We start from the raw sequence: 287,345 nt of genomic DNA on the forward strand, positions 1-287,345 counted from the left end.
TCTCAGACATTACTATGCCATGTGAAATTAAATGATGGTTGATGGTAGCCCTGTAATCCATCCTCCTTGGGTTTCATTATTGTAATATCCAATAACTTTTGCCAGTCACAGCAACCATAGACTCATCTACTGTGGATGTACAGTATCAGATTTTTGCACCAATCAGTTTAATTTCTTAGTTGGGCACACATTTGAAAGTTAGGTTGGTATAGACTGGGCATGCCGACCTCTGTATAACCTGTTCAGTATCCTTTTCCAGAGAGTGTTCTAGCAGGCTTTTGCTCAATAGCACAATCCTGCTCTAGCATTTTTCCAGGATAATTAGCCAGACGCAGGCAGTTATTACTCCCTCTCCATGGTGACCGGGTACACTGGCCACAGCATTGCACTAGCAGGAAGGAAGAGCAGTGGAGTGTGACGCCGCTCTCAGTGCATGTCACTCCTACTGTGCATCTACAAGAGGGAAAAAGACTACAATAGGAGCTCAGACACTTGTAATGCTTTTATACCCCAAAGGGTTCACGGTGCAGAGCGACTTTTTCCTCCGTGTTCTACATTGGACAAGATCTAACAATGGCAGTCATTAGGGCCAAACATGGTTAGCTATATTTCATTAACCTTTAAAACATTGTCTTTTTTTATTACTTTTTTTTTACAGGATTGTGCAAGACAATTGACTTGTCAAACTAAGAATATACACATTTCCAATTCTCTCTTTAATGGACTTCTCACACTGTTTTTCAGATCAAGAACAGCATGAGTCATAAACAAGGCGACAGCCAGAGTCACTGGAGGGGACAAGACTGAGGTTAACTCTGAAGTCTAATGTGCTGAGAGAACAAGCCCCTCTTGAGAGCTAAACGATGAGATTTTACCTGTATTACCTGGTGCTTTTGAGCTTCAGTTCTGTCATCTCCACCTATGGGCCTCATCAGAGAGCACAGAAGACTGGGGATATTCTGCTGGGCGGGCTGTTTCCAATGCACTTTGGTGTTACCTCCAAAGACCAAGACCTGGCAGCGCGGCCAGAATCCACAGAGTGTGTACGGTAAGGTTTGAATCTGCAATTGAGGCTATGTTTATTTTTATGCGAAACTGTATAAAACTATGCTTTGTGCTAACTGACGATGAAATGTTCTTTAAATATATATATTAATGTATTGCAGTCAGTATTATTGGATTGTACTTCATGAAAAACAAAAGGTATCTAAATGTATGTTATGGTGTGCCGCCCCTTGCAGGTACAATTTCCGGGGATTCCGTTGGCTTCAGGCCATGATTTTTGCGATAGAGGAGATCAACAATAGCAGTACTCTCCTGCCCAACATCACACTGGGCTACAGGATCTTTGACACCTGCAACACCGTGTCCAAGGCCCTGGAGGCTACCCTCAGTTTCGTAGCACAGAATAAGATTGACTCTCTGAACTTGGATGAATTCTGTAACTGCACAGATCACATCCCTTCGACTATAGCAGTGGTGGGGGCTTCTGGGTCAGCAGTCTCCACTGCTGTTGCCAATCTGTTGGGCCTCTTCTACATCCCACAGGTGAGTTACAATCTCAATTCCAATTTCCTGATTTCTTTAAATCGATCAACAACAAATCACAGTAACTTTATTCCCCCTGTACTGCTGCAGATCAGCTATGCCTCTTCCAGTCGCCTGCTGAGCAACAAGAACCAGTTCAAATCCTTCATGAGGACCATTCCCACAGATGAGCACCAGGCCACTGCCATGGCAGATATCATCGACTACTTCCAATGGAATTGGGTCATTGCAGTGGCGTCTGATGATGAGTATGGACGTCCAGGGATTGAAAAATTTGAGAAAGAGATGGAAGAACGAGACATTTGTATCCATCTGAGTGAGCTGATCTCTCAGTACTTTGAGGAGTGGCAGATCCAAGGATTGGTTGACCGTATTGAGAACTCCTCAGCTAAAGTTATAGTCGTTTTCGCCAGTGGGCCTGACATTGAGCCTCTAATCAAAGAGATGGTCAGACGGAACATCACAGACCGCATCTGGTTGGCCAGCGAGGCTTGGGCAACCACCTCCCTCATCGCCAAACCAGAGTACCTTGATGTTGTAGTTGGGACCATTGGCTTTGCACTCAGAGCAGGCGAAATACCTGGCTTCAAGGACTTCTTACAAGAGGTCACACCAAAGAAATCCAGCCACAATGAGTTTGTCAGGGAGTTTTGGGAGGAGACTTTTAACTGCTATCTGGAAGACAGCCAGAGACTGAGAGACAGTGAGAATGGGAGCACCAGTTTCAGACCATTGTGTACTGGAGAGGAGGACATTATGGGTGCAGAGACCCCATATCTGGATTACACTCATCTTCGTATTTCCTATAATGTGTATGTTGCAGTTCACTCCATTGCACAGGCCCTGCAGGACATTCTCACTTGCATTCCTGGACGGGGTCTTTTTTCCAACAACTCATGTGCAGATATAAAGAAAATAGAAGCATGGCAGGTAAATGGATACTTTAAAAAGAGTAGGAAATCTAATGACTAACATTGACACATCCAGTTGTATACTCTTTTTGTTTGCTCCCAGCTTTGTTGAACCCTTTGTATACTTTCCTATATCCCTTCCTGATCAAATATCTGGCTCTGTGTTACAGGTTCTCAAGCAGCTCAGACATTTAAACTTCTCAAACAGTATGGGAGAAAAGGTACATTTTGATGAGAATGCTGATCCGTCAGGAAACTACACCATTATCAATTGGCACCGGTCTCCTGAGGATGGTTCTGTTGTGTTTGAAGAGGTCGGTTTCTACAACATGCGAGCTAAGAGAGGAGTTCAACTTTTCATTGATAACACAAAGATTCTGTGGAATGGATATAATACTGAGGTATGTTGCTCCAAACAGGGACAATCAACATAGGACTTTCTGATTTGCAGGTTTTGCATGGGTGGAGTTTTGGCTTGCCTGGTGACATCACCAGGCGGTGTGAATTTATTTGTATTTATTTAACCTTCATTTAACTAGGCAAGCCAGCTAAGAACAAATTCTTATTTACAATGACGGCCTACCAAAATTAATATAGAACAATAATAAATTAATTAATTAGTAAATGAATATAGACCAATAAAAAAGCTCAATCTCTGCCAATAACAGCTAGTTTACAGATTACACATCCATCCCCCTCAGACCACTCCCAGACAGTCCTATTCTTGCTTGAGAAAGTGTTTTGCTATAAAGCCATTTTTGTTGCTTTTTGACCATTTTAATGGACAACTATTACCGTAAGGCACTTAATTGTTACCCAGAAATGATTTTTTTTTAAATGTATTCTTCCTAAAATACAGTATGTGCTGCATTTTGTTTCTATTGTGTCTGTATCCAAAATCATATGATGCATGATCTTTGTCTGGGTTTCTGTCATTTCATTAGGTGCCATTCTCTAACTGTAGTGAAGATTGTGAACCAGGCACCAGAAAGGGGATCATAGAAAGCATGCCAACGTGTTGCTTTGAATGTACAGAATGCTCAGAAGGAGAGTATAGTGATCACAAAGGTAAGAAAGACAGTGAAAAATCTGAACTACCCCATTATATAAATCTGTAACTATTTCATGTTTCTATCAAAAATACAAACACTACTTCTCTATTCCTGCAGATGCCAGTGTTTGTACCAAGTGTCCCAATGACTCATGGTCTAATGAGAACCACACATCCTGTTTCCTGAAGGAGATAGAGTTTCTGTCTTGGACAGAGCCCTTTGGGATCGCCTTGGCATTATGCTCTGTGCTGGGGGTATTCTTGACAGCATTCGTGATGGGAGTGTTTATCAGATTTCGCAACACCCCAATTGTTAAGGCCACAAACAGAGAGCTATCCTACCTCCTCCTGTTCTCACTTATCTGCTGTTTCTCCAGCTCCCTCATCTTCATTGGTGAACCCCAGGACTGGACATGCCGTCTACGCCAGCCTGCATTCGGGATAAGTTTTGTTCTCTGCATCTCCTGCATCCTGGTCAAAACTAACCGAGTACTTCTAGTGTTCGAAGCAAAGATCCCCACCAGTCTCCATCGTAAGTGGTGGGGGCTAAACTTGCAGTTCCTGTTGGTGTTCCTGTTCACATTTGTGCAAGTGATGATATGTGTGGTCTGGCTTTACAATGCTCCTCCGGCGAGCTACAGGAACCATGACATTGATGAGATCATTTTCATTACATGCAATGAGGGCTCTATGATGGCGCTTGGCTTCCTAATTGGGTACACATGCCTGCTGGCAGCCATATGCTTCTTCTTTGCATTTAAATCACGAAAACTGCCAGAGAATTTTACTGAGGCTAAGTTCATCACCTTCAGCATGCTCATCTTCTTCATCGTCTGGATCTCTTTCATCCCTGCCTACTTCAGCACTTATGGAAAGTTTGTGTCGGCTGTGGAGGTCATCGCCATACTAGCCTCCAGCTTTGGACTGCTGGCCTGTATTTTCTTCAATAAAGTCTACATCATCCTCTTCAAACCGTCCAGGAACACTATAGAGGAGGTTCGCTGTAGCACTGCGGCCCATTCTTTCAAAGTGGCAGCCAAGGCTACTCTGAGACACAGCTCAGCCTCCAGGAAGAGGTCCAGCAGTGTGGGGGGATCCTGCGCCTCAACTCCCTCCTCATCCATCAGCCTCAAGACCAATGACAATGACTCCCCATCAGGTCAGCAGAGAATCCATAAGCCAAGAGTAAGCTTTGGAAGTGGAACAGTTACTCTGTCCTTGAGCTTTGAGGAGTCCAGAAAGAATTCTATGAAGTAGGGAAGTGTCTTTTGGTGAGCAGAGGGCCTTGTCAAAACCTGAGTTGGTGTTGCATTCTTTGTTGGTTGGGTAGTTTGTAGCAGAAATTATGATATTAAAAGCTTTGATGTATTCAGAATGGTGACACAGCATAGGTGGCCAAGATTCCATTATATTACAATAATCTGTGTTGTTCATTATGAGGACATTTCAAAATGCAGAAAATCGTCAAATACATAATTTACTGCGTTTTCTTGAATAGAATAGCCCATTCAAGTCATTGTTGAGCAGATATTAATTAGTAATACTTTCCATACCAATTGTCAATAACAATAGATTCACATTGTCAAAGTTCAACTATGACCTGTAAAATACATGAGGTATAACAGGAGACATGTATGTAATTCACTCTGATCGCAGGACATAGGCCTACTAATGTAGGCTATATCAGTCTCTTTCCTGTCTCTCATTAGGCCAGTGTTTAACAACCCTTGTCACTCAGTACCCACGACAGAACACAATTTTGTTGTAGCCCTGGCCATCACACCTCATTCAACTCATTGAGGACCTGATGATTAGTTGACAAGTTGAATCAGGTGTGCTTGTCCAGGGTTACAATAAAAATGTGTACTGTTGGGGGTACTTGAGGACCAGGGTTGGGAAACATTACAATAGGACTACTGTAGGTTCTTCAATATGGTGTCATACTACTGTCTGGTTGTTTTCTGCAAGTGTTTATTTCACCAAGTTACTGCACATGTTAGACCTATACACTGGAATAAAAGGTTTGTTTTCACAATGCATCCAATGACAATAAAATCACCATATGCCAAAGAAGAGAAGCATCAGAGTCTGCAATATGTAGGCTATTAGTGGAAGCTCATCAGATGTAGGCTATTAGTGGAAGCTCATCAGATGTAGGCTATTAGTGGAAGCTCATCAGATGTAGGCTATTAGTGGAATTTTATTTTATTTTTATTTTTTTATTTTACCTTTATTTAACCAGGCAAGTCAGTTAAGAACAAATTCTTATTTTCAATGACGGCCTGGGAACAGTGGGTTAACTGCCTGTTCAGGGGCAGAACGACAGATTTGTACCTTGTCAGCTCGGGGGTTTGAACTCACAACCTTCCGGTTACTAGTCCAACGCTCTAACCACTAGGCTACCCTGCCTAGTGGTTAGCTCATCAGATGTAGGCTATTAGTGGAAGCTCATCAGATGTAGGCTATTAGTGGAAGCTCATCAGATGTAGGCTATTAGTGGAAGCTCATCAGATGTACGCTATTAGTGGAAGCTCATCAGATGTAGGCTATTAGTGGAAGCTCATCAGATGTAGGCTATTAGTGGAAGCTCATCAGATGTAGGCTATTAGTGGAAGCTCATCATATGTAGGCTATTAGTGGAAGCTCATCAGATGTAGGCTATTAGTGGAAGCTCATCAGATGTAGGCGAGTAGTGGAAGCTCATCAGATGTAGGCGAGTAGTGGAAGCCTATCATTGCATCAGTCTGTCTGGGGACACATGGAGAAGAGGCTTTTATTTCAGCCCTGCACTAACACACCTTTGGTATCCTGGCGTTCACACATTTTGTTTGTGCATGCTGCCACCTAATGTGCAGTAGTGTGTGTTTAATTACATAACATTTTGTGGTACAAAAAGGAAGAGGGTAAAAGGAAAACATTGCACCACCAACTAACACCTAAATACCACTATTATATACCACCAACTAACACCTAAATACCACTATTATATACCACCAACTAACACCTATATACCACTGTTATATACCACCAACTAAAACCTATATATCATTATTATATACCACCAACTAACAGCTATATACCACTGTTATATACCACCAACTAAAACCTATATATCATTATTATATACCACCAACTAACACCTAAATACCACTATTATATACCACCAACTAACACCTAAATACCACTATTATATACCACCAACTAACACCTATATACCACTGTTATATACCACCAACTAAAACCTATATATCATTATTATATACCACCAACTAACAGCTATATACCACTGTTATATACCACCAACTAAAACCTATATATCATTATTATATACCACCAACTAACACCTAAATACCACTATTATATACCACCAACTAACGCCTAAATACCACTATTATATACCACCAACTAACACCTAAATACCACTGTTATATACCACCAACTAACACCTATATACCACTGTTATATACCACCAACTAACACCAATAAACCACTATTATCTACCACCAACTAACACCTAAATACCACTGTTATATACCACCAACTAACACCTAAATACCACTATTATATACCACCAACTAACACCTAAATACCACTGTTATATACCACCAACTAACACCTAAATACCACTATTATATACCACCAACTAACACCTATATACCACGGTTATATACCACCAACTAACACCTAAATACCACTATTATATACCACCAACTAACACCTAAATACCACTATTATATACCACCAACTAACACCAATAAACCACTATTATATACCACCAACTAACAACAATAAACCACTATTATATACCACCAACTAACACCTATATATCACTATTATATACCACCAACTAACACCAATAAACCACTATTATATACCACCAACTAAAACCTATATATCACTATTATATACCACCAACTAAAACCTATATATCACTATTATATACCACCAACTAACACCTATATACCACTGTTATATACCACCAACTAAAACCTATATATCACTATTATATACCACCAACTAACACCTAAATACCGCTATTATATACCACCAACTAACACCAATAAACCACTATTATATACCACCAACTAACACCTACATACCGCTATTATATATCACTATTATATACCACCAACTAACACCTAAATACCGCTATTATATACCACCAACTAACACCAATAAACCACTATTATATACCACCAACTAACACCTACATACCGCTATTATATACCATTGTTATATACCACCAACTAACACCTACATACCACTATTACATAACAACTAACACCTATATACCACTATTATATACCACCAACTAACACCTATATACCATTATTATATACCATTTACTAACAAATATATACCAATATTATATACAACTATAATACACCACCAACTAACACCTATATACCACTATAATACACCACCAACACCCACATACCACTATTATATACCACCAACTAACACCCACATACCACTATTATATACCACCAACTAACACCTACATACCACTATGATATACCACCAACTAACACCTACATACCACTATGATATACCACCAACTAACACCTACATACCACTATGATATACCACCAACTAACACCTAAATACCACTATTATATACCACCAACTAAAACCTACAAACCACTATTATATAACACCAACTATTGTATACCACCATGTTCCTAAGACCTTTTTCACTTGGAAATAAGTATTAATAACTAAATAGAACAATAACTGTGTAAAGTCAGAGCAGACCTGTATGCCCTTTAAAACAGTATCTTAGTTACTGTATACATAAAAAATAAATACAACTTTCAGTCTTCTTCGTAAGTTTGTAAATAATTTAGGCCTTCTGGTCATACAAGAACAAACTAATAAATTGAGGAACCTGAGTATTCTGAAAAATAGTCACCTGATGCATGTTAGGTAACATTAATCAATACAAGGAAAATGAGAATACCATGGCCGAAACCATCAATATGTTCCTTCTGGTGAGATTCTAGGGAGGAATATGGATTTCTGGACCGTTGATGAAGCCTCGTCCTCCAACGAAGTAAGCAGCCTTTCCCTCATTTCGTGCTTTCTTGGTCGTGGGCCACAACTTGTTCCTTCTTTCTATGTCCTCTAGGCTGAGATGCTCTGCGAAACACATACCATGGCTCTGAAGAAAGGGGTTCTTCCTAGCAGCTTTCCAGACAGCATCCCGGTAGAATCTGGCAGTGAAGAGGATGGTGACACCCCTTGGTCTTGAATCGTTTTGCTGTTGCTTCTTGCCGAGGCGATGCACAACATCGATGGTATCACCAACCTCGTTCTTCTCTGCAGGCATAACTTCTTGGCAGATGCGGATAGCCTCTCCTCGCACATCCTCATTCTCCACCTCTGGCACACCTTATAGGCTGACCACACCGCTCGCGTCGCGTGCGCGAGAGTTGCAAAATACATTTAGAAATCTATGTTATTCAATTATTGCACCCACGCTGCTGGCGCGCATCGACATTGCCACTGGCTAAAATAAAACTCCTTTCTATTTCTGACACAGATCGCGCTGCAAGTCCTGCTTCTCCCATCTCCTCATTGGTTTATAGAAGCAGGTACTCACGTACCCTCTCCTCATTGTGTCACGTTCTGACCTTAGTTCCTTTTTTTGTCTTGATTTTAGTTGGTCAGGGCGTGAGTTGGGGTGGGCATTCTATGTTGTTTTTCTATGTTTTGTTCTGTTGTTATATTTCTATGTGTTTGGCCTAGTATGGTTCTTAATCAGAGGCAGGTGTCAGTCGTTGTCTCTGATTGGGAGCCATATTTAGGTAGCCTGTTTTCTATTGTGTTTTGTGGGTGTTTGTATCCTGTGTTAGTGTTTTCACCATACTGTTTCGGTTGTTTGTTTGTACTTTTGTTCAGTTGATTTATTAAATATATCATTATGGACACTTACCACACAGCACATTGGTCTGATCCTTGCTACTCCTCCTCTGAAGAAGAGGAATTCCGTTACAGAACCACCCACCACTCAAGGACCAAGCAGCGTGGTAACGAGCAGCATCAGAAATCTCGGGACTCCTGGACATGGGAGGAGATTCTGGACGGCAAGGGACCCTGGGCACAGGCTGGGGAATATCGCTGCCCCAAGGCAGAGCTGGAGGCAGCAAAATCTGAGAGGGGGGGGGACACACGGGGAGTGTGGCTAAGTCAGGTAGGAGACCTGCGCCAACTCCCCGTGCTTACCGTGGAGAGAGGTGGACCGGGCAGGCACTGTGTTATGCCGTGAGGTGCACGGTGTCTCCTTGGGCCGGGGTACATGGCACCAGCCCTACGCATGGTGTCCCCGGTTCACCAGCACAGCCCAGTGCGGTCTTTTCCACCTCGCCACTCTGGCCTGGCTACGGGGAGTATCCAACCAGGTAGGGTTGTGCAGGCTCGGTGCTCGAGACCTCCAGTGCGCCTCCACGGTCCGGTCTATCCGGTGCCTCCTCCACGCACCAGCCCTCCGGTGGCAGCCCCCCGCACCAGGCTGTCTCTGTCTCCTCCCTACAGGTGCTCCCTCCTGTCCAGCGCTGCCGGAGTGTCCCTCCTGTCCAGCGCTGCCGGAGTGTCCCTCCTGTCCAGCGCTGCCGGAGTGTCCCTCCTGTCCAGCGCTGCCGGAGTGTCCCTCCTGTCCTGCGCTGCCGGAGTGTCCCTCCTGTCCTGCGCTGCCGGAGTGTCCCTCCTGTCCTGCGCTGCCGGAGTGTCCCTCCTGTCCTGCGCTGCCGGAGTGTCCCTCCTGTCCTGCACTGCCGGAGTGTCCCTCCTGTCCTGCGCTGCCGGAGTGTCCCTCCTGTCCTGCGCTGCCGGAGTGTCCCTCCTGTCCTGCGCTGCCGGAGTGTCCCGTCTGTCCTGAGCTGCCGGAGTCTCCCGTCTGTCCTGAGCTGCCGGAGTCTCCCGTCCATTCGGGACCAGTTGCTAGGGTCCCCAATCCGGGGTCGGTGGCGAGGGTCGCCACTCCTAAGGTGCCACATAAGTGGGCCGAGACTATGGTGGAGTGGGGTCCACGTCCCGCTCCAGACCTGCCACCGCGGTAAATGCCCACCCAGACCCTCCCCTATAGGTTCAGGTTTTTCACACCTTGGGGTGGGGGGGTACTGTCATGTTCTGACCTTAGTTCCTTTTTTATCTTTATTTTAGTTGGTCAGGGCGTGAGTTGATGGGCATTCCATGTTGTTTTTCTATGTTTTGTTCTGTTATATTTCTATGTGTTTGGCCTAGTATGGTTCTCAATCAGAGGCAGGTGTCAGTCGTTGTCTCTGATTGGGAGCCATATTTAGGTAGCCTGTTTTCTATTGTGTTTTGTGGGTGGTTGTATCCTGTGTTAGTGTTTTCACCATACGAGACTGTTTCGGTTCTGTTGATTTATTAAATATATCATTAATGGACACTTACCACGCTGCACATTGGTCTGATCCTTGCTACTCCTCCTCTGAAGAAGAGGAATTCCGTTACACATTGGTTATACCCACGTGGGTGATTGAAAGACGAACTGTGTTGCCGGTAGGTGTAGTAATACTATGAAAGTTTAGATGCCAATCACCATATAAGTTCAAAAATGAAAAAGCCTGGAAGGAGGAGAGCTGACTAGAAACAATTTGGTTGACCGTTTTATGTGTGGCTTGTATAGAGTGTTATGTTTGTTCCTTATATAATAAGGGGTGTAGGTTTAACTACTTTTAATGAACATATACTTCATCTAGAAAACTCCATGTTTAGCCATGCAAGGCGTTCTTTAACCATCCGCCTCCCGCATAGACCTTGTGCATTTCAGGTAAAATAACAACTCAATGTTTATATCCCAGGACAAATTAGCTAGCAACTTCAAGCTAGCTAAATAGGACAAATTAGCTATCAAGTGCAAGCTAACTACCTAAATTGACAAATGTTTAATGCTTTTCGACCTGGTTCCCAAATTAATGTAATTGGTTCAGTTAGTTTTGATATTTTAACCTGCATGTCGTGATCCCGTTTGGCGTATGGGGACAATATAAATGTATGCACGATGGCGCATTTGCGCAGCCGGTTTGGGTTCCGTGTTAGTCTCAGGTTCCATCTTCTTCTGTATTGTTCCAGATCAGTGAGATGTCTATGGTAGACAATGTTATTCTTTTCCACACTTTTTTCCAACTTTTGCCACTCGTTTTCACATCCTTGATTTCACCACATACAAACTCCAGTCTTTTTCAATGCTTTGATAACCATGGTGTTCGCGCCTACCATTTTCTCAATGGCTTCAGACCTGGAATTGATTAGTAAGGAGAGGGTATTCACGATGTCAGAGTTCACATTGTTTTTTTTGGAGGGTGGAGGTTTGCACGGAGTAACCGGTAAAGAGGGAAATTCGTCATCTTCAACAGCATTCGAAAGCATGAGATTATCCATAGGGCAAGCGTAGTTATGGCAGTTGTCTACAAGCACGTTTCTCTCTTGTTGATTAGCAATAGAACGGCTAGCTTCTTTCTTTTTTTTGTCACGACTTCGCATGCCGAAATAAATGATCCAAATCTTATTCCAGTCACTGGAAAGTTCTTATCTTGACCAAATAAAAATAGTAATGACTGTAAACTAGTTTTTTTCACAATCTTTCTGAAGTTTGGTGCGGAACTCAGTAAAAAAAAGAATCTGGTCAAGCCCCGATCTTGGAGTCCAGGCAGCTAACCAGCTAAAGTTAGCCAAGCTCGCTAGTTGACTTGCTGATCCCACCTCTGTCACCAATTTGTAACGAACTTGTAAGGCCACTGAAACTCGCACGCCTATTGTTTTTCACATTTTTACTAACTACTATGGTAATTTAAACATCTGACAACATGCAGCCTTTCTCCACTATGCCAACTTTTTCAGTCACCAATTAATCAATCAACAGACAGTGGAATTAAGCAATGGGAATGTCTCAGAATTCAGAGCATGCGCAGATTCAAAATTTGCAAGTGTATTTTTGATTCACAGCAGAATATTCAAACTCGTAAATGGCTTTGTAATAATTCTTAAAATTGTCCTTACAAATCTTATTGAAAGCATTCAAATGTAAAGTTACAAGTTTGATCGGTGTTTCATTTTTCACGCATTATGATACAAGCGTGCAAAATTAAATGACACATTTGCCAATTTTACTTGCAACCACGAAATTCAAAATACAACCTCAGGTAGTTCTGTCATTATAATCGCATATCCCCTTTATGTTCACCTGTGGTGCCGCGTTCAAAACAACTGGGTACTCGGAATTATCTGCCTTCCGACTGGGAAAATCGATTTGAACGGTCATCCAACTCGGAATTACAAATCTCTAGAACCCCGACTTTCCGAAGATAAAATATTTGACCACGTATTTTTCCGAGTTCCCAGTTATTTTGAACCCGGCATGAGTCTTGAACCTGGTCCAAACGCTCACATCCTTCCACGTAACGGTGTTTGAGAAAGTAGTAGCCAGCCAGGATGCAGCCCAAAACAACATCAGAACTCGAGGCACCTCACAGGCAAGACTTCTTCCTTCTCCAAGAAAAAAATATTTGTCGTTAAAAACGGCAAATGCTGTGTAAAACGTAACTTGTATTTTGGGATTTAATTTCTACCTTGATAGCTATCTGACACAATGGTCGCAGTAGCGGTTAGCTGGCTAGCTAACTAACGTTACAATGCTATTTGCATTGGATAACGATACACTTCACGAGCTACTTACTGCTAGCTAGTTAGCTATCTGCTAGCTAGTTAGCTATCTGCTAGCCTCTTGGTTGCATAACACTGAAACCATTTGTCATCTTCTAAAGTATGTGTCACTGTTCAGAGTTTGCAAATCAGGTGAACGTAGTATTTAATTTTGCGTGGTGCTTAATCAACTCTTTCCAACTTTGACCACCCAAAAATATGTCGGCACCAATCTAGTCAACGTTAGCTAGCTACTGCCAGTTTGAGTAACATTGAATGTGTAGCAGGCAGCATTCAAAAAACAAATACATTCACTCTGTCACAACAGTTGGGTGTGGCTACTAGCTATGTCATGTTTCAATTCCACAACACCTAATAGGTAGCTAGCTAACAAGTTAGCTGCCAATTTGTAAAGTTACACTTTTAGTTTTTTTTTGTCATGGGCCTGTTCTTTAGTCATTTTAGCTTGCCTAAACACCGTTTAGATTAGGATTATAGGTATCCCATTTTGGTTATGTGAAGAGAAGGAGAAATAAGAACAATTTGGCAATGTGATGTGTTTTAAGCTAAGCACACACAAAAGCAGTCTACAATTACAGCCTAGGATTACTATCCAGGACGTCCATGAATTGTGTGCATTGAAAGACAATGGCTTGAAGCCGTGTCAACACCATGAAACCAAAGAACAAACAGATGTGAGTGAAGAGGAAAAGAGAATTGTTCCACTTCAGTTACTTTTCCTTTTGGGTGGCGGGAGTATGTAGATTAAACACCACAGTGAGTGTACAGCCAAGGTAAAGTAGCCTACTGTGAGTTCTGTTGTCACATAAGCTTCTGTCACAGGCATTCACTGAAGCCTGGGTGCCCAAGGCTAGTTGTGGCATAATGCCCTGGTGGAATGCTATAAATGCAAGTAGGTAGTGTCGATGAAAATGTAAATATTTCTTCATTCATGTCCAGGTACAACAGGCAGAAGAATTGATTGACCCACCTTCGTTCACATGGACTGGATTTTCTCTGAATTTAAACTTTGCACCAGTGGAAAATCAACAAAATAATTAAAAGTAGGCCTAATGCTTTTTATTTTTACATTAGTGACAATGATTATGAAACTTCCACAGAATGTTGTGTCATCATGGGATGAGTGATCAGGGGTACTGGTGCTCTCTACCCAGTTATTCCTTCTGTGGCTGCTGCAGAGGAGAACCAGATGTCGTAAACCAAGACTGAAGCCTACCACATTTTGGGGGATTTGACGCTGAACATCTACAACTGAGAAACCATGGGAGTCTGTCCTGCTGTGTCCATGTTTTTCCGCAAGTGCAAGTATATGATACTGTTGCTGCTCTCCGTTTCCGTCTTGGCTTGGTACGCCACTTTTTCCGGTGAAACAGTGAAAGCAATTCAGGGAACCCTTTTGCCAGTGCAAACACTTGCTGATAATACTGAGGTCCTGAGTGGAGGAGAAGGAAACTTGTGGAGATCAGTGACACAGGTCTTCTCCAATCCTCTCCCTGACACCTCACCACCAAAACAAAGCTGTCCTGAGAAATCGCCACTGCTCCGTAAGTACAGACTCTGAGTATCCACAGATGTAATAGTAAGCTTGATACAGGCCTTTCTATAAACTACATACTGATGATGCCATGTTACTGTATAATTCCTTGTAAAGAACATTATGTACGGTGTGGCTTAATGTGGAGAGAATAACATTGGTAATCAAGTAAATACTTTAATGTTTTATGTAGGGATTGTGTAACAAGCATTTGTTACTCCTTAACACTGCTAGGCTATTGCTCGTTTTGATTATTTTCACATACTGTAGCAATCTGTGATCATCTCATTCCCAGTCTGATGGACCAACACGTCAAATTTGGCCTTCGTTATTCAGTACTGAGAGCCATGAGAATCTCCCGGCACGTAGGCATTGGCTTAATCATCTCCTACAACACTACCCCTAACAGGCTGACTATACCTCTCGCATCATGTGTGCAAGCATTGCAAAATAAATGTAGAAATCTATATTATTCAATTATTGCACCCACACTGCTCGCGCGCGCCAACGAGCGTCTGTGTTGCCAAGGGCTAAAATAGAAAGGAGTTCTATCTCTGACACAGATCGTGCTGCAAGTCCTGCCTCTCCCATCTCCTCATTGGTTTATAGAAACAGGTACCCACGTGCCATCTCCTCACTCGTTGTACCCACGTGGGTGACAAAGACGAACGAGGTCGGTGGCGGTAATGCACCTAATTTATGATAGTTGCCAATCGCAATATAAAGTCAAGAGAAGAAAAGGCCTAGAAGGAGAGAACTAGAAACTATTCGGTTGACCATTTTATGTGTGGATTAATTGTCGGAGTAGAGGACTTTGTGCATTTCAGGTAAAACAACAACTCAATGTTTATATCCCTGGACAAATTTGCTAGTAACAGCAAGCTAGCTAAATAGGAAAAATTAGCTAGCAAGTGCAAGCTAGCTAAATTGCCATAAATGTTTAATGCTTTTCAACTTGTCCCCAAATTAATGTAATTAGTTCAGAGTTTTTGATATTTTAACCTGCGTGTCGTGATCGCGTTTGGTGTGGGGGGGACAAAATTAATTCATGCGCGCAGCCAGTTTGGGTTCCGTGTAACCATCCCTGTACTCTAGCACACCACAAGCACAGAGCCACGCCTCAGTCGTGTGATTCGCTAAAATTAAATGATGACAAGTACTGTACTAAGTTGTTCACTCCCATATAATTATATGGTCACTCCCATTAAGGCTAAATTTGAGTGGTTGATATCCAAGGCTATATGCACTGTACGCAATAGCTTGGGGACTCCAAGACTCCGTAATGTTTCGTAGATTGGTGGTATATGAAGCTTTACTGCTTGCTCTGTAATATGAGTAGGATTCTGAATTCAATAACAATTTTCTTACATTAATTTATGAATATTAAAATGTATAAACATGAATTTTGAAAAAATACATGATTATCCCCAATTTGTTGAACAAAAGATACTCTACGGCCATATCAAAGTTCCAGAGTGAGATCTCTGGACTATTTTATACAGAGAAATTGGTGACCATTTTGAATCCATTTTCACATTCACTCTGTTGGTGATGCTTACAAAATGGATAATAACTCTAAAAGTAAGGTGGGTAAGGCCCACATGTCATAAATATGCCAACTTGGATTTTTAAAGATATATTATTATTCTGCTTTTAGATATAAATGTCAACAATCCTTCCTCCAAAGGACCATTCTATAGATAAAATCTTGTGACAATCCCCCAAATCATTGTCTTTTTTTGTCCTGGCTTCATATGGAATCAATCTATAGGCCTACACCTATGGGATGCAGATTGCACAGCATTACAGTGGGTTTCCATAAACACATTCAAGTTTGAAGACAGTTTGTCAATGGCCCAAACAAAACAAAAAAGAAAGTAAAAGTGCAATATGTGCCATGTAAAAAAGCTAACTTTTAAGTTCCTTGCTCAGAACATGAGAACATATGAAAGCTGGTGGTTCCTTTTAACATGAGTCTTCAATATTTCCAGTTAAGAAGTTTTAGGTTGTAGTTATTATAGGAATTATAGGACTATTTCTCTCTAAACCATTTGTATTTTATATACCTTTGACTATTGGATGTTCTTATAGACACTTTATTGCCTGCCTAATCTCGGGAGTTGATAGGCTTGAAGTCATAAACAATGCTGTGCATCAAGCATTGCTAGGAGCTGCTGGAAAATGCAGTAAACTGCTGTTTGAATGAGTGCTTACAACCTGCTGCTGCCAACCACCGCTCAGTCGTACTGCTCTATCAAATCATATACTTAATTATAATAAAATCACACAGAAATACGAGCCTTTGTTCATTAATATGGTCAAATCCAGAAACAATAATTTCGAAAACAAAACGTTTATTCTTTCAGTGAAATACGGAACCATTCCAAATTTTATCGAATGGGTGGCAACCCTAAGTCTAAATATTGCTTTTACGTTGCACAACCTTCAATGTTATGTCATAATTATGTAAAATTCTGGCAAATTAATTACGCTCTTTGTTGGGAAGAAATTGTCTTCACACAGTTTGCAACAAGCCAGACAGCCCAAACTGCTGCATATACCCTGACTCTGCTTGCACTGAATGCAAGAGAAGTGACACAATTTCCCCAGTTAATTTTGCCTGCTAACATACATTTATTTTAATTACATATGCAGGTTTAAAAATATATACTTGTGTATTGATTTTAAGAAAGGCATTGATGTTTATGGTTAGGTACATTTGTGCAAAGATTGTGCTTTTTTCGCAAATGCGCTTTTGTTAAATCATCACCCGTTTGGCGAAGTTGGAGGCTGTGATTCGATGATAAATTAACAGGCACCGCATTGATTATATGCAACGCAGAACAAGCTAGTTAACCTAGTAATATCATCAACCATGTGTAGTTAACTAGTAATTATGTGAAGATTGTTTTTTTTTAATAAAATAAGTTTAATGCTAGCTAGCAACTTATCTTGGCTCCTTGCAGCCACAAGGTCCTTTTGATGCTGCACTCGCGTAACAGGTGGTCAGCCTGCCATGCCGTCTCCTCGTGGATTGCAATGTAATCAGCCATAATCGGCGTCCAAAATGACTGATTACCTAATGTTATGAAATCGGCCCTAATTAATCGTCCGGCCTCTATTCATTATGCCTACTATTGTCTATCTACAGAGGGAGCCCTAAACCTCACATTTGAGGACTCTCTAACGCTTAAGGAGGTGGAGCGTGAGAACAGTGGAGTGGCTGAGGGCCAATACCAGCCTCCAGACTGCCTCGCCCAGCAGAGTGTGGCTATCCTCATTCCCCATCGTAACCGGGAGAAACACCTCCTCTACCTCCTGCATCACCTGCACCCCTTCCTTCAGAGGCAGCAGCTGCACTACAGCATCTACGTCATTCACCAGGTATTACTCTCATGATGTGTAGTAACAGTAAATGATGTCAGTTTCACTCTAATAATTTGTGAGTGAATTCAAATTTGTATAACCGTTTCATGACGAGTATTTAAATGTTCAACATGTTTCACTTGACTGGAGAATATTGATGGGGGAAAGTGCTGCACTGATTTTGAGCCTGATATGAAATTGATGTTTGTAGTTGATTTGTTGACAGGCTGGAGAGGTGACGTTTAACCGTGCCAAGCTACTTAATGTTGGGTACTTGGAGGCACTCAAGGACTACGATTGGGATTGCTTCGTTTTTCATGATGTGGATCTGGTTCCAGAGAACGACTACAACCTATACAAGTGTGACCAACAGCCCAAACACTTAGTGGTCGGCAGGAACGCCACAGGGTACAAGTAAGTATCTCAGCTCTCAACTCCTATCCACCTATATCTAAAAGCAGGTAAATGTCTATAGCCTATCAAAACAGCATCCATGCTTTTATATGACAAGTGATGTTGCCGCTATCAATATAAGTATTCATTACCAAGTCCAAACATAAACATTTCAGTTATTAATTGCGTTCTGGGGACAGGTCTGTAATGTCTTGTTTTTTGTCTTTTTGCTGTCGTAGATTGCGATACAAAGGGTACTTTGGAGGGGTGACGGCCATGACGAAGGACCAGTTTCACAAAGTGAACGGCTTTTCAAACACTTACTGGGGATGGGGTGGGGAGGATGATGACCTTCGCATCAGGTGAGACCACTGCTAAATGTTGGACCTCTCTGCATATCTCTCATTACATCTTAGTCAATATGGAATGTTATTGATTGATGATTGATTTAATTTGTCTCTGTTAGGGTGGAGCTCCAGAAAATGGAAATTATACGACCCCCCCCTCTCATAGCACGCTATACCATGGTATTTCATAAAAGAGATAGCGGCAATGAAATCAATAAAGACAGGTGAGTCACGGTGGACACATCAATAATAAATAGCTTGCTGTATTCTAAATATTATTAGTCGTTGAATTAATTTCATTCTGAAATAATGTCTCCTTCACAGGATGCGTTTGCTAGCACGGACACCTAAAGTCTGGAGAAAGGATGGCCTTAACACCTGCTCCTACAGTACTCTATCAGTTGAGAGGCCACCTCTGTACATTAATGTCACCGTTGACATTGGCGAACCAATGCACTGAGGCTTCAGAGCACCTCTCTTCGTTTACTGCAATGTGTACAGGATAATTGATCTGGCATGTCCATGCCTACATGTTACTTACCAGAGGGTCGCAAACAGAAGGTTAGTGGCAGTACCTGTTGACCATAATTCATGTGATCTACTCAGTTTTCACTGTAAACCATTCCAAGCAGGGCATGTAAAATTGCTAGGTCCTCATAATGTAAGTCTGGTAGCCCTATACAGTCAAACCTGGTGACCAGGTTCTAGGGGTGAGAGTAAGACCAAAATATATATTTTTCTCTACAACAGAGCATTATTTGATTTATCCTAGACTTAAAGGGGCAATCTGCAATTGCTAAATCAATTTTTGGACTTAGAACCCAACATATATAAGCATATTTTACACCAATGTTTGTAAACATTGTACATGTAAATAAACACTGTATATGATATTTATCCATTGATTCTTGAAGAATGTAACTTTTATAAATGCCTAATGAGCTTAGTTCAACTGTTGTACCCCATTAGAACCCAACATATATATAAGCATATTTTACACCAATGTTTGTAAACATTGTACATGTAAATAAACACTGTATAGCCTCAAAACATGCTTAAAAATATAATTTTGATATCTTGTATGGTCAGTACTTTGCTCTGTCGATTTAATGTGAATGTTTTGCATTTCTCCAGGCCCGTCACTCAGCTTTTTGCCAAAATTAGTCAGGTGGCGCTTTATTGTTTCAACTAAGGATCTTCCTGCTAAGATGTGTTGTTACTTGATTGTTTCAACAAGTTATATGCATTCGAATAGAGTATGTTGTCATGTTTTTGATTCTAAAGAATCCTGGGTGTTAGACCTGGATTTGGTCATTTCTTAAAATCTCTTGTTGTCAAATGAAAATGGGAACAAAGAATTGCTCTCAATTCATTCCTATTTGATGAATGTAGTAGCTAATATGGGACACAAGGGACTCATTTACATATATTGATCATTCTCACATGGTTCCATGTTTATGAAAGTATGTTACATTAAGATGAAATGTAATTTTTATGAGATCTTGTTTCAATATTTCAGTGTAGATGGCTTCATTTTATACACTTATCACAAGTTTGATATTTTGGATCAACATTTTGGATATGCTGATTCAAGATTTGTGAAGTAACTCATACTTCCGACAAATGTGTAATATTGTATGACACTTTCTGTTGCCTTAAAGCTGCAATATGTAACTTTTTGGGGCGACTTGACCACATTCACGTAGAAATGTGTTATCGATCTGTCATTCGCATTTGAAAGCAAGTCTTAAGAAGCTGCAGATCTGCTCTGTGTGCAATTTCTACTCTTCCCGTTCTTAGAAGTTGAAGTCTTTTACTTTTGGTTTTGTACACCAGCTGAAATTACAATATTTTTGGTTAAGGAAAATATATTTCACAGTGGTTTAGATGGTACAATGATTCTCTACACTATACTTTGATTGCATAATTTCAGTTTAAGACTAAACAAATTATTAGAATTTTTGCAAACTGGAAATAGTGGAGTGATTTCTTCATAGTTCATCTTTAAATAATGCATTTTTAATAGACCTAGAGGCCTACTTTGTTTGTTATTGCTGATTCATAGTTCCTTGTGGGTTGTCACATTTAGACTGTTATGAACCACACACTCCCTTTATATGTGACACCTTTTTGATAGGCATAAACCAAGAATACATTCTATTTTAAAAATGTTATCCAATGAAATAGGACTATTGTGTGTGTTATTAATACATATGGATTTGTTATGGCCTGCTCTTTCACATATAAAGTACCAGTCAAGAGTTTGAACACACCTACTCATTCAAGGGTTGTTTAAAATTTAAAAAAAAAACTATTTTCTATGTTGTAGAATAATAGTGAAGACATCAAAACTATGAAATAACACGTATGGAATCATGTACTAACCAAAAAAGTGTTCAACAAATCAAAATGTATTTTATATTTGAAATTCTTCAAAGTAGCCACCCTTTGGAATGCCCACTTGGCATTCTCTCAATCAGCTTCACCTGAAATGCTTTTCCAACAGTCTTGAAGGATTTTCCACATATGCTGAGCACTTGTTTTCTGCTTTTCCTTCACTCTCCGGTCCAACTCATTCCAAACCATCTCAATTGGGTTGAGGTCGGATGATTGTGGAGGTCAGGTCATCTGATGCAGCACTTCATCACTCTCCTTGGTCAAATAGCCCTTACACAGCCTGGATGTGTGTTAGGTCATTGTCCTGTTGAAAAACAAATGATAGTCCCACTAAGCTCAAACCAGATGGGATGGTGAATCGCTGCAGAATGCTGTGGTAGCCATGCTGGTTAAGTGTGCCTTGAATTCTAAATAAATCACTGACAGCAAAGCACCATCACATCTCCTCTTCCATGCTTCACAGTGGGAACAACATACAGAGACCATCCGTTCACCTACTTTGCGTCTCTCAAAGACACGGCAGTTAGAACAGAATCGCAATTTTTGGACTCATCAGACCAAAGGACTGATTTCGACTGGTCTAATGTCCATTGCTCATGTTTCTTGGCCCAAGCAAGTCTTTTTATCTTATTGTTGTCCTTTAGTAGTGGTTTCTTTGCAGCAATTCGACCATGAAGGCCTGATTCACGTAATCTCCTCTGAACAGTTGATGTTGAGATGTGTCTGTTTCTTGATCTCTGAAGGATTTATTTGGGCTGCAATTTCTGAGGCTGGTAACTCTAAAGAACTTATCCTCTGCAACAGAAGTAACGCTGGGTCTTCCTTTCCTGTGGCGGTCATCATGAGAGCCAGTTTCATCATAGCGTTTGATGGTTTTTGCGACTGCACTTGAAGAAACTTTCCTTGACATTTTCTGGATTAACTGACCATGTCTTAAAGTAATGATGGACTGTCATTTCTCTTTGCTTATTTGAGCTGTTCTTGCCATAACATGGCAAAATATGACCAAATAGGGCCATATTCTGTATACCACCCCTACCTTGTCACAACACTACTTGATTGGCTCAAACGCATTAAGAAGGAAAGAAATTCCACAAATGAACTTTTAACAAGGCACACATGTTAATTAAAATGCATTCCATGTGACTACCTCATGAAGCTGGTTGAGAGAATGCCAAGCGTGTGCAAAGCTGTCATCAATGCAATGGGTGGCTAAATATAAAATATATTTTGATTTGTTGCTTTAAAAAAATAAATATGAGGTTACATGATTCCATATGTGTTATTTCATAGTTTTGATGTCTTCACTATTATTCTACAACGTAGAAAATAGTAAAAATAAAGAAAAACCCTGGAATGAGTAGGTGTGTCAACTTTGGACTGGTACTGTATGCTTGGGCTCCCGAGTGGCGCAGCAGTCTAAGGCACTGTATCACAGTGCAAGAGGTGTCACTAGAGTCCCTGGTTTGAATTCAGACTGTATCACATCTGCCCGTGATTGGGAGTCCCATAGGGCAGTGGACAATTTGTCCAGCATTGTCCGGGTTTGGGCCGTCATTGTAAATAAGAATTTATTCTTAACTGACTTGCCTAGTTAAGTAAAGGTTAAATAAAACATGTAAAACAAATCTAAGTTATGCCTCATTGATATTTGAATATTTTGAGGTTAAAGCTATATAAGTTCTTCATTGTTTTGGTTTGTTTCTATGGTCCTACTCTACCTGAACGATACTGAATGATTCATGTTAGAAAATATTTAGGGATGCCATAGTGACTGATTCATTAAGAGTGCCATGTTGGGTGAGGCCTTTCTGTTTAGAATCGTTTTGTACATTTCCTTTAAAAACCACATTTTTAGTCTTGTAGGTTTTCATTGGGTGTATGTGTAACCGGTGTGAAATGGCTAGCTAGTTAGCGGGGTGTGCACTAATAGTGTTTCAATCGGTCACTCGCTCTGAGACCTTGAAGTAGTTGTTCCCCTTGCTCTGCACGGGCTGTGCCTTTTGTGGAGCAATAATAGGTAACGATGCTTCGAGGGTGTCAGTTGTTGATGTGTGCAGAGTGTCCCTGGTTCGAGCCCAGGCAGGGGCGAGGAGAGGGACGGAAGCAATACTGTCACATATGGTGGTTTAACCCATATGAATAAGATGGAAGTTGTGAATTCAAGATCATTTATCTATTTCTATCAGCGAAAGGTAATTCTCAACTGTGTTTCAGTTAGGGATAGTCTATGATTTGCAATATAGCATTTTTGCAACATGGCTTCAAGTAGCATATAGTAAAGTTGTTTTATGTTTTAATGGATTGACTAATTCATAAAGTAGGGTACTTAGCAGAATTTAAACCTAAGTACCTGTTCTTTACCCACTTTGCATATTTATTTTACCTTTATTTAACTAACAGTTAAGAACAAATTCTTATTTTCAATGACGGCCTAGGAACAGTGGGTTAACTGTCTGTTCAGGGGCAGAACGACAGATTTGTACCTTGTCAGCTCGGGAGTTTGAACTTGCAACCTTCCGGTTCCTAGTCCAACGCTCTAACCACTAGGCTACACTGCCGCCCCATGTGATGGACATTATGCAATGTAAAACATTTGTATCTAGTATTCTGACTACAAGTTTGAAGGATGTGCTCTGAAAGGAACACTAGTTTCACCAGTACAGTCTTGTGGAGGGACTCAAAGAGGGGAAGGAGTGTGATGTCTGAGCCTTTGTATGGACAAAATGATGTCATCCCTTTTTCCTGTTGTGCAGAAAGAAAGCAGTTCAATGGAGGCCAGGATGGCCAGAGCACCATTGGAAACTTTAAGCTTTGAGCCCAGCAAACAAGATATCACATGATACCATAGGATGTAGGATTTGAAATGTAAGCCAACTTCACACTACAGCCGACATAAAGGGCTTAGAATAAGGATAACGCCACGGCAATACCTCCCACTTACATGTACTATTAGTCAGCTGTCCTTGGAAAAAATACCAATGAAGGCAATGGGATATGTCGAAACTGTTGACTCCCTGTGTGGGTTGTTAGATATGGCTCAGCAGGCCTGGTCACTTGACTGGAAACTTTCTTTTAAGCAAAAACAAATGTTCCATTAAATAACCCTTATGGCTAAAGACCTGGTGCTAAAGTAAGGGTCCTGACATGATCTCACCTGGAAAAGCTATGGGCCCGAGTTATAACTTACAACTACTATAACTGAAAACACCCTTATTTGACCCTACATGACAGTCATACAGAGCCTTCAGAAAGTATACAGACCCCTTGACTTTTTCCACATTTTGTTACGTTAAAGCCTTATTCTAAAATGGATTAAATCGTTTTTTTTTTACCCCTTATCAATCTACGCACAATACCCCATAATGACAAAGCAAAAAGAGGTTAAGAAATGTTTGCTAATTTACTGCAAATAAACTGATGTCAGAGTTGCTTAAGTATTCAGACCCTTTATTCAGTACTTTGTTGACGCAACTTTGGCAGCAATTACAGCATCGACTCTTCTTGGTTATGATGCTACATGCTTGGCACACCTGTATTTGGGGAGTTCCTCCCATTCTTCTCTGCAGATCATCTCAAGCTCTGTCAGGTTGGATGGGGAGAGTTGCTGCACAGCTATTTTCAGGTCTCCAGAGATGTTCAATCGGCTTCAAGTCCGGGCTCTAGCTGGTCTACTCAAGGACATTCAGAGACTTGTCCTGAAGCAACTCCTGCATTGTCTTGACTGTGTGCTTAGGGTGGTTGTCCTGTGGAACAAAGATGTCATCAAGGCAAAGGGTGACTACTTGAAGAATCTAAAATATATTTTAATTTGTTTAACCATTTTTGGGGAGTTACTACATGATTCCATGTGTTATTTCATAGTTTTGATGTCTTCACTATTATTTTACAATAGGAAATAGTACAAATAAAGAAAAACCCTTGAATGAGTAGGTGTCCAAACTTTTGACTGTTAATGTAAAAAACTGAAATATTCCATTTACATAAGTATTCCGACCCTTTGCTCAGCACTTTGTTGAAACACCTTTGGCAGCGATTACAGCATCAAGTCTTCTTGGGTAGGACGCTACAAGCTTGACACACCTGTATTTGTGGAGTTTCTTCCAGTCTCTGCAGATCCTCTCAAGCTCTGTGAGGTTGGATGGGGAGCTTTGCTGCACACCTACTTTCAGGTCTCTCCAGAGTTGTTCGATCGGTTCAAATCTGAGCTCTGGCTGGGCCAATCAAGGACATTCAGAGACATCTCCCGAAGCCACTCCTGCATTGTCTTGGCTGTGTGCTTAGGGTTGTTGTCTTGTTAGAAGGTGAACCTTCCCCCCACTCTGAGGTCCTAAACTGCTCCAGAGTGCTCTTCATCAAGGATCTCTCTGTACTTTTCTCTGTTCATCTTTGCCTCAATCCTGACTAGTCTCCCAGTCCCTGCTGCTGAAAAACATCCCCACAGCATGATGCTGCCATCACCATGCTTCACAGTAGGGATGGTGCCAGGTTTCCTCCAGATGTGACGCTTGGCATTCAATCTTGGTTTCTTTACACCACAGATTCTTGTTTTTCATGGTCTGAGAGTCTTTAGGTTCCTTTTGGCAAACTCCAAGCGGGCTGTCATGTGCCCTTTACTGAGGAGTGGCTTCCGTCTGGCCACTCTACCATAAAGACTTGATTGGTGGAGTGCTGCAGAGATGGTGTTCTTCTGGAAGCTTCTCCCATCTCCACAGAAGAACTCTAGAGCTTTGTCAGAGTGACCATCAGGCTCTTGGTCACTTCTCCCCCGATTGCTCCCCCAGCCAGCTCTGGGAATAATCTTGGAGGTTCCAAACCTCTTCCATTTAAGAATGATGGAGGCCACTGTGTTTATGGAGACCTTCAATGCTGCAGAAATGTTTTGGTACCCTTCCCCAGATCTGTGCCTCAACACAATCCTGTCTCGGAGCTCTACGGACAATTCCTTCGACCTCATTGCTAGAAATTTCTATTAAATTTTTTTTTTTTTTACATTTCACTTCATCATAGGGTTTTGTGTATAGATTTCAGAGGATTTTGTTTTTATTTAATCCGTTTTAGAATAAGGCTGTAACGTAACAAAATGTAGAAAAAATCAAGGGGTCTGTATACTTTCCAAATGCACTGTGTGTGTGTGTATACAGTTGAAGTCGGAAGTTTACATACACCTTAGCCAAATACATTTAAACTCAGTTTTTCACAATTCCTGACATTTCATCCTAGTAAAAAAATCCCTGTCTTAGGTCAGTCATTGTCCATTTGGAAGACCCATTTGCGACCAAGCTTTAACTTCCTGACTGATGTCTTGAGATGTTGCTTCAATATATCCACATACTTTTCCTCCTCATGATGCCATCTATTTTGTGAAGTGCACCAGTCCCTCCTGCAGCAAAGCACCCCCACAACATGATTCTGCCACCCCCGTGCTTCACGGTTGGGATGGTGTTCTTTGGCTTGCAAGCATCCCCCTTTTTCCTCCAAACATAACGATGGTCATTATGGCCAAACAGTTCTATTTTTGTTTAATCAGACCAGAGGACATTTCTCCAAAAAGTACAATCTTTGTCCCCATGTGCAGTTACAAACCGTAGTCTGGCTTTTTTTTCGATGTAGGACTCGTTTTACTGTGGATATAGATACTTTTATACTTGTTTCCTCCATCTCAACAAGGTCCTTTGCTGCTGTTCTGGGATTGATTTGTACTTTTCGCAACAAAGTACGTTCATCTCTAGGCGACAGAACGCTTCTCCTTCCTGAGCGGTATGATGGCTGCGTGATCCCATGGTGTTTATACTTGCATACTATTGTTTGTACAGGTGAACGTGGTACCTTCAGGCATTTGGAAATTGCTCCCAAGGATGAACCAGACTTGTGGAGGTCTAGAATTTGTTTTCTGAGGTCTTGGCTGATTTATTTTGATTTCTCCATGATGTCGTGCAAAGAGGTACTGATTTTGAAGGTCGGCCTTGAAATACATCCACAGGTACACCTCCAATAGACTAATAGACTCCATAGACATAATTTGAGTCAGAGGCTTCTAAAGCCATGACATCATTTTCTGGAATTTTCCAAGCTGTTTAAAGGCACAGTCAACTTAGTGTATGTAAACTTCTAACCCACTGGAATTGTAATACAGTGAAATAATCTGTCTGTAAACAATTGTTGGAAAAATTACTTGTCATGCACAAAGTAGATGTCCTAACCGACTTGCCAAAACTATAGATTGTTAACAAGAAATGTGTGGAGTGGTTGAAAAACTAGTTTGAATGACTCCAACCTAAGTGTTTGTAAACTTCCGACTTCAACTGTATATATATTTTTTGACTCATTACGGTTTCTGTCTGAACATTCCTATGAGTGCCACTTTCTACATCATAGCCGTTGCTCAGTGATAATTGACACTTCCGCATTGTGCTGTTTATTTCTGATAGTTTTCAAAACCTATGAAGATGTCCAGTGAATGCAAATATGCCATTTGTTAACACAACACGGTACAGACTTGGATAGGCATTATGCTGAATTTTATTCAATAAAAAACATCTGTTAAATTCACTGCTCTGTTTTGCTTGTTTACAGTGGGTCAAGTCATAGGGTATTGAGAGAGGAATTCTCGTTTTGTTACAACACCAACATTTTTTTTGAATAAAGGTGCTAATATGGCCTTACTCTATATACAGTGTGGCTCTGACACTACCTAAGAAACATCAATGGTATGTCAATAGGGTGGCAGGTAGCCTAGCCGCTAAGAGTGTTGGTCCAATAACCGAAAGGTTGCTGGTTTGAATCCCAGAGCTGACTTGGTGAAAAATCTGTCTGTGCACTTAACCCTAATTGCTCCTGTAAGTTGCTCTGGATAAGAGTGTCTGCTAAATGACACATGTAATGTAAAATGAATTAATTTGGTAGTGCACTCATTTCTTGTTTGAACAAGGAGGGCAACAAGACTTTGAGCAGATCTACAGATTTCCAAGAAACAATTTAAATCAAACAAATGTATAACTGTAGCAGTTCATTAAAGTTATTGTTCATTCATGTCTGTTTTCAGACCTCAAATGGTCTAATGTTGAGTAGTTCACATCCTACACCATTAGTGTTATAGATCCAGCTGTATGCTTCAATGTTAAATGAAAACCCTGAATGTCAATCAACATACCCAGTAGCCTTGTACACTGCTCAAAAAAATAAAGGGAACACTTAAACAACACAATGTAACTGGACTGGCCCGCCCGTCCCCAGACCTCAATCACACTTCTGTGAAATCAAACTGTCCACTTAGAAAGCAACACTGATTGACAATAAATTTCACATGCTGTTGTGCAAATGGAATAGACAACAGGTGGAAATTATAGGCAATTAGCAAGACACCCCCAATAAAGGAGTGGTTCTGCAGGTGTTGACCACAGACCACTTCTCAGTTCCTATGCTTCCTGGCTGATGTTTTGGTCACTTTTGAATGCTGGCGGTGCTTTCACTCTAGTGGTAGCATGAGACGGAGTCTACAACCCACACAAGTGGCTCAGGTAGTGCAGCTCCTCCAGGATGGGACATCAATGCGAGCTGTGGCAAGAAGGTTTGCTGTGTCTGTCAGCGTAGTGTCCAGAGCATGGAGGCGCTACCAGGAGACAGGCCAGTACATCAGGAGACTAGGAGGGCAACAACCCAGCAGCAGGACCGCTACCGCCGCCTTTGTGCAAGGAAGAGCAGGAGGAGCACTGCCAGAGCCCTGCAAAATGACCTCCAGCAGGCCACAAATGTGCATGTGTCTGCTCAAACGGTCAGAAACAGACTCCGTGAGGGTGGTATGAGGGCCCGACGTCCACAGGTGGGAGTTGTGCTTACAGCCCAACACCGTGCAGGACGTTTGGCATTTGCCAGAGAACACCAAGATTGGCAAATTCGCCATCTTCACAGATGAAAGCAGGTTCACACTGAGCACATGTGACAGAGTCTGGAGACGCCGTGGAGAACGTTCTGCTGCCTGCAACATCCTCCAGCATGACCGGTTTGGTGGTGGGTCAGTCATCCAAGTGCTCGCCAGAGGTAGCCTGACTGCCATTAGGTACCGAGATGAGATCCTCAGACCCCTTGTGAGACCATATGCTGGTGCTGTTGGCCCTGGGTTCCTCCTAATGCAAGACAATGCTAGACCTCATGTGGCTGGAGTGTGTCAGCAGTTCCTGCAAGAGGAAGGCATTGATGCTATGGACTGGCCCGCCCGTTCCCCAGACCTGAATCCAATTGAGCACATCTGGGACATCATGTCTCGCTCCATCCACCAACGCCACGTTGCACCACAGACTGTCCAGGAGTTGGCGGATGCTTTAGTCCAGGTCTGGGAGGAGATCCCTCAGGAGACCATCCGCCACCTCATCAGGAGCATGCCCAGGTGTTTTAGGGAGGTCAAACAGGCACGTGGAGGCCACACACACTACTGAGCCTCATTTTGACTTCTTTTAAGGACATTACATCAAAGTTGGATCAGCCTGTAGTGTGGTTTTTCACTTTAATTTTGAGTGTGACTCCAAATCCAGACCTCCATGGGTTGATAAATTTCATTTCCATTGATAATTTTTGCGTGATTTTGTTGTCAGCACATTCAACTATGTGAAGAAAAAAGTATTTAATAAGAATATTTCATTCATTCAGATCTAGGATGTGTTATTTTAGTGTTCCCTTTATTTTTTTTAGCAGTATATTTAGGCCTACTTAACTGTATTGATGTTGTTTTTTAAAGCATTGGTTCATTCTTATCAGTTGAACATTTATTTCGATAGGAGGAAGCGTGCTTTAAACACGTGGTTGGAAAGCTTCAGTCTGCTGTAGAGGGAAAATGATGAAACAGCTAAGCAGTCAGTAACAAGAACCATGTGTCCACCCCCCCATCCCCATCTGCGCCCTTCAAGCCCTCATCCCCCCCCCCCCCCCCCCCCCCCACTTCCCTCTTCCTTCAGAACTGTTTTTGTTTTCCAAACAAGGCTCTCTGTACAGGAAATTGTGTACTTTGGGAGCATTCAGGAAGGCAGAGAGCACATTTCCTGTTAGGACCATGGCAACAAAAAAAAGTGTGGATAAAAGGGGTCAGTAATCTCTAAACCAGAGAAACAGCAGTCAGCTATTCCCCTCCCCTGACTTCACTTCCCTCCCCTTCTCACAGTCTTGAAATTTCAAACCTCCGTGCCACTCCAGTGCCACAACTACCATGACCTTCGAAACATGGATAAATTGAAAACTGGAAGCAAGAAGGATAAAGAAACAAACACAGAAACAATATTCCTGCGCCTCACTGGGTACATCTCCACAGATACAGGGGAGCCAAAGAAAAGGGAGAGTGTCTGGGCGGAAGGAAAAGAGGAGCGAGAAAAGACAGAGGCAGACTGAGTAAAAAAAACTACAACAGGAAACCAACTAATTCTGATGCTGTTTCTGCAAATCCTTCTGGGATAAATCTCTTCAGAAGACTGCCATTCCCAATCCACATTTCCAGATATTTCACAATTATAACTGACTATGGTTTTTCCCTTCTATTTTTGCTAGATTGATTTGGAAATGTATAAAGCACTAAAAAGCTAAAAGGAAAAGTGACGTCAACTTTATTCTTCTCACAAGGACTTTTCAGTCTCCCAAACTGTTAGTGTCGTTGGTCAAGATGTGAGTGGATGAATCCTTTTTGGGCGGTTTGTATGGTTTTTACTTTTGGGCTACAATTTTTGCCTTTCCCCGGGTCTGTTGGATCAATGGTTGTATATTTGAGGATTTGTTCTGAACTCCTGGACTAATAACTGGATCCAGATGAAGAATAAAGGAGCCAAGCAGAGGTCCAAAAAGAAAGGATGTGACAATGCATTTGACTGTGACTTGACAGAACATCTACAGAATTCAGGAAAAGACGGTAAACTAGTTTCTTTCAATGTTTGTTATGTTGCTTCCCTTTCCTGCTGCTTCTCTTTTCTAGCAGATTTCAGCAGATTTCATCATGTCCCATAATAATGACCTCATGAATTCAGAATGCAAACAAACTGTTACAGCAACAGAGCCCAATTATTGGTCCATATATAGTCATTATTTAATGTGTGCTGGATTTATTGAGGGCATTGTCATTTTTCATGTTTTCAGATTTATTAGACATAGTAATAACCTGAATAAACAACAAATAATAATAGTTATGATAATGACACAATAATAATACAGGATGATTTAGAAAACACTTTTTCAAATCCACCTATATTGAGAAAAGGTGTTCACACTTAACAATTTAACAATTTGGGCTAGATTAGGTAGACATTTTAATTTTTTATTGAGCTATTACAATGTTGGTACTTTGGTCTGAGAACAGCTTTTCCTAAATTCACAGCGAATTCTCGATGACTGTTCGATACAGGATATGTAATCGTGCAGTTGAATTATCAATACATGTTCTGTATGGAACACCTCTAAGGTTTTAGGAGAATTCTGAATTAGATTGAGCCTTATTCAACACATATGTTTTCGGGAAAAGAATATGTTAAACCTCTGCTTTGGATGATTTGATAAACTTAGTGTGAAATTGGTTAGGAAAGATCCCTGCTGTTTACATAGTTAACAGTTAGACAGTACATTATTTCATTTACTCAGGTAGGTGATGCAGATGTATGTTGCAATTTGGACATCAATGGACATATGTTTTACATTTCATGAAGTCCTTTACGCAATAACAGAGGGGATTTGTGACTTAGGGTGTGGCTCCTGGTGTTTTTGTCAACTTCTCACCAAGAGGCCTGCGTCTTGCTCTCTCTCCTCTCTCTCTGTCTCTCTCCCTCGCCGTCTCTGTGTGAGGATTCTGGGTGGGCAACACTGTTCACGGGGCAGTAGCAGCCGACAGATCATAATTCAGACAACAATTTGAGGATGGGTGTGTTTACCCAGATAGTATTTGAATGGAGGTTTAAAAAAAGAAGAGTTATATGAAGTGAGGTCATGCGATGTGACTTGGAAACCTTTTCCTTTGAACAGATTGAACCGATTTAACAGCTAAACAGATTTGATAAAGTAGATCCTTTTTACACAAGACACATGTTTCTGTTACAGGGGGAGAAGGGACTATAATTTACTGTATACGATCATATTTAGTTTTTATTTGTTAATTACAAGTGGCTTGTGATGATATCTGCTTTTGTTGACATGACACTGCGATATCAGCTGTTGTTGACTGTCACTAACTCTGTCTGACCCTAGACAGGGAAGAGAAAGAATGTTTATCATGACTTCATTTACACAGACAATTTACCTACGAGGATGTTATCCAATTTAACAATCAACAGCATCTTATTCAATAAGCCGTATTCTTAGGTTCCTTTTGAATCCACGAGAAGATTTCCAGGCAAGCAGGAGTTTTGTTCTGAGCAAATACTCAAAAGTAATGGTGAATCAAATCCCATTCGGACCAGGCAGCTACCATTTTGACCACAGGCATGTCAGTGCGAGTGTCTGTTCAGATGTGGGAGAACAGACTTTCATTCATACAGGCCATGGGAAACTCTGGGCAGATTGTTTCAAAGCTCCGAAGATGGAATGAATTGTTTTCGTTTTGCTTGGCTAATGTTCAGCTGCATATCAGCGACATCCTCATGTCTATGTGCTTACTGATTTCTTTTGTTCGGGTTGAGTTGTGTTGTTCATGAGATATGTTAAGAGTATGAAAGTAAGGGAAACAATGTTTAAGCTGACATTGCCACTATGCCACTGTTCCACTATAAGGTATTGTATAGCTTATATACAATAGCTCTGCATTCTCTGGGGACAAGACATCCACGCTTGTCATTGTGTGGCTAAAATGAATCCACTGCCACTGGGCCACGCCAATGGCCAGACGGTTCCTCATCTCATTGTAAAGAGTTCTGGGAAGGGCCTCATCATGGGGCGGCAGGTAGCCTAGTGGTTAGAGTGTTGGACTAGTAACCGAAAGGTTGCAAGAACGAATCCCTGAGCTGACAAGGTAAAACATCTGTCATTCTGCCCCTGAACAAGACAGTTAACCCACTGTTCCTAGACCGTCATTGAAAATAAGAATTTGTTCTTAACTGACTTGCCTAGTTAAATAAAGTGTATATATATATATATTTTTTTTTTTTAAGGGCCTCATCTAGTGTATCTGTGAAGTGGGAATGCCTGGTAGCAAAGTGGGAAGATGAGCTGTGTGTCTCATGCTTTCCTTGTGGAAAAGAGGAGCTTACAGGAACATTGAGCACTGTACAGCTACATTTCTCTTCTAAGGTTATTCAATATAATGGTTTGCCGATTTCAGTCCAGAGTGGAATCATTTTGGCAAAACGAAGTTAGCTATATCCGTTTGTTTTTCTTTCAGCATAGCAAGGAGGTAGACTAACATATTAACTGCTGTAGTCTATGCTATTCCGTGCAAAAGAGGAGCTATACATTTTTTTTTCTTCAGTTTAAATGTATTATAAAGGTGTTCCTTGATTTCCAATGATATATTAGTGTAGAAAGCGACCCTACGTTCCTCTTGAATACAGAATTGTAGATAACATATTTTAAGAAGAGAGATACCCCACTAGGGAATAAAGTTTCGAAAGCAATAGAGAATTGGGTGGTAACATTTTGAAAGGCCGTTTTCTATTAGAGGAAGTGTCACAAGTAATACCAGCTGCAAGGATTGGGTGTGTCCACCTTCCTCTGAAACAAACAAACCATATTTTACTTCCTGAGAAATTCCACCTTCTTCACAATCAACAACCTTATGGAATAAAAAGCAGAGCTACTGTCTAAAGTATGTTTAGAAGAAATAAGTACTGATACAGTTTATACTAATGGCATTCGGTTTCTCCCAAACTGCCCTTCTCTATCCTTCTCTGCCATGGAAAAAAAGGGTTGACTCAAAGAATGAGCCAAAGATCCAGATTCTGTTTATAGCACACACAATATTAAAGGCCCAGTGCTGTCAAAAAATATGATTTTGTGTGGTTTATTTGTATTTCCACAATACGAGGCTGGAATAATACTGTGAAATTCTGAAAATGATTGATTGTGCCCTTTTAGTGTAAGAGCATTTTGAAAATACAGCCTGAAATTTTTGCCTGTTTTGGTGGGATGGCGTTTTGGTCTCACCAGTCGGTAAATGAGTTAATAGACCAATAAGAGAGATCCAAACCTCTCTGCCAAAAACAGCAAGTTTTCTGTTTTCCCCTCCCCACTCAAATCACCCCCAGACAGTCCTAGCCAAAAAGCTATTTTTGTTTCTTGTTGACCATTTTAATTGAAAACAATCACAATAAGGTACTTAATCGTTACCCAGAAATGATCTGATATCGAGATAAAATGGCTGCATTGGACCTTTAAACTGACCCTGTCTTGTTCACAGAGGCACTCCTCTTTCTGCTTCATGTCAGCAGTTGAAATGGAATGCCAGAATTTTCCTAACTGCTAAACCCCAAGTTGCCACGTTTTCCATTCACCTCCCTTGACTGAAAAAGTAGCCTATTACAGAAAACCTATATTACGATTTCTCTCATAAATCATAGCTTATTCACATAACTTAGTAAACAAAATCATAGTGACGACAGTGTTATATGTTGACCTTCACCGCTCAAAATCTGTATGTTGCCAGACTGGACCCTCCATTTATGTGTATGTGTGTCTCTTGATGTTGAATGTATGGTTAAAACAATCTTTTTTTCAATCTTTTTTTTCAGTTCCTCAAGTTTTAAGGACATGTGCAGAGTTCATTGAGAAACATGGTGTTGTGGATGGAATATACAGGCTCTCGGGAGTCACCTCAAATATCCAGCGACTAAGGTAACTATTTTAGCCACATAAAGTTCCTTCCAAAATAATTAGGACAAGGAAGTCACATTTGGTGTTTGGTGCTCTATACTTAGCATGTTTGAACAGTACGTTTATAGATTTAGGACATGTTGGACTACTTATGTCTATGCAATATAAACACGTTTCTACATTTCAATCTTACAAAACATACATATACATTACTAGAGGAGTGTGGAAGCGTCATACGTCTCCAGATGTATTGATACCCATGTGTTTGTGTTATTACTTACAGACAGGAATTTTGCTCTGAGTTGTGCCCTGACCTCACAAAGGAGGTGTACCTCCAGGATATCCACTGTGTGGGCTCCTTGTGCAAGCTGTACTTCAGGGAGCTACCCAATCCCCTGCTCACTTATGAGCTTTACAAGAAATTTACTGTGAGTACTGTTCAAAGAGGTAGGGTCTCTCCACCTGTCTGTAATCTCTTTGATTTATATTAGGAATGAGTCCTTTAATAGTGAGTCACATTCAAAGAAAGAATGACAAGCGACATTGATAATACTTGACTTTTACTGTGTAGGACGCCGTCTCAGTCCAGGAGGATCATGAAAGGCTACAACATATCCAGGACGTCATTAAAGAGCTACCACTCCCCCACTTTAGGTAAAACTCACTTCAGCCCTTTTGCTGCCTCTGTGATGTACCTTTCCATTGTTTATATGTGGTTAAAAAGCTAAACAAATTGTGTTTGTCCTCTCTCTTCAGGACTCTGGAATATCTTACCAAGCATTTGGCCCACCTGGCCACCTTAAGTCCCCAGACTAACATGCACACCCGCAACCTGGCCTTGGTATGGGCTCCAAACCTATTGCGGTGAGCTCTACACTAATTGTATACAAACCAATATCATCTTATCCAAGAACACACTAAAACACTTGTATGATAACTATATTTTCTTCTTCCATTTTGTTTCAGTTATACTCCAGCTGATATTTAATGTAAATTACCTCCTTGGTTGTGACTGAAAGCATTTCTGCTATGTGTTTTGTAGCTCGAAAGATATTGAAATTGCATCCTGCAATGGGGACATGGCTTTCCAGGAGGTGCGGGTTCAGCAGACTGTGGTTGAGTTCATTTTAAATCACACTGAGCAGATCTTCAACCACGCAGCTGCACCAATAAAAACGAAAGAAGGTACGCTGTTTGAAAGTGTTGATTGTGTGCATTTAGAGATTTCCTGAATGTTGCCCTCTGGCTTGTTGCCCTCTTATCCTAATTTTATGTTGCCATTGGAAAACACATTGTATTTACTGTCCTCCTGTCCTCTTTTCTACCTGATGCCAAAAGGAATTTTTTTAAAGACATTGTTTTGCTACAGGACCCAGTTTGATGTGTGGGGAGAAGTATGCCACTCTTCCTATCAGTGGCCAAGGTGGGCCAATGAAGCTGATGAGCCTAGAGGAGGCCCAGGCCCGCTCCCTGAGCCCTAACCACCCAGCACGGAAAGAACGACAACGGGACAACAGTCTACCTGACACCAGCGCTGCCACACTATACCATACCGTCATAGACATATCGGATACCAAGTGAGATGAATGAGAATTCAACTGACTGATTTATTTAGTATACTTAACAAACATGCTTAATACACATCCTCTGGGCTGCCAGGCACCTGGATATATTTAGCAGTGAAAACATGAATCAAAAACACCTGGTCAAACACAGTATACAATCTAACAATAACCCCAAAACAGAGTACACAGTAAAATGCCCTGCAAATAAGTCTAGGTTGATTGTACTGTTTTAGCAATATGTATGTTAATTTGTATTGTTTTGTTGTACAGAGCTTCTGCTCTTCAATGCACACATTGAACTTCAACAAATAGCATCTGAACAAGCCATGTTGTTAACGTATTTCATCATCTCCCTGTCTGTCAGAGGAAAGGTTTCTGGGAAATCGAAGAAGTGGAAGTTCATCTTCAACCTGGGCAAGTCTGTGACGGACTCTAAGGGAAGACTGAGCCGGAATGGGAGTGTGTTCATGAAAGCACAGAACATCACAGGTAAAGCATGATGAATATGCTTATCAACCAATATAGTGAACCCCTTTTCACTGCTAAGGCTAAATGATATATCAAGGTTGCAATAGAATGTGTACTATCTTACTATGTTTCCCATGATAAATTGAATGATCAAATGAAAATTAATATCACACAAATAAACATGCTACTTGAAATAATTGAGATTATGATACAGAATAAAATAACATGACTATATTGTTCGTTCACAGAAAAGGCAGCTATCCGACCAGCGAGAAGCATGGACTCTTTGTGCTCTCTGCAGGCAGGTGGGGCTGAATGCACTACATTGTATACAAAACACTTGTGTCATCGTTAAATCTACTCACAGCAGTTCTCTCTCCTATATACAAATCTTAGTTTGCTTTGTAAATAAGGCTGAGATGATGTGTATCTAACAATTTGCTTCTCATTTGATTTTCAACACAGATGATGACAAGGCAGGAAATTTCAGCTCAGCAGGTGGGGCCAACGGTTTCTTTGCGCCCGGCATAAAATCCAAAACACTTGAATCTGGCACGCTCCATGATGTCAGTGAACAGGACCAGAGGCGGGAGTTTGAGATTAAGAGATTGAGCGAGGCCACAGGTGGCAGCAGCCCTAATATGAAGAGAAGGGGCTCTCCAAGTGTCTCACCACCACAGCAGAAGGCTCTACCCGAACAACTGAAGGTTTTCAAAGGCGATGATGACCTCAGCAGCTGCCAGCCCAGTTCCCCTAAGAACAGGAGGATGCTGTGTTCTGGCTCCACCCACAGCAGTGCATCCAGGCCCTCCTTCCCTGGAAGTCTCTTTCCAGAGTCCTCCCCCAGGCATCAGCGTAAGGCTCTCAACATATCAGAGCCCTTTGCTGTATCTGTGCCCCTGAGGGTGTCTGCAGTCATCAGCTCCAACAGCACTCCCTGCAGGGCACAAGGGAAGGAGAGGCCTGCTGCAGCTGCTCTGAAACCAAGCAGAGAGACCTCCCAGTCAGAGCAGAGTGACAGTAGTGGCAGCTCAAGTTACAGAGAGCACCCCCTTGGAGAGAGCAGTGTTGTGAGTGAGAGCAGTATCTACAGTAACAGCAACTCAACCCCAGTGGAAAAGGAGGAGAGACCAGCAGAGAGGGGCAGAGAGGAGGCAGATTTCAAAGGGGTGACAGAAGGTAGGTCATGTTCACCTGTTTACATAGAAAAAAGCCTGTGTGTGTGCGCTCAGATTAAAAACCTTTCTCATCATCCATGGTAATATTGTCTATTAATAAAATAATTACATATCTATTTATTTTATTAGTTTCAAGAAGTGAAGGAGAGGTGAACGATGTTCAAGGGAAGGTGGGAGTATCTGACCTGAGACAGTCTTCCACTCCCACCACAAGAGAGGAAGATCAAGAGAAACTGCAATTTCCTGGGAAACAACTGGACAATCCGCCAGCACCACAGTATGAGCCAAAAGAACTGACACAACTGGTATGTTTAATCTCCAGTTTAACACTGTGCTTCATCACAGATAATATACAAAGAACAACACAATGACAATGACTGCCGCTTTAATAAGCATTTGTAATTCATGTTTTGCAGGATATGGGATCTTTACCTATCAAGGAAGAGCTGTGGTCTGACCTCCATCTTGAGCTGAAAATTACTGAGCCTGAGATTGACATTATGGACGAGGAGTTTATGCCTGTTTTCTGTTCCACTAAGAAAACTTGTGAGGATGTCAAGGAAATGCCAGATGCTCCAGCAAAAAGAAGAAGCAGCCTTCCAACTCACTCATTATTACATAAGGGACAGCCTTTGATGCCCACCAGGCCTGCACTGACCTATCACGGTGCTGACACTGTAGCACATTCAGCAAGAAAGCACTCCTCAGACACACAATTTCCAAATGACAAAATGTTACATTTCACGGTTGGCACAGATATGAAAAATACACTTCTACACACTGCTGATTCAACAGATAAAACAAAAAACAAACTACACACTTCCTCAAAATCTAAGCTCCCAGAAACCGATAAACCCACTTTCGTCAAGCCACGGCCTGTGGTTACTCACCTCGCAGAGCCAAGTTTACATTCTACTCAACAAAGCCAGGTCACAAAAAGTTTGCAGCCAGGGGATGTCGTAACAGACGTAGGCACGTCTGTAGCAGAGAAAGGAAAAGAGCCATCGGGGAAAAGTAAAAGTCAAGATGGGGTCAAAGGGGTTTTCCATGACAATGGAAAGAATGCTTTGTCAGTTGTCATGGGAGGCATTGAGAGGCTTTCAATATGTTTGGAAGAAAGACCCCACCACACCTTGGGGCTACCACACCAAGACGATGAGGATGGATGTGGAGGACACTCCGAGTTGGAGGACTTGGAGGAGGAACCTTGGGAGGAGGTCTTCCGCTTCACCAAACAGTGGGTGACCAGTCCTCTCCATTCACCCACACTTAAGGATTTGTTTGGAAAACTAGATGTGTCATTGTCTTGTTCTGCAGGAGAAGGTTTGAGCTCCAAAGAATTAAACGTTCCTCCTCTATCTAGAGATGACAATTCAACAAATGGATCATGTCCTTTTAGGAGCATAGAAGTGTTCCCAGGAAAGAGGTCCCAGGCATGCAGCAGCAAAACAGAGACCAAAATCACACATCTACTTCCCTTACCCTCCAAAACCACCCTGGTTGGTGATGATGCAACGAGAACACAAAGAGGAAACAGCTGCACAGCCAAACAGAAAAACACCTCCTCCTCCCAGAGGTTTCACAGACAGACGTCTTCTGAAGCATCTCATTCAGGAAAAATAGAGCAGAACAGCTTTTCCAAACACAGGCCCTACTCACTCAATTTGGATTTAGGACATCGACGCATCAGAGACATTTCCAATCAGCAAAACCTTGAATCAGCTGAGTGGTCCTCCATTCAGAGAGGGGCAGTGACACTGTCTGAGACCAAATCCAACGGCCTGTCCCAGGAACTGGAGCTGTTCCTGAGCCATCGACAGGCCCCTGTGCGCCGGAACTCGGCCCCCGTCAGCGTGTCGTCTGTCAGGACGGCCTTCATGGTAAAAACGTGTCAGGCCAAAGCCGTGCCTGTCATCCCCCCCAAGGTGCAGTACAGCCACATACCTCATCCCAGGCAAGACAAGGGCTCTGGTGCAGGAAAGGGACCAGAGAAAGAATTCACAAAAACCAGGGGAGATAAACTAGATCCTGTACCTCTTCTTCCCTCTATGAGGGATCTAAAGGAGGAGTTGGAGAATAAGGAGCCAGTGCCCAAATCCCAGATAAGGCAGCCTATTGCAGAGAAATCTACAGAGACTAATAAAACTACACCTACTTCAGACCCACCGGTGCTAAGAAGGAAACGCTCTTCCAATGCAGAGGCCTTTTCTGATTGTCCAAGACCTGAAAGGTCTACGGTTCTACAAAGGCCATCCTTTAGGAACCGCCAGAGACCACAGAGCCTCATCTTGTTCAGTCCACCCTTTCCCATCATGGATCACCCACCACTGGGGGATGACGCCAAGCTCATCCTCTCGCCCATCAGACGTCCAACTGAAACAACACTTGATGTCTTTTCCAAAGAGATGGCAGAGAACCTCAGGACCCCAGAGGGGGTGGCACTGCAGAACAAAATGACAATACCCAAGAGTGGACAGAGACTGGAGACCTCGACCAGCTGCTTTTATCAGCCACAGAGGAGGTCCATGATATTTGACAGCAGAAACCACAGGCAGATTGAATGAGACACCGGACAGTTTAACCTCAGACTATGTTTCTCAACACTACTCTGGTTATCCTCCTTTTCATCCACCCTGTTCTTGGACTTATGTACATGATTTGAACAATACTAGGTCTATAAATCTACCTTTTGATATGAAACTATTTGGGGAAATTAACAGTTTCCTTGTTTCCAATGCTCCACCAATCACCTCTCTATCCTGCACTAAAAGAAGTCATCTGGACTCGTGGTATGTGAATATGTGTGTATTTCCTTCAGCCCAAATCACATGCAGTAATTATCAATATTTAAATGATATTTTTTTTAATCAAATGTTAGACATATTTTGTAATGTGCATATGAAGGATAGACAGCCAAAAAGAGGAAAATGTTACATCAACCCATATTGCCATTGGTATTTCAGAAAAGCCATGTACCGGTAGTTTATTTGTTTACATCTCGTCATTAGCAATCACAAGATTGCCTTTTGGCAAAGAGAGTTGTGCCTTCAGTACTAGCTAGCTACTTTGTAATTAGTTATACCTTTATGTCTTAAATATGTTGCGAACTGAATAATGACTTCATATAGTATGAACCCGCTGACCTCCAGCTATTGTCACTGTGATCAGCTTTTATCCTAACAGTATCAGGGTAGTGTTTTTCAACATTCTATGTAATGAGAACTGCAGAAAACTGCTCTTTTAGTTTTAATTGTATTATGGACACTAATAGTATTTATTTATCCAATTATTACTCTATAGATGGTCATTAACACACTTGACCAATTTTTAGTTGTTTTGTTGTTGTTACTTTTAAGATGGACAGTGTGTTCTCTTTATAGGTTTGTAAAAGTAACGTTTTGGTAAAGTCCAATGTTCTTTTAGAATGAGGAGGACAGATGACAGAAATACCTAAAGGAAAGTGTCTGATCGATAACTTTATCTTAAAAACAAAGCTTTGCTGAGAAACGTTTTGAGTTATAATCCAAAGGAATTGAGGGAAATGGATGTGCTGGCACTTATAATGGTGTAGATTGTGAAAAAGAGGACCAAACACTATGCATTAAATGTTGTGAAGATTTAAAAAGATATCAGAACAGGGATTCTGGTTGTTTGCAGCTGTGTTGACATAATACTACACTTGTAACCTGTACAATTTTGTATTGAGCAAAATTGAATGTATTATGTATAGCAACAAAAAATGAACAGTACAGATTATTGTATGGGACAATTTCCTAACTTTTTTGAGAAAGGTCATTTGAAAAATAAAATTGTATTTAGTACATTTATTGGTTCTTTTCATTTTGATTAGAGACATTAAAATGTAATGAATTGTAAGGTTATTAGTTGATCATAACAAAAAAAGTGTTATATTTGCATTACTTCTTTACTGGTAGGTCTGAACTGCAGTTTATTTGATGCTTTCTTTGTCGGTCATCCTCAGATATCCAACTGAGTGTAGTGGAAAATGACTCCCAGTATCACAAAGAACTGCAGGGGAAAACAAAGAAAACCCTTGATCCAATTCTCCATGTCGCTTTTTTCTTCCTTTTCCCCCCACCACATTTAAAGGGGCAATCAGCAGTTGCTACATCAATTTTTGAGATGATAAATTCGCTATATGTACCCACTGATTCTCATGACTCATGAGCTTAGTTTAACTGTTGTACTCCATCTGAACCCAAAATATAAGCGTGTTTAACTCAAATCAGATTTTATTTATCACATGTGCCAAATACAACAGGTATTTACCGTGAAACGCTTACTTACAAGCCCTTAACCAACAATGCAGTTCAAGAAAGAGTTAAGAAAATATTTACCAAATAAACTAAAGAGAAGATTATAAAAAAGTGACAATAAAATAACAATAATGAGGCTATATACAGGGGGCACCGGTACCGAGTCAATGTGAGGGGGTACAGGTTAGTTAAGCTAATTTGTACTTGTAGGTAGGAGTAAAGTGACTAGTGTTTGTAAACAAAGTAAATGTAAACAAACACTGTATAGCCTCAAAACATGGTTAGAACTCCCATTGTTATGTCATGGATGGTCAGGTCTTGCATCCATTGCTCTGTTTCTGAAATTGAGAGTGATTCTATTTCTCCAGCCCTATCCTTCACTTTTTAAAAATCTAAACAGTGATGGGGACATTTTTGGATATTGTTTCTACTGCTGATTGGCCCTTTTAAGGGGAATTTTAGGTAATGCCATTTTACAATATTTAGGTCTACATGATGAAACAAAACGTATTTTGATGAATGCATACATTGTCTCAATTCTAGAGCAACTACATTTGTTTCTGCAGTGCAGATTTGTTTGAATACTATAATATTGCATACAAATGGATAAGGAAGTCTGTACTCACTGTCCAACACAATATGGCGAATCCAAACCATGAGACTCCAAAGCCGTGTGTAATCAAAGGACCAGCAATGTAATCATAACAACCCTAAAAGAAAGATAGATGACATTTTATATTAGAGCATTGTGCTGTTTAATGCAGCATAACCCCTCTAGGCACCTCCATCATTTTACCACACTTTATTCAGATCGATGCAAAAAAAAAATATTCTTCATTGTCCGTTCATGGAATAACTATTCACAATAAAAACTCGGTAAGTCACTTATATTACTTATGATTTTTTTCAATGAACAATTATATGTATTTTCATGGTAGTTTGAACATGAAATGATCTATCACGCTGGCAATCCTAGCTAACGTTAGATAACGTTATTTACTGCTAGCCAGCTTGTTAGCTAGACCTTTGCTAAACCATTTTTGCTGCACTCCCTCAGTCTTTTGGGGTTTGTGGGGCACTCAATAATGAGGGGATGATGAACATTTCAGTGTGGTCACTGACAAAGTCAGCTTTGAGAATTACCTGTGCATGCAGGAAAGGGCTAACCCCAATTTTGCAGGCTTCTAAATGGCTGATGGCTCCCATAGCATCCTGCTGACAGCATTGTCTGGGCCAAGGATTATCAGCATCTGTGTTCTGCTGCCTGAAGTGGGACTCGTACTTCACCCAATCCTCTGGCCCGTACACTCCACAGCACTTAGACTGCAAGAGGAGCACTCTGGTTACTAAAATGCGTTAGTTAATAGGGACAGTTCAAGACCATAAACGATTTTACATTACCAAACTGTGATAGCATAGAACAGTAAGTAAATAATAAATCATAATAAAGTAGTCAGTACCACTAAGCAAAAACTGGTTGAATCAACGTTGTTTCCACATCATTTCAACCCACAAATTTGATGTTGAATCAACATGGAAAACTGATTGGATTTGCAAAAAGTCATCAATGTAAGGACATTTAATCTTTTTCTCACCCATCTTTGAACCTAAATCCAATGACATGGTGACATTTGTTGTTGATTTCACATTGAATTTATGTTAGTTGTCAACTCAACCAAATGCAAATCAAAACTAAATGGAGAACTGATGTCTGTGACCAGTGAGGCAGGCCTCGCTACCTCAGTCATGAACCGGTTCCATGCTTCTGTTATCCCGTTGATTACATAGATCTGGTCCTGGGTGCTGGGCAGATTATCTGGTAGAGGTTTGTTGTAGTTCTGTAGCATTTGCTTCAGGAAGAGTTCAGGGACAAACTGAGGAGATGCATCAAAATGTTGAGAAGATAGCCAAACGCTGGTTTTATTTACATTTTTTATTTAAACTTTATTTAACTAGGCAAGTCAGTTAAGCCCTATGGGATTCCCGATCACGGCCGGTTGTGATACAGCCCGGGATCGAACCAGGGTCTGTAGTGACGCCTCTAGCACTGCAATGCAGTGCCTTAGACTGCTGCGCCACTCGGGAGCCCTAATTCCATTTTTTTATCATAATATTGAGTGTAGCAAAATCTGAAATATAATATGCCAAGACCATTTGAACAATATATTAATCTTAATGATTTACCCAGTCTTTATGTGTTGCAGCAGTAATAGCTGATGCCACCTCAAATGCATATATGATCACCATCAGGAGGATGTACTGCAGGTAAGACCATTAAAACAAAAACATGTCTGAGTCATGGGTTTTCTGGCCAAATGTTCCAGCAGGCCAAACCAATTATGTTTTTCAGTCAAAATGATAATATTACAATGTCTTTAATAACATAAGTATAGAGGCATAGAATGTGTTTAAAATATTATTGTTGGAGATGTGACAGGGGTATAGCAGAACAACTCACAGCAAGTAGGATATTTCTTTTGGACACAACTATGGCGTGCATTCCAAAGATGGATGTGCAGAAAAGGGCAAACCCAGTGAAAAGGCCTATCCAGGCTCCCCTCCAGATGCTGTCATTTCCTGTAGCATAGACCAAAACATACAATCCGGCTCGATCCGATATGAAGAAGATACACATGGCCATCAAGGCAATCCCGCAGCACTGAAAACAGAGGGGGAAGGGGGATACCTAGTCAGTTGTTGAGACAAACGATATCAGAGGTAAAGTCTTTTTTTTTTATTATTTTTTTAAACCTTTATTTAACAAAGCAAGTCAGTTAAGAACAAATTATTATTTACAATGATGGCCTACCAGGGAACAGTGGGTTAACTGCCTTGTTTAGGGGCAGAACGACAGATTTTTATCTTGTCAGCTCGGGGATTCAATCCAGCAACCTTTAGGTTACTGGCCCAACCACTAGGCTACCTGCTGCCCCTCACTAGTTCATATTTGTCAAACTTACTGCAATGACCAAATTGCCTTGGATAAGCAAGGCCCTAAAGCAGCGGTCCTTGGTGTCCAAATCAGGTGTCATGTTTCTTCTCTGTATCAAAAGTAAAGCATAAATGAGTAGAAGTGCTTAACATTTGTGCGTAGACGGTTATAAACTAAACCAGTCACTATAGTCAAGGTAGTGGCATAAACATTTGTACATCTATAAATGTATTAATGAACAACAAGTAAATTCTAAAAGTGCAAGACCAGACTGAACTCAATGTGTTATGATGATTCAGGTGACTCTGTGGCCTGTAAATACAGGTGTGGATCAAATGTACATGGTGTCAGATTGAGAGGTGTTGTTGTTCTCAAGGAGACAGGAATCTGTGTGACAGCAGAATCTCATGAAGAAAATAGAACTATAAAGCCGACCAGTATGATTAATACCGGTCTACAACCTTCTTTCAGAAAGACTGAATACTAGATCTATCAGAGAGTCAGACAAAATCACTCATTTTCATACAAAACCCTATAATCCTGTAAATAACAGTGTTAGTAGGGAACTGATCCGTGCCCTGTCATTGCAAACCACAATACAAGTGGAGACCCTACTAAATTAAACTCAAGAATTGTCATGCAAGTTGCAAAAACGAGTATGTTTACAGTAAGATGTATTTGGCAACAACAGTAGCCCAGGCAAAACTGAGGTACAATCTAGATCAACTCACAGACCTCTTGACCTTCATGAGTATCCCATTATTATGGTACACTTAGAAACAAGGTTCCAAATGGGTTATGTAGCTGTCCACATAAGAGAACCTCTATGGAAAAGGTTCTACATGGAACCCAAAAGGGTTCTACCTATGGGGACAGCCGAATAACCCTTTTTGGTTCTAGATAGCACCTTTTGTTTTCCAAGAGTGTATTTTAAATATCACTGAAGTGTCATATGTGTAGTAAATGTGAAAACAAACACAGATAAAGGCTTACCTCGGTAAACGGAGTGACCTGTGAGACACATCCACAACCAAATAAAGAATGAACGCTCCCCACGACTGGTCTTTCATTGAAGTAACGTGAGATTGTGAAACCTGTTTGGTTAGTTTTGAGTGTTTATTGTAAAAGCAAGACAATCCTGAGTGACAAACAAAACAAAAGTGACCCAAGATACCACCTTGGAACAGACAGTTGGTTCTCAACTTTAATGACTGTATTTCCGCAAAACCAAAACTTAGTGGACCACCAAATTGGGAAACTGGTCCAAAAAGTGTTGTCATTGTTGCTAAATTTCATGTAGGCTGCTCACTTATAACAGTTCTGCCAAGTGCCAACTGAGTATGCCTAGGCCTATTCTGAAATGTGAAAGTATGACCATGTTCTTGGTTTAAAGTTGATCCACTGCATACGGTATGTCATAACTGGATGATCACTCGTTATAACCATAGCATTATGTTTTTCTGTTTTCTCAATCTGCCATGGCTTGCGGTCTTTACAATGATTGGAGAATCATCTTGAAACATTAAAAACAGATCAGATAGCGTGCTTCGCTTGATCTATTACTATGTGAACTACACATGGTATAGGTCTGTCTCCATGGTGACATAACATGGCACTTTCTTCAGTCCTCTTGCTATGATGGCTAACAGACCTAGTTACCATGGCCCTATCTATTATCAGTGATGGGCTTAAAGAAGATAGAATTCAAATTCTGAAGAATTATTTTGAATTTAAATTCTGAAGAATGATTGTTTCCCCAGAGTCTCATTATTTACAACGCTGTGGTGCCACAGGGGCTTTACTCAAATGAAATGAAACGCATCAGGAGTTTCAAGGTCAATGTGTTGCTGTGGCAGACAGATAGCACAAGGGCCTGTAGTGGCCATTCCTTCACAGACAGAGAGCACAAGGGCCTGTAGTGGCCATTCCTTCACAGACAGAGTACAGTACGTTTTTCTCAAATGAAAAAGTGGAGGAAGAAAGTGGGAAAAATTATAATATTAAGCATATAGGTTATTTTCTGAGATTAAATAGGCTAGAAAGGGAGGGAGGGAAAGGCTAGGTGCCCAGATGATAGCAATACATTATAGAGATAGAGAAGAAGAAAAAAAATCTCAAAAGATTAAAAGAGAATCTGCCTGGGATACTAAATCAAAAATAATATTTGTTTTGTATACTTCTGTTGCAATGAAGTTATTCTGCATTTGAGATATGAAAATTGTATCACAAGGTTGTTTGTATGTCTGGTCTTGCTAAATTGTCATTTGGACTATAAGATAGCTAGCCTACTTCACAATCATTGCCATTTTACTAAGACTTGGTCTATAGATTGCTGAGGCAGTTTATAGTGTAACATAGCCAATGTGTATTCCTGTGAATGGCCTATGCTCGCTGGTGATTTGGAGTCCCCCCGGAGATATACAGACGACACTGTGAGCAATGAATTACGTTTTACTCATGATTGAATGACGCAGGTGTCTTCTGCAGTGCATGGTAGAACAGGCTGCTAGCCTACTCTATTTTCTCTGGTTTGCAGTTGGATTCTTCTCTGTTTCGAATCTTCAATTGTACCTGAGCAGGAAAAAGGGTGACTTTCCATTACTGAGCAGTTATATCCTTAAGCAATAAGGCACAGGGGGGGGGGGGGGGGGGGGGGTGATACATGGACAATATACCATGGCTAAGGGCTGTTCTTAGGATAAGGAGTGCCTGGACACGGCTAAGGGCTGTGTATATTGGTCATATACCACAAACCCCCGAGGTGCCTTATTGCTATTATAAATTGGTTACGTAATTACAACAGTAACGTAACAGTAATCAGTAACGTAATTACAGCAGTAAAAATAAATGTTTTGTCATTCCCGTGGCATATGGTCTAATATACCACGGCTGTCAGCCAATCAGCATTCAGGGCTTGAGGGGGATTCATGGTGACATTACAGGAACCCAACAACAACCCACCACCTCTGTTAAACAACCCACCTCTCACCCTCTGTTTATATGTGGCAATACACACAGGGTAAAAAAAAAAGAGCAATGAAAGGATTTAAAAGAGTTCAGGTTGCCTGGGCAGTATTACTGCCTTGATGCCAAGATCCCAGGCAAACATGTAATAGGCCTTGTTATTATATCTGTATTGTCTCTAGGCCTTTATCTAAAAACATAAAGGAGTCATCTAACCTGTTCTAACATGAACTGAAGAGGATCGTCTGGCCTGTCAAAAACCAGGTTCTCAGCAATCTCCTGAAGAAAGATCACACAAAAATATGATTAGATTGGAAACACTGTATGCCCATGTTTCATGATCACCAACTTTTGTTTCACTTCAGAAGTAAGGTGTTTTTCTCACCTGAAAGATCTGAAGAATTTGATGACTTTCCATGTATTTTACAGAGCGCTCATAGGGGTCAAAGTAGGATGGCACAGAACGTGAAGACAGTTCAGCCGTCTCTGTTATAAGCACTTTGTCTGTTGCTGGGTCTGCCATCTAAGCAGAGAAATTATTACATTGTCATTTTTCCATACTGCATGATATGACACTCCAAAAACCTGTATGCAGGACTAGGAGGAGTTTCAATGATGAAATTGGCATGAACAATGACCTCTGAAGAATGAAAAAGTGAAATGGTCTGGCAAATTATCCATAACCTGCTTTTAAAAGTGACAGGTTATTAACATCACTGTCAAGCATCACTAATTTGGACGGTTCTGACTTAGAATATGTGGACAACTACAAATATCTAGGTGTCTGGCTAGACTATAAACTCTCCTTCCAGACTCATATTAAACATCTCCAATCCAAAATTAAATCTAGAACCGGCTTTCTATTTCGCAACAAAGCCTCCTTCACTCACGCCATCAAACATACCCTCGTAAAACTGACTATCCTACTGATCCTCGACTTCGGCGATGTAATTTACAAAATAGCCTCCAACACTCTACTCAACAAACTGGATGTAGTCTATCACAGTGCCATCCGTTTTGTCACCAAAGCCCCATATACCACCCATCACTGTGACCTGTATGCTCTCGTCGGCTGGCCCTCGCTACATATTCGTCACCAGACCCACTGGCTCCAGGTCATCTATAAGTCTTTGCTAGGTAAAGCCCCACCTTATCTCAGCTCACTGGTCAATAACAACACCTACCCGAAGCACGCGCTCCAGCAGGTATATCTCACTGGTCATCCCCAAAGCCAACACCTCTTTTGGCCGCCTTTCCTTCCAATTCTCTGCTGCCATTGACTGGAACTAATTGCAAAAATCGCTGAAGTTGGAGACTTATATCTCCCTCACTAACTTTAAATATCAGCTATCTGAGCAGCAAACTGATCGCTGCAGCTGTACACAGCCCATCTGTAAATAGCCCAGCAAATCTACCTACCTCATACCCATATTGTTTTTATTTACTTTTTGCTCATTTGCACACCAGTATTTCTACTTGCACGTCATCATCTGCACATCTATCACTCCAGTTTTAATTTGCTAAATTGTAATTACTTCGCCACTATGGCCTATTTATTGCCTTACCTCCTCACGCCATTTGCACACACTGTATATAGACTTTTTTTCTATTGTGTAATTAACTGTAAATGTGTTTATTCCATGTGTAACTAACTATGTATTGTTGTTTGTGTCGCACTGCTTTGCTTCATCTTGGCCAGGTCGCAGTTGTAAATGAAAACTTGTTCTCAACTAGCCCACCTGGTTAAATAAAGGTGAAATAACAATAAAATAAATAAAAAAGTGACAGGTTGTGAGAAATGAAGAAAATAGAACGTAGGTAAATTGCGTTCTCTCGCATTACTCTATATCAGCACATAACTTTATGAACAGTAAAACGAAATGACTGAAATTCATTGACAAACACCCACCTTTTCGTATGACAAATGATTGTTTTTCCTCAGTTACTACAAAATGTCAATGCCACTGATCTTTAGGCGCAGTGGTGGCTGAATGTGAACCTCCCCGGGGCGGGTATTTGACGTTTCCCCAGCAACTGTAAACAAGAGCTTTTGTGAAGTCATTTATACAGCTTTCAACGGTGTAGAAAGGCGCCCAGTTGTGAATTTGAGCTATTGCAGAGGACACCCGTCTGCCTAGTAGTAAAGAAGTGCTGGATACGGGATGCCTTAGCAATATTCTTCCGATACCTTATTTTCAGTTGAACAATAAGCCTATATAAAATGTTCTTCTATATCAATCATTCATGGACCAGCTCCAAATGCCACTTATTGCTGAAATAATTTAGTTCATTGCTTCAATAAATGGTGCTGTGTTTAACATAATAAATAACTGTAGAAACGATTTAGACCAGATGAATCCATAAAAACGATTTAGACCAGATGAATCCATAAATATGCCTGCAATGCCTAATTGATTTTAAAGTGTTAGGAAATGTTCAAAAGAATGGTCGTTGTATTCAGTTGGTGTCATGTCTACAACCGAATACTGTTTTTATATGTAGGTTAATAGTCTAGCAGTTAACAGCCTCTGTGACACTGAGTGTCCTCCCCTGAACCTGAACCCGTAATAAAATCACATACAAATATCCGCCAGATGGCGCTCGTAATCAACTAAAGGTACACGTCTCACAATATCCGGAAATCTACAAATCGGGATGAACATTTAGGCTACTGCCATGAGAAATGGCGTTTGTTTGACGCAACACCCAGCTAGCTATACTGTACATTGTTTGTAGTTATGAGATTTGTCTTGCTGTACTAAGCGAAAAGGGAAATACGCTTATTTCATTTTAATGGGCTACATTTGCTCAATGGTTCTCTTCCTGTTGTCTTTCATAATCTAATATAGTAGGCCGAAGCACGCGCATTATTATTATGCTATAACACACGTAGCCCAATTATCCTACAACATAGCTTTATTCATGAAACATAACCTCCTGATAAGCATCATTCCGTATGAGAACGTAGATGATACTTGGGATTTTGCAGATACGTTCAACATCGTGGTGTTTGTTGCCTGCAACTAATACCCCACGTTTAGAATATACAATAAACATTAACTTCAGCTCAGTTTAAGGTTGATTATTCCAGTCTAGACATCAGACAAGCGCGCGCGCACACACCACACACACCTGTCACTGTCTAGACGAGGAGGGGGCACACGGAGGGGGTACGAGGAAAGGGGGGTCACTATTTCTTTATTTCTTGCCAGTCAGAACATACTGTAGGTCTGTCTATATGTGAACGCATTGGAGAACAACATTTTTTAATATTGCTTTACTCAATCTGATTGGCCAGCTAAACCGTCAGCATTTTTTCCCCCACTTGGCTTGAGGTCAGCTAGGGACGTTGAAAAATAAATAAATGAGAAAATAGAAATGCGTAGAAAGTAAAAGACACGGCAGGCAATCTAGCTTGTTGGTACTAAAAATGATAGGCAGGTACGTCATCCAATATAAAGCTGCAAACCAATCGGTAGCGGTTACTGACAACGACATTGTCCAATGCAAAGTACAGACACATGATCGACATAATTCTCAATTGACTGCCCTTTTGATCGAGGATGGAATATTGAGACTTGAGAGTGCTTCTGTTTAAATTATAGTCATAATTCCAATATAGGCCTGCTTCATTATATTTTAGGATAAAAGCTTGTAAAACGAAATTAACACTTGATGACCACTATAACAATGATTTCCTTAGAGAACATTCTGCGAACAAGACATACATTCTACATGGATGAGCATTTTAAGACCCAGAGAGCAGAATTTAATTAAGAAACTACAGCCTTCGGTTGTCCATATTGGATCAAACAATTTCCCCGTCTGCGTAGGTGGAACATTTACTATTTCAGAGCCCCAATGGAGCCAGTTTCACCGTCCCACCGCGCTCCGTAGAGAGGGTATACGACTCAATGATTGGGGCAAAACCACGCTGACCGATATATCTTCCAACCTACACCGCTCAAGAGATGGCTCTCTGTTCCAATCGTAAATGAAAAGGCGTGCCTGTCCAAAATATTCAACGTATAGTTAAAAAATGGGTGGGTACATTTTAAACTCGTTTAGGTCCTCTATGAAGGTAGGCTGCAGCGTGTGTTTATTGATGAGATGAAAGAAGATGGAAGTGAGAAATGAAACAAAGTAAGGGAAAATATTAAAAAACTCGAAGCCTTGCCGGGGAAAAACCGGGGAAGCTGCGAAACGCTGTCGCCACTGGAGAACAAGCTTAGGACAGCAGGTAAGAAATAGGAAAAGTGAGGGAAGGGGCGGGTGTTAATAGTATCTATGTTAGGCTATTTATAAGAAGAGAAACGACAGTTATTCCCAAAATATGAGATATACAAAACTTAATTGTAAGTGAAGCTTAGAACATAGCCTAAGGAACATTTTCCGCTGAGTTCCATTGCCTCCATTTCTTGATTTCCCACCAAAATATACATCAGAATCAAAAAACTTTATTTCATTCTAGAGGCTCATTGAAGTAGAATTTAAATGCAGAATGACATATGCTATTGTGGGGTTTATTGATTGCAGACAGTCTAGTTTTACAATAGCCTGGTCCGTTTACATTGCACCCGACAAAAAAGACGCGCTGCACACTGTCATGACGTCCCAGGTTGTCATCTGTCATTATTCTCAACATCAATGCTTATTTCCTTAGTTTTACTCCTTCCGATTTTTGACAGAGATATGAATTGTGTGGACAGTTCTACTTCTGTCTGTTTGAAAACGTCATTATGAATGAGACACCATGGTTAAAAATGGATGAGACAAGTGAGACAAAATAAGGATCATTTGCTCGAAACATCTGGAGTCCAGTGCAGAAAAGCGGAATAAACACATTTATAATGGTCTTTAATTTGTGAATGAGAAGGAGCGGGCATGCAATTTAAAACCACCATATAACTCAGTCTGTTAGCTATTTTCCCGGACTATGCCCAAATTTGCCCAACCTTTATCAAGTCAACACTTGTTGGCACGAAATAGAAGTAAAATTGCAATAAAACCCTCAAACCAATGTTTTGGCACATGCTGTACCAGAAGTTAAAATTGGGATGCATGGTGTCTGACATTTGTCAAATTAAATTATACATTAACATCTGCCTGACTCAGAAAGGTAGCCTACATTTTGAGCCAATATCCTCCGCTAAAAGTATAAAAGACAGTGCTGATTTAGTTCACCGATAAAAGAAAGATTGTCCATCTGCTCTGGATTTTGGTGCCATGTTTTACAAAATGAATGCCCTCTTTTATTGTCACGATCTGTGTTGCGCAATTCCAGCTAGGCTATATTAACGCACATGACCGTATAGGAAATTAGAAGAGGGACCATTTTAAAAAGATTTTAATCTAGAAATAATATATGAGTAGTTTATAATCTACTTCTCACTATTTCACCCATAAATGTGGCCTATGAGAGACCGTCCGATTTGTATTATAAATTACAGCACACGGGTGCTTGAGATAGTGCATTTGTTCATCAAGAGGTTGTTTTATCCACTGAGATGTGGGCCTACCCCCGAAAACACAAACAGTTTTATTAGTTTTAACAATTTTAGTTACGGTTGATTAGACAGTTGATCACTTGGGCAAAACATCCTGTCCATCTCTCAAAGTTGTTGAGACTGTTGCCTCTGCGCCGCATGTGGATTTCAGCACCGGACTTGGGCATCAAGGTTAGGAGTATAGCCTATTAGAATGAAACGGCAGAGAAACATCAATCTTCGAATCTTTTGAGGTGATTGAAAAAGATAGGACTCACACAGCACCGGTTAGGGAGTTGACAGCACATTTGAAACACTCAAAGAGATGACCTTGGAGGCACGATTGACTCAGTATGAGCCCCCTCGGTAGGCCTATGTGTTGACTTGCTCAATATTAGACCAAACTCGGACTACACTATATGATCATATCTAACATCTACATTGTTTTCGCTGAAATATCAGATTTTGCATAATGGTACAAATGTTGCACGTTGAAGGGGTTTTTGGGTGAATAATAGGCTACTGTAGGGCTATATCACGTCGTCCATTATGTCAAACTTTATTGAATCAGTTAGAGATTGTCCACAATGTCCTTTTCGGATAATTACATTTTTAAGTAGAACTTGTTTCGGTTCGGCTTGTATCCCATTCACCCCCTTACAACTCCCTACTAATGGTTATAGACTACTGTTGAGTATTTTCTGTCCTATAGACTATATGTAATAGGCCTACTTTATGTAGCTTGATATACCGGTAACTCCACAACAGAAACTTTGCTTGGCACTGTGAGTTGTGACGAATGACAGGCCACACGTTTTGACCGCGCATGTACACTGGCTGCTACTGACATATGTGTGTTGCGTGTCGCATCTCCTCCCAAATACATGTAATTTGGTCGTACTTGTGACGTCATAGACCACACCCAATGAACGTTAAATTGCGATCAGATATTTTGTGGATATATAAAAACAATTGGGCTCAGAAGTAGCGTATCACTATGGATGTTCAATTATTATTATTATTAATATTATTGAGGGTGCCATAAATTGCTGGTATGCAGTCTGTGCTTTCAGAGAGGTGTGAATTACTAAGCACCTATAACTCTGTGATTTTTATGAGGTTATATAGTTGACAGGTGTAACCTAAATCTTACACAGGTCTTTATGAAATGAAAACATATTCAAAATTAATTCACAGCCTTTCTTTGGACTGATGCCAATATGTCTCATTGTTGGGCCTATACTGCATTGGAGGCCTAAGTCCTGCAAACTTTGGATAACAATCCCTTCACAGAATCCTGAAATTGGTATAGCCCTACATATGGCTAATAGGTTTTCACTAAATGGTCCGTGAATCATAGGCTGTTTTCTATATACATCATGAAGAATAGTGTCATGTGTGCTGAACTGTAGTATAGCAAATATACATTGAGGTATCCGTTGTTTGAAATGCCTGTTGACAAGGAGCCTCAAGATACACATCTCAAGATAAAACTCATAACTCAAATGTACATTATAAAGAATAATTGTACCCTCTAATTTTTCTGTATCATGATCCATTTTCCCTTCGATGATGAGATGGAGAGAGGCTATTTTATGTTAACTATTTTGGTTTGATATGGCAAGTTTGGACTGAAAACATCCACTATTGTAGTGATTTGAGGATGTGTGCAGAGTATGCTATGATGGATGAAATTGTAATTGTTGTAATAAGTGCCAGTATCGTGAAGTATTGCAATTTAAGCCTGTTTGCTGGCACATTTAGGCCTATTCTTTAGAGGGAGTTTGGCATCCAACATCCATCTATGCTGTTCCGTTTCTGTTCAATCTGATTTTCATACAGAGTTCATTAAATTGAACCACAACAGATAGTAAACAGGCCCAGTTGTCCCATTGTAATTGTAATAACAATAACAGTGTAACTACATGCACATCATTACATAGTACCTACAACTATCACAACATATTTTCAGTTTGTGAAGGAAAAACCTTTTTATTCTGGCTACAATTTAGAGAGGCTAGCAGAGTTGAAGGAGTTTGTTTGCAAACCAATGTCTTACAAGAACTCTTCATATGAGCAATCACAAAAAAAACTGTTAAATTCAAGATGTCGAGCTTTGATTCATATATTAATTGATTCAGTATTTTGTCCATAGCGATAGTTCTGGATTGGCTCACGAAGGCACTGCCAGGACATCAAATGTGATCTGGGATGTCATTGCCAGGTGGGGAGGTTTCGGAGGCGTCCAGTTTAAATTGAAAGGTAAGCCATGTAGCCTATTTGTGCTAACAGAACAAAAGTATGATGAAAATGTAATGGTATACCCTTCAGCTCTCAAAGGTACCACGTGCTTGTTTGTGTGGTTAATTCCATAATCAAGCAATGGGTTCCAAATCTTGTTTAGAACTGTATTTGTTAATGGATTACAAAGCCAGAGGAAAAAATGTATTTGCAGTTTAGTATGACTTCCTCTCCACTTTTGCTCAAGCACATAGAAAGGATTCAGCCTCTCAGTTTCCATAGTTCCAACTTAGAACTGCTGTTCAATCAAAGCTGCCTCCTTGCAGAGAGTGTTCTGCAGGGTTAGCAAGCCCAGCTGTCAGCTCTCTGGCAACTGGTCACTCAAATATTGACATATTGAGATATTTGTAAATGGAGGACCCACTCTTATAGTGCCTCCCCTCCGCAGAACGTTGGGGCCTCCCCTTCTCTTCAGCACAGCAAGCCTTTAAACTGAAGACATAGAAAACCCTCAATTAGCTAAACAACAGCCGTGTTGTTCTCATTGGCTGAGTAAATCAGTAAATGTGAAACTGAGGCTCCCCGGCACATTATGTAATGATATTTGAGCATTAGGCTATAATCAACTAAGAAACGTATAATCGTGTGTAATCTGGGGCACGGATGACAATATTGGTCATTTTTTTGAAAGCCCATTATAGGCCTTTCATGAGCACGCTGTGAGATGTCATGCTGGAAATAGCTCATTTTAGTCCTGAAATATATCCTGACAATTTGAAGATGTGTAAAATTCAGTAACAAGTTTACATTAACATATTATGTCCTCTTAAAGATACTTCAAAAATATAATTGTATTTGTCACATGCGCCCGAATACAACTGGTGAGGACTTTACAGTGAAATGCTTAATTACGAGCCCTTCCCAACAATGCAGAGTTTTAAAAAGAAAATAGTAACACAAGAAGAATAAAATAAAATACACGGGAATGGAGCGAAATTCAGGGAGTACCAGATCAATATGGAGCTATATACAGGGAGTACCAGATCAATATGGAGCTATATACAGGGAGTACCAGATCAATATGGAGCTATATACAGGGAGTACCAGTACCAGATCAATATGGAGCTATATACAGGGAGTACCAGATCAATATGGAGCTATATACAGGGAGTACCAGATCAATATGGAGCTATATACAGGGAGTACCAGATCAATGTAGAGCTATATACAGGGAGTACCAGATCAATATGGAGCTATATACAGGGAGTACCAGATCAATATGGAGCTATATACAGGGAGTACCAGATCAATATGGAGCTATATACCGGGAGTACCAGATCAATATGGAGCTATATACAGGGAGTACCAGATCAATATGGAGCTATATACAGGGAGTACCAGATCAATGTAGAGCTATATACAGGGAGTACCAGATCAATATGGAGCTATATACAGGGAGTACCAGATCAATATGGCGCTATATACAGGGAGTACCAGATCAATATGGAGCTATATACAGGGAGTACCAGATCAATATGGAGCTATATACAGGGAGTACCAGATCAATATGGAGCTATATACAGGGAGTACCAGATCAATGTGGAGCTATATACAGGGAGTACCAGATCAATGTGGAGCTACATACAGGGAGTACCAGATCAATGTGGAGCTATATACAGGGAGTACCAGATCAATGTGGAGCTATATACAGGGAGTACCAGATCAATGTGGAGCTATATACAGGGAGTACCAGATCAATATGGAGCTATATACAGGGAGTACCAGATCAATGTGCAGCTACATACAGGGAGTACCAGATCAATGTAGAGCTATATACAGGGAGTACCAGATCAATGTGGAGCTACATACAGGGAGTACCAGATCAATGTGGAGCTATATACAGGGAGTACCAGATCAATGTGGAGCTATATACAGGGAGTACCAGATCAATGTAGAGCTATATACAGGGAGTACCAGATCAATGTGGAGCGACATACAGGGAGTACCAGATCAATGTAGAGCTACATACAGGGAGTACCAGATCAATGTGGAGCTATATACAGGGAGTACCAGATCAATGTGGAGCTATATACAGGGAGTACCAGATCAATGTAGAGCTATATACAGGGAGTACCAGATCAATGTGGAGCTATATACAGGGAGTACCAGATCAATGTGGAGCTACATACAGGGAGTACCAGATCAATGTAGAGCTATATACAGGGAGTACCAGATCAATGTGGAGCTACATACAGGGAGTACCAGATCAATGTGGAGCTATATACAGGGAGTACCAGATCAATGTGGAGTACCATATCAATGTAGAGCTATATACAAGGAGTACCAGGTCAGTGTGCAGAGTGTCGTGGAAAATCGGTTCAAATATGACACTTGCAAGAACTTGTGAAATCAAATAGGCTTTTAATACAGAGTATAGCAAGCCGGAGTGGTCCGCGGAACACACACAGCTTCCCAGAGCCCCGGCTCCTGTATTTATACACATATAGCATATGGGTCCAACCCATATGCAGATAAGCATACTACCCCTAATTCTTCTGCCTACCATTATCTTTTTAGTTCAGGCTTCCTGCTTGTTCACGCCCAATAACGCCCATATCTGCTTTTCGTCAGATTATAATGGTGGCAAGACCCTTGCTTTGTCCTAAAAATAATATACATTCCTCTATTCTATAGGCTTGCTTTGTCCCTGCACTTAGCTTAATGCGTTATTTTGTATGTGTGTTCTTATCTAGGATCAGCAGACTATGTGTCTCCTCTGTTTTTAGCGTGTCCAGCTGTACTAAAAATACTATACATTCCTCTATTCTATATGCCTATGCTTTGGCTCTGCACTTAGCTTAATGCGTTCTTTTGTATGTGTGTCCTTATCTAGGATCAGCAGACTATGTGTCTCCTCTATCTTTAGTGTGTCCAGTTGTCCTAGGCGCCTATGTGTCGCCTTCTCTTTGTGTGGTCTGTTTTCAATGTTCAACTGTCCTATACTCTCATGGCCTTACTCTGGCCTCCTGTCCTATACAATAGACAATGCATTTTACCAGAATAGCAAATGCACTCTAAGTGTATCTTTCTCTTGTGTTACTGTATTATGTTCCTCCCTATATGTACATCTTTCTCCCACAAAAGGTATGAGGTATTTGAGTTAGATACAGTGCCTTGCGAAAGTATTCGGCCCCCTTGAACTTTGCGACCTTTTGCCACATTTCAGGCTTCAAACATAAAGATATAAAACTGTATTTTTTTGTGAAGAATCAACAACAAGTGGGACACAAACATGAAGTGGAACGACATTTATTGGATATTTCAAACTTTTTTAACAAATCAAAAACTGAAAAATTGGGTGTGCAAAATTATTCAGCCCCCTTAAGTTAATACTTTGTAGCGCCACTTTTTGCTGCGATTACAGCTGTAAGTCGCTTGGGGTATGTCTCTATCAGTTTTGCACATCGAGAGACTGAAATTTTTTCCCATTCCTCCTTGCAAAACAGCTTGAGCTCAGTGAGGTTGGATGGAGAGCATTTGTGAACAGCAGTTTTCAGTTCTTTCCACAGATTCTCGATTGGATTCAGGTCTGGACTTTGACTTGGCCATTCTAACACCTGGATATGTTTATTTTTGAACCATTCCATTGTAGATTTTGCTTTATGTTTTGGATCACTGTCTTGTTGGAAGACAAATCTCCGTCCCAGTCTCAGGTCTTTTGCAGACTCCATCAGGTTTTCTTCTAGAATGGTCCTGTATTTGGCTCCATCCATCTTCCCATCAATTTTAACCATCTTCCCTGTCCCTGCTGAAGAAAAGCAGGCCCAAACCATGATGCTGCCACCACCATGTTTGACAGTGGGGATGGTGTGTTCAGGGTGATGAGCTGTGTTGCTTTTACGCCAAACATAACGTTTTGCATTGTTGCCAAAAGGTTCAATTTTGGTTTCATCTGACCAGAGCACCTTCTTCCACATGTTTGGTGTGTCTCCCAGGTGGCTTGTGGCAAACTTTAAACAACACTTTTTATGGATATCTTTAAGAAATGTCTTTCTTCTTGCCACTCTTCCATAAAGGCCAGATTTGTGCAATATACGACTGATTGTTGTCCTATGGACAGAGTCTCCCACCTCAGCTGTAGATCTCTGCAGTTCATCCAGAGTGATCATGGGCCTCTTGGCTGCATCTCTGATCAGTCTTCTCCTTGTATGAGCTGAAAGTTTAGAGGGACGGCCAGGTCTTGGTAGATTTGCAGTGGTCTGATACTCCTTCCATTTCAATATTATCGCTTGCACAGTGCTCCTTGGGATGTTTAAAGCTTGGGAAATCCTTTTGTATCCAAATCCGGCTTTAAACTTCTTCACAACAGTATCTAGGACCTGCCTGGTGTGTTCCTTGTTCTTCATGATGCTCTCTGCGCTTTTGACGGACCTCTGAGACTATCACAGTGCAGGTGCATTTATACGGAGACTTGATTACACACAGGTGGATTGTATTTATCATCATTAGTCATTTAGATCAACATTGGATCATTCAGAGATCCTCACTGAACTTCTGGAGAGAGTTTGCTGCACTGAAAGTAAAGGGGCTGAATAATTTTGCACGCCCAATTTTTCAGTTTTTGATTTGTTAAAAAAGTTTGAAAGATCCAATAAATGTCGTTCCACTTCATGATTGTGTCCCACTTGTTGTTGATTCTTCACAAAAAATACAGTTTTATATCTTTATGTTTGAAGCCTGAAATGTGGCAAAAGGTCGCAAAGTTCAAGGGGGCCGAATACTTTCGCAAGGCACTGTATGTACATGCGTTCAGGGTAAAGTGACTAAGCATCAGGATAGATAATAATAAGAGTCAAATAAAGAACAGAGTAGCAGCCATTTGGAATATGAACATGTAAAGAGTAGCCTTTACCTAAAGTTCAAGCAGAGGAGGAAAAGTGAGCTTAAAATATTTTATTCAGTTGTAATTGTCTGAGCATATACTCTATGAAATGATTTCATCTTAATAGTGCTATTTTCCCTACATTGTGTGACACAGATTTCTCTCACAAGCATACATGCAGAAATGTTGTGTGACACAGATTTCTCTCACAGGCCTAGCCTACATGCAGAAATGTTGTGTGACAGATTTCTCTCACAGGCCTAGCCTACATGCAGAAATGTTGTGTGACACAGATTTCTCTCACAGGCCTAGCCTACATGCAGAAATGTTGTGTGACACAGATTTCTCTCACAGGCCTAGCCTACATGCAGAAATGTTGCCTCACTCTGCTACATAGAAGTTGGTGGACTTGTATTTTGGCTGTTGATATGATTTGTAATTATTTTAACATTCCTAGTTTTGTATTTGTGGTTTAAAACTTTTGTACTTAGCATATTGTAGTGTCATTGCCATTAGCAACCATTATTTGACTACTGCCAAGGACATATGCCTAGTAGGCCAAGGAGGTAATAAGCGTGTGTCTACGTCATGTGAAAGTGTTGGAAAGAAAGTTGAGGGGTATGTGCCTTCCAGTGCTAAGTGTACTACAACCACTGCTATGGGAGTTACTCTATTTTCACAGGAAGAAGAGTTGTTACACATGTTACTGATGGGAAATGTGGAGGAGGGTAAAACCACAACACTATTTGATCACTAGGCTTGATAATTTATTTGACAAAACTATTAAACGTCACAATAGTGACAAGCTTGTAAACTACCAAACTCTGGTAATTGACTGGTTAGTTGGCGTTCAAGCTATCTGAGAAGATTGCCGTCTGCTGTTAACATTCGTACCCTGTGACAGTCACTTAGGAGTCTAATCCTGACTTGAGAAATGGTCATATAACTCAAATAATACTTGAGATAGCAAAATCCAACTGGTTTATCAAGTATAGGTGAGACTTTGTTGAAAGTATTTCAGTTAGGCAATATTCTAGTTTATTTATTTGCCAGTACTCTGTCAATCGGTTTTCTGTGCCAGATCTAAGGTGACTGCTTCTTAAAATGTACAGTGAATCGGCTTGATCGTCAGATAGATAGGGTGAATTCAACCAAACACACACTGCAGCCAAGCCGCACCATGGAAAATAACATTTCCTTTTTTATGTAATGTGATTTGTTAGACAATATTTGAGATAAAAACATTTAAAAAACGTTATTATTCAAACCATGCATTTTCTCAGCACCCCCCCCCCCCCCCCCCCCAAAATATCACAGTGGGGGTGTTATAGGATTGGCAAACATAGCACTAACACTTGTTAAAATATTTAGTGAACTTTAAGGTAGATTGTCATTTCTCTCATGTGAAGCTCTAAGGACTTTGTAACGTACAGCCATTTACTGTTTCAGAATCTATTCTAGCCTGTACGGTAGTGTCTCTGTACTTTCTTTGTGTGCTTGAATTCCTTAAACATGTATTTTATTTGGGCTAAAGACAGGGGCATGTAAATACTTCTCTGTCTTACTCTTTAAACATACACGAGGGCTCAGGCATTTCACTGATGCCAAAAATGTATCTTGGTTTCTAATAGGGAAATTGTATGTTTGCCAAAGTGCATGTGTGTCCTTAGCTAACCCTTCTACCCATATGGTTTTCTACAATTCATGGTTAGATCACTGTGTATTCAAAAGGGAAAGTATCTGGAGATGGTTTAAGAAAATAAATCAAATAAAGAATCTTCTGTATCTTTTTGTGGATAATGCCAGAGTAAGTTTATATTCTATTTGTTTACACCTAGGCCTCCTGAAAAGCCTTTTAGGCCCCATGCTAGTGAAAAACACTCTTAGCATAGTGGCCAAAATTGTATGACGGACAAGCCTACAGCTCACTAAAAAAGGCACAGTGACACTGGTGTGCAGTGGAAAAACCTGAGACGTATTATCTACACAATGGCATTTGTGTTATAAAGCCAGAGTTGACCCACAAAAGTCAAGGCTATTAGGACTTTCCACACCTCATTGTTACTTTATTATTAATAGGGTAGCAATTCGTTTTTTGGGAAATAGCCGACAGTCATATCTTTAGATGTTTTGTTTTACCCATGAAAACAGTTAAACCTGCTATTATTAGGAAATCCTTTTTGTTTATGCACAAACAAATCTCTCTTTTCCTAATGAGTATCCACTGAAGAAACAGACGGTCTCTGATTTTTCCATTATTGTTCTTTACGAACACTTCCTGCATGAAATGGATCACGATTATCAAATTATACGGATCATAGACACTTTATAGAAGCTTGCTTCCCGGTATTATTTTCAGGAAGGTGTGCTGACTGATTCAGACAATTTAACATCTAGGTAGCTAACATTTTAGGGAGCTTTTGACAAGTGTGCTTTCTTGTAAGGGTAAGGGAGAACAGGTAACAATGGGGATATGGCCTAACGATCCAGACACACTGTTATTTTTCTTTCAATTGAAACATGTTTGTTTCTAATAATTTCAGGTCTCTACTTGCCTTTACATGTTGTATCAACTTGCATGTCAAGCACAGTAAAAATAGCTTGTCTTACGTGTTTAATCTCTTATCGATTGTTATGCTGTGTGGGATAATACATGGCAGTATGTTCATGCAAGCTATGGTGGCCTGCAGTAGGACATTTTACACTGAAAGGGACAATTACATTTAGCCCAAGGAAATATTTGGCATAATGACATATACAGTTCCTTCAGAGAGTACTCACACCACTTGACTTTTTCCACATCTTGTTGTGTTACAGCCTGAATTTAAAATGTACTACATTTAGATGTTTTGTCTCTAGTCTACACACAATAGTACATCATGTCAAAGTGGAATTATGTTTTTTGATTATTTTTATATTTTTTTTTACAAATTAATAACAAATGAAAAGCTGAAATGTATTGAGTCATTAAGTATTCAACCCCTTTGTTATGGCAAGCCTTAATAAGTTCAGGAGTAAACATTTTGATTATTGTGATTTTGCTATCCATTGTAAATGTTTGTGGTCTTATGTAGCCAAATTGTATCTATGATCATATGTTATCCATTCATGCTTTTTACATGTTCTATTTATATCTGTAAATTAACCAATGAAATCAAGCCACACCCAGCCATGATTAAAGACATCTGTGTGTCCTTTGAAACGATATAAACTAGTGACCCACAGTGTTTGTCATTATACCCTGATGAAAACAGCTCGTCTGTTGAAACATTAGTTATTAGGTTATTACATTTTTTAATCTAAACTCCTAGAGTGTGCGCCTCTCCTTTTCTTTTTCAAGTGTTCTACTCCGCTAGCCAGCAGCACGCCTAAACAGGTGTTCTACTCCGCTAGCCAGCAGCACGCCTAAACAGGTGTTCTACTCCGCTAGCCAGCAGCTCGCCTAAACAGGTGTTCTACTCCACTAGCCAGCACCTCTCCTAAACAGGTGTTCTACTCCACTAGCCAGCACCTCGCCTAAACAGGTGTTCTACTCCGCTAGCCAGCAGCTCGCCTAAACAGGTGTTCTACTCCACTAGCCAGCACCTCTCCTAAACAGGTGTTCTACTCCGCTAGCCAGCACCTCTCCTAAACAGGTGTTCTACTCCGCTAGCCAGCACCTCTCCTAAACAGGTGTTCTACTCCGCTAGCCAGCACCTCTCCTAAACAGGTGTTCTACTCCGCTAGCCAGCACCTCTCCTAAACAGGTGTTCTACTCCGCTAGCCAGCACCTCTCCTAAACAGGTGTTCTACTCCACTAGCCAGCAGCTCTCCTAAACAGGTGTTCTACTCCACTAGCCAGCACCTCTCCTAAACAGGTGTTCTACTCCACTAGCCAGCACCTCTCCTAAACAGGTGTTCTACTCCGCCAGCCAGCACCTCGCCTAAACAGGTGTTCTACTCCGCTAGCCAGCAGCTCGCCTAAACAGGTGTTCTACTCCGCTAGCCAGCACCTCTCCTAAACAGGTGTTCTACTCCGCTAGCCAGCACCTCTCCTAAACAGGTGTTCTACTCCGCTAGCCAGCACCTCTCCTAAACAGGTGTTCTACTCCACTAGCCAGCACCTCTCCTAAACAGGTGTTCTACTCCGCTAGCCAGCACCTCTCCTAAACAGGTGTTCTACTCCGCTAGCCAGCACCTCTCCTAAACAGGTGTTCTACTCCGCTAGCCAGCACCTCGCCTAAACAGGTGTTCTACTCCGCTAGCCAGCAGCTCTCCTAAACAGGTGTTCTACTCCACTAGCCAGCACCTCGCCTAAACAGGTGTTCTACTCCACTAGCCAGCACCTCTCCTAAACAGGTGTTCTACTCCACTAGCGGCACCTCGCCTAAACAGGTGTTCTACTCCACTAGCCAGCACCTCTCCTAAACAGGTGTTCTACTCCACTAGCCAGCACCTCTCCTAAACAGGTGTTCTACTCCACTAGCCAGCACCTCTCCTAAACAGGTGTTCTACTCCGCTAGCCAGCACCTCTCCTAAACAGGTGTTCTACTCCACTAGCCAGCACCTCCCCTAAACAGGTGTTCTACTCCGCTAGCCAGCACCTCTCCTAAACAGGTGTTCTACTCCACTAGCCAGCAGCTCTCCTAAACAGGTGTTCTACTCCACTAGCCAGCACCTCCCCTAAACAGGTGTTCTACTCCGCTAGCCAGCACCTCGCCTAAACAGGTGTTCTACTCCACTAGCCAGCAGCTCTCCTAAACAGGTGTTCTACTCCACTAGCCAGCACCTCGCCTAAACAGGTGTTCTACTCCACTAGCCAGCAGCTCTCCTAAACAGGTGTTCTACTCCGCTAGCCAGCACCTCTCCTAAACAGGTGTTCTACTCCGCTAGCCAGCAGCTCTCCTAAACAGGTGTTCTACTCCGCTAGCCAGCACCTCACCTAAACAGGTGTTCTACTCCGCTAGCCAGCACCTCGCCTAAACAGGTGTTCTACTCCGCTAGCCAGCAGCTCTCCTAAACAGGTGTTCTACTCCGCTAGCCAGCACCTCGCCTAAACAGGTGTTCTACTCCTCTAGCCAGCACCTCGCCTAAACAGGTGTTCTACTCCGCTAGCCAGCACCTCGCCTAAACAGGTGTTCTACTCCGCTAGCCAGCAGCACGCCTAAACAGGTGTTCTACTCCGCTAGCCAGCAGCACGCCTAAACAGGTGTTCTACTCCGCTAGCCAGCAGCACGCCTAAACAGGTGTTCTACTCCGCTAGCCAGCAGCACGCCTAAACAGGTGTTCTACTCCGCTAGCCAGCACCTCGCCTAAACAGGTGTTCTACTCCGCTAGCCAGCACCTCGCCTAAACAGGTGTTCTACTCCGCTAGCCAGCAGCTCGCCTAAACAGGTGTTCTACTCCGCTAGCCAGCAGCACGCCTAAACAGGTGTTCTACTCCGCTAGCCAGCAGCTCGCCTAAACAGGTGTTCTACTCCGCTAGCCAGCACCTCGCCTAAACAGGTGTTCTACTCCGCTAGCCAGCACCTCGCCTAAACAGGTGTTCTACTCCGCTAGCCAGCACCTCTCCTAAACAGGTGTTCTACTCCACTAGCCAGCACCTCGCCTAAACAGGTGTTCTACTCCACTAGCCAGCACCTCGCCTAAACAGGTGTTCTACTCCGCCAGCCAGCACCTCGCCTAAACAGGTGTTCTACTCCACTAGCCAGCACCTCACCTAAACAGGTGTTCTACTCCGCTAGCCAGCACCTCGCCTAAACAGGTGTTCTACTCCGCTAGCCAGCAGCTCTCCTAAACAGGTGTTCTACTCCGCTAGCCAGCACCTCTCCTAAACAGGTGTTCTACTCCGCTAGCCAGCAGCTCACCTAAACAGGTGTTCTACTCCGCTAGCCAGCACCTCGCCTAAACAGGTGTTCTACTCCGCTAGCCTGCAGCTCTCCTAAACAGGTGTTCTACTCCGCTAGCCAGCACCTCGCCTAAACAGGTGTTCTACTCCACTAGCCAGCACCTCGCCTAAACAGGTGTTCTACTCCGCTAGCCAGCACCTCGCCTAAACAGGTGTTCTACTCCGCTAGCCAGCAGCACGCCTAAACAGGTGTTCTACTCCGCTAGCCAGCACCTCGCCTAAACAGGTGTTCTACTCCGCTAGCCAGCAGCACGCCTAAACAGGTGTTCTACTCCGCTAGCCAGCAGCACGCCTAAACAGGTGTTCTACTCCGCTAGCCAGCCGCTCGCCTAAACAGGTGTTCTACTCCGCTAGCCAGCACCTCACCTAAACAGGTGTTCTACTCCGCTAGCCAGCAGCTCGCCTAAACAGGTGTTCTACTCCGCTAGCCAGCAGCACGCCTAAACAGGTGTTCTACTCCGCTAGCCAGCAGCTCGCCTAAACAGGTGTTCTACTCCGCTAGCCAGCACCTCACCAAAACAGGTGTTCTACTCCGCTAGCCAGCACCTCTCCTAAACAGGTGTTCTACTCCACTAGCCAGCACCTCACCTAAACAGGTGTTTTACTCCACTAGCCAGCACCTCGCCTAAACAGGTGTTCTACTCCACTAGCCAGCACCTCACCTAAACAGGTGTTCTACTCCGCTAGCCAGCACCTCTCCTAAACAGGTGTTCTACTCCACTAGCCAGCACCTCGCCTAAACAGGTGTTTTACTCCACTAGCCATTACCTCGCCTAAACAGGTGTTCTACTCCACTAGCCAGCACCTCTCCTAAACAGGTGTTCTACTCCACTAGCCAGCACCTCGCCTAAACAGGTGTTCTACTCCACTAGCCAGCATCTCACCTAAACAGGTGTTCTACTCCGCTAGCCAGCACCTCGCCTAAACAGGTGTTCTACTCCGCTAGCCAGCACCTCGCCTAAACAGGTGTGCGTTTCTTTTGCCTCCATTAAAAATGTGCTTAACATGTCATGTAATAAGTTCGATGGACTCACTCTGTGTGCAATAATAGTTTTGAACATGATTTTTGAATGACTACCTCATCTCTGTATCCCACACATACAATTGTCTGTAAGGTCCCTCAGTCAAGCAGTGAGGCATTTTCCAATGCCTCACAAAGAAGGGGGCCTATTGGTAGATGGGTAAAAATAAACAAAAGCTGACATTGAATATCACTTTGAGTATGGTGCTTTTTTTTTTATTATACTTTGGATGGTGTATCAATACACCCAGTCACTACAAAGATACAGGCGTCCTTCCTAACTCATTTGCCGGTGAGGAAGGAAACCGCTCAGGGATTTCACTATGAGGCCCATGGTGACTTTAAAACGGTTACATAGTTTTAATGGCTGTGATAGGAGAACTGGGGATGGATCAACAACATTGTACTTACTCCACAATACTAACCTAAATGACAGAGTGAATAGATGTAAGGCTGTAACACAACAAAATGTGGAATAAGGTGAGGGGTATGAATACTTTCTAAAGGTGCAGGACATGTCAAGGTCAAGGTTTTATTTGTTCACTGACTATTTGTGTCTGCAACAGCCTTACACATTATCCAGTGGTTGTGCAAATGATAGTTTTTTGCTACCTAGCCTAAATCACACTCAAATGTATTGTCATTAAATGTATTGATTTAAGAAATACAGTACATTTTACATGTCGTCTTGTGAAGATGATAGCAGCTAGGCTTGAACTATTTTAGAATTTGGTAGTTTTCTTGACAGTTTCTGTTGATCAACGACAAAATATTTGTGTTCACAATTAGCCTATATAATATAATTTCAACTTTATTTTACCAGGTTTGTCAAATTTGTCTTATTTAGGGACCTTTTAAGAGTCCCTCTGTCATTATAAATTGGTTTATGGTTAAATGGATTAGTAAACTTTTAGTACAACACTGTAGTCATCACAGATTATACAGTATGTTTGTCTCTTGATAGTTCACCCTCGCTATTAGCCTAAATCACGTTGCTATTTTCTGAAACAAGCAATGAGCTTCTGGCTCGTGGCTTCATTGTTGTGAAATAGCTGGCTTTCTTAACAAGTTACCCTTACAACACAGTTATTAATCTATGGGTCAAGTTTATAAAGACCGTATATTTTCAGATTGTCCGTATGCATCTACCCATTCTGGACTAACAGAATACCTTTGTTTCCTGAATGACACATACTTTATAAGTGTATGTTTGTGTATGTGTGTGTTTTTACATTTTCTCTATCTCTGATGCAATGTGTAATTGGGACTAAACTTTTGTAGATCGTTACAGAAGCTGCATGAGAAACTGGCCAGCAGGCCATTGGCACCAAAGTAAGGCGAGATTTCATCTGCAAGCATAACAATTATAGAGAGGTCAAAGGTTATGAGAGCTAACAAGATACAGTGACACTGTAGGGTAGATACAACATACCCGTCTTCAGAAGTCTATGTTGTGTATGGCTTTGGAGTGTGGTATGGTGTAAAGCAATGACATCGCACTTTGAATGTAAAATCTATGATTGTTTTTTCAGATTCCTCATTACATCCTATAGTACAAGTGATTACTGTTTCTCTTGAATATATATTTTTCCTTTTTTCCCCCTCCAAATGTAGCAGTTGCTATGGACACCTGCCATGCCTAAATAATAAGACTCTATTTGTGCAACTATCTGCTTCTGACTTAAAGTATTTTAAAGACTGTCCATGAATGGCCAAATGCTTCCTCTTCTGAATGACTTTGTGAAACACCAAACCCAATAAAGTTAGCATATTGAAAGGCAACCAATCATGGGATTCAAACAACATCCTGATATTGATTGTTTTTTTACTAGTACTGTATGTAGTAAGCCTACTGCAAGATTAACTTGGTCAATGGTTTGAGAATAATTCATGGTTGAGCCTCAACTTTGTTTTGAGTTCCGATCTTAATTATTGTTAAGAACATCTGAGTATCATGTAGTAGCCTAAACCTATCGGTGTTACATTGAACAGGGGGAATGGGATAATAGAAATATGCTGTAATAGAAATAAGGCCAATCTCATGAACAAAAGAAATTGTCCTTCCTTATTTTGAAAGGCACCGACTGCCACTGAGCTACCTCTAAATAGCCAAAATGGTTTTCAAATACTTATTTCCAAATACTTATTTCAAATACCCCTAGGAGCAAACCGACCAGGGTTCAAATGCATGTAGTATTTAAATATTTATATTTGAAAATACACTTGTCTGTGTATTTGAGTATTTTCAAATATGCCAATACTTTCCAAGTGTATCTACAAATACAATCCAATATTCAACTACTTGTTTTTTCAAAGAAGAAACAACAAAATACTTATACCAAAATGTCTATGAAATACCCTAAATAGTATTTGAACCCAGATCTGAATGTGCTTACTAAAATCCGATTTGGATATGTTTTTCTGTTTTTGCAGCATGAAATTTAGATGTTGTCCATTTTGGGTGGTGTTTTTTGTTGTTGTTGCTAAATGCTAACTACTGTTTGGATAAGCTTGAAATCGATTGGTGGAATTTGCACCCTTATTTACGTATAATGCGGGTATTGGGGACGACATCCATACAAGCATTATTATCAGATTTTTACCCCAACATAGTGTGAAATACACAAATAAACAGTAGCCTTAATTAATGTAGGTACATTTTGATAGGTGGCAATGAGGAGATTCTGGGGAAGCCAGAGAAGAGAGGAAGAGGCGAAGCAAGAGGGCTGACTTCACCCCCAAAATTTTCCTCCATGAAAATAAACCGTTATCAAGTAGAAGTGGGGATTTTTTGGTATGCAGGTCAATGGGAGAGTGTCGAATTTTGTCATCAAAAAATGTAATTGCTAATTTGATACATGAAGCTTATTTGATCAAATAGAAGTTTTGTCATTTTTAGGTTGCAACTTTGTGCCTGTTGTTCACATGCGAATCTGCCCTCTCGTTGGCTAAAATATTCTGCTTTCTGCCTTTGCGGAAATTTATTCCAGTCACTTGTCAGTATATAGATGCTCATTTTGGTCGAACTCCAATCTAATCTATGTGCTTTTAAAGTAATAGTTGACTACAATAGCCTATATGTGTCACGTAATCATTTGAGTATTTTCAATATTTTCGATGAGTTCTGTACCTTTATCTTGTTTTTCTTGCAAACAGCCAACATTTGCATTGGTCATTGTTGGAAAAAAACAACTATGTACCAAATTTTAGCAAATTAACCATACAGTAATGGTGGATTGGAGACTGTAATTACGGAAAATAATTCAGCAATACAGACTTATCTGCTTCAGGGTGTAATTTAAAGTTATTAAATTATTCTTAAGACTTCATTGTGTTGAAGTACTTTGGAAGTCTGAATGATTTTGGATCAATGTGATTGACAATAACAGTGAGTTAGCCAGCTAGCTGAGTTTGGTTAATGAATTAGCTATCTTATCATGAAACGTCACGACTTGTAAACTAGGGGCACAAAGATGATACCAGATTCTTCCACTTGTATTTCCGACTTGGAAGCTCACGTGAACAGTTTTTCAACGTCAGACTGGTAATCCGATAATTCCGATAGCACATGAATGCAGCAATATATCCATTGCAAGTAAGAGCATTCAAATGAAATGTACAGCAGGCCTGTTCACATACCTCATGTAGCAGCTTGGTCTCGTAATCTTTGTGCTGGGAATTAGTCCAGAGGTGGAAAATGTAACCAATTGTCATACTTGAGTAAAAGTAAATCTACCTTAATAGAAAATGACTCAAGTAAAAGTGAAAGTCACCCAGTAAAATAGTACTTGAGTAAAACTATGAACGTATTTGGTTTTAAATATACTTAAGTATCAAAAGTAAATGTAATTGCCAAAATATACTTATGGGTCAAAAGTAAAAGTATAAATAATTTCAAATTCCTTGTATTAAGCAAACCAGGCGGCATCCTTTTATTTTTAATTGACAGATAGCCAGGGGCGCGCTCCAACAATCAGACATAATTTACAAACAAAGCTTGTGTTTAGTGAGTTCCACCAGATCAGAGGCAGTAGGGATGACCAGGGATGTTCTCTTGATACGTGTGTGAATTAGACAATTTTCTTGTCCTTCTAACTACTCAAAATGTAACGAATTCTTGTGAGTGTCCGGTTAAAATGACATAATAGAGTAAAAAGTACATCATTTTCTTTAGGAATGTGGTGAAGTAAAAGTTGTCAAAAATAGAAATAGTAAAGTACAGATACCCCCAAAAACTACTTAAGTATAACTTTCAAGTATTTTTACTGAAGTACTTTACACCACTGAATTAGTCCTATTCAATAGTGGGGTTGGCATGTGAAGGAACAAGTTGATCAAGAAGAACACTTACGTCCACTTTGTGCTTGAGTAGAAAGTCAAGGCACTGCATCTCAGTGCTAGAGGCGTCACTACAGACCCTGGTTCAGTTCCAGGCTGTATCACAATTGGCCCAGCATCGTCCGGGTTAGGATTTGGCGGGGGAGGCTATCATTGTAAATAAGGATTTGTTCTTAACTGACTTGCCTAGTTAAATAAAAAACGTTGGCTACACTGCCCCCTGGTGGAACATTAAGTGTTGACATCACTACTGAAGTCTTTTAATATGGCCATTCAAATAAACTACTCTTTACCTTTGTTATCTCATGTGTTATCTCACTGTGTCCATGTGGTGATCAGGAGATAAGTTTCTCATTATCTGAAAAATATATTTTGTTTCAACGGCCTTTAAAGACTTACGTACGTTAACATTTTGGGATGCACATTTATTAACACAAACATGCAACCAAGTGGGGTGGGCTCTTGTGTGGCTATGTCGAAGACACTCATTACTAAGACGCTGGATTGTTAGCATTTCCCATAGGAAAACATGTCACACTTAGCCGCTATGCTAATACTAGCTGGGCATGTACAATTGTACCGGATAGCTACGAAAGTGCCATAGACAAAGAAGAACAGCCTTAGCTAAGATCTGCATTATATGCATGGGGGTTTTCCCCACTCTGAACATTGGTATCCATGCACCTGTCAGTATCTCGGTTGAATACTTATTCAATACTTATTGACTCACGACTTTTCAGCTTTTAATTTGTAATTAATTTGTAGAAATTTCGAGGAACATAATTCCACTTTGACATTATGGGGGTTTGTGTGTAGGCCAGTGACAACAAACACATCTAAACGTAATCCATTCTAAATTCAGGCTGTAACACAATAAAATGTGGAAAAGAACAAGGGTTGTGAATACTTTCAGAAAGTACTGTATGTCACAACCAAATGGGACCTTTAATTTAAGGCAACATCTCTTCTAATGTATGTTATAGATTGGTGTATAATGTAACTTCTCAGTAGTGCTTTTATTTCTGATATTTCTACAATGTTTGGTGAGTTCCTAATCAAACATCTTGTTGTAATTTTAGTCAGTTATATCAACAGCCCCACCCTGCCTTCATTTGGTAATCTGAGGGATGGACCAGGGACATGTAACCGCTGTGACATTCATAGATATGGATGCATGGATTGACAGTGCTAATGATGATTTTTAAACAATCTTTGAAGCTATACATTGTTTTCAAAGACTCAAATGACCAAAGAACATTAACAATTGAGTAAGATGACCTTAGATTAGAACATTACCTAACCCTCAGGGGTCGTGCGGGGGCAATCATTACCTAACCCTCTTTTTGTTGGGGGCGGGGGCGGCAATCATCTCATTTATCATTTATGAAATCATCCTCATGTTTTGAGTGGTGGTATTGCTTTGACTTAAATGGCCTGTAGTATTGGCACGTACTGTACCAATCACTATACCTTTATAAACATGCCAATTGTGTATGTTTCAACTTCGTTTTGGCCAACACATTATTAAAATTAGAAACATTTGTAAGGAATGTTAGGCTACACAGCACATCACGACAATGTGGCCTCATGGTATTTTTATATATTTGAAGCTGTGTGTAGGTGTTTTGTTAATGTTGTTTGATGGATTTTCTGACATCAGAGTTCATATGCAGACCAAAGGTTAATCAATTAAAACCTGAGACTGAGTTGTTGTTTTCCAGTATGGGTGCATTGAGTGTATTATCAGGTCATTTTCATGTTTATAGTTAATAACACAAGGGCTTGATTTTAAACCACTCAACTGTAATAAGAGATGTAGTACTGTATATTGCTCATTAATTTAATTACCCAACAGAATGTTGTTGGGAGAGAACTGAACATTCAATTGCCAATAATTTATTCAGATCAGAGTGGCATTTGCAGTATTGTTCAGATGTGGTATACAAATTGGTGCAATGATGTGCAATGTAGCTCCCTGCGGTGAATTAATAGATGTAGACCTATGTGTATTTTGTTATTCAAGTTATTCAAATCATTTTGGAATGTATGTGAAATTATAGAAAGCCTGTGATGAAACAGTGAGCCTGCTGCTACTGGGTTTGACCTCTGTCAAACTGTACCTCAGCAACAATACTGTAACAGAAGAAAAATAATAAGTCTAAGTCACATTTGCTACTCTTATGATATTTGTGACTATAATTGTTTCATCTGGTGTGAAAAAGTTTTTGGGGCAATTTCGTCAGTGTTCAAATACTTACCCTACTATTCATAAGTGTTGAAAGCTGACCCATTTTTTTATGCTTAATTTTTGGCAGTAGAAATAACAATCGTGACGAAATGATGGTTGAGGCAGATTGTTTTGACAGATTTGATAGATTTCCTTTTACTTTACAGTTATTGATAGTATTCATGTGCCACAACAAAAAGTAGCAAAACACTGCATGCTGCGCTAATATCTGTTTGCTGTTAACACTAAATAGAATCGGAATAGGCCAGAATATCCTTCTGAATGGTACAGTATGCACAAAACAATACACATCACAGATTATTCATCGCCCAAGGAAACAAATGGGTTGGTTCATTTCCATTAAAATCCCTCTGTAGGCTCACGTGTATCAAGGAGAAAATATATGCTTGTGGTGTGTATTGTAAGTCACATTTGCATATTCAAGATGTATATTATTCACATGGCTGACATCGTCTCCTTTCACAAACCCGCCTCTCATCTCTGTCCTCAACCCCATCCCGCACCCCCACCTTCTTTTCATTTTCCCCCTAGATTAAACTGATTTCCAAATTTGGCGCAGTATTCTTCATGAGGTTGCCAACTAATTAAGGCAGGCTAGGCAGCTCTGATTAACCTGAAGTCAGACTGGTGATGCTGCTCTCTTCCCTTCTCTCCTCCTTTTTTTTCTCCTGTGGTCTTTGTTGTGGCAGCAGGGCATGGCACTGGCAGTCTGGAGCATTGTGTCTGATTTCTAGCAGACGAACTGACCTCTGGGGACTTATTGACAGCTAACTCTACAGAGAGGGACACAGTGCAGTGCAGGGAGAGAGAGCGAGAGAAAGAGAAAGGGAGAGCTGTGGAAAGGCTTGGGGAAGATCAATATCAGACACATAAATGCATTATAATAGTATAGTTTGATTCCCTCTGAACAGGGATGAAAATACAAAATTATACAGATTTGGCAGAGGCATAAGTAGTGGAAGAAAATGGCTGCCTCCAAAAAGGATCTAATTAATTTTGAAGGATCATCATCAGCCCCTTTCGTCCAAGGCAGGGGAGGGAGGAGGGAGACCCCTGGACTGATTAGCATTCACTGCAGGTAGGAGCTGGCTGCTGCTCACCCACTGTGTCACAGCTAAAATGGAATCACTGTTGTGAGTGGCAGTCTGGGCAGCAGAAGTCTGCTTCCCTTAGTCTGCTCCTTTGTGCCCCTATTCACCTCACTTCAACGCTCAGGCAGGTGGATTTACATGTCTAGATTGCAGCTGAGACCAGGGAGGAAGTAAATATGCTTGTGTTGTCTAAAACTGGCCCTGTAGAGGCCTTTGTCATCAGGTCACCATAGAATGACACTAACCTGACGTTAACACACTATTAAACCTGCATTCACTGGCTTTTGTGAACTAGTGAAATTTCCCTCTTCATTTCAGCACTTTGTGACATTTAAAAAAAAAAAGAACTAGAAAAAGGCCCCTTAATGTTCTTTCTATTATTTTCCTCAAGTTAAAAGTGAGTGAGGGAGTGCATACTGTGTGTGTGTATGTGTGTGTGTGTGATGAATGGTACATCTCTATGATGTTCTTTATTATAGAATGTACAATTGTACTTGAATTCAAATTCTATAGGAATAGGTCTGACATTTAGTTGCTCAGTGTTGGGCAATGGGCATACTGTGTAGGCAGTGTACGCACATAGAGGTTAACCAGTGACTACGGTCCTGGCAAGTGTGCTTACACATTCAACTTTATCAGGGGTCCGCAAGGGTAGCTGCTGGGATCTTATTGTGATTGTATGGATTATTAGGGGTCAGAAGACAATTTAGGGTGTTGCGTTGGTTTGTTCCAGCTGTTGCCACGCAACACTCAAAATCTTTTCAGTTGCATAGCAATTAGGGGTGTGAACGTTTAAACGTTTAAATGGAGTTGGGATCCTTAACGTTAAAAAAAATCCCTAACCGAAAAACTATTTTTTTCGCCCATAATTCAAATCACAGTGCAGTTGTCACAAAACATGATTTTCCGTGCTATAGCCTAACTAGACTATATGGCTGTAAAGGCCTGGGGAAAGTTGTGTCATTTAAATTAAACCAGAGAGGAAAAGGCTAACTTTAAGCTACTTTGGTGAATTTGCCAGGCATGCAATACAATTAAGATATTGCGAGATGCAGATTACCAAGACATATGCACACGGTTCTGTCTGCCCCTCCTCTCTCTCCCTCATGCTGGCCAGCCTGCTCTTTCTTTTCGTGAATGACACTAGTGTGTGTTCAGTCTTCGGTCTGTTGCGTGTAGAAAATCCTAGCTTAGGCTATTCATGAACTGATACAGTATATTCGGACCAGTCTAGCGAGCACTGTGTAGGCTACTCTTCGTTGCAGAGTGGGTGGGGGTGTTTTTGTCTCATAATATGAAATTACAGTAGGCTACCGGTATACTGTAGCCTGTATCAATTACCCTTTTCAGATATAATGGTATGTGGCCCCTTGAAAGCGCTCCGGCTACAGCATGTTTGCTTGCCTGTTAGGGCAGGAAATACTACGGCTTCATAAACGCCGACACAAAACCTTCTCTGGAGACATGAACAGCCTTTTACTTGTCTGTAAAGTAACGCCGCTTCTGAAGCGGGACTAACTTTCATCACTAAGCAACCAGACCTGTCAATCCTAGCCTGCCTGCTGCCTGAGCACAGACCACTCTTTCCTAAGAAAGTATTTTAAAGTTAACATAATTTACCATTAAAAAAAAACATAAACAACACAGCTGAACATCAATCAGCAATGTGTATTGTTGTCAGGGAAACAATAGAACATTATATGCCAGGGCAGAATTCTACTGTCTGAAAAGATACAGATGCTTCTGATGCTGCATTTTTTGAAATTGTCTTAAAAGTGATCAATTATTGACATGCTACTGTAGCAGTGTTCTATGTCTGTAAAGGGTTGTGGTAGATATAACTTCATTGCCCGGCCCTAGTGGTCTTACATACGTAATAGGACCATTATTCTGCATTGTGAATTGACCTGGAATTGTATGTTTTTTTCTTCTGGTTTAAAAAAAAAAAAACAATGCAAAAATTTGAGTTTAAACGTTAAGAAAAATGGTCCACTTGTCACACCCCTAATAGCAATGGCTTCAGACTTATTTCTTAGCATCATTGGAAGGTGTTTTGCAAAGTCCCTATATATTCAAATAATATGGTTGGTGGTGTAGTTGGTGAGGCTAACCAAGGCTTGTTTCTGTTGAGCTGTTTGACCTAAAACCACAGCAGTGGCTCGTTATGGAAACATGGTGCCATTTTGTCCAATATGGAAAACAAACAGCAACACATGCTTATAGCTATATTTACTGTGCCTCAAACTATAATTTGATAAAACAATAGAGAAACAAACATTATTCATGGCAGGGAGCACAACTATTGGCATAGAGGGGACGCTGTATGTCAATCTTCTGTGGTGTAACCACAGGCATTTGGTTGTTAGGAAACAGGTTGAAGAGGTCCACATTTCTTTATTTTACCTTTATTTTAACAGGGAGTCCCATTGAAACTAAGAATCTCTTTCGCAATGGAGCACTGCATATATCCAGGTAGAACCCTTTTGGTTGCAGGTAGAACCCACATGGGTTCCATGTACTGTATAATCCTTTCCACAGAGGGTTCTACGTGGAGCCTAAAATGTTTATCATATGTGGACAGCAGAAGAAACGTTTTGGAACCCTGGTTGTACGTTACATTGTGTTTTCTTACTTTATGATATTTAGTTTTTCCAAAGGTTGTATCTGACTGCCTCTGTGCATCTACAGATGTAGAATCTTCATTTGATCACCCTGTTGCAGGATAACTTTCCTATCAACCCCTACAAAAATGTCCAATCATTATAATCCACATAATATTTCATATTTCCTGTTGCAGCTGTATTATTTTCCTGCTGTAGCAAACTGGCTCAAATGAAGATCCTACATCTATACAAAGCAGTGTTTAATTATATTAATCTGGCTGGTCTGCCAGAGGCATAGGCCTACTAATACAATGGAAAGTATGCAAGGATAAATAAAGCCCTTTTTAGAAAAATAAATATCTATGCTCAGAGCAGACTGGGAAAGATAACCAAAAGCAGAGAATAAATCTGATGAATAGATAAATGACATAAAGCATTTATGGAGACAGTTCAGTATTCATTACCATCACATTCTATGTCTTGTTTGTCTGTTGCAGTCATTACCTTTTGATTAGTCGCTCTTAAAGTTAATACAAGTTGTTTTACTTGATGCCAGTACAATTTCCCAGAGTCAAATATTTGAAAAGTTCCTTGGAATGATTAAAATGGTTGTTGGTTACCCCCTCTACTAATGTTTACAGTTTAATCAAGCTTAGTGCTTTAACCAAGGAATAGTCGCTTCAGTAACAGCTAATGGGGATCCGAATAAAATACTAAATACATGATATTCCTACAGTATAGTGTATGATCATATTCATGAAGATCATTCAGTAAATAGATTGCAATATATGAAAGACACATGGCAAGAAAAGGAAAGACCAAAAAAAAATAGGCACGGTTCAAGGCAAATATGGGTATTTATCCTTTAGGAAACTTCATGATAAAATCTGGTTTATTTGAATTTGATATATGGAAATTTCCTCCATTTTGTGAACAGTTGTGAGGACCTACAGTACAAACCTGAGGATGCTCACATTGTCTACAGTTGGCCTTTTACAGTTTATGGCCATGCACACATATGTATGGCTTAGAGTTTCTGTAAACCTGAGAATCACACCCTGGGTGTTAAATGCCTTTTTGTGTTTCTTCAAGAATGCCTTGTGTTGCAGTATTTCTCAGTTGACTGTTACTGATCGTAATGTCTTACTATGGTGCTCCATAGTAACCCCATGTTGTCTATTTTAGTGTCGATATACAGTACCAGTCAAAAGTTTGGACACACCTACTCATTCCAGGGTTTTTCTTTATTTGTACTATTTTCTATATTGTAGAATAATAGTGAAGACACCAAAACTATGAAATAACACATATGGAATCATGTAGTAACCAAAAATGTGTTAAACAAATCGAAATATATTTTATAATACATTTGACTACAGACCCGGGTTCGATCCCAGGCTGTGTCGCAGCCGGCCGCGACCGGAAGACCCATGAGGTGGCACACAATTGGCCCAGTTGACCCAGAGGGTTTGGCCGGCATGTCCTTGTCCCATCATGCTCTAGCGACTCCTTGTGGCAGGCCAGGCGCATGCATGCTGACTTCTGACGCCAGTTGTACGGTGTTTCCTCCGACACATTGATGCGACTTGCTTCCGGGTTTAGCGAGCAGTGTGTCAAGAAGCAGTGCGGCTTGGCAGCGTCGTGTTTCGGAGGACACATGGCTCTCGACCTTCGCCTCTCCTGAGTCCGTACGGGAGTTGCAGCGATGGGACCAAACTGTAACTACCAATTGGATATTGCGAAATTGGGGAGAAAAAGGAGTAAAAATAAATAAATAAACATACATTTGAAATCACATTCAGTACTGCCTTGGCACACACATATACACACACACACACACACACACTGTTGCAGTCCTTTGTATTGGAGAACAATCCTTTCACCCTTGTTGCAACCTTTTATTCAAATAAATCAAGCTCCTGAGTCTCTCTAGGTCCTCTCAAGGCATGTTGTAGAATTTTCTGGTCTCTCTCAATGCTTTTCTGATAAATCTATGAGATCTTGAACAAATGTATATAGCCTTTGACCTTTGTACTTTTATTCAGAACGGGAAAATATGATACAGTATGAGGAGTATAATATCTTTGTGGGTAAATCAGACTGGAATGTGGAAGGATCTCCTTTGTAGGGTGTGGTTCACTGACCAGTAGTTTAGATAACGACTGAAAAGAGATTTGGCCCTGTGACCATATGATTTCTAACCTTGACATATAATTGGCGGTCAAGTGTCCACTAGAGTAAACTGCCTTAAATTGGTCTAGAAGGTTCACTCACTCTTTACCTTGGAAATTATAACACATCCAGATTGCATTGCTCACTTCATTATCTATGTATGAAGGTTAGACACCTACACATTTCTTTCTCAGTATGAACATGTTGATTTATGAATTCTCTCTTTTTCCCTCAGGGTGGTATTGAAGAGACCACTGTGGCCCTGTGGCAGAGCGACCTATGATAGCGGCAGCAGAGAGGACTGAAGGGACAGCCTAGGACTGGTCTTTCCATAGCCACCTTCACCAGCAACCTGTAGCAGTGTGCCCTGTGCCTCATCACCAGCCTCACACACATCTTCCCAACAAAGAGTCATCTGACTGTGAGTATATTTCTGTGGTTGGTCAGTTGGTCGGTCAGTTGGTCAGTCTGTCGGTAGTTAGGCTACTCTGGCCACTGTATCTCTAGCTACATGGGTGTGTTTGTAATTTATTTATAAATATATACCCAAGCTGTCCTGCTGTCACGGCATGTTGCAGTCATCCCATTTTTCTCTTTCTGATTGTATTAAGCCTAATGGCTGTGATTAGAGGATGTTTGTTTTAATTCTTTTTTTCCCGGTTTTATATATTATAATGCTTTCGATCAATTGTTTTCCCAAGAGTAAATAAAACTAAATGGTGTTCATTAGTTCTTCCCTTGGTTTTGATAGCAAGTCTTATATAAAACATTAAACTAAATAGACATACTGTAGATTCAAGGCTTGTATTTTCTCTGGCAGATGGTCAAAGGTAATCACTTGACCTAAAAGCAAGGCATGGCCATGAATATACATTATACATTATCTAGGAAGATCTTGATCATTGTGTTTAACATTAAAGGGAAGATTGCAGAATTAGGTTGCTGTTAAACATTCGGATTGATTTCATCCTTCCAACTAAAAGTCCCAATAAGACATATCACTTTACATTTGTATTTTGAGAGAAACGTATATTTTATCCGAATTTGACCGAGGTCATGTCAGAAAAGCGTTCGGATAAGTGACTTTAAGAGAAGGACACAAGTGAATACACAGCAGGAGTGAGGCCACTGTCCACATAAGACGGTAAGGACCCCCATCATACCAAGTCCAGCATTTCTCATACAGTTACACAAAATCAAGATAAACCTTATACCATCATAGTAGACATTGAAAGTCTATAACCAAACTGGCTAAAACTATTGGCCAATGGTAGCTATAGCTAGCTGCTAACCTGAGTGCTAACGTTACTAACGTTATTAGCAGCAGTAACAGTAAATCCAGGTATAATGGCTAACACAAACATTGGCTACCATGATATCCTGCAAGTTTTATCGGTCATGAAAGATCAGGCAGTACAGCTAAAATAAAGGCCTACCTTGAAATAAATAATGACATTAATCCGATTGGTATTTGACCATTAATTTCTAAAAAAAAAACGTAGTGTTGATGGGGTTGTTGTAGCTTGCTTGCTAGCTAGTTAGCTTATTCCATCCCCAAACACCATGTTAGATCTGAGTGGGCCAGTTAGTTTTGCATGGCCCGGTGCACTTAGATAGATGGCTATCTTCATTTTTTATAATCTACTAACAAGATAACATGACAAAACTCTTTGGGAACTTTAGTACCTACTTACCCGATTAGCCTCCATCACCAAAGCCACCAGCCGGCTGTTCCTTTCTTGACGTCAAAGCTGCACTGTATTGTTGGTATAGGAGTTTTTGATGAATGTAATTCAAATTGCGAAAATATTTTATACACTTTTGCATAAAGACCGTTTAGATGGAATATAATCAATATTCGTTGTTAGATTTTTGGAATATATTGTATATCATGCCACTTTTCATTTACGATTGCATAGGAGAGAAGTCTGATTTAATTGTAGTTTTACTGCTATTGCATATGATAATTACAAGGGTGATAGTAGTGAAAGGGGGTCAGGTGCGTGAGTGTGAGTGTGGGTGTGGGTGTGAGTGTGTGTGTGTGTTTGTGTGTGTGTACAGTATGTACCCAGAGGGTAAAGGGGGAGGTACTGTATAATAGCCGTGGTTTCAAGAACCCCTGTGCTCTGGGTGTGGGTTATGTGGATGAATGAAATTATGTAAAACATATGAGATTGTATGAACAGGTGTTCAGTCTTACAGAAAAGCCATTCATGTTTTTTTAAGGACAGTATAATGTAGAGGCTGTTTGCTTGAGGGCTAATGCTAAATAATATTTAGTGATTTGATACTTATTCTGCTATCAAAGTGGTTAATAAAATATGTTATTATGGTGAAATGGTAGAAAACCAATTTAATTCATCTAGATTCCATGTGTGGAATAACAAAGCTTTTGGATGCCATTGTCTTTCATTGTCATATCCAGTCTTTTCAACTGATCTTCAAATGTCAGATAGAAAAGTCAAGCATTATTCAACAAGTCAGTTATATATTGTCTTTGTAGCATTTTGTTAATACTACATTTACATGTCTAAGAGGAGCTTTAACATTGCATGAATTGAGAGCAATACTGTTGCGCTTGGAATATAATGGCTATCTTTGAAGATTTGTTTAGTTGCTGGGCCAATTTGTAGATATACGAGTTTCAGGTACAGTTTGTGTTCAGGGCAGCCACAAATCCATTCATGAGGGTGGCCTAAACATTGTCAGACCAAATTTTAGCAAAGGTCTCTGGCACAAATACCAGCTTCATTTGTGTAATGTCCCAAAACTGGGAGAGCAGAGGTAAGATAGTTAGGGAGCACCATCACTGAGCACGCAGGTGGACGGCTGATGAACTAAGCCTATTAGTTTAAACCCAGAGCACCACCTACTGGGGGTTTAGAGTCTCAGAGAAAATCTACCACCAGACTTGTAAGATGGGAACAAAACTAATGAGATGGGGATCCATCTTGATTGTCTCTTTCACTCTATCGCGCTACAGATCCTTTGTTGTGCAGTTTTGTGCAGACATTCATCCAACTACTAACCAGCTAGCTAGTTTACCTTGACTAATTTGATTGTTTCAATATCAAATGCCAACATGTTATGAAAATAAGATGACCACTGAAATATGAGGAAAGCACATGGGGTGGATGGAGAAGGTCATTTGTTGAAATTGATTAAACTTGGCATTTCTGTGCTAAATATCCTGATGATGTCCCTGCAGTGCAGCTATGTTCCATCTTAAAATCTATTTGATAATCATTATCATTTTTTTTGTATTAGATAGTACTCATCATGTGGCCCACATTTTTACTTTCTAAAGGTTTATTAATTAATTAAAAATGTAAGCCTTTTTTTCTTCTGTGTCCAGGTGACATCTGTTGCAAGGGGATGACCGAGCGCATTCATAACATCAATCTCCACAACTTCAGCAATTCTGTACTTGAGACCCTCAATGAGCAGCGCAACCGCGGGCACTTCTGTGACGTGACTGTTCGGATCCATGGAAGCATGCTGCGAGCCCACCGCTGCGTGCTGGCCGCTGGGAGCCCCTTCTTCCAGGACAAGCTGCTCCTGGGCTACAGTGACATTGAGATCCCCTCGGTGGTCTCGGTGCAGTCCATCCAGAAGCTGATAGACTTCATGTACAGCGGGGTCCTGCGGGTGTCCCAATCAGAGGCTCTCCAGATCCTCACTGCTGCCAGCATCCTGCAGATCAAGACGGTCATCGATGAGTGCACCCGCATCGTGTCCCAGAATGTGGGCCTGGCCGGTCCAGGGGGGTTCCCTGTCAACCCAGGGGACTCTGGGCAGGAGACGCCCCGGGGCACACCTGAGTCAGGCACCTCTGGGCCCAGCAGCGATGCAGAGTCAGGGTACATGCAGGCCACGTCCCAGCAGAGCCTTGAGCGTGCGTACACATCGCTGTACTCCTACTCGGGCCTCTCACTGCAGAATGGAACCCGTGAACGCTCCCACTACGTAACCAGTATGACAACAAGCTACGACCCAGCCCTTAGCATGCAGAAGGACCAGCACGACCAGGACCCGCCGTGGATCACCCGCATCCATGAAAGGTCACAGCAGATGGAACGCTTCCTATCCACCCCTGAGACCACCCACTGCCGCAAGCAGCCCCGACCGGTACGCATACAGACAGGAGGCATTCACATAAAGCAGGAGGCAGAGGATGAGTACAGCTGCTATGGTATGGATGAGTGCACAGAGGACACTGACCACGTTGAGGGTGTGGAGACTGAACCGAAGGGTGAAAGCTTTGACTCAGGGGTAAGCTCCTCCATTGGTACTGAGCCAGACTCCGTGGACCAGCACCAGTACCCCGTGGGCTTTGGGAGGGAAGGAGGTGGAGAGGGGACCCCAGTGCAGATTGAAGTCGATGACTCCTCCCCAGAGCAGATTCATGAGACGGAGGAAGGGGGCACATCCCACAGCACTAGCGACAGTAACATGTTGCAGCCCCTGCCCAACCCAATCATGGCCCAGTCTCTGCCAAGTGCCCTACTCTATATGCGTCAGGTCGAATCTCACACCAGCAATCTGAGGATGCCGCTCACCATGACCAGCAACACCCAGGTAATGGGCATGGCTGGCAACTCCTACCTGCCCACTCTGTTTCCCACACAGTCGGCCAGCAACAACAAGCCCTTCCTCTTCAGCCTGCAGCAGCCCATGGGAGGCCAGCAGCCCCAGTTTGTGTCCGGGCCTACCCCTAGTATGCCCCCATTCCCTCAGCAATTGACGGTACAGCAACAGGCAGCGCGGGAACAGCAACAGGCGGCCTCGATGGGACAGGGGGAGAAGAAGCCCTATGAGTGCACTCTCTGCACCAAAACCTTTACTGCTAAACAGAACTACGTCAAACACATGTTTGTGCACACTGGTGAGTACACTGGCTCAGTTTCAAATAATTTCCCTATACATTTGCAAACATAAAAGACAAACACAATGAATCATTATTTTAGTTTAGATGTAGCAATGGATTTAGACGAGGTCTCTTTCACAGATGAGCCCTCTATACACATCAATACACATTAAACACATCACTATACACATCAATAACACATCAATATACACTATACACATCAATATATACATCACTATAAACTATACACATCAATATAAACTATACACATCAATATAAACTATACACATCAATATATACATCACTATAAACTATACACATCAATATACACTATACACATCAATATACACTATACACATCAATATACACTATACACATCAATATACACTATACACATCGATATAGACATCAATATACACAATACACATCAATATACACTATACAAATCAATGTACACATCAATATACATTATACACATCAATATACACTATACAAATCAATATACATATCACAATAGAATATACACATCAATATATACATTAATATACACTATACAGATCAGTATATAAACCAATATACACAACACTATACACATCAATACACATACAATATACACTATACACATCAATATTCACATCAATGTACACTATAGACATCAATACACACTATACGCATCACTATGCACATCAATATACACTATACACATAAATATACACATCACTATACACATCAATATACACATTAATATACACGTCAATGTACAAACCAATATACACTATACACATCACTATACACAGATATGTATACACTATACACATCACTCTGCACAGCAATATACACTAAACACATCAAAATATAAGCATCAATATACACTATATACATCACTATACACTATACACATCAATATACATATTAATATACACTATACACTATATATATATATACTATATACACTATATAGGGTTAGGGAGGCCTTGTCTCATCGCGCACCAGCGACTCCTGTGGCGTGCCGGACGTGCCGGACGCAGTGCACGCTAACCGGTACGCCTCCGACACAATCTCAAATATAAATGATTTGTTTAACCTCTCAGGGATATGGGGGACGCTTGCGGTCCCACTTGGCCAACAGCCAGGGAAAATGTAGAGCGCCAAATTCAAATAAAATACTATAAAAATCTAACTTTCATTAAATCACACGTAAGATACCAAATTAAAGCTATACTCGTTGTGAATCCAGCCAACATGTCAGATTTCAAAAATGTTTTTTGGCGAAAGCATAAGATGCTATTATCTGATGATAGCACAACAGTAAACAAAGAGAGAAAGCATATTTCAACCCTGCAGGCGCAACACAAAACGCAGAAATAAAATATAAATCATGCCTTACCTTTGACGAGCTTATTTTGTTGGCAGTCCAATATGTCCTATAAACATCACAAATGGTCCTTTTGTTCGAGTAATTCCGTCGATATATATCCAAAATGTCCATTTATTTGGTGCGTTTGATCCAGAAAAACACCGGGTCCAACTTGCGCAACGTCACTACAAAATATCTCAAAAGTTTGCCAAAACATTTTAAACTACTTTTGTAATACAACTTTAGGTATTTTAAAACGTTAATAATCGATCAAATTGAATACTGGACAATCTGTGTTCAATACAGGAAGACAACAAACTCACGTTACTTTTCAAGTCATGCTCCTCTCTCAAAAAGTTGACTTCAAATGACACTCATTCAAGATGGCCGTACTTCTTCATTTCACAAAGGAATAACCTCAACCAATTTCTAAAGACTGGTGACATCCAGTGGAAGCGGTAGGAACTGCAAACAAGTCCCTTAGACATCTAGTTTCCCAATGAAAACACATTGAATAGACAGTGACCTCAAACAAAAAAAATCTGAATGATTTGTCCTCTGGGTTTTGCCTGCTACATAAGTTCTGTTATACTCACAGACATGATTTATATGCATATCTTATATTCTGGGTAGAGAAGCAGGAAGTTGAAATTGGGCACGCTATTTATCCAAAAGTGAAAATGCTGCCCCCTATCCCGAAGAAGTGAACACTTTTTTGGTTACTACATGATTCCATATGTGTTATTTCATAGTTTTGATGTCTAAACTATTATTCTACAATGTAGAAAATAGTAAAAATAAAGAAAAACCCTTGAATGAGTAGGTGTGACCAAATGCTTGACTGGTACTGTACATAAGGGATAATCAACGAGGGGCTATGCGTTCTATGGGAAATAATGAAGGAGGTGGAATGTGTGTTCCAAGACGCGGAGTGGAACTGACCATCCATGGAGTTGCATTATTTTCCATAGAACACATAGCTCCTCGTTGATTATCCCTTATGTACAGTACGAGTCAAAAGTTTGGTCACACCTATTCATTCAAAACTATGAAATAACACATATGGAATCATGTAGTAACCAAAAGTCCTGAGTTGATTATCCCTTTCATACCATGGCTATAATTTCATACATTTTCCACTAGAAATGAGGTTAATTTGCCAGTAGACATGTGTTCAACATCCACTGAAGTAGCTAGAAAGTTTACTAGATAACTACAGTAGTTGCTGTGGTAACCAAACAAACAGACTTGCTATCTTGATATTATGAAAACCAGTGGTGTAAAGTAATTAAGTACTACTTAAGTTGTTTTTTGGGGTATCTGTACTTTACTATTTATATTTTTGACAATTTTTACTTCACTACATTCCTAAAGAAAATTATGTACTTTTTACTCCACACATTTTCCCTGACACCCAAAAGTATTCGTTACATTTTGAATGCTTAGCAGGACAGGAAAATTGTCTAATTCACACACTTATCAAGAGAACATCCCTGGTCATTCCTACTGCCTCTGAGCTGGTGGACTCACTAAACACACATGCTTCATTTGTAAATAATGTCTGAGTGTTGGAGCGCGCCCCTGGTCGTAAAAAAATGACAATGTCTGGTTTGCTTAATATAATGAATTTTAAATTATTTATACTTTTGATACTTAGGTATATTTGATCAATTCCATTTACTTTTGATACTTAAGTATATTTAAAACCAAATACTTTTAGACTTTTACTCAAGTATAATTTTACTGGGTGACTTTCACTTTTACTTGAGTCATTTTCTGTTAATTAAGGTATCTTTACTTTTACTCAAGTATGACAATTGGTTACTTTTTCCACCACTAATGAAAATCGAATTCAACAATACCAATACTGTTTTCAATTTGACTTTTGCTTTCAAAAGCAGCTCAAACAAAACATGTAAAAATGAACTAAGGCACCTCTGGGGTTTCTGATATATGGCCAAAAGGCTGTACTTTCACTGCTTTCACTGCAAAAGGCTGTACTTTGGCACAACGCATCTCGGTGTATATTGGCCATATACCACACCCCCCTCAAGCCTTATTGCTTAAATATACACTATACACATCAATATACACTATACACATCACTGTACACATCAATATACACTATACACATCACTATACACAGCAATATGCACATCAATATACATCAATATACACTATACACATCAATATACACTATACATGTCAATATACACATCAATATACACTATACACATCAATATACCCATCAATATACACAACAATATACACTATACACATCAATATACACTATACACATCAATATACACAGAAATATGCACATCAATATACATCAATATACACTATACATGTCAATATACACATCAATATACCCATCAATATACACAACAATATACACTATACACATCAATATACCCATCAATATACACAACAATATTCACAAAAAGCATCAACACAATCATAGAGAACAAACATCTTCAGTACAAAGGTCCTCAATCACCCTTTTTAAATTCCCTCCTAATAAATGTGTATTTTGTTCAGTTGCTTGATGTATATGGGTTATTTCTTGATGGGTGGATGGCTGACTCTGATTCAGAGGGGTTGGGTTAAATGCGGAAGAAACGTTGAATGCATTCAGTTGTACGACTGACTAGGTATCCCCCTTTCCCTTTATACAGTATATTTGTTTTCTGTGCATGAAATAAGTAGTGATTTTCAGGGATTGGTATTAAAGGTTGTGCTACTGGCCAGGCAAGTGAACTTTCTGGTTTCTTCCCTTATGGAAGGAATGGCAGTTGGGCAAGTTGAGCCTTCTCTGTGGTTTCCCCATTGGTCAGGTGAAAACAACCAAACTTTCCAGTAGCCTAAAATGTGTATTTTTGGTTCCTTCCAATTGTTTATTAAGTGAAAGAGAGACAATTTATGGCACTTTATGGCTCTAGCTGTTTGCACACAGAAGTGTCATAAATTGTCATTCCATGGAGGGCCAAGTGCCTGCAGGATTTTGCTCCTCCCTTGTACTTAGTCACTAATTAGTAAAGAACTCCCCTCACCTGGCTGTCTAGGTCTTAATTGAAAGGAAAAAGCAAAAACCCGCAGACACCCCTGACTTCAAAAATGGGGAGGAACCATAAATATCTGTTTTAGGTTACCTTAATGTCAATCCCTGATTTAGATTCAACTGATCTATACAAATTAGTTATAAGGCTCTGTCACATTGAAAAGTGAACTGTGGCTACCTGCATCATGTAGCTGATATTATGTTTTTGATTACATTATAGTGGGTGATATATAATGCCCTGTATGGTTGCCCATTAAGCGTGTTCTGTAAGATATCACACATTGATTAGGTACTATTTGTCATTTTAAAGTATCAGTGGGTGGTTTGTGCATAAATATTAAAAGTAAAAAATAGGGAAGACAACACCGAGCAGGATGTTGGAAGGGGTTCAAATTTGACCTGAATTCATAATTGGGCCATTTAAGAGCAGAATGAAAGAGCAGTGAATATTAAAAATGATATTGTTTTTGATTAGTTTAGAAAATATATTCCAACTGAGATACTCGTTCATACACTGATAACATGTTAATGAGTAAGAGGGAAATATCGGTGCCTATTCAAATGTAACGAATCAGACACTGGAGGATGAGCGTGCCCATAAACAATGGCTGCTTGACAGTGAGTTCATGGACTGAGGTGTTGGGTTTACTGTTGTTTTGTGATGAGCACCGTCCTCGTTAATTAGCAAAAATCATGCAACATTCTCAAGGCTACATTCGAAGAATGGAGCTTCAATGTCAGTCAGTGTTCTTTGTTGTTTAGCAGGGTTTTGTGTTTTGCTGTCTCCTTTTTCCTCCTAATGACTGTGACTTCTTTGTACATCCAGGTGAGAAACCACATCAGTGCAGCATCTGCTGGCGCTCGTTCTCCCTGAAGGATTACCTAATCAAACACATGGTCACTCACACAGGGGTGCGTGCCTACCAGTGCAGCATCTGCAACAAACGATTCACCCAAAAGAGCTCCCTCAACGTCCACATGCGGCTGCACCGTGGAGAGAAGTCCTACGAGTGCTACATCTGCAAGAAGAAGTTCTCTCACAAGACCCTGCTGGAGAGACACATGGCTCTGCACAGCACAGGGGGCGCCGTCACAGGGCTGTCGGGGGCAGCAGGTGCCAGTGGCCCTGTTTCCATTCCCATGGCCGTGCCCGAACCTGGCGCCGGCGTGGTGGCCCTCGCCATGCCCGTCGGCGGTGGCGCAGGAGTAGGGGGTGGGGTCGGACCAGGAGTGGGTGTGGCTGCGGAGGCAAGCTGCCAAGAAGGGACCACCTACGTGTGCTCCGTCTGCCCTGCCAAGTTCGACCAAATTGAGCACTTCAATGACCACATGCGAATGCATGTCTCCGATGGATAAGTACAAATAGATACACTTCTTTAAAAAATATTAAATGAAAAGAAAAATGGCACTAGATTTTTTTTTATTTTGAGGCATGAAGAATAATCAGTATAGACACTGGCACATTAAGTTTCCCAGAAATGAGTTTTTTTTGTTATTCTAAAAGAAAAACAAGATGGTGGCCTTAAGGCTTTGTAGTTTGATATTGATCCACTGGATGGATCCTTACTACAGGCCTCTAAATGTATGCTTTCCTAAAATACTGATTTATGTGTTGAACACTACCGAAAGGCCTATGAAAGAAACACACACACATACACAAATTCAAACACACACCTATATACAGTATAAATATATCTTTGTATGAGTGTATGTGTTAATCTGTGTATGTGTGTACTCGTGCGTGTGTATTTGTATGTGTGCGTGTGTGTGCGTGTGCAAACATTGCCATGGAATTTGGAACATGGTAAATGTAATCCCATATTGACCGTTTTGGACACTATTAGGAGTCCAAGCTTACTGTGGTATAATTTTCACAAAAAAATATAAAAAATCTGGCTTGGGCTAAAGATTCCCTCTGAAAAATATTGTTGGTCACAAGTTTGCCTTCTTATGTAGGGTAAGAAAAGGAGAGTAATTAATTTGACACTGGGTTTTTATTTATTATTATTAAGGTATTGAGGGATTACAATACAGCTGTTGTGAAGGTACAAATTGATATTAATAATTGTACTGAAATGTAACTTCCTGTGAGTGGGTATAGAAATGGGTATTTAGTATATGTGTTATTGTCCATGCATTTTGATGGTTCAGGTTAAGTTTACAAAATTAGGGTTGTTGATAAGACAGTATTTGAGCAAAAATGTAATATTATTAGGAGTTTATTTCATTTGCATACACTGCCACTAATATCTTAGAAGACTGTTAAGGCTATTAGACCTCTTCCATTTACAACATGTGACATAACAAAAGACTAAAGGTTCTTCTTGACATAATGAGGTTATAAATGATTGTTTAGTTCTATGAAGAGGATTTGACATGTGCAGTTGTAGCAGGCTTGATTGAGTATGCTACCAGACTCATCGTGACTGCTGCTTCGCAATCTGCACCAGACTGTTATCAGCTGTAGATTACAACATGATTGGTCAATATTACTATTAACGTTTAAAGTAAGAAACTAAAATATATTATTTGATAATGGAATGGTTTACCAGGATAGTTTAAGACAGCTGTCAGATAGATTACCGGTAAATTGAGTGATTCTGTGAACTTGCATTGGACAAAAATATAATTGTATGACCTAAATCTCTGTATATCCTGTTCCTATGGACATGACACAGCTATTTGAGCAGGTGGAGAAACTAAAATGCACTACTCCTGAAATGTTAGCTCCACCTGGTGGCCCAAATGGCATGTCACGTTCGGACATTTAATACAGACACCGAGACAGACGAGGCAAAAGAAACCACAATAACATATAATCCCGGATCAATAATTACTTCATAATATAACACAACTTCCAAGACAATAAGATACATTCCTGATTTCACAGATACCTAGACACAGTGTGTACAGAATAGATTTGGGAGTAAAGCAAGTGTCACGTCACTCAAAGGCTCTGCTCTGATATTTGGCTTACTGTTCATGCATTTTATCCAAAATAAGACACACACGTCTGCCTGCAACTGCAATCTGAAGATTTTGCTCATTTCTTTGAGTAGACACCTTTTTAGTTACCATGACGAGATAGTAACTTACCAGAATTACAGTACAGTCTGAAAACAATATGTTGTAGATAAAAACAAAGTGCTGCTTTGCACATTTTCTTCAAATGCCTGTGCTTAATATTTTATTGTTTTACTTAATAAATGAAATTCTATTATTTTCATTTGTTCATTTTTTAAAGGAAAACATCTTTCTTAAAAGCTTGATAAGAGGACTGCATTATTTTCTTGCATAGCCTATATGTTGCACTGCTTGAGCCGATAAGTGCACTACTGTTACCAGAGATATTATAGTTTTAGAGAAAAATAATCATTTTTTATCTAATAATTTGTTGTAGAATTAACGTGTTAGAATAGCTTTGTTCCATTTTACGATAAGGTCATTTTATGTTTCTTAGCTTTTGTTATCTCTTGTTATTCTATGTATTTACTTGTGCTGTGTTTGTGCAAGCGTTTAGTTCTATTTAAATGTGATCCATCGTGTGAGCTTGTCTCTGTTTTCAACCTTTTAATGTATTCTTTTCAAGAGGTAATCCCCTTCAACAGCAGTTGTCCCATTGCATACATTAGAACAGATGCTGAATTTTCATACAAAAGCATTCATGCCAAACTAAATCCCCCCCCCCCCCCCCCCCCCCAAAAGAAAAAAATATTTTATAGTGTCCTTGGACATAAATTATGTGTTTTTTTAGAACAAGTTTCTTTAGGAATTACAGGGTGGGTGGGAGATTGTACGCAGCTATTATTTGCTATTTGTAAATTGTACACAAGTCTGCATCTCTTGTGTTTGTCTGTGTGAGTGTTTGTGTGTGTTGTATAATCAAACTGTTGGTGTCCCAAGTGGAGGTGTAAAACCTGAACTGTAGGGCTTCCTTTGCAATATGCAGTGCAGGTACTGTGAGACGCAGCTTTAGCTAACCCTCTTGGGCTAATAAACACATTTGTTGTGCACATTTACAAAGACATCTATTGATCAAATATTGATAGTGGTAAATACATTGCCCGAGTGGAAGAAGTGCATGGCATCTTGTGCCTAGTGCTTTAATTAGCTTCAGCTGGTTGATATTTGGATAAGGCCTACCTAATACTCTTCTATCATCTTCACCGTATTCTATCTTTGTCTCTTTCAAATTGAAAACAAGGAAGTGATGAGGGCTATTAGTTAGTAATCAATCCCAGAGTTTCCTCATATCATCAGAGCGAGGGCCTTGTATTATGTTTCATAGAGTTTCATCTGGTCACTGAAATAGCATGTGGTTGTCAAGTAAAGGAAACAATATATGTGACTTGTGATTGGGCCGCAGTTTGTTATCCTCTGCTGCAGAGGTCTCTATCGAGAACACAAGCCTATAAATGCTTCTACTCTGTTGCTCCCATTGCTACTCTGTAAGACCAGGAACTGCATGTCTGCATACAAGGTTAATTGTGTCTGTAGTCTTAGAGGACTCTGTAGTCTCATGTTTGATGAGACAAAGTCCTTAACAGATGGTTACAGTATGTAAGGAACTGCTGAGATCTATTTTGATCACATGTTATTGCTCTGGCATACAGTTGTTGTTGGTGGTGGTAGTGGTGGTAGGGGTGGTGGTGGTGGTAGAGGGAGTAGTGGTGGAGGTGGTGGTGTTGTCTGCTCTATGGAACAATATAGAAATGGTCAACCAGCTAGGCAGAGCAGTACATTCACCAAGTTAGTCCCAGTAAACACAGTAAGAACCATGCACTGTGAACTAAGTCCAACCTTCAGTTTCAGAAACAGAATAATGAATGCTACACAATTTAACCATCACTTATTTCTTATGAAACCAAGACCAGACTATAGTTGCTTCCAAATGTATTATCAGTGAGATAATCTAGCATTATTTTGACCACTTTGCAGTCTCTTACAGTCAGCCTAAATGATATTTATGTATTAAATGAATCAAATGCACTATTGACTGTAGATGTTTTTCTAAAGTACATCATTTTCTCGTTGTCATAGGTTGTGAAAAAAGATAATAGCAAAGGAATAGTTTAATGTTGGTTTTGCGATATTTCGAGAGTGGATTTGGGCTATATAAATCACCCATATTATCACACAGCTCACGAGAAAGGTTCATTGGAAACATAACATAATCTTTGACAATACTGAGGCATAGACCTGTTGGCTCTCCCCTGCCCATAGATGGTTGACCTCACTTATACCTATGTGTGACTTACAAGCAGACGTTTAGCATTAGTATCATCTTATGATACTATAAATTGACATGACATAAGAACTTTCCAGGATTTCTTTTCCAGCAACGCCATGTTTTGTCGGCAGTCCCTCCCTGGCCTTTCTTGTCATTCTCTCGTTTGTTTGATTAACTTATTGTACCAGTGGCTCATGTCATTGTGTTCAATTGATAGTTAGTTAAAAAGTTGGGAAAACATGCAATGCAACCCTGAAATACGCCCCTGTCGCTGTTGTCCTTGGTTTATATACTATACAGTCAAGAAAGAGTTTAGAATTTATGTTTGTAAGATTACTATAACATAATGTATTTTTCAGCTATACAATATATTCACAAGTATAGAATTAGTTAGAATTAAGCCTACAGCTTTTCGTTTGGTGTTTTAACTGTCATGTTCTTATATTTCACGTTTTTACTTAATTGTAGAGACACAGGATCAGTTTTGCAGTGTGTTTGAATCATCTATGTGCTTGTGTGTTCCAGGGCTTTAATTTGCCTGTTTTTCTTGCAACCATTATGTACCGGTGCATTTGTAAATAGTTTTTAGTTAGTGGGCAAAGGATAGACAGCCATTGAGTAAGACATCGTAGCTTGTCAGAAGCGCCTATCTTCTCGTTGGACATGAACCCTCTTTTCAAATGGGAGATACTGTACTTTCAGTTGAAGAAAAAAACTAGGACAATATAACAAACGTAGTGCGAAGACTAATGTGATGTGATCAGTTACTAGTATAGCTCTTGTGACTAAGCAGGCTTTTAGAGAAAAACCCATGCTGTTTATCTTACAGTTCCTGATTTACTTTCCTTCAGTGTCCTCACATTCATTGTATTCACTCACCTAGAGTAGTCATACGTAGTAACTCAGAAACAAACAATAACCATGACAGTAAACGTGCTGGCATACATTATACAGATACAGTCCAACTACATAATATCAGTTGAATCTAAAGTATATATACACAGTTTTTTTTATCAATATGTTCTTCATCAACAACTTTAACACATATAATGGAAAGCGTTTGAGATACAGACAGAAATGTAACTATAGGAATATGCTTTGAGGGATATAAGGAGTATGCCTAGCTATCAAGTGCCTATTTATACATTACTATACTAAATCTTCATAAAGTAGTTTTGCTCTCCTACCGTACATTTTCCAAATATATACAGTAGCTATATACACATGATAATCTATACACAAATTATAACAATATTTATACTACTATAACAGCAATGTTGGTCACAGTCATAACACAGTGCATCCTAAGAAAGCCCTTTAAAATATCTTTATCCGCCTCAAATCTTCTATTTATATAAGATAGATTTGTTATTATTTCCTGCTGACATACTTAGTTTTATAACTAGTACATAGGAGAAAACAGCTAAGATAAACAACTGGAGTTCATGAACTGTAGGAAAGGTTCGCTTTAAGGGGCCTAGCCATGAGGCATTCAACAAACTCTTCTTCATTAAAACAATGAGTAAGCATGTGTAGTATTATTATATAGTAGCTAGTCCCTATCTTAATGTTTGCCATTACAAAAACACAACATTGTTTTGTTCGTCTAAAGCTACAGGTATGTGTTCCGAAAGATTTTGAACAGTTTTGCATAGTTTGCCCAGGTTTGTAAGCACACCTAAATTGTCATGACTTCTGGCTTATCAGCACCAGCCATCATTCTTCTGCCACACTGAATGTCTATAATTACATTTGGGGGGGTTTTGCTGTTAAAAATAATATAAATAGTAGTCACTAAACCACTTATTTTCTTACCTTTCGATTTTGTTTTGATGCAAAATACCTACCACAATCAAATGTTGTCCTTAGACATAGCCTAGCTGTTCTCTCAGAATACAGTGATTATGATCTCACATAAGACATGCCAGTCAGTTGAACAAATTCCTTGTGTTTGTTCTCTGGTTGTAGCTCATAATGATGGATAAAGTGTATACTATTGTCTTTGTGCTGTTCGGAATGTTTCAGACCTAGCAATCAATGATACTACTCGGTCCCTGCAGCTAGCTACACGTGCGCGCCTACGTTACAGTACTTGATCAGTGACATCAGTGCAGTGCTATATTTGCTTCAGCTACTACAGCCTACAACAACATAGCAATATCAGTTAGAAGTGCAATCAAGTTTTACATGAAGAGTACCAAGCATTTGTCTGAGTGCTAGCTGTAATTAAAAGTGTCCTTGTGAGCAAGAATCAGACCGCTAGCAGTCTTGTCATAATCTATCGTTTTATGAGAGTGTTACTCTACAATATGATTTGGAATCAATATTCACCAATTGTGTGTCTCTCTACCTTGAATTGATAAGGAAAGTTAGTGTCATAAATGATTAGGACCCAATACCCGCAGCATATCTGAAATATGCACATTCCTGTAATGTCCAGAACATTCCTGTCCCTAGTCTGGCCTCACTCTACGAGATTATGTTGTCGATTATTTCAGACTCTGTAACAAATGATGTGACCCCAACAGCCTTACTAGGACAATAGATCAATGACTTTCTTTTCATTACTTGCTGGTCTGCTCTGCTGGTTATTTTGTCATGTGACATTTTCCCCTCTACGTTGGTTTACGTTTAGTTGAATCTCCACAATAATCATCCTCACATTTATGTTTATTATAGTGTCACTGGCTTGCTAAACTGTATATGATTGCAGATCAGTCTCAGAAAAGCACTGCTTAGCATCTCTGGCATTGATGGTCCCATCATTGGATTTTCTTTAGCTTCTAACCATAGTGCAGAATATGCCCCTGCATAAAGGAAAATGGCCTGCTTGCTACCATGGTGTGTTCTTCTGGAACATGGTGTGTCCTTCTACCTATCGGATTGTGTTCCATATGCAATATATCTCAAACTCTCCCTTAAATGTTGTCTCTTAGTTACGGAGAATACTGAGTCATCTAGAAGATGTGGAGTTTGAAAGGTGCTGAATAAAAGAGCCTCAACAGTAGCTTGCTTAGCACCTTGAATAATTGTCTTGGGGCTTTCAGCAGGTCTCTTGCACTTCTCACATGTCCAAAATATAATTTATGTCTATGGTGAGATCAAGCAACATGCACTGCACTGTATTACCCATATGTTTTTCTACGTTTGTCTCTCTTTTACCTAATAGGTTTGGTGAACATATTTCTGCCCACTTTCTGCCGTGTATCAGACATACTTGTTGTCTCAATCAGCATGCAATCATATATAATTAGTTTGGACATGCAGAGCTTCCATTACAATACGTTGCTTGGTGTTGTTAAAGGTGCCGGTGGTAGTAATGATTTGTTGTGATATGAAACCAAACCATCCGGGGGCTATTGAACATGTTGGATGACATATGCTTGTTTCCGTAAACACCAAAGAATGATAAGAATATCACAGTGTCTGAATTTCAAGCAGAAAGAACATTATCTGTTGTGTAAGCGATAACAAAGACTACCAAGATGTACGTTCCTATAAATTTGTGTGTTCAAATCTGGCAAGATGGCTAAAATTATATTTTCTTTGATACTCAAGACAGGGTGCTTGTGAAAATGCTTTTCTGCGTTTTGTCCTCTGATCGCTATTGGTAGACTGTAGTTGAATTGTTGTGTTAATGTGCCTACTGTAGACCAAAATAGATTTTCTAAAGAAATTCAGCAAAATATAAAAAGAAACCTGACACGTAGTAGTTGTTGTAGAACTATAGCATGTTATAACATGAATAAGATTGTAAATGTTGCATTGTTCCTCTGCTTAAAATTAATACTCAATATCCATTAGTTATTTTTTCTACACACACTTAGCAAATTGATTTAGGCCTTTCCAATACACATTTGATTTTGTTTGATTGATCCGTTTATCTTTGTTTAATCCGTTTGTCTGTTATTCCAGTTTTCAGTAATTGATTTCTTCCTGCCGTATTGTTGATTTCAAAGCTTTTCTTCTCTGATAAACTAAATGCACTCGATTAGTGGAGAACTGATACTAAATTGACATGCCATGCACAATTTATCTGTTTGTCTGACTAATATTCTAAAGACATCTGTCTCAAAATGTTATTCAAACATATAGTGGAAGATCCATACCGAATTTAGACAGTTTTTTCAAACTTTGAGGTGGACCAAAATATGAGTTGCTTTTGCACATACTTGTTTTGCAATGTGTTGATGCCATTGAGTAAAAGAGTAGGAAGATTAAACTTGCCGCTGCCCATAACAACCGAACCAAGCAACACAAAGAGGCCTAAATCTGATTTAAGGGCAAATGATTTATCCCACAATACGATATTATAACATTTTGATGGCTTACCTAGAGCCTGCTACAGATACATTTCCCCCAGAGAGCTTTAAACTCAAAAGCCAGCTGACATTTGATGAATAATTAAGGCAAAAACAACAAAACGGTGTAAAGATATTACTATTAATTGAGTTGTATTAACATCTTGATGAGTTGGACCAAATTTCTTATCAGTTGGTAGCATACAGTACATGATGTTGATTACTACATTATATATTTGTTGTAATATGAATTGTTCATATCAAAGAAAAATGTAAACCGTTGGAAAATATGTATTAGTAAAATGTCACTTATTGTGGAGGTATGACATCATTTGTATTAGTAAAATGTCACTTATTGTGGAGGTATGACATCATTTGTATTAGTAAAATGTCACTTATTGTGGAGGTATGACATAATTTGAAAGTTTTTTTCAAGCTGGATGTTTGAAATATGATTAGTTATTTGGGTCATGCTTCTTTAGTGTGGTAGTTGCATGAAGTCAGTGTCTACATTGGACATTGTAAGATCCACTCAGTGATGAATCAGGAAGTCAGTATGCTCCCACCGTACATGTGTTGATTTATGTTACAGAAAGCTTCGGTTTTTAATCAGATATTCAAGCTTTTTTTCTGCCATCTTAAAGCTGTTTATTTAACAAATGTACCTGCAGTGAAAAATAAGTTGCACTTACACATATATATATATATATATATATATATTATATATATGTGTGTGTGTGTGTGTGTATGAACATGTATTTAATTAAGAATCTTTTGTTAGGTTTTGTTGCCTGCTTTGGCTTCTGATTTCTTTATCTTCCTGATCAAATACTCCTTATATATTAGAATAATAAACTTGGCAGAAGTGGAGCTGTTGTAGTAAAGGTATTTAACATCATAAATAAGCAACCCTGACTTATATGCTGCAGTAATGTTGTTTTTTCACTTTGTTTTCTTTTATGTGTGCTCTAAATTGGTTGGTATTTTTATTACTGTTATGAAACAACCTTGTTTGAATTGTAAGACTGCTGTTTTGAAATAGGTGATGAGTTTTTTTGTATGTATGTATGTAGGTAGGTAGGTAGGTAGGTAGGTAGGTAGGTAGGTAGGTAGGTAGGCTACAAGGAAGTTTCATACTTTGACTTGTCAAACACTGGACTGGAGTGTGTTTTCCAACATTTCCAAGTTGAGAGCTACTATATGAGACATGAACCGACTGCACAGAATACAGCCTTATCGCACCCATTACCTGACAGACAGAGAGGGTCCAACCTGCTACAGAAGGAATAGTGACTTCTCTGATTGGAAATTATATTTCCACCATTTAATAGATAAGGTGCTGAAATATATTTGCCAAAATGTTGCATTTGTCAGGCTTATAAAATCTGGCCATCATAATTATACAATAATGATTTCAAAATTCCCTGTTCTAACAAAATAAGTCAATGCTAAAATATCAAAAGGGATACCACTTAATAGCAATTCATTAATCAAAAGAAACCACTTGGTATATGTTGTCTTACTATGTCAATCAAACATATAGATTGAACCCTGTAGTGATCTTAATGTCAGAGTCTTTTTTAGAGCCAACTACCACTTATCAAACCAGAAAAGAGATTTGCACTAAACATATTTTGGTCTTCGTTGATGGAAAGCAATATGACACAGAACAATTGACACATTCTTCAAGCCACAGTATCTCAAATAAGAGAGCTGTCTGTGCACAGGGGTAATGCTGTGTGATATTTGAAAGGTTTGTTGGGGAAAAAAATTGTGTAAAGGTACAGAATGGAAACTTGTTGTCTTTGAGACGCACATTATAAACTTGGACACGCACACATTGTTGTTCAGAGTTGACATATTTGACCAATCAGAAGTGTCCGAGTCTGAGGTGCATAGTTTCCTCTTGTGATTGTTCTGGAGAAAATGAAACGGCTCTTACTAGCCCTAAATGAGGGACGGGAAGGAGAGGAGAGTTACAACATATCCCATAAACATGTAATCATTGTAAAATGTCCTCATCAAAAAGATAACTGAACAAAAGGTCAAAAAAGGTTTATGTTACGTAGACACATTTTTTTTCTCCAAATGATTCCAACATAAGACATTAAACTTCCTCCATGTTAAAACATACAGTTTTCTTCACTGATTTACTCATTTTTTGTTTTAAAACACTCATATGATCTGTAAAGATTCAAGGTAATTTTTTCTGGGAAATGATTGATTAAAAATATTCATGAAAAAAAGACTACAACATTTGTGTAGTAAAACACTGATGGATGGGAAATGCAGCTTTCCTTGTCAATTGTAACATCAGTTTCGCCATCCAAAGAATCAAAGCCCACACACATATATTGTCATTCATAATTATCCATAAGAGAATAGACAGAGTAGTGAGGTGAAATATTGTTGTTGCCTAAATGTTCTTTATTGAGGATTTTAAATCATCAATCATTTATGATAGCAATCATGACAACTATGATTTTTGGTATCTGGAAATATTAGCTTTCCTGTTAGGCCTACCGTTTTGTGGTGCTGCAGTTTGTCTAAATATGTTGCGTGTTAGAGGAAGCATAAGTATGTGCCTTCTTGTAATCTCCTTGGTGAGCTTGTTATTATTGAGAAGCTTAAGCCAGCCAATTGTGTTTGCACTAAAACCAAATTGCTTTTGTGATGTAGGCTATTTAAAGCAAGCTTGTTGCGTCACTTTAACCGTACAGTATGCATGAGGGTGAAATTGGTAAGTGATAGGGCTAGAGCTCCCATCTGTTGAACTAGTGCAGCTTAGGGAATCCCCTGAACATATCAGCTTTGTACTGCGTTCAGTTTTTGATTCCATCTCATTCATTACTCTTCTAAATTATCACAGACACATGTTCCACAGTAAATAGTCTCTGTGGAATATCCACACTCTAAAAGATAAGTAAATAACATAAGAAATCAAATACAGCTCTCCTTTTATATTTGTTTCATATGCCACAGCTGAACAGCTGCATTACTGTAGTAAGAGATATTCAACCATTCTCTCAGCCCATGGAGGTGCATGATTACAAGAGGTCGCCTCGAGACTTGGTCAACGTTATTTTTATGTTTTGTGAAAGTTTCTGTTTCTAAGTTATTTGTGTTTGTTTAAATCTAAGAGAAAGACCTACAGTACATGCTTTGAGTCTTACAAATGCACCTTATTCATGTCAGTCTGAGTGGAAAAGACTGGCTATGTAATATCTCTGGTTTAACACCTTACTACACAGCATGTTTTCACTTTATGACAGTTTTGCTATTCTTCCGTGCATATGATTTCCAAAATAAACCTTATATATTTTGTGAAAATGTTTAAAGGGATGTGCCAAAGTTTGGAGGCGATCTCCCAAGTTTTTATGCTAATTATTTGTTCTTTCTTCCTCCTTCAGTTATCACAATGGTATGTCAAACCTTTCCTATCAATGTGTGAAAGCAAGTTATTTCAGCAAACAGTATCATTACCTGCCATTTTACAGCAAGCCCTGTATTTCACGTATATTTACCAGTGATGTGTATTTGTTATTATAAAGAAAAATAGCCGTAAAGCTTCATTATGTTACATAATATTGTGACTTTTTTCGAAAAACTGTGAAGACTTATCTTGCATATACTTTATACAGAAGTATTAAGCCTTAATACAAAAGACTAAAAAAAGTGAGGAAGAATAAACTGATTGTTGCTAAGTAAGGATGATTTTTTGTAAATGTTACCAGCACTTTTTTTGTAATTTTCACTCTGAGGTATTGTACAAGTTCACGCTGTTTGTGAAGTTTGATTATGAAGGAATAAAAACTAGTACTTTCCTGTACTTCACAGAAAGTAATGTTGTGTTTTTATTTCATTAAAGGATTTGCTTATGTTGCTACTTGATGCTTCAATAATTCAAAGGTCCATACTACATTAAAGCCACTGATTTCCAAACAATTTCAACTACTGAAATGTACTCTTTGATGGTCAGCCTATGCAGAGTGTGGTTTTGATCATGTTAAAAAAAATCATCCCCAGACCATAAAGTTCAAATCTTTAGTTCAAGAAAAAATAAACATTTTATGATTCAAGACATTAGTTATTGTTGAATGCACCTTCTAGTTGGCTATATATAGCTGTTCAGGAAACTACATACCTCTCCAGAATTAAATGATGGAATTCATTCAAAGCCATCATATGGCTGTATACATTGTTTTACCACACAAACTATGTACAAAAAGACATGAAAACAACCCAACTATTATAGTCATCCTCACTATATGAGCCACATTACAACTGGGTATGTTTATTTATTTATTTTCTCCACAATGTTGTGGTATCCAATTGATAGTTACAGTCTTGTCTCATCGCTGCAACTCCCATACGGACTCGGGGAAGCGAAGACACGACCCAACCAAGCCACAATGCTTCTTGACACAATGCCCGCATAAACCGGAAGGAAGCCAGCCACACCAATGTGTCGGAGGAAACACAGTCCAACTGGCGACCGTGTCAGTGTGCATGCGCCCGGCCCGCCTCAGGAGTCACTAGAGAGTGATGGGACAAGGACATCCCTGCCGGCCAAACCCTCACCTAACCTGGATGACTTTGGGTCAATTGTGTGCCGCCCCATGGGTCTCCCAGTCGCGGCTGGCTGCGACACAGCCCTGGATCAAACCCAGATCTGTAGTGACGCCTCTAGCACTGCGACGCAGTGCTTTAGATCAATGCGCCACTTGGGAGGAAATTACATTATATGTACCTTAGCTTTGATTGGACTGATCATGTCAACATCATATTTTCAAAATCTTAGCTAGCAAGCTAGACAAGCAGTCATCATCATAAATCACGTTGACAATCTACTGGCAAATCGCTTTCAATCGTTGTCATATAAAGAGGAAATTATAGATAAAACGTATCTGTGCGCATCGGCCATTGGACACAAACGTTACACAACAAGTTGGAAATCGCTAATTCAACAATGAGTGGTTTGGAAGGAAACAGTGGCTAACTCCGAGTGTTGCAAAGCAATCACTAGCCTACTATTCAGTGTTGTGGGTGTGTGGTTCAAGTCTGGGTTTATTGGTCTCTTTTCCAAGCTTAAAAGGATAAACTTTCAACACCGTGGGCAAGAAAAGTTTGAATACATTGGCCATGCTGTCAATCCAGCATGACTTTAGTGAGTTCAAGACAACTGGGAACTCTGAAAAAAAAATCATCAAATATTGTAAGAGCGGTTCTGACTTGGTGTACAGGGAGAACGGGGCCCATGTTCTGAATTCTGTCACTGTACATTTCTAAAGTTCTGAACAAATGGTTATGACTACGTCCGTCCCAGCTTGCTCATTAATGTCTTAATCGAAATTACGGATTGCCTCTTATGCGCTCGTCGTCCCCTTATGCCATAGTTTATACATCTCAATTGTCAGTAGAAACCACATTTGTTTAGGCAAGTCAGCCATATCAGCTATGTTTTTTAAAAAGGCAGTAAATGAGGCTATATGAACTGTTTTGCTGCCAGACAAGGCTCCGCTGATAGCCAGGTGTAGCAGTTGTAAGGATTCACTCCATTGTGCTGAAAAGAAAGCTCTGCTGTTGGGATAGCTTTATGTAGGCCCTAACAGTTTGTGGGGGGAATTCGTGTTCCAGAAGAAGATCAGTCATTAATTATGAACAACAACTACCGAGTGGCGCAGCGGTCAAAGGCACTGTATCTCAGTGCTAGAGGTGTCACTAAAGACCCTGGTTCAATCCCGAGCTGTATCACAACTGGCCGTGATCGGTAGTCCCATAGGGCACACAATTGGCCCAGTGTCGTCTGGGTTAAGGGAGGGTTTGGCCAGGGTAAGCCGTCATTGTAAAATAAGAATTTGTTCTTTACTGACTTGCCTCGTTAAATCATTTTATTTTAATTTTATTTTTTTATACACTGGATGGTCATGGTTTGGGCCTAGCATAATTTTTTGGGTAATGGGTAACTGCATAAATGGAGTGTGTCTGTAAGTGGCCTTGTCAACAGAAGTGGGAGGATCAAGAGAAGTGGGTGTATGGAAAGCGAATCAGCTAATTGGGCAGATTTGTTGTCACTCAAGACCGTTTTGCGTGGCTGATTGCTACTGCTAACCTACAAAGCATTACATGGGCTTGCTCCTACCTATCTCTCTGATTTGGTCCTGCCGTACATACCTACACGTACGCTACGGTCACAAGACGCAGGCCTCCTAATTGTCCCTAGAATTTCTAAGCAAACAGCTGGAGGCAGGGCTTTCTCCTATAGAGCTCCATTTTTATGGAATGGTCTGCCTACCCATGTGAGACGCAAACTCGGTCTCAACCTTTAAGTCTTTACTAAGACTCATCTCTTCAGTGGGTTATATGATTGAGTGTAGTCTGGCCCAGCGAACCGCCCTTGCTGTCTGCCTGGCCGGTTCCCCTCTTTCCACTGGGATTCTCTACCTCTAACCCTATTACAGGGGCTGAGTCACTGGCTTACTGGTGCTCTTTCATGCCGTCCCTAGGAGGGGTGCGTCACTTGAGTGGGTTGAGTCACTGATGTGATCTTCCTGTCTGGGTTGGCGTCCCCCCTTGGGTTGTGCCGTGGCGGAGATCTTTGTGGGCTATACTCGGCCTTGTCTCAGGATGGTAAGTTGGTGGTTCTTCAACCCCTCTAGTGGTGTGGGGGCTGTGCTTTGGCAAAGTGAGTGGGGTTATATCCTTTCTGTTTGGCCCTCATTGGATGGGGCCACAGTGTCTCCTGTCTCAGCCTCCAGTATTTATGCTGCAGTAGTTTGTGTGTCGGGGGGGCTAGGGTCAGTTTGTTATATCTGGAGTATTTCTCCTGTCTTATCCGGTGTCCTGTGTGAATTTAAGTATGCACTCTAATTTTCTCTTTCAATCTCGGGAGACCTGAACCCTAGGACCATGCCTCAGGACTACCTGGCATGATGAATCCTTGCTGTCCCCAGTCCACCTGGCCGTGCTGCTGCTCCAGTTTCAACTGTTCTGCCTGCGGCTATGGAATCCTGACCTGTTCACCGGACATGCTACCTGTCCAAGCCCTATTGTTTGACCATGCTGGTCATTTATGAACATTTGAACATATTGGTCATGTTCTGTTATAATCTCCACCTGGCGCAGCCAGAAGAGGACTGGCCACCCCTCATAGCCTGGTTCCTCTCTACGTTTCTTCCTAGGTTTTGGCCTTTCTAGGGAGTTTTTCCTAGCCAACGTGCTTCAACACCTGCATTGCTTGCTGTTTGGGGTTTTAGGCTGGGTTTCTGTACAGCACTTTGAGATATCAGCTGATGTACGAAAGGCTATATAAATAAATGTGATTGGTCCGCATGACTAGTCGATTGTTGAAAACTGTCGCATTTTTAGCTAAGCCTAACATTCTGCTAACCTACCACCTTAATGATCCTAACCTGCTACGTTAGATTTCTTAGCCTGATATGTAAACATTAAGCTACTCATCACGGTTGATCCAGCCACTGATGTTTTTTGTTGTTGCTGTTGTGTTACACCCATCGCTGTTGATCCACCAACTTCTTTTGCAACGCCAACTTTCAGACACTTCAAGCAAATAATGTTTTCTAACTAACCTCATTGTTCTACCTGTGCTGCAAATATCCAGTTACCCACACTTGTCAATTTCAGCAGATCTGGGCCACGAGTACCAACTGCGTAGTACGCAGCATTGATGTCCCCGAACATGCCAGCTGTGGAACACGCGCTTTTACGACAGCGTACGGCAGACTTGACTCCCATACGGCATTTACATTGCACGTGTGTTTCTAGCGAGTTTCTAGTCAAAATGGCCAAGTCAAAAGCTGCACGAAAGAGTGGAGAAAATATGAAGATTACAAGGTTTGTGCACCGAACTCACATTTTCAATAACTCGGGCCTCTACTGATATTCTTTACAGTGCGACTAATTACTTGAAAGGAAAGGAAAGGTCGAGAGCCACTGATGGTGCCAAATACATCAAATTACGTTTAGTAGCTAACATTTGTGTTTTAGCTAGCTACCTGGCTCACCAAAGGAAAACGCTTAATGCATAGTACCAACTGTAAAGTTTGGTGGATGAAGAATAATGGTCTGGGCTGTTTTCGTGGTTGGGGCTATAGTTAGGATAGGCTTAGTTCCAGTGAAGGAAAACCTTAACGCTACAGCATACCATGACAGCATACCCAAGATATTAGCCAAATCGCTAACTAACGTGATTTGGTGTATTTGGCACCATCAGTGTCTCTCAACCTTTCATTTCAAGTAATTAGTCGCACTTATTTCTTACACTACATGACCAAAAGTATGTGGACACCTACTCTTCGAACACTCATTCCAAAATCATGGGCATTACTATGGAGTTAAAATCCAATTTGGTCACATACACGTGATTAGCAGATGGTATAGCGGGTGTAGCGAAATGTTTGTGCTTCTTGCTCCAACAGTGCAGTAGTATCTAACAAATTGCACAACATACCCAAAAATCTAAGTAGGAATGAATTAAGACTATGTCTATGGACGAGCGATGTCAGAGCAGAACGGACTAAGATACAGTAGAATAGTATAGAATACAGTATATACATATGTGATGAGTAATGCAAGATATGTAAACAAAGGGTCCCCACTTTGCTGCTATAACAGCCTCCACTCTTTTCCTGGCGTCCACCAAACCCAGATTAGTCTGTTGGACTGCCAGATGGTGAAGTGTGATTATCACTCCAGAGAACGTATTTCCACTGCTCCAGAGTCCAATGGCGGCGAGCTTTACACCACTCCAGCCGACGCTTGGGATTGCACATGGTGATCGCTTGGCCATAGAAACTCATTTCACGCAGCCCCGGATGAACAGTTATTGTGCAGATGTTGCTTCCAGAGGCAGTTTGGAAGTCCATAGTGAGTGTTGCAACCGAGGACTAACAATATTTACTCACGACACACTTCTGCACTCGGCGGTCCCGTTCTGTGAGCTTGTGACAATTCTGCACTCTGTGGTTCCGTTCTGTGAGCTTGTGTGGCCTACCACTTCGCGCCTGAGCTGCTGTTGCTCCTAGACATTTCCACTTCACAATAACAGCACTTACAGTTGACCGGGGCAGCTCTAGCTGAGCAGAAATTTGACGAACTGAGTTGCTCCATCATATGACGGTGCCACGTTGAAAGTCACTGAGCTCTTCCGTAAGGCCATTCTACTGCCAATGTTTGTCTATGGAGATTTCCTGTGCTTGATTATTCTACACCTGTCAGCAACAGGTGTGGCTGAAATAGCCAGATCCACTAATTTGAAGGGGTGTTCACATGCGTGTGTGTGCTAGCTAACTACACGTTGCACAGAACTCCGGGGCTAATGAGGAGGGTCTTTGGTAGATTAGTCAAATATTGATGGAATAAAAAGATAACTAAGTGCAAAGTAACAGGTAGCTCTTTTGTCCCCCACTCCAGTTCCTGTGAGACGGTGGTCCAGGGGATGGATGACGAAGATGACGAGGAGCTTCAACGTGCACTGGCAGATGACATCATTAGTGCTAGTGAGGATGAGGTAGGATACACACACGCCTGCAGTAATTATCTTGAGCAATAATAAGACGGTAGCTTATCTGTCTATTTGGAATTTGAAACATGCAGGAGGAACATGCAAGAGGAGGTCACTATATTGAGAATCAGTATGAGCTGACTTTTCAAAGCACATGAATTCTGGATTGGTCGGTTCATTTAGGGTACAGTGTAGTGCTCTACGCTGACCTTTTTTACAAGGCACATGTTTGCTCCTAAGTTGAAAATGTATGCATACAGAAATACATTTAGGAGCATGGAAAAAAATGTCTCCGGGTAATAAAGCTAGAATCCTTCATTTTCTCAGTCACTGGTATTTACGTGGATATGCGAGTAAAATGGACGAATGTAGAGCCCTGCTGTGTGTTTTGTCTCATACAGGGAGGCAGCGATGATGAGAGGAAACACTGCAAGCTGCTGGAGGCCATCAGCTCGCTTGGGGGGAAGAAGAGGTGAGAGATGTCAGAACATTGTGCTCCTATAGTACCTTCCTAGATGAGTTGGGCTTCTGGAGTTATACGGGAGAAATGAGGACTGGTGAACTTGGCCCACCAATTCATTATATTATTCACCAGTATGTAATGTTACATTTTTACTTGCATTGCTTTTGTAGCCATGTTTGATGTGTTTTTTTTGTCTGGTGTGCATTGTTCTCGCGATCAGGAAGAAGCTTACTGAACGGTCTGAAGCAAGCATTCAGGTGTCAGAATTCACAGTCAATGCTGAAGGTAAAATATGCTAAATGTACCTGATTTACTTATTTGAAAATACCTTGTGCTTTTATCAAGGTGTTTTGTTAGTTTGTGAAAGTTAAATGTCTGTAATGTCAGGATCCAGCAACCGTGATGGAAATCCAAAATGTGTTTGAACAATAAGCTGAGTCTGAACTGTATGTCTGTCTGCGTGTCATGACTGACAGGTGAAGGAGACAAAATACATTTGTCTGACCTCATTGGAACCTTGGATAAGACCCCCAGTGCCTTAATCAAGACGAAGAAGCAGCTGAAGAACCTTCAACACAACCAGAGCACCCTGGAGACGCCCCTGACCAGGAAGGAGACAGAGAAAGTAAGACCACCGACAGAGGCAGGATGTCTAGTCTTGAATGCAGGCCACTGTGCACAACTCAGACGATTGAACAAATATTCTTGTACAGATCCAAAGAGAAGTGGCTTTTGAGAAAACGTCGAAAGAGGTGTCTCGCTGGCAGAGTGTGGTCCTACAGAACCAGAAGGCAGAGCAGCTGGTCTTCCCACTGAACCAGGAGCCCTCTGGCCCCAAACGCATAGAGCAGGTGGTGGCTGGATGGAAGGTGGGTGTAAAAAGATCCTTTTGATTTTTCTGTTTATGTAACATGATTATAAACTAATTTCAGATTCATATTTTATGTTCAAGGCCCAAACCCCCCTAGAACAGGAGATATTCAGCCTCCTACGCATGAACAAGCAGCCTCTCCATGACCCTGTCTTGACACCCACTGAGGAGGCTTCTCTCAGGGCCATGAGTCTGGAGGAGGTGAGTCCCCGCCTCAAGCATGACATCCAGTATGTGGTCAGATGCGTAAAATAAGCTGAATATGGTGTGTTAGTGCTGGGCAGGAACAGAGGCCTGCACGCACTACTGATATTGACTTCATTCTGTATGTGGACAAAACGGACAATGTACTGAAAAACAACAATGTACAAATGAGGTAGTTTTTCTAAATGGTTCTTGGTTGTCACATATCTACAACCAATATATAATACATTGTTACATTTTTTTGCAGGCCAAGATCCGTCGTGCAGAACTCCAAAAAACCAGAGTACTACAGTCTTATTATGAAGCGAAAGCCAAAAGGGGAAAAAGAATAAAAAGCAAAAAGTGAGGGTTTGATATATATATATATATATATATATATATATATATATATATATATATATATATATATATATATATATATATATATATATATATATATATATAGCTATCCATACCATGTAGTTCCCTATATTAATGAGGGTTTGATATAACCGTACCATGTAGTTCCCTATATTAATGAGGGTTTGATATATATCCATACCATGTAGTTCCCTATATTAATGAGGGTTTGATATAACCGTACCATGTAGTTCCCTATATTAATGAGGGTTTGATATAACCGTACCATGTAGTTCCCTATATTAATGAGGGTTTGATATATCCGTACCATGTAGTTCCCTATATTAATGAGGGTTTGATATATCCGTACCATGTAGTTCCCTATATTAATGAGGGTTTGATATATCCGTACCATGTAGTTCCCTATATTAATGAGGGTTTGATATATCTGATGTATTACGTACCCTATATTAATGAGGGTTTGATATATCTGATGTATTACGTACCCTGTATTAATGAGGGTTTGATATATACGAACCATGTATTACGTACCCTGTATTAATGAGGGTTTGATATATACGAACCATGTATTACGTACCCTGTATTAATGAGGGTTTGATATATACGAACCATGTATTACGTACCCTGTATTAATGAGGGTTTGATATATACGAACCATGTATTACGTACCCTGTATTAATGAGGGTTTGATATATCCAAACCATGTATTACGTACCCTGTATTAATGAGGGTTTGATATATACGAACCATGTATTACGTACCCTGTATTAATGAGGGTTTGATATATACGAACCATGTATTACGTACCCTGTATTAATGAGGGTTTGATATATCCAAACCATGTATTACGTACCCTGTATTAATGAGGGTTTGATATATACGAACCATGTATTACGTACCCTGTATTAATGAGGGTTTGATATATACGAACCATGTATTACGTACCCTGTATTAATGAGGGTTTGATATATCCAAACCATGTATTACGTACCCTGTATTAATGAGGGTTTGATATATACGAACCATGTATTACGTACGCTGTATTAATGAGGGTTTGATATATACGAACCATGTATTACGTACCCTGTATTAATGAGGGCTTGACGCTTTATTTATTTTGCACTACAAAAGTGAACTGTTGTATTGATTTTCCTAAATTGTGCGGTGAGAAGAAATTCCTAGCTTCTGTAGCTGTAAATTCTGCTGGAGGATGAGCAATGCGAAGTAAAAGGAAATTAGCTGATCCAGGAGGAGGTTTATTTACTGAGATGGTGGAAGGAAGGTGGCTTGTGAATGGTGTAAGGGAACATCGGAGGCACAACATGATGAATAACATTCCCATTTCTTCCCCAGATACCACAGGATACAGAAGAAAGTGATGCGCAAGGAGTATCTAAAACAGTTTGATGAAATGGTTAAGACAGACCCTGCTGCTGCCTTGGAGGAACTAAAGAAGATGGAACTGTCAAGAATGAAGGTAGTAGGCTTTGTGAGACCTTTACATGAAAGGAGAGAGTGATGGAAACAACTTGAAAGAAACTAAGAATAAACTGTGATTATTAGCATTAAACCTGCTTATTTTCTCTGTTTCATCTCTATTCCCACAGGAACGAATGTCTCTGAAGCACCAGAACAGTGGCAAATGGGCCAAGTCCAAGGCCATCATGGCAAAATATGATGATGGGGTAATGTGCTTTTAAGCCGTTTTTAGATGTTTGTTTAAAAGATATTACGCTACCAGTCGCAATATTTTATTAGCAAAGAATATTTTAAATGTATTGGCGGGCAGTTTGAAAGAACCAGTGTTTTCAGAAAAGAGCTGTATCATGTGGAGATAGACATTTATCAAAATGTTTAAAATATAGGTAGTGAGTCACAAAGATACCAATATTTTTTTCAAGACTAAAATCAATATAGTCTGCAAATGACAATGAGAAAATGCAAAGATGGTGTGCATGTACACATGCTGACTGGTCAAACGGTAATATTGTTTATACAACTCTTTATCAATCTTACACAATGTAATCAGTCACCAAAGTTGATGGTAATTTCATTTCTAGTTTAAATTCTGTAGTTTTTTTTTTATTATTAAAAGGTGTGTGTGAGGGCTGACCTCTGACCTGTCAAATATGGAGCCCACTCCAGCTCTGTGGGCACTGCTTTTGCCAGAAGGATCCCACCTGAGGAAGCCCTAATATGGATGCTGTGCTTTAATCTGCACAAACAGAGCCGTAAAATACAACTCAGAAATATGGAATGGCAGTCAAAATGTAATGCCAGTTTCAAATATGTAAAATGCAGGTCACAAAAGTAATCTGTGGAGTCACAAATGTCACATTCACAAAAACATATTCGACCAGTAAAGTAAGAAATATGTTTGTAAAATGTGCTGTATTAACCAGAAAAAAGCTATCTTGCATTTATTTGCTAATCTGTTTTCGTTAATGATGACTCCTTGGCTTTTGGATGACATACTGTGAAACGACAATGAACAAAAATATTAACACAACATGTAAAGTGTTGGTCCCATGTATCACAGAAATGTTCCAAAAAGCTTAATTCTTTCAAATGTTGTGCACAAATTACTTTACATCCCTGTTAGTGTGCATTTCTCCTTTGTCAAGATATGTCACACCTGTCAGGTGGATGGACTATCAAGAAGCTGATTAAACAGCATGATCATTACACAGGTGCACCTTGTGCTGGGGACAATAAAAGGCCACTCTAGCATGCAATTGGCATGTTGATAGGAATGTCCACCAGAGCTGTTGCCAGAGAATTTAATGTTAATTTCTTTACCGTAAGATGTTGGAGGCGACGTTTTATAGAATTTAGCAGTATGTCTAACCGGCCTCAACCGCAGAGCATGTGTATGGCGTTGTTGGCGAGCGGTTTGCTGATTTCAACATTGTGAACAGAGTGCCCTATGGCGGAGGTGCGGTATGGGCAGGCATAAGCTACGAACAACGAACACAATTTCATTTTATTTATTTTATTTTTACCTCTTTTTCTCCCTAATTTTGTGGTATCCAATTGGTAGTTTCATCGCTGCAACTCCCGTATAGACTTAGCAGAGGCGAAGGTCGAGAGCCGTGCATCCTCCGAAACACAACCCAACCAAGCCGCACTGCTTTTTTACACAATGCCCACTTAACCTGGAAGCCAGCTGCGCCAATGTGTCGAAGGAAACACCGTACACCTGGCGACCATGTCAGCATGCACTGCGCCTGGCCCGCCACAGGACTCGCTAGTGCACGAGGACATCTCTGCCGGCCTAACCCGGAACAACGCTGTGCCAATTGTGCGCTGCCCCATGGGTCTTCCGGTCGCGGCTGGCTGCGACACAGCCTGGACTCGAACCCAGAATCTCTGGTGGCACAGATTCACTGTGATGCAGAATCTCTAGTGGCACAGCTTCACTGTGATACAGTGCCTTAGACTACGGCGCCAATCAGGAGGCAACAATTGCATTTTATCGATGGCAATTTGAATGTACAGCAATCCTGATCCTGAGGCCCATTGTTGTGCCTTTCATCCACCGCATGATAAAGCACAGCCCCATATCGCAGGGATCTGTACACAATTCCTGGGAACTGAAAATGTCCCAGTTCCTCCATGGCCTACATACTCACCAGACATGTCACCAATCTGGAACGACGTGTACGACAACGCGGTCCAGTTCCCGCCAATATCCAGCAACTTCGCACTGCCATTGGAAGAGTGAGACAACATTCCACAGGCCACAATCAACAGCCTGATCAACTCTATGCAAAAGACATGTCGTACTGCATGAAGCAAATGGTGGTCACACCAGATACTGACTGGTTTTCTGATTCACGCCCCTACTTCTTTTAAAGGTATCTGTGACCAACAGATGCATGTCTGTATTGGGGCCTAATGAATTTATATCAATTGACTGATATTCCTTTTTATGAACTCTTTGAAATTGTTGCATGGTGCGTTTTATATTTTTGTTCAGTGTGTGTATAAATACGGGCTAATTTACAGACAGGTTTTTATTTAAAAGTTGCATTCTATATTTGCACAACACTTTTGTTTGACTCACTACTTTCATTTCTATCAAAATGTTTAAAATATATCGCCATAGGTATGTGTCATGAGACTGAAATAAATTGGAGACTCATTTGGTTTCTCTTGGTCCCCAGGCTCGCAAAGCCATGCAGAAACAGCTGGAAGTGAACAAAGATCTGACGCAGAAGTTGGTAATACCTGCTGACGAAGATGAGGAGGATGAAGAGGAGTCAGCAGAGACCTTGCCAGACTTTGTGAATGACGTAGAGCCCATACTGGACCAGGTGAATCCATGGATGAGAGGCAAGCTTTCTACAGAGCCTATGATGGAGGAAAGCAACCGTTTACATCCTCCTGTTTGGCCCAGAGAAGTGGGAAAACCAGGGGAAGGACGGGACGACCAAGAGGAGGATGAGGAGCAGATGGAGGAAACTGAAGAAGAATCACTTTTAAGAGGGTTTGAAGAGAGGCGGAAATTGCGTCAAACTGAAGATGTTAAGGTTGCACCTATGACTATGGAGGAGAATGACGGTAAGGTGATTGATATAGTGTGTCACAATGTAGCATCAGGTCTTTGCAGATTAGTTTCACTCTATCATGATCAGGAGTGAAATGTCAGTGGGACAAGTTCCCAGTTTTGTGTTTGTGTTGTCTCTCACAAAGTACAACTCCTTTTCCATTCAAACTCCAGATGGGAAGAAAGCTGAGATTTTAGAGATCTCTGATGATGATGAAGAGGCTGTAGAGATTTCAGATGATGAAGAGGCTTTAGAGGTCTCTGATGATGAGGAGGCTGGGCTCTCAAATTTCACCAGCCTGTTCCATGGGCTAGTGAACCACATGGAGCCTCCAGCTGACCAGCCCAAGGCAGGCCCAGGTCTAGGCCAGGGGGAGAGCCCTGCCCTGCTGGAGGAGGGCCTGGTACGGGTTAGGACCCTGGAGGATGTGGAGCTGCTCAGTCAGGACATCTCTGCCAGTGACACAGCACTTCTGACCACCCGGGATCTGGGCACAGAGGAAACAGACACTCAGTCTGCAACTCAACAGGCAGACAAAAAGAGAAAGAAAATGATTGATCCCAATGAGGTTCTGACCAAGGAAGCAAAGGTCATCGAAATGCCGTTGGCTCCAACAGCTGTTGAGGATGTTGAGGTAAGGGACACAGTTCAAAGACCAATACATGTATTTTTTAAGGCGCATCTGAAACGAGCGCCCTTCGGTTTGCAGAAGGCTTCAATGCACCAATCAGCTCACCTTCCTGCAAAAAGATCTTTACGTATCCTATGCTGTTACCTGGGAAATTAAACTCTGCCTTTTCTGTCATGTATTGCCATCTCAGGACAAGGAGGAACAGAGGGTCATCATTAAAGAGGCCTTTGCAGGGGATGATGTCATCTCCGACTTCCTGAAGGACAAAAGGAAACAGGAGGAGGCAGGAAGGCCGAAGGTTATTGACCTGACGTTGCCTGGATGGGGAGAGTGGGGGGGCCTCGGTCTCCAACCTTCTCGTAGCAAACGCAAGAGGTAAGTAGATGGCAAAGGCATTGAATTGTGGTCTTTTGACAAACTGCTCCAAGTAGTATCATGTAGGCTTAGTGAAGGTATTTTTGAGTTTGTCCCCCTAACATGGTTTGCTTTTTCGTCCACTTAAGATTCCGGGTAAAAGTTGCTCCACCTCCACCAAGACAAGACCAAAAGCTCCCTAACATCATAATCGCAGAGAAGCGGGATTCCTCCATTGCTGCACACCAGGTGACCTAGCTCGCGTACTATTTACTACAAAGATATGACATTGTCAGAAGAGGATGCCCTCTCCCCCAAAAAAAGTATGACAATGAGTTCTGGTTTAACTTCTTCTTTCTTCATCTCTTGTAGGTGTGTCAGTTACCGTTCCCTTTTGAGAACCCCATACAGTTCGAGCGCACCATCCGTTCTCCTGTTGGCCGCACCTGGAACACCCAAAACACAGTGCAGAAGATCACAGCGCCAAAGGTCGTCACCCAGTTAGGTGCCATCATTGAGCCAATTGCTCGGGAGGACTTAATAAAGGACATCAGACAGGCAGTCACAGGGCCCAGTATTAACCTGGAGTCAGACCAAGGACCTCAGAAGAAAAGACGCTCGCAGCAAAAGAAGAAGCACAAACGCAAAAAAAACTGATGGTCCTACTGGTTGTCATCACTGAAATGTCTGAGACTGTTGATAAGAACTCATTCTGTTCATTAGTTTAGGGGCTTGATTCAATCCGTATCGCTGAAGTTCAGCGCTATAGTGCGATTTGAAATGTCAAGGTGTCAATTGAGCTGACATACAGCATTTATCGTATATGCCGTCTCTGCGAACGCAGACACGTTGCCTTTTAAATGTCAATCACGCTACAGATTGAATCGAGCCGTCCGGTTGAATTTGACTGCAGAGGGTTCTGTGTCTACTGGTTATGTCTATTTTAGTGGTTGACTCCGATGAGGGGAAACCAAGCTGTGCGCTTTCTGGGCAGTTCTGACTAATTACCATACCTGGCTCTGTAAGGAAAGCCAGTTGACCTGATGGTTCTTGGGGAGTTGTTCTCTCCACAGATATTTTTTTGTATAAATAAAACCTTGAAATGAGACCATGATGTCATGAAATATTGTAAACCTGACTCTGGGATATATCAACAAAAAACAGGTGTTCAAATGGAGGATATAAAAGTACACTTTCATAGGAAAACATCTGTTTATATGAAATAGTTTTGTTGGTTTAAAGTGCTTAATAAAACAAGTGAAACCTAATAAAGCTCACTGTCTGGCCCTTTCAGGACTATTCTGTATGAGGTGCTGTTTTATTTTACCATTATGTTTAAAACATTTTGCTACATGGAGTGCGTTTGCTGGAAAAAGTTGATTCTTGAGAGATATTCCATTAGCAAAATAATTTTTCAACTCATCCAGAGCAATGGTCAGTAATCCATAGATTAGAGCTACTCATGGTGTAAAAGCTTGCTGTTGATGACATGACTTGGTGATTAAACACAGTTTACTTGGTCACATTGCACAATAACTTTCCATTGCAGTTCAGAGAATTTGACATCAAGCCACGAGTCCAGTGAGCATAATTGTTATTTTTCATGGCTGTATGTGGAGAAGAAATAGTTGCTTTGTTTTGCCATGCATAGAAAAACATGTTTTTGGGGGAAATAGAATGGGGAACTGTTGCTCTTGCGCGTGGTCAAGGGTTCACCTGACACCCCTGTTGGTGCACGGGCATGTGCACGAGTGGTGAGTAAAATTGTAATTTTTCACAGCAGTGTGTGAAGAAGAAAGAGTTGCTTTGTCTTGCCATGAAAAGAGGATAAAGCTTTTTTGGGGTGGGGGGATAGAATATGTGGACTGTTGCTCTTGCGCATGTCAAGGGTTCAGCCCTGTTAGTGCACAGGCATGTGCATGAGTGACTCAGCAGTAATTTGCTTCAAAAGAGCATCTCTTGATTCAAGGCTCCCATTTCACTCTTCCCCCACCTGCCCTCTGTACGTAGTGCTGCTGTGCTGGATTACTTTGACTTGACCTGATGGAGCTGTTGATGTTTAGTCTGGTCCTTCTACAAGGGATCTCTCCCTGCTTTAGCTTTCCCAACGGTGCACCCACCTCCGCCTGTGATGACATGGTTCCTCGTCACACTGGGGTGCAGCCACAGCCCACCCCAGCACCCTACACCATCCTCACCAGCTCCAAGACCCTTCAGACTGGCCAGCCCATTACAGGTAAGATGTTGGACATCCTACCTACACCTTACAGCTTTGGACATGCCCAAGGAACTAGATGTGATTTCTAATTTGATCGGACCAGTAACACTTGTCTACTGATGATGGGTTATGAAATAACCCTAACAAATAGTAAACAAATTAGAAAAATGTGTTGTCTTAAAAATTACAATTCTTAATTCATAGTGGAAGGGATAAGGCAGGCCAATGATAGTGGTCACATCTAGGCACTTTTCGATGGGTAAGACAGTGTGTCTGAGGCTTCTTACATTTTCTGTTATCATGCCTGAACATTGATTCAAGATACCACATTTCTGCAGATGAAGGGGAACGCAATGGCACATTTGTATCACTCTGTACTGTTTGTTGGTGTATTTCCCCATAAGTGACTATAACTGGAACAAACTACAGAGGCGTGCTTCTGGAGGCCAGATCGGCAGCCAGCACTAGCACTAATGCTTTAGGAAGTTGGCAACTTCCTCCTCCAGATACCAAATTCCTGCAGGTAAGTTAATAGCTTCCCATGTGTAACCTAATTGGGGTGAAAATTCCACGAGTAAACTAAACATTCTAGAAAGAGGTTGACAAATCTGATTGTGTCTCCAAGTGCTCAGGAAATAAAGAAGGTGCCATCACCCATGCCAATACTAATTTGAAAGACGACACTACCGTGTTTACCTGGTTACCACCCAACAACACCAACACTATCTACTTCATGTAAGAGCATAACACCAAGGGCTCTATTCAATCTGTATAGCTGAAGTTCAGCGTTACGTTATTAAGTTTAGAGCCCCATCACCCTTACTACACTTTTCTAAAAAAAAATACCATTGGCTACACACATTACTCAAATGTAAACTTGCGTATTTGCTAAATCGGGAATAATCTTTACATTTCCAGTGCGCAATCCTTAGGCTTCAGCGATCCAGATTGAATAGAGCCCTGAATCTAATCTTGAACCCTTTGTGAGTCTATAAAACTAGATGATCCGTTTTTCTCCGCACGTATTACACAAATTACATGACAATGTTAATGAATTCTTATAATACATGACATTAGAATAAGGGTACATTTACCATTAAATTATATGCCAATTTAAATCAAAAGTCAGATAAAAAAAATATGTTTCTCTCACACACAGCACTTTGACAGGCAAGCTTTCATTAATCTGCATTGCACTTTTTTTCAGGGCCACTGTAGCCCAACAGCGCACTGTCTACTGGTTGAATATCAGGTCAGGAACTTTGATCAAAGGTGGGTGTGAATGTACTACAGTAAATTAGATTATGATCCATCTCACTTTCTCTTCCAGGGGTCTGTGCTGACCTCTTTCTACTGTATCTTGTGTCTCAGGATCAGAGGGCATTGGTCTGGCTACAGGTGGAAATCCAGGGATGGCCAGTAAAGGATTTCTGCTGCTCCTTGCCCCATGTATGCTGGTGTCACAGATGCTCCCAATATAGTTTCATTCCATTTTGATTCTACCGAAGCAGCTTCCATCTGCTTTTATTGGAAAAAATATTGATTGCATAATATATATTGTATTAGAAAAAAGTACTTTCCATACAAAACTTTTACTGATTAAAGGTAGTATCATGCAGCCGTTTGTTACATTTGCTTTGTCTTCATTCAATTGGGGACTAAAATCCATCCTAATTATTTTACTTCACTATAACCTCATTTATACTTGTTAACATGTCTTGATATTGTCAGAAATATGTCTACACACGGTATTAAAATGTAATTTCTGTCCACTGTGTCGGCATTGTGACCAGATGTCATGGTTCCACCTTGTATGCTTTTTATTTTAAGACAAGTCAATGGTGGCACTTGTCAATTTGTTTGAAGGCTGATTATTTAAATACCTCACTGTCCAGAGCCATCAACACATGAGTGCCTGACTAGCTCTGGAGTTCATCAGGAAGATGTCCCCAATGTCTTTAATTCTACACCCATGTAAAAATGTGAGCATAGAACCAGGTTTAAATGGGGGAAGCTGGACAATGAGTTTTGTTTACTCTAGAGGGCACTTTGCCTACCATATGTAAGGCAACGATGTCAGATTTCCCCACCAGACTCCTTCAATTCTAATGTAAAGCATACCATAAAATGTGGAGAGGAGTTGAACTACATTCCAACTGTAGAAATGAGAACTGTGTGGTCACAAGCCAAAAGGGAGTGTTCTGGGATCATGTAACACGCCTATGGCAAGACTAGCCAACAAGGCACCGGACACCATTGGCACAAACGAAATATTATTTTAAGTCTGTTCAAACTTGTCAGCTACTATATTTCACTTCTCGGATCATTACGCCATAACTCAACCAAATCCAAGTATGTATGACTATGCATAGGGCAACAGACCAGTTAAACCAGGTAGTGCAAATTCATGCAAAGTCTCCAGATGTTTCAAAATCTTCATATTCCATCTGCTGAAAACATCCTGGAAGTTTATTACATGCTGAAATGCTGGTAAAGTTATTTCATTTGAAATTGTAATAGACTATAACCATAGCTTTAAGTCAGAGGCTAAGTAGTTGATAAGCACAAAACTATAGCTGTAAGTGGTGTAATCGACTTCATGCATTTGATTAGCCAATCAGTGCACATTTCCCATAATCTCTGAAACCCAGACATTCAAAAAAACTGCATACCAATAGCCCCCCCCCCCCATAAAAAAAACACCACTGACATCATCCAGTGTAGGTTTGTCCATTATAATGAATTTATTCAAGTGGTGGTTAGAAACATACCCACTGGAGGACAGGGGTAGTATTTGAGGTTTCTTATACAGGAATGACATTGGTAAATGAGAATGGAACGTTTGAAAAGATAAAATGCACAACTTACAGCCGCCACCCTCAACTAGTAGCAGACCACTAGCTGGTTCACATAAATAAGGCAGAATGCAGGATCCATAGGAGTGGAAAGTTGTTACATTTAGCCATTTAATGTAAATTCAACAGTGATGTTAAAAAAACAATAATTTAAAGGACTTTCTTTAGCTCATCGTACAAGACCAGCACAAAGGCACCACCCATGCCTCTGAGAACATTGGACCAGGCTCCCTTGAAGAAGGCCTTGCCACCCTCATCACGAGCGATCTTCTTCCAGCAGTCAATGGTACCAGAGTACATGATATCAGCTGGAGAAAAAAGTTGACCCAAGTTAGGACATAATGTCAATTTAGTTGTATTTGGAATTGCATGTTTCTACTAGTCTTCCGATGTATAATTTCTCCCTAAACACTGGACAGTGTAGGTGACGAGGAAAACTCACCTCCTTTACGGCCAGACTGCATCATCATACGACGACGGACAGTGTCGAAGGGGTAGGAGGTCAGGCCGGCCACAGCAGTTACAGACTGAGCGATTGCCCAGCTCACTAAGATGGAAGTGTTCTTGGAGTCTGGCAGCATACCTGTTACATACCACACATAATATTACATATGCATATAGCACAAACGGACAGCTTTCTGTGAAAAGCTGTTATCAGTGTTAAAGTCTATACCTTTAGCTGTGTCATAAATTCCGAAGTATGAAGCTCTGTAGATGATGATGCCCTGGACAGACACTGCGAAGCCCTGGTACAGACCCCTCATACCGTCAGACCTGAACGTCTTCGCCAAGCAGTCTGCCAGACCGTTGTACTCCCTCGCACCAGCTTTTCCGACATCAGCTCCCAGACGGGTTCTGGCGAAATCAAGAGGATAGACAAAGCAAAGGGAGGTGGCTCCTGCAGCACCACCAGAGGCCAGGTTGCCAGCGAAGTACCTCCAGAACTGCTTTCGCTTGTCTACACCGTCAAGGAAGACACTCTTGTACTTGTCTTTGAAAGCAAAGTTGAGGGCCTGGGTGGGGAAGTATCTGATGACATTAGCCAGGTTACCTCTCCAGAAGGCAAGGAAGCCCTGCTCCTTTGGAATGCGGGTAACACAATCTATGATACCCTTGTACTGCATTTCTTTGCTGATCTGCTTGCTGGCATGTTGGACCTGTTAAGAATATGAGAACACATATGATAAAAATATATAAACCCATAGATACATGCTGGTAAAGCTGACGTTTCCTGCCCTGCAGTCATCTGAGCGCTGCTCGTCTCGACCTTGCCACCCGCTTAAATCCGGTCTTTCTGGTTGCTAACGATTTGCAACAACTATTTAATTGAACAAGACAGACCAACACTTGGTGGTTACTGTTTGCCGGTCAAACTACCCTGCAGACTTTCAATGCCAGCCAGGTATTTAGTTTAACCTCAGTTCTACCACTGTGGCTGCAGTACCTACACAACTACTCGATTGTTCAATTCGTGATAATGTATATTTTACTGGTATGATTTACTACGAAACCAAACTAGTTAGTCGAGTGACGTAATTAAATTGTTACATGTAAATTAGTTGTGTAGTTAGCGATATCAGGTGCCATCCAGAAAGAGGAATTGCCCAATGTCATAGACTGGCCCTGGCTTTGTTAGCTAGCTAACGTTAGCATTGTGTGGCTGGGCTAGCCAACCTGTACTAATGACGGACTGCGTTAGCCAGCCGGCTAGCGTGTAGGTCATTTGAAACATCTCATGACCTCGAATTATGGCAACCAGCGGAAGATGGTAGATAACCATCCTGCTTGTATTATACATATCAAATCAATATAACAGCCTTAAGACATTGAAAACACATAGCTAGCTAAATGTAAATTGCCGCAAGGGTGATAAGCAGCGTGCATTTCTCTAGCCAGTGATAACAGCTAAGTTAGCTAGCTGATGCTTGCCATGCAGCAGAGGCGGCATAACTTTAGCTAGTCATGGACCAATAGCTACCTGAAGGAGAAGCTTGACTCTCTCGATGGGCGCGACCGCCGTTTTGGAGATGGCAGCGGAGATGCCACCAGCCAAGAAATCCTTGGCAAATGAAACTGCGGTCTCATTCATTGTGCGATGTTATAAATTGACTTGCAGACAGAAGAACACTTGCCCTGCAACAGCGGATGGCCTACCACGAAATGGCCGATTTTATAGACGCGTAGGAATTTTATGAATTCAGCAGATCGCGAGACACAGCGGGAACTCATATCACATTGTCATCTGACGATAGTCGCAGGGGAGAAGTTATCCGCAATCACAGATTTAGTCTCGTCACTAGTTACCACAAGAACAAAATCATAATTATGTCTACAATTTATCTTCTTAAAATCTGATTTAAACCTAACCACACAGCTAACCTTATGCCTAACCCTGACCTTAACTGAAGAGAAAAAATGAACATTTTGTTTTCATTCATCTTTACGATTTTGTGGCTGTGGTAATTTGTGACAACCCAGATCTAGGATTATATCGTCATACCCATCCTTAATCTCAACAATCAATGGGACCAAAAATATATCTGACCCTGTATCAGTGGAAGGTGCAACTTCTACCTCCCACGAATGCCTTTGTAATAAGGGGTTTATTCAGAAGGGGCGCAATCATTTTAAACATTGCAGATAAAATGCAACATGATTTCCTATTATAATCTAAACTCCATGAAATCAATTTGAATATGCCTAATCAACATTGTCATAGCATCCTTCAAAATGTAACAAATGTCAAATGAGAAGTCTACAGTACCATGACCTGATGGTTCATCACCACTACTTTACATGCAATTGTTGGACATAGACAAAATTTGAATTTGCTGTATTTTTATTGGGTGAATTCTCAAACCCTGCTGTGATTACAAACTACGCTACGCATAGTTGAAGTGGTCGATGGTCACAGATGACAAAAAAATAGTAAAGCCCAGGTCAGGATTTAGTTTAATGTAAAGAGAGGCGACAGTATACAGTATTATATTATACCTTGCTACTCTGTGCCAGAATGTCAGAAGATAGGACACATTTTTATAGTTTGAATCTAAATCTACATGATGACATATCTGTATCAACTAATATTTTTTTTAGAAAAAGTGGTATCAACACAGTGTTTGAAATGGCTTCTGGCAAATAAATGACATTCTATATATTTACAATATGACAAAGCAAGATGGGGCCTGTCCTAACAGTGACAATTGTGAATCTGGACAATGTAATGATGCAGTTGAGAATGTCCATGATCAACATTCTCCTATGATTACATTTGTATTTTAGGCTACACACCATTGCAATAACTTAAGAAGCCATTAGATTGGAATCTCTTTCTTGATTCCAATCACTTCACTTGAAATGGACATTTCATATTCAATTTTTCCTTACATGAAATCAAAATTGTCTAGCCATGGTCATTTTCTTTTTTACAAAAGATTAAAGAACTAGCCATGGAGCCGCAATGTTCTGCCTTTTTCAGTCCTTGTGCTCTTCCCCACGCCCCAACATATCCTCTGGGACATCCTTGTCCTCTTTGCTGCGTTTGCTTTTCTTGTGCTTGTGTCTGCGATGCCCCTCCCCCTCATCATCATGCTGCTTGCTGTAAGGAAATGAATAATATAATATAATTCTGTTAACATTTTTGTAAGCGTTTATCTTAAGTCTTAAAGTGAGTAACCACACATCGCTAGTAAAAAGAACCACAAGCTTATCAATGTAGCTTAGGTTCATCAATCTCATAAATGTAGGCCAGTAAAGTAAAACCTAACCAGTGTGTATAATATATTTGCAATAAACCACAAATTCTGTCCTACTGCATTTTCCTTTTTCCCAATCTGACAATACTAACTTTCCCTCACCGTTTGGAAGACTTGTGTTTACCACTCTCCTCCTTGTCACGATGGCGTCTGTCTCGCTGATGCTCCTCCCTCTCCCTGCCACGCCCACCGCTGCTGTCATGAACATGAAGGTAACTGTGCTCAAATTCTCGCTCACTCTCTCGATCATGGCTGTAGTAGTGGTAACGGTCATCCTCACTAGGTATCAGATATCAGATATCAGGACAGATGAGAGAAAGTTAAGGCATGCGAAGGTTCAATTTCACCACAAAACATAAGCAAATGTATCTACACTGTTTAACTTTCTTTTTCTTTGTTTACGCACTTATATTCGCTGGTGGTTGGAGTATGACCTCTCTCTTGATCTCTGTCTCTTTCTCTATGACTTCCTTGGTACTCCCAATGCCCTCGTCCTCTGTCTTCCCCCCCCTTCTCCAGCACAGAGCCCCAAGGCATGTGTGATGATGAGACTGGAGGGTAGCTAATGAAGCTTGACTCTGAAAGAAAATACACTGCATTAACTGCAATACAAGGGGAAGTTATTTGATGTGTGGAGTATAAGGCATGACAATTGTATTTTGAACCTGCCAGGTAAACACGATACATACCTCCACTGTTGTATCCAAAAGGAAGAGGGGCTCTACTGCTGTAATTCAGGGAAGGACAAATTGTCAGGATTAAGACCATCACTTAAACATTCACACAAACGCAGCAGAGTAAAGAGAGGCTCTGACTGGTACTGCTTATGAAACAGAAGTTGTCTGAGTCTGATGCCTCACTGCAGTCCATAGTAGAGCAGCAGGAAGATGTTTTGGGGTGGGGGTGCTACGAATTGTTTCAGAAATAATTTTTAGCATGGCCTACAGACTGCTGCTATATTGGTCTGCTAATACAGGACTATTAAATGCCTAGTGCACTACTTTTGTGAGAGAAGAACAATTTCAGGGGGTACTGCAGCACCCCTACTTCCCGTGGCTATGGTTGATAGCACAGCAGAGGTACCTGTCCTATCATCAAAAGGGTGGCCCGGCAAACCGGTTTGCAGACATTTTGGAGTTGGGCGTAGCTTTAGAGCAGCGTCTGAACGTATTGCCTTATTAATGCATTAGTACATTTTAACTAGTCTATTGACTCTCACATACCTATCCACAGGTGGCATCATCAAGGTAGGGGGAGGAGCAAGGGGAGGTAGGAACAGGCCTAGGGGAAAAGCAGTATGTAATCATCACCAAACAACAAATATTTCATCTTGAGTATAACTATGTAGCATAGACATTCAGATTACATTTCTAGATGAATGTTTATGCATGTTTACAGCCATTTCAAAGCATGTTGTATAATATTATCATACTACAATAAAAATGCAGTTCTCTTGCATCCTCTGAGAAACTAAGGACTACACAGAGTTTTGTGGTCTAGCTATAAAAACTTACCTGTAATGGAAGGTGGGGGCATACCTGAGAATGAGACCAACATGTAAAGGTATTATAACATTATGTTATAATTTCTCATGGCTCTCCTTATCATATCACAAGACTATGTATTTGGTATGCTTTCATTCATGTTCTGGATAAAGAATGATACCTTACCTGGGGGGTGAAGAGGTGGGGGCATACCAGATACTGGTGGAGGAGGATGCAGGAAGTGTGGTGGGGGCATACCCATTGGAAGAGGAAGAGGAGGTCCTGCTGGTGGAACCAAGGGCTGTACCTTGTTACCATGGTCTCCGAGCACCTGCAGAGTTGTTGAGAACATTGAATGATGCAGAACAATAGGTGTAGGTGTGTGTCTTACTCTCCTTAGCCTGCAGTTATCTTTGACTTCATCACATAAAATCACTGAATGTGTGAACAGATTAACCTGGATAGGATTCTGTTCCTGCATTTCCCTCCTTCGGCCTTCAACCCGGCGAATGGCTCCTGTCTGTCCACCAATCACATCAATAGTTCCACCCAATTTCCTACAGAAAGAGATGACAGACATCTGTACTCTCTCTCACTGCAGTCAGGAGCCATTTATGCTTCACATGATTTCTCTACCAAGTGTAAAATAAGTATTTAACAAGCGTAGCTCTTTACAATCCAGTTCTTTTGAGGAAAATGTTGTACCAGATCTGAGTTAGCCTCGTAGATCCCAGACCTATGGCAGCAACAGCACTTGGTCTGGGATTAATGATTGAGACAAAACATTTTTTAAAGCCAATAAATCACGAGGCAGTTATGCCAGAATGTCACGATTCGAAACCAAAGTTTGCAGGCAAAACCTTTGCAGTGGTTTTAGTGAAGGTGGTTGATGCAAACTAGCCAATTGCGAAATGCACTCATGAAAAATAACCCCTGTGATCTCCATCTTGCTAGCTACTATTTTGTGTCCAGGAATGTTCACGTTAGGACAACAAGCTAATAACGCAAAAAGAGGATAAGGCAGTGATGTAAGAAAGCCAAATGTATACATACTGTTAACCTGGAACATTGGAATATTGTGGGAGACAAGACTGAGTTGGTATGATGCTTGAACAGGTAGAGGTTATTACTTCCATATTTAAGCATAACTTTATTAACAGGTTTTCTTCAAATAATTTAAATTTTATTGGTCACATACACATGGTTAGCAGATGTTATTGGTCACATACACATGGTTAGCAGATGTTATTGGTCACATACACATGGTTAGCAGATGTTATTGGTCACATACACATGGTTAGCAGATGTTATTGGTCACATACACATGGTTAGCAGATGTTATTGGTCACATACACATGGTTAGTAGATGTTATTGGTCACATACACATGGTTAGCAGATGTTATTGGTCACATACACATGGTTAGCAGATGTTATTGGTCACATACACATGGTTAGCAGATGTTATTGGTCACATACACATGGTTAGCAGATGTTATTGGTCACATACACATGGTTAGCAGATGTTATTGGTCACATACACATGGTTAGCAGATGTTATTGGTCACATACACATGGTTAGCAGATGTTATTGCGATGGTAGCAGAATGCTTGTGTTTCTAGTTCCGACAGTGCAGCAATATCTAACATGTATGTTAACAATTCCACAACAACTACATAATACACACACAAATTTAAGTAAAGGAATGGAATATATAAACCTAGCAACAAAAAAAAGTCCTCTCACTGTCAACTGCGTTTATTTTCAGCAAACTTAACATGTGTAAATATTTGTATGAACATAACAAGATTCAATAACAGACATAAACTGAACAAATTCCACAGACATGTAACTAACTGAAATGGAATAATGTGTCCCTGAACAAAGGGTGGGTTAAAAGTAACAGTCAGTATCTGGTGTGGCCACCAGCTGCATTAAGTACTGCAGTGCATCTCCCCCTCATGGACTGCACCAGATTTGGCCGTTCTTGCTGTGAGATGTTACCCCACTCTTCCATCAAGGCACCTGCAAGTTCCAGGACATTTCTGGGTGGAATGGCCCTAACCCTCACCCTCCGATCCAACAGGTCCCAGACGTGCTCAATGGGATTGAGATCCGGGCTCTTCGCTGCCCATGGCAGAACACTGACATTCCTGTCTTGCAGGAAATCACGCCCAGAACAAGCAGTATGGCTGGTGGCATTGTCATGCTGGAGGGTAATGTCAGGATGAGCCTGCAGGAAGGGTACCACATGAAGGAGGAGGATGTCTTCCCTGTAATGCAAAGCGTTGAGATTGCCTGCAATGACAACAAGCTCAGTCCGATGATGCTGTGACACACCGCCCCAGACCATGACGGACCCTCCACCTCCAAATAGATCCTGCTCCAGAGTAAAGGCCTCGGTGTAACACTCATTCCTTCGACGATAAACGCAAATCCGACCATCACCCTTGGTGAGACAAAAACGCGACTCGTCAGTGAAGAGCACTTTTTGCTAGTCTTGTCTGGTCCAGCACGGTGGGTTTGTGCCCATAGGCAACGTTGTTGCCAGTGATGTCTGGTGAGGACCTGCCTTATAACAGGCCTACAAGCCCTCAGTACAGCCTCTCTCAGCCTATTGTGGATAGTCTGAGCACTGATGGAGGGATTGTGCGTTCCTGGTGTAACTCGGGCAGTTGTTGTTGCCATCCTGTACCTGTCCCGCAGGTACAGGTACGGATGTACCGATCCTGTGCAGGTGTTGTTACACGTGGTCTGCCACTGTGAGGACGATCAGCTGTCCGTTCTGTCTCCATGTAGCGCTGTCTTAGGCGTCTCACACTACGGACATTGCAATTTATTGCCTTGGCCACATCTGCAGTCCTCATGCCTCATTGCAGCATGCTTAAGGCACGTTCATGCAGATGAGCAGGGACTCTGGGTATCTTTCTTTTGGTGTTTTTCAGAGTCAGTAGAAAGGCCTCTTTAGTGTCCTAAGTTTTCATAACTGTGACCTTAATTTCCTACCGTCTGTAAGCTGTGTCTTAATGACTGTTCCACAGGTGCATGTTCATTAATTGTTTATGGTTCATTGAACAAGCATGGGAAACAGTGTTTAAACCCTTTACAATAAAAAAAAAAGTTAAGTTATTTGGATTTTTACGAATTATCTTTGAAAGACAGGGTCCTGAAAAAGGGATGTTTCTTTTTTTGCTGAGTTTACATAGAAATATATGGATGAGCAATGACAGAGCGGCATAGGCAAGATGCAATAGATGGTATAAAATACAGTATATACACATATGAGATGAGTAATTCAAGATATGTAAACATTATTAAAGTGACTAGTGATCCATTTATTAAAGTGGCAAGTTATTTCAAGTCTGTATGTAGGCAGCAGCCTCTCTCTGTTAGTGATGGCTGTTTAACAGTCTGAATCCCTCTGACGTGTTTACCTGTTAGGTGGGGGTCCTGCCTTCAGTCTGTTGGCAGCGAGGGCCAGGACTGAAGCAGGGGGAAAGTCTGGCTTGTAATCAGTCTTGATGGAAGACGGTTCTGTATCCTTTTCTAAAGTGGTTGCCCTTCCCTGCTGAACCTCGAAAATAAAACAATTATCCAATTATTTCCCACCCGCAAAATATCACTGTTAATATAATCAAATCTATGTTAGTACTATATCACATTTAGAAATAAGATAGACTATTATTTTATATTAACATTAGTAATATTATTATCAATGGAATTATTAATGTATTATTTGACTTGGGGCCAAATCCAGTGGGGTCTGGTCTTGATTTAAGTGTGGGATGAGAAATCTGACACAGGAAACAGCAGCTTTTCCTTGGCTTGGCCAGTCTATTTTATTTCAGTTCACATAACTACATTTCCTGTCTTTCTTGATGATTAAAGATTAATTGCTACATACATTTTTTGACTTATAAATGAATGATACAGTGCCTTTAGAAAGTATTCATACCCCTTGACTTATTCCACATTTGTTGTGTTTGTTACAGCTTGAATTCAAAATTTATGAGAAAAAAAAATTCTCACACATCTACACACAATATCTCATAATGAAAAGGTTAAAGCATGCTTTTAGAAATGTTTGCACATTTATTGAAAATGAAATAGAAATATCTTATTTACCAAAGTATTCACACCCCTGAGTCAATACATGTTAGAATCACCTTTTGCAGCGATTACACACTGTGAGTCTTTCTGAATAAGTCTCTAAGAGCTTTGCACACCTGGATTGTATAATATTTGCCAATTATTATTTTCAAACAATTCAAAATTCTTCAAGGTTGTTGATCATTGCTAGAAAACCATTTCAAGTCTTGACCATAGATTTTCAAGCAGATTTAAGATTTAAGACTGTAACTCGGCCACACAGACACATTCATCGTGTTCTTGGTAAGCAACTCCAGTGTAGATTTGTCCTTGTGTTTTAGGTTATTGTCCTGCTGAAAGGTGAATTCATCACCCAGTGTCTGGTGGAAAACAGACTGAACCAGGTTTTCCTTTAGGATTTGCCTGTGCTTAACTCCATTCCGTTTATTTTTTATCCTGAAAAACTCCCCAGTCCTTAATGACTACAAGCATACCCATAACATGATGCAGCCACCACTATGCGTCAAAATATGAAGAGTGGTACTCAGTAATGTGTTGTATTGGATTTGCCACAAACATAACACTTTGAATTCAGGACAAAAAGTGAATTACTTTGCCACATTTTTTTGTAGAATTACTTTAACGCCTGCATGTTTTGGAAGATTTTTAGTCTGTACAGGCTTTCTTTTTTTTCACACTATCAATTAGGTTAGTATTGTGGAGTAACGACAATGTTGCTCCATCTCAGTTTTCTCCTATCACAACCACTAAACTCTGGAACTGTTTTAAAGTCACCATTGACATGGTGAAATCCCTGAGCGGTTTCCTTCCTCTTCGGAAGGACGCCCGTATCTTTGTAGTGACTGGATGAATTGATACACCATCCAAAGTGTACTGAATAACTTCACTATGCTCAAAGGGATATTCACTGTCTGCTTTTTAATTTTTTTTACCCATCTACCAATTGGTGCCCTTCTTTGCAAGGCATTGGAAAATCTCCCTGGTCTTTGTGGTTGAATCTGTGTTTGAAATGCACTGCTCGACTAAGGAGCCTTACAGTATGTGTGGGGTACAGAGATGAGGTGGTCATTGAAAAATCATGTTAAACACTATTGTTGCACACAGAGTGAGTCCCTGCAACTTATTATGTGACTTATTAAGCACAATTTTACTCTTGAACTTATTTAGGCTTGCCAAAACAAAGGGGTTGAATACTTATCGACTCAAGACATTTCAGCTTTAAATTTTTTATTAATTTGTAAAAATATCTAAAAACACAATTCCATATTGACATTATGGGGTATTGTGTGTAGACAAATGACAAAAACAATCTCAATTGAATTCATTTTAAATTCAGGCTGTAACACAACAAAATGTGGAAAAAGTCATGAAAAGGTTAAGGGCTATGAATGCTTTCTGAATGCACTGTATATACCCATTAATTATTGAAGACTATAACTTATAAATGCCTCATGAGCTTAGTTCAACTGTCATACCCTATCAGAACCCAAAACATAAGCTTGTTTCGCTCCAGTGTTTGTAAAGAATGTAAATGTAAACAAATACTACATAGCCTGAAAACATTGTTAAAAATATAATTTGTAATAATAACTTTGTAGCTTTGTCTTGAATTTGAGAGTGGTTACATTTCTTCAGGCCCATCTCTCAGCTTTTTACCAAAACTGAGGCAGGGTGGCGCTTTGTTATTGTATCATTTCAGGATTCTATCTTAAAGGTTAATTACTCTTAACAAATCAAATCAAATTTATTTATATAGCCCTTCTTACATCAGCTGATATATCAAAGTGCTGTACAGAAACCCAGCCTAAAACCCCAAACAGAAAGCAATGCAGGTGTTAACCATCACTGTTTGGAGACAAACACAACGTTTTACAGTAGGGTGATGAAGTAGGGATAATTAATCAATGTTTTGAGGACTCACTGTTATCTTGTTTTCAAAACTGAGAGGAGCACTGGGCTCCAGGCCAAGCTGTAGTCTGCGCTGTCTCTCACAGTATCCCTTCCACGTTTCCTCATTAAAACCATAGTTGAAGTAGTCTGAGAGGTCGGCACCTAGAGACAGAACAACATACAAAATAACAAATTGATGTTGTAACAATCTGCAGCAATTTTATTTCAAAGATTCAAATGGTCAGTTCAGTATACGTAAACAACCCCCTTACCTGGCTTTCTCCATGGTTTGTCCTCAAAGATGTCCATTTCCACCTCCACAACTGGTGCACCATTGAAGGCCCCTAGTGTCTCTATATCTATCCCTTTGGGCTGCAGCTTAACTTGTAGCAAAACAGTAACATTATGAATTAGTCAACAAATACAATAAAACCATTATTGTCCACCTTAAATAATCCCCCAAAACAGGACGAGTTCACTCACTGGCTGCTGCTGAGGCATAGCAACGAGCTGGTTTCAAGCTCAGGTTCATGCCCGTTCCCCTGCAGAGATTCAGATTTTTTTTTTTTAAATGTATCCAGTGGCCTTCATTAGCTCCCCAGATTTTAAATCAAGTGTGATACTGTCTTTATTCTTCATTACAGCAGTATACACAGCCCCTCAGAAAGTATTCACACCCCTTGACATTCCAAATGTTGTTGTGTTACAGCCTGTTGTGTTGTGTTACAGCCTGATTTCAAAATGTATTTCAAAATGTAATATATTTTGAATGTACTTTTTTTTACCCTCACCTGTCTACACACAATACCCCATAAATGACAAAGTGAAAACATGTTTTTGACATTTTTGCAAATGTATTTGAAATGAAATACTGAAATATCTAATGTACGTAAGTATTCAATCCCCTGAGTCAATACATGTTAGAATCACCTTTAGCAGCGATTACAGCTGCGGGTTTTTCTGGGTAAGTCTGTAAGAGCTTTGCACACCTGGATTATACAATATTTGCACATTATTATTTTTAAAATTCTTCAAGCTCTGTCAAGTTGGTTGTTGATCATTGCTAGACAGCCATTTTTATGTCTTGCCAGAGATTTTAAAGTTGATTTAAGTCAAAACTGTAACCAGGCCACTTAGGAGTATTACATGTAATCTTGGTAAGCAACTCAACTATATTTGGCCTTGTGTTTCAGGTTATTGTCCTGGTGAAAGGTGAATTTGTCTCCTAGAGTCTGTTGGAAAAAAGACTGAACCAGGGTTTCCTCTAGGATTATGCTTGTGCTTAGCCCTATTCCATTTTCTTTTTATAAAAAAAACCTCCCTAGTTCTTTCCAATGACAAACATACCCCATAACATGATGCAGCCACCACCATGCTTGAAAATATGAAGAGTGGTGCTCAGTGATGTGTGGTGTTGAATTTGCCGCAAACATCATGTTTTGTATTCAGGACATAACGTTCATTTCTTTGCCACATTATTTGCAGTATTACTTTAGTGCCTTGTTGCAAACAAGATGGATGTTTTGGAATATTTTTATTCTGTTCAGTCTTCCTTCTTTTCACTTTGTCATTTAGGTTAGTATTGTGGAGTAACTGCAATGTTGTTGATCCATCCTCAGTTTTCTCCTGTCACAGCCATTAAACTCTGAAACTGTTTTCAAGTTACCACTGGCCTTATGGTGAAATCCCTGAGTGGTTTCCTTCCTCTCCGGCAGCTGAATTAGGAAGGACACCTGTATCTTTGTAGTGACTGGGTGTATTGATACATCATCCAAAGTGTAATTAATAACTTCATCATCTTCAAAGGGATATTCTATGTCTGCTTTTTTTTTACCCATCTACCAATATATGTCCTTCTTTGCGAGGCATTTGAAAACCATGAATCTGTGTTTGAAATCCACGAGGGACCTTACAGATGTTCTCCTGAACTTATTTAGGCTTGCCATAACAAAGGGGTTGAATACTTATGACTCAAGACATTTCAGCTTTAAATGTTGTATTAATTTGTAAAAATGTCTAAAAACATAATTCCACTTTGACATTATGGGGTATTGAGTGTAGGACAGTAACACAACATCTAAATGTAATCAATTTTAAATTCTGGCTGTAACACAACAAAATTAGGAAAAAGTCAAGGGGTGTGAATACTTTCTGAAGGCTCTGTATTTAACCCTCTGACTTAACACAGTTTTTTTGAAAAGCAACTGTCTCTCGGGATGCGCAAGTACACTTACATGTAGGAAGGTGCACCAGTTTTGATGTTACCAATGGTGACCTTGACGTCATCATCGTCATCACTGTCACTGTCCTCCTCCTCTTCACCTTCAGTACCTTTGGCTTCCTGTTGAAAAAAGGGAGGAGCATAGTAACATTAACCCCGTTGAGTCGCCCATTTTGTACTTCTAGCCCCTTTTAAACATTGTGTCTTTGAGCTACAGTAGGTTGTACCATTGGATTAGTCTATTTCTTCTGCATCCGTAGATACCATCCATTAGTCTATGTGATTAACGGGGCCTGAGCTAAAGCTGTGTTTCTGAGAAAAGGGCAGATCCCGAATGGTCTGAATGGTTTACGCTACAAACTATTAAAAGCTGTCTATGAAAAGATGAGACTCTCACAAACACAAGCATGTTTTGCTCTGTGACGCTAACAAGCTACACAACCCTTAAAAAACAAAGATTGCAGTTTTGAAACTGCTGTAAAAGTGCAGTAACTGCAGTCGACTGTGGTATTCTGGACACAGTAATTGCAAAATAACTGCCGTGTACTGCAGTTGAACTGCAGTTATACTGCACTCTAACTGCAGTTACACTGCAAAATTACTGCAGTAAAAAAACAGTGTTATTTTGGACGCAGTATTTGCGGCATACTGCAGTTATACTTCACTCTAACTACAATTGTTTTCGTAAGGGAAGAGTCGTTAGAAGGTAAGGGGTTCTTCTACATAGATCATAGGAAATCCCAGGACAAAGGGTCTATAATACTGTAATAAGCTCACATATAGCTGCTGTCATGAACTCCAAACTTCACACAGTTGTCACTGACAAGTTGGATATTAATTTCCCAGTAAGCAAACCATTTCTGTAATTACAGCATTCATACAAATACATTTTTATCACGTTTTTGCTTTGACGGACCTAGTTTTTTTTTATTGACATTTGTCAAAAAAACACATGAATACAACTGTTTATGTTAAATAGTTTTGTGTTCTACTTAAAGCCCTTGTTGTCCTGAAAAGAAAATGGTAAAACACTTAATTGTGAGGCTAAATATAAAGTCTGGACATGCAGATAAATGAAAGTCAGATAAGCAGATTTTTGATGGAGTCTCGGGACTGATAGGGTTAACACTACAAAATGAACGCTCACACCTGCACCATTACGTAAACCAACACACACCTCATTGGTTGCCTGTGAGAGGTTCCTCTATTTCTATTGGTTGGATCTCATCGCTGTGTTACAGTATGAATGAACCATCAGAGGTTTTGGAAAATCCATTTTCTCCGAGAGAAAAGCTATGCAACTAATAACACCGGTGTACTATTATGTAACAACTTACAACAGCTGTTAAGATACAATGGTAACTCTTTAGCCTATATTGTGAAAATGTTTTAGAACTAACTATTTATCTATGTGATAAGAAATGTAGATGATATTGCCCCCATGCCATGCCTGTGATGCAGCATCCTTCTCTTCGGTATTGCCCATTGAAGTCAGCTGAAGGGAGTCACCAGGCCTAATAAGCAGAGGGGGGAATTTTTGTAGTTACATTGTAATAGCATGTCAAATAATATTTGGAACATCATGTGCCTTGAGTGAATTTGGGTGAGAGGATCAAGTGAGCAGGAAAGTTACATTCTTACCCAGGCAAACCCTCGGGGGCATTTTGTTTCTTGGTGTTTTCCCCTAAGAAAAGATGACATGATGATTGAAGGTCGATGCATTTATTGCCAGTCGCCTAGCATTTAAGACAAGAGCGTTTTGGAGCCAATTTGTTTTGGGCTGAGCTGCCAAACCATACTGCAGATTTTGCAGGGGAAAATGTACATGATAAAATCATCTTAGGTGTGCATCATAAGATAAATCAAAACACTCCACAAAAAAAAACACCACTAGATGTGCAAAAATGTGCGATGCGTAGGGTTCCTATATGTTTTGGACCAAGCATCATCCGTGAAGCCGGTGGTTGGTGTTGTGCGTTTGTTAACTGTCTCAATTAATCTTGATCAACATCTGAGGGAACTGTTTAGCGCATGCCTTGTGTATCCATGTGGATACATTGTATATTCACCCCCATACAGCCAATGCTCTTCGTCTTCAACCTGATGGGGCTCACTCAACGGGACTGCTGATTCTGAAATGGTCAACTCAGTAGCCATGGTGTAAATTAGATGCGTGGTCTATTTTTCCGGTTTTCGACCTTGTCCGGCAGCGAGTGTTCGCCGAATAGCAAAATCCTATAACAAATCATGTGCCTGATAACACCTCTGCCATTATCAAGTCATCAAAATGCGCTAATTATCACGAACTGATGATAGTAACCTCTATGACAGACAGCCTACCTCTTTCCCAACAACACCCGCCTCCTTGTACAGTGGCATTCAAAAGGCAAAACAAAAGGTCCTGGGTCCTAGTGCCTTCACAAGACTTTGTATTTTAACTATTCAATTTAAGGGGCTTTATTGGTATGGGAAACATATGTTTACATTGCCAAATCACGTGAAATAGATCATAAACAAAAGTGAAATAAACTATAACAAATTTACAGTAAACATTAAAGTAATAAATACATTTCAAATGTCATATTATGTCTATATACAGCGTAGTAGTGATGCGCAAATAGTTAAACATAAATATGGGTTGTATTTACAATGGTGTTTGTTCTTCACTGGTTGCCCTTTTCTTTTGGCAACAGGTCACAAATCTTTCTGCTGTCATTACACACTGTGGTATTTCACCCAATAGATATGGGAGTTTATCAAAATGGTTTGTTTTCAAATTATTTGTAAATCTGTGTAATCTGAGGGAAATATGTGTCTCTAATATGGTCATACATTTGACAGGAGGTTAGGAAGTGCAGCTCAGTTTCCACCTCATTTTTTGGGCAGCGTGCACATAGCCTGTCTTCTCTTGAGAGCCAGGTCTGCCAGATCCTAATTCTTGCCTTGTCTCTCAGATCGTTCACAGCTTTATGGAAGTTACCTGTGGCGCTGATGTTTAGGCCGAGGTATGTATAGTTTTTGTGTGCTCTAGGGCAGGTATTCCTAAACTGGGGTACTCGCAATGCCAAATAAAAATGTGATTCACATTTTTAGAAATGTGAATCTATATTTTAGAAATATAGATAACATTTTCTTCACATTTTCAAACAGTACATTTTCCAACGGGGCTATACATTTGGGTGAGGTTTTTTCTCGCCTGAGTAGCCTCGTTTCACTGCCAAAAATAAAATTAAACCATCTAGTGTTCAGCGAAATAACAACACAATGTCAAATACAGGTAGCCTAGTCAAATAATTAACATCCAATCACATTAACCGTTACTCTCTCGCAGGAAATCTTCACTCTTGTGCAGACATTTAGAAACGAAACATGACAATTTGAAAAATAAGCCACAGGAGTTTTTTTTTGCGAGAATAAAGACGACTTTTGAGGAGTAAGACCTGTACATAAGTAAAAGATATGTCACGCCCTGATCATAGTTTGCTTTGTATGTTTATATGTTTTGTTTGGTCAGGGTGTGATCTGAGTGGGCATTCTATGTTGTATGTCTAGTTTGTCTGTTTCTGTGTTTGGTCTGATATGGTTCTCAATCAGATGCAGGTGTTAGTCATTGTCTCTGATTGGGAACCATATTTAGGTAGCCTGTTTTGTCATTGTGGGTGATTGTCTATGTTATGTTGCTTGTTAGCACAGTGGTTCAGTAGCGTCACGTTGTGGTTTTGTTTTTGAAAGTGTTCAGTTTTTCCATTAAAATGACGAACACTTACCATGCCGCATCTTGGTCTGACCCTTACTCCTCTTCAGACGAAGAGGAGGAAATCTGCCGTAACAAGATAACAATAATAAGAAGGGACAAGGAGCATCCTATATGGTGAGCTACCAAGTGGCTAGGACAGGCAAGCCCCATACTATTGAACTTAATTCTTCCTGCTGCCGCAGATATGGCTGGGACAATTTCTAGGGGAAAAGGCCCTAAAAGCTATACAGACAATGCCTTCATCAAACACTGTTTCACAATGCTTCAGTGACATTGCAGGAGATGTTTTGAAATTACTGCTTCACATACAAGCCAGTGAATTATATGCGTTACAGCTGGATGAGTCAACAGACGTGGCGGTCTTGGCACAGCTCCTGGTATATGTCCTCTACGTTTATGGGGGGTTAATTAAGGAAGACATCCTCTCTTGGAAACCAGGACAACATGAGAGGATATTTTTGAAGTACTGGACAGCTTTGAGACATCAAATGGACTTTGGTGGTCAATCTGTGTATCTGTACTGATGCCACAAAAGCCATGACAGGGATACAAAGTGGAGTGGTAACGAGTGTGCAAGCAGTTGCTCCCGATGCCATTTGGGTACACTGCAGCATCCACCGGGGAATGCCTGACCGCTTGAAAGATGTTTTGGACACTACAGTGAAAATGGTTAACTTTGTTAAAGCAAGGCCCCTGAACTCCTGTGTATTTTCTGCATTATGCAATGATATGGGCAGCGACCATGTAACGCTTTTACAACATACAGAAGTGTGCTGGTTATCAAGGGGCAAAGTATTGACACAATTTTTTTTGAATTGAGTGATAAGCTTAAAGTTTTCTTTACTGACCATAATTTTCACTTGTCTACCTGTCCCTCAACGTAACCAAGACTAAGGAGATTATTGTAGACTACAGGAAAAGGAGGACCGAGCACGTCCCCATTCTCATCGACGGGGCTGCAGTGGAGCAGGTTGAGAACTTCAAGTTCCTTGGTGTCCACAACAACAAACTAGAATGGTCCAAACAAACCAAGAAGAGGGCACGACAAAGCCTATTCCCCCTCAGGAAACTAAAAAGATTTGGCATGGGTCCTGAGATCCCCAAAAGGTTCTACAGCTGCATCACTGCCTGGTACGGTAATTGCTCGGCCTCTGACCGCAAGGCACTAGAGAGAGTAGTGCGTACAGCCCAGTACATCACTGGGGCTAAGCTCCCTGCCATCCAGGACCTCTACACCAGGCGGTGTCAGAGGAAGACCCTAAAATTGTTGAAGACCCCAGTCACAACCTGTTCTTTCTACTACCGGACGGCAAGTGGTACCAGAGTACCAAGTCTAGGACAAAAAGGCTTCTCAACAGTTTTTACCCCCAAGCCATAAGACTCCGGAACAGGTAATCAAATGGCTATCTGGACTATTTGCATTGTGTGCCCCCCCCCCCCCCCCCCCCCCCCCACCAACCCCTCTTTTTACACTGCTGCTACTGTCTGTTTATCATATATGCATGGTCACTTTAACTATACATTCATGTACATACTACCTCAATTGGACCAACCAACCAGTGCTCCCACACATTGGCTAACCGGGCTATCTGCATTGTGTCCCACCCACCAACCCCTCTTTTACGCTACTGCTACTCTCTTCATATATGCATAGACACTTTAACCATATCTACATACTACCTCAATCAGCCTAACTAACCGGTGTCTGTATGTAGCCTCGCTACTTTTATATCCTCGCTACTGTATATAGCCTGTCTTTTTTACTGATTTATTTCTTTACCTACCTATTCACCTAATACCTTGTTTTGCACTATTGGTTAGAGCCTGTTTGTAAGCATCTCACTGTAAGGTCTACCTACACCTGTTGTATTCAGCGCACGTGACAAAAACTTTGATTTGATTCAACAAGGTTTTCTGGGTCTATGTTTTTGGTTGGACAGGTTTCTCAATTTCTTTGTTAGGTTTTAGCATCCTTCATCAAACCATTTGTCATTGTTAATTTTCTTAGGTTGTCTGCTTGACATTTTTAGATTTGATAGTATATTTGACCTCTCAGCTTCCCTGTTTAGGTTTTCTAAGTTTTCACCTTCACTATTGCAGTGAAACATTTTGTCTGGGAAATTTGTCTAGAAGGGATTGAATTTGTTGTTGCATGTCTTAATATTTTTCAGTTCCTTTGGCTTTGATGCCTCATGATTGTGCAAAGTGCTGTTCAAGTAGAGTGTGATCTGATAGGGGTGTCAGTGGACTGACAGTGAATGCTATAAGAGACTCTGGATTGAGGTCAGTGATAAAGTAGCCTACAGTACTACTGCCAAGTGATGAGCTATGTTTACCTACCATAGGAGTCCCCTCGAAGCCTAATATTGACTACAGTGCCTTACAAAAGTATTCATCCCCCTTGACGTTTTTCCTATTTTGTTGCATAACAACCTGTAATTTAAATTGAATTTTTATTTGGATTTCATGTAATGGACATACACAAAATTGGAGAAGTGAAATGAAGAAAATAACTTGTTTCAAAAAAATGACAAATGGAAAAGTGTGTGCATATGTATTCATCCCCTTTGGTATGATGCTCCTAAATAAGATCTGGTGCAACCAATTACCTTCAGAAGTCAATTAAAGTCCACCTGTGTGCAATCTAATTGTCACATTGTGTGTGTGTGTGTATATATATATATATATACATATTACACACACCAGTTCTGAAAGGCCTCAGTCTGCAACACCACTAAGCAAGGGGCACCATGAAGACCAAGGAGCTCTCCAAACAGGTCAGGGACAAAGTTGCGGAGAAGTACAGCTCAGAGTTGGGTTATAAAAAATATCAAACTTTAAACATCCCACCGAGCACCATTAAATTCATGATAAAAAAATGGAAAGAATATGGCACCACAACAAAACTGCCAAGAGGGCCGCCCACCAAAACTCACAGACCAAGCAAGGAGGGCATTAATCAGAGAGGCAAAGAGACCAAAGATAACCCTGAAGGAGCTGAAAAGCTCCACAGTGGAGATTGGAGTATCTGTCAATAGGACCTTTTTAAGCAGTACACTCCACAGAGCTGGGCTTTACAGAAGAGTGGCCAGAAAAAGCCATTGCTTAAAGAAAATAAGCAAACACGTTTGGTGTTCGCCATAAGGCTCCCCAAACATATGGAAGAAGGAACTCTAGTCAGATGAGACTACAATGTTGCTTTTTGGCCATCAAGGAAGACTGTATGTCTGGCGCAAACCCAACACCTCTCATCACCCAAGAACACCATCCCCACAGTGAAGCATGGTGGTGGCAGCATCATGCTGTGGGGATGTTTTTCATCGGCAGGGACTGGGAAACTGGTCAGAATTGAAGGAATGATGGATGGCGCTAAATACAGGGAAATTCTTGAGGAAAACCTGTTTCAGTCTTCCAGAGATTTGAGACTGGGATGAAGGTTCACCTTCCAGCAGGACAATGACCCTAAGCATACTGCTAAAGCAACACTCGAGTGGTTTAAGGAGAAACATTTAAATGTCTTGGAATGGCCTAGTCAAAGCCCAGACCTCAATCCAATTGAGAAGCTGTGGTATGACTTTTTACAGATTGCTGTGTACAGATTGCTGTACGCTAGCGGAAGCATTCCAACTTGAAGGAGCTGGAGCAGTTTTGCTTTGAAGAATGGGCAAAGGTTCCAGTGGCTAGTTGTGCCAAGCTTATAGAGACATACCCCAAGGGACTTGCAGCTGTAATTGCTGCAAAAGGTGGCTCTACAAAGTATTGACTTTGGGGGTGATGAATAGTTATGCACACGCAAGTTCTGTTTTTTTTTGTCTTATTTCTTGTTTGCTTCACAATAAAACATATTTTGCATCTTCAAAGCGGTAGGCATGTGTAAATCAAATGATACAAACGGTTGTAAGGCAACAAAGGGGGGTAAATACTTTCGCAAGCCACTGTATGTACATACCCAGCATCCAACAGAGATGCACGAGTTGTGACCCGTTTTTGTTGGTTATGTTGTTGTAGTTGTGTCTATGGGGGCATATGGGAGAGGGAATGCTGTCCCCACCCCCCAGGTACCCCCTGTGTGCTGAGGGTATCAGGTTCTTGTCCAGTTCTGGCATTTTGGTCACCACAGACTAGTACGTGTCCCTGGGCCAGGAAATTGTTGCTCTCCTCCTCTAGGATGGAGAAGCTGTCATCCTTAAAGTATTGGGGGTATGTGGGTAGCCTATCAGGTGTAGGCTATATCATACTTCCAAATGAAGTTAGCCAAAACAGAATACAAACGTAAAACATAATAATAAAATAATAATAATATCCACATTGTTTTCTAATGGCAGCTATTTTTCAGAGATGTGATCAACATTAATCAATCAATTAATCAATAAATCAATTATAATTCTCGTTAATGCAATATACACTCTCCCACCACCATTTGCTACAGAAGTGTTTCTTAATCCTGTTCCTGTGGAGAGCTGTGTACTGCTAGGACAAAAACACAAATGTGCACCCACTATACAGTCATTAACAGAGGTTGTTCGGTGAATAACGCTCTGGTGATTAACCTCGTCCGTCTGAGACCTGAAGACTTGTGTTAGCTCCCTGAGATGATGCCTTGCCTTTAGCTCAGCAGACTTGTGGCGCACAGGAGATCCTGGTTAGAACCGCAGTCAGTCACATGGCGCCGTGACCCAAATGGGTGTCTGCAAGAAATAAAGGGAAAGGGGATACCTAACCCCTCTGAATCAGAGAGGTGCGGGGGGCTACCATAATCAACCATGTCATCGGCGCCCGGGGAACAGTGGGTTATCTGCCTTGCTCGGGGTCAGAACAACATATTTTTACCTTGTCAGCTCGGGGTTTCGATCCAGCAACCTTTCGAGATCAATGGTTGATGTCACTATGTGTTGGGGCCAAAGATCAAATTGAGCTTTTTAGGGCCACTAAAAACCTTGATCTATGGACCCATGATCTGTTAAGCAGTAGGCTTCATAGGAGCAAAGGGATGTGATATGAACCTCAGCAACGAAATGTAATTCACCATTTATAAAATTGTGTAGGATTTGGCGGAGGGAGACCTCGTGTGGCAGTCGTTGGAGCTTTTTACAGTCTGTGTTGGAGTCATTCGAAAAAATGTCAATGTTTTATTTCAGTGTAACTAGCTAGATACATTTATTTATCTGAATGTTTTTTTATTTCACCTTTATTTAACCAGGTAGGCAAGTTGAGAACAAGTTCTCATTTACATTTGTGACCTGGCCATGATAAAGCAAAGCAGTTCAACACATACAACAACAGAGTTACACATGGAGTAAAACATACAGTCATACAGTAGAAAAATAAGTGTATATACAATGTGAGCAAATGAGGTGAGATAAGGGAGGTAATGGCAAAAAAAGGCCATGGTGGCGAAGTAAATACAATATAGCAAGTAAAACACTGGAATGGTAGATTTGCAGTGGAAGAATGTGCAAAGTAGAGATAGAAATAATGGGGTGCAAAGGAGCTAAATAAATACAGTAAGGGGAGAGGTAGTTGTTTGGGCTAAATTATAGATGGGCTATGTACAGGTGCAGTAATCTGTGAGCTGCTCTGACAACTGGTGCTTAATTAAAGCTAGTGAGGGAGATAAGTGTTTCCAGTTTCAGAGATTTTTATGATGTATTTTTTTTGAAAAAATAAATAAATCATTCTGTTTGCGTTTGTTGCTGCCCTAATGGGCATTGTCTGCTTTTGGTCCAACCGAGGGTATGCCTGGTTAATTTTGCAACGTTTTGGTAAATTTCGCAACGTTAATAACGTTGCAAAATTTGCATGTTTGAATGCATCTTTGGCTTGGTTGACGTCTACAGAATGCATAATGGCGGCTTCCTTGGTGAGACCACGAGTATCTTTACCATACGACAATTATGGTGTTAGCCCGCTTTAAACACGTTTTTGTCAATGGCTAAACGTGATTGTGACTTATCAATGGTGTTGTTTTTGCCTACATTATTCAGGAAGTCGGGACTATTTCGATAATGACTGGTTCTGATGATTTGAAAACAGAAGATACCGGGGTAGCTAAGTTAGCTAACCATTCATACATGCTTCAGCTCTAGTCCGAATGTGTACATCACCACATTTCAACTATTTTATTAAGTCAATCTGACAGTCTTTTTCTATCCCATTCTATAGGACGAGTCGGTAGAGGACACAAAAGATGATTTGAAAAAAGATCAAGGTTCTGAGGTAATTAACAATCATGCATGCAACTAGGTTATAAGGCTTCTCCGCGCCTAATGTGCTTCGGTATCATCACATTTAATGACAGCCTATTATAGTAGTATTTTCTTTATCATATTCTCCTAGGAAGACGAACCGGCAGAGGAACCAAGAGAGCCAAGGATTCGTGAAACGCCAGAGGACATCAAACTCGACGCAATTGTCAACACATTGGCCTTCCATCCAAAACAAGATATTTTTGCTGCCGGGGATATTGACGGCGATATTTACGTGTAAGAAATATAACCACTTGTGATGCTTATGAACATTTACATAAATGTAAGTGCCATTGTGGAAGTGAACGTCATTGTTTTGCATCCCCAGATACTCCTACTCATGCACAGAGGGGGAGAGCAAGGAGCTATGGTCGTCTGGACATCACCTCAAGTCCTGCAGGGAAGTTGCTTTCTCTCATGATGGACAGAGTAAGTGTGATCACTGGTAGGGTTTGGTTGCCTTGAATTTATTTTGCTTGTGATACATTTTTATCATCGTGTTGGTCAACACAACTTGCTGGGCCCTTCTGTCTGTTATGCCGTAAATGGTTAAACATCAACCAGTAGTTCCTTTTCTGTGTATGTAGAACTGTTCAGCGTTTCAAAAGACAAGTCAGTCCATCTCATGGATGTGGAAGGGGGAAAACTTGTCACACGCATCGCCAAAGCACACAGGTAAAGTCTCTTTACTCCATTGATGTCACTAGTTTAGGGCTTTTTGTTTATTTTTCTACACCCTCACTTGTTCAATGTTCTGTTGTCCAATTGCTTAACTCTGAGACTGTCCAAAGCAGAGAGAGCCTAATGATTGTATTGCACTATTGTGGTTGCAATGTCTGGTTTCCTCACCTTCACCCATATTTGACCAGTGTCCCAATCAATGCGCTGCTGCTGGTGGATGAGAATGTGCTCGCCACCGGGGATGATGGGGGGACACTGAAGGTTTGGGACATGAGGAAGGGCACATCGTTCATGGACCTGAAGCATCATGATGACTATATCAGCGGCATTGCTATTGACCAGGCCAAGAGAATGCTTCTCACCTCCAGGTAAGAGTTCAGTTCAGACACGGGATGGGGATGGATAATTAAAGTGTTTTCAGTGGCTCTATTCATTGAGACTAGCATGTACAGATGTGACTTGTCAACTGACATGAATGATGTTTTATGTCACAGTGGTGATGGGACGATGGGGGTCTTCAACATCAAGAGGCGGCGATTTGAGCTCCTGTCAGAGTTCCAGAGTGGGGACCTTACCTCGGTGGCCATTATGAAGGTGAGTGTCTCATCCTCTTTATCTGAAGGTTCAGGACTGGCTAGTCTACTGGCTGAGACACATGAAATCCTTGCATTATCTAAAAAGACGTTCAGAGTCAATAACTTAAGTTGTTCCCTGCCTCGTCACACAGCGAGGGAAGAAGGTGGTGTGTGGCTCCAGTGAAGGGACTATGTACATCTTCAACTGGAACGGCTTTGGAGCCACCAGTGACCGCTTCGCTGTGAAGGCAGAATCCGTGGACTGCATTGTTCCCATTACAGACAGTATACTGTGTGCTGCCTCCATGGATGGAGTTATACGGTGTGTTATACAAGTGTTCAGTTGGATATATAGGATCTAAAGAGTTTAATGGTTTTGGAGACTTTAATTATTTAGAAGTAATATGTTAAGTTGTCATCTGCATTAGATGATAACATGCAAAGCACAGATTTGAGGGAGATTCTTTTGCAAGGCTTTGTACTTCAAATCTCCTATAGAGGGCCAGAGTATGCCAAACATACTTATGACATGGCTTGATTTTTCATTGGGACCATTTTTAGTTTTCAGTGATACAGTACTGAAGTTTTTACTTAGACTAATTAGAATCTCTCTCTCCCTCTTGACAGTGCCATAAACCTCCTGCCCAATCGGGTACTGGGCTGCATAGGGCAGCATGTTGGGGAGCCTATTGAGCAAATTGCCCGCTCTCGCGACTCACGTTTCCTGGCGAGCTGTGCCCACGACCAGATGATCAAGTTCTGGGACATTTCAAGTCTCCGCGACATGACAGTCAGTGACTACCGGAAGAGGAAGAAGAAAGATGGAAACCTCAAGTCCCTCAGCAAGAAAGCCTATGGGGGTGGGGATGACTTCTTTTCTGGACTGATGGAAGAGACTGAGGCAAAACAGGAAGAGAAAGAAGAGGATGAAGGAGACAGTGACAGCGACAGTGATTAAAAGATACTTGTGGAAGTCATGCCCATCATATGTTGCCAGAGGTGTTGTGTGCTATTGGTCAAACAACTCCTGGCCATTGCACCAATAAACTATTCTCAGCCGGCACTGTTGAAAGGGGTATCTTGGCAGAGTGGAAGCTTTAGATGGTATATGCTTGGGGCATAGCCTTGGAGATGAGAACAGCCTGTTTCATCCACTGCTTTTAGTGTGGTTTTCTCCTGAAACATGACTCTTCAAAAGTCTGGTGCAATCCCAGGTTAAAATAAAAAATGTTTGTTAAATGTAGAGCCCTTAGAAATTAGTCCCATAGATCTGGTTGGATTCTGCCATTGGAGAGCTGAGCTATGGGAACTCAGGATCAAGGAAGAGTCTGGGGCTGCTTATGGGGTCAGAGGTCAAGGGTCACTGTTCAGATTCGTCTTGCAAGAGGAAACCCCTCGGCCTGGTTTGCTGTAGTATCTTTTCCTTATTACCGGTATTGTAGCATGACATCATGCACATGTATGTAATGTACAGCATGACATGGAAATAAAATGTTTTTTTTGTTTTTTTTTACATTTGATTCGATTGATGTATTGTTTTCAATTTAAAGTTTTATTAAGTTCTTGTTTTTCAATCAACCAACAGAACACATTCCACATTCACAGATGTGACAGGCTTTAAAAAAAAATAATAATAATAATACTTTTGAAAAAATAAAAATACAATTAAAATTAATGATAAAGTCAAATAAAAGCATTTATTTTTCTTAATCTATATATTTTCCTTGGTACATATATATATATATATACATACACACATACCGTACATACATACATACGCACATATACACACACCTACGCACACGTACTCAAAAACTAAATTAAAATAAAAACACACAAAAAAAAAAAAAAAAAACAACACTTGCAGCAGCACTATCAAGGTTCTTATCAGCTATTTCAAGCATTCGCTGAGACGACGGGCCAATAATTCGTTTTTAGGTTTTACAGTACCTTACACAACATGTATCTGCGCATTTCCCTAGTCACCCCGTTCACTCTGTCCAGTTTGAAATATAGTTGAATAGTGGAGACCAAAGTCTATCAAACTTGGGCTGTCTCTTGTGGAGGTCATAAGTGAGCTTTTCAAGAGGAAGAAAGTCAACAATCTGGTCAATCCACATTTTAAATGTAGGAGGGGTATTAGAGGCCCACAATAGAATAATACATTTCTTAGCAAAGTATGTAATAGTCATAAGCAAATTTTCTCTGTCAGGATCAAGAACAAAGTCCTGCTGGGCATTAAGAAGATAGATACACGGGGTCATATCAAACTGTACATCTAGTATTTTCTGTGCAGCAGTATGTACAGATTGCCAGAATCTGGCAATCTCCCTACAGCTCCAAAATACATGCATATAGGTTCCACTTTCAGAGGTACATCTTTTACAGTTAGGAGACATATCTGTTTTCATTCTATGGAGTCTCAAAGGAGTATAATAAAATTTGTACAAAAATTTGTAATTAGATTCTTTCATTTTTACACTGGTAGAGGAGCAGTATACCCTGTCGCAAACCTCCGCCCATAACTCATCACTGATAGTCAGACCAAGGTCCTTTTCCCAGATTACTCTCAAAGGAGTAAAGGAGGAGCTTCCTTTCTCAGAAAGGAGTCTATAGATGTAAGATATTTTGCCTTTAATGGATTGTGCTGTGACAAGAAGGGTTTCAACTTCATTCAACTGAGTTCTAAACCTCCTCTTGGAGGTAAATGAGGAAATTACATGTCTAATTTGAAGATATTTGAAAAAATGGGATCTTGGCACATCGAATTCACTGCAGAGCTCTTGAAAGAATTTCAGTGTAGTGGTTTTCTGATGAAATAGGTCTGAAAAGGTCCTGATTCCTAGAGTATGCCAAAGATTAAAGTTGGCATCCCTCAGGGCTTTTGGCAAGTCTGGGTTGCCTACTATAGGCGAGTGAGAACATATTTGGGAGGAAATGCCTGATGTATTGTTTTAAAGTATCACTCATTGGCATCTTGTACAAAATATTATTTACAATTTAGGGACCAGGTAAAGTGATGGCAGAAGTGTGGTGTTCTGTTGGCTGTTGGAGACTGTAATAGTACTAAAGAGAGCAGTGCCAGAATAGAAGACACATTCCAAGAGCTTTGTCTGTGCAAATAGACAAACTGACAACCAGTCCTTAGAGGACACAAACTCTGGGATCTACAGGACAACAGCATTTTCACGGTCCCATAAGGCTCCCTCAATAGAGCGTCTCAACATCTTGGTTTGTATCACATGGCCCAGAATTTGTTATGGTGGCATCGTAAATCAATTTTTCAGTTTAGTCTAATCTACACTGTTCTTTTTTGACGGAAGTTTGACCAATGTTAACTAGAACAGATGTTTTTCAAGAATGGGGTGCCAAGTGGATACTCTACCAGTGGTGTAAAGTACTTAAGTAAAAATAAGTGGCGCAGCGGACTAAGGTACTCCATCTCAGTGCTTGATGCATCATTACAGACACCCTGGTTCAAATCCAGGCTGTAGCACAACTGGCCGTGATTGGGAGTCCCATAGGGCGGCGCACAATTGGCCCAGCATCGTCCGGGTATTGCCGGTGTAGACTAACATTGTAAATAAGAATTTGTTCTTACCTAGTTATATATATTTGTTTATACTTGAACGTACTACTTAAGTAGTTTTGGGGGGTATCTGTACTTTGATATTTTTGGCTACTTTTACTACACTACATTCCTAAAGAAAATAATGTACTCCATACATTTTCCCTGACACCCAAAAGTACTCGTTACATTTTGAATGCTTAGCAGGACAGAAATTGGTCCAATTCGCACACCTATCAAGAGAACATCCCTGGTCATTCCTACTGCCTCTGAGCTGGTGGACTCACTAAACACACATGCTTCATTTGTAAATTATGTCTGTTGGAGTGTGCCTCTGGCTAGATGTAAATTATGCCATGTGGTTTGCTTAATATAAGGAATTTGTAATGATTTATACATTTAAGTACGGTATATTTTAGCATTTCTAAATACTTTTGATACTTAAATATATTTAAAACCAAAAACTTTGACTTTTACACCAGTAGTATTTTACTGGATGACTTTCACTTGAGTCATTTTCTATTAAGGTATCTTTACTTTTACTCAAGTATGACAATTGGGTACTAGTTCCAGCATTGCTCTCTACTTAGGACAAAGGGGCACCTAAAAGTAGGCTAAGGTAATTACATTTGCCCTGAGGGTGGATAGAGAGAGGGAAGTGAATGAGTAGAGTGCTTTGGTGTGTAATGACCCCTAACTTTTCCTGGGTTAGTAACGATTTGGGGGAGCTGGGTATGACTTAATCTGACGAGTGGGTGGACCCTGGCCGTGTTTCCTTAGGAACACAGCACAAAGACAGCAGTCATGATGCTGGGGGGGGCGGACTAGTGAAATTACCCAGCACCGTAACACGTCAGCAATGAGTGTTTTAGAATATCCTTATTGAACAGCACCACGGTTTCTTAGCATAATACTACCGTAATGTGTATGGAATGAGGGACAATGATTGGGCTGTGAGACAATTCCCATGGCTTTTATTTGCAAATTCCAAATGCGTACTTACGAACCCCTCCCAACAATGCAGAAAGAAAAATTTAGAATAAAAATAACAGGATATGAGACGTACTGTTTTTCTCTCCACCCAGCTGAGTTACTCGCTCTATAATAACAACGGGGAAGGACACTCCGCTGTGGTCTGTGCGTGTCTGGTCTGAAATTGAGCTGGGTTGTGCCTCGCGGTTTACGATTAAATCATTACGATGAGTGGATTGCTTTTGTGACACTGTTACAAATTCCACTATGTTTTTCTATGCTGTTCTCCATTCATCCGTCAGTGTGATGGAATTGTATTATCATTGGACTAATAGAATATAGTACACTCCCACCACCTCTCCCATATCAATCTCATCAACTTCCTTCTGCTATAGTTGTCTTTTGCTCAGCTTCATGTTTTGTCTCCAAGGTTTATAAATAATACTAAATATGTGAAATAATGTGTTTTCATTACATTTGCAAATGTTTCTGTCACACCCATGTACTAACTAGTGATAGGCAATCAATACTTAGCCTACATGAACTGGATCTCAAATAACTAAATCCTAAACCACTTCGAACAAGATTTTTCAGCCACACACTGGCATAACAATGTAGTTACCCTGTAATAAATTGTATAATATGAACTTCTGTAACTTTGTGCCAGACTGAATGGTTGCGTCTTCTTAAATTAACACATTTCTGGTAAGCATCAGTGGGGATGTGATGCTAAAGGAATGTGAAACCCCGCCGCCCTGTTTGAGATTTAGATAGAAGTCTCACCGTGGCACTCAGCATACCAAACTCTTTTCACTGGAGCATGCGTCCACACCACTTCTGATCATCATCACCACAGACCAGCAATCATACCCCTGGAAGAAAATAAAACGGAATCACTTTAATGTGGTTGATAGTCTGTGAAATTGTATTCGGTTGAACAGCGCACCCATCATTAAACACTGGTAAGTGTTTTGTGTTTAGTGGGCTAGCTAGTTAGCCCCCCCAAAATAAGCTATCCAAATTGGCTTTGTAACGTTAGCTAGCTAAACACATTGATGATCGACTAGATGGGGATACATTCATGTAAATAACAGGTATGGATAAATTATAGGTGGCTGGTGTACAGGCGCAAATTACCGAGATACCGTTAGGTAGCTAGCTAGCAAATAACATCGAAGTGTTGGCCCCCACCTGAAACGTGTGGCCAAGTTTTAAACTCTCTAAATGACCGTGTGGGAAGTTTTAAACCCACACGTTTATACGTTACAGACTCTAGTTGGTTCCGGAATTGGATCCCTTGATAAAGATGTTGAAATAAGACTGTATAAAATAAATACAAATACTGAGCTACAGTAGCTATATTGTATGCTCAATTTTATTTTATACTTAAACAAAATCTTTCTCGGAGCAATTGTATAACAAGTTAAGAGTCTCTCCTGTAATCAATACTTCAGCACCCTCCACTTACGAGGACAACCACACGGAGCTTTTTTCAGAAAGGTTTTATGAGATTGGAGAACACATTGGGAGAAATCTTAGACCATTCAGAATCTTTCCAGATCCTTGATATCCTTCGCCTGCGCATATGGACTGCCCTTTTCAATTCATACTACAGGTTTTCAGTGGGGTTCAAGTCCGGATACTAATAACCATAGCGAAATATAGATTTTTGTGACCAATTAACCATTCTTTGTAGATTTAGTTGTGTGCTTGGTTCCTCACCGGCCACAAAAGGGGTTCTGATTGTGAAATGCAGTTTTGTTCACTGAATCATTTTCGATGGTTTCTTTTGGTCGTTCAATATCCAGATCTGTTCCTAATCATCCCTCGAAAGATTCTTAACTTTGGTCTGGTTACTGTGATGATTGGTCTCCCGAGTGGTGCAGCAGTCTAATGCACTGCATCTCAGTGCTGGAGGCGTCACTACAGACCCTGGTTCAATTCCAGGTTGTATCACAACCGTCTGTGATTGGGAGTCCCGTAGGCCAGCGCACAATTGGCCCAGTGTCTTTAGGGGTAGACCTACATTGTAAATGTAGACATTTGTTCTTAACTGACTTTTTGGAAAAAAATTGAGATCCTGTACACGGTAACAGTTGGAAATAATGTATAATTTGTATCTAGTGCGGTGGAGGGCTAGGGGCCAATTATGTGTGCGCACGGTCGTGTGTTGACTGACAGTAGTCCCAGCAAGTTCCATCTGACTGCACATAGAGCCCTCTGTGATTTAGAGACAGCGTGGCAGCATAGGTAGAGTGAGGGGAAAACTGGTCAAATAGAGGTGGCTTAATTTGCTACACAGAATTTTCCTTTTAATTCCATTGATACCCACTGGGGTATTCAAATCAATCTTGAAGGTATTGCCATGAAACATTCAGATTATGCTTTGAAAATCATTTTAGTTTTGATAGTCAGTATTGACTTTCAAATAGCACAGCACATAAAGCCAACCAGGGTTCTCACCAAAAAATGAGAGGCACTGTGCCATCTTTTGGACTGGCTGTGCCACTATGTAAAACATATATTTATATGGCAGGTGTTCAAAAACACAAATCTCTCGGGCCTCCACCCCAGCCATATTCGGCAGCACCACCTTGTTAAAAAATCCCGGTGAGAACCCTGCCAACGTTTTGACCTCGAGGCTGGAGCCCTTCTCAATGACGTGCTGGATACCAGACATCCTTGGGAAAGGACAAACTCAAAGGCTTGACTGAAACCATGGGTTGATGTGCTGGTCTAAAAAATATATTTTTTCGAGGCTTTAGTTTATTACTTTGTTTATATAATTATTAAGGCATGGACTGTACACTGCAATTCAGCTCTTATATTCCAATGTTGTACACCATGACAAACTAAACTTTACTATTACGGCAAGTTATTAGAAAATGCATATACAGAGCATTCGGAAAGTCTTCAGACCCCTTGACTTTTTCCACATTTGGTTGTTACAGCCTTATTCTAAAATGTAGTAAATAAATGTTTTTCCTAATAAATCTACACACAATACCCCATAATGAAAAAGCAATGTCAGAGCAAAAACCAAGCCATGAGGTCGAAGGAATTGTCCGTAGAGCTCAGAGACAGGATTGTGTCGAGGCACAGATATGGAGTACACCAAAAATGGCCTCATCATTCTTAAATGGAAGTAGTTTGGAACCACCAAGACTCTTCCTAGAGCTGGCCGCCTGGCCAAACGGAGTAATCGGGGGAGAAGGGCCTTGGTCAGGTAGGTGACCAAGAACCCGATGGTCACTCTGACAGAGCTCCAGAGTTCCTCTGTGGAGATGGGAGAACCTTCCAGCAGGACAACCATCTCTACAGCACTCCACCAATCAGGCCTCTATGGTAGAGTGGCCAGACGGAAGCCACTCCTCAGTAAAAGGCACATGACAGCCCATTTGGAGTTTGCCAAAAGGCACCTAAAGGACTCTCAGACCATGAGAAACAATATTCTCTGGTCTGATGAAACCAAGATTGAACTCTTTGGCAGATGACAACCTGCTCAGGACCTCAGACTGGGGGCGAAGGATCACCTTCCAACAGGACAACGGCCCTAAGCACACATCCAAGACAACGTAGGGGTGGCTTCGTGACAAGTCTCTGAATGTCCTTGAGTGGCCCAGCCAGTGCCCAGACTTGAACGTTACAAGCTTGTAGCACCATACCCAAGAAGATTCAAGGCTGTAATCACTGCCAAAAGCATTTCAACAAAGTACTGAGTAAAGGGTCTGAATACTTATGTAAATGTGTTATTTCAGTTTTTTTAAACTTAAGTGGTTTTGCTTTGTCATTAAGGGTTATTGTGTGTAGATTGAGGAGGGGAAATTATTGTATCAATTTTAGAGTAAGGCTGTAATTTAACAAAATGTGGAAAAAGTCAATGGATCTGAATACTGTCCGAATGCACTGTATGTAATTGACACCCTGCTTGGTAAAGGATGTCAGTAGTGCCAGGGGTTAAAATAAATGACAGGCCCATCTGTATTTGCTTAGTTTCTGTTAAATGGAAATGTTGGGAAAAAATATAGCTATTTTATCACTCAATCCATTGAAAAAATGTGTATGTAGACCCCCGTCTTACATGATTGTATTTTCTTTCTCGAGAGGGAGAATGATGGAGGTGAGGAGGATCTGTTGTATTGGGGCTGGCTACGTGGGCGGTCCCACCTGCAGCGTCATCGCCCAGATGTGCCCTGAAGTGACGGTTACCGTTGTTGACGTGAACGAGGACCGCATCCGTGCCTGGAATTCTGATAGCCTTCCCATCTTTGAGGTGAGTGGGAGACAAGATTATTACAAGAAACTATCGGAATAGATCTCAACTTAGTAGAATTTGTCTCAACTGCAGGAAATTAAGTAAAACTGTATTACTCATTCATATCCATGTTTCTCAAAGATCTGTCCTAACTTGTATTGGTCTTTCCAATATTTCCAGCTTTTAGTGTTGCCACGTAAAGTCATTCATTTTGGCCACTTGACTTTTGATCTCTCATGATACTTTTGACACTTGTGCTCTAACAACCTCTCTCTCTTTCTAGCTTGGACTCCAGGAAGTGGTGGACTCATGCCGCGGGGTCAACCTTTTCTTCTCCACAGACATTGATGAGGCCATAAAAAATGCAGACCTGGTCTTCATATCTGTAAATACTCCTTTTCAACACTTTCCTTTCTTATGTCAATTGCTTTCATTGGAAGTATTGTTGAGACATGTCTCAGTTTTGCTTTCTTTGAAGGTAATAGTAATCATTTGGTGGTTGTTTATATTTGTCCTACTTCACACATGTACAAGTGTGTAAGACAACCTCTGGGGGTCACAACCAGGGTCAGCAATTAGGGTTAAGTGCCTTGCTCAAGGACACAGACAGATATTCCACCTTGTCTGCTCGGGGATTCGACCTAGTGACCTTTAGTTAACTGGCCAAATGCTCAAACCACTAGGCTACCTGCCGCCCCAAAATGCAGTGATGATGAAAGATCCATGATTGAATCCACCTGAAACATTTTCCCTTTCCTTTGCCAGGTTAATACGCCTACCAAGACATTTGGCATTGGTAAGGGTCGAGCAGCAGACCTGAAGTACATAGAAGCATGTGCCCGGCGCATTGCCGATGTCTCCAGTGGCTGTAAGATTGTTGTGGAGAAAAGCACAGTTCCTGTACGTGCTGCCGAGAGCATCCGCCGCATCTTCAATGCCAACACCAAGAGTAGCCTCAGCTTCCAGGTGATTTCAGGGGACAGGCTTGTATGGGTGGATGGACTGCACATCAAACGTCTACTTTCATCTACCTGCCATGTCTTCAGGTCTTTAAAAGTATGATCTTGTTCTCCTGCAGGTTCTCTCAAACCCAGAGTTTCTTGCTGAGGGAACAGCCATCACTGATCTGAAGAATCCAGACAGGGTATTGATTGGGGGGGATGAGACCCCTGAGGGCCAACATGCTATTCAGGCCTTGCGGAGCATCTATGAACACTGGGTCCCCAAGAACAAGATCATCACCACCAATACCTGGTCCTCTGAGCTTTCCAAGCTGGTATTTATATGTCCTTCTAAGTCCTTCTGTACATTACTGTATAACAATCTCAGGTCAGCAGCGGTTCGATCTGAGACTAGTGGTCGACCGATTATGATTTTTCAATACCGATACCGATTATTGGAGGACCAAAAAAAGCCGATACCGATTAAATCGACCAATTTAAAAAAAATTTTATTTTATTTGTAATAATGACAATTACAACAATACTGAATGAACACTTATTTTAACTTAATATAATACATCAATAAAAAACAATTTAGCCTCAAATAAATAATTAAATATGTTCAATTTGGTTTAAATAATGCAAAAACGGGTTGGAGAAGAAAGTAAAAGTGCAATATGTGCCATGTAAAAAAGTTAACGATTAAGTTCCTTGCTCAGAACATGAGAACATATGAAAGCTGGTTGTTCCTTTTAACATGAGATTTCAATATTCCAAGATAAGAGGTTTTAGGTTGTAGTTAATATAGTATTTAAAGGACTATTTCTCTATACAATTTGTATTTCATATACCTTTGACTATTGGATGTTCTTATAGGCACTTTAGTTATTGCCAGTGTAACAGTATAGCTTCCGTAACTCTCCTCGCCCCTACGAGGGGACACGCTAGATAAACTAGTAATATCATCAACCATGTGTAGTTAACTAGTGATTATGATTGATTGATTGTTTTTTATATGATAAGTTTAATGCTAGCTAGCAACCTACCTTGGCTTCTTACTGCATTCGCGTAACATGCAGGCTCCTCATGGATGAGGCATGTGGTTAGAGCGTTGGACTAGTTAACTGTTAGGTTGCAAGATTGAATCCCGGAACTGACAAGGTAAAAAAAATTAAAATAATCGGTCGACCTCTATCTGAGACACCTCGTGTAATGTTTCCTGCCTCTATTCATTGGCTCACTTCTTTATCCTTGGTTTTCCCCCCCAAAAATGATAGGCAGCCAATGCCTTTCTTGCCCAACGTATCAGTAGCATCAACTCTATCAGTGCCCTCTGTGAGGTAACCGGTGCTGATGTGGAGGAGGTGGCACATGCCATTGGGACAGACCAGAGAATAGGCAGCCGCTTCCTGAAGGCCAGCGTAGGTGAGTGGGAGAGAAGCAAGGCGGGAGTGGTTGAGTTGTGGGGTAGTAACAGTTAAGTTGTGGTTGGATGAGATCATTGGATGACTGAGCGGTTGGATGAGATCATTGGATGACTGAGTGATTGGGTTTCAGTTATGGAAAAGTGGGATGTGAGTGGATGAGTTCAGTCATGATACATTCTGTGTTTTTGTTTCACAGGATTTGGTGGCAGCTGTTTCCAGAAAGACGTTCTCAATCTTGTGTACCTATGCGAGGCACTGAACTTACCCGAGGTTGCAAGATACTGGCAACAGGTGTGCTTTTATCATCAACTCAAAGTAGTGCAATACAGAACTCGCTTCTCATTTGATAAGACATTCCTGTAACACTTTTTTGTTTTACGGTCAGTAAAATACAGTATCACAATGACAAATGTTGAACATCTCATTGTTGTGTCTCCCAGGTTATAGAGATAAACGACTACCAGCGAAAACGATTCTCCTCACGGATAATCAACTGCCTCTTCAACACAGTGACAGACAAGAAGATAGCCTTGCTCGGATTCGCTTTCAAGAAAAACACTGGCGATACAAGGTATGGAGGGGCATTTAAAATATTTATCTGCTTACATCCAAAGCTCTGAGCGTATTGTCCTGTTGCCCCCTCCAAGCTCATATACTCATATCCTTGTGTGCATTTTGTTTTTAGGGAATCCTCTAGTATCTACATCAGTCGCTACCTGCTGGAGGAGGGAGCCTGTCTACACATCTATGACCCAAAGGTTAAAGCTGAGCAGATCATGCAGGACCTGACTAAGCCCACACCCTCAGAAAGACATGACACTGACACAGGTAGCCACAGTGTTCTTTCTGTAAATTAATATAACAGTAAATCCTAAAGAAGATTAACAAGAATACCTTTATTGAATACATAATGATATTTCAAGGGGTGTTCTGTTCTCTATGTGTTAGGTGTTAGTTGCCATAACGTGGGATACTTTTTTTTTCGCTCATTCTAATGAGATGGGATTAATGTTTGTTGTACAATTGTGTGAAAAAGTTTTTATATGTATTTATATGCATGAAGTACCCCTTGTTTATTCTCGCTCATCCTAGTTTCTCGTCTAGTCACCATCGTCACAGACCCATACAAGGCTTGTGAGAATGCCCATGCAATTGTGATCTGCACAGAGTGGGATATGTTCAAGGTGTGTATTTACATTTTTAAGCTACTCACTCATCAAATGGCAAGGAGATGAGTCTGGCCACACAGATATTTTGGTGCCCCTTATATAATAACATAACGTTGCACTGTTAATTGATGAAAGGGAGCTCTCAATGTAAACCATGAAGTCTATATTTGTATTGCAGGAACTGGACTATGAGAGGATCCATAAAGCCATGCTGAAACCTGCCTTCATCTTTGACGGCAGAAGGATCTTGGACAGCTTGCACGACCAACTCCAGCATATTGGCTTCCAGGCGAGTAACCACGGCCACAGTAAAAAGTATATGTTTTGTAACATACACCGGATAGGTGCAGTGAAATGTGTTGTTTTACAGGGTCAGCCATAGTAGTATGGCAAATTAGGGATAAGTGCCTTAGTCAAGGGCACATCGGCAGATTTTTCACCTTTTCGAACTGGTCCAACACTCTAACCGCGAGGCTAATAGTCATCCTACAGTAAGACGTGAACAATGTCTAGGACTCTGATGAGATTATGAAAACACCCTAAGACCAAAAAAAGGTTGTCTTTTCTTTTGGAAGGCTGTGCTGACAAAAAAGCCAAAGATCCATTCACAGCAGCATGTTTAGTGAGTCTCATTAGTGTTTGAAAAAAGTTGAGTAATAGACAGTCCAGCAGTTTCCAAAGTAACTGTTTTGTCCTTTCCAGGTGGAGACTATTGGGAAAAGAGTTAACCAAAGAATCCCTTTCACTACCAGTGGCGACAGGTCAGAAATGGACCAACCGCAACCATTGAAGAAGAACAAACTGTGAAGTGTTCTTTACAGGACAGCAGCGTCAGAGCCGGCTCAATGCAGTAGTAAATTAAACCAAGTTATAATTTTTCTGTAATATTAAAATCAGTCATTTCAGCACCTGCATCAACTAGATGGGATGACTTCAAACAAATAATTATGTTAGCTACAATGAAAGAGAGGCCTGGAGAATGTTTTGGTTAGGGTTCAAGACCTGGTTTGTCAGCTACATGCGGCAACAATATCCCTCCAAACTTATGCTTAATTTCTTTGTTTTGTGCATGTTGGACAACTACCAGGGTTTGGATGTTTTACTTACACAAGGGGTAAAACAACTTAAACTGATTTCATAACTTTCTGTATTTGCCCTTTTTTAAAGTTTTCCGCCTAAAAGTATTCCTGTATGAAAGCAATTTTTAAAGGACAGATTCCATTTTTCTTACTGAAGATAATGTATTTAGTTTTTATTCATTTCAAAGCAATTTTTATACAAGATGGTGCTAGTTGAATGTGAACTTAAGCAGTGTGAACATGAACCCGAAAATGCTATATTCTAATTATATGTATTATCTTTATGCATGAACTCTGTAAAGTAAAACATTTATCTATAGTTTTTACATGCAGAATAAAAAGCATTTTTAGTATCTGGAATTTAAAAAAAAATGATTTACAGGCCCAGAATCAATAGTACTGTACTACAATTATGTTACTTTCTCTCAAGTGTTGTGTACTATGTAGTGGTGTCCCCCTCTTTATTAGTTAGAGGTCTCATGGATGGTCAGGCATTCGCACGGTCATTCTGTCAGCTAATTCTAGGAAACTGCATACGTAACTGCGTACCTCGGTCGACAGTCTTGATGCACTGCTGGGTTCTCCATGGAGCAGCGGCTTTATTTGACACATGAACCTAATCCTCAACATCTGTTCTGCTCTGACAAATGCACTTTAGCAACAAGGCCCAAATTATGACGCACATGTAGTGCCTTCAGAAAATATTCATACCCCTTGACTTATACCACATTTAGTTGGTGTTACAGCCTGAATTCAAAATGGATTCAATATTTTTTCCCTCACCTATCTACACACAATACCCCGTTATGACAAAGTGAAAACATGTTTTTAGATAAAAATTTTAAAAAATACAGAAATATGTAAGTATTCACACCCCTTTGCTATGGCACTCCAAATTGAGCTTAGGTGCATCCAATTTCCTTTGATCATCCTTGGGATGTCGCTACAACTTGATTGGAATCCAATTCATTTGTTTGGACATGATTTTTAGAAAGAAACACACCTGTCGTGCGGCAGGTAGCCAGCCGCAAGGTTAGAACGTGGGCCGGTAACCAAAGTTTGTTGGTTCAAATACTGGAACTGACGAGGTCAAAATATATAATCTGTCACTGTGCCCTTGAGCAAGGCACTTAACCCTAATTGCTCCAGGGGCACTGTACAATGGCTACCCATACTGTGACCCCAAAAAACATTTAGATTACACACTTGCCTGCAACAGGACAGATGTAAGCACCCCCCAAATTGTTATTATATAGAAGGTCCCATAGTTGTCAGAGTAGAATCTATACCTTGAAGTCCAAGGAACTGTACGCACAGTACCAGTCAAAAGTTGACACACCTACTCATTCAAGAGTTTCTTTATTTTGACTATTTTCTACATTGTAAAATAATAGTGAAGACATTAAAACTATGACATAACACATATGGAATCATGTAGTAACCAAAAAAAAGTGTTAAATAAATCATTTATATTTGAGATTCTTCAATATAGCCACCCGTTGCCTTGAGCTTTGCACACGCTTGTCATTCTCTCAACCAGCTTCACCTGGAATGCTTTTCCAACAGTCTTGAAGGAGTTCCCACATATGCTGAGCACTGTTGGCTGCTTTTCCTTCACTTTGCACCCCAAATAAAACCAAATCATCTCAATTGGGTTGAGGTCAGGTGATTGTGGAGACCAGGTCATCTGATGCAGCACTCCATCCCTCTCCTTCTTTGTCAAATAGCCCTTACACAGCCTGGAGGTGTGTTGGGTCATTGTCCTGTTGAAAAACAAATGATAGTTCCACTAAGCTCAAACCAGATGGGATGGTCACGGTTTTCTGTATGGGAAAGAGAGTCAGACCAAAATGCAGCGTGTATGTTTAATGAACGAACGTAAACCACGAATCAATAACAAACACTACAAAACAAAGAACTTAACAAAAACCGAAACAGCCTATACTTGTGTAAACAGAGACAGGAACAACGACACATAGGACAATCACCCACGACAAACTCAAAGAATATGGCTGCCTAAATATGGTCCCCAATCAGAGACAACGATAAACACCTGCCTCTGATTGACAACCACTCCAGACAGCCATAGACTTTGCTAGATCACCCCACTAGCTACAATCCCAATGCATACACACCAAAACCCCAAGACAAAACACACCACAATACAAAAACCCCATGCCACACCCTGGCCTGACCCAATACATGAAGATAAACACAAAATACTTCGACCAGGGCGTGACAATGCTGGTTAAGTGTGCCTTGAATAAATCACAGACAGTGTCACCAGCAAAGCACCAATTCTCTTCTTCTTATTTGTGTCCTTTAGTTGTGGTTTCTTTGCAGAAATTCGACCATGAAGGCCTGATTCATGCAGTCTCCTCTGAACAGTTGATGTTGAGATGTGTCTGTTACTTGAACTCTGTGAAGCATTTATTTGGGCTGCAATTTCTGAGCCTAGTAACTCTAATGCACTTATCCTCTGCAGCAGAGGTAACTCTGGGTCTTCCTTTCCTGTGGTGGTCGTCATAAGAGGCAGTTTCATCATAGCGCTTGATGGTTTTTGAAACTGCACTTGAAGGAACTTCCAAAGTTCTTGAAATGTTCCAGATTGACTGACCCTCATGTCTTAAAGTAATGATGGACTGTAGTTTCTCTTTGATTATTTGAGCTGTTCTTGCCATAATATGGACTTGGTCTTTTACCAAATAAGGCTATCTTCTGTATACCACCCCTACCTACCTTGTCACAACACAACTGATTGGCTCAAATGCATTAAGGAAAGAAATTCCACAAATTAACTTTCAACAAGGCACACCTGTTAATTGAAATGCATTCCAGGTGACTACCCCATGAAGCTGGTTGAGAGAATGCCAATAGTGTGAAAAGCTGTCATCAATAAAATGAAGAATTTTACTACTTTAAAGAATTTCAAAAACAAAATATATTTTGATTTGTTTAACACTTTTTTGGTTACTACATGATGTGTTATTTCCTTGTTTTGATGTCTTCACTATTATTCTACAAAGTAGAACATAGTAAAAAATAAATAAAAACCCTTGAATGAGTAGTGTGTCCAAAGTTGACTGGTACTGTACATCTCCGAGATTGTGATGAGGCATATATTTGTGGAAGTGTTTAAAAATATTTCAAGTGTTGAAAATTCCAAGAGCACAGTGGTCTCCATCATTGGGAAGTTGAAAAAAATATGGAACTACCCAGACTCTGCCTAGTGCTAGCTGTCCGACCAAACTGAGCAACCAGGCAAGAACGACCTTGGTCAGGGAGGTGACCAAGAACCCAATGACCACTGACAGAACTACAGAGCTCCTTGGCTGAGATGGGAGAACCTGCCAGAAAGACAATAGTCTCTACAGCACTTCACCAATCTGGGCTTTATGGGAGAGTGGCCAGACGGAAGCCACTCTTGAGAAAAAGCCACATGACAACAAACCTGGAGTTTGCAAAAAGGATGTGAAAGACTCAAGAGCATAAGGCAAGATATTCTGTGGTCTGAAGAGACAAACATTTAAATATTTGGCCTGAATGCAAAGCGCTATGTCTGGAGAAAACCAGGCACAACATCACCCGTCTAACACCATCCCTACTGTGAAGCATGGTGGTGGCAGCATCATGCTATGGGGATGCTTTTCAGCGGTAGGGACTGGGAGACTGGTAATGATAGAGAAAACAATGAATGGAGACAAATAAAGGCAAATCCTTGATGTGAACCTGCTTCAGAGTACAAACAACCTTAGACTGAGGGCAAAGATTTACGTTCCAACAGGACAATGACCCCAAGCATACAGCCAAAGAAATGCTGGAATGGCTTCAGAACAAGAATGAGAAAGTCATTGAGTGGCCCGGCCAAAGCCCAGACTTGAATCCTATAAAAAAAAAATTGTGGAAAGACTTGAAGATTGCTGTTCACTGCCACTCCCCATCTAATTTAGCAGAACTTGAGATAATCTGCAAGGAAGAATGGGAGAAAATCCCCAAATCCAGATGTGCAAAGCTGATACAGATATACCCAAGATGACTCAAAGCTGTAATCTCAGCCAAAACAAACTGAAAATATATATATTTTTATTGCCATTATTACATTTGTGATTGTTTTAATAGTTGACACAATTATTACAGTTAATATATTGTTTTTGTTGAATTCACAATTAATTCATTTGGGGGCTTTTATTTTGAAGATGTCATTCCGGATATTCCGTCAGCAGAGAAAACAAATGAACGTTTTTTCCATCCACGAATTTTGCCTTGAACGATGGCGTGCCCTTTTTTACGAGATCCAATTGACATCGGGGCACAAGTTGTGAGAAAAACAATACGAACTAAGCGTTTGTTCAAAGACAGACAAAATCCTCTAAGTTTTTCCGAAGAATACATTAACGAGAGGTATCACTTCTCGTCTCATTGTATAGTATACCTGGCGGATCTGTTGACACCTTCATTGAGCAACGATACACTCCGCAGCTGTGCGCTTACAGTAATGCAAACACTCTGCATCGGTTTACATTTTTTCGCATGTGGAGAATATATGCATGCAGTCGGTGACGCTGAAAATTTGAGCAAATCCACAGTTTGTCGAGCCATAAGGAGAGTATGCATCGCACTGACGAGAATTCTCCCTGATTTCGTGAAGTTCCCTGGTCATTGTTCTCAACAAGAAGTTAAAGACGGCTTTTATAGAATAGCAGGTTATGTATTTCATAGTAGGCCAATGCTTTTGTTAGTACTAGTAAGTTAAACTGCAAGCTATCTAAATAATTTAACGCCTGTGATCGTTGCAGGACTACCTAATGTAATTGGTGTGGTGGACTCCACTCACATATCCATCAAAGCGCCTTCAGGACAAGAGGTATCTGATTATACTAATCAGAGATCATTTCACAGCATAAATGTGCAGGTAATACTGGGGAAGGTGTAAATGCTTGATAAAAGATAATAAAGAAATAATATATTTAAAAAATTTATTCCTAGAGAATGTAATTTGAAAACTCACTGCATTGTAAATCTTTTCCAGATGGTTTGTGATTCGCAATGTCTCATCACAAACATTGAGGCAAAGTGGCCTGGATCTGTGAATGACTTCCACATACTCCAAAAGAGTGTGCTGTACCATCAGTTTCAGCAAGGTGACAACATTACACAATCACAATGACAAAAGTTACAACTTCCAAGTTCTATGATTTCAGCATGTCTCTCTTACCTCCCTTACTTCTCAGGTTGTTTTGATGGGCAGCTTGTGGCTGACAATGAGTATCCCTGTCTTCCATTCTTGATGACGCCATACCTGAATCCTAAACCAGGCGCAGAGAGCTGCTTCAACGAGGCACTGTACGAGACAAGGGCATGCATTAAGACAACATTCACCACGTTACGGTCCCGATTTGGTTGTTTGAAGGGTCTCAGAGTATCGCCACAGAGAGCTTGTGACATAATAGTGGCATGCATGGTCCTTCATAACGTTGCAATCATTCGTAAGGAGGCTCCACCCTGTTTCAGTTGGATGCCCCGGAAAAACCCAGAGCCTGTTCACTGTGATTACCAAGATGGTACAGCAATCAGGGATAGCATTGCTGCTCAGCTCTTTGTGTCATGCAGCCAAGTGTTATGACAATTTCACACAATTAAATTTTCTCCCCTAAGTGATAGAACCACAGTGGTCTTTTCTCAATTGGATTTGCTCAACTCCTGGATCCCATGTCCTCTGTTCTCTCTGGCCCCCATTTTTTTTTAAGTTAAAAGCTAATGAGATTTGAAAATGTGCTTGTATGAAATGATTCCTCCAATCATGCATCATCAGGCAAATTACATTTACAGGGTGGAATCACAAAATAAATGTAGCTAGTTGTACAAGCTATTTTATAGATAAAAGGATAGCATATTGTTTTTAAATGTTTGCATGCTTTTCTGATTTTAGAAAACAATCGGTGATTCATAGGGGGTGTGGCAGATGTCAAAACTTTTCTGAAAAAGACTCTGGTAAGCTACACTTGTGCTTCCTTGCAAAAAGGAGGCTATTGAGGAGGGGAGGACAGTCTTCCGTTTGCCTACTAACAAATGAACATGCTTCTCGACCACTTTCTGGGTCACGGGAGGAGGGTAGACTTCTGCCCAAATGAGAAAAGGCCACTGACTACATATAGACGCTGCACCACTCCAGAGATATGCCCTCCAGAGATCAGTAAATGGAAGAAGGAATCTGACACACCTTTTTTTGGGGGGGAGGGGGAGAACATTTATTCAATAAGTAAAACTGAAAGATTGCAATAACTGTACATAAGCATGATTCATTTCCGTTCATGACTGCAAAGAAAAGAGAAACATGTACATGAGCTAAGGTTGATAGAAATTTCATGAATAAATCCAAAATTGTTTAAATTAGAAATATGACAACTGGTTGTTGAAGTGACGTGGATGGTTTTAGGTTAATTTACATTCTGAACAGCCTTCCTGTTAGTTTCTAAGTTGATTGTTTATTTAACTGTCCTACAATTCTACTAACATGATGCTGCTTGTGTGACATGACATCTTGTAAACATTAAGGTGTGGAACTTACATTTAATTGTTTCTCAAGTAATTTCATCTCCAAGGACATCTTTTGCATCTTTAATCTCCTGTAGTCAATCTCCTGTTGCAAGTATTTCATATACAAGTCCTTCACTTTGACATTTGAGGGCTTTCTTTTTTTGTCCTCCTTAAAAACATTGAGATTTAATCAAATGCATAATTTGTATTAATGGCTGCCATTACACCCATAATTTTCTCAGTATATTGTATTCATAATGTAGAAATATTAGACCTTACATGGCAAACACTTTTTTTTGGCATAATCTTACCTCTCTGTCCCATGTTTTGGAAGTGGATGGTGTGGCCTCAGGTGAGGTCTCGTTTATGCCTGGACCCTACGGAGGTGTAATGTTTAGGCCATTATCTTTATCTATGAGGTCTGATAACTGATTAGGCCACTTCCAGAATACTTTATATAATAACTATATACGCATCAAATACATTAATTTAACACATTCCACTTGAACATTTTCCAACCACACATCTCTTCTGAATAAACCATATTAGGCCTACCTCATGTATAGACGAATCTGACGTGATTTCCTCAGCATTGTCAATGTATACAACTGGTACCTGAAACATACAAAGTAGTCAAATTAACAAAAGTACAGTAGGCTGAGAAACAACTGCTTGAATGTTTTCTGTAGCTTTCGACAACTCACATTATTCAATGACACTTCGGACCCAGATTCTGCTGTGATCTCCTCTGATGTCATGTGGTTTGCTAGCACTGCAAATGTATAATGCTTGTGTTAAAAAAATGGTGAGGTCAATGCCAGATCTAAAAAGATGCAGTGGTGATCTCAATGGATTAGACTTGCCTCTCACAAAGTTTGAGCAGGAGAGTGTTGACTCGAGTTCTGTGGAAGAGGTTTCCTCTGTGATAGTGTCTATAGTGGAACAGAATTTATGGGTTTCAGCCATCAGGTCCTCTGCAGCAGAAAAGACAGGTTGCAGTGGGCCTTCCTTGGTCTTCCGCCTATCTGCTTTTTTGGCTGGAATCATAGATTACATTGTAAATTATTATCTTGACAAAACGTCACAGTGGAGTCTATGGGGCATTGCACGAACTGTGCATCTCACCTGTTTGTACCATGTTCTTGTATTTCACCTTGACCTGCAGCCAACTTCGTTTTACTCCAGATGGATTAACCCTGTCAGGTAGGGGAAATAGTTTAATCTGAATGAATGAGTAGTTACAACATCTTCTCTACACACAACAAATAGCCTGTCCAAAAACTGGATTGTTTACTTTGTGTAACTTTCATCTCCACTGACTGTTTGACTTGAAATTGCAATATTGTCGCAAGCCATAGGTTGACATCTTGCAATTTCAATGGATAACCACAGATGAGATGGATGAGGGAAAGCATGTAACCTTAACAGTAACCGTTATCTTTAGAATAACGTTAGCTAGCTAGCTATACTAGCTGTTCGAAGATGCTGGTCAGACAGCTAACTTAGTTAGCTAAATTTGCTATCAGACAGGAATTACAAAGCCATTCATGGTTCCTTGTCAGACTGTACTGTAGCTAGCGAACTACTGAACGTAGCTAGAGTAACAAGCTAGTTAGTCAGCCCACTTCTTTACCCAGAGAGCTATCAACCAATTCATCACGCTACACTCACTGGGTACTGTATTTAAAATCTATGGCAGCTCACGTTACTTACGCGTTGACTGAATCGGCAATTTTCTGCCATGCTGCCTGTCTCGCTTTACCAGCAGCAGTTGTATTATTTTTGTGATTGAAAATATGTTTTAGGTCCTCAAACCGCTGAAGTATAACTTGCTGCTCTGCAGCACTGAAAAAGGCTGCCCTATCTCCCTTTTCCATTTTTTAAAATCACGTGGTGTGGTCGTTGTCATGGAGACTTACACATCAGGCTATTTATTTATCTTTATTTGTTTATATTATTTGAATGTGATGCCCTACCTAAACAGATTCTGAAAATGAGAGAAAAGTAGATGCATATGATATTGAGAAATTAGATAAGAACATTATGCCCTCAGAAATGTCAAACCTGTAACATTATTTTGTTTGTTATTTTTATAATTTTGTATAATTGTTTGTCTTATTTTTAATGTATTTATTTAATTATTTTTTTTTACCCTTTTTTCTCCCCAATTTCATGGTAAGGTATTGGTAGTCTTGGACAGTCTTGTCTCATCGCTGCAATTCCTGTACGGACTCGGGAGAGGCGAAGGTCAAGAGCCGTGCGTCCTCCGAAACACGACCCAACCACTGATTCTTGACACAATGCCCGCTTAAACCGGAAGCCAGCCAATGTGTTGGAGGAAACACCTGCTATACCTGGCAACCGTGTCAACGTGCATGTGCCCGGCCCGCCACAGGAGTCGCTAGAGCAAATAGAAAAAATACAAAACACCTATCCAGTGTATGTGACAATGAAAATAAAAAATGAATAAACAGATTTAGTACACAACTTGTTTCAAGCAGACCACCATAGTCCTGTGCCCAAGAACACACTCACATCTGTAGCCATGAAAGGCTGGTCATGGCTCACATCAACACCCTCACCCTGGACCCGTTCACTCCAATTCGCATACCGCCCTAACAGATCCACAGATGATGTAATCTCTATTGCAACCAACACTGCCCTCACCCATCTGGACAAAATACCTATGTAATAATGCTGTTCATTGACTACATACAGCTCAGGAATTCAACGCCATAGTCCCCCCCAAGCGCAGGACCCTGGGACTGAACACCTTCTGCAACTAGATCCTAGACTTCCTGGCAGGACGCCCTCAGGCGGTTAGGGTGGGCAACAACACATCAGGGGTGTGTGCTTAGTCCCCTACTGCACTCTCTGTTCACCCACGACTGCAAGGCCACATAAATCAAACAGGGCATGCGCCAGAATGAATCAGTTGGAATGGCCTTTGACTTCCATAGGTGGCACATTTTTTTCACGGGACCTCCTATGTGTGCACAGGCTTACTTGCGGGTTCACCATTTTTTTAAATGGATGTAATAGTAAAGACCATAGGCAGTTTGTCACGATCGTCGTAAGAAGCGGACCAAAGCGCAGCTTGGTGTGAATGCATCATTTAATAGATGACGAAAAACACGAAGTAAACTGTACAATAAACAAATAACGACCGTGACGCTATCATAAGAACTGTGCTGACACAAGCAACTAACATAGACAATCACCCACAAACAAACAGTGAAACCCAGGCTACCTAAGTATGATTCTCAATCAGAGACAACTAATGACACCTGCCTCTGATTGAGAACCATACTAGGCTGAAACATAGAAATCCCCAAATCATAGAAAAACAAACATAGACTGCCCACCCCAACTCACGCCCTGACCATACTAAATAATGACAAAACAAAGGAAATAAAGGTCAGAACGTGACACAGTTCCTGAGTTTCAAGTTTGTGTAAGCTTACAATTGAATTGACCATTTCAACCGATCTGTGTGCCAGTTTTTGTGGAATAGTTTCATTTCAATAATAATGTTTCAAAATCGTTGTCACGTGGTTAATCATATAAATCTGAAGTCAAATGATAAAAATCAAAAAGTTAAAATTCAACTAAGCCGAGAGAACCAGCCTAATATGGACACATTGATACACTGTGACCATTGTTGGCTAAAGAAATAAAAGAATATAACTCAGAGATAGCCTATGGCCAATGCAGCAGTAGGGCTATAACATATATGGTCAACTAAGTAAAATACAAAGGCCTAAAGCCAACAAATAAAAACAGTAGAAAATATTCTGGTTCTTTCATTCATCTCTCGACTCTGCCTGTCTACTTCCCTTTCCATCTGTCTTAACTTGAGCTATTGCTAGTGAAGTGCAACATTGTAATAAATATTCACTGGGTTTGCCGGAAGCTGTCGCTAGCAAATTTGACATTTTTATCAACAAGCCTATTCCGGGTGCTCAGAGTCTCCTGTGTCAGTGAGCTCAGGACAGACATGTGTTTTTTATGACGTTTCCACTGGATATATCCCATACAAAAAGCTAGTTTTGAAACTGCAGTAAAAAAAAGTGTTATTGTGGACGCAGTATTTGCAGCAATACTGCAGTTATAATGCACTCATGATATTTTGGTCTTTCCCACTGAGGTTTGGTGATTATTGAGGTCGGGAGTGTTGGCTAAGTCATCCTCCCATGTCAAGTATTTTGAATGATTTTATTTAGACAGGAGTAATTATATAATTTTGGCGAAACATCCATTTAGTTTAGGTCAATCCAGCATCCTGACAGTGCACTGATCACCCGCTAACTATCTTTTCCAATTCTGACTCTTTTGGTCCAGACAGCATCAGATACGTTGTCTACACATACTGAGACAGAAGGGCGCCGTTTCCCTTGCTGGAATGCTTTAACAATGTCTGGTTTCTCTGTTCTGATAATGTTGAGGGAGTGTGTGCGCCTGAGCACGCACAGAAGTAGGCCTGCTGCATACAAAAGTAGGGAAATTGCCATTTTTATTATGTGATTCTTATTTAACTATTATTCAAAACAAATTATTATTTACAATGAAGGCCTACCAAAAGGCAAAGGCCACCTGCCGGGACCGGGGCTGGGATAAAAAAAAAGAAGAAAAAAGGACAAAACACACATCATGACAAGAGAGACACCACAACACTACATAAAGAGAGACTAAGACAACAACACAGCACGGCAGCAACACATGACAACAACACAGTAGCAACACAACATGGCAGGTGCACAACATGGTAGCAGCACAAAACATGGTACACACACTATTGGGCACAGATAACAGCACAAAGGGCAAGAAGGTAGAGACAACAATACATCACACAAAGCAGCCACAAGTGTTAGTAAGAGTGTGCATGATTGAGTCTTTGAATGAAGAGATAAAACTGTCCAGTTTGAGTGTTTTTTGCAGCTCGTTCCAGTTGCTAGCTGCAGCAAACTGAAAAGAGGGGTGACCCAGGGTTGTGTGTGTTTTGGGGACCTTTAACAGAATGCGACTGACAGAACGGGTGTTGTATGTAGTGGATGAAGGCTGCAGTAGGTATCTCAGATAATTGTATAAATAAGCATCAAACAGTGGGTCTTGCGATGGGTATACAGAGATGACCAGTATAGAGTGGAGTGATGTGTCCTATAAGGAGCATTGGTGGCAAATCTGATAGCCGAATGGTAAAGAACATCTTGCCGCTCGAGAGCACCCTTACCTGCCGATCTATAAATTACGTCTCCGTAATCTAGCATGGTAGTCATTTCAATCAGGGTTAGTTTGACCCCTTCCTCTACGATAGAGGAAACCAAGTCTAGATTTAACCTTAGTGCTGATGTAACAGTATAACTTTAGACCGTCCACTCGCACATACCCAGGCGCGAACCAGGGACCCTCTGCACACATCAACAACAGTCACCCACGAAGCATCGTCACCCATCGCTCCACAAAAGCCAGGGGAACCACTAGTTCAAGGTCTCGGAGCAAGTGACGTCACCGATTGAAACGCTATTTAGCGCACAACACCACTAACTAGCTAGCCGTTTCACATCCGTTACACTGAGAGAAGGACATTGTACCATCTAGCCATACTCCCATGTACTAGTATGAGGCAATGTTTGATTTCTGGTTGTCATAACTCCCCATGTCCACCACTAATAAGATGAGCTTCTCAATAATGTTTTCTTCACCTCACACAGTAAATCAACAAAGTATGTTTGTTTTTTACATCCATTGGCAATGTTAGTTCCTCAGTATTTGAAAAATCTTTCCAACACCAAGCCTCGGTGTGAAAGAGCAAAATATATTGATCTGATGATTCCATATATCCAGCGAAAACTTCCTAAAAAGAACAGCTGTCCTGAGCTCACTGGTGTGAGAAACTCAGAGTGCCCGGAATAGGCTAGTTGATACAATGTTGCAAGTTCGCTATAGTGACAAATTCAGGCTGGACCCAGTTGATGATTTAAAACAATGTTGCACTTCACTAGCAATAGCTCAAGTCAAGAAAGATATAAAGGAAGTCAGACAGGTGGAGTAGAGAGATGAATGTGATTGAAAGAGACTTTTCATCAGGGTATTTTATACTGTTTTTATTTTGTCGGCTTTAGGCTTTAGTTGAAGATTGATCACAGTGTATCAATGTGTCCATATAGCAGAGGTTGGTGCTCTTGCCTTAGATTCATTTTAACTTAGAGATTTTAATATTTTACTTCAGATTTGTATTATTAACCACGTGACAACAATTTTGAAAAAGGTAAATTGTATTATTGAAATGAAGTTGTTCCATGAAAATGCATATATAAAAATAATCATAACTGGCACTCAGATTGTTAGAAATGGTAGGATAAATTGTAAACTTCTCCAAACTTGAAATTCACGAGCTGCCTGGTCTTTACTACAACACCCATCAACAAAAAAAGTGAAAAGCGTGCCCGCCTATGGAAATCAACGGCTCATTCAACTGACTTGTTCTGGACAGATATGGTCTACACATACTGAGACAGAGGGGCGCTGTTTCGCTCGGTCGGATACTTAAACTAAGATTGATGCGTCTTTCTGTTGGCGCGGTCAAATAAATTATCAATATTTCAATATTTTATTTGGATGGGCAAGAAGATACAGTAGGGCAGACAAGGCCCCCTAAGACCCACCAATAATGCATCATCAAGTTTGCTGACCACACAACAGTGGTAGGACTGCTCACAGATGATGATGATGATGAGACAGCCTATAGGGAGGAGGCCAGGACAACAACCTCTCCCTCAAAGTCAGCAAGATAAAGGAGTTGATTGTGGACTACACAAAACGGAGGGGCGAGCACACTCCCATCCACATCAATGGGGCTGTAGTGGAGCAAGTAGAGAGCTTCAAGTTCCTCGGTGTCCACATAAATAAGGAATTAACATGGTCCGCACACACCCACACAGTTGTGAAGAGGGCACGACAGCGTCTCTTCCAACCTCAGGAGGCTGAAAAGATTTGGCATGGGCCCTCAAATCCTTAAAAAGTTCTACAACTGCACTATTGAGATCATCTTGACTAGCTGCATCACCGCTTGGTATGGCTACTGCCTGTATATAGTCATGTTATTACATCATACCCCTGAACATCAACTTTGTACTGGTACTCCCTGTATATAGCCATGTTATTACATCATACCCCTGAACATCAACTTTGTACTGGTACTCCCTGTATATAGTCATGTTATTACCTCGTACCCCTGCACATCAACTCTGTACTGGTACTCCCTGTATATAGTCATGTTATGTTTTACTCGTCAGTGTTATTCGTTATTCACTGTGTATTTATTCCTTGTCATTATTTCTATTTTTTAAATGTTTGTATCTTTAACTCTGCATTGTTGAAAAAGGACCCATAAGTTAGCATTTCACTGTTAGTCTACACTTGTTGTTTACGAAGTATTTGACAAATTCAATTTAATTGGATTTGAGGACCAGACTCTAGCCCTACCTGAACCTTTCCTTCCTGCTAGAGTTTAGAGTAGGGATGTGCGGCTGGTGGTCCGTGCTCCCCTTTTGATGGCAAATGTGGAAAAATGTGTGGAATTGCAGCACACTACACTGTAGCTTATAAATAGCAACATTTTCTCTACATCCCATGGCAAAATATGTAGGATTTTCGTGGCCCCCACCCCCATCAAAGTTGCTCATCCTTGATGTAGAGATTTCTACCAACAGAATTACACTGAACAAAAATATAAATGCAACAGTTTCATGTGACAGTTTCAAATATTTTACAGAGTTACAGTTCATATAAGGAAATCAATCAACTGAAATACATGAATTAGCCTCTAATCTATGGATTTCACATGACTGAGATTACAGATATGCATCTGTTGGTCACAGATGCCTTAAAAAATGGTAGGTGCGTGGATTAGAAAACCAGTTATCTGGTGTGACCACCATTTGACTCATGCAGCGCGACACATCTCCTTCACATAGAGTTGATCAGGCTGTTGATTGTGGCCTGTGGAATGGTGTCCCACTCCTTTTGGCTGTGGGAAGTTGCTGGATATTGGCGGGAACTGGAACACACTGTCGTACACGTAGATTCAGAGCATACCAAACATGCTCAATGGGTGACATGTCTGGTGAGTATGCAGGCCATGGAAGAACTGGGACATGTTCAGCTTCCAGGAATTGTGTACAGATCCTTGTGACATGGGGCCAGGCATTATCATGCTGAAACATGAGCTGATGGCGGCAGATGAATGTCACGACAATGGGCCTCAGGATCTTGTCACGATATCTCTGTGCATTCATATTGCCATCAATAAAATGCAACCAGGATTCATCCATGAAGAGCACACTTCTCCAGCATGCCAGAAGCCATCGAAGGTGAGCATTTGCCCACTGAAGTCGGTTACAACGCCGAACTGCAGTCAGGTCAAGACTCTGGTGAAGAAGATGATAACGCAGATGATCTTCCCTGAGACGGTTTCTGACAGTTTGTGTAGAAATTCTTCAGTTGTGCAAAACCACAATTTCATCAGCTGCCCGGGTGGCTGGTCTCAGACGATTAGGTGAAGAAGTCGGATGTGGAGGTACTGGGCTGGCGTGATTACACGTGGTCTGCGGTTGTGAGGCCGGTTAGACGTACTGCCGAAATCTCTAAAATTACATTGGAGGCTGCTTATGGTAGTTAATGAACATTCAAATCTCTGGTAACAGCTCCAGTGTACATTCCTGCTGTCTGCATGCCAATTGCATGCTCCCTCAAAACTTGATATATCTGGGGCATTGTGTTGTGGGACAAAACTGCACATTTTAAAGTGGCTTTTTATTGTTCCCAGCACAAGGTGCACCTGAGTAATGATTAATGCTGGTTAATCAGCTTCTTGATATGCCACACCTGTCAGGCGGATGGATTATCTTGGAAAAGGAGAAATGCTCACTAACAGGGATGTAAACAAATTCGCTTGCAGAATTTGAGAAAAATAAGCTTTTTGTTGTTGTTCATATGGAACATTTCTGGGATATTTTATTTCAGCTCATGAAACATGGGACCAACACTACATGTTGCATTTATATTTTGGTTCAGTATAGAATGAGAGTCTATTGCTTCTTTTGTGACAGTCTCTAACAAACACAAGACTGCACCTTTTGGAGATTGGACAGCACTGCCTGAAATGGCCTATGCATATTTTTACCATTAGCTTATAACATTACATTGTAAAACTTTTTGCTTGACACATTTTTGATTTGATGATGATGAGTGATTTTCACTGACAAATCGATGAGTCGGCAACACGGAAGTGACGTTTGATGCCATGCCATTGGTTGTTTCTTTGGTGACACATTTAAAATCCATTTGTCTACTCTCTTTAGCTACGGATATTGTTGAATCGTAAGTTATTTAGCTAAATATATTATATTATGTATCATTTTTGGTTATATAACATAACTAACGTTTTATGTAATAATTGTGTCATGATGAGTAAGCTATAGTAGCGCGCTAATAATCTCTAGCTAGTTAGCAACATAAATCTACAGTAGCTAGCTAGCTAACGGTAGCTAACTACATCACTCAGTATCTATCTACGTTTAACTGATGTAGGTCTGCTCCTGCTCTAATGAAAATATTTAGCTAACAACATAATGTGTTTCCCCCCTCTCACGAAGCCTACCAATGGATGGTTACAGTTTATCTATGCCTGGCCCTCACTCACCGGACTACCATGCCTCCCCAATGTCAGAACTCGCCAACTGCTTTACGGGACTCCGCGCCTTTCACACAGGGTAAAAGCTATTATCCTCGAACTACATTAGTTGGCTAACTGATTTCAAGTGTGGGTGGCTATCTGACACTCGAGGGAAAAGCTACCGGACACTCGTACTCTCCAATGATCATGTGCCATGTTTACATGGATTGTGAATAAGATTAGGCAAGGATTGAGAGTCCAAAATGCCTTGCAGAAATAAACCACACCCATGGCCTTTATACTACTATATTTACCCATGTGTATCTTATGCATTACTCAGTGACACTCCTCGGAGATGTCTGGACCTGTCCAACCTCAGCACTGGGAGTGTAGACGATGCTGCTGCACAGGGATCACCACACAAAGGTGAGCAATGCTTTTTACATACTGTAGGTATATTCAGTCACAACAACAACAACAAAACAACCCAGGGGGACACCCCAAAGAAAAATCAGAGGTGACAATGGCAAGGCAAAACTCCCAAGGTAGAAACCTTGGGAGGAACCAGGCTCCTCTTGACTGGGTAGAAGTTCAGTGTGACTATTTTATCTATGCTGGTGTGCAATGCATATTCTCTCCACCAATTTAGCTAGGTACTGTCGCAGAGGCTTTTCAGTTTCAGCTACTTTTTGCACCATTTTTAATTTCAGCTGACACTGCTTTTAAACTTTTGTTTGTCTTTGATTGTCATTGCATTTTTGAGCTCATCGCAACATATTGTTTTCACTCCGTCCTCACCATTTTTATTTGCACATTATTTCCTGCTGGTTTGCAGACAAGCCTACTTCTCCAGTGGCCTTGGACTCTCCTGCACCAAGGTACCAGGCTTATTCCTCTCACCTTCAAGAACACTAACTTGAAGCCTGTGTTTAAAATAAAAATGCCATTTAGCAGACACTTTTATCCAAAGTGACTTAGTCATGCATGCACATATTTTACGTATGGGTGGCCCCGGGAGTTGAACCCACAAACCTGGCATTGCAAACATTCTGCTCCAAACATTCTGGAAACACAAATATAATTGTTATCATTTGTGGAGGGATGAGTACCTGCTCCCCATGGGCCCTGTGGATGACAGTGGTACTGTGTTGCTACCTGCATCATCCAAAGTAATGTTCTCCTTTGTTCCCTGGAACAGTCGCATGAAGACGTTGCAGTCCTTCCTGGTAAAGAACAGACTAGATTTACTTTCCATATCAATGGGTTTTGTATGATTATCTCAGTGTGAGTTTAATTAACACACTCTTTCTTCTGTCTCTTAGCCCAGATTGCTGTGTAGCAGTCCAAAGCTTCACCCCAGTGAACGTCCATTCAGTAACAAGGAGAATGTGAGCGGATGTATTTTCACATTCAGGGTTATTTATGATTAGCTTATATTCACATGCAAATGCTGTCCAGTTTCTTCTACTACAATACCCTATTTCAATTGTGCCATCAGTGATTGCACCTCTCAAGGGCATATACTGTACAAGATTTTTGAACTAGGCAGTTAACCCACTCTTCCCCGGTAGGCTGTCATTGTAAATAAGAATTTGTTCTTAACGGACTTGCATAGTTAAATAAAAAGTGTCTAGTGACAGCTCTTTGTGGCTTATTCAATTATGGCCACTAGATGACAGTATGTGATTGCTCAATTTTCTTCACTTCTTGCTCTTGTATAGCCATGTGACTTCCAGACCTAGAGCAACAGCACTATGTGGGAACATTCATTGGTAACATTGTGGGAGGCAACCTGTCTTTCTAGAGACTACCTCTTGTTGCATGTAACAGAGAATTGGATGTGTTTTTTGAGGACTTACTCAACGCATACTCTCTCTCTCACCTGAATTACAATTACTGCATTGCTGTGTTTTTTTATTTTTATGTTTAGGTGGCCCCGGGGCAGAGAGCGCAGGGCAAGCCAGAGTGTTTGCTGCCTGCTCCAGACTCCCAGCTCCAAGGTGACGGTGAGCCCTGTGCCCTGGGGAGCCCCATCTTCCCTGCACCTCCCTCCCGAACCCAGCACTCCCCAGGGGATGCAGATGGATTCATGGAAATCCTGGAGCAGGAAGCTGATGAGGTGATTTGGGTCTCATAGACGGACGTCTTTACCTCTTGTCCCATTCTGTTAATCCATGTCACTGAACGGTTCATGCAGCGAGGTCTGCACCAGTGTGACTCCTGCTCCTGTATTCAATGCACGGTTCAATCTCGGTTGCTACATCTTTAATGCTTCCTACTACTACTTATGTTTTTTTTCTGTCTTACAACATGACTCCTTTCTTTATTTTGAATATCTCCACTGCCCTGCCCTTTCCTCATGTCCATTCTCTCCCCCAGGGTTCTATTGCTGTTGCCATGTCATGTAGCATGGCACAGTTGCTGTCTGAACCCCTCATGAACCAGGAAGTTGATCTCTCCTCTGTAAGTCTCCTCTTCTCACATCCACAAACTTGCAGTTGGTTTGAACTTAACTTGGGTGCGAGGAGTAACAGGACATGTACCTTCACTAGGTTTCAGTGTGTCGCCAGGGGGGACGCCGTCTCTTCCGATCCCCTTCCATGCCAGAGCGGTTGGCACGTCCACTGAAACGCACCTCCACCTCCCCCTCCCCAGCCAACCCCCGGCCACTCAAACGACACTGCACCTTCTCCTCCGTCTCAGAGGAGGTGGGAGAGGGAGACCAAGGGGCTGGAATCAACAATGATAGGAAGGTAAGGGTGGGTCAGGAGTGCTACGCTGTATATTGGTAGGGGAGGAGGGTTGTGAAAGCAGTGGGAGGGAGGGAGGGAAGAGGGTTGGTGAGGGGGGGGGGTTGTGAAGGTAGGGGTGAGGGAAGGAGGGTTTTGAAGGGGTGGGGGTTGTGAAGGTAGAAGGGGTGGGGGTTGTGAAGGTAGAGGGGGGTTGGGAAGGGGGGGTTGTGAAGGTAGAGGGGGGTTGGGAAGGGAGGGTTGTGAAGGTAGGAGGGTTGTGAAGGTAGAGGGGGGTTGTGAAGGTAGGAGGGTTGTGAAGGTAGAAGGGGTGGGGGAAGGAGGGTTGTGAAGGGGTGGGGGAAGGAGGGTTGTGAAGGTAGTTTATTTTCTGACTCGTATTCTGCTCACTAGCACCACCTGCATAAGAGGACCCACTCTTTGTGTGATGTGGAGCAGCATCTGGGTGGGGATGGGATCAATGCAGAACTCATTGGAGACTTCAGCAAGGTAGTATATTGAGACTACAACTAGTTATCCACACTAAAAACAGTTTCACAATCACATGGTCCTGTGAATTAAAATTACTGTTGCATTTTAGGTGCATGCCCTACCCACTGTGACAGGGAGACATCAAGGCTTGAAGTACATCACGGTTGACACAGTAAGCCCAATGATATGTAGTGTGCCAAACAGTGCATGTTACAGGAAGAGCAATTATATTAACAACAAAAAACGCAATTCTCTCATTGTCCCAGATGAGTGCTCTTCTGGAAAGGAAGTTCAGCTGTTTGGTTGAGTCTTTTGTTGTGGTGGACTGCCGCTACCCATATGAGTATCAGGGAGGACACATTAAGGTGAGAGATGAACAGAATAAGTCCCTGGACAGTTCTGACTTTTTATCTCAATGTGGGAGATGGTACTGAGTGTGTTCTTCTGAGGTAGTGTTATCCCTGACTTCACCTGCAGGGGGCGCTGAGCCTTCCCAACACAGACAAGGCAGTGGATCAATTGCTATCCCAGAGGCTAAAAGCCCACTCTCCTGATAAGAGGCTTGTGCTAGTGCTGCACTGTGAATTCTCCTCTGAAAGAGCACCCAGAACGTGAGACATGCAGATCTTTCAGTTGTGTGTGTGTGTGTGTGTGGTGTGAGTGAAATCAGCAGAAATTAGGCTTTTCTGCATGTATTCCATTTGAGATTAAGTCCTTCCTCATGAGTGTCCGTCTCACTCTGTAGGTGTCACCTCCTGCGGAGTGTGGACCGCAGTATGAATGAGTACCCAGCCCTGCACTACCCTGAGCTCTATGTCCTCAAGGGTGGCTACAAAGACTTCTACCACTCTCACCAGGTATGGACCTGACAATACAGAAATGGACTGTGGTCTGTTGGGCTAGGCTGTAGCCAGTTTATTTCTCACTCCCCTGGTCTCCTCTGTCTGTGTGTCTGTTAGGAGCACTGTGAGCCCCAGGCATACTGCCCCATGCACCACGAGGACCACAGAGAGGAGCTTCTGCGGTGCCGCACACACAGCAGAGCCTTGGCCGAGGAGCGCCGCAGACGCCACCACATTCATACTCTCGTCAAACTCTGAGGCAGTCATGTTTGGGGGGGGGGGGGGGGGGTGCCAGGAGAAGAACAGCAACTCAGAGGGACAGCTGAGTCAAAACGGTGGCCTAGAGATTGTCAATTAAATTATCTTTGTCAAAAGAACATATGTGATAACAAATTGGCTTTTTGTTGTTTGATAGCTTTCCAAATATAACCTTTTTCATATGCTGCCATGGAAACTGTGCATATGATCACTGCTGCCTAGTTTTGTCTATTTTCTTTGGATGGCCATGAATAATAACAACACTGTCCATGCATATTCATTACTGCCTGCCAGTTGAACAGGATATGTAATCCACTAATCTCACTGTAGTATCTTTTAATTACAGTAGAGTCCACCGGTTAAGGGCTTTCATTTTTCAGCTTTTGATATGGTTTTAATTTCATTTCCACCTTGTAGAGCAGAAAGGGTGGCATTATTTCCAGTGTCAATCATGGATATATATTTGTATTATTATTGGGGATCATGAATCATGATTTTATTTTAACTGTTCTGAATAATACTTCTTCTTTTTTTTACCAGGGTGAATGACCTTGGAGTTTAGGTTTAATGTTTGTTAATTAAATAACTCAGTTTTTAATGTTTTGATTGTCAGGTAGTTGAAAATGTAATTGCTGCATTAACAATGATTTATAATTAAAAAAAACACACAACAAAATGTAACTATTTTAATGGGTATCATATGAAATGGTCCCTGGACTATAGAAACCATAACATAATAGAGAAAAATCTTGAGTGGTATTTTTGAAGAAGCTTTGTTGTGTGAATATGCTTAGTCCTGATCCCTCCCTGCCAGTGCTGCAGGTGTGTCTAGTTTGCAGCTGTGATTCCTCCCCCAACACAGCTGGGTTAACTCTATGACCCTCTCTGTTAAAAGCTCCTCCCCCTCTTCTTTGCACAGCAGCTGTAATGCCGGAACTGTGGGATTTCACAGGCCCCAGAAAGTGGGATCTGGCTATGCTGAAAGCGGATAGGGTGGGAATGGCCATGATTCAGACTTCAGACCTGTCCCAGGAGGAATGAAGTGGTGCTGGCTGTTGGAGTGGTGGGCCTTTTGGCAGTCAGAACTTTTTGTGGGTTTTTAATACCACCTATGGGGCTGCCTACATACTCCGATCTCTGATTGCTGCCAAAAGTCACTGGCAGCAACAACTGGCTAGGCAGTCAGAGGACGGCCTTGTTGAGTGGGGAGATGAGGATATTGGTGGAAAGGATTGTCAATTATGAAATCGCATGTTATCAACCTTTATTTCCAATTGGGGGTCTCAAGATGCAGCTTTCAAAAGCCACCTGCTCAACAAAATCATCCTGAAGGCTACCATGACTGTCTGTCTAATAGTGCTTTTTGGCATAGTGTAATGTATGGAATATACAAGCTGAGTACCACTGAGCCAATGGATTTTGAGAGTTGCTTAATCCCTGGTCCACATGCCCTGCAGTCCAGAATGGAGCAGTAGGGAAAGGGAAGTGATTCATTCCATTTTATTAAAGTGGCATTATTACTGTGGCGGTGATGGAGAGATTAGTTGTCCATCAGCACAATATGCAGGAAGCCCAGTTGAAAAGCCCAACTGCTAACAGTGAGAGGAAATCCAACCTAATAGCTGACTACAATTTGCTATTTTTTTCTTTTTTTTTCTGCAGGGTCTAATTACATTTCAATAGAGAAGGACATCATGTTTGTAATAATTGTAAGATGTATGTAAGATTTTATTATGGCCTCTGCCAAGAGGTTCAAGCCCTGCTCTTTGCTGTTACACCTCAATCACTAGTTGATTGGTGGCAGTGGTGTGATTAATCCTGTATGGTAGTTCCACCTCAAAAAGCACAAGAAAAAGTATTTACACACCCTTCATCTCAGATTGTTCTGAAATTGTTTCTGTTAGAAACCGATAAAGATTATCATTCCTGCAACATTTTTTTGTTGAAATATAACTTTCTCTGATAAATTAAGCTAATTCATTGTGCCCAAATTGGCCATTTTTAATTTATAGGATTCATATAATATTCAAATATTATAGTACCTAACATCTGATTTGGACCACACTTTTTTTCTAACAATGAGTTAGACAGTCCAGAAGAATCCAAAGAAATGGTCAAAAACCACCCATGGAATCTCCCATACCCCATGTCAATCACATCTCAAAAATGAATATATCGTCTCGGTTCTCTGTTTGGCAAGTAGTATAGAGCTGTGGCTCTGAGTCTTGTTTCTTCATACTATGTAATGCATTCGTAGTGAATTTGGTGATGTGTCGTCGTCCCGTCCCCGTCCCCAGTCATTGAAGCTGTTGGATTCAATACTCTGAGCCACAGCAATGGACAACGATTACAGGTAACTTATGAGATATTTTGTAGTCATGTGGCGCGAGTTGGAACCAGTGTTTTTATGGATCAAACGTGCCATATAAATTGACATTTTGGATATATATATAACAACGGAATGAATTGAACAAAAGGACCATTTGTGATGTTTATAGGACATATTGGAGTGCCAACAAGAAGCTCGTCAAAGGTAAGGCATGAATTCTATCTTTATTTCTGAGTTTCGTGTCGTGCCTGGTGGGTTGAATTATGATTGTCTTTGTTTTATGGGGTGCTATCCTCAGATAATAGCATGGTTTGCTTTCGCCGTAAAGCCTTTTTGAAATCTGACAGCGGCTGGATTAACAAGAAATGTATCTTCAAGATAATGACTCAAGTAAAAGTGAAAGTCACCCAGTAAAATACTACTTGAGTAAAAGTATTTGGTTTTAAATGTACTTCAGAACAAAAGTAAATGTAATCGCTAAAATATACTTAAGTCTCAAAAGTAAAAGTATAAATAATTTCAAATTCCTTATTAAGCAAACCAGACGGCATGATTTTCTTGATTTAAAAAAAAAAATTCATGAATAGCACACTTCAACACTCAGACCTAATTTACAAACAAAGCATTTGTGAATTTGTGTTTAGTGAATCTGCCAGATCAGAGGCAATAGGGATGACCAGGGATGTTCTCTTGATAAATGCATGAATTAGACAATTTTCCTATCCTGCTAAGCATTCAAAATGTTACCAGTACTTTTGGGTGTCAAGGAAAATGTAAGGAGTAAACTGTACATTCTTTTCTTTAGGAATGTAGTGGAGTAAAAGTAAAAGTTGTAAAAAATATCAATAATTAAGTACAGATATCCCAAAAAATGACTTAAGTAGTACTTTAAAGTATTTTTTACTTAAGTACTTTTCACCATTGGCCAAAATAGTTGGGATTAGGGGAAGGGTTAGCTAACATGCTAAGTAGTTGAAAAGTAGCTACAAAGTAGAAGTAGTTGATAAAATGCTAAAGTTGTCTGGTGAGATTCAAACTCCCAACCTTTGGGTTGCTAGATGTCCCTGTTATACGCCCACCTTGACCAACAACTCTACTTTAGTTTTTGCCTTAAGTGACAATCTGTCTCATGCAACCATACCAAATGTAACTTATCATACAAATTTGATTGTCCCGGATTTACATTTACTATATTACGTCTAGTCTATGAGACCAAGCTGCACATCGGGGTATGGCTATTCACACTTTTTCTGTCTGTGTATTACATTTACTTGGGGGCCAATCACAACACTGCTTGATGTTTGAGATGCGCCATGCAGTCTGACTAATCTATTTTCAACTCTTGCAACCGCAACTACGGACGGACGACGCAAGGCGACATAAGTGCAATTGATAATTATTCAAAACGAATTCAAGTGGACTGGCCTCTGTGTCGCTTGACAGCTTCTAGAAACTTTGGAGGGACATTTTTCTAAATTGGTGGAGACACAAGACCACGGAACGCTTGCACGGGTTTTTGAGTATTCTTGACCACTGCAGGCTAATCAAAATATACATGTAATTTATTTTACTGCCACCCTCTCTTAAAAAAAAAACACGTGACAACTGCAATCACTGCATTCCTGCGAGTCCAGGTTTAGGAATTGTCACACATTTGCAAGTATCGGCTACCTTGTTTCAGTCGATCCTGGGACAAACGCGGTGTGGCTGGATGTTGCAGGCGGTGGGTCAGTGAGCGCGAGGACCAAGTACCTCTACGAAGTCCCCAACTCCCGACCTATCTTACCTGATGCCGTGCATGATGATTGTCCTTGGAATACTTATGAATGTCCTCAGTCATGGTAAGCGAAATTCGACACACTCATCCACAAATAGTATTTTTTTTTTTTCTCCATCTTGCACTTGTGTATTCTGAATTGATTAAAAATTACCCAGCGCATTTTGCACTTCAATGTGCACCTCGTTGAGAAAATCCAGTCTCTCCTAAACTGTTACGCTGTAAAAGCCTTTAACACCATTTCTGGTTGTCTGTCACTTTCGAATATAGGGGTTCAACCGACGGACAGTCGGTCAGGGGACTTCTTTTTTCTAAGGGATCTCCAGAGATCATAATTGCGGTGCTTCTATTTCCAAATATAGCAGGTCAATGGTTCAGAAAGCACTCATTGGATGAGACAAAAAGTTAAATAGGCTACAATGGTTTTACTTGACTTTTTAACAATGCAGGCCTGGCTAGAGTATTGACAATCCTTTATAGTAAGACGATATGAATAATTTACAGTAGGCTAGGCCGATTATTAGTCTTAGCTAAACCAATATCAATTTAATTAAGCCCATCAATTTAATTTAAGCCCAGTTTATCAATAAGCTTTATAATTTGTACTCTTTTTAGGAGCAATATGGATAAGTGTTACATGTTTTTTAAATGTTTTTATTGCAAGTCACTTAAGAATTGCATAAAGTGTTGTCCTTAGTTTCAAGTTCATGATGCCTATACAAAATTCCATTCACTATTGTGCCCATTTTAATTTAGCATATTCCATGTCTAGGAAACTCATGTATGTGTCCCCTCTTTCTATTGGTGACAAATGAGCTATATATTTTATTGCTGGTCCTATAAAACGTCATCTTTCATACCAAGACTCTGTACCTGAAACGGAAGCACTTAAATCAAGGCATGCGAGAGAGCGAGATGGGGTGATCTATGGTTATAGATATAGTTATGACCATAGCTCGATGACATCATTTTGAAGGTTTATCCTGCCCTTATCCTTAAACAACCACACAGGAACAAGTGTTCTGTCTCATCCTTTAACCGTTTTACACTGCTTTTCTGTCTTGTTCTCATGGCGTTGTTTTACTGATCTAGATAGATACCAGATAGATATCAACATTATACACCTACCTTAGTTAATTGTGATTTATTGGAAAAAAAACACTGGCTTGCTCTTCCAAGACAAATTCTCACAAAGGTGTGAGCCAGAAGGCTGGTATAATTAAGCAATAAGGCCCGAGTGGGTGTGGTATATGGCAAATATGTTATGTATGAAGCAACGCAGAGTGCTAGGACACTGCCCTTAGCCGTGGTATATTGGCCATATATCACAAACCCAGAGGTGCCTTATTGCTATATTATAACCTTGTTACCAACATAATTAGATTAGTAAAAATACATGTTTTGTCAAACACATGGTATATGGTCTGATATACCACGACTTTGAGCCAATCAGCATTCAGGGCTCGAACCACCCAGTTTATAAAACAATTTAACTGCATTCTGCCTGCTCTTATTGTATTGTGACTTAGTCAGTTGCACAACCTAATGCATTCAACCGAAATGTGTCTTCCGCATTTAACTCAACCCCTCTGAATCAGAGAGCAGTTGTTGGAGTTAACTGCCTTGCTAAGGGCAGAATGACAGATTTGTCCACCTTGTGGATTTGAACCAGCAACCTTTTGGTTACTGGCCCAATGCGCTTAACCACTAAGCTACCTGCCACCCCAAAACAAACTTACTTGGTAGCACTGCTATCAGGTGCTTGCCAGACTGATCGTTTAGATTGTGGCTAAAAATACAGCCCTGTGAAGAATGCATTATAATGACCCAATAAATCATCATAAATCACATCCCTTCAACATTCACATATTTCAATCAGAGTATTCAAATTGCTGTGTTTGTTCAGGACGTTTCTCTTGGAATGATTACAATTTGTCTTGAACAATAAACCATGTTGTCATTGTTCTTTGATCTGGTCATCAGTCACTACCCTACTCTGAGATCAATATAATAAAGTTAGAAGTATGCTTGAATCAAAGTTAGAATCCCTCCAAACGGGAAGGCACGTCACCGTGCTTCGACTAAACTCAGCCCCCACATCCCGGGCTGTGCATTCCCATTGGCCATGGCCACCATCCCACTTCTGATGCCAATATTTCTTTTTTATTTCACCTTTATTTAACCAGGTAGGCAAGTTGAGAACAAGTTCTCATTTACAATTGCGACCTGGCCAAGATAAAGCAAAGCAGTTCGACACATACAACGACACAGAGTTACACATGGAGTAAAACAAACATACAGTCAATAATACGAGAGATCCTGGTTTGAGTCCAGGCTCTGTCGCAGCCGGCCGCGACCGGGAGACCCATGGGGCGGGGCACAATTGGCCCAGCATCGTCCGGGTTAGGGGAGGGTTTGGCCGGCAGGGATGTCCTTGTCCCATCGCGCACCAGCAACTCCTGTGGCGGGCCGGGCGCAGTGCACGCTGACTTGGTCGCCAGGTGCACGGTGTTTCCTCTGACACATTGGTGCGGCTGGCTTCCGAGTAAAGTGGGCATTGTGTCAAGAAGCAGTGCGGCTTGGTTGGGTTGTGTTTCGGATGACGCACGGCTCTCAACCTTCGCCTCTCCTTAGTCCGTACGGGAGTTGCTGTGATGAGACAAGACTGTAACTACCAATTTGGATACCACGAAAAAGGGTCAAAAGTAAAAAGAACAAAAATTAAAATAAAGAATAACCTCACAACACTACCACCTTTGTTAACAAAGTCCTGCTCCACAAACTTCAGACTTCCCTAACATCACTGTTAAGATTTGAAATGACCCGTTCACAGGGTTGGTTAACTTTGGAGACTCCTTTGGTGTCTGGAGAGGAAGGTATCTTCCTTGCACCTTATGTTTGGAATGATCGACAATACACTTAGGGGATATTTTTACTGAAATATGTGTCAGTTTTTTATGATTATGTTTGCTTTTCTTATGTATAATAATGTTGATTTTATTGTGTATATGAATGTGTAGTTTTAATGAGTATATTGTATTTTGATGTGTATTGTGGTGCTGTATAGGGCTTATCTGGAAAAGAGACCTTATCTGGAAAAGAGACCTTGGTCTCAGCAACGACTCCCTGTCAAAATGAAAGGTTAAATAAAAATACAGTACGGTCAGAACAACACTACCACCTCAGTACACCATCAGAATAACAACACAACAACACTACCACCTCAGTACACAGTCAGAATAACACCACAACAACACTACCACCTCAGTACACAGTCAGAACAACAACACAACAACACTACCACCTCAGTACAGTCAGAATAACACCACAAGAACACTACCACCTCGGTACACCATCAGAATAACATCACAACAACACTACCACCTCAGTACACCATCAGAATAACACCACAGCAACACTACCACCTCAGTACAGTCAGAATAACACCACAACAACACTACCACCTCGGTACACCATCAGAATAACATCACAACAACACTACCACCTCAGTACAGTCAGAACAACAACACAACAACACTACCACCTCAGTACACAGTCAGAATAACACCACAACAACACTACCACCTCAGTACACTGTCAGAATAACACCACAACAACACTACCACCTCAGTACACTGTCAGAATAACACCACAACAACACTACCACCTCAGTACAGTCAGAATAACACCACAACAACACTAACACCTCAGTACAGTCAGAATAACACCACAACAACACTACCACCTCAGTACACCATCAGAATAACACCACAACAACACTACCACCTCAGTACACAGTCAGAATAACACCAAAACAACACTACCACCTCAGTACACTGTCAGAACAACAACACAACAACACTAACACCTCAGTACAGTCAGAATAACACCACAAGAACACTACCACCTCAGTACACCATCAGAATAACACCACAACAACACTACCACCTCAGTACACAGTCAGAATAACACCACAACAACACTACCACCTCAGCACACCATCAGAATAACACCACAACAACACTAACACCTCAGTACAGTCAGAATAACACCACAACAACACTAACACCTCAGTACAGTCAGAATAACACCACAACAACACTACCACCTCAGTACACCATCAGAATAACACCACAACAACACTAACACCTCAGTACAGTCAGAATAACACCACAACAACACTAACACCTCAGTACAGTCAGAATAACACCACAACAACACTACCACCTCAGTACACCATCAGAATAACACCACAACAACACTACCACCTCAGTACACAGTCAGAATAACACCACAACAACACTACCACCTCAGTACACTGTCAGAACAACAACACAACAACACTACCACCTCAGTACAGTCAGAATAACACCACAACAACACTACCACCTCAGTACACCATCAGAATAACACCACAACAACACTACCACCTCAGTACACAGTCAGAATAACACCACAACAACACTACCACCTCAGTACACTGTCAGAACAACAACACAACAACACTACCACCTCAGTACACTGTCAGAATAACACCACAACAACACTAACACCTCAGTACACCATCAGAATAACACCACAACAACATACTGTAAGTGTGTCTTGTCAATATCTCTTAAAGTCAAACCTGTTACAGAAAAGTAGACTAACATAAGCAGCAGCAGCAGTGTGTCCATCGTATCCGATGAGGACTTCCTTTGTGTCTATTTGTTGGTGTTGTTAAACAGTGATCTGACTGCATTCATACAGGCAGGCCAATTCTGATCTTTTTTTCCCACTAATTGGTCTTTTGACCAATCACATCAGATCTTTAAAGATGATATATTTTTCTGAGCTGATCTGATTGATCAAAAGACCAATTTGTTTAAAAAAACATCTGAATTGGGCTGCCGGTCTAAACGCAGCCGTAGTGACTAAAAATCCCATCCGTAAACCCCTTTGTCTATCGCAGACAGGACATGTCAAATCTTGGTTTGGTGGGGCGCGCACACACACACACTGTGATACGATTACTTCACTGCACGCTACCAGGAGCCATGTACAATATGCACTAATCTCTGGAGATTGATACACAGAATGATGTCACCTTTAAAGAGTGCCATCAAAGACTTCTTGGACACCACTGAGTCACAAACTGGGTGGCAGCTGGCAGTAATGTTGACATGATGTGTAAACCAATAAATGCAGATGTTTGAAAATGAGTTAACCAGTAGAGAGAAAAAGACATACAGTCAGTCAGGCATTCAGTCGATAGAGGGAACGTTTGCGTGTGCATTTTGTTGATAACCTTGATTTGGAACTCCAGGAGCAGATGGCACAGAGCTCTATCCATGGTTGGGAGGGTAGCCCAGAGTGGCTGTGTGTGTGTGTGTACCTTGTGTGTGTGTCTTGCATTTGTATGTGTTTGTGCGTCAGGTGTTTTCTGAGAGATGTTTTGCCATCTTTGCGTGTATGTATTTGTGCACATCACACACTGCTCACAGTTTTGGCCTAGGTGAGTATTTGTGCGCTCTTGTGAGTGTGTGCCAGTATTTGCCTATGTATGACCCCCCCCCCCCCCCCCACAAGATGCACCCTACATTCCCTGCCCTATCAAGGTTTGCTGTAATGTCTTGGCCAGTCTTATTAAAACCACAAGTCTTGTATGTATAACACTTACAAGAGCACAAGACCAACTTCCACAAATCCCAGTAGATGTATTTTCATGTTTCTTTTCATCTGACTTATCATTGCATATTTCCTCCCCTTTTTTTAAAGGCCGTTAGGAACACAAAGTAAAGGAGTAATTATATTTTTACCCTTCCTCTTATCTGTCCCTCTTATCTTCATCCTTCCGTCTTTGTTTGTCGGTATGAATAAGCAAATAGGCCATCTTGGCTTTGCCTGTAAAATAAAATGAATGATCAGTGATTTCAGGATGCTGTTTTCTTATTCATTCAATCATCTTTCAACGTCCTTATGGTTCAGGTCAAAATGACAAAAGAAATGATCTACCTTTGTGTATATGTCTGCAGGTTTAATGACTTTACTTTGCTTTTCTTTTTGAAACAAACTAACTCAACTCACCCCTAGGTATTTGAAGGCTTGCTATAAGAGGAAGGACTGCTTGTTCTGCTCATTATTGTATATCTATGTCTTTCCCCACGACAAAGAGTTGTTATTGAAACCTCATACTGGGCCGACCTTGTAGCCCTGTGATATGTCAACCCCGGGAGTGGGAACCTCTGAAGTGAACCCTCCCAACGTGTTTGTCATCATCACCACTTTACAGAGTTCACTAAAGTTGGGCGAATTTCTTTCATTTTGTTTTTCTTTCACAGTGTGTTTGTAGCTGTTATTATCCAATAGTCAACCCTCAATTACCCCAGAACAACAAGGCTGATGTGCACTGAGAATATTAGATCCTGAAACTCCTCCAGTGTTTCCATGTTACCAAAATGGTTACCAAAATGCCTCCTAAGGAATTGTTGTAGACGAGAGAAGCTAGATGGTGGAATCCACAGGTTGCAGAACTACTCCCCTTTTCAATTTTTATTTAATTTATTTCACCTTTATTTAACCAGGTAGGCTAGTTGAGAACACCTTTATTTAACCAGGTAGGCTATTTGAGAACACCTTTATTTAACCAGGTAGGCTAGTTGAGAACACCTTTATTTAACCAGGTAGGCTATTTGAGAACACCTTTATTTAACCAGGTAGGCTAGTTGAGAACAAGTTCTCATTTACAACTGCGACCTGGTCAAGATAAAGCATAGCAGTTCGACACATACAACAACACAGAGTTACACATGGAATGAACAAAACATACAGTCAATAATACAGTAGAAAAAGAAAACAAAGTATATATACAGTGAGTGCAAATTAGGTCAAATAAGGGACTTAAGCATGCCTATTTAAGATGGTGAAGAAGGCACTTTTAAAGAATAACCAGGCATCCTCTACTGTCGGGATGAGGTCAATGTCATTCCAGAATACCCCGGCCAGGTTGATTAGAAAGGCCTGCTCGCAGAAGTTTTTTAGGAAGCGTTTGACAGTGATGAGGGGTGGTCGTTTGCTCGCAGACCCATTACGGATGCAGGCAATGAGGCAGTGATCGCTGAGATCTTGGTTGAAAACAGCAGAGGTGTATTAGGAGGGTGAGTTAGTTAGGATGATATCTATGAGGGTGCCCGTGTTTACGGATTTGGGGTTATATCTGGTAGGTTCATTGATAAGTTGTGTGAGATTGAGGGCATCAAGCTTAGATTGTAGGATAGCTGGGGTGTTAAGCATGTCCCAGTTTAGGTCAACTAGCAGCACAAGCTCAGAAGATAGATGGGGGGCAATCAATTCACATATGGTGTCGAGGGCACAGCTGGGGGCAGAGGGTGGTCTATAGCAAGCGGCAACGGTGAGAGACTTGTTTCTGGAAAGGTGGATTTTTAGAAGTAGAAGCTCAAATTGTTTTGGTACAGACCTGGATAGTAAGACAGAACTCTGCAGGTTATCTTTGCAGCAAATTGCAACACCGCCCCCTTTGGCAGTTCTATCTTGTCGGAAAATTTTATAGTTAGGAATGGAAATGTCAAGGTTTTTGGTGGTCTTCCTAAGCCAGGATTCAGACATTGCTAGGACATCCGGATTGGTGGAGTGTGCTAGGGCAGTGAATAAAACAAACTTAGGGAGGAGGCTTCTGATGTTAACATGCATGAAACTAAGGCTTTTACGGTTGCAGAAGTCAACAAATGAGAGAGCCTGGGGGATGGGAGTGGAGGTAGACACTGCAGGGCCTGGATTAACCTCTACATCACCAGAGGAACAGAGGAGGAGTAGGATCCCGCTGTGACTAGTCAGTGTAGTTTTTTTTTGTGTGTTTAACTTACTGTGTATGGGTAAGAATGGATGAATAAATACATGTGTGTGAACTTCAAATGATGTGGAACAGTGTATGTGTTGATATGTGGTTTGTGGCTGCTCTTATGACATTAACCTCAAGCGGGTCACTGAGCTAGAAAGCCATCAGCTTTGCCTCACAAATTCTATAACTCGCCCCACTGAGAAATCAATAGAGTGCATTAAGCCTTACTTATCACAGGTATTCATCTCTCCTCCTCACTCTTAAGATTTTCAGTCCTTTCCTCTTACGCCTTACCTTTCCCCCATCACACCCCTCCCTCCCTCCACCCATTTTGTCGTCAGTGAAACTGCCCAATGTAGCGTGGCGACTGTTCATCATTGTGTCAATAAAGAACGCTCAAGTCATTATCATAATGATCACTTCTCTGCCTGACAAGATTTAACCGAGCTGGTCTGTACCTGATATGGGTTGTAATGATGTGTTTGTGTATTAAGATAGGCCCTCTGAAACAAAAGTTGCTGATGGTGTCTATCTTGGGCCTGGTCAGCCTTAGGGAGCGTACATGCTGGAGTGGAGAGTAATGAACAAACCACTGTCCATAATGGAGATTACTGGCAGGCTGTTTAATTGCACAACCTAAGCCGGGGGCAATGCCTGCTTTTCTGTGATTCTACTTTATTATGAGGTGTGTGTGTGTGTGTGCCACATCTCCTAATACTCCTCATCCACCACATTTTTCACGGGGACATGAACATGGCAGTAGCTAAAAGACAACAATAACAATGTCTTCTCCAAATTGACGAGTTAAACTCTTTGGGAATTAATGTTCTTCACGTTTCAATTTATTCAATAACTTCTCTCTGTAACCAGAAGACTTTGAAAAGGGCAGCGCTCTCATCTGTATGAACATGCTGGCTGCCCCACAGGACTCCATATTCCCCAACCTATCAAATGAGCTTAGAATGCATGTGATTTATTCCACTGACTGTGCTTTATTAGGACATATATGGCATTTTAGATGTTCATAAAAATGCGCATTTTCCAGTTAGTTTAATATTAATGTATTTAAGTGCTTGGTGTCCTTAATATGATCCGTTACACTTACATTCTGGATCTCATTACCATATAATGTTACATGGCTCGTGGTCCTGTATCTTGGTGGGAGATCCAGAGTTTAAGCGCTTGCCTTGCCAGTCTCGTCTGCAAGGGTCCCCTGCCTGCAATGACGGACCGTATCCCTCTGGTTTTGATGTGTCTCCTGCCCGATTGAGATGTGGACCTCATGGGGCGTCTGTGATTGTAACCACACGCCACTGGAATCTGATTTCAGCTGTACTGTGCGCTCCCAGCCAGCATGGGCTTAATTGAAGCGTGTGACCATTTAATCAGGATGCCCCTTAGTGTGTGTGTGTGTGTGCGTGTAGGAGCGTGTGTGTGTGGGCCTATAGCTATATACATGGTTTGTTTGTTTGCAGGTATGTGTGGGTGTGAGCGAGAGAGAGAAAGAGTCTGAATAACATGTTGAATGAGGATATAGCTGCAAATCCGGATCCATTTGTAGTCGGACCTATAAAACCATCTGGGAAAAAGCTGCATTTGCCACCTGGCAAAAACTATTTCATCCCTACTATGAATGAGCTGAATTGAAGTTCCCCTTAACTGAAAATGGACAGTTGTGAATTAAACAATGTTGCTATCCACTCTTTTACTTAACCTCTTCAGTCTGTGACTCTGCCTGACCTTTATCCTGACAACTGATGGGGCTGTCAGTTCTTCACAGAACATAATCAATACTCTAGTGTTTTGTACACTGTCACTCGACTCCATCTCTGACGTGAGGCTCTTGCTTTTCACCAAATAAGCACTGAAGCTCTTTGTCAAACAGGTGCTAACTCACAGAACGAAACTGTAAAAATAGCTGGTCAGGACCACCGGTGACCAACTATAATCATGTTCCCCATCCTCCACCTCTTCCAGGCAGCGTGCTGTCAGGCTCCATAGACTGTCAGGAGGCTGAGCGAGGCTGTGTACAGGATCAGGACTGTACAGCAGTGTACAGGGTGCTGGAGTACTGTGCTGCTGAGGAGGCCGTGTCGCCCCTGGGCCCAGACGCCCGGGGAGAGTGTCTGGAGGCCCAGAGCGCCCTGCAGCAGTACCGCCCCCTCCAGGCCTGCAAGTGCCAGCGCGGCTCCCGCCGGGAGGAGCTGTGCCTCAGGGTCTACTGGACTGTCAGATTTGCTGGTGAGTTTCACTGTGTGTGTTTTTTGTATTTTTATGTGTTTCATTGTATCTCTGTGTATGTGAGATGTTTTTCTCTTGAATGTCTTTGTGTTGTTGCTGCAGTGTATAATGAGTACGAGGTGTCTCCGTATGAAGATCTGGAGGTGGAGTTTGTGAGGCACATAGAGATGTCACGCATGGCCTCCATCATGGCAGGTACTGCTTCACACCCGTCACTACACAGCTTGCTCTTATTGGAACATCTGCCTCCTCGCTGAAAAATGACTACGACAGTCTGGGATGTCCAGAATCATTTATTTCATGATTTTTGTCTTCCTTTCTCTCTTATTCATTGGCCCTTTTTCCAAACCCCCACCTTCCTCCATTCTCCTCTCTGTTTTCTTCCTCTCCTCACCCTACCACTCCTCCCTCCACCCAGCCTCCTCTTTTCCTCTGGATGGGCAGAACCAGTGTCTGAAAGCAGCCCAGGACTGTGGTCTGTATGAGAAGTGTGGTTCTCTGAGGTCGGAGTATGTTGTAGCCTGCACCAAGCGGGCTCTGGGCTCCGACGGCAGCTGTAACAGACAGAAGTGCCACCGGGCACTGCGACGCTTCCTGGAGCGGGTACCAGAGGAGTACAGCTTCGCCCTGCTATTCTGTCCCTGCTCTGATGCCCTCTGTGGGGAGCGCCGGCGGAAGACCATCGTACCGTCGTGTTCCTATGAGGAGAGAGACAGCAAACCCAACTGCCTCAGCCTGCAGGGCTACTGTGCCAGGGATGAGCTGTGTAGGTGAGCTGAGCTGGTTGGGGAAACATGGTTTCTGGGAGGTGTGTGACATCAGGCTAAACTTTTCCACTCCACATTAAGTCCTGAATCGAGGCACATTAACAGTTATAATCACAATGCAAATAGGTTATAGAGTGTGAGGTTAGACAGAGGCGGAGAGGACTGGATGTATCTATTTCATCAACCATTTGAATGTTTGCAATCCTCTCAGCGCAAGAGGTTCAGACAAATAGTTACAGTACAAACAGTTCCAAGGTTTGAGTTCCCTACAGGGAAGAGGTTGTTCACTAATCTTCATCATTGATAACATCCAGAATAATAAGGACCAATGATACGTCGATAAGGCTCTGCGATGACTCAGGCTGCAGTGTTTTTATTCCACTGGCTACTCAGTGGTGTTTTGTATGGTTGAGTATGCCTGTGGAGCAGGTGAGAGGTGTTAATGTGACCTAGATGAGCATTATGAATACACAACTGGGTTTGACTAGCAGACTCTAAGTCCAAGTGTGCTTATCAAGTCAAATCAAATTCAATTTGTCACATGCGCCGAATACAACAGTGAAATGCTTACTTACAAGCCCTTAACCAACAATTAAGTTAAGAAAAATACCTACAAAATAAGAAATAAAAGTAACAAATAATTAAAAGCAAGTCTATATTCAGAAAATATGATACATATACATATACAGTGGGGAGTATTTGAAACACTGCAGATTTTGCAGGTTTTGCTACTTACAAAGCATGTAGAGGTCTGTAATTTGTATCATAGGTACATTTCAACTGTGAGAGACGGAATCTAAAACAAAAATCCAGAAAATCACATTGTATGATTTTTAAGTAATTAATTTGCATTTTATTGCATGACACAAGTATTTGATACATCAGAAAAGCAGAACTTAATATTTGGTACAGAAACCTTTGTTTGCAATTACAGAGATCATACGATTCCTGTAGTTCTTCACCAGGTTTGCACACACTGCAGCAGGGATTTTGGCCCACTCCTCCATATAGACCTTCTCCAGATCCTTCAGGTTTCGGGGCTGTCGCTGGGCAATACGGACTTTCAGCTCCCTCCAAAGATTTTCTATTGGGTTCAGGTCTGGAGACTGGTTAGGCCACTCCAGGACCTTGAGATGCTTCTTACGGAGCCACTCCTTAGTTGCCCTGGCTGTGTGTTTCGGGTCGTTGTCATGCTGGAAGACCCAGCCACGACCCATCTTCAATGCTCTTATTGAGGGAAGGAGGTTGTTGGCCAAGATCTCGCGATACATGGCCCCATCCATCCTCCCCTCAATACGGTGCAGTCGTCCTGTCCTCTTTGCAGAAAAGCATCCCCAAAGAATGATGTTTCCACCTCCATGCTTCACGGTTGGGATGGTGTTCTTGGGGTTGTACTCATCCTTCTTCTTCCTCCAAACACGGCGAGTGGAGTTTAGACCAAAAAGCTCTATTTTTGTCTCATCAGACCACATGACCTTCTCCCATTCCCCCTCTGGATCATCCAGATAGTCATTGGCAAACTTCAGACGGGCCTGGACATGCGCTGGCTTGAGCAGGGGGACCTTGCGTGCGCTGCAGGATTTTAATCCATGACGGCATAGTGTGATACTAATGGTTTTCTTTGAGACTGTGGTCCCAGGTCTCTTCAGGTCATTGACCAGGTCCTGCCGTGTAGTTCTGGGCTGATCTCTCACCTTCCTCATGATCATTGATGCCCCACGAGGTAAGATCTTGCATGGAGCCCCAGGCCGAGGGTGATTGACCGTCATCTTGAACTTCTTCCATTTTCTAATAATTGCGCCAACAGTTGTTGCCTTCTCACCAAGCTGCTTGCCTATTGTCCTGTAGCCCATCCCAGCCTTGTGCAGGTCTACAATTTTATCCCTGATGACCTTACACAGCTCTCTAGTCTTGGCCATTGTGGAGAGGTTGGAGTCTGTTTGATTGAGTGTGTGGACAGGTGTCTTTTATACAGGTAACGAGTTCAAACAGGTGCAGTTGATACAGGTAATGAGTGGAGAGCAGGAGGGCTTTTTAAAGAAAACTAACAGGTCTGTGAGAGCCGGAATTCTTACTGGTTGGTAGGTGATCAAATACTTACGTCATGCAATAAAATGCAAATTAATTACTTAAAAATCATACAATGTAATTTTCTGGATTTTTGTTTTAGATTCTGTCTCGCACAGTTGAAGTGTACCTATGACAAAAATTACAGACCTCTACATGCTTTGTAAGTCGGAAAACCTGCAAAATCGGCAATGTATCAAATACTTGTTCTCCCCACTGAATATATATATATATATACTGTATATATATATACATACATACATACAGGACAAATCGAATATTCAGAATAATATTGCAGCACCTCGAGTCTTTAGGTCAATGTTTTGAAAAATGTGTATTAAGAAACGTTGCGGGTGCTCACATGATTCCAAGCTTGAACGTTCTCCTCCTCTATGTTTTCCTGTGCTTCAGATTCTGCCTTTCGCTAGGTACTGCATCCAAAAACCATAATTGTAAAGACGCCCTCAGAAAATTACACTGCCAAGTTGCCAACCCAGTATTGGCACCCGTGTACAAATATGTTTTTCTCTTTTTGTGTGTTTGTGTATGGGTGTGTGTTTGTGTGAATGTGTGTGTTGGTGTGTGTGTGTGTCTATCAGATCTCGTCTGGCTGATTTCCAGCACAACTGCCAGCCCTCGTCACATTCTCCCTCTGGCTGCATGAGAGAGAGTGGAGCCGTCTGCCTTAAGGCCTACGCCGGGCTCATAGGTGAGCTGGAGAGAGAAAGGGATTGAGGGGGAGGCAGAAAGGAGATGGAGGGAGAGGATGGAAGAGGGATTAACAACACAAGGAAGGAACAATGTTAGAGAAGAAGTGCTGAGTTGGCTTCAAGGGCCTTTTAATCAGGTCATTGTTGTTAGCTTTTGCTAACCTTAAGGTGTAGGCAGGCACTCATTTCATTGCCAATTGGCTTGTTTGGCTTTTCATCATACGCTCCGAGTTTGTATGGAAGTCAGGTCTGCTGACACATCTCTGTGAACCCAACCTGCTCCTGTGTGTGTCTTTGTCAACCAGGCACCATCATGACCCCCAACTATGCCAACAATCTCAGTATGGACGTGTCCCAGTGGTGCACCTGTGAGGGAAGTGGGAACCAATGGCAGGACTGTCTGCGCATCATGAACATGTTCCACAGAAACGTCTGTCTGCGTGAGTCATACTCCCTCCCTCACCCACCCACAATGACACCCCCTACAGGCTGCTGCTGCAGCAAGAGCACTGGTCCTGTGAGCCTACTTGAAATCAGCAGATTACACAAATACATTAGCGGGCGGTCTGTAGCCCAGTAGCCCTAGAGAGCTGCTTACTTTTTCTGTATGGTATACTGTAGCACAGCGCTTAATTACAAATGTTGATGGACAGCGTTGTTAAATGAAAACGTTTTATTCACATATGATTTTACACATTGAGCATGCAACTGAGGTAAATAACGAAATAACTGAATTATTGCCAAGCCTTATTAAAGAGCAACTGCCCCTAAAAAACAACTTCTCGTATTGAAAAACGGCCTATGTGGCATCGATATGAGCCAGAAGTATTTATTCTAGTGTCAAAATGTACTACAAGTAGTAATTGGGTTCAATTTGGTCATAAAGTCTCGTCCAAAACTGAGATGTATAAGATGATAGAAAGAAATGGTATGTCACAGAATGAAGGGTACAGTAGCAGAATGAAGGGTACCGTAACAGAATGAAGGGTACTGTAGCAGAATGAAGGGTACCGTAACAGAATGAAGGGTACCGTAACAGAATGAAGGGTACAGTAGCAGAATGAAGGGTACCGTAACAGAATGAAGGGTACTGTAGCAGAATGAAGGGTACCGTAACAGAATGAAGGGTACCGTAACAGAATGAAGGGTACAGTAGCAGAATGAAGGGTACCGTAACAGAATGAAGGGTACTGTAGCAGAATGAAGGGTACCGTAACAGAATGAAGGGTACCGTAACAGAATGAAGGGTACTGTAACAGAATGAAGGGTACCGTAACAGAATGAAGGGTACCGTAACAGAATGAAGGGTACCGTAACAGAATGAAGGGTACCGTAGCAGAATGAAGGGTACTGTAACAGAATGAACGGTACCGTAACAGAATGAAGGGTACCGTAACAGAATGAAGGGTACCGTAACAGAATGAAGGGTACCGTAACAGAATGAAGGGTACCGTAACAGAATGAAGGGAATCGTAACAGAATGAATGGTACTGTAACAGAATGAAGGGTACCGTAACAGAATGAAGGGTACCGTAGCAGAATGAAGGGTACCGTAGCAGAATGAAGGGTACTGTAACAGAATGAAGGGTACTGTAACAGAATGAAGGGTACCGTAGCAGAATGAAGGGTACCGTAGCAGAATGAAGGGTACCGTAACAGAATGAAGGGTACTGTAACAGAATGAAGGGTACCGTAGCAGAATGAAGGGTACCGTAGCAGAATGAAGGGTACTGTAACAGAATGAAGGGTACCGTAGCAGAATGAAGGGTACCGTAGCAGAATGATGGGTACCGTAGCAGAATGAAGGGTACCGTAGCAGAATGAAGGGTACCGTAACAGAATGAAGGGTACCGTAACAGAATGAAGGGTACCGTAACAGAATGAAGGGTACCGTAACAGAATGAAGGGTACCGTAACAGAATGAAGGGTAGATGTTAATGTGAGTGTAGCGAAATCAATCAATCAATCAAATTTATTTTATATAGCCCTTCGTACATCAGCTGATATCTCAAAGTGCTGTACAGAAACCCAGCCTAAAACCCCAAACAGCAAGCAATGCAGGTGAAGAAGCACGGTGACTAGGAAAAACTCCCTAGAAAGGCCAAAACCTAGGAAGAAACCTAGAGAGGAACCAGGCTATGTGGGGTGGCCAGTCCTCTTCTGGCTGTGCCGGGTGGAGATTATAACAAAACATGGTCAAGATGTTCAAATGTTCATAAATGACCAGCATGGTCGAATAATAATAAGGCAGAATAGTTGAAACTGGAGCAGCAGCACAGTCAGGTGGACTGGGGACAGCAAGGAGTCATCATGTCAGGTATTCCTGGGGCATGGTCCTAGGGCTCAGGTCCTCCGAGAGAGAGAAAGAAAGAGAGAATAATCTTGTGCTTGTGCTTCTAGTTCCGACAATGCAGTAATAACCAACGAGTAATCTAACCTAACAATTCCAAAACTTCTACCTTATTCACACAAGTGTAAAGGGATAAAGAATATGTACATAAAGATATATGAATGAGTGATGGTACAGAACTGCATAGGCAAGATGCAGGAGATGGTATCGAGTACAGTATATACATATGAGATGAGTAATGTTGGGTATGTAAACAAAGTGGCATAGTTAAAAGTGGCTAGTGATACATGTATTACATAAAGATGCAGTAGATGATATAGAGTACAGTATATACATATGAGATTAGTAATGCAGGGTATGTAAACATGATATTAAGTAGCATTGTTTAAAGTGGCTAGTGCTATATTTCTACATCAATTTCCATCAATTTCCATTATTAAAGTGGCTGGAGTTGAGTCAGTGTGTTGGCAGCAGCCACTCAATGTTGGTGGTGGCTGTTTAACAGTCTGATGGCCTTGAAGCTGTTTTTCAGTCTCTCAGTCTTTGCTTTGATACACCTGTACTGACCTCACCTTCTGGATGATAGCAGGGTGAACAGGCAGTGGCTCGGATGGTTGTTGTCTTTGATGATCTTTATGGCCTTCCTGTGACATCGGGTGGTGTAGGTGTCATGGAGGGCAGGTAGTTTGCCCCCGGTGATGCGTTGTGCAGACCTCACTACCCTCTTGAGAGCCTTACGGTTGTGGGCGGATCAGTTGCCATAACAGGCGGTGATAAAGCCCGACAGGATGCTCTCGATTGTGCATCTGTAGAAGTTTGTGAGTGCTTTTGGTGACAAGCCGAATTTCTTCAGCCTCCTGAGGTTGAAGAGGCGCTACTGCGCCTTCTTCACGACGCTGTCTGTGTGGGCGGACCAATTCAGTTTGTCCGTGATGTGTACGCCGAGGAACTTAAAACTTACTACCCTCTGCACTACTGTTCCATCGATGTGGATAGGGGGGTGCTCCATCAGCTGTTTCCTGAAGTCCACAATCATCTCCTTTGTTTTGTTGACGTTGAGTGTGAGGTTATTTTCCTGACACCACACTCCGAGGGCCCTCACCTCCTCCCTGTAGGCCGTCTCGTCATTGTGCAGCTGTACACGACTGGAACATAATGCCCATGGTCAATTTGGTTTGACATAAGATATCCTTATGGGGCTCGTTAGGGACCATAAGTAAATTACACAATGTACATGGGACAATACTTCAATGCCCAGTTGATTAATGAATTCATGACTACTATGAATAATTCTGAGTACATGTGCATCATCAGCAGTGGGTAAACTAGAGGTGTTGATGATCATGATGATGCTTTGCGATGATGATGATGGATGGTGATAATGGATGCTGACAATTTATTCATTTATTTTTTATTTTACCTTTCTTTAACTTGGCAAGTCATTTAAGAACAAATTCCTATTTTCAATGACGGCCTAGGAACAGTGGGAACAATTTGTACCTTGTAAGCTCAGGAATTTGAACTTACAACCTTCCAGTTATTAGTACAAAGCTCTAACCACTAGGCTACCCTGCCGCCCCAGGGTGGCCTGGTGGTGATGATGGGGATGTGACAATGATGGTGGTGACGATGACGATGATGTGATGATGGTGACAATGGTGATAATGGATGGTGATGATGATGATGGATGGTGATAATGGATGGATGGTGATGATGGATTGTGATGATGATGGATGGTGATGATGATGATGATGATGATGATATGGTGATGATGGATGGTGATGATGATATGGTGATGATGGTGATGATGATGATGATGGATGGTGATGATGATGGATTGTGGTGATGATGATATGGTGATGGAGATGTGATGATGGATGTGATAATGGATGGTGATGATATGGTGATGATGATATGGTGATGGAGATGTGATGATGGATGTGATAATGGATGGTGATGATATGGTGATGATGATATGGTGATGGAGATATGGTGATGATGGATGTGATAATGGATGATGATGATGGATGGTGATGATGATGGATTCTGATGATGATGGATGGTGATGATGATAATGATGATGTCTGTTGTATTCTCAGGTAATGCTATCAGTTATTTAGGAGGCTCTTCCCCTCGCCCTGTGGAGAGCACCACCCTGCCCCCTCGTCACCACGCATCAGCCACCCCCTCTCCACACATCTTTCAGGACAAGGACAAGATCAATGTCAACGTCAACATTTTATCAGAACGCAACAGTGTAAGTACTCTTCACTGCCTTACCAAACCCAGTCTGCATAAAGGCTGTACACTAACTTAAAAACAATGGTGGACAAAAAGCTTGTTCCGTGGGTTTTTCTAAAGTTTCTTCTCACTGGGTCAGGGATGCTCTGTGAACTGCATGATGACCTATGGTGTGACATGAGCGCCAACGGAGCTGCCTGAGTGTCAAAGCTCACTTACAGACCTGACCTGAGATACACTCCCAACACATCTGTCTCAACACAAGGCTCACAGTCAACACATTACTGACGCATTGAACAGAGACCCAGGATTTCCTCCTTAGCTTTTTTTCTCACTATCTCTCTGTCCCTAGCTTCCTCTCACTCCCTCTCTCACAGTGTGTGAGGATTAGGCAGAGGTGTTTGCAGGAGGGAGCATCAATCCTCTTGAGTTGTTGATATTCATTTATTCACACCCATCTGTCTCCTATCTTCCTTTCTCTTGCCATCCTAATCCTCCTCACTCCCTTTCTCCTCTCCTTTACACAGTTCCAATCCCTCCCTCTCTTCTCTACTGCTAACCTCTAAGTCTCTATTCCCACAACAAGATATGAAGGAGCATCTGAGGAGCGGAGTGGCGAAAGAGAATTCTACTTTTCAATTCACATTACATCCTTGCCTTACCTTTCGTTGTCGCTGACAACACAACATTCTTGGTATGCAGCTCAAATTGACTGTAAATATCACAGTAGCCACTAGCCAGTAAGCACAAACTATTCAACAATGACAGAAACTTATCTTGTAAAACATATTACACTATTGAATAATGCAACCAAACCATAATACACTCTTCAATAATGCACCAATTCAAGGCATGTATGTGCAGACAATTAAAGGGTTTATTTTTGTTGTCTGTAGGCTACACTCTTTACATTTTAACTTCAAGACAAAAGCACAGAGTTACTATGACAGCCTTCATCAAGTACGGTTAGCCTATCAAAAATGAATGATTGATTGATTATGATTGATCACACAAATAGAAAAGTACAGTAGGCCTACCTTACAACAAACCAGGCTTCATTTAGATTAATATGGGTCTCTCGAGTGGTGCAGTGGTCTAAGGCACTGCATCTCATTGCTAAAGGTGTCACTACAGACCCTGGTTTGATTCCAGGCTGTATCACAACCGGCTGTGATTGGGAGTCCCAAAGGGCGGCGCACAATTGGCCCAGCGACATCCGGGTTACGGTTTGGCCGGAGTAGGCCGTCATTGTAAAAAATAATTTGTTCTTAACTGACTGAAAACATGGGTATAAGTGAATTCACCACGACAAGCTCTTTTATATGGAAGCCCATACCTGCCACCAAAAATATATATAAAAGAAAATACCTCATGATTTGCCAACTTGCACAATTAGTCTGTGATTCAGTCTGATCAACTGTAGTCTACTGTTAACAACTACAGCTGCAGGCAGCTGAGAGAAGCCAAGGCACTCTGATCTTATCTGGGCCTGGCCAAGGGAAACGTAATGTGATGTTTTTATAGCCTAAGCTACAGTTGAAGTCTGAAGTTTACACACACCTTAACCTCGTGGTGTTCAAACTCAGTTTTTCACAATTCCTGACATTTAATCCTTGTAAAAAATCCCTGTCTTAGGTCAGTTAGGATCACCACTTTATTTTAAGAATGTGAAATGTCAGAATAATAGTAGAGTGATTTATTTCAGCTTTTATTTCTTTCATCACTTTCCCAGTGGGTCAGAAGTTTGCATACACTCAATTAGTATTTGTTAGCATTGTCTTTAAATTGTTTAACTTGGGTCAAACGTTTCGGGTAGCCTTCCACAAGCTTCCCACAATAAGTTGGGTGAATTTTGGCCCATTCCTCCTGACAGAGGAATAACTGAGTCAGGTTGGTAGGCCTCCTTGCTCGCACACGTTTTTTCAGTTCTGGCCACAAATTTTCTATAGGATTGAGGTCAGGGCTTTGTGATTGGCACTCCAATACCTTGAATTTGTTGTCCTTAACCTCTCTGGTACAAGTGGGATGCTAGCGTCCCACCTTGACAACAGCCAGTGAAATTGCAGGGCGCCAAATTCAAAACAGAGATCCCATAATTAAAATTTCTCAAACATACAAGTATTATGCACCATTTTAAAGATAAACTTCTTGTAAATCCAACCACAGTGTCCGATTTCAAAAGGGCTCTACTGCGAAAGCACACCATGCGATTATGTTAGGTCAGCACCTAGTCACAGAAAACCATACAGCCATTTTCCAGCCAAGGAGAGGGCTCACAAAAGTCAGAAATAGCATGAAAATTTATCACTTACAGTGCCTTGCGAAAGTATTCGGCCCCCTTGAACTTTGCGACCTTTTGCCACATTTCAGGCTTCAAACATAAAGATATAAAACTGTATTTTTTTGTGAAGAATCAACAACAAGTGGGACACAATCATGAAGTGGAACGACATTTATTGGATATTTCAAACTTTTTTAACAAATCAAAAACTGAAAAATTGGGCGTGCAAAATTATTCAGCCCCCTTAAGTTAATACTTTGTAGCGCCACCTTTTGCTGCGATTACAGCTGTAAGTCGCTTGGGGTATGTCTCTATCAGTTTTGCACATCGAGAGACTGAAATTTTTTCCCATTCCTCCTTGCAAAACAGCTCAAGCTCAGTGAGGTTGGATGGAGAGCATTTGTGAACAGCAGTTTTCAGTTCTTTCCACAGATTCTCGATTGGATTCAGGTCTGGACTTTGACTTGGCCATTCTAACACCTGGATATGTTTATTTTTGAACCATTCCATTGTAGATTTAGCTTTATGTTTTGGATCATTGTCTTGTTGGAAGACAAATCTCCGTCCCAGTCTCAGGTCTTTTGCAGACTCCATCAGGTTTTCTTCCAGAATGGTCCTGTATTTGGCTCCATCCATCTTCCCATCAATTTTAACCATCTTCCCTGTCCCTGCTGAAGAAAAGCAGGCCCAAACCATGATGCTGCCACCACCATGTTTGACAGTGGGGATGGTGTGTTCAGCTGTGTTGCTTTTACGCCAAACATAACGTTTTGCATTGTTGCCAAAAAGTTCAATTTTGGTTTCATCTGACCAGAGCACCTTCTTCCACATGTTTGGTGTGTCTCCCAGGTGGCTTGTGGCAAACTTTAAACAACACTTTTTATGGATATCTTTAAGAAATGTCATTCTTCTTGCCACTCTTCCATAAAGGCCAGATTTGTGCAATATACGACTGATTGTTGTCCTATGGACAGAGTCTCCCACCTCAGCTGTAGATCTCTGCAGTTCATCCAGAGTGATCATGGACCTCTTGGCTGCATCTCTGATCAGTCTTCTCCTTGTATGAGCTGAAAGTTTAGAGGGACGGCCAGGTCTTGGTAGATTTGCAGTGGTCTGATACTCCTTCCATTTCAATATTATCGCTTGCACAGTGCTCCTTGGGATGTTTAAAGCTTGGGAAATCTTTTTGTATCCAAATCCAGCTTTAAACTTCTTCACAACATGATGCTCTCTGCGCTTTTAACGGACCTCTGAGACTATCACAGTGCAGGTGCATTTATACGGAGACTTGATTACACACAGGTGGATTGTATTTATCATCATTAGTAATTTAGGTCAACATTGGATCATTCAGAGATCCTCACTGAACTTCTGGATAGAGTTTGCTGCACTGAAAGTAAAGGGGCTGAATAATTTTGCACGCCCAATTTTTCAGTTTTTGATTTGTTAAAAAAGTTTGAAATATCCAATAAATGTTGTTCCACTTCATGATTGTGTCCCACTTGTTGTTGATTCTTCACAAAAAAATACAGTTTTATATCTTTATGTTTGAAGCCTGAAATGTGGCAAAAGGTCGCAAAGTTCAAGGGGGCCGAATACTTTCGCAAGGCACTGTATATATCTCCCAAGATGGCATAGCAGTTCAGACGTATTTTTGTCCTCGTCCTGTCGTGTCCCGTATATATATATATTTACAACTTTTTTTTCACATACATTTTTAATTTTCCAAAAACTCATCTTCAGAACACTCTCCTGCAATCCGTTTCACCAATTTAGATTTATATAAAAAAGTATTATTTACCTCAGATCTGTGATCATCCGAGAGGCTAGCCAGAAATTAGCCAGAAGCTAGCCGGGAGCTAGCCAGAAGCTGGTCCAGAAGCTACTCTGAAGCTGGTTCAGGGGCTAGTTCAGAAGCTAGTTAGCTTATTTACTGGCTAATCGTTGGTACTCAGCTGACCACGGTTTGTGGTCATCGGCTGTCCTTTGGCTCGAGAATCTATCGCCAGTTTTGTACGACGCGGTGCAGCGCAGCGCGGCTCGGAGCGGAACATATCGGACCAATTTTTCTCTCCATGTCCCTGGATTTCGGCCGCTGGCTCTGGACGTCCATGCCTGGATCTCGCAGCTAGCTAGCTGCTATCCGTGTGACTATCGGCTTTCGTCGATTCCGGAGCTAACATCAATTGTTCCGGAGCTAGCCAGCTGAAGAGTTCCATCAATCACTCCTGGGCTGCAGTCACCTATCCGGACCCGTTTTGCTGCCTACGCGGAGCCCCACCGGGCCTTCACGGCTAGACTGCCGACGTTGTCTACCCGAGGGAACTGTCCGGCTGGCTCCTCCGGCGCAACGTTGCCTGGGCGCTCATCTGCGGCCTGCTAGCCGTTGGCTATCTTATCGGCTGCTATCTGAATAGACAATCGGACAATTTTTATTTTATTTTTATTTATTTATTTATTTTTCTTCGTGGGCCTCTATAACTATATCTATTGTTTTTATTTTTGTTGTTGTTGTGTGATTTGGATTCATCCCCTCTACCACACGGAAACCCACTAATCTACTGACGGAACGCAAGAGTTGGCTAATAACAGACCTCCATCTTATGCTAGCTTGCTCCTATGCAAGCTTGCTACCGATTTAGCTGTCCAAATCGCCGTGACCCCCAACCAACCTCTCCACTCACTGGACCCTTTTGATCACTCGACTGAGCATGCCTCTCCTTCATGTCAATATGCCTTGTCCATTGCTGTTCTGGTTAGTGTTTATTGGCTTATTTCACTGTAGAGCCTCTAGTCCTGCTCATTATACCTTATCCAACCTATTAGTTCCACCACCCACACATGCAATGACATCTCCTGGTTTCAATGATGTTTCTAGAGACAATATCTCTCTCTTCATCACTCAATACCTAGGTTTACCTCCACTGTATTCACATCCTACCTTACCTTTGTCTGTACATTATACCTTGATGCTATTTTATCGCCCCCAGAAACCTCCTTTTACTCTCTGTTCCAGACGTTCTAAACGACCAATTCTTATTGCTTTTAGCCGCACCCTTATTCTACTCTTACTCTGTTCATCTGGCGATGTAGAGGTGAATCCAGGCCCTGCAGTGCCTAGCTCCACTCCTATTCCCCAGGCGCTCTCTTTTGACGACTTCTGTAACCGTAATAGCCTTGGTTTCATGCATGTTAACATTAGAAGCCTCCTCCCTAAGTTTGTTCTATTCACTGCTTTAGCACACTCTGCCAACCCGGATGTTCTAGCTGTGTCTGAATCCTGGCTTAGGAAGACCACCAAAAATTCAGACATTTTAATTCCAAACTACAACATTTTCAGACAAGATAGAACTGCCAAAGGGGGCGGTGTTGCAATCTACTGCAAAGATAGCCTGCAGAGTTCTGTCCTACTATCCAGGTCTGTACCCAAACAATTTGAACTTCTAATTTTAAAAATCCACCTCTCTAAAAACAAGTCTCTCACCGTTGCCGCCTGCTATAGACCACCCTCTGCCCCCAGCTGTGCTCTGGACACCATATGTGAACTGATTGCCCCCCATCTATCTTCAGAGCTTGTGCTGCTAGGCGACCTAAATTGGAACATGCTTAACACCCCAGCCATCCTACAATCTAAACTTGATGCCCTCAACCTCACACAAATTATCAATGAACCTACCAGGTACCTCCCCAAAGCCTTAAACACGGGCACCCTCATAGATATCATCCTAACCAACTTGCCCTCTAAACACACCTCTGCTGTTTTCAACCAAGATCTCAGCGATCACTGCCTCATTGCCTGCATCCGTAATGGGTCAGCGGTCAAACGACCTCCACTCATCACTGTAAAACGCTCCCTGAAACACTTCAGCGAGCAGGCCTTTCTAATCGATCTGGCCGGGGTATCCTGGAAGGATATTGATCTCATCCCGTCAGTAGAGGATGCCTGGATATTTTTTTAAAATGCCTTCCTAACCATCTTAAATAAACATGCCCCATTCAAGAAATTTAGAACCAGGAATAGATATAGCCCTTGGTTCTCCCCAGACCTGACTGCCCTTAACCAACAAAAAAACATCCTATGGCGTTCTGCATTAGCATCGAACAGCCCCCGTGATATGCAGCTGTTCAGGGAAGCTAGAAACCATTATACACAGGCAGTTAGAAAAGCCAAGGCTAGCTTTTTCAAGCAGAAATTTGCTTCCTGCAACACTAACTCAAAAAAGTTCTGGGACACTGTAAAGTCCATGGAGAATAAGAACCCCTCCTCCCAGCTGCCCACTGCACTGAAGATAGGAAACACTGTCACCACTGATAAATCCACCATAATTGAGAATTTCAATAAGCATTTTTCTACGACTGGCCATGCTTTCCACCTGGCTACTCCTACCCCGGTCAACAGCACTGCACCCCCCACAACAACTCGCCCAAGCCTTCCCCATTTCTCCTTCTCCCAAATCTGCTCAGCTGATGTTCTGAATGAGCTGCAAAATCTGGACCCCTACAAATCAGCCGGGCTAGACAATCTGGACCCTTTCTTTCTAAAATTATCTGCCAAAATTGTTGCCACCCCTATTACTAGCCTGTTCAACCTCTCTTTCGTGTCGTCTGAGATTCCCAAAGATTGGAAAGCAGCTGCGGTCATCCCCCTCTTCAAAGGGGGTGACACTCTTGACCCAAACAGCTACAGACCTATATCTATCCTACCATGCCTTTCTAAGGTCTTCGAAAGCCAAGTCAACAAACAAATTACCGACCATTTAGAATCTCACCATACTTTCTCTGCTATGCAATCTGGTTTCAGAGCTGGTCATGGGTGCACCTCAGCCACGCTCAAGGTCCTAAATTATATCTTAACCGCCATCGATAAGAAACATTACTGTGCAGCCGTATTCATTGATCTGGCCAAGGCTTTCGACTCTGTCAATCACCACATCCTCATCGGCAGACTCGACAGCCTTGGTTTCTCAAATGATTGCCTCGCCTGGTTCACCAACTACTTCTCTGATAGAGTTCAGTGTGTCAAATCGGAGGGTCTGCTGTCCGGACCTCTGGCAGTCTCTATGGGGGTGCCACAGGGTTCAATTCTCGGACCGACTCTCTTCTCTGTATACATCAATGAGGTCGCTCTTGCTGCTGGTGAGTCTCTGATCCACCTCTACGCAGACGACACCATTCTGTATACTTCTGGCCCTTCTTTGGACACTGTGTTAACAACCCTCCAGGCAAGCTTCAATGCCATACAACTCTCCTTCCGTGGCCTCCAATTGCTCTTAAATACAAGTAAAACTAAATGCATGCTCTTCAACCGATCGCTACCTGTACCTACCCGCCTGTCCAACATTACTACTCTGGACGGCTCCGACTTAGAATACGTGGACAACTACAAATACTTAGGTGTCTGGTTAGACTGTAAACTCTCCTTCCAGACCCATATCAAACATCTCCAATCCAAAGTTAAATCTAGAATTGGCTTCCTATTTCGCAACAAAGCATCCTTCACTCATGCTGCCAAACATACCCTTGTAAAACTGACCATCCTACCAATCCTCGACTGGCAATGTCATTTACAAAATAGCCTCCAATACCCTACTCAACAAATTGGATGCAGTCTATCACAGTGCAATCCGTTTTGTCACCAAAGCCCCATATACTACCCACCATTGCGACCTGTACGCTCTCGTTGGCTGGCCCTCGCTTCATACTCGTCGCCAAACCCACTGGCTCCATGTCATCTACAAGACCCTGCTAGGTAAAGTCCCCCCTTATCTCAGCTCGCTGGTCACCATTGCATCTCCCACCTGTAGCACACGCTCCAGCAGGTATATCTCTCTAGTCACCCCCAAAACCAATTCTTTCTTTGGCCGCCTCTCCTTCCAGTTCTCTGCTGCCAATGACTGGAACGAACTACAAAAATCTCTGAAACTGGAAACACTTATCTCCCTCACTAGCTTTAAGCACCAACTGTCAGAGCAGCTCACAGATTACTGCACCTGTACATAGCCCACCTATAATTTAGTCCAAACAACTACCTATTTCCCTACTGTATTTAATTTATTTATTTATTTTGCTCCTTTGCACCCCCATTATTTTTATTTCTACTTTGCACATTCTCCCATTGCAAATCTACCATTCCAGTGTTTTACTTGCTATATTGTATCTACTTTGCCACCATGGCCTTTTTGCCTTTACCTCCCTTATCTCACCTCATTTGCTCACATCGTATATAGACTTGTTTATACTGTATTATTGACTGTATGTTTGTTTTACTCCATGTGTAACTCTGTGTCTGTAAGGGCGTTCGTCTGTAGGAGGAGGAGAAGCGGACCAAAGCGCAGCGTGGTGGTTGTTCATATTTTAATAAATCACTACACATGAACAAACTAACGAAAACAAGAAATGTGAGAACGCAAAACAGTCCTATCCTGTGACGACAAACACAGTGACAGGAACAATCACCCACAAACACACAGTGAAACCCAGGCTACCTAAGTATGATTCTCAATCAGAGACAACTAATGACACCTGCCTCTGATTGAGAACCATACTAGGCCGAAAACATAGAAATGCCCCAAAACATAGAAAAATAAACATAGACTGCCCACCCAACTCACGCCCTGACCATACTAAATAAATACAAAACAACAGAAATAGAGGTCAGAACGTGACAGTACCCCCCCCCAAAGGTGCGGACTCCGGCCGCAAAACTTTGACCTATAGGGGAGGGTCTGGGTGGGCGTCTGTCCGCGGTGGCGGCTCTGGCGCGGGACGCGGACCCCACTTCACCATTGTCTTAGTCCGCCTTATTGTCCGCCTCCCTGGCTTACTCACCATGGCCACCCCTCTCAATGACCCCACTGGACAGAGGGGCTGCTCGGGACAGAGGGGCAGCTCGGGACAGAGGTGAAGCAGCTGCTCGGGACAGAGGGACAACTGCTCGGGACAGAGGGGCAGCTGCTCGGGACAGAGGGGCGATAGCAGCTCGGGACAGAGGGGCGATAGCAGCTCGGGACAGAGGGGCGATAGCAGCTCGGGACAGAGGGGCGATAGCAGCTCGGGACAGAGGGGCGGCAGCTGCTCGGGACAGAGGGACAGCTGCTCGGGACAGAGGGACAGCTGCTCGGGACAGAGGGGCAGCTGCTCGGGACAGAGGGGCAGCTGCTCGGGACAGAGGGGCAGCTGCTCCGGGCGGAGGGGCTCTAGCGGCCCCTGGCTGACTGGCGGCACTGGCGGCCCCTGGCTGACTGGCGGCCCCTGGCTGACTGGCGGCCCCTGGTTGACTGGCGGCGCTGGCGCTGGGCTGACTGGCGGCACTGGCGGCCCCTGGTTGACTGGCGGCACTGGCGGCCCCTGGCTGACGGGCGGCACTGGCGGCCCCTGGCTGACGGGCGGCACTGGCGGCCCCTGGCTGACGGGCGGCACTGGCGGCCCCTGGCTGACGGGCGGCACTGGCGGCCCCTGGCTGACGGGCGGCACTGGCGGCCCCTGGCTGACGGGCGGCACTGGCGGCCCCTGGCAGACGGGCGGCACTGGCGGCCCCTGGCAGACGGGCGGCACTGGCGGCGCTGGGCAGACGGGCGGCACTGGCGGCGCTGGGCAGACGGGCGGCACTGGCGGCGCTGGGCAGACGGGCGGCGCTGGCGGCGCTGGGCAGACGGGCGGCGCTGGCGGCGCTGGGCAGACGGGCGGCGCTGGCGGCGCTGGGCAGACGGGCGGCGCTGGCGGCGTTGGGCAGACGGGCGGCACTGGCGGCGCTGGGCAGACGGGCGGCACTGGCGGCGCTGGGCAGACGGGCGGCACTGGCGGCGCTGGGCAGACGGGCGGCGCTGCCGCTGGGCAGACGGGCGGCGCTGGCGCTGGGCAGACGGGAAGCTCAGATGGCGCTGGGCAGACGGGAAGCTCCGGCAACGCTGGGCTGAGTAGCTCTCCTAGCGCCGAACAGGCGGGAGACTCCGGCAGCGTTGGAGAGGAGGAAGGCTCTGGTAGCGCCGGAGAGGCGGGAGACTCCGGCAGCGCTGGAGAGGAGAGAGCCCCTGCAAGGATGGGCCGGAGAGACAGCCTGGTACGGGGAGCTGCCACCGGAGGGCTGGTGCGTGGAGGTGGTGACGGATAGACCGGGCCGTGCAGGCGCACTGGAGCTCTTGAGCACCGAGCCTGCCCAACCTTACCCGGTTGAATGGTCCCGGTCGCCCTGCCAGTGCGGCGAGGTGGAATAGCCCGCACTGGGCTATGCAGGCGAACCGGGGACACCGTGCGCAAGGCTGGTGCCATGTAAGCCGGCCCAAGGAGACGCACTGGAGACCAGATGCGTAGAGCCGGCTTCATGGCACTTGGCTCGATGCCCACTCTAGCCCGGCCGATACGCGGAGCTGGAATGTACCGCACCGGGCTGTGCACCCGCACTGGGGACACCGTGCGCTCCACAGCATAACACGGTGCCTGCCCGGTCTCTCTAGCCCCCCGGTAACCACAGGAAGTTGGCTCAGGTCTCCTACCTGGCGTAGCCATACTCCCTGTTAGCCCCCCCCCAAGAAATTTTTGGGGCTGACTCCCGGGCTTCCTTGCCAACCGTGTTCCCTCATATCGCCGGCTCCTCTCTCCGGCTGCCTCTGCTCTCCTCGCTGCCTCCACCTGTTCCCATGGAAGGCGATCCTTTCCCGCCAGGATCTCCTCCCATGTGTAGCAACCCTTGCCGTCCAACACATCATCCCAAGTCCATTCCTCCTTGTGCCGCTGTTGCCCGTTACCACGCCGCTTGGTCCTGTTGCGGTGGGTGATTCTGTAAGGGCGTTCGTCTGTAGGAGGAGGAGAAGCGGACCAAAGCGCAGCGTGGTGGTTGTTCATATTTTAATAAATCACTACACATGAACAAACTAACGAAAACAAGAAATGTGAGAACGCAAAACAGTCCTATCCTGTGACGACAAACACAGTGACAGGAACAATCACCCACAAACACACAGTGAAACCCAGGCTACCTAAGTATGATTCTCAATCAGAGACAACTAATGACACCTGCCTCTGATTGAGAACCATACTAGGCCGAAAACATAGAAATGCCCCAAAACATAGAAAAATAAACATAGACTGCCCACCCAACTCACGCCCTGACCATACTAAATAAATACAAAACAACAGAAATAGAGGTCAGAACGTGACAGTGTCGTTGTATGTGTCGAACTGCTTTGCTTTATCTTGGCCAGGTCGCAATTGTAAATGAGAACTTGTTCTCAACTTGCCTACCTGGTTAAATAAAGGTGAAATAAAAAAATAAATATATATAAACTCCCAGTAATTTATTGGGTAAATCACCAACGTTTCGGCATCACTGTGCCTTCTTCAGGGTGATGTCATGAGTGCTTGTGCAACCAATGACAATAGTGAGGGGTGTGTCATAATTATTAGATTGATTAATTAAATCAACACAATAGTGATGACATACTGTATGAGTGTCTTTTTAATTACCCATCAAAGACCTAACGATGCAACCCTGCATACAGCCAGCTCAGCCCTGTTAGTTTTTTGTTTGTTTTTGTCCGATCGCAATTGTTGTCTTTTTGTCTGTGTAAAGGGTTTTAATGTTTTCATCCTCTCTTGGACGAGGAGTTTTTCCAGGAGTTTATTAAAAACCATATAACCTGATTAGAAAAGTAATCTGGTCCCATCATAGCCCGTATCATAGCCCATATAAAATGTTTTTTTTTTACAGCTGATTTATTACTATGACCTATGCTGCAACTAGGGTCCGGAGTTGGTTAGGTTAGCCTACTAACAGAGCAGGAAAATGTCTAAGGAAAACAATTTCCCCCCTACCGCTCGCTCCAGGACCTGCCACCTCTGAAATCACCACACAATGTTACAAATGAAAGTCTCAAAAATAAGGAAATTGTCTAAACATTGCTGCTGTTTCAAAAACATTGCTCTGCTTTTACCATTTGTACTGTAGGAGTGTTGGCTCAATGAGACATTGGGGGCAACTGTCCTCCGGCGGTAGCGTTCAAGACATAGCAAGTACGCAAGTTTACATTTGAGTAATATGTGTAGCCGATGGTATTTTTACTCTACTAGTGTATTAAGTGTGAAGAGGCTGTAAGCCTCCCTCCCCCTGAGTGCAGGTTCAAGATGTTCCTTTGTAATACACTTCTCACTCGGTTGATCCAATACCATGACCAAGATTCTCACCTTTCTTTCTAATAAAAAAAGATGCTGACACCTTTTGGATTCTGAATTCAACACCTAAGTACAACATGTTTCGTTTGATGCTGAGTTGCCATTCGTGTCTTTTAGGAAGCTCATGACTACTCACTGCAAATAATGGATCTTATTTTCTTCCAAGCTTGATTTTCTAATCCAATTTTCTATCACTATTTAGTTCTACCAAGCAGATACAGCATGCACAATATGTGGTAGTTACCTGCAAGTTCTGCTCCCTTTATTTGAAACTAACTGCCCAGTGTTTCCAGATTTCCATGAATTAAAACGCAGCTTTTCTGTGTTGGAATGTTGTCTACGTATACCGGTCGTTAAAAATATTAACGCGAGTAGACTAGTGATTGGCCAGCTCATCCTCTAGAGCGCTGATTGGCCAGCTCATCCTCCTCAGGGAGATGACATGTTCTATGAGGAAATAGCAAACATTTAGTTAAATGGTTAGTTTGAGATACATGTTTGAGTTGTTGTTTTTTTTATGTTTTTTTTCTCCAACTTATGCTTTGGCCACAAATACGAGTATAGGATGAGCATTATTTTGAAATGAATTAACAGAATATGAACTATTAAAAGTCAGATTTTCCCTGGGCAGTTACTTTAATAACAAATGACTTATTATATTACATCCCCTCTGTCTTTCAGGTGGAGGACAGCGAGGAAGAGGAGGTAGAGGAGGAAAGCCAGGAATTCAATGTTATCCCACTGTATTCTGAGAAGGAGAAGTCTAGTGTGGGCTCCGGGACCCGAGGAGGCCGTAGAGGAGCGGCAAGCCAGACAGCACCCATGCTGCCCCTGCTGCTGCCTGCTGCTATGCTGGGCTGGTGGTGTCCGGTATAACGAGCCCCCCTACTACCCCTTTTACGATCAGCTACAGTATCACATTCACTGGGTCACCTCCACTATGGCACTGAGACTGATGAGGAGACTTAAGGCTGAGGGAAGAACAACCACAATGAGGAAATGGACATTCACACCTTTCTCCTATGGCACTCTGTCTGACATTCACACCTTTCTCCTATGGCACTCTGTCTGACATTCATTTCATGCTTTCTGTTTTCCTTTGTTACTTTCCATCATTATTTTTCTGCAATATCTATCTCTCCTGCTCCGACTGCTCATGGTCTTTAGTAGTCCTAGCTGCCCATCTCTATCTCTCCTGCTCCGACTGCTCATGGTCTTTAGTAGTCCTAGCTGCCCATCTCTATCTCTCCTGCTCCGACTGCTCATGGTCTTTAGTAGTCCTAGCTGCCCATCTCTATCTCTCCTGCTCCGACTGCTCATGGTCTTTAGTAGTCCTAGCTGCCCATCTCTATATCTCCTGCTCCGACTGCTCATGGTCTTTAGTAGTCCTAGCTGCCCATCTCTATCTCTCCTGCTCCGACTGCTCATGGTCTTTAGTAGTCCTAGCTGCCCATCTCTATCTCTCCTGCTCCGACTGCTCATGGTCTTTAGTAGTCCTAGCTGCCCATCTCTATCTCTCCTGCTCCGACTGCTCATGGTCTTTAGTAGTCCTAGCTGCCCATCTCTATCTCTCCTGCTCCGACTGCTCATGGTCTTTAGTAGTCCTAGCTGCCCATCTCTATCTCTCCTGCTCCGACTGCTCATGGTCTTTAGTAGTCCTAGCTGCCCATCTCTTAGCTCTTCTCTCTCACATCAGTACACATGGAGTTGAACAAGCTGTGCAGATAAATAAATAAATGGATGAATTAATAAGGTCTGTCTGGATGAATCGATGTGGCTGTCTGTCCAGTGCCTGCCTCAAGATTGGGCATCCAGCTCCACTCTCCCTCTTCATGAGGAACCCACATCGCCCAAGGCCAGTAACAACACCTATCTCAAAGAAAACATGACCAATGATTGGTGGAACCATGATAGTTCATTCCTTTTGATATATCTTCATATCTTCTCTCTCCTTTGCTATCTTCCCTTATTTCATCATGCTATGTTCCCTTGGATAGCAGGGTTGTTGGGTAAGCCACTTTGTCTATGTTGTCTTTGCCATAAGCCAATAACTAAAGAAAAGATAGATTGAGGGATGATGTTGTTTTGTAGTTCTTCCTCCTATCTCTATGTTGCTCCCTTTGTTTGCTTCCTCCTTCATCACTTCAGACTAGATGCCACTGGCCCGTTGTTTCCCCTCTCTAGTTCATACACCACTTATTCTCCGCTTAGTTGAGGTCTGAAAAATCCACCACAGGCACAATGAGACAAAATTCTAGTAATGACAACGGTCGAGGAAAGCGGAATAAGCAATAAAACATGAAATCAGATAGCTCAGCAGGCAGGTGCTGAGGCCGTCTGGGTTTGGGCTCAGGGGAGAGAGGAACCAATTTACTGCTGTCGGAGGTTCACAAATGCTTTCTGTCCCTAGGTGTTGTTATGGTTTTGGAGAGACAATATCACACTTAGCCATGCTTTTCCTGACTGTGTTTGATCAGGGAGAAAGTGGGGAGATGGGGTACTATAGAGCCTCTGGCAACTCTGATCATTGAGCATCACATTGAGCCTTTCTCTCTCTCTCTCTCTCTCTCTCTCTCTCCCTCTCTCTCTCTCTCTCTCTCTCTCTTTCTCTCTCTCTTTCTCTGCCTGATAAATCTTTTGCTGATGTCAATGTTTTTTTTTCTTGCATCACTAATGTTCTTGTGAACTTGGAGGATTAGCTCCCACCTGAGTGGAAGTAGGTACAATACTGTTGGTGCTGGTTAAAGGGGGACCTACTTTACTGTGGAATTGTGAACGTGACGTTTATTTATCGACATCTTTCCCTTCTTGAGGGAGATGTTAGATAAGACTCATGTTCTCACAGATAATACATGATGCTTAAAAGAGATAAATATTTACTGGGCATATCAGTGCTACAGATGCCTCTGCCAGCAGCATACCACCCAGCATCCCACTGCTGGCATGCCTCTGAAGCTAAGCAGGGTTGGTCCTGGATGGGAGACAAGATACTGCTGGAAGAGGTGTTGAAGTACCAGTAGGGGGTGCTCTTCCCTCTAAGGAGATCCCATGGCTGTGAAGGGGACACTGCCCTGCATATGGTGCTGTCTTTTGGATGGGACTTTAAAACGTCCTGACTCTCTGTGGTCAATAAAGATCCCATGGCACTTATTGTAAGAGGAGGGGTGTGACCCTGGTCTCCTGGCTAAATTCCCAATGTCATGCCATCAAATCAAATTGTATTTGTCACGTGCCGAATGTAACCTTACATTGAAATGCTTACTTACAAGCCCATAACCAGCAATGCAGTTTAAATAAAAATATATGTTAAGTAAAAATTAGATGAGTAAAGAAGCCTTTTGGACCTAGACTTGACACTCCGGTACTGCTTGCCGTGTGGTAGCAGAGAGAACAGTCTATGACTAGGGCGGCTGGAATTTTTGACAATTTTTAGGGCCTTCCTCTGACACTGCCTGGTATACATGTAGAGGTCCTGGATGGCAGGAAGCTTGGCCACAGTGATGTACTGGGCCGTAAGCACTACCCTCTGTGGTGCCTTGCAGACAGAGGCCAAGCAGTTGCCATACCAGGCAGTGATGCAACCAGTCAGGATGCTCTCGATGGTGCAGCTGTAGAACCTTTTGAGGATCTGAGGACCCATGCCAAATCTTTTCAGTCTCCTGAGGGGGATTAGGTTTTGTAGTGCCCTCTTCACGACTGTCTTGGTGTGCTTGGACCATCATAGTTTGTTAGTGATGTGGACACCAAGGAACTTGAAGCTCTCAACCTGCTTCACTACAGCCCCTTCAATGAGAATGGGGGCTCGGTCCTCCTTTTCCTGTAGTCCACAATCCTCTCCTTTGTCTTGATCACGTTGAGGGAGAGGTTGTTGTCCTGGCACCACACAGCCAGGTCTCTGACCTCCTCCCTATAGGCTGTCTCATCGTTGACTGTGATCAGGCCTACCACTGTTGTGTCATTAGCAAACTTAATGATGGTGTTGAAGTCGTGCCTGGCCATGCAGTCATGAGTGAACAGGAAGTACAGGAGGCGACTGAGCACCCACGCCCGAGGGGCCCCCGTGTTGAGGATCAGCGTGGCGGACGTGTTGTTACCTACCCTTACCACCCGGGGGCGGCCCGTCAGGAAGTCCAGGATCCAGTTGCAGAGGGAGGTGTTTATTCCCAGGATCCTAAGATTAGTGAGGAGCTTTGAGGGTACTATGGTGTTGAACGCTGATCTGTAGTCAATGAATAGCATTCTCACATAGGTGTTCCTTTTGTCCAGGTGGGAAAGGGCAGTATGGAGTGCAATAGAGATTGCATCATCTGTTGGGGCGGTATGCAAATTGGAGTGGGTCTAGGGTCACTGGGAGAATGCTTTTGTGAGCCATGACCACCCTTTCAAAGCACTTCATGGCTACAGACTTGAGTGCTACGGGTCGGTAGTCATTTAGGCAGGTTACCTTAGTGTTCTTTGGCACAAGGACTGTGGTGGTCTGCTTGAAACATGTTGGTATTACAGACTCAGACAGGGATAGATTGAAAATGTCAGTAAAGACACTTGCCAGTTGGTCAGCACATGCTCGGGAGTACACATCCTGGTAATCCATCTGGCCCTGCGGCCTTGTGAATGTTGACCTGTTTAAAGGTCTTACTCACATCGGCTACGGAGAGCCACCTTACCTGGTAAAATAAGGGTCAATAAATAAATAATTGCATCATCTGCCACCAGTGTCTAAGAATGGATGGGACCAGGGTGAGGGGGGGTAGCTGTGACTTCATTCTGAGTGTTAATTAAGCAGGCAAGATGGCATAAGTGGAGCCCAACACCCTCTCCAATCTGGACAGTGACGTTCATGATGACTGTTGTTGTTTTTTAATAGGCAGTCATTTCTCACTGCTTGGCAATGGATCATTATGCTAGTGATCGTCAAAGTGAGTGACAGCACCAGAGAGGATACGAGAGCGGCAAGCCTTGATTTACACACTGAAACATCCTAAGTAAATATGAGCATAAGCCATACAAGCAAACAGCAAGAGTTATCGAGCGTGCCAACTCTGAATTTTTAACGTTTGTACAGCTGTACACATATTTCCCTCCCCGGCCCAAATGCTTTAAATAATATCCAAAGATGTCTGATTTTGCGTTCTATTACCATACCCAATGTAGAGTTGATATATTTTTTTCGTACTAAAATAAATCCACGGATAAAGGGAGAGGTAGGGAGGGAGGGAATGAGAAAGTGAGAGAGTGGGGGATTTGGGAGAATGACCGACATAGATGCAGAGAGACTTAGAGAGAGAGAGAAAGACGGCAATGGCTCCTAAAGGCTCTCAGTAGCATTAGTGTTGTCGTCAAGCCTCTGAGATGTATTTTGGTGCCTGTGGCTACGAGGCGAGTGTCTGTTCCACTGCACTACCTCTGTGCTTTAATGTGCCTTCACCTCAGTTTCTCCTCACAGACAGACAGCGCCACTCTCCCATACATACTGTACATTCCCATCACTGTCTGTCCTCAGGTCCATGTTACGATCAACTGCTACCCCTCACAGACAACATGCCTCTACGTCTACTACTACTTCTGCCCATCTTTTCATTTCATGTGGAAACAACAAACACTGCACCATCAAATACGTGCAAAGATTGTCTTTGTTATTGTTGGTATGTATACTTTAAACCAAAAATGTATATACATTTGTGTGGTTTTGTTTTCTCTTGTTGTCGTTATAATCCTTGAGATTGGACTGTGCCATATAGGGTTGTGTCTTCCCTGTTACACCCCATATTGGATCTTATGTAATTCCTCTTGTAACTGTTTATATGCATTGATTATGGTCAAGCATCTGTCAGTCTCTGTGTCTGTAACAGTGTAACCCTGTTGTTCTGCAGTGTTCTGTTTGTGTTGCTGGCGTTGGCACAGGTATAAAACAGTAACGACACAGCACCTCCATAGCTTGACCTTGATGTCCATGTTGATGGTCATTTTAAGTCGGGTATATGATGATCATCATGTTCCACATTAGAATCAAACTGCTCATTTACTCAGCCAATGCCACCAAGCCCATCTCAGTCGTGTGAAATAGGATTAGCGGTCTGAATCACACCACTCCTGAGAGTTGTTGCACTCTGTGGAAACGGTGTAAGACCACTTCTTGAACGTGATCCTCAGTTGGCAGGCTGGTTAATACATTCAACTTGAGCAGTTGCCTGCCTCTCTGCCAGCCTTCTAGAACAGTTTTGGGCTCTGTCCATTAGTATCAAAATGGTTGACATTTAGAAAATGGACCCGTTATTTATGGCTGAGGCCAGTGAAAGACTTAGAAATTATACATGTAACATAGTAAAGCGCATTGCACTGAAGTGCCTATGAATACTTCAGTTGGAGCGAGGAACGAAGGACTCTAGGTGGTCTGAGTTGAACATGAAACAGCCACTGGATTAGCAGAAACATTAATCCTTGTTTTAATAACGAGTTTTTCTAGAACTTCAGAGAGTTCAGGAATGCCAAAATGTCCCAGCCATCAGCGCTGTTTTAAGCCACACAGTGCACTGATCACCCCTACCTGTGTCACCATCCATCCACCTCCTTGGCCATGAGTTCAGTCTGGCCCGATTCCTAGCTGGTGAAATTGGTTTACAATCAGGTGTGAGCTCTGTGTGGTTCTTCATTAAGAGTGAGAAATGTACAATGCTGTGTGAAAAAACAACTACATACAATAATAAAAAAATCATCAATTCATGTTTTCTATGTGCATTTGTTTGCATGTCTAGCCTTTTTGGGGGATCTGAAGCTCATGTTTTTACCAAAATTCCTACCCATTTCTCTGGAACATAGATCAACACTGATCTGCAGCTTTATCTGAGCAGATGAAATGTTAGACGAATTGATGGGTTTGATGACTGGGTGATGCAGTTTTATTGCAGGTGCATTAAGTACACTATTCAGGACAAAGGCAGGGGACGGACCTTGCCAAACCCCAAAATCTATGAATTGAGAAATATCATATTTCGAAAAGCTTTAAGGACAAATCTCGAGGACATCAGCTTAGATTCATGCATTAAATAATGACCCACTCATTTGAGATACCCCCTCCCCAAGGTTACAAATATTTTCACATGACCCTCCCCTTGTACTGTAAAATACATGGAACACCCTCCCCCTCATAGAATTAACTAAAAATAATGTTTACGATCATAACAATAACTGTGGTGACCCTGTTTTTATAAACATTGAGATTTACTTTGCCACTTCAGCATGCTTTTGTGGCACAGTCGATGCCACGCAGGGCTACGGCCCAGAAGGTTGAGGGTTTGCCGGCCACCATAGACGAGCTCATGACAAACAGAAAATGCATCCCTCCCTACCTTACAGATTTCTCCAGTATCAAAGGCTTGGCTTGACAATCTCTGAATGTCATGAAACTTTTTGTAGTAGGGAATCCGGACTGAGGCTGAGGCTGGGGGCAATGAGATTAGGAACCGGGTAAGCAGGTCTGGAGCGGAATTCAATGAAGGAGTAGAGCGGGGATCCAGGGCAGGGAAGCAGGCCTGAGGAGATGAGTGACTGGAGACAGTGACCAGAGTCAGAGCAGACTGTAGCGGAGAGAAAAAGCAGCGTGAGGCCAGGGAAAACGGGCACAACAGGATAACCAAATCTATGCAGGAACAAACAGCTAGAAATGCAGACTCCTCACACAATCACATGCACAGAGAGAGAGGGGGAGAGAGAAAATGAGAGCACTGGGGGAGTGGGGGCAGTAGGGTATGGAAATCACGTAAGAGTGAGGGCTCCAGAATGTGACAGCGGGGCACGCAGCAGCGCTCTCAGGCCTGTATCCCTCCCAGTCCACCAGGTACTGCCAGCCATAACCTAATGGCGCACGTCCAGAAGCTGCTGGGCGGTGTATGCAGGATGGTTATCGACGATCCGGGGGGTGGCGGAGCTGCTGCAGGAGGAGACGGGGCTGGAGCAGACAGGTTTCATCAGGGATTCATGGAAGGTAAGGTGGATCCTGAGAGAGGCTGGGGTTTTCAGGCGCAAAGCAGAGGGGTTAATAACATGGTCAATTTCAAAGGGACCAATGAATCGGGAGTGAAAGTTCGAAAAAGGCCCTTCGAAGAGAGCCATACCTTTTGACCTGGGGTGTAGACTGGAGCTGAGGCCCGATGACAATTGGTTTTGGACTGGGTCCTGTCGGGGGCATGAAGAAGGGCAGCCCGGGCCTTCCTCCAGGTACGATGACAATGGCGCAGATGGTCCTGGACAGAGGGGACCGTAACCTCGACCTCTTCAGCAGGGAACAAGGAGGGTTGGTAACCCAGAGCACATTCGAAAGGTGACATACCTGACGAGGCGTTGGTGAGGGTGTTGTGGGCATGTTTAACCCAGGGTAGCTGAGCACTCCAGGAGGATGGGTTAGCAGAACTCACGCAGCGTAGGGCAGTCTCCATCTCCTGGTTGGCCCGTTCGGTCTGGCCGTTGGTCTGGGGGTGATATCCAGAAGAAAGACTGACATTGATACCAAGAGCTGAACAGAAGGATCTCCATACCTGGAAGGTAAACTGGGGTCCCCTGTCGGAAACGATGTCAGTGGGAATGCCATGCAGACGAAACACATGGGATACTAGCAGGTCCGCAGTTTCCCTGGAGGACGGGAGCTTGGAGAGGGGAATTAAGTGAGCCGCTTTGGAAAATCTGTCAATAATGGTAAGGATGACAGGGTTACTGTTAGATGGGGAAGGCCAGTGACGAAGTCCAGAGCTATGTGTGACCAGGGGCGACTGGGTATGGGAAGAGGGCGAAGCAGCACGGAAGGGGTTTAGTGAAGGTTTTGTTCCGGGCACATACCGAGTAGGCTGAGACAAACTCCCGGACATCTCACCATTGTGGGTCACCAAAAGCGCTGACGCAGGAAGGCGAGGATCCGGTTCATACCAGGGTGACAGGTGAGGTGAAGAACATCAGAGCGAACACAATCTGGAACAAACAGAGCATTACTAGGACTGTTACCCGGGTCAGGCTGGTTCTGCTGAGCCTGGCCGATATGGGACGCGATCTCTCAGGCGAAAGCGATGCACGTGGATGGCACAATGGATTCTGGCTCGGTACCCATGTTGCCGGTGGTGAACTGGCGGGAGAGGGCATCAGGCTTGGTATTCCTCGAACCGGAGCACTAAGTGAGTATGAAATTGAATCTTCCGAAGAACAAGGCCCACCTGGCTTGCCAGGAGTTCAGTCTGGATGTACAGTCTGGATGTCAGTCCACACGATGAAGGGGGGTACAGAGCCATCCAGCCAGTGATACCATTCCTCAAGAGCCAGCTTAACTGCCAGGAGTTCCCGGTTTCCAATGTCAGAATTCCTTTCTGCAGGTGAGAGCTTACGGGAAAAGAATGCACATGGGTGGACCTTCTGATCAGAGAGGGAATGTTGAGACAGAACATCACCTACCCCGGTGTCAGAGGCTTCCACCTCCACAATGAACTGGAGTTCTGGGTCGGGCTGAGTGAGGACCGGGTGGAAGTGAAGTGACGCTTGAGATCCAGGAATGCTGCCTCTCCCTCAGGGGTCCAGTGGAACGGATTGGAGGTGGAGGTGAGAGTGGTTAGAGGTGCTGCCAGACAGCTGTAGTTGTGAATGAAACGTCTGTAAAAATTTGCAAACCCCAAGAAACGGTGTAGCTGCTTCAAGTTGGAGGGAGCAGGCCACTCTGTGACTGCCATGACCTTGGCGTCGTCCATACGTAACTGTCCCTGTACAATAATATAACCCAGGAAAGACACAGAGGCAGCATGGAACTCACATTTTTCAACTTTAACAAAAAGCTTATTCTCCAACAGCCATTGAAGAACTTGGCAAAATTGTTGCTGGTGAGCCTCAGGGTCTTTGGAAAAAAAATCAGGATGTCATCTAAATAGACAAAAACGAAGCATCCAATCACATCCCTCAGCACATCATTGACTAGATTCTGGAAAACAGCAGGGGTGTTAGTAAGACAACAAGGCATGACCAAATACTCAAAGTGACCAAGTGGTGTGTTGAACGCTGTCTTCCTCTTGTCACCCTCTCTGATGCGGACAATATGGTAGGCATTCCGGAGCTTGAGTTTGGCACCATGGAGGGGGGGAAAAGCAGTGCTGATGAGTGGCAAGGGGTACTTGTTCTTTACTGTGATATTATGCAGCCCACGGAAGTCTATGCACGGCCTCAGTGACCCATCCTTCTTCACAAAGAAAAACCCAGCACCCACCGGGGAGGAAGAAGGCTTGATAAGTCCTGTAGCCAGAGAATTGTGGATATACCTCTCCATAGCCTCCTTCTCAGGGTGAGAGAGGTTAAATAACCGGCTACAGGGGAGAGAGCTCCAGGCTGGAGGTCAATGGTGCAGACGCACAGCCGATGAGGCGGCAGTGACAGGGCGTGGTGCTTGCTGAACACAGGAGCTAGATCGTGATACTCGGGAGGAACTGATGACAGGTCCGGAGGTTCTGGAATGAACTGGGGCACAGACAAGGCAGGGGCCAGGCAGAATTTAGACAATTAGAGTGACAAAATGAGCCTTTCCGGCGGTCCTATCAGTCTGTGGGTTGTATTTTTAACCATGGATGGCCAAGAACCAGGGGAGAGTGAGGACGATTATGTGGAAACTGATTTTTTCCTGGTGGTTTTCAGAGAGAAGCAGGATGACACGGACGGTTCTCTCACAGACACAGGCAAGGAGTTGTCCGTTGAGAGCATTGGCATCGGGGTGTGAATTGACTGGGACGGTGTCCAGGCCCAACTGAGTAATAACATCGCGCTCCAGGAAGCCCTCGTCGGCGCCCGACTTGATGAGAGCAGACAGAGGAAAAGCCTGGCTCTGCCACACAAGGTTTCCTTCAAACAGGGGTCTGAGGGAAGATTGGCAGGCGATTTGGCTCAACTGTATATCCCCCACTGCTGCTGAGCATCCTCTTTTGCTGGACGAAGGGAACAAGTGGATACAAAGTGACCAACCTGGCCACAGTATAGGCAGCTCTTAACGCTAATTTGCAGCTGCCTCTCCTCTGGGGTCGAAGACTTTCTTCATCTCCTCTGTGAAGCTGGAGTAGGAGAAGCAGGTGGGGGACATATAAGGATTTATAAGGTTCTAGTTTATTGTCTTTAATATTTTATTATTTGTAATGTATTCTACATAACTGAGATAACATCGGGCAAGGCAAAGAAATGCATGCACATGCTTTTACGCTGTATGTTAAAGGACAATTGACTTCTTTACTTCTTTCTAGCTATATGCGAAAAGAGATATTTGGTCCTGATTCCCCAGTTTGAATGAGAAAGTGAAGCAAAGGTTGATAAGGTGAAATGTTATTGCATTTTTTTTTAAATGGAAGCCATTCTTCACTTTACAAAAAACATCTGAAAAGTTGTACATGAAAATGTAATGATAATTGCAAAAAAACGACCTCTTGGATTATTGCTGAACTATGCTTTCCCAGGTGGCTAAAATCTCTTGATTAATGTCTCGGTGCTGAACTAAGGTTGTTATACTATTTTAACAAGAGGGTCTACTTATAATTTTGTATTCACTCGCTCGCCTCACTTTTCAAAGGATGAAATCCATTAAACATTTTATACTTTTTTAAATAAAATGAATATAAATTATACTGATCTGTTGAATAATGAACAGATTAATAACACATCAACCACAAATGATACTGAAGTGATATTAAGATTTAATACAAATATGCTCCAAATACAAATTAACATCAGATAAACAGTTATTGCAATATGATTATAATGAGGGTAAAACACATGTAGTGCTGAGATTGAAAAACATAAAAAATTAAATAAATCTATTAAAGGATTTTAAAAAGTTATACAAGGATAATCTGCGATTACTGCAAAGGACTTATTGTCCTTGTAGCAAGCATACATTTCTCACACACTTGCACATTCTGAATAGATAAGTTACTTTAAAAAAAGACCAAGTTCTAATCATTCTAATGCTTAAATGTTTGTTGTTGTTGAAAAGGTAGAAATGAAAACGTTACAGGAAAGAGGAGAGGGTTTGAACGAGCCAGTTGGGAACTGGTTTAGAGATCTGTTGATTCTCTGTCTACAGCTCAACTCTCTCACTAAGCTACTCCTCTAAGAGCTTTATTCAATCATGTATCGCTGAAGTAAAAGCTAATGCACAATATACAGTGCATTCAGAAAGTATTCAGACCCCTTGACTTTTCCCACATTTTTTTTACGTTACAGCCTTATTCTAAAATGGACTAAATATGTTTTTTCCCTCTTCAATCTATACACAATACCCCATAATGACAAAGTGAAAACATGTTTTTAAAAACAGTGCATGTCAGAGCAAAAACCAAGTCATGAGGTTGAAGGAATTGTCCGGTGAGCTCCGAGACAGGATTGTGTCGAGGCACAGATCTGGTGAAGGGTACCCAAAAATGTCTGCAGCATTGAAGGTACCAAAGAACACAGTGGCCTCTATCATTCTCAAATAGAAGAAGTTTGGTACCACCAAGACTCTTCCTAGAGCTGGCCGCCTGGCCAAACTGAGCAATCGGGGGAGAAGGGCCTTGGTCAGGGATGTGGCCAAGAACCCGATAGTCACTCTGACAGAGCTGCAGAATTCCTCTGTGGAGATGGGAGAACCTTCCAGAAGGACAACCATTACTGCAGCACTCCACCAATCAGGTCTTTATGGTAGAGTGGCCAAATGGAAGCCATTTATCAGTAAAAGGAACATGCACCTAAAGGACTCTCAGACCATGAGAAACAAGCTTCTCTGGTCTGATGAAACCAAGATTGAACTCTTTGGCCTGAAGGCCAAGTGTCACGTCTGGAGGAAACCTGATACTATCCCTACAGTGAAGCATGGTGATGGCAACATCATGCTGTGGGCATGACTGTTTTTCAGTGACAGGGACTGGGAGACTAATCAGCATTGAGGGAAAGATGAACAGAGCAAAGTACAGAAAGATCCTTGATGAAAACCTGCTCCAGAGCACTCAGGACCTCGGACTGGGGCTAAGATTCACCTTCCAACAGGACAACTACCCTAAGCATATAGCCAAGACAACACAGGAGTAAACTTGAACCCGATCAAACATCTCTGGAGAGACCTGAAAATAGCTGTGCAGTCGATACTCCTCATCCAACCTGACAGAGCTTGAGAGGATCTGCAAAGACGAATGGGAGAAACTCCCCAAATACAGGTGTGCCAAACTTATAGCGTCATACCCAAGAAGACTGTAATTGCTGCTAAAGGTGCTAGAACAAAGTACTTAGAAGAAAGCCCAGAAAATTGTCAGAGACTCCAGTCACCCAAGTTATAGACTGTTTTCTCTGCTACCGCACGGCAAGCGGTCCTGGAGTGCCAAGTCTAGGACCAAAAGGCTCCTCAATAGCTTCTACCCCCAAGCCATTAGTCTGCTGAACAATTCATAAAAATCACCTCCAGACAATTTACATTGACACCCCCCTTGTACAATGCTGCTACTCGCTGTTTCTTTTTTACCTATGCATAGTCACTTCGCCCCCACCTTCATGTACAGATTACTTCAACTAGCCTGTACCCCTGCACACTGACTTGGTACTGGAGCCCCCTGTATATAGCCTCATTATTGTTATTCTTATTGTTACTTTTTATTATTACTTTTTCTTTTAGCCTACTTGGTAAATATTTTGTTCTTCTTGAACTGCACTGTTGGTTAAGGTAAGTAAGCATTTCACGGTAAAGTCTACACTTGTTGTATTCGGTGCATGTGGCAAATCAAGTTTGATTTGATTTGAGTAAAAGGTCTGAATACTTATGTAAATGTTATATTTCAGTTTTTTATTTTTAATACATTTGCAAAAATGCCTAAAGACCTGTTTTTGCCTTGTCATTATGGGGTATTGTGTGTAGACTGATGGGGGGGAAAAAACGATTGAATCCAATTTAGAATAAGAATGTAACGTAACAAAATGTTGAAAAAGTCAAGGGGTCTGAATACTTTCCGGATGCACTGTAAATTCTATTCAATCATGTATCACTGAAGTAAGCGCTAATGCGCAAAAAAACAACATTTTAAAGCAACTAGCCTGTACCCCTGCACACTGACTTGGTACTGGAGCCCCCTGTATATAGCCTCATTATTGTTATTCTTATTGTTCGCGGAGATGGCATTCACGGTAGATGCTGCATATGTGGTGCTCAATCGCAAATTACCTTTGAATATATATTGCGCATTAGCGCTGAACTTCAGCTATACAGATTGAATCAAGCCCTAATTCTTCCAAGGTAGAGTACGGGCCTTTTCAATATTGTCAGACAGTAGGAATCTGGCCTGGACACCAGGAGACATTGTCCTACCAAACTGGTATACATAAGCATCATAGTCTGGTATGTCAGACGGAATTTCCTTGGAGAATTTAATGGTCCATTGCCACATATTTGCATCATACTTCGTGTTGGCTTTATTTTCATCTGAGTAGAAACCAACCCAGGAGTTGTAAAACTTACTCTTCCAGTCAGAGAAGGACTTCTTGATGTACAGGCGAGCACTGGCCTTGTTGTCTTTAACGAAGAGCTGCAGAAGGGCATCATAACCGTTTATATCAACAGGAGACTTACTATCAGCAGGTCTCTGTATTTCCCAGGGTAGAGTACGGGCCATTTCATTGTGATCCAGTATGAATCTAGCCTGGACACCAGGAGACATGGCTAAAGAAGACTGGTATACATAAGCATCATAGTCTGGTATGTCAGACGGAATTTCCTTGGAGAATTTAATGGTCCATTGCCACATATTTTTATCATACTTCGTGTTGGCTTTATTTTCATCTGAGTAGAAACCAACCCAGGAGTAGTAAAACTTACTCTTCCAGTCAGAGAAGGACTTCTTGATGTACAGGCGAGCGCAGGCATAGCCTTCTCTAACAAATAGTTGCAGACTGGCGTCGTAACCGTTTATATTAACATTTATATTGGCAGGTCTCTGTATTTCCCAGTCTGAGGTACGGGCTTTTTCTCCAGCTTTTCTCCAGAGTATGAATCTAGCATGGACGCCAGGAGATATGGCCATACTAGACTGATACACATACACATCATACTCTGGTATGTCCGAGCGGGTTTCCTTGGAGAAATACACAGCCCACTGCCACGTATAACACGTAGAGGTGCCTGTGTTTCCATTGGAGTAGAAACCAACCCAGGAGCTCTTAAACACATCCATCCAGTTAGTGAAAGAGTTCCTGACGTACAGGCGAGCGCTGGCCTTGCCATCTTTAACGTAGAGCTGCAGACTGGCGTCATAACCTCTTATGCCAACAGGAATCTCCCTGTTGGTGTCGTGAAACTCAAGACCTCTCCAGATCTCCCCGGGAGTTTTTGTCCCCCAATTGGTTTTGCTCTTGTGAAGCCTGACCTGCAGGCCGTGATTTAGAGCTGCATTTGTGTTGAAGTTCCCAGAGGCCTCGATTATCTTGGTGTAGTCTAGCTGGATCTCACTGTCCTTGTTCTGATAAAGCACCACAAACACATCCGGGTTCAAGTGCCTCTTAGGGATGTCATCCCAGCTGATCCTAGCTGTCCCTTTACATGTGGTCTTTACCTCCAGCTTCATCTTCAAATCATCACACTCTTCCTTACTCTCTGAACGTCGACGGCGTTGCTTGGTATTAGAATAGCATTTGCTATAAGATGTTTTCAAATTCTTAAAAATTTTGAAAAACAATGCTAATCTCTGCAAGGGATCTTCTATTTGATTTGTTGGGCCTATTTGTATGCCGTATTGGTTTTGGATATCAGTTGCTGAGAGGGTCTGGAACGTCTGGATCTCTCTCAGGAGGTTGGGGGTGATGCGGTAGGTGTTATCTGGGTCGTATTCAGAACCTCTCCCCCAGTTGGGTGGATAGTGCTGAGTGAGGTAGACCTGATCCACTGTGATGAACATCGTTGTATGATTCCATATGGCATGGAGGATGAGCCTCTGTCTGTTATTCTTTAACTTCTCTGCAATATGTGTTGAAATGAGAAATTCTTTAGTGACATATTCTGGGAGATCCAGAGCGTTTTTCATATTTAGATTTCCTAGGGTGTAGTAGTTTCCAATGTTATTTAAAAGTGGAGGTAACACCCTTTCTATGTTTTTATAATAATGAGAACCATAGTCTCCTCTGGTTGGATCAAAATTGAATGTCATGATGTTGTTGTTGTCTATGTGGTTGATTTGGCTGGCGAGCCAGTAGAGCAACCTGAGCTGAGATGTGGAGAGGGGATGGACAGGAAAGTCCTTTAGATCTTGGATTGAGTTGAGGGTTCTACTAGGGTAGACGATATTCAGGGCAAGGAACAACAAGAGAGACCAGATGAGGATTCCTCTCTCCATGGTGACACCTGCGGAAAAGAACAACAATAAGTAAAGTCAAGGGTTAAAAGTGTCACTGTGGCTGAAAATGTTAACTGTTGAAGTTTCATTTTTTTGCATTGGAAATTACTTTGAAGATAGTGAAGAATATTTTGAAGATAAATACACAACACGGAGGACGAGAGGAAATAGTGTTTTTTCTGTAATAGGGGGATGAATGATCAATGGCTCAGAGACATGGGAGAAATGTGTCTATAATTTGAGTCTGAAATAGGATACTTGTTATTTGGCCATTGGCCCAGTTTTATTGCAAGGAATTCTAATTGGTCAACCACAGACTAGGGCTGGGTTATAAAACTATTTTAGGCCTTGATGTTATAATGCAACTTGACTACACTGAACCTTTCTGAAGGGAAGGTAATGTGGCAAATTAGACAACTGCAGGGCTCTTCAGTTCAGAACCATGCTATTTGGACTACAAAGAAAAATGTATGTGGAACTATGGATATGGAACCAGTGTGCTTGACAGGTGTTGCTCCACCTTGCACAAAACAATATCCCATTAGCAAGAAAGCTACGGCCGCTACCAAAGTAGTGGAAGCTCCTAATATCATCATACAAAGTGGCACTTCATGTAATCCAGTTACTCTGATGCTTCCTCCAGATACCACATTACTTGAACACAACTGTTGTGAGTTGGTTTTGGATCATCTCTCTGATGGGTTTAATAAGAGTCATCCGTTGGAAAACCCTGAGTTTATCTTATACACAGATGGTTCAAGCATTGTGGAGGGGGGTGTGAGGAAGACAGGCTGGGCAGTTACTACAATGGACAATGTGATAGGGACTTAGATTTCAGAAAAGCAGATGTATACTTTACGAGTGACACAATGCTTAACTATTGCATACAACTCTCTAATGCAGTAGGGGAAGCAGACATCCCAATGGATACATGTCACTCATTGCAAGGTTGTCCATTTGACTAGCCATTGTCCATTTTGTCCATTGTCCATTTTGATTGGGGGCCAATCTTGGGCGAAGAAGCATAGTAATGATCAGAACCTGATAAGCTTCTATGTTGTACATCGCAGTCATCATATTAGGGATATCTAGGTGAAATGTCTAACGTTTTCCTGAAAATCAGGGCATGCTTACTTAGGGAAATCTATGTGAAATATCAATTTCTCATGAAACCAGGACATGTTACTTTCACTTTTCTGTTTCCTTCGTTACAGGTTATAAGAATCTACAGTCTGAAGCTGAAGCAATATTCCTTGACCCAAGGACTGTACATGAAATGATACAAGATTATCAGTGAAGTGTTCATTAGAGAAGTCCTTATCAACCAGTAGAATGGAAGAAGAATTCCTCACTACTAATTCCTCACTACCGGCAGACTGTCAAAATGTCTGTCAAACTGTCAAAATTTATCACACAAAGACATGAGGGGAAACAGAGGAATAAATACATGCAGTGTGATTGGGGAATGAAAACCAGGTGTGCTGGGAACAAGACAAAACAAATGGATAATTTAAAAATGGAGCGAAGATTTTATTTTATTTTATTTTTTTATTTCACCTTTATTTAACCAGGTAGGCTAGTTGAGAACAAGTTCTCATTTGCAACTGCGACCTGGCCAAGATAAGGCATAGCAGTGTGAACAGACAACACAGAGTTACACATGGAGTAAACAATTAACAAGTCAATAACACAGTAGAAAAAAGGGGAGTCTATATATACATTGTGTGCAAAAGGCATGAGAAGGTAGGCAAATAATTACAATTATGCAGATTAACACTGGAGTGATAAATGATCAGATGGTTATGTAAAGGTAGAGATAGAGATATTGGTGTGCAAAAGAGCAGAAAAATAAATAAATAAAAACAGTATGGGGATGAGGTAGGTGAAAATGGGTGGGCTATTTACCAATAGACTATGTACAGCTGCAGCGATCGGTTAGCTGCTCAGATAGCAGATGTTTGAAGTTGGTGAGGGAGATAAAAGTCTCCAACTTCAGCGATTTTTTCAATTCGTTCCAATCACAGGCAGCAGAGAACTGGAACGAAAGGCGGCCAAATGAGGTGTTGGCTTTAGGGATGATCAGTGAGATACACCTGCTGGAGCGCGTGCTACGGATGGGTGTTGCCATCATAACCAGTGAACTGAGATAAGGCGGAGCTTTACCTAGCATGGACTTGTAGATGACCTGGAGCCAGTGGGTCTGGCGACGAATATGTAGCGAGGGCCAGCCGACTAGAGCATACAAGTCGCAGTGGTGGGTGGTATAAGGTGCTTTAGTGACAAAACGGATGGCACTGTGATAAACTGCATCCAGTTTGCTGAGTAGAGTGTTGGAAGCAATTTTGTAGATGACATCGCCGAAGTCGAGGATCGGTAGGATAGTCAGTTTTACTAGGGTAAGTTTGGCGGCGTGAGTGAAGGAGGCTTTGTTGCGGAATAGAAAGCCGACTCTTGATTTGATTTTCGATTGGAGATGTTTGATATGGGTCTGGAAGGAGAGTTTAGAGTCTAGCCAGACACCTAGGTACTTATAGATGTCCACATATTCAAGGTCGGAACCATCCAGGGTGGTGATGCTGGTCAGGCGTGCGGGTGCAGGCAGCGAACGGTTGAAAAGCATGCATTTGGTTTTACTAGCGTTTAAGAGCAGTTGGAGGCCACGGAAGGAGTGTTGTATGGCATTGAAGCTCGTTTGGAGGTTAGATAGCACAGTGTCCAAGGACGGGCCGGAAGTATGTAGAATGGTGTCGTCTGCGTAGAGGTGGATCAGGGAATCGCCCGCAGCAAGAGCAACATCATTGATATATACAGAGAAAAGAGTCGGCCCGAGGATTGAACCCTGTGGCACCCCCATAGAGACTGCCAGAGGACCGGACAGCATGCCCTCCGATTTGACACACTGAACTCTGTCTGCAAAGTAATTGGTGAACCAGGCAAGGCAGTCATCCGAAAAACCGAGGCTACTGAGTCTGCCGATAAGAATACGGTGATTGACAGAGTCGAAAGCCTTGGCAAGGTCTATGAAGACGGCTGCACAGTACTGTCTTTTATCGATGGCGGTTATGATATCGTTTAGTACCTTGAGCGTGGCTGAGGTACACCCGTGACCGGCTCGGAAACCAGATTGCACAGCGGAGAAGGTACGGTGGGATTCAAGATGGTCAGTGATCTGTTTGTTGACTTGGCTTTCGAAGACCTTAGATAGGCAGGGCAGGATGGATATTGGTCTGTAACAGTTTGGGTCCAGGGTGTCGCCCCCTTTGAAGAGGGGGATGACTGCGGCAGCTTTCCAATCCTTGGGGATCTCAGACGATATGAAAGAGAGGTTGAACAGGCTGGTAATAGGGGTTGCGACAATGGCGGCGGATAGTTTCAGGAATAGAGGGTCCAGATTGTCAAGCCCAGCTGATTTGTACGGGTCCAGGTTTTGCAGCTCTTTCAGAACATCTGCTATCTGGATTTGGGTAAAGGAGAACCTGGAGAGGCTTGGGCGAGTAGCTGCGGGGGGGGGGGAGCTGTTGGACGAGGTTGGAGTAGCCAGGCGGAAGGCATGGCCAGCCGTTGAGAAATGCTTGTTGAAGTTTTCGATAATCATGGATTTATCGGTGGTGACCGTGTTACCTAGCCTCAGTGCAGTGGGCAGCTGGGAGGAGGTGCTCTTGTTCTCCATGGACTTCACAGTGTCCCAGAACTTTTTGGAGTTGGAGCTACAGGATGCAAACTTCTGCCTGAAGAAGTTGGCTTTAGCTTTCCTGACTGACTGTGTGTATTGGTTCCTGACTTCCCTGAACAGTTGCATATCGCGGGGACTGTTCGATGTTAGTGCAGTCCGCCACAGGATGTTTTTGTGCTGGTCGAGGGCAGTCAGGTCTGGAGTGAACCAGGGGCTATATCTGTTCTTAGTTCTGCATTTTTTGAACGGAGCATGCTTATCTAAAATGGTGAGGAAGTTACTTTTAAAGAAAGACCAGGCATCCTCAACTGACGGGATGAGGTCAATGTCCTTCCAGGATACCCGGGCCAGGTCGATTAGAAAGGCCTGCTCACAGAAGTGTTTTAGGGAGCGTTTGACAGTGATGAGGGGTGGTCGTTTGACTGCGGCTCCATAGCGGATACAGGCAATGAGGCAGTGATCGCTGAGATCCTGGTTGAAGACAGCGGAGGTGTATTTGGAGGGCCAGTTGGTCAGGATGACGTCAATGAGGGTGCCCTTGTTTACAGAGTTAGGGTTGTACCTGGTGGGTTCCTTGATGATTTGAGTGAGATTGAGGGCATCTAGCTTAGATTGTAGGACTGCCGGGGTGTTAAGCATATCCCAGTTTAGGTCACCTAACAGAACAAACTCTGAAGCTAGATGGGGGGCGATCAATTCACAAATGGTGTCCAGGGCACAGCTGGGAGCTGAGGGGGGTCGGTAGCAGGCGGCAACAGTGAGAGACTTATTTCTGGAGAGAGTAATTTTCAAAATTAGTAGTTCGAACTGTTTGGGTATGGACCTGGAAAGTATGACATTACTTTGCAGGCTATCTCTGCAGTAGACTGCAACTCCTCCTCCTTTGGCAGTTCTATCTTGACGGAAGATGTTATAGTTGGGTATGGAAATCTCAGAATTTTTGGTGGCCTTCCTGAGCCAGGATTCAGACACGGCAAGGACATCAGGGTTAGCAGAGTGTGCTAGAGCAGTGAGTAAGACAAACTTAGGGAGGAGGCTTCTGATGTTGACATGCATGAAACCAAGGCTTTTTCGATCACAGAAGTCAACAAATGAGGGTGCCTGGGGACATGCAGGGCCTGGGTTTACCTCCACATCACCCGCGGAACAGAGAAGGAGTAGTATGAGGGTGCGGCTGAAGGCTATCAAAACTGGTCGCCTAGGGCGTTGGGGACAGAGAATAAGAGGAGCAGGTTTCTGGGCATGGTAGAATATATTCAGGGCATAATGCGCAAACAGGGGTATGGTGGGGTGCGGGTACAGCGGAGGTAAGCCCAGGCACTGGGTGATGATGAGAGAGGTTGTATCTCTGGACATGCTGGTTGTAATGGGTGAGGTCACCGCATGTGTGGGGGGTGGGACAAAGGAGGTAACAGGGGTATAAAGAGTGGAACTAGGGGCTCCATTGTAAACTAAAACAATGATAACTAACCTGCACAACAGTATACAAGGCATATTGACATTTGAGAAAGACATACAGCGAGGCATACAGTAATCACAGGTGTTGAATTGGGAGAGCTAGCTAAAACAGTAGGTGAGACAACAGCTAATCAGCTAGCACAACAACAGCAGGTAGAATGGCGATTGATTAGGCAGAGAGGGTCGGATTAACTACACACAGAGCCTAAGTGCGGCTGGGGCCGACAGATAAAACATAAACAGGCAGAATGGATTACCGTGATTAATGGACAGTCCAGCATGCATCAGCTATGTAGCCAAGTGATCAAGTGTCCAAGGGGCAGCGGTGGATGGGGCAGGGAAGCTGGACTGGCGAGTGTTATCCAGGTTAGAAAACTAACAATGACCAAATAGCTTGTAGCCAGTTAGCTGGTTAGCTTCTGGAGGTTCTTGAGTGTGTTCTAAAAATGTAAAGATAATAGCGGTTCCGTATCACATTGGGTGAGGCAGGTTACCGGAAGGTATAAACAAATTAAAAATCGAAAAGGGATAGAAAGTAAATATGGGTTCAGTGAGTGTTTGGGACGCGGCGATTCAGACGGTTAGCAGGCCTGTGCTAACAAGCTAACAGTTAGTAGACGGTGCTAAACACGGTAGCAGTTAGCGGACCGGGCTAAACAAGCTAGCAGTTAGCAGGCCGAATTTGCAAGCAAGGAGATAGCAAGGGCTAGAGAGTTAGCCTTTGGGGACGTCGCGATGGGGGTATCTGTTTATTCCTCTTCATGCAGTGACATCGATGGACCGGTCGTGGGTCTGGATATTGTAGCCCAGGAGCTCAAAATGTTCCGTTTGCGATGGGAATCCGGGGATGAAAAATAAAATAAAATAATAAATAGGTCCGTTATGCTCTGGTTAGAGTCGCGTTGTTCGAACTGGCGAGAGCTTTCCGAGCTAAAGGTTAGCTGATGACCGGTTAGCTGAAGACCGCTAGCAATGTTTTGCTGAAGCTGGTAGTTCGTTGGCTAGCTTCAGTTGAGGGGTTCCAAGGTCCGAAGTAAATATAAATACTTTAGGAAAAATAGCTACGTTGGGTGAGGCGGGTTGCAGGAGAGTATTTAGAAGAAGTTGAGGTTCAGCAAAAAGTTTTAAAGATATGTGAAAAAAAAAAAAAAAAAACGAAAACAAACGATATATACAGGGGACACAACACGACAATACGTCCTACTGCTACGCCATCTTGGATGGGGGAAGATGGCTAGAAAGCTGGTGACGTTGACCGCCGAACGTCGCCCAAACAAGGAGAGGACCTGACTTCGGCGAAAGTCGTGACAGGAAGGTGTTTCATGTGAATTATTTTATGCTTACTTGCTAATGTTTTCTATACTGTCTATTTTTATATGTTTTTTATTGTTTTCTAAAAATACATTTTAAGTATATTTCTTTTTTAAAAGGTCTAGGGGGGAGAGTAGGAATATTTTGAAGATAAACACACAACGCTGAGGACGAGAGGTTAATACAGTACTAAAGGTCAATAGAGTACTAATGATCAATGGAAATAGTGTTTTTTCTGTAATAGGGGATGAATGATCAATGGGTCAGAGACATGGGAGGAGTTTGTCTATATATTGAGTCTGAAATAGGAAACTTGTTATTTGGCCATTGGCCCAGTTTTATTGCAAGGTATTCTAATTGGTCAACCACAGGCTAGGGCTGGGTTATAAAATTACATCCTGTCCCTTTGTTCTGTGGAGAGAATCACTGAGGACAGGGGAGCATGAACATCTACCTCCCTGCATGATTTGTTCTCTTTGAATAAACCTATTTTCCACCCCCTGATTTGCTTTGGAGTCTGTGTTATTGAAGAATAACATCAACTGCTAACACTACTGTAGTCTGTTGCTATTACATTAACAATGAGGACTGTGTGCACCCGATCTCCATGGGCTTACGTGAGTATGCGACCAAAAATGTGACCAATAAACTTTGATTTGACATTATGAATATTGAAACAGTGAGAAATGATGAGACAGATATCATTACTCATGTATGTTGTTGAAGATTGAGGGAGATTGACAGGCAACTTTGACAGGCAACTTTGGACAAAGACCACAGACCAGAGAATAGTTTCATGCCATTTGACTTTAGCACATATGCTTAAGCGTTACTCTGGACCCTGATCTCTCTTTTTTACAAACATATCAATCATATCCTGGAGATATCAGGAATCCTCTAGGTATAGAGGACTCCTAGAAGGGCTGTTTCCATTAATCACAGCTTCCAGATGGTGATTGTCATACACTGAGTGTACAAGACATAAAAACCTGCTCTTTCCATGACAAACTGACATGGGGAAAGCTATGATCCCTTGTTGATGTCACTTGTTAAATCAACTTCAATCAGTGTAGATGAAGGGGAGGAAACAGGTTAAAGAATTTTAAAGCCTTGAGACAATTGAGACACGGATTGTGTATGAGTGCCATTCAGAGGGTGAACGGGAATGATAACATATTTAAGTGCCTTTGAACGGGGTATGGTAGTGGGTGCTAGGCACACCGGTTTGTGTCAATAATTGCAACGCTGCTGGGTTCTTCACGCTCAGTTTCCCATGTGTATCAAGAATGGTCCATGACCCAAAGGACATCCAGCCATCTGGACACAACTGTGGGAAACATTGGAGTCAACATGGGCCAGCATCCCTGTGGAACGCTTTCAACACCTTGTAGAGTCCATGCCCCCAACTATTTGCTATTTTTATTGAAAACAATTACAATAAGGTACTTAATTGTTACTCAGATATAATTTGAGATAAAAATGGCTTCATTGGACCGATAAAACCTATTTACATGCATTTAATATATATATTGGTAGTCGGTAACCACTGCTGAAATTGTTAATGCTCATAGATAAATGAATAACAAATATATATATATATATATATATATATATATGTATATATATGTTTGTTATTAATGTATCTATGAGCATTAACAATTTCAGCAGTGGTTACCAACCCTGTTCCTGGAGAGCTACCATCCTGTCGGTTTTCACTCCAACCCCAGTTCTAACTAACCTGGTTCAGTTTACCAACCAGCTAATTATTAGAATCAGGTGTGCTAGATTAGGGTTGTAGTGAAAACCTACAGGAGGGTGTTTCTCCAGGAACAGGGTCGGAGTTAAAACCTACAGGAGGGTAGCTCTCCAGGAACAGGGTTGGAGTTAAAACCTACAGGAGGGTAAGCTCTCCAGGAACAGGGTTGGAGTTAAAACCTACTGGAGGGTAGCTCTCCAGGAACAGGGTTGGAGTTAAAACCTACAGGGGGGTAGCTCTCCAGGAACAGGGTTGGAGTTAAATCCTACAGGAGGGTAGCTCTCCAGGAACAGGGTTTTAGTCCCTGACCTACAGCATATAGTACATATACAGTACATCTACATAAAACACAGGTAAAATACAGGCAGAATACAGGTACAATACAGGTAGGTAGGTTACCATGAAACTCTTACCTTATTTAAGTCAGAAGCCAGATATCAAATGAGGTGACCAGCTAGTGAGTCTCTATATATATTGTACTCTACAGAGGACGGTATTGCCTCGGCTGGCCACTCCCTCCAGTGAAAGTGAAAGGGGTTTGTTGAAGTAAACATTGGGTCATCTGAGGGGATCAAAACAAGGCAAATGTGATTGTGCCAATAGGAATGTCTCATAACTCAGAACCTCTGGTAGCAAAAACAAAAACTGCTGGAAATGTTTTGTAATGAAGTTTTAATGATATAGTTAATATTTCAACACATACAAGAGATTTATATTTAAATGAAATAGTAAAATTATATGATTAAATAGTAACTTTCATAAACTTAAAAAAAAATTGAAAACCAGATGTTTTAGGCTTAGTTATAGTGAAACGTCAATTCTGGTCTTCATTTTGACAGTTCCTTGCAAAAGTGATATAATTTGTTAAGTAGTAAATCTATCTCTTTTAGCCCGGTTAAACTGAAATCGTGATGTTGAAGGTGCCTCTACATCATCTCAAGGGAGGGCTTCAGTACACTCCCTTCTAGATGTGCTGGGTGGTACCAACTCAAGGCTTACTATAAAATCAGGTGACAGCACGCCTTATTTCAACTTGGTCTCAGAGCATTTCATATGATTCTGTATGTAAATCCGAGACATGCCATTTAGTGTGATACGTTTATTATGGTATGTATTAATATGTGGATGTCCATCACTCATTTTGTATATGTTACGAATTCCAATTTGTATAATATGTAACAAATTTGCAAACATACACATTTGCAAAATTCTGCCTAGGTGGCTAATGTTAGCTAGCTGGCTAAAGTTAGCTAGGCTAGGGTTTTGGGTTTGGGGTTAGGGTTAAGGTTAGGGTTAAGTTTAGTAGTTAGGTTAAAGGGTTAAGGTTAGGGTAAAGGTTAGCTAAAAAGGTTATGGTTTGGGTTAGGGGAAGAGTTAGCTAAAATTGTTAGGGGAAGAGTTAGTTAACATGCTAAGTAGTTGCAAAATAGCTAAAAAGTTGTTTAAACATTACTATTTAGCTAAAGTTGTCTATGATGAGATTTTAACTCACAACCTTTAGGTTGCTAGATGTTCGCGCATCCACCCTGACCAACCACCCTACTTTAGTTTTTGCCTTAAGGGTGCCCGAGTGGCGCAGCAGTCTAAGGCAATACATCTCAGTGCTAGAGGCATCACTATAGACACCCTGGTTCGAATCCAGGCTGTATCACAACCAGCTGTGACTGGGAGTCCCATAGGGTGGTGCAAAATTAGCCCAGTGTTGTCCGAGTTTGTCAGGTGTAGGTCGTTGTAAATGAGAATTTGTTCTTAACTGACTTGCATAGTTAAATTTAAAAGTCCCTTAAATTTAAAAGTAAACTTATCAAATGTTCTTAACTGACTTGCCTAGTTACATTTAAAAGTAACCATACCAAATGTAATATATCATACTAATTTGAGAGTCCCGGATTACATTTTTCATGTTACGCCTAGTCTATGAGACCAGGCAGTTTCTTTGGGAATGGTCTTGCTAAGTGCAGTGTGACAATATATTTGTATGATGCTTCCTAGACTAAGCTACTGACATTACACACAATTCAAACAGCGGTAGGCACATTTCCACATATGCCCAAATTCAATGTTTTTGCTTTGTTTCATATACATCCAGTTTCACTAAGAAGAAAATAAACATGTAGGCTATGAAGATTATACGTTCATATTCATAGCTACTTCCATCGTAAAAATAAAATAAATAAATTACAGCGGTCTTGTCAATTCGTTGTAGTTTTTCCAAAACTCTATGACTGATTTGTGGCGCAATCTGCTAAAAAAGTTGTCACATAGTTCAATTGTTGTGTGTTCTAATTCTACGTGAGGCAGATATCAGTGAGAATGCTATTCGTCAATAAGCTAAGGACCCTGGGACTAAACACCTCCCTCTGCAACTGGAGTTGCAGTGGAGCAGGTTGAGAGCTTCAAGTTCCTTGGTGTCCACATCACCAACAAACTAACATAGTCCAAGCACACCAAGACATTCGTGAAGAGGGTACGACAAAACCTATTCCCCCTCAGGAGACTGAAAAATTTGGCATGAGTCCTCAGATCTTCAAAAGGTTCTACAGCTGCATTCTCGAAAAAATTGTCAAAGACTGTAGCCACCTTAGTCATAGATTCTTCTCTCTGCTACCACACGGCAAGCAGTACCGGAGCGCCAAGTCTAGGTCCAAGAGGATTTTAAACAGCTTCTACCCCCAAGCCATAAGACTCCTGAACATCTAATCAAATGGCTTCCCAGACTATTTGCATTGCCCCCCCTCTCTCCCTCTCTTTTACACTGCTGCTACTCTCTGTTGTTATCATCTATGCATAGTCACTTTAATAACTCTACCTACATGTACATATTACCTCAACTAACCGGTGCCCCCGCACATTGACTCTGTACCGGTACCCCCCTGTATATAGTCTCGCTATTCTTATTTTACTGTTGCTCTTTAATTACTTTTATTTCTTATTCTTATCCGTATTTTTTGAACTGCATTGTTGGTTAGGGGCTCGTAAGTAAGCATTTCACTGTAAGTTCTACACGCATTTGACTAATAACATTTTATCTGATTTGATGTCAGGAATTCTTCACTTTAGCACTGAGAGCGAAAAGTCCTGAGCTGACACCCAGTATGAATCTGGCCTGGTCACAAGGAGACCAGAGTGGTACATACAGCTCATATTCTGTTGTCTATGGTCTGTAGCCTGTGGTGTTGGCTGAAAAAGTTACCCCTAACTGTAACCCTGTAGAATTATTGTTTACAAGGGAAACACATTTTTGACAAACTCAAATATCCGGTGCTAAGAAAACAGGAGGCAGCTGGAAATGTTTAGGTAAGCTTCCAGTACTGGAGAGTGAAAGTAAAAGTGGGTTTCTGAAGTAAACACTGACTCATACAGAGAGTAAACTCCCTGACAATGGTCTAGGCCAGCCCAGGAAAAAGCATGTTTTCCCGTAACTTTAGATAAAAAAAAATGTTAACCTTTATTTACTCTTTTCCAGATTAACCCTCTATAGCACCACAATACATATCAAAATACAATTTACACATTAAACTACACATTCATATACACATTAAAATACACATTATTATACACAACAATACATCAAAAGCTAAACACAATCATAAAAACAGACACATTCTTCAGTAAAAATGTCTCCTGACATCCGCCTGAAATGCCCTAGAGCAGTGGTCACCAACCAGTCGATGGGTGACCTCCAAGGCATTCCTAGTCGATCACCAACATTTCTGTAAAAAAACAATGATAAAGCCTTTTGTTCCTATTTTTGACGATAGGTGCACTTAATTCATCAGCCCTAGTGCCGGGAAGGCAAAGTATTCCCATTTTGAACCATTTCATGTGTCTGAAGGTAGAACTCCGCTGACCCGGCAGGCCCAGAGCAAATCAAGTGCATCTATAGGCCTACTGCTGGCCAATCAGAAAGCTCAGCTCACCGTGTCTGCACAGTTTCCTCGAGCAACAGACTGTAAAAAGAGACCTCGAACGCACAGCAAAGTTGATACTGTGAGAATTCAAAACTTTTAAAACCATGACTAGAGAGACTCAACAAATACAGCAAAGAGCTGTTGTTTGTATGATTAAGTTCATGTTTAAGTTGGTATTCAGCACTTTAAACACTTTTATAAGCAATACAATAAATGTTCTCCCTACCTCCACTCACGCTACTGACAGCACTGCAACTGCAATGAATGTCTATAGCAAAGTGTTCTGATAAGCTTGCGTTGTTATTATTAGCGGCTTGTGTCTTTTTTTAATAACAAGGAATATTTCACTTTCTCTGGTCATAGGAGTTACAACATGACTTGGTGCATGAGGCAGAAATAATGCAGTGCAACTTGAGTTTTGCCATCAGCTGGAAGACTGTCCCCTTTTCTCAGCAGAGGGAGGGAGAGGGGAGGGACGGTGGGTTGGGTGAGAGGCAGCCTCACCACTGCTCCCTCCCTCAAACTGACCATCAGATGTAAACCATCAGTCCAGTAAAAAAACAAAAAACAAATGTATTATGCTCACTCAGCTGGGACTCACAATATTACAACAAATGATCTATTACCAGTGCGATCATAAACCAATTAATAAAATATGAATTATTTCAAAATGGTTTGAGAAGAACAACATTGTCATGGCAATTCAAGCATAGCCAATGTGCAGTGATACTGTTTTGGGCATATAGCCCAAAGGTACTTTTTAAATTTAAGGTACTTTTTAAATTTAAAAGTAACCATACCAAATGTAATATATCATACTAATTTGAGAGTCCCGGATTACATTTTTCATGTTACGCCTAGTCTATGAGACCAGGCAGCTTATTTGGGAATGGTCTTGCTAAGTGCAGTGTGACAATATATTTGTATGATGCTTCCTAGACTAAGCTACTGACATTACACACAATTCAAACAGCGGTAGGCACATTTCCACATATGCCCAAATTCAATGTTTTTGCTTTGTTTCATATACATCCAGTTTCACTAAGAAGAAAATAAACATGTAGGCTATGAAGATTATACGTTCATATTCATAGCTACTTCCATCGTAAAAATAAAATAAATAAATTACAGCGGTCTTGTCAATTCGTTGTAGTTTTTCCAAAACTCTATGACTGATTTGTGGCACAATCTGCTAAAAAAGTTGTCACATAGTTCAATTGTTGTGTGTTCTAATTCTACGTGAGGCAGATATCATTTTATTTATTTACAATATATATCCCGTTCCCACACACCTCTAATTTTGAAAAGTGAAAGCATACCTGTGAGGAGTTGCCCTGGTACAAGACCAATCTCTGAGTTAAATAGACCATTGGGAAAAAAACGACAGCGTAAATACTGCAATGTGGGTTGTGTTGAATTGAGCGCCTGATCTTCATTTTCAAGACGATCTTCACATCGTCGGATGTGGCAGGGATTGCAAACCATTACAGACTACAAAGGGAAGCACAGCCAAGTGCTGCCCAGTGACACGGGCCTACCAGACGAGCTAAACTACTTCTATGCTCGTTTCGAGGCAAATAACACTGAAACATGCATGAGAGTACCAGCTGTTCCAGGATACTGTGTGATCACGCTCTCCGCCGCGGTTGTGAGAAAGACCTTTAAACAGGTCAACATTCAGAAGGCCGCAGGGAGAGACAGATTACCAAGACGTGTACTGCGAGCATGCGCTGACCAACTGGCAAGTGACTTGTCTGACATTTTCAACCACTCCCTGTCCGAGTCTGTAATACCAACATGTTTTAAGCAGACCACCATAGTGCCTGTGCCCAAGAACACTAAGGTAATCTGCCTAAATGACTACCGACCCGTAGCACTCACATCTGTAGCCATGAAGTGCTTTGAAAGGCTTGTCATGGCTCACATCAACACCATTATCCCAACAGATCCACAGATGATGCAATCTCTATTGCACTCCACACGGCCCTTTCCCACCTGGACAAAAGGAACACCTATGTGAGAATGCTATTCGTCAATAAGCTAAGGACCCTGGGACTAAACACCTCCCGCAGGTTGAGAACTTCAAGTTCCTTGGTGTCCACATCACCAACAAACTAACATAGTCCAAGCACACCAAGACAGTTGTGAAGAGGGTACGACAAAACCTATTCCCCCTCAGGAGACTGAAAAGATTTGGCATGAGTCCTCAGATCTTCAAAAGGTTCTACAGCTGCATTTTCGAAAAAATTGTCAAAGACTGTAGCCACCTTAGTCATAGATTCTTCTCTCTGCTACCACACGGCAAGCGGTACCGGAGCGCCAAGTCTAGGTCCAAGAGGATTTTAAACAGCTTCTACCCCAAGCCATAAGACTCCTGAACATCTAATCAAATGGCTTCCCAGACTATTTGCATTGCCCACCCTCTCTCCCTCTCTTTTACACTGCTGCTACTCTCTGTTGTTATCATCTATGCATAGTCACTTTAATAACTCTACCTACATGTACATATTACCTCAACTAACCGGTGCCCCTGCACATTGACTCTGTACCGGTACCCCCCTGTATATAGTCTCGCTATTCTTATTTTACTGTTGCTCTTTAATTACTTGTTACTTTTATTTCTTATTCTTATCCGTTTTTTTTGAACTGCATTGTTGGTTAGGGGCTCGTAAGTAAGCATTTCACTGTAAGGTCTACACGCATTTGACTAATAACATTTGATCTGATTTGATGTCAGGAATTCTTCACTTTAGCACTGAGAGTGAACTGTCCTGACCTGTATTTCCTCTGGTATGTATGCTTAGAGAGAAATTGTTGGGATTAGGTACAACTACATTTACCCAACCCCAAAAATAATATTTATGTGTAATACCCACCCACAACTTTTCACCTGAATGCATATTTTAAAGGGTTGGGGGCAAAGGCTGTAATTGGGGTTGAGAGTTACCCTTTAAAATTAAATAGAAAATATGTTGCTTATTTTCCTCATAGCAAGTGTAGCAGATGGGGATTTGTGGATTGGACCCTTTTCAGTAGCTTGACTGGTTAGAACACTTCAGGAGGGCGGTTACATGTGTTTGCAAGGCAGAGGTCCCTAGTTTGAGTCTGTATGAGCTGGGACGGGAGAAAGATGTATGGCTAAGCAAGCAGCATGATGTCCGTTACATAATGATAATATTTAATTGGATTAATGTGGTGCTTTTCAACCTAGCTGCCCAAAGCACTTAACATAGTAAGGAGGGAACTAATGTCCCATCTGAAAGATAGCATCCTATGAAAGGCAATGTCCCCATCACAACCATGGGTTCTCCTTAGACCAGAGAAAACAGTGCCACCTACTGGCCTTTGAAAATCACTTTAATTTCCAGCAGCATCAGGCTTCAGAGGCATGCCAGCAGTGGGATGCATGGTGGTATGCTGCTGGCGACGTGAGGCCTGGCCAGGTCACCAGGAGATATGGTCCCTCATTGACACCCAGTATGAATCTGGCCTGGTTACCAGGAGATAGGGTCTCTCACTGACACCCAGTATGAATCTGGCCTGGTCAACCGGAGGTACGCTCCCTCACTGACTCCCAGAATGAATCACCAGGAGATAGGGTCTCTCACTGACACCCAGTATGAATCTGGCCTGGTTACCAGGAGATACGGTCCCTCACTGACACCCAGTATGAATCTGGCCTGGTCACCAGGAGATACGGTCCCTCACTGACACCCAGTATGAATCTGGCCTGGTTACCAGGAGATAGGGTCTCTCACTGACACCCAGTATGAATCTGGCCTGGTCACCAGGAGATACGGTCCCTCACTGACTCCCAGAATGAATCACCAGGAGATAGGGTCTCTCACTGACACCCAGTATGAATCTGGCCTGGTTACCAGGAGATACGGTCCCTCACTGACACCCAGTATGAATCTGGCCTGGTCACCAGGAGATACGGTCCCTCACTGACACCCAGTATGAATCTGGCCTGGTTACCAGGAGATAGGGTCTCTCACTGACACCCAGTATGAATCTGGCCTGGTCACCAGGAGATATGGCCCCTCACTGACACCCAGTATGAATCTGGCCTGGTGACAAGGAGATATGGCCCTTCACTGACACCCAGTATGAATCTGGTCCTTGTCACAAGGAGTTATGGCCCCTCACTGACACCCAGTATGAATCTGGCCTGGTCACAAGGAGATATGGCCCCTCACTGACACCCAGTATGAATCTGGCATGTACACAAGGAAATATGGCCCCTCACTGACACCCAGTATGAATCTGGCCTGGTCACAAGGAGATATGGCCCCTCACTGACACCCATTATGAATCTGGCCTGGTCACCAGGAGATATGGCCCCTCACTGACACCCATTATGAATCTGGCCTGGTCACCAGGATATATGGCCCCTCACTGACACCCAGTATGAATCTGGCCTGGTCACAAGGAGACCAGAGTGGTACATACAGCTCATATTCTGTTGTCTATGGTCTGTAGCCTGTGGTGTTGGCTGAAAAAGTTACCCCTAACTGTAACCCTGTAGAATTATTGTTTGCAAGGGAAACACATTTTTGACAAACTCAAATATCCGGTGCTAAGAAAACAGGAGGCAGCTGGAAATGTTTAGGTAAGCTTCCAGTACTGGAGAGTGAAAGTAAAAGTGGGTTTCTGAAGTAAACACTGACTCATACAGAGAGTAAACTCCCTGCCAATGGTCTAGGCCAGCCCAGGAAAAAGCATGTTTTCCCGTAACTTTAGATAAAAAAAAATGTTAACCTTTATTTACTCTTTTCCAGATTAACCCTCTATAGCACCACAATACATATCAAAATACAATTTACACATTAAACTACACATTCATATACACATTAAAATACACATTATTATACACAACAATACATCAAAAGTTAAACACAATCATAAAAACAGACACATTCTTCAGTAAAAATGTCTCCTGACATCCGCCTGAAATGCCCTAGAGCAGTGGTCACCAACCAGTCGATGGGTGACCTCCAAGGCATTCCTAGTCGATCACCAACATTTCTGTAAAAAAAACAATGATAAAGCCTTTTGTTCCTATTTTTGACGATAGGTGCACTTAATTCATCAGCCCTAGCGCCGGGAAGGCAAAGTATTCCCATTTTGAACCATTTCATGTGTCTGAAGGTAGAACTCCGCTGACCCGGCAGGCCCAGAGCAAATCAAGTGCATCTATAGGCCTACTGCTGGCCAATCAGAAAGCTCAGCTCACCATGTCTGCACAGTTTCCTCGAGCAAAAGACTGTAAAAAAGAGACCTCGAACGCACAGCAAAGTTGATACTGTGAGAATTCAAAACTTTTAAAACCATGACTAGAGAGACTCAACAAATACAGCAAAGAGCTATTGTTTGTATGATTAAGTTCATGTTTAAGTTGGTATTCAGCACTTTAAACACTTTTATAAGAAAGACGATACATGTTCTCCCTACCTCCACTCACGCTACTGACAGCACTGCAACTGCAATGAATGTCTATAGCAAAGTGTTCTGATAAGCTTGCGTTGTTATTATTAGCGGCTTGTGTCTTTTTTTAATAACAAGGAATATTTCACTTTCTCTGGTCATAGGAGTTACAACATGACTTGGTGCATGAGGCAGAAATAATGCAGTGCAACTTGAGTTTTGCCATCAGCTGGAAGACTGTCCCCTTTTCTCAGCAGAGGGAGGGAGAGGGGAGGGACGGTGGGTTGGGTGAGAGGCAGCCTCACCACTGCTCCCTCCCTCAAACTGACCATCAGATGTAAACCATCAGTCCAGTAAAAAAACAAAAAACAAATGTATTATGCTCACTCAGCTGGGACTCACAATATTACAACAAATGATCTATTACCAGTGCGATCATAAACCAATTAATAAAATATGAATTATTTCAAAATGGTTTGAGAAGAACAACATTGTCATGGCAATTCAAGCATAGCCAATATGCAGTGATACTGTTTTGGGCATTTAGCTTACTGCACAAGCCTCTACATAACTTTATTTTAACAGGAATTTCTGCAATTTCTGTCTGTTTTGGTGGGATGGAGTTTTGGCCTGCCTGGAGATGACATCAGTGAATAGCGAACAGGCACCAAACAAAACGAAACTGACAGAAACAGGGAGGGACTACCTGAACATGTCCAATAAGAAATGCTCATTTTTGTTTCCCGTTGTATAATGTTTTGCTATAGTGTGCCCTAATGAATAGGACCAGTATTGGCATGATGATAGATCAAATAAATGTTAAAGGCACAGTGCTGTCAAAAATGAGATTTTATTAAATATTTCCTCAGTATGAGGTTGAAATAATACTGTCAAATTGAAATTGTTTTAGTGTAAGAGCTATTTGAAAAGCCTAAAACCTTTAGCCTGTTTTGTGGGGTGGAGTTTTGGCCTGCCTGGTGACATCATCAGCAGACCAATAAGAAAGAGTTCCAAACCTCTCTGCCAATAAGAGCTAGTTTTCAGTTTCCTCCTCCCCACTCAGACCACTCCCAGTCTTAACAAAAATTATTGCTTGAGAAATTACTCTTTGCTAAGAAGCTATTTTGTTTATTTGTGACAATTTTAAATGAAAGCAATCACAGTAAGGTACTTAATTGTTACCCCAACATTTTATTGAGATAAAAATAGCTGCATTGGACCTTTAACTTATTTTAAAGCTGTGTCTACATTGTATATAATATACACTGAGTGTACCAAACATTAAGAACCCCCCCCCCCCCCCTTCATAACAGCCTCCATTTGTCAGGGGCATGGACTCTACAAGGGGCCGAAAGTATTCCACAGTTGTGTCAAGTTGGCTGGATGTCCTTTGGGTGGGGGACAAATCTTGATACACACGGGAAGCTGTTGAGTGTGAAAAACCCAGCATACCCCGTTCAAATACACTGTTTTGTCTTGCCCATTCACCCACAGAATGGCACACACACACACAACCCATTTCTCAATTGTCCTCAGAATGGCACACATACACAACCCATTTCTCAATTGTCCTCAGAATGTCACACATACACAACCCATTTCTCAATTGTCCTCAGAATGTCACACATACACAACCCATTTCTCAATTGTCCTCAGAATGTCACACAAACACAACCCATTTCTCAATTGTGTCAAGGGTTAATAATCCTTCTTTAACCTGTGTCCTCCCCTTCATCTGCACGGATTGAAGTGGATTTAACAAGTGACATCAATAAGGGATCCTAGCCTTCACCTGAATTAACCTGGTCAGGGGCGACAGGTAGCCTAGTGGTTAGAGCATTGGGCCAGTAACCGAAAGGTTGCTAGATTGAATCCCCAAGCTGACAAGGTAAAAATCTGTTATTATGCCCCTGAACTGTTCCTAGGCCGTCATTGTAAATAAGAATTTGTTCTTACTGACTTTCCTAGTTAAATAAAAGGTTAAATTATTATTAACATTTTTTTTTTTTTATTAATGGAAAGAGCAGGTGTTCCTAATGATTTCTAAACTCAATGTATCTATGAGCATGAACAACTACAGCATACGTCTACATACAATACATGTACAATACAGGTATAATACATGTACAAAACATGTACAGTACATGTACAAAACATGTACAATACAGGTACAATACATGCACAATACAGGTACAATACTTGTACAATACATGTACAATACTTGTACAATACTTGTACAATACAGGTACAATACATGTACAATACAGGTACAATACATGTACAATACATGTACAATACAGGTACAATACATGTACAATGCAGGTACAATACAGGTACAATACAGGTACAATACATGTACAATACAGTTATAATACAGGTACAATACAGGTACAATACATGTACAATACAGGTATAATGGTATAAAGGCTGGAATGGAATCAATGGAACGGAGTCAAACATGTGGTGTCCATATGTTGATGTGTTTGATTCCGTTCAATGTATTTCATCCAGTCATAACAATGAACCCGTCCTCTTATAGCTCTCCCTCACCAGCCTCCACTGGTAGGTAGGTTACCATGAAACTCTTACCTTGTTTAAGTCAGAAGCCAGATATCAAATGAGGTGACCAGCTAGTGAGTCTCTCTATGTACTCTACAGAGGGCTGTCGTGTCTCTGCTGGCCACTCCCTTCAGTGAAAATGAAAGGGGTTTGTTGAAGTAAACACTACCCACTGGGCACACCACGCCATCCGAGGGGACCATTTCATAACAAGGTAAACGTGATCGTGCCAATCAGGACGTTATAACTCCCGTGGTAACAAAAACTTTCATAATTTCAACGTGGATAGTTGGGTAATATGTGGTTGAGACGTTGATCCATGAGATTACAACCTACAGTACATTTACCCACTCAAAAAGAAAGCCAAAAGTTAGTTGAATTTCCAATGTGTTATCACCATGCTTTCAACTATCTAAAAGCACAACTGACTTCCAATGGTTTAGTTCTCACCCAAATGTCTATCACTGTGCTTTCTCACTCAAATGTCTATCACTGCTTTCTCACCCAAATGTCTATCACTGTGCTTTCTCACCCAAATGTCTATCACTGTGCTTTCTCACCCAAATGTCTATCACTGTGCTTTCTCACCCAAATGTCTATCACTGTGCTTTCTCACCCACATGTCTATCACTGTGCTTTCTCACCCACATGTCTATCACTGTGCTTTCTCACCCACATGTCTATCACTGTGCTTTCTCACCCAAATGTCTATCACTGTGCTTTCTCACCCACATATCTATCACTGTGCTTTCTCACCCAAATGTCTATCACTGTGCTTTCTCACCCAAATGTCTATCACTGTGCTTTCTCACCCAAACGTCTATCACTGTGCTTTCTCACCCAAACGTCTATCACTGTGCTTTCTCACCCAAATGTCTATCACTGTGCTTTGTCACCCAAATGTCTATCACTGTGCTTTCTCACCCAAATGTCTATCACTGTGCTTTCTCACCCAAATGTCTATCACTGTGCTTTCTCACTCAAATGTCTATCACTGCTTTCTCACCCAAATGTCTATCACTGTGCTTTCTCACCCAAATGTCTATCACTGTGCTTTCTCACCCAAATGTCTATCACTGTGCTTTCAACTATTTAAATGCACATGGTTGACATTAAAAGTACATAGTGCAAGTAATTAATTCTGTTCGAGATCCTGCACAGATTATTACATATATTGTGAAGATCTCCACAGACCTGCAATGACCTATGCATGCTATCTTGAACATGCACACTTTATATGATGACATAAGAAGCATTTACACTGAGTGTAAAAAACACCTTCCTAATATTTAGTTGCACCCACTTTTGACCTCAGAACAGTCTCCTTAGGGATTGAACAGTCTCCTTAGGGATTTAAAACGTTGCATATGTATTCTATGAGTTTTATTTTCCCATATGAAGTCTGTTATGGTCGAGTATACTTTTTAAAAGAATGTCTTTAGTGGGGTAATTGGTATTGCCGAAAATACATTTAAAAAAAATGTGGGAGCCATGCCATTCTAAAGAGGTTAATTCTACCTGTAAGATTTATGGGAGATTGTTCCATTTAATTAGATCTGATTTCATGTTGTTGAGCAATGGGACAAAGTTATCTTTATATAGTAGTTGTTTGTTGTCACTTAGTAAGCATCCTTTAATATTGTTTTGTGGTCCACTTAAAGGATTGCTGTAGATCATGAGTTATTATTTTTCTTATTCCTATTGCAATTATTTCAATTTTGTCCAAGTTGATTTTATATCCTGAGATTTTTGAGTATTGTGAAAATATTTTTAACAAAGGGTGCATTGAGTTTTCAGTATCAGTCAGATATATCAGGAGATCGTCTGCAAATAAGTTTAGTTTATATTAATGTTTAACAATACTGATACCTGTTAGTTTGAGTCCTGTCTAATTCTTTCTTCAAGCGGTCAATTATACTGAAACATATTCTTGTATTTGTTTGTGTCTATTATTTTTTATAAATCTTGTTTGATTAATATGTATCATGTCTGGTAAGATTTTTGCAATTCTGTTGCTTATGAGTTTTGTTATTATTTTATTGTCGCAATGTATTAAATGTATGGGTCTGTAATCTGCAGGGGACTCTCCAGATTTTCCTGGTTTTAATATAACTGAAATAACTGTTTGATGCATTGAACCCTGAAGCACTGAATTGAATGACGTGTGTTTTCATTTTTGTAAATAGGGGGGCTACTTCATCCCAGAATACCAAATGAAATTGTATGGGAAAGCCATCCATCCCTGGTACTTTTCTCTTCGCAAATGTCTTAACAGTGTCTAATATTTAGTTTTGGGTCATTTCCATTTTTAGTGATTATCTTTTATCTGCTGATGGTTGCTTCAGGGTCATTGAGTCTAAGTAGGTTGTAGGATCAGTCCAACTGTTATTTCATTCTGATTTATAGAGATTTTCATAGAAGCTTTTACAATTTTTATTAATAGCGTTGTTATTACTATTTAAAGCATTTGCATCCTTATCTTTTACAATTATAACTGGTTTGGCGTGTATTTGTTTTGTGAGGGCTGCAATGTGTTTACCAAGTTTATTTGCCTTTAAATAGTATGCTTTAATTGAGTTTAACCTGTATTAAATTCAGATATTTTATTTTATTCTTTACCTTGTAAAGATTTTTTTGTGGGCTTTTTCTAAGATAGTGATTTCTTTTTATTTCATTTTAATTTCTAACTCAGATTTAACTTTAGCCAAGTATGGGATTATCATTCCCCTGATGTACGCCTTAAAAGCATCTCAGATTATGTCGGACACAGCTTTTCGCTGGCCTCTATGTCTATATTTGTAAAGGTAAAGGTCTTAATTTCTTGTTTACGTACAGTATTTAATAAATTTTGCGTCTTGAAAATGTGCTCTGTTCATTCTCCATATTCTGTCAATAAGTGTATTTTCTGTTGGTATAATTAAGCACGATACAGGAGAATGATCCGATATCACTATATCATGGATTTTAGATCCAGTATATTGTTGAGTGCATTTTTAAAAATAAAAATGTAGTCAATTCTTGAATAGCTTTTCATACTTTGAGAAAAAAGGGAATAGTCTTTTGTAGTTGGGAATCATAATCTCCAGATGTCCTGTAAATTATATGTAGAGATGAAAATATTCAGCCTCTTTGGAGCCTCCTTGAATTTCCCTTTTTTCATTGCTATGTCTGTCTAACTTGCTGAACGCTTGATTCAGGTCACCTGCCAAAATAATAGTTATTGTCTGGGTTTTATCTAATATAGCTTGAATTCTATCTAAAAACAGCAGGTTTGCCCCTGGGGGGATATACAATGAAATCAATATGCATTTTCCTCCATGTAAGGTACAATAAAACATTTGAAAACATCCTTCTTGTTCCGTGTGCTGGGATATAAGGGAAAAGGGCGTATTGTTATCAATCAGGATGCCTATATCTCTGCTGTTACTACAGTATGTGGCAGCATAGGCCTCTCCAACCCAGCTCCTCTTTAACTATTACATTTCTCATTTAGTTATTGTAGTTCTTGCAGGAAAGTGTTGTGCTTTCAGGCAAACCACATCTGCTGACAATGTCTTTAAATGTTCAAGAACCTTATGCTTTTTTTTGCCATCATGAAGCCCGTGCACATTCCTTGTAATAAGTTGGATATTGTTGGCGTTTATCTGGCTTGGTCACCAGGAGATATGGTCCCTCACTGACACCCAGTTTTAATCTGGCCTGGTCACCAGGAGATACAGCCAGACCAGAGTGGTACATATAGCTCATATTCTGTTGTCTATGGTTTGTAGCCTGTTGTTTTTGCCCAAAAAGTTAACCCCCTATCCCTTCCCAGGTCTAAACCAGTCCCTGATTAGAAAGCAACAATGAAAAAACGCAGTGGAACTGGCTTCGAGGTCCAGTTGAGTTTGAGGGCCCTATAGAATTATTGTTTTGCAAGGGAAACATACTGTTGCTGATCAGGGAATCTTATAATGTAGATATCCTGTGGTAACAAAAACAGAAAACAACTGGAAATGTTTAGGTAAGCTTCCAGTACTAGAGAGTGAAAGTAAAAGTGGTTTGTTGAAGTAAACACTTACTTATACAGAGAATCAACTCCCTGCAAATGGTTGTTTGTGTGTTTGTTCACCAAGGACTTGACTAGTATTCTTGTTGTTAATCAGCAAGGCCTTGACTAGTATGTTTGCTATTATTCATCAAGGCCTTGACTTGTATGTTTGCTGTTAATCATCAAGGCCTTGACTAGTATGTTTGCTATTATTCATCAAGGCCTTGACTTGTATGTTTGCTGTTAATCAGCAAGGCCTTGACTAGTATGTTTGCTATTATTCATCAAGGCTTGACTAGTATGTTTGCTATTATTCATCAAGGCTTGACTAGTATTTTTGCTGTTAATCATCAAGGCCTTGACTAGTATTCTTGTTGTTAATTATCAAGGCCTTGACTAGTATGTTTATTGTTAATCATATGTAATACCCTTCTTAGAACCAAGTATTGATTGTGTTTGTTATAATTAATTGGTATTAGATTTAAAAGGTGATTGAATTGCTCTGAATTGTAATGTTAATGTTAATGCATTTCTTTTGAAGAAATGTTTCTTTAATGTATAAGTGAATAGGTTGGTTTATTTTTAAGTTTAAGTTTTGACAAATAAGGTTGCTTGTTAAGCTGTGGCCAATGGGAGTTGACCTGGTTAAAGGGAGGCCTGGGAAAAAAAGAGAGGGAGGGAGACGTTGAGAAAAAGGATGGATATAAAAATGTAAAAAATGTGATAAATAAATAAATAAATAAAGGATGGACGTTACATTATGACCGATGGTGAAGAAACATTATAAAAGAAGACGATAAAAATAGAACAAAACCCATGCCTACCGAGTTTTGAAGGGTAATGCTGATTTTATTTTAGTTAAGAAGGACTTAGTAAAGACTGAAGCTACCGTCTCATCGTGGAGGTATTTGACAACCTTGAGGTTAGCCTAGCATCATGTGAAACCCGAGAGAGAGTTGCTTGGGAAAGATTAACGAGTTCATGTTCCCATGGGATTTTGGTTACTCCTAAAGAGTACTGTCTGCAATGATAGCTGTGCTTGCTGTGGATCTTGTGAGGAAACCTGCAAGGAACTGCCAAACTTCGCTGAAGGAATATCTATAAGGAGTGTCGTGTCTTTGGCTATGCCGGATTAAGTGATATGACATGCTGTTCTATCAAATAATTTCTCTGTAATTAATATCACCTGATTGAGTTAATCATGTAAATGTAATTAACTAGAGAGTTGGGGCACCACAAAATAATATTTATAGAGCTGTTATCTTCCGAATAAACTCTTAAAGACCTAGTAATATTTGACATCAATAGCAGTCAATATTAATCGTCATCTTAATTCAGTCTCATCTGAAAGTTGTAAATTCTTGGTTATCTGCACGAACCCTGGCTAACAAGTTGAATCAGCAATACAAAATTGGGTTTAATTATTTATTTACTAAATACCTAACTAATCACACAAAATTACACATACACATAATTAAATCATAACTTGATTACAAATTACGTCATAAAGGAAAACATCCCTAGCGGGCGGGACAGATATGACAGCTTGTTACACAAAAGAAAAGGGCTGGGTTTGAGTGAAACCAGCGAGAAGATTGAGGAACAAAGGGCGAAGCTGTGCTATCGCAAATACAGTATCTTATGCATTCTAAATTACCGCCCATTTGGAAAAGGAAAGTACAATAAATATTTACTCTGAGCTGCGCTTCAGTAGGTTGGTGGTAGATGGAAGACCGTGCTGCTAAACCGAGTCCTTTGTCCATTGAAGAATGTCTCTGGTGGTCAATTGGATAAGTTGTAGTAACGTCGTTGTGTGATAGACGGGATACTCTGTCTGTTCCTTCCTAACCCTCGTTTGCAGCAGCTGTTGCTAACTCAACAGCTAGGAGGTATCACTTCTGTAGTGAATAAGAGTTCAAAGTTCATACCATTCGCAACCAAAGCTCACGCTGATGTTGTCTTCGTTCTGTAGTTATTATCTGAACCATTCTGACATCGGACCGTCGTCCTCACATCCTCGGAACAGGAGGTTATATTGTCGTCAATGCTTTATATAGGAAGGGAGAGGAGGGCGTGTTTGAAAGGTTTTATAGCCCATGTCCCTTCACAGGGACTGGCCAGTGATTGAGCATAGCCCTAACTTATGAAAACCCAAATCTCACATTTTGGAAGCTAAAATCACATTTCATCCCATCACGAATAATTTCATATTCAAACATTTAAATTGAACAACAATTCCATGTGAATCCGATAACTCTGATGTGTAGACTTTCCACTGTAGGGTTTATGTTATCTTATCATTGATGAGAATGTCTCAGATGACAACCGAACTGACATCATATTCATTAAGTACCACCGCATATGTTCAATTGGTCGGATATCCAGAATATAGTTCATTTCCCCCCACCTTCTGATGTTCCCAGAATCTCTATATTAACCAGGGGTTTTGCAAATGTAACACCAGTAGGGTAGAGAGAGAGAGGAAAAAGGGGGGAGAGGTATTTATGACTGTCATAAACCTACCCTCAGGCCAACGTCATGACAGTGGTGAGTAACCACAACGGTGGGGTGCTTCGGGACTTTATGTGTCGTCTTTTTTTTTTTTTAGCTCCAAAGCGCTCCAACATGTTGAGCAAGCTTGAAATAATTTGGACATGGGTTGTGCACGACTCATTGGGGTTTATTATTATTTATTTTTTTATATGGTGCTTTGAAAATGTAATAACACACATCTTGAACCTTATGTATGTTGCCTTGGTGGAGTCATTTACTGTTTCAATTTAATTTAATGCATTGGAAAGGATATCCTTATACAATAACAAAAATCTATAATCATTCTATCTGAAGTTGATACCCTATTTGTCATCACCCTAGACAGTTTACAATAGGGATTCTTATTGGAGATGTCCTTCTCACCTAACATCCCATGCTGTTGAGATATTCTACGTAAGTTAATATCGTCAAATTCGAGCCTGGTGAGAGGGTTACACATAAAAGCCTTGACTAGTATGTTTGTTGTTAATAATCAAAGCCTTGACTGGTTCTTAGTAAGCTCTAAAATGAAAGATACCCTATTTAGGCCTAGGTGTAGAACTAGTCTCGCATGGCCAATGCCATCCTTCCAAATCCTGTTTGTTTCCATGACTATTGGCCAGTGCAGCACTGACAACAACCTAAAAATTCTCTGTTCATTTGTGTCAAATGCAACCACGTAGAAAACGAAAAAGTTAATCATGTACCCAAAGTGGTGACTCTGCTAGTAGTCTAACCCATCTACAACCCATAGCTCTAGAATGCAGAGAAGCTGGATTTAATTCAACTACTGAGCATCTCCTCGCGTCCATATCGCTGCCATGGTGGGGAACGATGATTTACCCTGCGAAAGTGCTTGATAAGTACTTATCATGGTAATTTGCTAGACGGGGGAGCCTCCACACCTGGGATCTCTCCCGCCCTTTTCGAGCTGATTCACTCCCGCCATCAACAGTCTTCTCCTCGCTCAGAGTGAAATATCTTCTGATTCCCTTTTTGCTCAACTCTCCGGGGAGTCCATCTTCTACTTTGACTGTGCTAAAGCATGAGGTAGGTGACTCAACCAGAAGACCACGGAAAGCTTTTAATCCGTTAATGGCTTTGTGTAATGTGCACCATTCTATCAGAGCTGCCTGCATCTGTGAGACTAATTATCAGACTAGATGTAGGCCTTAGAGCCACATCACATGCCTAATGTAGGTTATAGGCCCTTATTTGGTTGATATCCTTAATAAGAGCATGTCATTCTCTTGGATTCAAATGGGCCTATACATTTTCTGATGCATGCAGGGTGGGGGAGTGACCACATAAGGAGTATCCTAGCCCAAATATTGTAGGGATTTTCAGATGTTGGTGAGAGACTGGGTGAATAACTCCCTAAAAAATGTTTTATTGTGACACTATGTCTGTCTGCACAGATATTGTACTATCAGCCTGAGGTGAGGAAAGTCCAAGGATTGGTGGGCACACAGCCAGCCAACCAGCCAGCCAGCCAGCCAGCCAGGTGTGTACAAGAGGATGGGGCATGCATGATCCCCGCTGCACATCTGTAGTTGGAGTTGGCCTGATTAAACGGGTGGATGGAGGAAAACATCACTTAGAATCATCTGCATCACCCGACTCTTTCACTGAAGACGTTAGACACAGTACCCACTGTGCACAAACTGTTTAAATCAATTTTGTTTCAACTTAATTTGTCACCGTATTGTGACATGGAATCTACATGGAAAATACACTGGAAAGCCATCAACTGTTGTTTTGAGGGTGAAATTTCAACCACAGGATCATGTAACATGGTACCCAATTTTCAATATAGGCAAACCCTGTATAAAATATGTTGAAATTTTACCTTTGAAAAAACATCAGATCTTCAACGTAATATCCACTATAATAAAAAAACAATAGGCTGGGCAGCACCTCCTACTGGAGAGTTGATCTATCTACACCTATCCCTTCGGTCTCCCATCCAGGGTTTTAACCAAGCTCAGCTTTTATATTTGTCACTAACTATTACCAATGTGCTATCGTGAAAATGATTGTTGCGAAATCTCCACTTAATAGATTAATTGTTGCTATCAAAGTAATTCCAAAGGGTAGGTTTAACAGAGCAAATGAAATGTAACCATACTTTATCACTCATGTATCATCAATAAGGCTATTTAGGCCTATATAGCATTTTGGGAGTTATCAACAGCTATTATTTAAATTCAGCTCAGGATTCATCTAAAAATAGACAATACATAGACTGTAGGCCTAGGTTTTCAAGCTTTAGATGATTTCAAATGGAATCTACAAGTTAATGATAAATATGTTGGATTCACATCTCTATCTCAACCATAAATCTAAGAAAATTAATAAATCAAATAAAATTTGATTGATCACATGCGCCGAATACCACAGGTCAGCTTTGACCTTACCGTGAAATGCTTACTTACAAGCCCTTAACCAACAATGCAGTTCATGAGTTAAGAAAATATTTAATAAATAAACTAAAGTCAAAGAAAAAGAGCACAATAAAATAACAATAACGAAGGTAATATACAGGGGGTACCGGTACCGAGTCAGTGTGTGGGGGTACAGGTTAGATGAGGTGACTATGCATTGATTAAAAAATGGCGAGTAGCAGCAGTGTAAAAACAAAGGGGGGTAGCAGAGAGAACAGTCTATGACTTGGGTGACTGGAGTCTTTGACAATTTTTTGGGCCTTCCTCTGACACCGCCTAGTATATAGGTCCTGGATGGCAGAAAGCTTGGCCGCAGTGATGTACTGGGCCGTACACACTACCCTCTGAAGTGCCTTATGGTCGGGTGCTGAGCAGTTGTTAAACCAGGCAGTGATGCAACCGGTCAGGATGCTCTCGATGGTGCAGCTGTATAACTTTTTGAGGATCTGGGGACCCATGGCAAATTTTTTCAGTCTCCTGAGGGGGAATAGTTGTTGTCGTGCCCTCTTCACGACTGTCTTGGTGTGTTTGGACCATGATAGTTTGTTGGTGATGTGGACACCAAGGAACTTGAAACTCTCGACCCACTCCAATACAGCCCTTTGAATGTTAATGGGGACCTGTTTGATCCTCCTTTTCCTGTAGTCCACAATCAGCTCCTTTGTCTTGTTCACATTGAGGGAGAGGTTGTTGTTCTGGCACCACACTGCCAGGTCTCTCACCTCCTCCCTATAGGCTGTCTCATCGTTGTTGGTGGTCAGGCCTGTTGTGTCGCCAGAAAACTTAATGATGGTGTTGGAGTTGTGCTTGGCCATGCAGCCGTGAGTGAACAGGGAGTACAGGAGGGGATTAAACAACCACCCCCGAGAGGCACCAGTGTTGAGGATCAGTGTGGCAGATGTGTTGTTACCTACCCTTACTACCTGGGGGCTGCGTCACTGGGCAGCTCACGGCTGGGTTTCCCTTTGTAGTCCGTAATAGTTTGCAAGCCCTGCCACATCCGACGAGCCTCAGAGATGGTGTATAAGGATTCATTCTTAGTTCTGTATTGACACTTTGCCTTTTTGATGGTTCGTCTGAGGGCCTAGCGGGATTTCTTATAAGCGTTCAGATTAGTGTCCCACTCCTTGAAAGCGGCAGCTCTAGCCTTTAGCTCAGTGCGGATGTTGCCTGTAATCCATGGCTTCTGGCTGGGATATGTATGTACGGTCACTGTGGGGACGTTGTTGTCGATGCACTTATTGATGAAGCCAGTGACTTGGTATGCTCTTCAATGCCATTGGATGAATCCCGGAACATATTGTAGTCTGTGCTAGCAAAACAGTCCTGTAGCTTAGCATCCACGTCATCTGACCACTTCCGTATTAAGCAAGTCACTGGTATTTCCTGCTTTAGTTTTTGCTTGTAAGCAGGAATCAGGAGGATAGAATCATGGTGAGATTTGCCAAATGGAGGGCGAGGGAGAGCTTTGTATGCTTTTCTGTGTGTGGAGTAAAGGTGGTCTAGAATAAAATTTCCTCTGGTTGCACAAGTGACATGCCGGTAGATATTAGGTAGAATGGATTTAAGTTTGCCTGCATCCCCGGCCACTAGGTGCGTCGCTTCTGGATGAGCATGTTCTTGTTTTCTTAAAGGCTTATACAACTTGTTGAGTGCGGTCTTAGTGCCAGCATGGGTATGTTGTGGTAAATAGTGATATACTTATCATATATCTTATCATATACTCTACCTCAGGCAAGTAATACCTTGAGACTTCTTTAATATTAGACATTGCGCACCAGCTGTTATTGATGAATATACCCCCCCCCCCCCCCCCCCCATAGAAAATCAGATCATAGAATGCCCACCCAAATCACACCCTGACCAACCCAAAATAGAGACGTGAAAAGCTCTCTAAGGTCAGGGCGTGACAGTACCCCCCCCCCCCCCCCCCCCAAAGGTGCGGACTCCGGCCGCAAAACCTGAACCTATAGGGGAGGGTCTGGGTGGGCATCTATCCACTGTGGCGGCTCTGGTGCAGGACGTAGACCCCGCTCCACCTCTGGCTCACTCCACTTTGGTGGCGCCTCTGGTGTGGGGACCCTCGCCTCCGACCCCAGACTGGGGACCCTCGTTGCGGGCCCCGGACTGGGGACCCTCGCTGCTGGCCACGAACTGGTGACCCTTGTTGCGGGCCCCGGACTGGGGACCCCCGCTGCTGGCCACAAACTGGGGACCCTCGTTGCGGGCCCCGGACTGGGGACCCTCGCTGCTGGCCACGAACTGGTGACCCTCGTTGCGGGCCCCGGACTGGGGACCCTCGCTGCTGGCCACAAACTGGGGACCCTCGTTGCGGGCCCTGGACTGGGGACCCTCGTTGCGGGCCCCGGACTGGGCACCCTCGTTGCGGGGCCAGGACTGGGAACCCTCGTTGCGGATCCCGAGCTGGGCACTCTCGTTGCGGGCCCCGGACTGGGCACCCTCTCTGCGGGCCTCGGACTGGGGACCCTCGCTGCTGGCTCCGGACTGGGCACTCTCGTTGCGGAACCCGGACTCGGCACCCTCGTTGCGGGCCCCGGACTGGGCACCCTCATTTTGGGCGCCGGACTTGGCACCCTCGTTGCGGGCCCCAGACTGGGATCCCTTGTTGCGGGCCCCGGACTGGGCACCCTCGTTGCGGGCCCCGGACTGGCCCGTGGAGCAGGCACCGGACTGGGCATCCTCCCTGGAGGCCTCGTGCCATGACTCCTCACTGGAGGCTTTGTGCTATGGGTCATCACTGGAGGTTTCTTGCCATGGACCATCACTGGAGGCTTCGTGCCATGGATCATCACTGGAGGCTTCGTGCCATGGCTCATCACTGGAGGCTTCTTGCCATGGATCATCACCGGCACGTGCGGGGCGCATGCATAGGACGCACTGGGCTGTGCAGACGCACCGGAGACACAGTGTGCAGAGCCGGCGCAGGATATCCTGGGCCGTAGAGATGTACTGGCGGCCAGATGCGCTGAGCCGGCACCCTCCGACCTGGCTGGATGCCCACTGTAGCCCGGCCGATTCGGGGAGCTGGAAGGTAGCGCCCCGGGCTGTGAACGCGCACTGGAGACACCTTGCGCTCCACTGCATAACACGGTGCCTTACCAGTACGACGCTCGCCACGGTAAGCACGGGGAGTTGACTCAGGTCTCCAACCTGACTCAGCCAAACCCCCCGTGTTCCCCCCCAAAAAAATATTTGGGGCTGCCTCTCGTGCCTGCTCCGTTGCCGTGACTCCTGGTAGCCAAGTCGTTCCTCCCTCGCTACTTCAGCCTGTTTCCATGCCAGGGTCTTGTCCCCTGCCATAACCTCCTCCCATGTCCAAGATGTCCTCCATTCTCTCTTCTCCCGGGCCCAGGATCCCTGCTCCTCCTGGCCATGCTGCTTGGTCCCTTGGTGGTGGGAAGTTCTGTCATGGGCGTCGTAAGAAGCGGACCAAATCGTAGCGTGGTGAGCGTACATTTTCTTTTTATTTGATAATGTCGCCAACAAAAACAATAAACAATACAAAACGACTGTGAAGCTTAACAGGGAATTAGTGCCACTAACCAACAGGGGAAAAGGCTACCTAAGTATGATTCCCAATCAGAGGCAACGATAGACAGCTGTCCCTGATTGAGAAGCATACCCGGCCAAACACAAAGAAATAGAAAACATAGAAAATTAGAACATAGAATGCAACACCCAAATCACACCCTGACCAACCCAAAATAGAGACATAAAAATCTCTCTAAGGTCAGGGCGTGACAGCCGATGCAAGGAAAACCCAGCCAGCTCTATATTATCCATGTCATCGTTCAGTCACGACTCGGTGAAACATAAAATATTACAGTATTTAATGTACCATTGGTAGGATAGTCTTGATCGTAGATCATCCAGTTTATTTCCCAGTGATTGCACATTGGCCAATAGGACGGATGGTAGAGGCGGTTTACCTACTTGCCGACGAATTCTCACAAGACACCCCAACCTCCGCCCCTGTATCTCCGTCTTTTCTTCACGCGATGACAGGGATTTGGGCCTAGACTCGGGGGAGAAGTATATATTTTGCTTCGTCCAGTTCGAGGTGAGTAATCGCTGTTCTGATATCCAGAAGCTCTTTTCGGTAATAAAAGAACAACATTATATACATAGCAACATTATATACAAAATAAGTTACAAAAATGCGATAAGACACAAAATAGCACAGTTGGTTAGGAGCCCGTAAAACAGCAGCATTCCCTGTATTTAAAGTGCATTTAAAGTTGGATTTGATATTTGATTGCATTTACATTTTACTCTGATTTTTGGTTGTAATGGAGACGTGTATCCAATATGTCAATTATTCATTTGTAGACAAATTGGAATTAAAGCCAGACTCAGTGGCACAGATGGAAGTATCCAAACAGAAAATACATCTCGTTCAAATCTTGATATTTTGTTGCATTGACAACCAAACACAATTCAACATAACTTTTGCAATATCTCCATCTCAACCAAAAATAAAAGTTAAAGAATGTGATTAAGCCAGTGGCTCAGATGGAACCATCCACGCAGTGGATACACTTCCTTTAAATGTTGATATTTGGTTGCTTTGTCATCCAAACACAATTCAATATTACTTTTGTAATACATTAAATAGCCTAAAGTTAAGGCCATCTTACATTTAAGGCTAACCTTTGAGACAATAAATGACTTCTTACGCAATCATAAAAAAAGATTTTCAATTGGAATTTGGTTTTGCTTTTAGATGGTTCAAATCATAGTGGTAACACATTTGGGAATTCAACAGCATTTTGAGTTTGCAAGAGGTTGCAATCACATTGATCAACGTGTCAACCAAATGTTATCCACGTTTAAATGAGGTGGTGTTCCCAGTTGGTAGGCCAATCCCCCCCCCCCCCCCATTTCAATGAGAATATAGGTGAGCCTATCTATTCTATACAAATCATAGCTTCCAAAGTATCCTTTTGGAGGAGTGCTCATATTGTCATTTTTGTTTAAGCTAATTCGGGATGCAGAAAAGACTAAAAGTGGAATCAGGAAAAAAGAAGAAGGTTAAAGGATGAGGGTAGTGTGATCATAGCCCTTGTTCATGACGGCAGGCAGAAATGGCTGGGAGGCACACGTGTAAAAGATTCCCACTGGGCACAGACATCAATTCAACGTCTATTCCATGTTGTTTCAAAGTAATTTCATTGAAATGACATGGAAAGAACATTGATTCAATCAGTGTGTGCCCAGTGGGTTGTTTCCACTTTAACTTAAATTGAGTAGTACCATGTGAATGTCTTATGAAGTTTTCTAACTGCACATGTTTTGTATCACATCAGGAGAGACAGACCGACTCCCACCAGGAAATGCATGTCCCAGGGAGAAAGCAAGGGGAACTGTGTGTGTGTGTGTGTGTGTGTGTGTGTGTGTGTGTGTGTGTGTGTGTGTGTGTGTGTGTGTGTGTGTGTGTGTGTGTGTGTGTGTGTGTGTGTGTGTGTGTGTGTGTGTGTGTGTGTGTGTGTGTGTGTGTGTGTGTGTGTGTGGCACGTGTGTGAGTATGTGCCCTGCATGTGTGTACGTGAAAGGGTTTGAGAGTTATCTATCCTTGCAGTCGCCAAGTGAAACCCTTACAAATTCTCAGAAGAAAACAAAATTGCTCAAATGTAAAGATATTAAATGTACCTACTGGAGCAAGCAGAAAAAGATAAATAAGTGAACGAATAACTTACTTCAGAGAGGGAGCTGGGTGAGGGGCGAGGGGTGAGGGGAGTACAGAGGGCCACTAGGGCCTGGAGAAAGCGATATGAAGGATGAGGTGTAACCCTTTGGGTGCTGGTTGATGGTAGCCGAGTGGCTCCTATGCTGTGCTACTCTTAGAAAAAAGGGTTCCAAAGGGGTTTTTCGACTGTCCCCATAGGAGAACCTTTTTGGTTCCAGGTAGAACCATTTTGGGTTCCATGTTGAACCCTCTTTGGAAAGGGTTCTACATTGAACCCAAAAGGGTTCTACCTGGAACCAAAAGCTTTCTACCTGGAACCAAAAAGGGTTCTTTAAATGGTTCTCCTATGGGGGCAACACTGAATTAGCCACACATTACTCTGGATGTGTAATACCCAACAGAGCACAGTTCTGTTTTGATGGGCTGTAACAGCCACTTACTTGGTTCCCATGCTTTTGGTCAGTTTTTCTGTCTATCACTTGATACATCTTATGAAATTTGAGTACAGCTACAGCGATGACAATTTCTGATTCCGCTACTGCTTTTCTGAGTGGATGCCTGATACTAAAACTCAATATAACTCTCCACTGGCCAAGAGCTAAAAGTCATGTCTACAACCATGAAAAGCAAGCAGTTTCTTCTCCTCTTGCTATTTGGAATGAACTCTTTACCTCTGACTCAGTTCTTTTCCAACTTCCATAATATTGATTCCTATTTTGGAGTGTTGTAAACTCAACCAGGGGAGATTAAACAGGTGAATACCAGTGAACAGGAGAAAACCATGTTTTGCACATTTAGATTGCCGTTTTGCCTGGACAAGATACAAATCCCCCACAAAAGAAGACTTGGGTTGGAATGGAATATATTTTTCAATTAGAGGGTGATGACCTCCAATCTGTGTCCAGACCTGAGTTCCCTCCACTCAGATGACCCCATCACTGCTACACCGGGCTCTGCTCTTGCAGTATTTACCAAATGGTGCTTTCTGCATTTTAGCAATTTTCTGATTACATGAGTTGTAGAGCTATGCGATTGCTGTCTGTCACTTGCTTAATTTAAAGACTAGCCTACCTTATTATGAATCTATTAATCTGATTACAACGCATCCATTGTTGTACTACTACTTTACTGCCACAACCGTTTATTAATACAAGCTCAGAGTAGCTACTAATGATATTGCTATAGTAATATCATCGCAATACTGGCATCAACATAAACAACTCGATTGCTAGGTGTCTAGATATATGACTCATAAATGTATCAGCACAAGAGTAGAGGCAAGTCACTCCATAGGAACAGGAGTCGATCAAGCTGTCAATTTGCAGATGTTTTGGCAGAGCCACAAGATTGTTCCCCGTCATTACAACTCACCTATCGTGACAGGTATTTTTTAATTAAGATTGTACATTCTGGAGTGTTTGCTAACCCCTGTTATCTCTCAAGTGTTTGTTTATAACATCTGTCGTCTCTAAAACAAACATACTTCGTCTCCCACGCGTTCCACCAGCTCTGTTTTCTCTTAATAAGCTCTTTTCCTCTGGTGTGTGTAATAAGGTGAAACAAATCTATTCTAACAATTTAGGACATTTATGATTTAGTCTCTTTCTCTCCGCTACTCACACACCTGATCTGTCTCACTGCCTCACCTGCTGTGACTTCTCCCTTTCTGTATAATTCTACATCTAGGTCTCAATCTCTCTCTCCTTTACTCACTCTCTCTCTCTCTCCTTTACGCTCTCTCTCCTTTACTCTCTCTCTCCTTTACTCACTCTCTCTTTTACTCACTCTCTCCTTTACTCAGTCTCTCTCTCTCTCTCCTTTACTCTCTCTCTCCTTTACTCACTCTCTCTCTCCTTTACTCTCTCTCCTTTACTCTCTCTCTCCTTTACTCACTCTCTCTCTCTCTCTCTCCTTTACTCTCTCTCTCTCTCTCCTTTACTCTCTCTCACCTTTGCTCACTCTCTCTCTCTCCTTTACTCTCTCTCTCCTTTACTCTCTCTCTCCTTTACTCTCTCTCTCCTTTACTCACTCTCTCTCTCTCTCCTTTACTCTCTCTCTCCTTTACTCTCTCTCTCTCTCCTTTACTCTCTCTCTCCTTTACTCACTCTCTCTCTCTCTCTCCTTTACTTTCTCTCTCCTTTACTCACTCTCTCTCTCTCTCCTTTACTCATTTACTCTCTCTCTCCTTTACTCACCCTCTCTCTCTCTCTCCTTTACTCTCTCTCTCCTTTACTCACTCTCTCTCTCTCTTCTTTACTCTCTCTCCTTTAATCTCTCTCTCCTTTACTCTCTCTCTCTCTCTCTCTCTCTCTCCTTTACTCTCTCTCTCCTTTACTCTCTCTCCTTTACTCTCTCTCTCCTTTACTCTCTCTCTCCTTTACTCTCTCTCTCCTTTACTCACTCTCTCCTTTACTCTCTCTCTCCTTTACTCTCTCTTTCTTCTTTACTCTCTCTCTCCTTTACTCTCTCTCTCCTTTACTCTCTCTCTCCTTTACTCACTCTCTCTCTCTCTCTCCTTTACTCTCTCTCTCTCTCTCTCTCCTTTACTCTCTCTCTCCTTTACTCACTCTCTCTTTTACTCACTCTCTCCTTTACTCACTCTCTCTCTCTCTCTCTCTCTCCTTTACTCTCTCTCTCCTTTACTCACTCTCTCTCTCTCTCCTTTACTCTCTCTCCTTTACTCTCTCTCTCCTTTACTTACTCTCTCTCTCTCTCCTTTACTCACTCTCTCTCTCTCTCCTTTACTCTCTCTCCTTTACTCTCTCTCTCCTTTACTCACTCTCTCTCTCTCTCCTTTACTCTCTCTCTCTCTCTCTTCTTTACTCTCTCTCTCCTTTACTCACTCTCTCTCTCTCCTTTACTTTCTCTCTCCTTTACTCACTCTCTCTCTCTCTCCTTTACTCTCTCTCTCCTTTACTCACCCTCTCTCTCTCCTTTACTCTCCCTCTCCTTTACTCTCTCTCTCCTTTACTCACTCTCTCTCTCTTCTTTACTCTCTCTCCTTTACTCTCTCTCTCCTTTACTCTCTCTCTCTCTCTCTCTCTCTCTCTCTCCTTTACTCTCTCTCTCCTTTACTCTCTCTCCTTTACTCTCTCTCTCCTTTACTCTCTCTCTCCTTTACTCACTCTCTCCTTTACTCTCTCTCTCCTTTACTCTCTCTCTTCTTTACTCTCTCTCTCCTTTACTCTCTCTCTCCTTTACTCTCTCTCTCCTTTACTCTCTCTCTCCTTTACTCTCTCTCTCTCCTTTACTCACTCTCTCCTTTACTCTCTCTCTCCTTTACTCTCTCGCTCTCTCTCTCCTTTACTCTCTCTCTCCTTTACTCTCTCTCTCTCCTTTACTCTCTCTCTCCTTTACTCTCTCTCTCTCTCTCTCCTTTACTCTCTCTCTCCTTTACTCTCTCTCTCTCCTTTACTCTCTCTCTCTCCTTTACTCTCTCTCTCCTTTACTCACTCTCTCTCTCTTCTTTACTCTCTCTCTCCTTTACTCTCTCTCTCCTTTACTCTCTCTCTCCTTTACTCACTCTCTCTCTCTCTCCTTTACTCTCTCTCTCCTTTACTCACTCTCTCTCTCTTCTTTACTCTCTCTCTCCTTTACTCTCTCTCTCCTTTACTCTCTCTCTCCTTTACTCACTCTCTCTCTCTCTCTCCTTTACTCTCTCTCTCCTTTACTCACTCTCTCTCTCTTCTTTACTCTCTCTCTCCTTTACTCTCTCTCTCCTTTACTCTCTCTCTCCTTTACTCACTCTCTCTCTCTCTCTCTCTCTCCTTTACTCTCTCTCTCCTTTACTCACTCTCTCTCTCTCTCTCTCCTTTACTCTCTCTCTCCTTTACTCTCTCTCTCCTTTTCGCTCTCTCTCCTTTACTCACTCTCTCTCTCTCTCTCTCCTTTACTCTCTCTCTCCTTTACTCTCTCTCTCCTTTTCGCTCTCTCTCCTTTACTCACTCTCTCTCTCTCTTCTTTACTCTCTCTCTCTCTCTCTCTCCTTTACTCACTCTCTCTCTCTCCTTTACTCTCTCTCTCTCCTTTACTCTCTCTCCTTTACTCACTCTCTCCTTTACTCACTCTCTCTCTCTTCTTTACTCTCTCTCTCTCTCTCCTTTACTCACTCTCTCTCTCTCCTTTACTCACTCTCTCTCTCTTCTTTACTCTCTCTCTCTCCTTTACTCTCTCTCTCCTTTACTCACTCTCTCTCTCTTCTTTACTCTCTCTCTCTCTCTCTCCTTTACTCACTCTCTCTCTCTTCTTTACTCTCTCTCTCTCTCTTCTTTACTCTCTCTCTTCTTTACTCTCTCTCTCTCTCTCTCTCTCTTATTTACTCTCTCTCTCCTTTACTCTCTCTCTCTCTCTCCTTTACTCTCTCTCTCCTTTACTCACTCTCTCTCTCTCTTCTTTACTCTCTCTCTCTCCTTTACTCACTCTCTCTCTCTCCTTTACTCACTCTCTCTCTCTCTCCTTTACTCTCTCTCTCCTTTACTCTCTCTCTCTCTCGCTCTCTCTCTCTCCTTTACTCACTCTCTCTCTCTCCTTTACTCACTCTCTCTCTCTCTCCTTTACTCTCTCTCTCCTTTACTCACTCTCTCTCTCTTCTTTACTCTCTCTCTCCTTTACTCTCTCTCCTTTACTCACTCTCTCTCTCACTCCTTTACTCTCTCTCCTTTACTCTCTCTCTCCTTTACTCTCTCTCTCCTTTACTCTCTCTCTCCTTTACTCACTCTCTCTCTCTCCTTTACTCACTCTCTCTCTCTCTCTCTTCTTTACTCTCTCTTTCTCTCTTTCTCTCTCACTCCTTTAATCTCTCTCCCTCCTTTGCTTTCTCTCTGGAGAGTCACCTCTCTGTCAGCCCTCTGGCTGGTTTCACTCCATCTGTCACCTCATGTCTCTCACTCCTCTCACGCTATCACTTTTTTCTCTCCCTCTCTCTCTCGTGTCTCATTAACTCTTCCTGCTAGTCTTGCACTAGGTACATCTGTACCTTTGGCGACCTGTATATGCAGAGGCAATGTACTGCATTGATGAATGTCTGAGAAACAGAGAAGGATTTTTATTTCCCTCTTTCTCTCTCATGCTGCTGCTTTAATATAATATGTGGAAATGTTTTGCTGCTCTTATCCTCTGGGTGGCCTGACTTATTCAATGGGCAGCTGCGTTTGGAATGCAGGCTTCTCTGTGCCTGTCCTGCGTCCAGGGCTCCCCACCCTGGAACCCCTCTGACTTCTACCACAGACAGCAGTGTTGTTGGAGTCAGGGACTCTACTTCTACCACAGACAAATCAAATTGTATTTCTCACATGTGCCGAATACAACAGGTGTAGACCTTACAGTGAAATGCTTACTTACAAGCCCTAAACCAACAATGCAGTTTTAAGTAAATGCCAACAAAAGAAAAGTACAAAAAAAAGTAAGAGATAAGAAAAACAAATAATTAAAGAGCAGCAGTAAATAACAATAGTGACTTCAACAACAGCAGTGTTGTTGCAGTCAGGGCCTATACTTATACCACAGACAGCAGTATTGTTGCATTCAGGGCCTCTACTTCTACCACAGACAGCAGTGTTGTTGCAGTCAGGACCTCTACTTCTACCACAGACAGCAGCGTTGTTGGAGTCAGGGCCTCTACTTCTACCACAGACAGCAGCGTTGTTGGGGTCTGGGCCTCTACTTCTACCACAGACAGCAGTGTTGTTGCAGTCAGGGCCTCTACTTCTACCACAGACAGCAGTGCTGTTGGAGTCAGGGCCTCTACTTCTACCACAGACAGCAGTGTTGTTGCAGTCAGGGCCTCTACTTCTACCACAGACAGCAGTGCTGTTGGAGTCAGGGCCTCTACTTCTACCACAGACAGCAGTGTTGTTGCAGTCAGGGCCTCTACTTCTACCACAGACAGCAGTGCTGTTGGAGTCAGGGCCTATACTTCTACCACAGACAGCAGTGTTGTTGCAGTCTGGGTCTCTACTTCTACCACAGACAGCAGTGCTGTTGGAGTCAGGGCCTCTACTTCTACTACAGACAGCAGCGTTGTTGGGGTCTGGGTCTCTACTTCTACCTATCATCCTCTTCAGCAGTCTGGGCCTCTACTTCTACCACAGACAGCAGTGTTGTTGCAGTCTGGGTCTCTACTTCTACCACAGACAGCAGTGTTGTTGGGGTCTGGGCCTCTACTTCTACCACAGACAGCAGCGTTGTTGGGGTCTGGGTCTCTACTTCTACCACAGACAGCAGTGTTGTTGGGGTCTGGGTCTCTACTTCTACCACAGACAGCAGTGTTGTTGGGGTCTGGGTCTCTACTTCTACCTATCATCCTCTTCAGCAGTCTGGGTCTCCTGCCGAGTCAGTAGAATAATGTCACCTGTTCAGATAGGAAGTTTGCTTTGAATTATTCACTTCTTTTCATCAAAATAAAGCCTAATAAAACCTGCCGATTTATGACATATAGTAGTCGGAAGATTACATACACTTAGGTTGGCGTCATTAAAACTAGTTCTTCAACCACTCCACAAATGTCTTGTTAACAAACTATAATTTTGGCAAGTCGGTTAGGACATCTACTTTGTGCATGACACAAGTAATCTTTCCAAAAATTGTTTACAGACAGATTATTTCACTTATAATTCACTGTATCACAATTCCAGCGGGTCAGCAGTTTACATACATTAAGATGACTCTGCCTTTAAACAGCTTGGAAAATTCCAGAAAATTATGTCATGGCTTTAGAAGCTTCTGATAGGCTAATTGACATAATTTGAGTCAATTGGAGGTATACCTGTGGATGTATTTCAAGGCCTATCTTTAAACTCAGTGCCTCTTTGCTTGACATCAAAATCAAAAGAAATCAGCCAAGGCCTCAGAAAAAAAAATTGTAGACCTCCACAAGTCTAGATCATCCTTGGGAGCAATTTCCAAACGCCTGAAGGTACCACGTTCATCTGTACAAACAATAGTAGGCAAGTATAAACACCATGGGACCATGCAGCTGTCATACCGCTCAGGAAGGAGACGTGTTCTGTCTCCTAGAGATGAACATACTTTGGTGCGGAAAGTGCAAATCTCAGAACAACAGCAAAGGACCTTGTGAAGATGCTGGAGGAAACAGATACAAAAGTATTTATATTCACAGTAAAACAAGTCCTATATCAACATAGCCTGAAAGGCCGCTCAGCAAGGAAGAAGCCACTACTCCAAAACCGCCATAAAAAAGAAGTTAAAGCTTGTTCACAAATGGGTCTTCCAAATGGACAATGACCACAAGCATACTTCCAAAGTCATGGAAAAATGGCTTAAGGACAACAAAGTCAAGGTATTGGAGTGGCCATCACAAAGCCCTGACCTCAATACTATAGAACATTTTTGGGAAGAACTGAAAAAGCATGTGCGAGCAAGGAGGCCTACAAACCTGACTCAGTTACACCAGCTCTGTCAGGAGGAATGGGCCAAAATTCACCCAACTTATTTTGGCCCAAGTTCCACAATTTAAAGGCAATGCTACCAAATACTAATTGAGTGTAAGTAAACTTCTGACCCACTGGGAATGTGATGAAAGAAATGAAAGCTGAAATAAATAATCCTCTCTACTATTATTCTGACATTTCACATTCTTAAAATAAAGTGGTGATCCTAACTGACGTAAGACAGGGATTTTTTTACTAGGATTAAATGTCAGGAATTGTGAAAAACGTCTTTGACTAAGGTGTATGTAAACTTCCAACTTCAACTCTATTTTGGGTCGAAGTTGAAGACTAATGATGTGAATTCAAAATGTAATTTAACTACATTATTCATGATCTCACCTTGACGCATCCTGACTAGAAAAACAGCGTGTAGTCTTTTTGTAGAGAGTCCTGGATGAAGATGTAATCAGCCAGTTTCCTCATCTCCTCTGTTTAATAATTGCATCACTTCTCATGCCTATCCATTGTTTTTCTTCACTGCACTTTCTGTTGTTATGGTAACTTTCACAACACTTACGTGTAAAAGAACACCCATACACACGGACAACGATGGTATGGTTAAAGGCCAGTGTGAGTGATGGTATGGTTAATACACCAGTGTGAGTGATGGTATGGTTAAGGCCAGTGTGAGTGATGGTATGGTTAAAGGCCAGTGTGAGTGATGGTATGGTTAATACACCAGTGTGGGTGATGGTATGGTTAAAGGCCAGTGTGAGTGATGGTATGGTTAATACACCAGTGTGAGTGATGGTATGGTTAATACACCAGTGTGAGTGATGATATGGTTAATACACCAGTGTGAGTGATGGTATGGTTAATACACCAGTGTGGGTGATGGTATGGTTAATACGCCAGTGTGAGTGATGGTATGGTTAATACACCAGTGTGAGTGATGGTATGGTTAATACACCAGTGTGAGTGATGGTATGGTTAATACACCAGTGTGAGTGATGGTATGGTTAATACGCCAGTGTGAGTGATGGTATGGTTAATACACCAGTGTGAGTGATGGTATGGTTAATACACCAGTGTGAGTGATGGTATGGTTAATACACCAGTGTGAGTGATGGTATGGTTAATACACCAGTGTGGGTGATGGTATGGTTAATACGCCAGTGTGAGTGATGGTATGGTTAATACGCCAGTGTGAGTGATGGTATGGTTAATACGCCAGTGTGAGTGATGGTATGGTTAAGGCCAGTGTGAGTGATAGTATGGATAATACACCAGTGTGAGTGATGGTATGGTTAATACACCAGTGTGAGTGATGGTATGGTTAATACACCAATGTGGGTGATGGTATGGTTAAAGGCCAGTGTGAGTGATGGTATGGTTAATACACCAGTGTGAGTGATGGTATGGTTAATACACCAGTGTGAGTGATGGTATGGTTAATACACCAGTGTGAGTGATGGTATGGTTAATACACCAGTGTGAGTGATGGTATGGTTAATACACCAGTGTGAGTGATGGTATGGTTAATACACCAGTGTGAGTGATGGTATGGTTAATACACCAGTGTGGGTGATGGTATGGTTAAAGGCCAGTGTGAGTGATGGTATGGTTAAAGGCCAGTGTGAGTGATGGTATGGTTAATACACCAGTGTGAGTGATGGTATGGTTAATACACCAGTGTGAGTGATGGTATGGTTAATACACCAGTGTGAGTGATGGTATGGTTAATACACCAGTGTGAGTGATGGTATGGTTAATACGCCAGTGTGAGTGATGGTATGGTTAAGGCCAGTGTGAGTGATGGTATGGTTAAAGGCCAGTGTGAGTGATGGTATGGTTAAAGGCCAGTGTGAGTGATGGTATGGTTAAGACCAGTGTGAGTGATGGTATGGTTAAGGCCAGTGTGAGTGATGGTATGGTTAAGACCCGTGTGAGTGATGGTATGGTTAAGGCCAGTGTGAGTGATGGTATGGTTAAGACCAGTGTGAGTGATGGTATGGTTAATACACCAGTGTGAGTGATGGTATGGTTAAGACCAGTGTGAGTGATGGTATGGTTAAAGGCCAGTGTGAGTGATGGTTTGATTAAAGGCCAGTGTGAGTGATGGTATGGTTAATACGCCAGTGTGAGTGATGGTATGGTTAATACGCCAGTGTGAGTGATGGTACGGTTAAGGCCAGTGTGAGTGATGGCATGGTTAAAGGCCAGTGTGAGTGATGGTATGGTTAAGGCCAGTGTGAGTGATGGCATGGTTAAAGGCCAGTGTGAGTGATGGTATGGTTAATACTCCAGTGTGAGTGATGGTATGGTTAATACGCCAGTGTGAGTGATGGTATGGTTAAAGGCCAGTGTGAGTGATGGTATGGTTAAGGCCAGTGTGAGTGATGGCATGGTTAAAGGCCAGTGTGAGTGATGGTATGGTTAAGACCAGTGTGAGTGGTGGTATGGTTAAAGGCCAGTGTGAGTGATGGTATGGTTAATACGCCAGTGTGAGTGATGGTATGGTTAATACGCCAGTGTGAGTGATGGTATGGTTAAGGCCAGTGTGAGTGATGGCATGGTTAAAGGCCCGTGTGAGTGATGGTATGGTTAAGGCCAGTGTGAGTAATGGCATGGTTAAAGGCCAGTGTGAGTGATGGTATGGTTAATACGCCAGTGTGAGTGATGGTATGGTTAATACGCCAGTGTGAGTGATGGTATGGTTAAAGGCCAGTGTGAGTGATGGTATGGTTAAAGGCCAGTGTGAGTGATGGTATGGTTAAGGCCAGTGTGAGTGATGGCATGGTTAAAGGCCAGTGTGAGTGATGGTATGGTTAAAGGCCAGTGTGAGTGATGGTATGGTTAAAGGCCAGTGTGAGTGATGGTATGGTTAAAGGCCAGTGTGATGGTGCACTTGGTTCTATTGGAATGTGTTTCACAGGAACGCCAGCGTCATCCTGTCACCAAAGATTTCACGCTACTATACTAGAGTATACATATGTAAAGGACATCATGGTATGGCTTGTTTAGCGAGGACCACTGATTTGGCTCACACCAAGGCTCACACCAAGGCTCGAACCCAGGACCGTTGCTAGCACACAAAAATCTATCTTTTGATGGCGGAAGTGGGGAGATTTCAGGCTGAGGAGTTTCACACAGCCCCATGTGCTACACACACACACAGGCGCACACACACACACACTTTCCTTATACTGCTCTAAGGATATGTTGCTATTGTACACCCCGTGATTTTCTATTGTGAAATCAATTTGTGGCAAACTTGGGCCATAAGTGATTTCATCTCTGTGTGAGCATTACGTACTCTGTGAAGATGGGGTGAGTGGCCGGGTGGGGATTTGGCTTCCATGTCTGAGGTTTGGCCTTAATGCTACACCTAAAATCCTCCTGCCTAGCTTGGTGAGTGGTGCACAAAAGCACATTTACAGTAGTGAAATTCACTCAATTGAATGGAATTGAGACTTTTTGCTTTGTGGGTAAATTAAACAATTTAATAGACCCGTCTCTGTGCTTCTCTGTTGAGATGGAGAGAAAGCACCGCATTTTGGGGGATTATAGAGAGTTGCAGGGGGATGAAGGGATGCAAGCAAGGGAGAGAGAGAGAGGAAGGAGGAGGGGAGATGGGGTATCTCAGGGGTAAAGATGGAGCCAGGGGCTTTAGAGACGTAATCCTGCCGAGAAGTCTGTCTCACTGTCTCTCTCTCACACACACACATACACACACGTTACACTGCTACACTGCCCATAAGCATCTTGCACTTTCGCATGGAGGGGCACAAAAGGATTAGGAGAAGCAGAAAAATGTTCTCAAGTCGATGGCAAAAGAGAGTGGAGCTCAGCACTGGTGTCATTATCTGAGGTCTGATGACCTTATACCTTTCATCTGAAGTACCCAACTACACAACGGACTAGTGGTCAATACCAGTGGTGGACTTATGTCCATTATGAAGTTCATTGAGATCCTCCCAGCATGTCTCCGGGGCTGCCTCCTGTAGATGTGGTCAGGTGTTCACGGTCCTCCTGGACTAACCTGCTTAAGGTACATCTCCAGTAATTAACTACTGCCTTTGTGCCAGAAATAGGCTAAATAGATAAAACCACTTCTACCCTTGCTGTTTCTGCATGTCATTCAAATACAGCTGAAAACTTTAGGCACACAAGATCAAAATGTGGCACATTAGATTAGGACTGTGCCACTGGGTAATCCTCTATCTTCTTGAAGCTATGCATTCCCGTGTGGCTCAGTTGGTAGAGCATAGCACTTGCAACGCCAGAGTTGTGGGTTTGATTCCCACAAGGGATGAGTATAAAAATGTATGCACACACTACTTACTGTAAGTTGCTCTGGATAAGAGCAGCTGCGGAATCACTGAAATGTAATGCTCCTAGACATTCCATAGTTCATACATATTAACAGATGTTTAATGGTCGTTATAGAGTGTGTAGCTGATGACCTGTTACTAGAACACTGTCCCCATAGTAGAACAGATCAGGGTTGCTCAAACAGATTCCTGAGCCTAACTGCTCTGAGTGGGTGGATGTTCTGAAACAATGTACCTCCCACGGACATTACTGGAAGCGATGGCCCTTTTATTGTAAGAGCCCATAGTAATGAAGTTAAAACCATATAAATGAAAACGCAACAAACAACGATTCCTCTTCAATGGAAATCTAATTTTCTCTGTGCCGGCTCGCTAGCGAGAAGTATTGATTCCTGGGTGGATGATCAAATCTGGTATTTGTTTTAGCTCACATTCAATTTTGATTGTTGTCACCGTCCTTCTCTCTCTCTCTGTTTGATGTTTTTATCCTCATGGAATCACCTTCATCCATCTGCTGATGGTTCTATATACTTTCAACTCCCATCCATAAAGTCCAGTGTTACATATTGTACATATGCACACACGAGTTGCATGCAAACACACACACACACACACACACACACACACACACACACACACACACACACACACACACACACACACACACACACACACACACACACACACACACACACACACACACACACACACACACACACACACACACACACACAAATGGACACACACACAATCCCACACACACTCTAACATCCTCTGTTTCAGTTGGTTGAATTAAAACAAAGGGTTGGAGCAGTTGAGATGAGGCAGAGATCCTCTCCTGTTCCTGTGGTGCTGGGCAGCCTGGGTAGTGTTGGGTCGGCTGGGTAGTGTTGGGTAGCCTGGGTAGTGCTGGGCAGGCTGGGTAGTGCTGGGCGGGGTGGGTAGTGCTGGGCAGGCTGGGTGGTGCTGGGTAGTAATGGGTAATGCTGGGTATGCTGGGCTGGCTGGGTAGTGCTGGGTCGGGTGGGTAGTGTTCAGTAGGCTGGGTTGTGCTGGGTAGTGCTGGGCAGGCTGGATAGTGCTGGGCAGGCTGGATAGTGTTGGGTGGGCTGGGTAGTCCTGCGCAGTGCTGGGCAGGACGGGTAGTGTCGGGTCGGCTGGGTAGTGCTGGGCAGGCTGGGTAGTACTGGGCAGGCTGGGCAGGCTGGGTAGTGCTGGGCAGGCTGGATAGTGTTGGGTGGGCTGGGTAGTCCTGCGCAGTGCTGGGCAGATTGGGTAGTGCTGGGCAGGCTGGGTAGTGCTGGGCAGGCTGGGTAGTACTGGGCAGGCTGGGCAGGCTGGGTAGTGTTGGGTAGGCTGGGTAGTGTTGGGTAGACTGGGTAGTGTTGGGTGGAATGGGTAGTGCTGGGAAGATGGGCAGGCTGAATAGTGCTGAGCAGGCTGGGTAGTGCTGGGCAGGCTGGGTAGTGCTGGGCAGGCTGGGTAGTGCTGGGCAGGTTGGATAGTGCTGGTCAGTCTGGATAGTGCTTGGTAGTACTGGGTAGTGCTGGGCAGGCTGGGTAGTGCTGGGCAGGCTGGGTAGTGCTGGGCAGGCTGGATAGTGCTTGGTAGTACTGGGTAATGCTGGGCAGGCTGGATAGTGCTGGGCAGGTTGGGCAGGCAGGGCAAGCTGGGTAGTGTTGGGTTGGCTGGGTAGTGTCGGGTCGGCTGGGTAGTGCTGGGCAGCTGGATAGTGCTGGACAGGCTGGATAGTGCTTGGTAGTACTGGGTAATGCTGGGCAGGCTGGATAGTGCTTGGTAGTCCTGGGTAATACTGGACAGGCTGGATAGTGCTTGGAGGTACTGGATAGTGCTGGGCAGGCTGGGTAGTACTGGGTAATGCTGGGCAGGCTGGGCAGGCTGGGTAGTACTGGGCAGGTTGGGCAGGCCGGGTAGTACTGGGGACGCCTGGTAGTACTGGGCAGGCTGGATAGTGTTTGGCAGGCTGGGCAGGCTGGGTAGTGCTGGGTAGGCTGGGTAGTGTTGGGCAGCCTGGGTAGTGTTAGGTCGGCTGGGTAGTGCTGGGTTGGCTGGGTAGTGTCGGGTCGGCTGGGTAGTGTCGGGTCGGCTGGGTAGTGCTGGGCAGATGGGCTGGCTGGATAGTGCTGGGCAGGCTGGGTAGTGCTGGGTAGGCTGGATAGTGCTGGGCAGGCTGGGTAGTGCTGGACAGGTTGGGCAGGCCGGGTAGTACTGGGCAGGCTGGGCAGTGTGGGTAGTGTTGGGTAGGCTGGGTAGTGTTGGGTAACGCTGGGCAGGCTGGGTAGTGCTTGGTAGTACTGGGTAATGCTGAGCAGGCTGGATAGTGCTTGGTAGTACTGGTAGTGCTGGGTAGTACTGGATAGTGCTTGGCAGGCTGGGTAGTGCTGGGCAGGTTGGGCAGGCTGGATAGTGCTGGGCAGGCTGGATAGTGCTGGGCAGGCTGGGTAGTACTGGGTAATGCGGTGCAGGCTTGTTAGTGCTGGGCAGGCTGGATAGTGCTTGGTAGTACTGGGTAGTGCTGGGCAGGCTGGGTAGTGTTGGGCAGGTTGGGCAAACTGGGTAGTGTTCGGTTGGCTGGGTAGTGTCGGATCGGCTGGGTAGTGTTGGTAGTACTGGGTAATGCTGGGAAGGCTGGATAGTGCTTGGTAGTACTGGTAGTGCTGGGTAGTACTGGATAGTGCTTGGCAGGCTGGGTAGTGCTGGGCAGGTTGGGCAGGCTGGGTAGTGTTTGGCAGGCTGGATAGTGCTGGGTAGGCTGGATAGTGCTGGGCAGGCTGGGTAGTGTTGGGCAGGCTGGGTAGTGCTTGTTAGTAATGGATAATGCTGGGCAGGATGGATAGTGCTGGGCAGGCTGGATAGTGCTGGGTAGTACTGGATAATGCTGGGCAGGCTGGATAGTGCTGGGCAGGCTGGATAGTGCTGGGCAAGCTGGATAGTGCTGGTCAGGCTGGGTAGTCCTGGGTAATGCTGGGCAGGCTGGATAGTGCTGGGCAGGCTGGATAGTGCTTGGTAGTACTGGGTAGTGTTGGGCAGGCTGGGTAGTGTTGGGCAGGTTGGGCAGGCTGGGTAGTACTGGGCAGGTTGGGCATGCCGGGTAGTACTGGGCAGGCTGGGTAGTGTTGGGCAGCCTGGGTAGTGTTGGGTCGGCTGGGTGGTGCTGGGTAGTGTCGGGTCGGCTGGGTAGTGCCGGGCAGATGGGCTGGCTGGATAGTGCTGGGCAGGCTGGGTAGTGCTGGGTAGGCTGGATAGTGCTGGGCAGGCTGGGTAGTGCTGGACAGGTTGGGCAGGCCGGGTAGTACTGGGCAGGCTGGGCAGTCTGTGTAGTGTTGGGTAGGCTGGGTAGTGTTGGGTAGTGTTGGGTAACGCTGGGCAGGCTGGGTAGTGCTTGGTAGTACTGGGTAATGCTGGGCAGGCTGGATAGTGCTTGGTAGTACTGGTAGTGCTGGGTAGTACTGGATAGTGCTTGGCAGGCTGGGTAGTGCTGGGCAGGTTGGGCAGGCTGGACACTGCTGGGCAGGCTGGATAGTGCTGGGCAGGCTGGGTAGTACTGGGTAGTGCTGGGCAGGCTGGATAGTGCTTGGATAGTACTGGGTAGTGCTGGGCAGGCTGGGTAGTGTTGGGCAGGTTGGGCAGGCCGGGCAAGCTGGGTAGTGTTCGGTTGGCTGGTAGTGTCGGATCGGCTGGGTAGTGCTGGGCAGGCTGGATAGTGCTGGGCATGCTGGGTAGTGTTTGGCAGGCTGGATAGTTCTGGGCAGGTTGGATAGTGCTGGGTAGGCTGGGTAGTGTTGGGCAGGCTGGGTAGTGCTTGTTAGTAATGGATAATGCTGGGCAGGATGGATAGGGCTGGGCAGGCTGGATAGTGCTGGGTAGTACTGGATAATGCTGGGCAGGCTGGGGAGTGCTGGGCAGGCTGGATAGTGCTGGGCATGCTGGGTAGTGTTGGGTCGAATGGGTAGTGCTGGGCAGGCTGGATAGTGCTTGGTAGTACTGGGTAATGCTGGGCAGGCTGGATAGTCCTTGGTAGCACTGGGTAATGCTGGACAGGCTGGGTAGTGTTGGGCAGGCTGGAGAGTACTGGGCAGGCTGGGTAGTGCTGGGTAATGCTGGACAGGTTGAATAGTGTTGTGCAGGCTGGGTTGTGCTGGGTAGTGGTGGGCAGGCTGTATAGTATAGGCAGGCTGGATAGTGCTAGGCAGGCTGGATAGTGCTTGGCAGGCTGGATAGTGCTTGGCGGGCTGGATAGTGCCTTGCAGGCTGGATAGTGCTTGGTAGTACTGGGTAGTGTTGGGCAGGTTGGATAGTATAGTGCTGGGCAGGCTGGATAGTATAGGCAGGCTGGATAGTGCTGGGCAGGCTGTATAGTATAGGCAGGCTGGATATTGCTGGGCAGGCTGTATAGTATAGGCAGGCTGGATAGTGCAGGTCAGGCTGGATAGTGCTTGGCAGGTTGGATAGTATAGGCAGGCTGGGTAGTGCTGGGCAGGCTGGATAGTGCTGGGCAGGCTGGATAGTGCTGGGCAGGCTGGATAGTGTTTGGCAGGCTGGGCAGGCTGGGTAGTGTTGGGTAGGCTGGGTAGTGTTGGGCAGCCTGGGTAGTGTTGGGTCGGCTGGGTAGTGCTGGGTAGGCTGGGTAGTGTCGGGTCGGCTGGGTAGTGCTGGGCAGATGGGCTGGCTGGATAGTGCTGGGCAGGCTGGGTAGTGCTGGGTAGGATGGATAGTGCTGGGCAGGCTGGGTAGTGCTGGGCAGGTTGGGCAGGCTGGGTAGTACTGGGCAGGCTGGGCAGTCTGTGTAGTGTTGGGTTGGCTGGGTAGTGTTGGGTAGTGTTGGGTAACGCTGGGTAGTGTTGGGTAGGCTGGGTAGTGTTGGGCAGCCTGGGTAGTGTTGGGTCGGCTGGGTAGTGCTGGGTAGGCTGGGTAGTGTTGGGCAGGTTGGGCAGGCCGGGCAAGCTGGGTAGTGTTTGGCAGGCTGGATAGTTCTGGGCAGGCTGGATAGTGTTGGGTAGGCTGGGTAGTGTTTGGCAGGCTGGATAGTTCTGGGCAGGCTGGATAGTGTTTGGCAGGCTGGATAGTTCTGGGCAGGCTGGATAGTGTTGGGTAGGCTGGGTAGATTTGGGCAGGCTGGGTAGTGCTTGTTAGTAATGGATAATTCTGGGCAGGATGGATAGTGCTGGGCAGGCTGGATAGTGCTGGGTAGTACTGGATAATGTTGGGCAGGCTGGGGAGTGCTGGGCAGGCTGGATAGTGCTCGGCATGCTGGGTAGTGTTGGGTCGAATGGGTAGTGCTGGGCAGGCTGGATAGTGCTTGGTAGTACTGGGTAATGCTGGGCAGGCTGGATAGTCCTTGGTAGTACTGGGTAATGCTGGGCAGGCTGGGTAGTGTTGGGCAGGCTGGATAGTACTGGGCAGGCTGGGTAGTGCTGGGTAATGCTGGGCAGGTTGAATAGTGTTGTGCAGGCTGGGTTGTGCTGGGTAGTGGTGGGCAGGCTGTATAGTATAGGCAGGCTGGATAGTGCTGGGCAGGCTGGATAGTGCTTGGCAGGCTGGATAGTGCTTGGCAGGCTGGATAGTGCTTGGCAGGCTGGATAGTGCTTGGTAGTACTGGGTAGTGTTGGGCAGGTTGGATAGTATAGTGCTGGGCAGGCTGGATAGTATAGGCAGGCTGGATAGTGCTGGGCAGGCTGTATAGTATAGGCAGGCTGGATATTGCTGGGCAGGCTGTATAGTATAGGCAGGCTGGATAGTGCAGGTCAGGCTGGATAGTGCTTGGCAGGTTGGATAGTATAGGCAGGCTGGATAGTGCTGGGCAGGCTGGATAGTGCTGGGCAGGCTGGATAGTGCTGGGCAGGCTGGGTAGTGTTGGGCAGCCTGGGTAGTGTTGGGTCGGCTGGGTAGTGCTGGGTAGGCTGGGTAGTGTTGGGCAGGTTGGGCAGGCCGGGCAAGCTGGGTAGTGTTTGGCAGGCTGGATAGTTCTGGGCAGGCTGGATAGTGTTGGGTAGGCTGGATAGTGTTTGGCAGGCTGGATAGTTCTGGGCAGGCTGGATAGTGTTTGGCAGGCTGGATAGTTCTGGGCAGGCTGGATAGTGTTGGGTAGGCTGGGTAGTGTTGGGCAGGCTGGGTAGTGCTTGTTAGTAATGGATAATTCTGGGCAGGATGGATAGTGCTGGGCAGGCTGGATAGTGCTGGGTAGTACTGGATAATGTTGGACAGGCTGGGGAGTGCTGGGCAGGCTGGATAGTGCTGGGCATGCTGGGTAGTGTTGGGTCGAATGGGTAGTGCTGGGCAGGCTGGATAGTGCTTGGTAGTACTGGGTAATGCTGGGCAGGCTGGATAGTCCTTGGTAGTACTGGGTAATGCTGGGCAGGCTGGGTAGTGTTGGGCAGGCTGGATAGTACTGGGCAGGCTGGGTAGTGCTGGGTAATGCTGGGCAGGTTGAATAGTGTTGTGCAGGCTGGGTTGTGCTGGGTGGTGGTGGGCAGGCTGTATAGTATAGGCAGGCTGGATAGTGCTGGGCAGGCTGGATAGTGCTTGGCAGGCTGGATAGTGCTTGGCAGGCTGGATAGTGCTTGGCAGGCTGGATAGTGCTTGGTAGTACTGGGTAGTTTTGGGCAGGTTGGATAGTATAGTGCTGGGCAGGCTGGATAGTATAGGCAGGCTGGATAGTGCTGGGCAGGCTGTATAGTATAGGCAGGCTGGATATTGCTGGGCAGGCTGTATAGTATAGGCAGGCTGGATAGTGCAGGTCAGGCTGGATAGTGCTTGGCAGGCTGGATAGTGCTGGGCAGGCTGGATAGTGCTGGGCAGGCTGGATAGTGCTGGGCAGGCTGGATAGTGCTGGGCAGGCTGGATAGTGCTGGGTAGGCTGGGTAGTGCTGGATAGTGCTGGGTAGGCTGGATAGTGCTGGGCAGGTTGGATAGTGCTGTGCTGGCTGGGCAGGCTGGGTAGTGCTGGGTGGTGTTGGGTAGATTCGATATTGCTGGGCAGGCTGTGTAGTGCTGGGTAATGCTGGGCAGGTTGGATAGTGTTGGGCAGGCTGGGTTGTGCTGGGTTGTGCTGGGCAGACTGTATAGTATAGGCAGGCTGGATAGTGCTGGGCAGGCTGGATAGTGCTGGGCAGGCTGGATAGTGCTGGGCAGGCTGGATAGTGCTTGGCAGGCTGGATAGTGCTGGGCAGGCTGGATAGTGCTGGGCAGGCTGGTTAGTGCTGGATAGTGCTGGGTAGTGTTTGGCAGGTTGGATAGTGCTGGGCAGGCTTGGTAGTGCTGGGTAGTGTTGGGTAGTGTTGGGCAGGTTGGATAGTGCTGGGCAGGCTGGGTAGTGCTGGATAGTGCTGGATAGTGCTGGGTAGTGTTGGGCAGGTTGGATAGTGCTGGGCAGGTTGGATAGTGCTGGGCAGGCTGGGTAGTGCTGGATAGTGCTGGGTAGTGTTGGGCAGGTTGGATAGTGCTGGGCAGGTTGGATAGTGCTGGGCAGGCTGGGTAGTGCTAGGTAGTGTTGGGCAGGTTGGATAGTGCTGGGCAGGCTGGGTAGTGCTAGGTAGTGTTGGGCAGGTTGGATAGTGCTGGGCAGGCTGTGTAGTGCTGGGTAGTGCTGGATAGTGCTGGGCAGGTTGGATAGTGCTGGGCAGGCTGTGTAGTGCTGGGTAGTGCTGGATAGTGCTGGGCAGGTTGGATAGTGCTGTGCTGGCTGGGCAGGCTGGGTAGTGCTGGGTAGTGTTGGGCAGGTTGGATAGTGCTGGGCAGGCTGCGTACTGCTGGAAAGCGCTGGGCTGGCTGGGCAAGCTGGGTAATGCTGGGCAGTGCTGGGTTGTGCAGGGTAGTGCTGGGCAAGCTTGTTAGACTGGGTAGACTGGGTAGACTGGGTAGGCTGGGTAGACTGGGTAGGCTGGGTAGACTGGGTAAGCTGGGTAGGCTGGGTAGGCTGGGTAGCGCTGGAAGGCTGGATAGCGCTGGGAGGCTGGGTAGACTGGGTAGACTGGGTAGGCTAGGTAGACTGGGTAGGCTGGGTAGACTGGGTAGGCTGGGTAGACTGGGTATACTGGGTAGACTGGGTAAGCTGGGTAGACTGGGTAGGCTGGGTAGGCTGGGTAGCGCTGGAAGGCTGGGTAGTCGTGGGAGGCTGGGTAGCGCTGGGAGGCCTGCTGTATGAAGGATACCAGACTGAAGTAATTGAATCCCTGCCCCGGTTTGGCCTGCTTGGTCACTCCATTACCCAGACAGTGCTCACACACCCACACACACATCTTATGCACACAGAGACACTCACTCTCAAATGCAACTTTATTAAATATAGACCATACCCCAGGGTTTTTCAATTTGAATTCTGTGTGAAGTAAATTAAGCAAACATTAAGCAGTGATAACACCAAGAAGCATCTGTTGATCATTACCTTTCATCTCCTATAGCCTTGACATAAACAACACTGACAAAATTATAGAGAGCAGAGGAAAGGGAGAGAGAATTCATCTCCATATGCCCAATAATCATCCATATGTAAGTGTTGTTTGGATAGAGGCCCAGGTAAAGGTAGGTGAATGACTGGTAGTGGTGTTTGGATAGAGGTCCAGGTAAAGGTAGGTGAATGACTGGTAGTGGTGTTTGGATAGAGGCCCAGGTAAAGGTAGGTGAATGACTGGTAAGGGTGTTTGGATAGAGGCCCAGGTAAAGGTAGGTGAATGACTGGTAGTGGTGTTTGGATAGAGGTCCAGGTAAAGGTAGGTGAATGACTGGTAGTGGTGTTTGGATAGAGGCCCAGGTAAAGGTAGGTGAATGACTGGTAAGGGTGTTTGGATAGAGGCCCAGGTAAAGGTAGGTGAATGACTGGTAGTGTTGTTTGGATAGAGGCCCAGGTAAAGGTAGGTGAATGACTGGTAAGAGTGTTTGGATAGAGGCCCAGGTAAAGGTAGGTGAATGACTGGTAAGGGTGTTTGGATAGAGGCCCAGGTAAAGGTAGGTGAATGACTGGTAGTGTTGTTTGGATAGAGGCCCAGGTAAAGGTAGGTGAATGACTGGTAAGGGTGTTTGGATAGAGGCCCAGGTAAAGGTAGGTGAATGACTGGTAGTGGTGTTTGGATAGAGGCCCAGGTAAAGGTAGGTGAATGACTGGTAGTGGTGTTTGGATAGAGGTCCAGGTAAAGGTAGGTGAATGACTGGTAAGGGTGTTTGGATAGAGGCCCAGGTAAAGGTAAGTGAATGCCTGGTAGTGGTGTTTGGATAGAGGCCCAGGTAAAGGTAGGTGAATGACTGGTAGTGGTGTTTGGATAGAGGCCCAGGTATAGGTAGGTGAATGACTGGTAGTGTTGTTTGGATAGAGGTCCAGGTAAAGGTAGGTGAATGACTGGTAGTGTTGTTTGGATAGAGGCCCAGGTAAAGGTAGGTGAATGACTGGTAGTGTTGTTTGGATAGAGGCCCAGGTAAAGGTAGGTGAATGACTGGTAGTGTTGTTTGGATAGAGTCCCAGGTAAAGGTAGGTGAATGACTGGTAAGGGTGTTTGGATAGAGGCCCAGGTAAAGGTAGGTGAATGACTGGTAGTGGTGTTTGGATAGAGGCCCAGGTAAAGGTAGGTGAATGACTGGTAGTGGTGTTTGGATAGAGGTCCAGGTAAAGGTAGGTGAATGACTGGTAAGGGTGTTTGGATAGAGGCCCAGGTAAAGGTAGGTGAATGACTGGTAGTGGTGTTTGGATAGAGGTCCAGGTAAAGGTAGGTGAATGACTGGTAGTGTTGTTTGGATAGAGGCCCAGGTAAAGGTAGGTGAATGACTGGTAGTGTTGTTTGGATAGAGGCCCAGGTAAAGGTAGGTGAATGACTGGTAGTGTTGTTTG

At 42.3% G+C, this 287,345-nt stretch overlaps 17 protein-coding genes across 28 annotated transcripts in view; 11 read left to right on the plus strand and 6 right to left on the minus strand.

The window, feature by feature from the left end:
* casr (calcium-sensing receptor) overlaps positions 1 to 5,600 on the plus strand; it is a 6,402-nt gene extending 802 nt beyond the window's left edge. The window contains exons 2-7 of the mRNA XM_021591413.2: positions 745 to 1,048; positions 1,242 to 1,548; positions 1,639 to 2,478; positions 2,630 to 2,860; positions 3,404 to 3,527; positions 3,629 to 5,600. Coding sequence (XP_021447088.2) covers positions 864 to 1,048; positions 1,242 to 1,548; positions 1,639 to 2,478; positions 2,630 to 2,860; positions 3,404 to 3,527; positions 3,629 to 4,767 — 2,826 coding nt within the window. The 5' untranslated portion in view covers positions 745 to 863 and the 3' untranslated portion in view covers positions 4,768 to 5,600. The remainder of the gene's footprint in view (positions 1 to 744; positions 1,049 to 1,241; positions 1,549 to 1,638; positions 2,479 to 2,629; positions 2,861 to 3,403; positions 3,528 to 3,628) is intronic.
* Positions 5,601 to 12,734: 7,134 nt separating this feature from the next.
* On the plus strand, positions 12,735 to 20,864 carry b4galt4 (UDP-Gal:betaGlcNAc beta 1,4- galactosyltransferase, polypeptide 4). Of its 3 annotated transcripts, XM_036968129.1 has the most exons (8): positions 12,735 to 13,007; positions 14,137 to 14,240; positions 14,352 to 14,741; positions 17,883 to 18,115; positions 18,324 to 18,511; positions 18,730 to 18,852; positions 18,957 to 19,061; positions 19,162 to 20,864. In XM_036968129.1, the coding sequence occupies exons 3-8, from the start codon at positions 14,459 to 14,461 to the stop codon at positions 19,295 to 19,297; spliced, it is 1,068 nt and encodes a 355-aa protein (XP_036824024.1). In that variant the 5' UTR covers positions 12,735 to 13,007; positions 14,137 to 14,240; positions 14,352 to 14,458; the 3' UTR covers positions 19,298 to 20,864. The 3 variants fall into 3 exon arrangements, with proteins under 3 accessions (XP_036824024.1, XP_021447090.1, XP_036824023.1); XM_021591415.2 differs by having other exon boundaries at positions 14,137 to 14,741; XM_036968128.1 differs by lacking the exon at positions 14,137 to 14,240 and having other exon boundaries at positions 14,298 to 14,741.
* A 9,462-nt stretch (positions 20,865 to 30,326) lies between these two features.
* LOC110510091 (rho GTPase-activating protein 31) lies at positions 30,327 to 42,037 on the plus strand. Its single transcript, XM_021591416.2, has 12 exons — positions 30,327 to 31,123; positions 34,920 to 35,022; positions 35,285 to 35,429; positions 35,573 to 35,655; positions 35,758 to 35,865; positions 36,044 to 36,186; positions 36,371 to 36,578; positions 36,931 to 37,055; positions 37,283 to 37,339; positions 37,500 to 38,213; positions 38,342 to 38,517; positions 38,629 to 42,037. The coding sequence occupies exons 1-12, from the start codon at positions 31,024 to 31,026 to the stop codon at positions 40,774 to 40,776; spliced, it is 4,110 nt and encodes a 1,369-aa protein (XP_021447091.2). The 5' UTR covers positions 30,327 to 31,023; the 3' UTR covers positions 40,777 to 42,037.
* Positions 41,819 to 50,443, minus strand: LOC110510092 (uroplakin-1b). The gene is made up of 11 exons (XM_021591418.2): positions 50,295 to 50,443; positions 48,771 to 48,908; positions 48,602 to 48,664; positions 46,415 to 47,992; positions 45,450 to 45,530; positions 44,948 to 45,148; positions 44,674 to 44,748; positions 44,229 to 44,363; positions 43,633 to 43,812; positions 43,116 to 43,199; positions 41,819 to 42,241 (listed from the first exon to the last, which is right to left on the minus strand). The coding sequence occupies exons 5-11, from the start codon at positions 45,519 to 45,521 to the stop codon at positions 42,191 to 42,193; spliced, it is 798 nt and encodes a 265-aa protein (XP_021447093.1). The 5' UTR covers positions 45,522 to 45,530; positions 46,415 to 47,992; positions 48,602 to 48,664; positions 48,771 to 48,908; positions 50,295 to 50,443; the 3' UTR covers positions 41,819 to 42,190.
* A 1,510-nt stretch (positions 50,444 to 51,953) lies between these two features.
* On the plus strand, positions 51,954 to 103,014 carry zbtb20 (zinc finger and BTB domain containing 20). 2 transcript variants are annotated; one of them, XM_021591419.2, is made up of 5 exons: positions 51,954 to 52,625; positions 56,027 to 56,133; positions 80,590 to 80,775; positions 83,710 to 85,239; positions 90,466 to 103,014. In XM_021591419.2, the coding sequence occupies exons 4-5, from the start codon at positions 83,730 to 83,732 to the stop codon at positions 90,993 to 90,995; spliced, it is 2,040 nt and encodes a 679-aa protein (XP_021447094.1). In that variant the 5' UTR covers positions 51,954 to 52,625; positions 56,027 to 56,133; positions 80,590 to 80,775; positions 83,710 to 83,729; the 3' UTR covers positions 90,996 to 103,014. The 2 variants fall into 2 exon arrangements, with proteins under 2 accessions (XP_021447094.1, XP_021447095.1); XM_021591420.2 differs by lacking the exon at positions 56,027 to 56,133.
* A 3,554-nt stretch (positions 103,015 to 106,568) lies between these two features.
* Positions 106,569 to 117,398, plus strand: si:dkey-251i10.3 (Utp14 domain-containing protein). Its single transcript, XM_021591421.2, has 15 exons — positions 106,569 to 107,024; positions 108,603 to 108,699; positions 109,095 to 109,165; positions 109,377 to 109,441; positions 109,633 to 109,781; positions 109,870 to 110,025; positions 110,109 to 110,228; positions 110,479 to 110,573; positions 111,945 to 112,068; positions 112,199 to 112,276; positions 114,758 to 115,154; positions 115,315 to 115,775; positions 115,963 to 116,147; positions 116,276 to 116,375; positions 116,499 to 117,398. The coding sequence occupies exons 1-15, from the start codon at positions 106,858 to 106,860 to the stop codon at positions 116,781 to 116,783; spliced, it is 2,550 nt and encodes an 849-aa protein (XP_021447096.2). The 5' UTR covers positions 106,569 to 106,857; the 3' UTR covers positions 116,784 to 117,398.
* Positions 117,399 to 117,989: 591 nt separating this feature from the next.
* si:dkey-251i10.2 (Reeler domain-containing protein) lies at positions 117,990 to 120,136 on the plus strand. The gene is made up of 5 exons (XM_021591422.2): positions 117,990 to 118,362; positions 118,749 to 118,867; positions 118,970 to 119,079; positions 119,552 to 119,616; positions 119,716 to 120,136. Exons 1-5 carry the CDS (start codon positions 118,170 to 118,172, stop codon positions 119,823 to 119,825), a joined length of 597 nt encoding a protein of 198 aa, XP_021447097.1. The 5' UTR covers positions 117,990 to 118,169; the 3' UTR covers positions 119,826 to 120,136.
* A 929-nt stretch (positions 120,137 to 121,065) lies between these two features.
* si:dkey-251i10.1 (adenine nucleotide translocator 2) lies at positions 121,066 to 123,354 on the minus strand. Its single transcript, NM_001160491.1, is given in 4 exon segments — positions 121,066 to 121,507; positions 121,642 to 121,782; positions 121,873 to 122,356; positions 123,178 to 123,354. Coding segments are annotated over 4 exon segments (894 nt in total). The 5' UTR covers positions 123,289 to 123,354; the 3' UTR covers positions 121,066 to 121,349.
* Positions 123,355 to 124,020: 666 nt separating this feature from the next.
* Positions 124,021 to 137,038, minus strand: LOC110510097 (pre-mRNA 3'-end-processing factor FIP1). 5 transcript variants are annotated; one of them, XM_021591426.2, is made up of 16 exons: positions 136,728 to 137,038; positions 136,300 to 136,342; positions 136,109 to 136,172; positions 134,672 to 134,778; positions 132,921 to 132,979; positions 132,710 to 132,820; positions 132,469 to 132,599; positions 129,872 to 130,005; positions 126,896 to 126,995; positions 126,625 to 126,769; positions 126,469 to 126,492; positions 126,178 to 126,235; positions 125,644 to 125,681; positions 125,361 to 125,532; positions 125,057 to 125,233; positions 124,021 to 124,797 (listed from the first exon to the last, which is right to left on the minus strand). In XM_021591426.2, the coding sequence occupies exons 1-16, from the start codon at positions 136,813 to 136,815 to the stop codon at positions 124,674 to 124,676; spliced, it is 1,575 nt and encodes a 524-aa protein (XP_021447101.2). In that variant the 5' UTR covers positions 136,816 to 137,038; the 3' UTR covers positions 124,021 to 124,673. The 5 variants fall into 5 exon arrangements, with proteins under 5 accessions (XP_021447101.2, XP_021447099.2, XP_021447098.2 ...); XM_021591424.2 differs by having other exon boundaries at positions 125,644 to 125,678; positions 129,872 to 130,011; XM_021591423.2 differs by having other exon boundaries at positions 129,872 to 130,011; positions 136,728 to 137,037.
* A 7,191-nt stretch (positions 137,039 to 144,229) lies between these two features.
* On the plus strand, positions 144,230 to 147,428 carry wdr55 (WD repeat domain 55). Its single transcript, XM_021591428.2, has 10 exons — positions 144,230 to 144,275; positions 144,400 to 144,459; positions 144,578 to 144,631; positions 144,752 to 144,897; positions 144,989 to 145,089; positions 145,248 to 145,335; positions 145,530 to 145,709; positions 145,836 to 145,935; positions 146,069 to 146,238; positions 146,544 to 147,428. The coding sequence occupies exons 1-10, from the start codon at positions 144,261 to 144,263 to the stop codon at positions 146,872 to 146,874; spliced, it is 1,245 nt and encodes a 414-aa protein (XP_021447103.1). The 5' UTR covers positions 144,230 to 144,260; the 3' UTR covers positions 146,875 to 147,428.
* A 3,750-nt stretch (positions 147,429 to 151,178) lies between these two features.
* LOC110510099 (UDP-glucose 6-dehydrogenase) lies at positions 151,179 to 159,699 on the plus strand. Of its 2 annotated transcripts, none has more exons than XM_021591429.2 (12): positions 151,179 to 151,418; positions 154,561 to 154,729; positions 154,995 to 155,096; positions 155,477 to 155,677; positions 155,790 to 155,987; positions 156,930 to 157,077; positions 157,276 to 157,370; positions 157,520 to 157,650; positions 157,765 to 157,907; positions 158,172 to 158,263; positions 158,427 to 158,537; positions 158,951 to 159,699. In XM_021591429.2, exons 2-12 carry the CDS (start codon positions 154,568 to 154,570, stop codon positions 159,053 to 159,055), a joined length of 1,488 nt encoding a protein of 495 aa, XP_021447104.1. In that variant the 5' UTR covers positions 151,179 to 151,418; positions 154,561 to 154,567; the 3' UTR covers positions 159,056 to 159,699. The 2 variants fall into 2 exon arrangements, with proteins under 2 accessions (XP_021447104.1, XP_021447105.1); XM_021591430.2 differs by having other exon boundaries at positions 158,184 to 158,263.
* Positions 159,700 to 163,546: 3,847 nt separating this feature from the next.
* Positions 163,547 to 165,717, plus strand: LOC110510102 (putative nuclease HARBI1). Its single transcript, XM_021591433.2, has 4 exons — positions 163,547 to 164,030; positions 164,124 to 164,239; positions 164,357 to 164,468; positions 164,559 to 165,717. Exons 1-4 carry the CDS (start codon positions 163,598 to 163,600, stop codon positions 164,948 to 164,950), a joined length of 1,053 nt encoding a protein of 350 aa, XP_021447108.1. The 5' UTR covers positions 163,547 to 163,597; the 3' UTR covers positions 164,951 to 165,717.
* si:ch211-107p11.3 (GT1 domain-containing protein) lies at positions 165,554 to 167,752 on the minus strand. 4 transcript variants are annotated; one of them, XM_021591438.2, is made up of 8 exons: positions 167,578 to 167,752; positions 166,990 to 167,060; positions 166,728 to 166,901; positions 166,569 to 166,636; positions 166,420 to 166,479; positions 166,176 to 166,241; positions 165,896 to 165,967; positions 165,554 to 165,642 (listed from the first exon to the last, which is right to left on the minus strand). In XM_021591438.2, the coding sequence occupies exons 1-8, from the start codon at positions 167,739 to 167,741 to the stop codon at positions 165,637 to 165,639; spliced, it is 681 nt and encodes a 226-aa protein (XP_021447113.1). In that variant the 5' UTR covers positions 167,742 to 167,752; the 3' UTR covers positions 165,554 to 165,636. The 4 variants fall into 4 exon arrangements, with proteins under 4 accessions (XP_021447113.1, XP_021447111.1, XP_021447112.1 ...); XM_021591436.2 differs by having other exon boundaries at positions 165,896 to 166,033; XM_021591437.2 differs by lacking the exon at positions 165,554 to 165,642 and having other exon boundaries at positions 165,835 to 165,967.
* Positions 167,753 to 174,863: 7,111 nt separating this feature from the next.
* LOC110510100 (M-phase inducer phosphatase 1-B) lies at positions 174,864 to 180,537 on the plus strand. The gene is made up of 15 exons (XM_036967415.1): positions 174,864 to 175,245; positions 175,521 to 175,637; positions 175,881 to 175,966; positions 176,376 to 176,418; positions 176,739 to 176,766; positions 176,863 to 176,928; positions 177,471 to 177,659; positions 177,920 to 178,003; positions 178,093 to 178,293; positions 178,684 to 178,779; positions 178,871 to 178,933; positions 179,028 to 179,126; positions 179,239 to 179,372; positions 179,507 to 179,618; positions 179,721 to 180,537. Exons 1-15 carry the CDS (start codon positions 175,169 to 175,171, stop codon positions 179,859 to 179,861), a joined length of 1,536 nt encoding a protein of 511 aa, XP_036823310.1. The 5' UTR covers positions 174,864 to 175,168; the 3' UTR covers positions 179,862 to 180,537.
* Positions 180,538 to 183,477: 2,940 nt separating this feature from the next.
* On the plus strand, positions 183,478 to 216,377 carry LOC110510101 (GDNF family receptor alpha-4). The gene is made up of 8 exons (XM_021591432.2): positions 183,478 to 184,031; positions 193,782 to 194,045; positions 194,148 to 194,240; positions 194,464 to 194,815; positions 197,479 to 197,588; positions 197,895 to 198,029; positions 202,039 to 202,196; positions 215,310 to 216,377. Exons 1-8 carry the CDS (start codon positions 183,980 to 183,982, stop codon positions 215,502 to 215,504), a joined length of 1,359 nt encoding a protein of 452 aa, XP_021447107.1. The 5' UTR covers positions 183,478 to 183,979; the 3' UTR covers positions 215,505 to 216,377.
* Positions 216,378 to 228,527: 12,150 nt separating this feature from the next.
* LOC118945341 lies at positions 228,528 to 239,665 on the minus strand. Its single transcript, XM_036968186.1, has 2 exons — positions 239,589 to 239,665; positions 228,528 to 230,985 (listed from the first exon to the last, which is right to left on the minus strand). The coding sequence occupies exon 2, from the start codon at positions 230,975 to 230,977 to the stop codon at positions 228,875 to 228,877; it is 2,103 nt and encodes a 700-aa protein (XP_036824081.1). The 5' UTR covers positions 230,978 to 230,985; positions 239,589 to 239,665; the 3' UTR covers positions 228,528 to 228,874.
* A 38,634-nt stretch (positions 239,666 to 278,299) lies between these two features.
* Positions 278,300 to 281,242, minus strand: LOC118945287 (adhesive plaque matrix protein-like). Its single transcript, XM_036967712.1, has one exon. The coding sequence runs from the start codon at positions 281,240 to 281,242 to the stop codon at positions 278,300 to 278,302; it is 2,943 nt and encodes a 980-aa protein (XP_036823607.1).
* Between the last annotated feature and the right edge of the window lie 6,103 nt (positions 281,243 to 287,345).

The sequence above is a fragment of the Oncorhynchus mykiss genome, chromosome Y, assembly GCF_013265735.2.
Source record: "Oncorhynchus mykiss isolate Arlee chromosome Y, USDA_OmykA_1.1, whole genome shotgun sequence".
Taxonomy (NCBI): Eukaryota; Metazoa; Chordata; class Actinopteri; order Salmoniformes; family Salmonidae; genus Oncorhynchus; species Oncorhynchus mykiss.

Excerpts from the sequence above, each read along its gene's own strand:
- b4galt4 (XM_021591415.2), top strand. The coding sequence starts at position 14,459 with ATGGGAGTCTGTCCTGCTGTGTCCATGTTTTTCCGCAAGTGCAAGTAT. Across the intron at positions 14,742-17,882 it reads TGAGAAATCGCCACTGCTCC|AGGGAGCCCTAAACCTCACA; the intron begins GTAAGTACAGAC and ends GTCTATCTACAG. Across the intron at positions 18,853-18,956 it reads GATGATGACCTTCGCATCAG|GGTGGAGCTCCAGAAAATGG; the intron begins GTGAGACCACTG and ends TGTCTCTGTTAG.
- LOC110510091 (XM_021591416.2), top strand. The coding sequence starts at position 31,024 with ATGAAGAATAAAGGAGCCAAGCAGAGGTCCAAAAAGAAAGGATGTGAC. Across the intron at positions 35,023-35,284 it reads TCAAATATCCAGCGACTAAG|ACAGGAATTTTGCTCTGAGT; the intron begins GTAACTATTTTA and ends TATTACTTACAG. Across the intron at positions 37,056-37,282 it reads GAAAGCACAGAACATCACAG|AAAAGGCAGCTATCCGACCA; the intron begins GTAAAGCATGAT and ends GTTCGTTCACAG.
- LOC110510092 (XM_021591418.2), bottom strand. The coding sequence starts at position 45,521 with ATGACACCTGATTTGGACACCAAGGACCGCTGCTTTAGGGCCTTGCTT. Across the intron at positions 44,364-44,673 it reads CTGCAACACATAAAGACTGG|TTTGTCCCTGAACTCTTCCT; the intron begins GTAAATCATTAA and ends GCATCTCCTCAG. Across the intron at positions 42,242-43,115 it reads TCGCCATATTGTGTTGGACA|TTCTTTGTGATACTGGGAGT; the intron begins GTGAGTACAGAC and ends TTTCCCCTGCAG.
- zbtb20 (XM_021591419.2), top strand. The coding sequence starts at position 83,730 with ATGACCGAGCGCATTCATAACATCAATCTCCACAACTTCAGCAATTCT. Across the intron at positions 85,240-90,465 it reads ACACATGTTTGTGCACACTG|GTGAGAAACCACATCAGTGC; the intron begins GTGAGTACACTG and ends TTGTACATCCAG.
- si:dkey-251i10.3 (XM_021591421.2), top strand. The coding sequence starts at position 106,858 with ATGTCCCCGAACATGCCAGCTGTGGAACACGCGCTTTTACGACAGCGT. Across the intron at positions 108,700-109,094 it reads TTAGTGCTAGTGAGGATGAG|GGAGGCAGCGATGATGAGAG; the intron begins GTAGGATACACA and ends TGTCTCATACAG. Across the intron at positions 115,776-115,962 it reads CAGCTGTTGAGGATGTTGAG|GACAAGGAGGAACAGAGGGT; the intron begins GTAAGGGACACA and ends TTGCCATCTCAG.
- si:dkey-251i10.2 (XM_021591422.2), top strand. The coding sequence starts at position 118,170 with ATGGAGCTGTTGATGTTTAGTCTGGTCCTTCTACAAGGGATCTCTCCC. Across the intron at positions 118,363-118,748 it reads GACTGGCCAGCCCATTACAG|TGACTATAACTGGAACAAAC; the intron begins GTAAGATGTTGG and ends TTTCCCCATAAG. Across the intron at positions 119,617-119,715 it reads GTCAGGAACTTTGATCAAAG|GATCAGAGGGCATTGGTCTG; the intron begins GTGGGTGTGAAT and ends CTTGTGTCTCAG.
- LOC110510097 (XM_021591423.2), bottom strand. The coding sequence starts at position 136,815 with ATGGCTACTGAGTTGACCATTTCAGAATCAGCAGTCCCGTTGAGTGAG. Across the intron at positions 136,343-136,727 it reads AGAGCATTGGCTGTATGGGG|GGGAAAACACCAAGAAACAA; the intron begins GTGAATATACAA and ends ATCTTTTCTTAG. Across the intron at positions 132,821-132,920 it reads CTATGCCTCAGCAGCAGCCA|TTAAGCTGCAGCCCAAAGGG; the intron begins GTGAGTGAACTC and ends TTTTGCTACAAG.
- wdr55 (XM_021591428.2), top strand. Across the intron at positions 144,460-144,577 it reads TGAAAACAGAAGATACCGGG|GACGAGTCGGTAGAGGACAC; the intron begins GTAGCTAAGTTA and ends CCCATTCTATAG. Across the intron at positions 144,898-144,988 it reads ATTGACGGCGATATTTACGT|ATACTCCTACTCATGCACAG; the intron begins GTAAGAAATATA and ends TTGCATCCCCAG.
- LOC110510099 (XM_021591429.2), top strand. The coding sequence starts at position 154,568 with ATGATGGAGGTGAGGAGGATCTGTTGTATTGGGGCTGGCTACGTGGGC. Across the intron at positions 155,988-156,929 it reads CCTCTGAGCTTTCCAAGCTG|GCAGCCAATGCCTTTCTTGC; the intron begins GTATTTATATGT and ends CAAAAATGATAG. Across the intron at positions 157,078-157,275 it reads CTTCCTGAAGGCCAGCGTAG|GATTTGGTGGCAGCTGTTTC; the intron begins GTGAGTGGGAGA and ends TTTGTTTCACAG.
- LOC110510102 (XM_021591433.2), top strand. The coding sequence starts at position 163,598 with ATGGCGTGCCCTTTTTTACGAGATCCAATTGACATCGGGGCACAAGTT. Across the intron at positions 164,031-164,123 it reads CGGCTTTTATAGAATAGCAG|GACTACCTAATGTAATTGGT; the intron begins GTTATGTATTTC and ends TGATCGTTGCAG. Across the intron at positions 164,240-164,356 it reads TTCACAGCATAAATGTGCAG|ATGGTTTGTGATTCGCAATG; the intron begins GTAATACTGGGG and ends AATCTTTTCCAG.
- si:ch211-107p11.3 (XM_021591435.2), bottom strand. The coding sequence starts at position 167,741 with ATGGAAAAGGGAGATAGGGCAGCCTTTTTCAGTGCTGCAGAGCAGCAA. Across the intron at positions 166,902-166,989 it reads CAAGAACATGGTACAAACAG|CCAAAAAAGCAGATAGGCGG; the intron begins GTGAGATGCACA and ends CTATGATTCCAG. Across the intron at positions 166,034-166,175 it reads CCAAAACATGGGACAGAGAG|GAGGACAAAAAAAGAAAGCC; the intron begins GTAAGATTATGC and ends AATGTTTTTAAG.
- LOC110510100 (XM_036967415.1), top strand. The coding sequence starts at position 175,169 with ATGCCATTGGTTGTTTCTTTGGTGACACATTTAAAATCCATTTGTCTA. Across the intron at positions 176,767-176,862 it reads AGACGTTGCAGTCCTTCCTG|CCCAGATTGCTGTGTAGCAG; the intron begins GTAAAGAACAGA and ends TCTGTCTCTTAG. Across the intron at positions 178,294-178,683 it reads GAATCAACAATGATAGGAAG|CACCACCTGCATAAGAGGAC; the intron begins GTAAGGGTGGGT and ends TCTGCTCACTAG.
- LOC110510101 (XM_021591432.2), top strand. The coding sequence starts at position 183,980 with ATGCCGTGCATGATGATTGTCCTTGGAATACTTATGAATGTCCTCAGT. Across the intron at positions 194,241-194,463 it reads CATGGCCTCCATCATGGCAG|CCTCCTCTTTTCCTCTGGAT; the intron begins GTACTGCTTCAC and ends CCCTCCACCCAG. Across the intron at positions 198,030-202,038 it reads CCACAGAAACGTCTGTCTGC|GTAATGCTATCAGTTATTTA; the intron begins GTGAGTCATACT and ends TTGTATTCTCAG.
- LOC118945341 (XM_036968186.1), bottom strand. The coding sequence starts at position 230,977 with ATGGAGAGAGGAATCCTCATCTGGTCTCTCTTGTTGTTCCTTGCCCTG.
- LOC118945287 (XM_036967712.1), bottom strand. The coding sequence starts at position 281,242 with ATGCCCAGCACTATCCAGCCTGCCCAGCACTACCCAGCCGATCCGACA.